The 220,373-nt window shown below is 36.1% G+C and overlaps 4 protein-coding genes and 2 long non-coding RNA genes across 8 annotated transcripts; 2 read left to right on the top strand and 4 right to left on the bottom strand.

The window, feature by feature from the left end:
* Window positions 1–23,912: 23,912 nt before the first annotated feature.
* On the top strand, window positions 23,913–26,071 carry LOC117329422 (protein ANTAGONIST OF LIKE HETEROCHROMATIN PROTEIN 1-like). Its single transcript, XM_033887366.1, has 3 exons — window positions 23,913–24,443; window positions 24,639–24,815; window positions 25,125–26,071. The coding sequence occupies exons 1-3, from the start codon at window positions 24,003–24,005 to the stop codon at window positions 25,638–25,640; spliced, it is 1,134 nt and encodes a 377-aa protein (XP_033743257.1). The 5' UTR covers window positions 23,913–24,002; the 3' UTR covers window positions 25,641–26,071.
* Window positions 26,072–26,333: 262 nt separating this feature from the next.
* LOC117329419 (trihelix transcription factor GTL1-like) lies at window positions 26,334–29,196 on the bottom strand. Its single transcript, XM_033887364.1, has 4 exons — window positions 29,025–29,196; window positions 28,095–28,186; window positions 27,525–27,694; window positions 26,334–27,181 (listed from the first exon to the last, which is right to left on the bottom strand). The coding sequence occupies exons 1-4, from the start codon at window positions 29,051–29,053 to the stop codon at window positions 26,603–26,605; spliced, it is 870 nt and encodes a 289-aa protein (XP_033743255.1). The 5' UTR covers window positions 29,054–29,196; the 3' UTR covers window positions 26,334–26,602.
* A 561-nt stretch (window positions 29,197–29,757) lies between these two features.
* Window positions 29,758–47,309, bottom strand: LOC117329416 (coiled-coil domain-containing protein 138-like). 2 transcript variants are annotated; one of them, XM_033887361.1, is made up of 14 exons: window positions 47,185–47,309; window positions 42,750–42,812; window positions 39,659–39,811; window positions 39,420–39,487; window positions 38,953–39,084; window positions 37,282–37,401; window positions 36,902–36,979; window positions 36,036–36,143; window positions 35,251–35,400; window positions 34,567–34,689; window positions 33,468–33,678; window positions 32,659–32,783; window positions 31,549–31,739; window positions 29,758–31,383 (listed from the first exon to the last, which is right to left on the bottom strand). In XM_033887361.1, the coding sequence occupies exons 2-14, from the start codon at window positions 42,802–42,804 to the stop codon at window positions 31,236–31,238; spliced, it is 1,662 nt and encodes a 553-aa protein (XP_033743252.1). In that variant the 5' UTR covers window positions 42,805–42,812; window positions 47,185–47,309; the 3' UTR covers window positions 29,758–31,235. The 2 variants fall into 2 exon arrangements, with proteins under 2 accessions (XP_033743252.1, XP_033743251.1); XM_033887360.1 differs by lacking the exon at window positions 47,185–47,309 and adding an exon at window positions 46,592–46,694.
* On the top strand, window positions 46,745–206,869 carry LOC117329417 (ATP-dependent (S)-NAD(P)H-hydrate dehydratase-like). 2 transcript variants are annotated; one of them, XM_033887362.1, is made up of 10 exons: window positions 46,745–46,888; window positions 48,854–48,995; window positions 49,455–49,500; window positions 49,957–50,045; window positions 50,933–51,041; window positions 51,972–52,022; window positions 53,335–53,439; window positions 65,306–65,429; window positions 77,280–77,403; window positions 205,462–206,869. In XM_033887362.1, exons 1-10 carry the CDS (start codon window positions 46,828–46,830, stop codon window positions 205,622–205,624), a joined length of 1,014 nt encoding a protein of 337 aa, XP_033743253.1. In that variant the 5' UTR covers window positions 46,745–46,827; the 3' UTR covers window positions 205,625–206,869. The 2 variants fall into 2 exon arrangements, with proteins under 2 accessions (XP_033743253.1, XP_033743254.1); XM_033887363.1 differs by lacking the exon at window positions 46,745–46,888 and adding an exon at window positions 47,424–47,576.
* On the bottom strand, window positions 119,202–120,372 carry LOC117329421. The gene is made up of 3 exons (XR_004533186.1): window positions 119,923–120,372; window positions 119,343–119,720; window positions 119,202–119,249 (listed from the first exon to the last, which is right to left on the bottom strand). It is a non-coding gene; the product is annotated as an uncharacterized LOC117329421 (long non-coding RNA).
* Window positions 167,435–169,163, bottom strand: LOC117329420. The gene is made up of 3 exons (XR_004533185.1): window positions 168,881–169,163; window positions 168,700–168,770; window positions 167,435–168,133 (listed from the first exon to the last, which is right to left on the bottom strand). It is a non-coding gene; the product is annotated as an uncharacterized LOC117329420 (long non-coding RNA).
* Window positions 206,870–220,373: the final 13,504 nt, after the last annotated feature.

Genomic DNA, 220,373 nt, shown 5'->3' with positions numbered 1-220,373 from the left:
ATCTGTATTATGTAGCATATAATCTATTCTGAACAATTATCGTCGAAATAACATTTGATAACTGTAGTAAGTCCGTTAACGACGGTACAGTCTGACGAAAGACTTTATCGCATTTCATTTTGCGAATAATATTTACCAATGTCTTATTTTTTTCAAGGATAAAATATTCGTGATCATGTCATTGGCTCGTAAAAGCGAGTATATCATCTCCGTATCCTAATAATGATAGTTTTAAAACCCATAGTTATAAACCCACCAGAGTAACCTGTCAGGTTGTTCTTTGATTGACGGACGAGTCGATCCTCAATGTGGAAAATTAGGCATATTGCATATATATATTAGTTATTTTGCTGATTGTGTATTGTTTGTATGTAATTTATTTTTCGTTTTCGGGTTTATGCTGTATCCATTTTCCTTCCTCGTTTTTGTTTTTGTTTTTCCTTCCCTCTTTTTACCAAATTTCACACTTCATTATAACCGTCATCCCTGCTGCAAAATTGAATTACTCGAGTATGACACAGGCGATATTTAACTAAGTTAAATGACGAAGGATATTCGAATTTTTAAATGATGACAATCAAAATTCGTAAACGCGTTTCATAACGAACCTTTATTAGTTATTGTTATTCAAACTATAAAATGAACGTAAATATTACCATTTATGCCACTGGGTCTATTAGTTTTGTTCATTTCACTTCTATGTATAGCCACTATGAGTGTGATACAGGGGCCATGCTCACTAAGCTTAATATATAGGGGATGTCCTACAGTGTATCCAATGGTGCCAAATATATTTCACGAGTTAGGTTAATATTTTGATATTTTTTCAAGACTGCGCAGCAAAATATTAGCCACACGAGTGAAATGTATTTGGTATTACTGAAGATACTGTTAAATATTGTATTTATTACATTTTTATATCAAAGTATACCGGGTCAGTGTTTAATTTTCCCCATTGTCGTTTGTAAGCGTGTAAGCTACATGTACACATTAACGTTATTTGGAAAGTCGTAAAACGACTTAAACGTTTATGAAGGTATGTTTATGATTATATTTCGATGGTCACAAAGCATTCAAATTTTATATTGGTCTAGAATATTACCACCTATTTCACTTGTCCAACCTCACCACAGGAACTATACGTTCATGCTGGCAATGTTGTTAAAAGTCAAGTAAAGGAAGCATTTGTTAAAAATCTTAACGTACAGAATAGCCAGGTAAAGTTAGTGTTTTTGTTTAACAGTCTATTTTTTCTATACAAGGATTAGGGATAAAAAATATATAGATGATTTATTTTTGGTATTAGAATTGATTGGAGCAACAATTCTACTTAAAGGGAGTGCGAATTCTCTTTGACCAGTAATATTTGTGTCTAGCAATTTAATCTTAAATCTTTGACATTTCATCCAAATTAACCGAAGAGTTTATTTCCAAAGAAAGGTAAATCTAATCGGGTAACCCCATCCCACCCCATCCTCTCCCACCCCCTATTTTATTTCATGTATGCTGATAAACATCTGCGCCCAAAATACTTTTCCCCCTCTATCTTCAAACCTGATATCTTTCCAAAACAGTCTAGCACAATGATACGATTTTACTGAATGACTTTCGAGGTCCATCTAGAATTTACATACCTTCTGTATTTACAGGATCTCAGCATTCACGAAGAAAGCTCTATATTGCCCTCGCTTTAGCAGGAAGTGTCTTAGTGATCGCTGCATTGATAGGAGTTGGGGTCTATTTTGGAAGTAAGTATATATTAAAAAAGAGGAATCATATGCTTATCTCTTATATGAATATATAAATTGATACTAATAAAACTAAGATATGTTTAAAATAAAGATAAACTTACAGGCTTCTCTTTTCTAATAAGGGAATGTCGGCAAGTATGCTATAATAAAGATCAAATGATTGCAAAGCATATATCTATTGACAATAGCAAATGATTTGAATACAAAATCAAATCTAAACAAACATCCACCTTACAATCTCCTTTTTTACAGCTGCTTCTGTTGATGAACTTAGCTCAGATACATCATCTTCTACCTCTGTGGGTGAGTTAATTAGAGATGGACATCGATCAGTTCCGTTGTGGGACCGTACAACGTTACGTGATGTTTGCGCAAAGAAAGCAACGGTATACAATTTGTGGGCAAGTTTGGCCATCAAAAAGAAGTGTGTAGTTATGGTTTAAATTACTTTGGTAATAAGCAACAAAATAATGCTAAAATGTTCGGTGCGATTTTGATAGTAAGATTTATAAATTATCTTATATGAAATTCGGTTGAAAGCTAAACCATCTCATTGAAGACTTTATTGAAGAATAAAACAAACAAAAATTCGCGAAACTTCTACGGAGAAACCCAACCGAATATCAACATGAGTCATATTCTTACATTTGATATACGTATCAAGTTAGAATATCTATGTAATCAGCATCGGAACACACAAAAAAATTAAATATACTTGCGTTGATAAAAAGGACATAGCCGATTCTGCTATTAATACCGATGCGCCAGAGCACATTTCCCCCCCGACATGCAGCCAGGTAGGGAAATGCTGTCAGAAGTATTATGATCTATTTCAAATTAGTTTCTTGTATTCATTTGTGGTTTACTATGCCTCATTTGAAGTATGATTTTTATATTAAGAATCATTGCTGACAGTACGTTTTATAGCGCAGTCTCTATGTTAAAAATAGTTATTTGTAAATTTCAATTACATTTGTTTTCATCAGGAAAAACATTGCATGTATATATTTTTCATATCAATTCATATTTGTGTATGCATCTTTAGCATATTGTACATGTATATGTACTATCCTTCCATTGTTAAATATTGATATAGTTCTCAAATACAACCTAAAAAAATTGTTACAAAATGCATGGTTCGAACATTGAGATACATCATGTACTGTTATTCGTATTAATTTAACTTTGTATGATTTCAGAGTTTAGTGCTCAAATAAGAATGCTTGGAGTGACTTGGAATGCAGATCTTGCAGACTCGAGTAGCACAGCATATTCCAACCTAGAGAGCCAAGTCATTTCTGATGTATGAGAAAAAAAGTTTTATTCATTTGTTTTAGAAGTTTGATAAGTGTCACATAGAAGCTATATTTTTTAACATTGAGTGTCAAAGAGATCATTTGATATCATTACCCGTGGTCATCCTCTGGGATACACTCAAATCGCCTAGAACACCTTTGTGTTCATAATAACATCTTTTGGCAATGTCTTTTCTTCACAAACTGCCTCAAATTTTAGCCCGCCATCATTATTCCTCAAAGTCAGATGTGCCGGTTTAATTAAGAGAAAGGTATGGAAAACGAAATGGCGGACATTGCGGACAGGCCGTCGCGTTGGATTTCGTCAAAGTTTATTATCGTTATATTTTTAGAAGTAGAAAAAGGATTTTCTCAAACTTGATATAAAGATTTTCACTTACCTTTATTCTGAGAATGATCAGAAAAAGTGGTTATATTCGAATTGATTGGTTTACCTACATATTCCCTGTAAATGTTTCACTTTTAAATGATTCAGAGAAAGAGGAAAAAGAAGAGAAAAATATAATCTCTCATAAGTATGTTCTATATATAGATATCTCATCGAGTGTAAGAGATTGGCTACTTCGTTGCTACCTACCATTCTGTTTTATTTGCAGACTAACGCCATATTTGGAGCAAGCAATCTGAGTAATTCATTTGAAAGTGCAGCTGTCAGTAGTTTCAGGTATGTTAACTAGTTTTTAAGAATGATTAAAATACCATTAAGTAACTTTACACTCTTAGGATTGGTGCAATGTTCAAACTATATCCAGGTTGATGAAAGGTTAATAATCTAGGGTTGATATTAAATACCACAGTGAGTCAGTAATCTCTCTCTTATGAGCTGCTTCCATAACATAATCAACTTTCTGACAAGATTTGAATCACTTGTACTAAATTAATTGTAAGTTGCTTATTCTAAAAAGCTTAGAACCCACGATGTATAACAAAACACTGATTTGTTTTCTCGATGTCATAACCATACTAAAAGATATATATGCCAGGTTTGTGGTTGTGCCTGCAGATAAGATAATTTGATCCTCGTCTGTAACACTATTGTACATTCCTTGCTCACAAAAATAACTAGACTTACTCGAAAACCAGAGTAATCCTACTTACACATTACCACCAGCGATCACTTTGTCAGTATTGAAATCTTTCAAAATTCCCTGATTGTGAGAAGCATGCGAATCCAACTCGTTTGTACTGGGTTCATAAATCCTTATAAACAACGTTTTATGGCTGGCTCGAGTAGTTGTTCACTAATATCTAAACTTCTTACTACTGAAAAAGTTATTGACCATGTTGAACGGATATACTCTGTAGAACGTGAAATCAAGTACAATACAGGCTCAGCCTCTCGATTTTTACTTACAATGTAAATTAACAGGGACAGTTTACAACTAAGTTGTATGCTAAGCATGATGATTTCATTTTCCCAATGGTAAAGTTTCCCTACAAAGATAACAACACCCATGCATCAATTGTTTACATATTCCAATTAATTCGATATTCAATGCATTGCTCCTATTATCAAGATTTCCATGACAGAGACACTTACAGCACAGGATTTCGAGGGATCAAGATCAAGAACATTTTATGGTCGACATCATGATCTAATTTAGAAAAAGAATTCCGTCTGAGATATAATGTTAGGCGTTGGTTGCTTGTTGATATGACTAGTTCAGCTAACACTAACTTAACTCTCATTTGATATTGTGACTGAGCCTGCACGTGACCTAGATTTGTATGGTAAGTGTTGTTGATGAAGCAGAAGACGTTTACTCTTCCGGAGTACCTGGTCTTATTATCCTTGTACTTTTACATGCAAGTCTATAATTTGTTGATATTACGTCCTCATTTAATTTATTTTGAGTTTGAATTGGGACTTCGCTATACCTAGTAGTGAAGTTACCCATAAATGTTATATCGCCTGGTGGTTAGACGCAAAATCTTCTTCAAAATTATATTAACACTAATTTTTCTGCATCAGGTAGATTCCAATACTTTGAGAAAAGTATAGACAACAAGTGGTCCTAAACAAAGTATGGACACTTGCAATATTCACATAAACATTAAAATACTTCCGTAGGAGTCTATGTTGTTACAACGATTAAATCGTGAAGTACATATACTTCCCTCATTGCTCCTAATATGAAGAAAGATTAAATTCCTGTCTATATAAGATTTTCTGTGTAAATTAGACATATAAAGAAACAGGTGATTGAAGGAGGGTCTATGGGCCTCTTGTTTTGTTTAACATTGCAATGAAGTGCAATTTTGATTTTTTTTTTTTCTTTTCTTTTTCCAGTTCTGGAAGTGTGATATGTCATTTGACAATAACATTTAGCATTTCTGAAAGGTCAGAAAACACAGGATATTCAGCAATTGATGTCAAGCTTGCTATAATTCAGCAGAATATAGCTGCTGGACCTTTGTCCAATATAGACGTTTCTGCTTTGGAAGTTACTTCTGGTGAGTTTTAATTTTGGGTATTGATGAACAACTGACTTAAGTGAAAAGGATGGAGTTAGCACCAATAACAAAACAGATAAGAAAATGTTTTAGTTTCCCGAAGATAAAGTAGGTAGGTAAATCCAGTGAAATCCAGTAAGAAGTCAGGAATGCCATGCTAGATTTTTAACCGTATTATTTACATAAGCCCAAGTTAGAAACTTTGTTGCAAGTGTTAGGATTAAATTTCGTATTCTATAAGGATGATAGTCATGTTGTTGCATCGAGAGTCCTCATATTTGGACATTGTTGTATGGAAATAAAATACATATCTAAGGAAAACATACTATGTGTTTATGTAATTTTGGTAAATTGAAACAAATAATTATATTCGCAAACAGCTGTTGTTAAAGTTTGATTCATTTAAAATTTGCAGTGACAGCTTCATTAACTTCTACAACCAAGGAAACAACCACTTCAGCCACGGCAACAACCACTGTAACCCAGGCAACAAACACTGCAACACAGGCGACAACCTCTACGACCCAGGAAACAACCACTGCTACACAGGCAACAGCAACTGTAACCCAGGAAACACCCACTGTAACCCAGGTTACAACCACTGCAGCCCAGGCAACAACCACTACAACTCAGACAATGGGTGAGTACAATCTCCACAAAACATCTGCACTCATATGTTGGAAGGATGTTACTCCAATTTATTAGGCGTACAATGATATCTGAGAAAGTCATGATTGCAAAATTAGTTTCGCTGTACGAAACAACATGTAAAGCTACGCTATCCATTACATCTAAATTGTGTACACTATCCGTGAATGGCAGGGAAGTCGTAATCAACAAATTCTATAACTACCATGCATATTGGACGTTTAATTATACTTAATTTGTTTTTCCTCGCAGAAGACAGTGATGTGTGTTTCCAGCATGCGGATGCTCAGGTGTTTTCTCAATGTTTCCAAGGATATGCTGTATCAAACGGCTTAAAAGTAGCACTGGGCAGTTCTATTTCTTTTCCCAATGTGGCAAACCTGTTAACAAAAGTCAATGCTGAAACCTGTAGGTAAGTGTATGAACTAATAAAAACATTTCATCGTGTTCCTCATATTTAGTATATACCGAAATACACTCATGTTTTCAATCCGTCAGCCAACTACATTTTGTATTTCACTCACCATGTCTCATATTTTGGCAGATACCCGTGGTAGGAAAAGTTAACTGTCAGATCACATTATATCATGATAACGTGGCTAGGCACTAAACATAAGGTTATCCCAACATTAAATTAGCCTCCACAGATACTACTGAACCTCAATTTTATTTAGGGCTGATGCATATAGACCAGGTTCACATTACAAATATTGATGCATACAAATAATTGGCTTTCAGGAGAAGAGTGAAGAAGTGTAAATTTGGTCACTATCAATTTCTTAAATCATGACCACGCCCACAAAATGTTTGTACACTTTGCCAGAGCAAGAAAATACATGAAAACCTGTTTGATGTTATTTGCAGGCATATGCATACGTATTGCATTTAATGATGTAATCATTCATAATAGTTTGATAAGTTTTGAGTAGATATATTCCAATGTATTTAATGTATGTACATGTATTGTGTGTAAATTTGTCAATTAATGCGTTGTACATATGTTATATCTTCGCTATCTGTGTGCAATTGATATGTTTGATTATGTGATACATAAACACGCATAGCTTATTATTCAGTGTAGCTCCAAATTGATTCCACGTTTTAATATGTGTTAGTATAATGTGACAATTCTACATTTCTTGTGTTTCAGACTTATCAGCATTGGCTGGTCTTGTTTTAACTCAACACTCAACGCAAACTGGAACGGGAATCACTGTTCCAAAGAATCGGCTCTAGCAATGATATTAAACTACACAGCCTCAACAAGTGTTGATGTGACACAATTGAACATCACCCTCCACCAATGTGCAGGTATACCTAGCATTTAATTTATAAACATGATTGTTAACATATCTTTAGAACTAGAAATTCCAATGATGTAAATTGTACTGACGAGGATTGTGAAATTTGGCTTTTGTCCTGTCTTCGAATGAGTAGTTGTAATATATGTTATGTATTAAAATGCTTATTGACGATGCAGTCAATAGTTAAAAAATCTAATTTTTCAAAGGTCACTCTTGACCACTTTCGAAATTCCATTCACCTAATTTGATGAAATAAGACATTTTCAGGCTGGTGCCTAATTTCCTTAAATAACTCCTTCAGTTTTGTTTATTCATGTAACTTAAGTCAAAGATTCAAATGAAACCAAATTGTGTTTTTACTGTAAAACAATAAGAGAATTATATTCTCTATAGAATGTGTGGAACTCTTTCAATTCACAAAAATATGCTCAATGGGCCTGTATTGCTCATCACCCACTGTAAAGGCATTTTTACGATTACCTATATATTTTTGAAGATGCTAAGCTGATTACCTCTTCAAGCAAATATATATATATACACTATTTGAAGTTTATTTCTTCCGAAAAATTTTGAAGCCCTTTATTCGCTGATAACTATGGTCAAATAGCACTGCAATAACTTTTGCTTATTCAGATAAGATAATTACATATTAAACACAATTGATCACGGTGATTTTTTTGTTGAGCATGATTAAACAATGTTTGCTGTTATAGCTCAACCAGAATTTTGGACGGAGGAGACAAAAATATGTGCCAGTGAAGACCATGTAGCTCCATGGCTGTTGACGAAGTGCCTTTTAGATTCGGATGTGCTTAACTCACTTATGTCCATACTTTTTGGCGATAACACAGGGATAGATTACATTGGATGCAGGTAATGTGAAAATTTGTCGATCGCTATCTGTGAGTTTTTCAATTGATTAAATTAACTTATGTCATGGCGCGACGTCCGTCGTCCGATTGCTAACAGTCGCGAACATGAACAACTCGGTGGATTATTACAAAATTCGGTCTTTAGCACCCTTGTTGAATTGAAACCACTTCTGAATAAGAATTGATGAATTGTACCTGCTACCCCCATTGGATGAAGATGTGACTGAATTAGGGATCCATTTTTTCTCTTCTTTCTAAACAACTTTATTCTTTCCGATGTTTCTCTTGACAACTTCTTCACAATTGTTCTTTAAGTTGGCGGCATTCGCACTTGTGAAGAAGGCTTTGGAGTATGTGTCCTTGCCGAGTATATCAAATTTTCTAAACTTGGTAGCAGCTACTCCTACTTAAGGCTCATCGTGTTGGAAGTGAGACAACTGGTTCGCCTGTAGTCAACTTATCAGTTTAATGTGATCGATGTGGTGTCCTTCTCTTCGGCAGTCTACCTCAGTGGTAGCACTATAAATTCGACCTGAGTTTTGCGCTACTACAAGGAGACAATCATGAACATACCGCAGCAATATCAATTTTGATATATATTCTCAGTATAACTTGATGATGAATCTGGGTGTTTTGAAGTTGCAAAAAAAAAATCGTTATACATCTTTGAGTGTGAAATGTGTATCATGTTTTAAGTATTTTAGGGATTGATGTTAAGAGCGTTAGAGGAAGGGAAGTAATACCGTTCACTGATGTTTCATTTTAGAACTGGACAACATATATCTGAATGTGTACACAATATCACGATGGAGTATGATAGCCTGTCATTCTTCCAGTGCACGGCCTCGGAGTTTTTTGACGCTCTATCCATGAAACGGGATTGGTTTGACAGCCTGGTCACAGGCTTGAATGTGACCCAGTGTTTCTATCTAGGTATGCTTGTCTATCAAAATATTCCAGCGAAATACATAACATTTGATACTTGTATATATATGAAAAAAGAATATAAATACCTTCCCGCAGTGCTAACAAAAGATAGTTGATATGAACATAAAAATGAAAATCTCTTTATAAAATGTGATGATCGAGGTGACGTTTGCTTTATTTTCGCTGAAAATTCTGATGATTAGTTTTAAAATGACATCCGTCATAGGTATCAATTTCCCAGAAGCAGTTTGCATGAAGCTATTATTTGGACATTATTGTATGGTAATAATCAAAATGTATTTCATTAAGACAAAAATCTGTCTTCCTGTATTTTTCTTTGATTAGACAAAACATTATATTCGCAAACAGGTCTTGTTAAAGTTTGATTGATGTTAAATTTACAGATACTTCAGCAACTACTGCTACCCAGGAAACAACCACTGCAACCCATGCAATAGGTGAGTGAAATGTCCACGAAATATTTTCATATGTTTCTTCATCGTCTATCACACCATTCTTTCTAATAAAATATCTTCATTTTTGTTTAAAGAGCATCTGTCATGGTCTCGACGCGCTTCTATCAAGGATCTCCAGTATCAATATCACGATATCTTTAATGGCCTATCAACACAGGAAAAGTCGTTAGAACAAGTAAATTGTAGCTGATATGAAAAATATTTAGAAGAAAACGATATTAAAGAAACAAAGAAATTTTAGCTTTTCCTAACTGAAATTTGGACTCGTATGTAGCAACCAAGATCACCACATATATGGTGGTCATTTTCAATGTATCATCGTTACTTCGAAGATTTTCGCTAATGAGATGTGAATAGTCCACTGATTGTGTAACTGAAATCGTATCCAGTGCAACATGAATCATTTTATCACTTCTTTCCTCAGAAGGATAGTGTACTGATACAGGACTATCACTGGTGTTTTTTGTTTGGTCAACAGATAGTCATAATTGCAAATGTCAATCAATAAAACACATTATTTTAGTTCCAGTTATATAAGAATTCTTTACTACACAAAGATGCATTACATCTAAATTGTGTACACTATTCGTGAATGGTTGTGGGGAAGTCGCTCCAATTTTAGGGCCTACCATATGGCAGGGAAGTCGTAATCAACAAATTCTATAACTACCATGCATATTGGACGTTTAATTATACTTAATTTGTTTTTCCTCGCAGAAGACAGTGATGTGTGTTTCCAGCATGCGGATGCTCAGGTGTTTTCTCAATGTTTCCAAGGATATGCTGTATCAAACGGCTTAAAAGTAGCACTGGGCAGTTCTATTTCTTTTCCCAATGTGGCAAACCTGTTAACAAAAGTCAATGCTGAAACCTGTAGGTAAGTGTATGAACTAATAAAAACATTTCATCGTGTTCCTCATATTTAGTATATACCGAAATACACTCATGTTTTCAATCCGTCAGCCAACTACATTTTGTATTTCACTCACCATGTCTCATATTTTGGCAGATACCCGTGGTAGGAAAAGTTAACTGTCAGATCACATTATATCATGATAACGTGGCTAGGCACTAAACATAAGGTTATCCCAACATTAAATTAGCCTCCACAGATACTACTGAACCTCAATTTTATTTAGGGCTGATGCATATAGACCAGGTTCACATTACAAATATTGATGCATACAAATAATTGGCTTTCAGGAGAAGAGTGAAGAAGTGTAAATTTGGTCACTATCAATTTCTTAAATCATGACCACGCCCACAAAATGTTTGTACACTTTGCCAGAGCAAGAAAATACATGAAAACCTGTTTGATGTTATTTGCAGGCATATGCATACGTATTGCATTTAATGATGTAATCATTCATAATAGTTTGATAAGTTTTGAGTAGATATATTCCAATGTATTTAATGTATGTACATGTATTGTGTGTAAATTTGTCAATTAATGCGTTGTACATATGTTATATCTTCGCTATCTGTGTGCAATTGATATGTTTGATTATGTGATACATAAACACGCATAGCTTATTATTCAGTGTAGCTCCAAATTGATTCCACGTTTTAATATGTGTTAGTATAATGTGACAATTCTACATTTCTTGTGTTTCAGACTTATCAGCATTGGCTGGTCTTGTTTTAACTCAACACTCAACGCAAACTGGAACGGGAATCACTGTTCCAAAGAATCGGCTCTAGCAATGATATTAAACTACACAGCCTCAACAAGTGTTGATGTGACAGAATTGAACATCACCCTCCACCAATGTGCAGGTATACCTAGCATTTAATTTATAAACATGATTGTTAACATATCTTTAGAACTAGAAATTCCAATGATGTAAATTGTACTGACGAGGATTGTGAAATTTGGCTTTTGTCCTGTCTTCGAATGAGTAGTTGTAATATATGTTATGTATTAAAATGCTTATTGACGATGCAGTCAATAGTTAAAAAATCTAATTTTTCAAAGGTCACTCTTGACCACTTTCGAAATTCCATTCACCTAATTTGATGAAATAAGACATTTTCAGGCTGGTGCCTAATTTCCTTAAATAACTCCTTCAGTTTTGTTTATTCATGTAACTAAAATCAAAGATTCAAATGAAACCAAATTGTGTTTTTACTGTAAAACAATAAGAGAATTATATTCTCTATAGAATGTGTGGAACTCTTTCAATTCACAAAAATATGCTCAATGGGCCTGTATTGCTCATCACCCACTGTAAAGGCATTTTTACGATTACCTAGATAATTTTGAAGATGCTAAGCTGATTACCTCTTCAAGCAAATATATATATACACTATTTGAAGTTTATTTCTTCCGATAAATTTTGAAGCCCTTTATTCGCTGATAACTATGGTCAAATAGCACTGCAATAACTTTTGCTTATTCAGATAAGATAATTACATATTAAACACAATTGATCACGGTGATTTTTTTGTTGAGCATGATTAAACAATGTTTGCTGTTATAGCTCAACCAGAATTTTGGACGGAGGAGACAAAAATATGTGCCAGTGAAGACCATGTAGCTCCATGGCTGTTGACGAAGTGCCTTTTAGATTCGGATGTGCTTAACTCACTTATGTCCATACTTTTTGGCGATAACACAGGGATAGATTACATTGGATGCAGGTAATGTGAAAATTTGTCGATCGCTATCTGTGAGTTTTTCAATTGATTAAATTAACTTATGTCATGGCGCGACGTCCGTCGTCCGATTGCTAACAGTCGCGAACATGAATAACTCGGTGGATTATTACAAAATTCGGTCTGTAGCACCTTTTGTTGCAGTGAAACAAATTATGGATAATCGATGCGTCTAACTTCCCAGAATTGAAGAATTTTATGCGCTACTCCCATTGCATGAAGATGTGACTGGATTAGGGACCCCATGTTTTCTCTTCTTTCTAAACAACTTTATTCTTTCTGATGTCTCTCATGACAACTTCTTCACAATTGTTCTTTAAGTTGGCGACATTCGCACTTGTGAAGAAGGCTTTGGAGTATGTGTCCTTGCCGAGTATATCAAATTTTCTAAACTTGGTAGCGGTTACTCCTACTTAAGGCTCAGCGTGTTGGAAGTGAGACAACTGGTTCGCCTGTAGTCAACTTATCAGTTTAATGTGATCGATGTGGTGTCCTTGTCTTCGGCAGTCTACCTCAGTGGTAGCACTATAAATTTAAAATGAGTTTTGCGCTATTGCTAGGAGAAAACCATGAACATACCGTAGCCTCCCAAAACACATACACGTTCACCACACTCATGCAGGGCGCATGAATGGGAGGCCGTACCTGTTGATAGGACGTAAAACAATGCTAATATATATATATATATATAAATTCTTGTATTTTGTTATCAACTTCCACTGCTGGTAACAGGTACCACTTACCTCTTTCGTATACTAAACAAAGGAAGCTATTTTCATAATCACAAACAATTTTCTTTTGAACCACACAATATGAATTTTGATATATATTCTTTGTTGAACTTGATGATGAATCTTGGTGTTTTGAAATTGCAAAAATGATCGTTATACATCTCTAAGTGTGAAATGTGTATCATGTTTTAGGTATTTTAGGGATTGATGTTAATGGTGTTAGAGGAAGGGAACTAATACCGTTCATTGATGTTTTATTTTAGAACTGGACAACATATATCAGAATGTGTACAGAACATCACGATGGAGTATGATAGCCTGTCATTCTTCCAGTGTACGGCCTCGGAGTTTTTTGGCGCTCTATCCATGAAACGGGATTGGTTTGACAGCCTGGTCACAGGCTTGAATGTGACCCAGTGTTTCTATCTAGGTATGTTCATTGATAACAAGCATTCCACTGAAAATATAACGAAAGCGAAATACATAACATTTGTTACCTGTATATATGGAAAAAGAATATATATAGATACCTTTACAAAATGCTTGAGCAGAAAAATGAAAATCATTTTATCATGTGTGATGATCGAGGTGACGTTTGCTTTATTTTCGCTGAAAATTCTGATGATTAGTTTTAAAATGACATCCGTCATAGGTATCAATTTCCAAGAAGCAGTTTGCATGAAGCTATTATTTGGACATTATTGTATGGTAATAATCAAAATGTATTTCATTAAGACAAAAATCTGTCTTTCTGTATTTTTCTTTGATTAGACAAAACATTATATTCGCAAACAGGTCTTGTTAAAGTTTGATTGATGTTAAATTTACAGATACTTCAGCAACTACTGCTACCCAGGAAACAACCACTGCAACCCATGCAATAGGTGAGTGAAATGTCCACGAAATATATACTGTTAGATATTCTTTGGTTTACACATAAACAGGATTCAGGAATTTTTTTTTTTTTTTTTTCAGGCATAGTAAATTAAATTGTTTCAGTGTTCACTGTTTAATATACAAATTCCATAGAATGCTGAACAATGGCATATTTCATATTTTGTTTGGTTTCCTTTCACTTTTTTCCTTTTTTTTCAGTTTTTAACTTTGTCCTTGATCTGTACTCTATTCCTTCGTCATTTCTCTCGAGATTTCTCTTCAGACAAAGTATCGGTATTAATACAATTAACAAGCTACCCTGGTAAAATCTTGAAATTATTTGACAATACTTAGGTAGATATCTTATATATAAAGAATAACAGAATAATCTTTAAATGTCTGAACACTTAACAATTGCTTCAGTTAATTGCCAGGGCCTTGGAGACTTTAAAAAATTACTTGATATTATAAATGAATGTGATTTAGTTGATTCGTATAGAGAATTTCACCCAGATACAAAACGATTTACATGGAGACGAAAAAATCCTACAAAACAAGCTAGACTAGATTTTTTTCTAACCTCAAGGAATGTCCTATCAAATATATTAAATTGTACTGTTGAATCGAGTTATAAGTCTGACCACTCCATGATTACATTAAAAATAAAATTTCAAGAATTCAAAAGGGGTAAAAGTCTATGGAATTTCAACAATACTTTATTAAACGATATTGAGTATGTACAAACAGTCCAGAAAGTAATAAAAGATGTAAAGAAACAGTATGCAGTGCCAATCTATGATATGAATAACCAAAATTCAGAAGAAAGGGAGGGAATTACAAATAATGATGATATTTATCAATGTAAAAAAGAGTTAGAAGAGATTAGAGAAAAAAAATTGAAGGGAAATATGTTTAGATCAAAGGTAAAATGACCATCAAAATATTTTTGTAATTTGGAAAAAAGAAATTTCACAGAAAAAATAATACCAAGGATAGAAACAGAGATGGGAATTATTACAAAGTAGGAGGAAATTTTAGAAGAAACCAGAAAGTAATATGACAGACTCTATAGAAATAATGACAAACCCTCTAATTACTCATGGATTAATGATCTCTCACTTACTGATATCCCTAAATTAACATTCGATGAAAAGAAGAATTTAGAAGTTAATATTAATTACAAGGAAGCAACAGATGTATTAAAGAGTATGAAAAATGATAAAAGTCCTGGGTCAGATGGTTTCACTGTTGATTTTTTTAAAAAAATTTTTGGAAAAATCTTAATTCATTTATTATTCGATCAGTAAATCAGGGATATGAATCAGGTGAATTATCTGTAACTCAAAAACAGGGAATCATTATTTGTATACCAAAGGGAGATAAACCCCGTCAGTTTTTAAATAATTGGAGACCCATTTCTCTTTTAAATGTTATATATAAAATAGCTTCAGGATGCATTGCAAAAAGACTTCAATCAGTTGTAGATAAACTTATACATAGTGATCAAACAGGTTTCATTCCGGGCAGATATATAGCTGATAATACTAGATTAATTTATGATGTAATGGATTATACAGAAGAACAACATATACCAGGCATGCTTCTTTTAATAGACTTCGAAAAAGCTTTTGATTCTTTTTCATGGACATTTATAAATCAAGTTTTAGAATTTTTCAACTTTGGGGACTTAATTAAACATTGGATAAAAACTTTTACAAATAATATTTCTTCTTTTGTAAACCAAGGTGGAAATTTATCTAAACCCATTAAACTAGAAAGAGGCTGTAGACAAGGAGATCCATTATCACCCTATATTTTTCCTCTCTGTGCAGAAATATTAGCAATTAAATTAAGAACAAATACACACATAAAAGGCATAAAAATTGACACAACAGAACATCTTATATCACAATTCGCTGATGACACTTCTCTTATTCTAGATGGTACTGAACATCACTTAGGTATGCTTTAAAAGAACTTAATTACTTCTGAAAAATATCGGGACTCAAATTAAACTACACAAAAACACAAGTTATATGGATAGGGAGTAAACAATACAGTTCAGAGAAATTAGTCAATAATCTTGCTCTATCATGGGGTTCAACACATTTTAATCTTTTAGGAATTAACTTCAATGTTGACCTGAGTTAAATAATTCAGTCTAACTTCAAAGAAAAAATTACAAAATTAAAGGCACTAATTAAACAGTGGAATAGACGATATATAACTCCGATAGGTAGAGTAACCGTAATAAAAACACTGCTACTACCAATACTTACACACTTATTTATAGGATTACCATCACCTAACCAATCTACTATGAAAGAGATTCAAAATATGTTCAATGAATACCTTTGGGGAAGTCCAATGGCAAAGGTCAAAGGAGATATTATTGTGAAATCTTATGAAGAAGGTGGCTTGAAAATGGTTAATATCCAACATTTTGAAATGGCCTTAAAATCAACATGGATTAGAAATATTTGTCTTAAAAATTCAAATTGGCAGTCACTTCTTTTTACAAAAATTAATAGAAATAAGCTTTTAACGTTAGGAAATAGATATATTGAATATAATATCAAAAATGTACTTCATAACAAATTTTGGATTGATGTTTTTAATGCGTGGAAAACATTAAGAGTGAAAATTGAAATATTTATGCCAGAACAAATATTATCTCTACCAATTTGGTATAATGATTTAATAAAAAAAGGTAATAATACTGTATATTATAAGCAATGGTTTGATAAAGGTGTGATTTTTATAAATGATTTACTTAAAGAAGATGGCAGCTTTCTTCAACAGAATGAATTTAATGAAGCTTTTAATTCAAATACTAACTTCCTTGATTATAGTGGTATTTTTTTAGCAGTTAAACGATTAGGATGGAATTTTGAAAAAAAAACTTACATTACCATTGATACCACTGTATATTGATATCGTTATTAAAAGTCAAAAAAGGTACAAGAGATATGTATAATGTATTGAATAAAAATAATACATTGCCTACAGGCCAAACAAAGTGGGACACCATATTTGGAAATATGCCTTTTGAGGAATGGAAAAAAATATACAGATTGCCTTTTGACCCAAATAAAAATTCAAAACTACAATGGTTGCAATTTAGAATTAATCATCATGTCTTAGCTACAAACACTTATTTGAAAAAGATTAATTTTGTTCAGTCTGATTTGTGTAATTTCTGCTTCATAGAAAAAGAAACAATACAGCATGTACTTTGGGAATGTAATAAAGTCCAAAATTTAATTATGGCTTTCCAAATTTGGGTGCAAGCTACTTGTAATGAGACATTTAATGTATGTAAAAAAGATTTCATTTTTGGTAAAATAGCACAAAACCCAAACCAAAATAACAGAGCAGAAAATATTATAATACTAAATATGAAGCACTATATTTATTGTCAAAAGTGTTTAGGTACAGCTCTTCACTTACCCACTCTAATTAGTAACCTAAAACTTCATATAACATCGAGAGATACTTAGCAAAAAAAATATGACAAGGAAGCTACTTTTATTGAGGATTTCAGTGCTTACCATTCAGCTTTTAGAAAATAAGTATAACAATTACAATAAGGTAGTGGCTTTCATTATGAAATAGATTTAAATTGACCAATGTAATTAATTTTTATACTTTTTCAATTTGATTGTGTTTTTGTTGGATTCGTATCAGCCTTTTTTTTCCATTAAATGTTTTATTAGCAATAGTCAGTTATTTTGTGTCACCCTTTCAGAAATTGCCTTTGCTTTCGTCGGAAATCTCGTTCCTTCTTCTCTTCTTCCTTTTATGTTCCTTTCTCTCTTATCTTTGTATTTCCGTTTCTAAATCAGCTTCTACTTTTTATCCAAACTATCCCCCAATCCCATTTTTCAATTAGCTCCAGTCAATATATTCATTGGTTGATTGTTTGTTTCAATTCTACATACACTATACTGCCCAATAATTAAGAATGTAATAGTAGATTTAAAATACACCAAAAATGTATGAGTATTCATAAAAATTGATTACATGTACGTAATTAAGAGAGTATTGATGTATATGTTTGTCAGGAACTAATAAAAAAAAAAAAAAAAAAGTGTGATTGTCATGGTGACGTTTGCATTAATTTCGCTTAAATTTCTGATTATCAGTTTTAAAATATCATCTGTCATAGGTATAAGAAGCATTTCCAAGAGTTTATTAAAGTTTCCTAGACGTTCATGTGCAACTTGGTACAAATGTTCAGTACACAAATGTTAGAATTATCCCAAATGTTCAGGTATGACACAACATTTTTCTGAATATCTTTGGTCTTCAATGTAGGTCAGAACTGGATTTTTGCTCATTTATCAAACAAGAAGATGAACTAGATTTTTTACTTAATTATCAAACAAAACAAGAGCATAGACATGACTGTATTTTGCTCACTTATCAAATACGAGCATAGGGAGTGTCCCCGTTTTAGCCTATTTTTATTGTGAAAATCAGGTGAAAGAGGCACAAAATTCACTGAGGCGAAATGGGATTTGTGCAAAATGTTGGTGTGAATAAAATCAACAGGTCTATTGTGTTCTTATAACAATTTATTAAAGAGCCAATAAATAAAATATTTTCAATGAAATTGATAGTTTTACAAGTGTTTTGTAAAAAGTAGATTAGTAATTATTTAGCTAGACGTTCTATGTAAGTGCATGTGCTGCCAAAATCATACTTAAACCTGTTAACGACCATCAGTGCAGACATTTTATAATCTGAATTCCATCCAGTTTAAGCTATTGTCGGAGGGGAAGAAGGGCTTGTTGAATTGAAGGCTGTGTGTTTGGAACTGAACTACTTAACAATTGCAAAGCTTCGCTTTAGTATTCGATCAGGATGGTTGTTATGCACCTATTAGTTTGAGTCCTAATATTTGGACATCATTTAATGAAAATAATAAATATATATTTTATTTGGAAAGAAAATATGTCTTTCTTTATTTTTCTTTAATTCAGACAAAACGTTACATTAACAATCATGTCTTGTTAAATTTCGATTTATGTAAAATTTGCAGATACGTCAACAACTACTGCAACCCAGGAATAACCACTGTACTCTAGACAACAACCAAAGCAACCCAGACAATAGGTAAGAGAAATGGTATTTACATATATTTCTTTATGATCTTTCAAACTATTTTTCACTAATAAAAGATCTGCGAATGTTGATTTCCACTTTTCATGTGTAAATATCATGATATCTTTAATGGCCCATCAACACAGGAAAAGACGCTAGACAAAAAAACGTTTGGAGAATATATAAAAAAAATATTTAAAAGAAAACAATATTAAACAAACTGAAATTTGGACTCGTGTAGCAGCCAGGATCACCACATGTATGGTGGTCATTTTCAATATATCATCGTTACTTCAAAGATTTTCGCTAATGAGTTGTGAATTGTCCACTGGTTGCCCTAACTAAAATTGCATCCAGTGCAATATGAAATCATTTTATTACTACTTTTCCCGAGAGGAAGGAAAGTGTACTGATACGGGACTATCACTGGTAAATATCCGAGTCCCTATGACCTTGGAAGTAGGTCAGAATTTAATGTTGGTTCAATTATCAAACTCGAACACTAATGGATTACATTGTATTTGATTCGTTTTACCTTACTGCAAGTTTATGTTTAGATGGCAGATGACCGTGTCCTGATTTTCACTAGCTTTCACCATTCAATTTAGTGTGCCAAACTGTAACTAAAGATTTTTGATATAAAAGATCCAAAAATGGGTGTGTCACTACAATATATTGTCATAGCCAAACGAATGCCTAAGATTTAACATGTTGTCGTGTTACACATTGTGTAACTTTAAATCTTTACTGTCGAATATTTAGATATTTGAACTCGCAGCTCATCAATTTGCAACTCTTAAGAATATCGGATCATTTGACAGGTTACAACACTGTTTGATAAAATAGTGAATATTGTCGTACACTCAGTCTGCCATTTGTTTTATACCTCACAGTAAATAACACATTTTGATCGAATGGGTTAGTAGGGAGTTTATGACTCTCATCACATTTAAATGATTTTGAAATTAGTTTAAGAACATTGATTTAAATGCGTGCACGTTGATATGGTTGCTGCTCATGAGCTTTGCAGTCAATATTTCACTTGTTAAAACATGGTTTAATTTTTTTCAGGTTACAACTGATAATGGATCTTCATCAAGGTGAAGCTAAATTTGTGCACAAAGCAAATACTGTGATAATTATATACATGTATATTTATTGATGGCCAATTATTGTTGATTCCTGAGTCTTAACATGGTTGTTATGAGGATAATGCAGGGATTACTACCATTGTACAATACAGGTATTCCTTGAAGGAAATGTACCTGTATATATTGTTGTATATAAATACGTATTGTTATATTTCCCGTATAACCTGTCAGCACCAGCTACAATGTATTCCGTTAATTTGAGTCATTATTTCCTCTATTTATAAACTACATTACTCAGGTAGTGTTCTTCTCCCTATCTACCCTATGTACAGTTACGTGTTCATCAGGTCATTCTTTGTTTTAGTCAACGCCAAGTAAATGTGTTATGACAGGTGAAAAAAAACTGTTTAATTCTGTTGTTGTTTTTTAAAACTTGGTTTTCTCTTTGAAATTGTATCTTGTTATTTTTTTTTTTTTTACAAAACATACAGCTGTATAAATCCACTCGGTAAAGACGGGTTATGAAGTAAGATATCAGCTTTTTTCCATGTAGTCCATCGTTTATTTATCATTATGTACATATATATATACGTAATGAAATTGATAAGCATGATCCCTACGGTATATTTACATTTGCGATGAGATGTTTTAAACTAACATTGTAAGACTTTGACCTTTACTACACTGTGGCTAATGATCATGTGAAAATGTATTGTAACGAAGCAAATATATGTGGATATATCAGGCAACTGATAGGAAAGTTAAATAATTTGATAATTTACCTGTAAATCATGTGATGTTTTCAACAAATCATTTTGATATTCCCTGTTTTGATATATTGTGGTTATTGTTAAAACGTCCCTGGTGTGTTAATATTACCGTGTGTGTCTAAATATTAATTTATCTTCGTATTCTGCTTCAAAAAATAATGTGAAGTTTCGTGCTGATCTATTTTAAATAAACATGCTATGATTTTTATTTCTCAAAATTAAAAATGAGCATGTCTTCTGCAATAAAACTGCGTGTGTAAAGTTGGTGTTATTTTTATTGCAATGTAAAATATTTACGCCTATACATTGATACACGCCCTTACAACTGTACGTCTTCATTAAAGTCGCCTTCTCTAATCAGGCTTGGCGTTTACCATTTATTTCATAAGCTATTCAAGCACTTCAGAAACTCTTCAAATTGGCCAGATTCCTCTGAACGGCATTTTGGTAGATTTTGATTATGAAATATTTGCCTTCTTTTTCGTAATGAAAACTATATTAAAGCTGTACACTATATCAAAACTGAAGTTTGCCATCCTGTTATATGTATGCTGCAAATTTAGCTTGTACATTTGCTGACCGTCGGCATACAAATTCATCAGGAGTTTTTCCTAAGTATTTTGTTTATTTTCGCACATTTATAATCCTACATATTATTTGAATCACATACAATGCTTCAAACAATCTTTATCTAGTTCAAATGCCAGTCCTCTGTTCTCGACTCTCTCCAGTCTTTATCTAATTCAAATGCCAGTCCTTTGTTCTCGAGTCTCCTGTCTTTATCTAATTCAAATGCCAGTCCTGTTCTCGACTCTCTCCGGTCTTTATCTAATTCAAATGCCAACCCTCTGTTCTCAACTCTCTCCTGTCTTTATCTAGTTCAAATGCCAGCCCTGTGTTCTCGACACTCTCCTGTCTTTATCTAGTTCAAATGCCAGTCCTCTGTTCCCGACTCTCCTGTCTTTATCTAGTTCAAATGCCAGCCCTGTGTTCTCGACTCTCCTGTCTTTATCTAGTTCAAATGCCAGCCCTGTGTTCTCGACTCTCTCTTGTCTTTATCTAGTTCAAATGCCAGCACTCTGTTCTCCGCCGTCAACAGTCTCTATCTGATCCAAATGCCAGCACTCTGTTCTATCTCGCTATCTGCTCATTCACCCACACATTTTAGTTAGATAGCCACATGTCCCTCACAACAATAAACTTAATTTCAAACAAAACCACAAATGATACTGAAACCTAATACTTCAAGATGACATTCTGTAGTTTATCACAATATTAATAAGCTTTTACTTACATTTATATATACTATCAGACAAATAATCGATAGTTATTATTTTACATGATTTTTTGATGATGTTTTCATAGTGTGGGTTTCTCGATTATTCTACCATTACTGAATACATTTTGATGATTTTTGTTGTCCTATCACAAACGGTGTTTGCGTGAATACTGTTAAACAAGGGTACCCTAGATGATTTCCTGAACCAAATCAGTAGCTTGTGTGCCCACCCTTGGTATCAATCGATGCTCTTATCCTCCTCAACATTAACCCCATCAAGATGCTTATTACCCTTTGAGGGTTATTAGTCCACTCCCGAATAAGGGCCTGTGCGAGTTGAGCGACGTTATGGAACGTTGACGAACATCCTAACCATCCTGTCTAGATCGTCCCACAAATGATCGATTGGGGACATATCTGGATGACAAATCAAGAACTGGAACGTTGTTTTGAGCCAGCAAGTCACGACAAACCTTAGCAATATGAGGCCTCCCGTTGTCATGCTGTGACGTAAGGTTACGTTGATGGATAAGAGGATGAAGGTGTGGTCTCAAGACCTGGTCCCGATATCTTACTGCTGTATGATCACCATCGATATACGTGTAACCACGAGCTGTGTTCAAGCCTTGAGATACGAGGGATGATTGATATGTTGTGAGCCTCGTATTGAAGGAGGTACTCAAGGATGTTTCTGTTCTGATTCTGATTCTGAAGCCAACCAATCATGCCATGATTTTCCTGGCAAGCAAATTTACACTACTACACACAACCAATATCCAACATCAAGTCTTGTTTCAGGGAGTTTTCTTGGTATTTTTTTCAAATGCCGAGCAACATACAGACCTCTACAAATAACTTTTAATTAACATATTTATATTAATGGCCACTTCGACCTTTGAATTTTTGAGCTGAAAAATATTTCAAAGCAATCACTTTCAATATAGAATAATCAGTGTTTGGAGTTTGAATTATCTTGGCCTGAATTTCTATTACAGTAAGTGACCTCCACATGACTTTCTGAGTGGTTATTCTTTATAAGTGTTCTCAATATAGATCGAGTGCTGTAGAAAATTGAACGGACGACAATTGACAGTCTTAGTATGATATTTCTATATTATGTAAATCCCATCGGAAGAACTCCCACTGGTAGTTATCAACCGAATTAAAATCAGATCTCTCATTCCACCAAGATTTTTGTATTTCTTTACAGGGAGATCTGACAAAGCTCTGTTGAAAATGTCCTTCTCATGACCTTTTATGATTAGCATAAGTTATGAATTATTTACCAATCACAGTCTTTATTTCTGCGTAGGAAACCTATATAAAAGAAAACCGTGTATAAAAGACTTGAATTTACCACCGAGATGAACGATTGCAGAGTGTTTTTCTAGAACTTTTCATCAAAAATTTCCTCACAAATTTAACACTGTCTTCTTAAATCTAAGTGTTTTATCAAGTTTCAAAGATACATATTTTTGTTAGCATTAGTTAACCATATTGGCTTCATTAGCAATATCCATTTGCCAACCTTTGGGAGCGTTGCATTATAGGTAAATATTTGACCCTAGGTCACCAGATGTGGATACCAGCTAGCATCATTCAGATCTCCGTACAACAATGGAGACACATTGAGCGAGTTCACGTCAAACTCGCGGGTTGAGTAGAGTGACGTAAAATTCTATTTATAGCTGCAAACTCGAGAGTTGTGAACTGAACGCGTTACTCTCGTTTTGAGAGTAAACAAAGATGGCTGCCCCCATAAACCAACGCTACCTGATGTTGCTGGGTACTTACCTATGCGAATTATTAGACGATGACATTGACGATGCATATTATCTTTTGCTACAGAAGATTATTGGTCATGGTAGGAGACAAAATGTTCCGCGTATAAGTGGATATATTGAAGAAACATTGCCACGTTTCCTTTCGGAAGACTACAGGACACACTTTCGTGTATCAAAAGAAATGTACGAGAAAATGTTAGCGGAGATCATGGATTCTTTAACTTTTGTTCATCGAGGAGGCCATGACCAGATAACACCAGCAAAACAATTATTCGTTTTTTTATGTTACATGGCCAACACAGAAAGTATGAGGGAGATAGGGCAATACTTCGGAATTGGGAAATCGACCGTACACATCACATTGGAGCGTGTTACTGAGGCTGTCATCGACCATTTTTTAAAGGTAAGAATGTGAAATTAAATATTATATTTTAATTTTTAGCAGGGACATATAATACATAATACGCCCCTGATTTTACTTTAAACCGCTGCGTGAAATACTTACCTCATTTTGTCCGGGATAATACATATAAAACATCATGATCATAATTTTACTTCGGAATCCCTTATGTACTTTCTTTTTCTGTATTTTTTCCAGGTGATCAAATGGCCTGATTTTCCCACTCAGCTCCAAATTGCCCAGGACATCCATCTACGGTATGGTCTACCAGATATTGTAGGGTATCTTGATGGTACACATATAAGATTATCTGGCTGCCCCAAAGGAGACAAAGATTACATAAACAGGAAATCCTACCCCTCAATACAACTGCAGGTAATGTTACGCACTATTGAATATAACAGTTTGTTGGGTTTAACTCGCTATAAACAATCAAGGCCATTTTTATGTAAGATTTGCAGTAGCTAGTGGCTACCTCACTAAGTATATTTGTCATATATGAAGGGCTCGTCGAATAGGTGAATTCCGATAAAGTGTACTCAACCAAGAACACAACTACATTATAGACCAGCCAGTTTCTTGTCTTCTTGAGAAACACAAGTATGAAAATATGTGTTTTGGGGCATATCATATGCGAGTCCAGTAGTTGTTTATGAATTCATGTTTTAATTTTGCTTATTTCAGGTTGTGGTGGATCAGGATCTGTTAATAACTAACTGTTACACAGGATGGGCTGGATGCGCCCATGATGCTCGAGTTCTGAGAAATTCCAGTCTATATGAGAAAGCAGAAGCGGGGGGATACATTATTCCAGGCAAAGTCATAGTAGCGGACAGTGCTTACCCACTTAAGGACTGGCTAGTGACACCATTTAAGGACAACGGTCATCTCAACCACAATCAGCGCAGATTTAATCGCATCCTTTCCTCTGGGCGCCAGATAGTTGAGAGGGCAATTGGTCATCTCAAGGGCAGATTTAGGAGACTGCAGGAAATAATTGTCCATGAGCCCAGATTGATTGTGTCACTGATCACATGTGGGTGTATTATGCACAATCTGTGTATTCTCAGCCATGAGAATTTAGATACCTATATGAACTATGATGATGATAATAATCATCCGAACAATTTTCCAAACATTTTTCAGAATGATGTTGGTGGCGTAGCTAGGAGACAAATACTTATGAATGCCATGAACTAGGATTTATAGCAGATGCGATACCCAGAATAATGAATTCTAGTTTTAAGGAAGAATGCAGGCAAACATATTTTATTCTGGGCATCTCAATTTAACATTGCTTTTTTCAGACATTGGTTATATATTGAGAAGCACTGGTAGGATCATAAGTTTTTTATTGTATCTCATTTTAAAATTACCCATGGTCTTTAGCTGTATTTTTACAATTTGGGACTGGTCAAAAGCACTAAATGGGTGCCAAATTGCAAGCACCCACATTCAATTAAAACATGAAAATTTGTTTTGATATATCAGATTCTTGTTATGACTACTTCTTGAGAAGTGCTCTCAGAATAAAATTGATCAAATTATAAAACATCTTCTTTCCTTTTTATAATGAAGATCTATATTTTCACATGTACGTAATTCTATGGATGGCACCCTAGAAAACATGGGAGTTTTGTTGGGGTAGACATTTTATTGGAAAGGCTTTTCCATTTTAAGTAAGCGTGTGGAGTCAAAAAAGTTTTTTTTTTGACATTCTTGTTATCTGCTATCTCTATTTAAATTGGCACATAGACAATAGCCTGAAACACCTCAAATGTGACAAAAACATAAAATATTTAACCATTTAATATAACTTTCATAACAAAATAGTTTTGCAAAATAAAAAGACATACATATCTTGCAATTTGAAAATTAAAGTATTTGGCACATGATTCAATATATCTCACAAGTACATTAATAATGTGAACACTTTGGAATGTAGTCCATATTTGTTAGTCACATTTGTAACTACTCATAAAATATTAAGCAAAAAAATTGCAAAATTAATCAACCATTATTAAATGCATATCTTGCATTTTAAAAATGAAAGTTATTGGCACATGTACATTAGATCACTTTTAACCTTAATCTACATATGAATGATATGGTATGTAGTCCATATCTAAACAACGAAGCATATCTATTGCAGTTATTACAGTCTAATCACTATCATCCTCTTCATTTGTACTTTGGCCTGCCAACATTTGAAAGATATTCAAAATTTTGTCCATCCTCCTCATTTTTTCTCTGTGATGTTTCGACATCATCTCCTCTATCCCCGCAATATCTTGACCGGATTTTCTCTTCTTGTTGACACTTGAATTAGAGCTTGTACTCTTAACTGAACTACATGATGAGCTTCCTGGGGAAATATCACACAAATTTGAATTGGCAGCTTTTTTCATAACAAATGGTGTTTCCTTACTTGAATCGATTAATATGACTGGTTGTGTTGAGGCTTTGTTGCCGTAAGCTTGATTGAATACATCAAAATACTTCCAACTTGCCGGAGAATTTCCAGTTTTACTATTTGAATCAAGAATTTCTTTGTATTTTTTTTTCAAGTTTTTCCATTTGTTCATTATTTGAATCTTTGTTACGTTTATTCCATTCTTCTTCATTAGGGTGGTTATCTCATTCCATAGGGTGTCATGGCTTTTAGAGCCATTGAATGCTGTTTCCTTGTCTAAGCGAACATCAATCAGACATTTCTCTTCCTTTTCTGTCCAAACATGAATCTGTAACAGTTAGAGAATTCAGTCGTTTTAACAAGGATGAATGAAATTCTTCTCTTGATAATACAGAATTGTTAGAAATTCGGATATTTTTATCCTGCCAATCATGTAGGGGAACAGACGAAGGGGATTTTTCTTCGCTATTCAAACCTGAACCAAATAGGTAACTGATATCAATGTTTCCTAAATCTGAGGTAAATGATACTCCTTCAGGGCTGCATAAGGCACTTGTGAAACAAATTGTTGTTTCTCCTGAGGTAATAAGGAGATTGTCAATATACTTTTCATATAGATAATCTTTATCAGGACAGTTTGAGTTCAAGTTATAACCATATCTTTCACTTACATTTGATGTATTTTCTTTCATGGAGGTTTGACTGGCAGTTTGACTGGAGGTTTGACTAGCGGTTTGACCGGTTTCCTTAGGCTGGATACTGTTAATATGGCGATCCAATGATCGCTCACACTTGGCCTGGTGTGCTATCTGATTTAGATAAAACTTGTGCTTTTCTGGATCTAAATTAGAAACATAAAAAACTCTCAGCATACTTATTTTTATATAAAAAAGTGTACATTGCATGACTTTGCCAGGAAAGATCAGTTACAGTGGACCCCCGATAATCTGGACGTCGATAGTCTGGAAAACTCGCAATCCAGACAGAAATTTCAGGGAATGGATTTCCGTAACGTTAAGAATTGACTTAGAACACGGAATTTGGCAGTCCGGAAAATTTGTAATCCGAACAGTTTAGGCTGGGAAAGAAGGTGTCCAGATTATCGAAGGTCCACTGTAATGTCATTTATGTTAAATATTGAGAGGTAAAACACATACTGTATCCGCTAATAAAAATATTTAAATGGAAATTCATGAAACCAAACTATTACATCATGAAGAATGTTATATACAATTGCTTACCGGTCTTGTAACATTGGTGGATCTCATTCGCAAAGCTTCGAGGGACAATGGTTTTTATTTGTTGACCTTCATGGTCAAATTCAATTTGGACCCTAAAATAAGAGAAACATTATATAGGTCACTTAAAAGAAGAAACTGGAATTTCACAAACATTGAAAAAAAAATCTTGTCTACCATTGAACAGGTTGGGAAATTCCTCGCATTTGAGAGGATGCGTTGGAACTCCGACACATCCTCTAGATCTCATTTCAGAGGAGAAAAATCCTCTCAACTCGGACACATTTGTTAATATTGGTGTACAGGTAAGTGATAAAGTGCTTTTATAAAAATAACCGGACAAATGGCATTTTCTCCTTTACACGCTGCAATATTCATATGATTAACTACATTTGCAAACAAAAACTTCAGAAATATGTCGTCTTCTTTTAGCCCAAACTGATCAACTGTACCACCATTCAGAAAATCCACGGCTAACAATGGAGTCTTTTGTCAGATAAACACAGGTGAAGACATTCTAAAAATAGAATCACTAACATGTGCATGGCTGTCCATTGGTTTTACACTGCATAGTGCAGTGCATGTTTTATTGAATTGTAAACAAACGGGATAACATATTTCTAAAGTTTTTCTTTACAAATGCAGATTATCATATGAATATCCCAGCATGTGAAAGAAAATATGCCATTTTGTTAGTTTATTTTTAAAGGCACTTTATCACTTGCCTGTACACCAATATTAATTCAATATGAATATGAATTAAACAAATGTGCATTCCCTCGAGTCTTTATCATCGATCAGCTGAAGATTTCACACAAGATACGAAAAATTGTATGTTCTATGACTAAGTGGTGGTCCATGCCATCGTTTTACAAAAAGGTTTTGGGAAAAATACCGTCATATCATTAAATGCAACCACAATTCTTTACTTACAGCGGGTCTTCGTCTATATTTTCCGCCATCTTGAAACTCGAGGAACCCTGGGTCGAGGCTGGGTTAGGCACGGGTAGAGTTCAAAGGTCAAATTACGTCACTCGAGTTAAAACTGACTGCGTTTTGTTGAAACCTGAGTCTCTCGAGTTAACTCGAGAGCTTCACGTGAACTCGCTCATTGTTGCGGTTATTTGAGTAAATACCGACTGAAAATTTGGCAAAAAATGAAGAATCCACAATGCCAATGTTTTCGATTTGAAAATAATCTGTCCGACGTAAACAACCAATTAAATTACATAACAAAAACATTAACCTACTCCAAACCACTTTAAGCACTGCACAGCATGAAAAAAGTCACCATAAAAATCTGTCAATATTCAGCAAAGTCATAGAGGCTCGTATGCTATGGGTCATTTAAGCACCAAATCAAGCTTATTTCTGTCAGGGCCCCGAGATGACTTAATGTTTCAAATTTGGTCAAGCTAACTTTTAGCACCATGTAACATAAAAAGGTCACCTTAAAAATCTACTCACACTCCGCCAGGTGTTAAGGAACTTTCCATTTCTTAAGAGTAATTGATTTTGACATATCTGGTCTTCAAGAGATGAAGGAGCTGAAATGTCATTTTTGTTCAACCCCCTCTCCCCAGCCCCTTGGGGTTCATTTCGAGTGTTTCCATTTACGAATGTCCTCTTATGTATTTGTTTTAAAACAAAATATAATACGTGAAAACAGGTTTTACATAGTTTAGTGTAAGCATGCATTTGCACATGTTAATTTTCTGTGCCAATAAAAACAAAAACAGACATAGGCTTCTAGTATTCTATTGTTAACTTTATGATTGTTATTTTCTTACTTAATTGTAATAAAATCTTGCCCATCTACAAAATATCTATAAGCAATCAATAAACCACAGGTGGATACATCTGGTTAGTATTTATAGAAAAAAATATAAGCCCTACTCCTACAACATCAACAAGGTGTAACACTAGATCAGACAATTCATCCACCGTGGAACAGAAGTAGGATATCTATCTTAGACCTGTTTTAAAACGGACAGTCTGATTGGTTGAAAATTATAGTTTGTATTGTTTACAGAGCTGTTGACCAATCAGATTGCCCATTGCAAAACCGCTCTAAAATATATAGTCCACTTCTTTCCACAGTCAACATATCGTCGACTATCACGACCCATTTTGATCCATTCATCTTTCAATCATTGTCACACGAGAAAGAAATAATGTGCCTTGACATTTAAGGATTCTAAACCATGGTATGTTAATGAAGTCTTTGTGTATTTAATATATTTTATTGGATAGAACTTAAATTAAAAGTGAATCGAAGCTCACTCCCCACTTTCGACATTTCAAGAGTTACACCTTGTTGATGTAAATATGTAGTAGGAGTAGGGGCTAATATTTTTTTTCTATAAATACTAACCAGATGCAGACGCCTGTGCATTAACAATGTTTGAAATAATTTAATACATGAACATTTATTTCATAATAAAAATAATTATTTACAAATATCTATAGTACTTAACATATTGTAACTAGCAGTCACTCTCCTCACAGTATCTATCACCAGAAACAATATCAGGATTAGTGTTTTAATTGTGATAGTATACAACCCCATATTTTTTCATCTGTATTACCTGAACAAATTCAATGTTTAAAAGCCATGCATATACAATAAATAGGTATATGCATTCCTTTAACAACCAAATTTCCTCATTCCCAAGATATTTGATGAACACATAAAACGTTATCTTTATGTTAGACATGTTGAGGATTCTTCTGCTGACAAATTAAGAATGAACATTCAAACTGATTTGTCCAATAAGAATTGATGCCAAAATACCATACATAATCTTCCAGATTCAGGAGTCTCTAGATGTAAAATATGATCAACAACCTTCTAAATCAATCTATCATATCTGCTTACAGCCATCAGGCATCAGAATGACAACATAGTGTTCAGTTGCAAGCTAAAATCCTTCTCTCAGTTCTGATTGGAGCAATTGACAGCAGCAAAGTTGTTGAGGGCGGATTGTGTTTCTGTATTTCAAAAATCTGTTTACATTCTCAGGGATGAGAATGACAAAGCGTAGGAGACCATTTTAAAGCCAATATCTGCCTTTTAGATCTAATTGGAGCACTCCGCTACGAGAATGATAACAATGAGTTCAGTTTAAAGCTAAAATCCTCCTCTCAGATCTGATTGGAGCACTCGGCAGTAAGATTAAACAGTATAGATTTGAGGTTCAGGGCTAAAAAAGCTTGTTCTGTGGCGCAACCTCGTAAAAGTTCCTGTATGATGGCAACTATGGTATAAACTTCAAAGTACTTCCTGTTGGACCTGTAATTAGAAAAGTCAGAATTACACTAGAGAGCTGAATACACCACTACAAGAAATTCCAAATTACAACAGAATAAAACAATGTGAAAATATTTATGATTCACAAAGACTTCAAAATATTAGAACAGCAAGCCAAAGGTTACACTTGCATGAGTAGAGACTCACTTCATTTTAGAGAGTTTCTGAAGGATGATGCTGAGCTTTTCTAGTACTTTGTAGTCTTGACTGGGAGCTCGAAGGACCATGGCAATGGTTCTGAACCAGGTCTCGTTGCTACATCCCTCAAGGAATGACTGCTGGAAAGGTGAATCTGAAGACATCTGTAGGAATATGTCCATGGCTGCACCCATGAATGCCTATCGATAAACAATACAAACAAGCATTACATGTAGAGATTGACCAAAATTGGTAGTTATTTCATAGAATTTGGTTTCATGTTTTTTTCAATGATAATCTGGTATTGCATTGGCTGAATTCAGCATACAAATGAGTTTTTGGCCTTGATAACAGTTCGGAGAATGTGGCTAAGACTTGAGTCTGTAATTATTTTTGTAACAGATTTGAGGTACATCAGAATGATCACCATTCTCAATGTGACAGAGGGGTCACTTTTGAATTATTTACTGGCTTGAGGGACATCAGAATGACTGGAGGGGTCAGTGTGAATGTGGTTACCTTACTGACTGGTTTGAGGGACATCAGAATGACTGGAGGGGTCAGTGTGAATGTGGTTACCTTACTGACTGGTTTGAGGTACATCAGAATGATTGGAGGGGTCAGTGTGACTGTGGTTACCTTATTTACGGGTTTGAGGTACATCAGAATGATTGGAGGGGTCAGTGTGACTGTGGTTACCTTATTTACGGGTTTGAGGTACATCAGAATGATTGGAGGGGTCAGTGTGACTGTGGTTACCTTATTTACGGGTTTGAGGTACATTAGAATGATTGGAGGGGTCAGTGTGATTGTGGTTACCTTATTTACTGGCTTGAGGTACATTAGAATGATTGGAGGGGTCAGTGTGAATGTGGTTACCTTACTGACTGGTTTGAGGGATATCAGAATGATTGGAGGGGTCAGTGTGACTATGGTTACTTTATTTATGGGTTTGAGGTACATCAGAATGATTGGAGGGGTCAGTGTGACTGTGGTTACCTTATTTACGGGTTTGAGGGACATCAGAATGATTGGAGGGGTCAGTGTGACTGTGGTTACCTTATTTACCGGTTTGAGGTACATCAGAATGATTGGAGGGGTCAGTGTGACTGTGGTTACCTTATTTACGGGTTTGAGGTACATCAGAATGACCGGCGTAGCGTGGTAGTACAGATACAGTTCCTTGGCTATTTCTGATTTAAGGTCGTTCCTCAGGACATCAAATACATGAGCTAGAAGGTCAACTGTGAAATAAATTATAAAACATATAAGCAATCATTTAACTCCCTCCTCTCTTTATAAATTACTTAATCCTTTAAAGCTATATAAATGAACTCAATCATTTATATATACAAAATCGTATACATTGGACCCAGGATTACTCCATGACAAATTCCGTCAAACTCCTTCAGATGTACTTAAACATGTTTAGAGCAGTAATTTTAAGTTAAACACTATTATTCCCTGTCTCAAGTGAAGTGCCTTCAAGTAAACGATATTGTATCCATATTTGGAAATGGGAATATTTATTTCACATATAGAAAAAAAGGGTGGGGGGACTATAGGATTCCTCCCTGTCTGTTTGTCGGTCATTCCATCTGTCAGTCTGTCCACTCAGTTTTCCTTACTATTCTCAGCCATGTTTCAAGGTCTGTTTGTGAAACTTCAGTATGTGCAGCTTCAGATCAAGCTTGGGTCAAGGTCAAGGTCAAGGTCACTTATTATTTTTAGCAGGAGATGGCTGGGGACATGTATTACTTTAGCAATACCCAGTATGCTTGTGTTTAATGGAATTTATACTCCTTCAGCTAGAGTGTTTAAAGGAATTTGTAAACTAGTTTGAAGTGTGCAGGTATGCTCATTAGAAAATATCATTAGATTTGATAGTTTTATACAAGATGAGAGACTAACGGAGAACTGTGTCTTACCCTGACTGAGGGTCTTCAGTATGATGAGGGAAGACAGAAGTCGGACATGGAGGTTTGTACTCCTGAAGTACACAGCATCCTTACTCTTGTCAGGCTTGTTCAGAGGAGGCGGTAGGCTGTCCAACATTTTATCTGTGTCTGAGAAACGTACGGTCTTGGCACGGTACATCTCCTCCCCAAGTCTTCGTAACGTCGAGGAAAGACTCGACTTCTAAAACCAGATAATCATGTATTATATAAAAACATCTCTCCTCTCAGACTCTTTGTTTGGATTAGACAAAAACATCTCTCCTGTCAGATTCTTTGTTTGGATTATATAAAAACATCTCTCCTCTCAGATTCTTTGTTTTGATTATATAAAAACATCTCTCCTCTCAGATTCTATGTTTGGATTATATAAAAACATCTCTCCTCTCAGATTCTTTGTTTTGATTATATAAAAACATCTCTCCTCTCAGATTCTATGTTTGGATTATATAAAAACATCTCTCCTCTCAGACTCTTTGTTTGGATTATATAAAAACATCTCTCCTCTCAGATTCTTTGTTTGGATTATATAAAAACATCTCTCCTCTCGGACTCTTTGTTTGGATTACATAAAAACATCTCTCCTCTCCGATTCTTTGTTTGGATTACATAAAAACATCTCTCCTCTCCGATTCTTTGTTTGGATTATATAAAAACATCTCTCCTCTCGGACTCTTTGTTTGGATTATATAAAAACATCTCTCCTCTCAGATTCTATGTTTGGATTATATAAAAACATCTCTCCTCTCAGATTCTATGTTTGGATTATATAAAAACATCTCTCCTCTCTGATTCTTCGTTTGGATTATATAAAAACATCTCTCCTCTCAGATTCTTTGTTTAAGGGTTGTACATACTCGTAAAAGATACATGTCACTTACAAAGGTGTACCTGGAAATAAGGTCATAATCTCGGTTTTTGATAAAATTACTATTTCTTCAGGAACAAGCACATGTAATGTCCAAATCCAAATTAACAATAAAATACAACTACAAAATTAGCGTTTGTTTTGAATCTTCTTCAGGCAAAAATGAGTAATAAGCCTTGATCCATTGAATACAGTATGCCTTACCTGTGTGCCTGGTCCCTGTTCTATGTGTACAAGCGACCAGTAGATAAACTGTATACATGGCAGACTGATACGGAGATTCTGTCCCGGAAACTCCCGCAATAAATCCACCGAGGATGGTAATATCTACAAAAACAATAAAGCACTCAATACCCTTCATCTCTATTGTATATTTTATATATCATGACACTTCTGTGTCAGTATGATGCAACTAATGTAGGTAGAAATCAATATGATTATTATTAATTAAGATATAGGAGGATATGACAGGAGATACTGACTGTAAATGACCATATTATCAAACAGGATATCAAAAACAATATCTTATTCTGAAAATTGTTTAAAGTTATCTCCTTTAATAATGATGACAATTGAATTAGAGTTATCTCCCTTAATAATCATGACACTTGTGTTAGAGTTATCTCCCTTAATAATTATGACAATTGTATTAGAGTTATCCCCCTTAATAATTATGACAATTATGTTAGAGTTATCTCCCTTAATAATCATGACACTTGTGTTAGAGTTATCTCCCTTAATAATTATGACAATTGTGTTAGAGTTATCTCCCTTAATAATCATGACACTTGTGTTAATGTTATTTTCCTTATAATCAAATTACCAACTTAATAACCAGAATTACTTATTTGCTCAAGGAGAGAAATATGAACCTTGCTATGTTTTTACCTTTAGAACTTTTTCCTGGACATACTCAGGGGCAAAGTGGCGGTCAGTGGGGCGAACTGACTGGTCAGTGACAGTGTAGCGCAGGTGAGCATCACAAATCCAGTCCAACAGCACTCCCATCACATCAAATGTGTACACTGGCAGAGTTACCTAGAACATGTGTTAACTGATGATTTCACATTTCACAGATTTATACATCTCAAACAACAATTATACACCTCTATTTATAAAGTCCCATAGGACAGATTATACATCTAAAACAACAATTATATAATTTATCTATAAAGTCACCTGAGACAGAATTATACATATCAAACAACAATTATATACTTTATCTATAAAGTCCCATAGGACAGATTTATACATCTCAAACAACAATTATATAATTTATCTATAAAGTCACCTGGGACAGAATTATACATCTCAAACAACAATTATACACCTTTATTTATAAAGTCCCATAGGACAGATTTATACATCTCAAACAACAATTATACACCTTTATTTAAAAAATCACCTAGGACAGAATTTTACATCTCAAACAACAATTAGATTATACACCCTTATTTATATTGATACCTTGAATGGGCTGCCAGGGCAAAAAGATTTTTTTTACTGATGGTGTTGCCACTTGGACACATAAAGTTATATGCTGTGAACAACAATTATACACCTTTAATTATCAGGTTACCTTGAATGGACTATTATGTATTTACTTATAAATTAAACACATGTGAGTATAGTTATATAAGGTGCACAACATCTCTCTTAGTCCAAAAACCTACCTTTGACTGTTTGGCTGATTTAGATTTTTCCTCAGCATCTTTTTGCGGTTTCTGTTTTGGTACAGCTAATGCCAGGTCTTTTTGCCGTTCTGCAAATTCTTGTTTCCTCTGAAACAGTATATGTCAATGTGATAAATCAGTATACATATCCATACTGACTTTCTATTACGACGTACAAACCATACTACCAAATGTTCAAGATACTAATCTGTTGTTGTTGGTGACCTATTGACCCCTGCTTATGTCCTATATGAGGAAACCAAAAAAAGACATCACACAAAAAAATCATTCCTGTTTCAAGGTTGATTAGATCAAAATATAAACAGTAAATAGGTAACAAAAATACATGGTGAAATATACATTGGTGATGTACCAGTAGGCGGAGAAGTCCATACAAATACATATATCACCAGGACTTCATTAACATGCAGTTTAGTTCATGCATGACTGATATCCTTCGTAAAAAAATATAAAGGGCAGTGTAAAATATAAACATATTTGTGATGTTTCTATATGTGACATCATGAAGTTCAATTGTAATGACTTCATAACTGAAAAGCTACAGAACCTAAAACAGTCAAAAGTAACATTGGGTGTTATTAAAGTACAGATGAATTGTGCCATGATTATCTATTAACTATATTTATCATACCAGCACACTAAACAAAATCGTTTTCAATAATAACCTGATATAATATCACTTACTGCACAGCGAGAAGAATCTTTTTTAGCGGTAGCATGCAACAAATATTTACCCAATATGTTTAAAGATTTAACACTTTCAAACAATTCTTTCAGTTAACAGACACTTGGATGTCAATCCTCCGGAACATTTTACATGACAGATATTTTTATAAGCTGTTTACCTGTAGATTGGTGAGTCGAGACTGGACACTCATAGACTGTTTTTCCAGTTTCTCATGTTCAGATTGTAACGTTTCCAGCTGTTTAAAAATAGAACAAAATGTCTCTTATCCTAAACACTCTACCTATATACGAATACATATATCTCTTATCTGTCTAGAAAATTTAAATATTCTTATAACAAAGGAAACAATAAATCCAACAAAATTATTTTCAAATTATCATCTTGCTTGTTTCCGATACTGTAGAAGATTGTAATGGCAATACACTATCTGATATATTTTAAGATATCTTAAAAAATAATGTATTTTTACAAAATGTAGAATATTTAAGAAAAATGATTTCAATAAACCAGCCATCAAAACCTGTCTAGTTTTCTTACCTCCTTCTTAAGGGCGTCGTTGGCTTGTTTAAGAGTCTCAAAATTGTCTTTTACACGTTTATGGTCTTTGCCCTTTTCTCTCAGGGCTTGTTCTAGTGTGGCCACTTCTGTTCTGTGCTTCTGTTAAAAGAAATAAGAAATCCAATCACAATTTAGATATCATGTATTTGAGTACATGCATCTTTATCCAATTAAAGTAGATAATGTCTGTAAGATGTTAATGCCCCTGCTGTCATTAACACCCGGAAACACCGTTTGGGGAGGATCACATCAGCAGTTCTTGGGACGCGACAAGATGGGATGTGAAGAGATGGGATGTACATGGTTAACACTAGTACTATATGACCTCCATTTCATGTTAGGGTCATAAGAAAGGAAGTTTATAAGCAGCCTAATAGTAGCATGGAGATGACTATATATATATATACCGGTATATACAGTAGTACATCTAACTAAATTTAAAAAACAAACACATGCATGCAGAAGTATTTAGCCTAAATAAACTATCTAGTAAAATTCAGGTGTATTTGAAAAAAGATGATTTCTGATTTTTTCCCTTTTGAATATATGGCATCATAATGTTCTGTGATCATTTAATTTTACTACAACAGCTCTACAATTAAGAAAACAACCCAGCATCAAACAGTAATTCAGAATGTCAAAATCTCTAGTAAAAGCTTGGATTGTCATATCACACTTCTACATAACTATAAACAAAATTTGATTGGTTGCTAAATTTAGTTGTTAAACTGAAGGACATTCAAATGATTGAAAATATTCATTGGCGAGCCAGTAAGCTTCTACCAGGATTCAAAAACATGTATGAGGAACGATTGGAAAAATTGAAACTTCCAACGCCTCACAGGACCAGAGAGGATCTGATAAAATATTTTTAAGATTCTCAAGATGATTTGATGAGAAAGTTACCTTTAATTTATTAAGCTATTATAATAACTATAGAACATGGGGCCGTAAATTTAAGTTGTATAAAATCCGATGCAATACTGAATTAAGAAAAATTTGTTCATCTTCAAAGTAGTAGATGCATGGAATAATCTTCCAGAATTTGTTGTACATATGGAGACTACCAGAGATTTTGAAATATGGCTGGAAGATCACACCTAAGACTCAATCTATAAAAACTGATAATATAATTATTATAATCAGCATTCTATGACTAGGCCAGTGACAAGCTATTGTGTATTGTATACATGCCTTGTGATATGGACATAAAGGCTTCTAGCCTGGGACTATTACTTTCCTTTAAACAGATTAAATTTTCACTGGCCTTAACTGTTATCAGTGAGTTATAACCAAGGTCTTATTTTCTTCTTAGTGAAAATTAAATGATATTCATTTATATATATTTTTCAATGAAAGTAGCATTTTCTTATACATAATGAATATACAAGAAATTGCATTAAAATCAATAAGATTACAGGATGTGATCATAACAGAATGATAGTAAACTGGAGATTTCGTGTCTGATGTCTCGGCTGTCTGGATGGTTAACATTACATCACTGGTCAGATAGATCCATCATATTCCTAAACACCAGTCTGTAGGAAGGATAAATCATCTGGTACTGGGATAAACAGTCTGGGACAGGGATGAACAGTCTGGGACAGGGATGAACAGTCTGGGACAGGGATGATTACTGTGTGTTCTTACCTCCTCCATAGCTTGTAGCCTTTGTCGAATGGCATGGTCTGTAATCGTCTGTACACTGGCTGAGGAGATGGACACCATCCTCTCTCTCTCCTTCACTTTCTGTTCTCTCTCATACAGAATCTTGTTCTCTTCCTAGAAAATGTAGAGAAGTTTTATTAAAGGGAGACTACTCTATTTCCCCATTAATACTGTTGTATTGCATTCAATATGAAGTGTGCATCATTAAAATTATACAAGATACCATATCATTATTTTTGGTGAATTTTAATTGCAATCTTCAAATTCTTGAGAGGAAGGTTAAGATCAAATATGTATCAAATAACTCCTGATGGGATTACATAAACAACCACATTACTTTATTATTGCTACAGCAATACTGACTATATTGAATGTTTTACACATTAAAGTAAGAAATCTAATGGTGCCCTGACTTTTGTACTATAAAATGTATAAATTGTGGCTCTTACCTTCAGCTTTTTACTGATAGTCTGTAATTCTCTGTAGATCTGTTTCATGTTGTTTCTGCTGTGGTGGTCTTTTTCAAAACAAATATACATGATCATTAATAAGAAACATACATGTATTATATATATAATATATTAAAAGTGTGTCCTTTATCAAAAATGTCATCTCTTAGGATGTATGGACAAATATCTGACATCTAATTGTAACAGTTAACTACCAGTAAATACTTTTTAAAGTTTACCTTCGTCGGATTCCTCAGCATCATAGTTCTGTCGTTTCTTCCTTTGCCTTTTCTGTTTGGCTTCGTGAAGATAGAAGTCGGAGAGACTATCTGACTCGATGATCTGTCCATGGCCGTCATCATCTGGAGGATTAATAGGTGTTACAGTTGACTCTGAAAATATGATTAAAACTTAGCTTTAATTAAGGGGAAAAACTAGTCACATATTACAGAACAGAAAATTCTAGACTCCATCAAGGGTCATTAAGTTATACTAGCAAGTTTCATCAAAATCTCACAACGGGACCAAGTCTTTTCATATATTTTTTATCTTATGTGAAGAAAGATTATCAATATCATTAAGAAATAATTCTGACATAAAAATGTTGTTGACAACAAAGAAAGTATTTCATCTCAGTTTGCTGATGATACATCTGTGATTCTTGATGGCTTAGAAATTTTTTTAAATGCAAATCTACAATAACTTATATTAAATTAATTATTATGCCAGAATTTCAGGACTTGAAAACCAAGGCATTTGGATAGGCAGAAAAAAGTAATGACAAATATGCAACTGAACACAATCTTTCATGGGGAAGTACAACATCTTTGATCTTTTAGGCATAGAATATAAAGTTGACTTACATTATGTACATTGAACAGTAAAATTAAACTTTAATAAAAAAAACTGGCTAAACTGAAATCTCTCATAAGCTCATATAGAGCCAATAAATTTTATTCCAATTGGGAAGATAACAATATTTATCAAAACATTACTATGAAATTTCACAATTAAATTATCTACAAACTCTTTATTGCTCTTCCAAACCCACATGACTGTTAAACAAGATCAAAAATTTATTGCACAAATTTCTTTGGTGTGGAAAGACAGATAAAGATAAAAATGATGTTATAATTAAATCATACAATGAAGGTGGTTTGAAAATGATTCATTTGAAATCTTTTATATACAGATTGTACCAGTAGCAGCTTTAAAGGCATCATATAGATCAGGCAGATATATAGAGAAGATGCAAGTTGGATATGCATTACAGATAAATATACTGATCAGTTTTCTTTAGCTAACTGTGGAAACTTAAATTGCATTAGAAAATGTACTATCATTTTTTGGAAAGATATTTTTGATATAGTCGTATGCCATAATGAGATAAAACCTGCCTCACAAACAAAAATGTCTTTAATTTTCAATATTCAGGAAAAAACAATGGAAAGAAATTAAATCTATGCATCTCCTTTTAGAACCACACTCACTACTAAATAAAGATGGTTACAATATAGAATTCATCATAGAATCTTAATGACACCCAATATATTTCTACATAAAATAGGCATAAAAATAAATCCATCCTGTACTTTTTGTAAAACCAATCCAGAAACCGTTGAACATCTTTTTGGGGATTTCAATTAAGTTTGTACTATATTGAGAGAGTTAAAACAACTGCTTACAACCGATAACAATCATATTGATTTTGTAAAACAGGAATTTATTTTTGGAACATTAATTTTAATGACGCAAATTAGATCATGGATAATCTTATTTTATTACTGATCAAACAACACTTGTTTAAAATGAATTGTTTGGAAAATGAAAATAGCATAAAAAGTTTAAAGAATCATTTAATCTTTGAATTCCAATCCCATAAGTTTTAATAAACTTAGCAAAAGGTATACAAAAATAACATATATGGTTGCTATATACTACATATATATCAGAAAATGTCAAAGCTTTCTTAAGCTTGAAGTCTGTGGCTTGCTGTTATGCCCTATCCCCCCTCCAATCCTCTATGTATAGGTGTGAATGTTTGTATGTGCAACCCTAGGTAAATTCTAGCCGCAATATACCGCTTGGCTAGAGAGATATTCTCTTTAGCTCGATTGGTTGAGCGTAAGACTAGTAAGCCAGAGGTCCCGGGTTCGATCCCTAGCACAGGCAGTGATTTAAATTTAATTAATCATGCACTCTGTTACATATGTATATTGATATATTTCAAAACTTTGTTTGGATTTCAAACTACCGGTACATACTTAAAATTGATATTGTTGTATTGTATAAGACAGTTCAATACTTTCTTTAAATATTCTCTACAACAAGCATTTGTAAACTATTGATTCTTTATTTCATTTTGTATTTGAATATCAGAACAAACAAGAACAATCATTTTAAATTCTAGTATTACATATGTAGAAGTTTAATTGAAATGATACACAATAGCACATAATGACAATAAGTGTATTCTTTATTTGTGTATTTGCAGATGTATTGTCTTGTATGTATTGTATTGTTTTGTTTATTAAAATGAAAATTGAATAAAAGTTATTGAAAAAAAAACAATATCAAAATCTCACACGCAGCTTTAGAAGTAGACAATGTGATTGTGTATAAGTTACATTGTATGACAGGCAACAAGTGTGGGAATGGCTATCAACAAAGTCCAACAGGTTTAATACTGCACTAATCAAATACAAGCGAAGAATCATAATATGCAAGTCTTTAGTTTACTTCTGGGTTTACTTCGTAATATATTAAACTTTTTTATCTTGACGATTAAAACGAAATTCAAGTGTTTATCTATTATCAATAAATATTGTATTATCAGTACAATGTATTTTCATCACACACGAAATTGTCTTGATACAGCTGAAATACGTGATGTATATGTAAATGCCACTCAAAGTTGTGCATTACAAAATACCAATATTTTTAATTATCATTGAATAATAATATGACTACTACAGTGGCGAGAAACTTCAGATAGTGTGTGATGGTGGATATACCCACATAGTATAAATTATTTGCACAAGGATTGAAACATTCATATAGGAAAGTAATCTAGGAGTTTGACCCTTATCCTAAAGTTAACCTTTCATTCTAGGTCATTATCAAGACCTGTGATTGTGTGGGGATGGAATGGGTATAAAATTACTTCTGATCAAATCTGATTCAAGAGCAAGCTGTTGCAGTCATACAAAATAGATTTGCAATGATTCTAACATTAAACCAAAGTATTAAAATCAGCTACATAAATTAATTGATATGTTTCCAAAACATCCATAATTTTTTTTTATCAGAATATCATTCAGTATCTGTTACCTAAATCACTGTCTCCAGAAAAATCATGATGTTTGGACCTTCTTGAATTGCTCATGATGAAGTCTGAAACAAATAGAAGAGATCCATTGTAAGACTATTTCATTGAATGATACAAAATAAAGGATTTTTTTTTTTAAATTTCCAGTCAGGCATTCAAATTAAACAGGACATAACTTAAATGTAACATTATAATGATTACATGCATGATAGATTTACAAAACAAATGTCTGATATGCGAACAAATCACGACTATAAAATGTCACTGCAATAATATAAATCCTTCAGGTAGGAAGCACCTGTCATATAATATATATATATATATATAATTAAAAATATATAATGTCCTTGTGATGGGTATACATAGTAATAATAATAAAAAAACACAAACCAGAAATTCACACTAGCGCTTTCAACATGCTTTGAGAGTAAGCTCTTCAGGTGTAATGAAAGGATTTAGTTGTGACGTCATCACTGTGTGTCATATATATATGGAACAGCCTTCCAGATACTCTGCAAAAGGTTGAAAACTATACACAGAATTTGGAAGGCTGATCCATATGTGGGACACCCAGAGTGTAGATGAATAATATGCTTAGCTTAACTTTTTATCCTGTGGTATATATACGCCTTTTCGTTTATTTCTCCCATATGTATGTGAGCTTTCAGATATTGTTAGGCTTTAGGTTTTTGTCTCAAGTCTCAATTTCGTACTTCTGCATTTTAGTTCAAGTTCGTGTATTTAAATTGCTATCAAGATTATTTTTCTTTTAATGTACACTATATATCACTAGTACTGTGCATTCTGGAGTTCTTTACACTGCAAGGATCATTTTTGAGGGGGCCAAAGGGCCATTGGCCTACAATTTTCCTGATGGCCCATAAATTATATTACAGATAGTTCTTTTTTTTGAAAATGACCCATCCATTTAGTAACCCAAAATACTCCCTGCAATGTGTATTCTGGGATTTTGTTTACTTTTTGCTACATTAAATAAATTAGCATATATATACAATCAGGGTTTTTGCCAGGCATATTTTGGGTCCGGTACACGGACCCATTCCCAATTGAAAATTGGCATGTATTTTCCCAATTTCGGTCTATATTTTCCCAATTCCGGTCTGTATTTTCCCAATCGCTGTTAACATAAGACAACCTAAAAATTTGGATTGATACGAGCTTCCAGTCATTATTTTGTCAACGTTAAAATGTTACCGTGAGTCATCGTGTTGTTGTTGGTTTTGCGATTCGCGCATGCGCTTGGATAGTCTTATTGAAGTCATATCATATCTGCGTTTGAATCGCCCATTTAAAGGGGAGTTTAATGCAAAGCGTTTATGTACATTGACTCGTTCTATTTACCGAGGTCAAATCAAGTACTGAACTCGGCACGATGTCACACAATTCCAAATATTACGCAAAGAAGATTTTGCTCAAAGATTCGAAAGATTTAATGAAAGTTACGAGCTTTTTCAAACGAAATACTGGTAATTCCCGATCTGAAAGTCAGGCAGCTGCTTCAAACGATCTCCAACCTGACTGATTTCCCTCTTGACAAGCTTGTTAATGAGTTTAAGCACACTAAAGACAGAAAATTAAACATTCTCTGATTGATAAAAACAAATATCCTGAAAAGAGATGCTGACTTGTATTCATTTGTACAAATATTATGAAAAGAAACAGCTAAGCTTGTATTATTCATATATTTTTCCAATTTTATAATATATTCCCAAATTTGATGAAACACCGATGGTATTTTCCCAATTTGTGGAAAATGCCGATGATATTTTCCCAATTTTTGTTCAGGGACCCTTTCCCAAAATAGCTGGCAAAAACCCTGACAATGTATGTATAACACTTTTCAAGAGTATTTTAATTCCAAATTTAATAACACTGTGTCTATGTAAAACTGGTGTTCATTCTTGGATTTTCTCATCTTAATCCATACATCTGTGATGTAAGCACATCTACATAATATACAGTGTCTGTGATAACTTTCCTAACTTTGTAACTATCTTAATTATTATAAAACTAACTAGTGCTTCAATTCAATTGAATTCTAATATAACTTTACTTATATTCGATACATATTATAACAAATCAACATTATAGCTCTAAAGAGCTATTAAAACCGACTCCAACAGTAAAAGACATGCACAAATACAAAATAAAATAAATAAAAATAAATAAAACATAAAAGCATACAAATGGATTTACCTGATTAAAAAAAAACAACAAATAAAACATTTAAAATCAATAATTGCAGAAAATGATTGTTTGGAAATATATTTCTTGGAGTTATCTCTTTGATATAACAGTATCACTTGACAATATGGATATTAAAACATTAAGCATTAAGTTTATTTAAGCAATTATTGTTAAATCGTAAAAACAGATAATTGCAGAAAAAGATTTTTGGAAATATATTCTTGGGAGTAGTTATCACTTTAGATATAGCAGAAGCACTTCACAATATGGATATTAAGATAAAACTGTAACAGGATAGGAGAAAATGAAGCGGCCAGACCGGGGTTCGAACCCGGGACCTCCAAACACTAGCCGGATGCTGTACCAATTGAGCTACCTGGTCACCAATGATCGACCCAGTCCAGTCCCGCTACAAAACATTAAGTTTATTCAGACTCTTACAAAAAAACTTCTGAGTGAAGTTGTTGTTCTGAAGTGGTCTGGTAGTAGGGCATTCCCATATATCTTAGGTGCTTCTGACCGAAAAATCTACATGCGCATCCTGCATCCTGTACTCATAATTTTTTGAAAGGACCCATTAAATTTTCTTAAATGGGTACTTTTATATCACTGTGGGACCCACTGGTTTTGGTAATACAATTGAAAAGGACCCATGAAAAATAATCGAAGATTGATCACTGTGCTTGCCATATTTTGTTGTCCTAACATGTGGTATATTTGCAGTGTGATATCTGAATGTGTATGCTTTTTCATAGCCCGAGTTTCCTCTGGTTCTGACACCTACACCAGATATATATGGTGTCAGGGCCAGAGGAAATTCAGGCTAGTATCTATAGCTTTTTCTGTGATATTGATTAACTCATGTATGTAGGTATGACGATGTTTGCTTCTTCTTGGTTTTGTAGACTTCTATTGCAAAATTCCTGAGTCTCCTTATTCATGAGTGATGGTAATTTTGAACGGGCTAGTAAATTTTCGCAAGTTTCTTCCTGTGTACATCAATCTGAGTGCCCTTTTTTAAATTCTTGATTTTTTTTGCCATTTTTTGTGCTTTGATATATGTTGTTGTTTGTATCTATTTCAATTTGTGTTTGTAGAAATAAAAGTTATTTCGAGCTTATATTACTCTGTTGTGAATATTCGACGTAAAATAAAATCTCTTGTATCTTGTTATCGGTTTGATTCATGCACAGGGGCATGTCTAGTTTTATATTACAAAAAATAGTCGGAAATACCTATATATTGTCAATATATATAGGTATTTCCGACTATTTTTTGTAATATAAAACTAGACATGCCCCTGTGATTCATGCATGACCCATCACTCATCTCATCAGACGTCGACTGTACTCCTATAACATAAGAGGCCGCTGGTCGGCTCTTTTTCTATCGGATATTATTTTGCCGACTGCGACGTTACTCCAACAATGTTTAGAGGCTTTACACGGCGCCTGTCAAAAGTATCTCGCCGTGTAAAACCTCTAACATTGTTGGAGTAACGTCGACTGGTTCAGACTTGTAACAGTGATGCCCAAATATACTTCTACGACGAACATCTTACAAAAAACATTCATTTTGAAACGACCACTAAATGCAAAAAAAAAAACTATTAGCATAATTAGTACAATCTATGTACCTGTGTAGTCGTTTTAGATTTCAATCATCATACTTTTCACCTGTCAATGAGTGTTTGTTGACATTTTATGCGCCATTTTGAATTTGGTGCCGATCGTTCTCGTGGAACACAAAATCTCACGTGATTTCATTCGGTCATAAAGGCTAGAGAGGTATCGAACTATACAAGAAAAAGCAGAATATCGAATATCAGAGAAGTTACAATATTGTTACAGGGAATTTATCTAAAATCTCAGAATGTTTGCTTTGTCAAGTGTAGTTGCGCATATAGTAGGGAAATATAGGATACCTTCATCAGGTCTGTACACCAACAAATCGTGTCATCTAATTATAATATAATCTTGTGTAGATCTACTTTCACATTGCACCGCCAACGGTACCCCCTGTGCAATGGCCGATACTATCAGATGAAAATAGGTTATTCAGAAAACATGCATAGAAACATTTTTACACAAAATTAGTTATTCATCGACGTTAAAAGTGGACAAATAAATGGGAAAATGTTGGCAAAAATGAAAATTGACGTTTTCATCAAAATATCACGGATGTGCAGTATTCTCGTTTCATGAAAGATAAATTACAGTATTATCTTACCTGCACGTGTGCTATCCTTTACATATGTACTATGTCAATCTATCAAGTTTTTGTGAAAAAACTGGCAATAAATATCACAACACCCCGTCCATTTCCATGTCCACAACATCAAAAATGTAGCTAAGGTACAATGTAATAAGGCTTTCTGTACATGACTGTATGAATGAAATACCTACAGCACGTGCGTGCATGCATGAGCGCACAACTTCATATAGCTCAGAAGCCACCTATTGACAAGTAGTAATGACTCTCAGTGCATTCAAAGCCTAGTCACCTTAGCTACTGTTTTGGATATTTTGGGCATGGAAATGAACATTTTTTTCTTGCCAGTTTTATCCCCAAAAACTTGATAGGTTGACCTATTACATAAGTATAGGATAACACACGTGCAGGTAAGATAATAAGGAAACGAGAATACTGCACATCTATGTGATATTTTTTAATGAAAATGTAAATTTTCACTTTTGCCAATATTTTCCCATTTATTTATCCACTATTAACTTCAATGAATAACTAATTTTGTGTGAAAATGTTTCTTTGCATGTTTTCTGTTTTTCTCAAAAAACTCAATATGTTGACATATTACATAAGTACAGGATAACACACATGCAGGTAAAATAATAATTCATCTTGCATGAAATGACACTCCCGTGAACACCGACAAAGTGATAATTTTTAATGTAACGACAAATTTCACTTTTCTCAACATTTTCCTATTTATTTATCCACTGTTAACGTTGATGAATAACTAATTTTGTGTGAAAATGTTTCTATGCATGTTTTCTGAATAACCTTTTTTCATCTGATAGTGTCGGCCATTGCACCTGGCAATACCCCTTAAGTTGCACATGAACAGTGATATGGTACTTTTGTTATTTGAATATGCAGTTTTGATTAAAATTAGTTCATGGAAAGATTCAGAGAAATATCTTTGTTCTAGTATTTTATTTTACCCTCTATACTGCCTCCCTCCTTTGAAATTCCCAATCATGAGTAGGTGAAATTTTAGTACATTTAGTCAGGTACGTGTATCCTTGGAACTGGTAACAGCCCAATCCTGCTAACAATTGAATTCAAACCAATCTTTCTGTAAGTCTTTGCTTCTGAGGTGTATGGATAACCGTTTCTAATCACATTATTTGAAACAATATAACCACACAGGCACATATTTTATATATATATCTGTCAAATGCACCACCTAACACAGTCAGTACAGGGCGAGAAAAAAACCAGGTCCAATGGCACATGGCCAGTAGATTTAGTATGTGGACCAGTAAATATTAATGACTATCTGCTTGAAGTTCGAAATATCTCTCTATTTTTTCCTTAAAGTAATTTAAAATACTGCTAATTCAGTAGTGGGCCTGTTATATACTTGTATGTTTCTCTTTTGGGCAAGTACATCAGTACCCGGTACCTTTGAAACGAAACCTGCCCAAGAACCATCAGTCATGCGCTGATGCTGATGCTGCACCTGGAAAAGACTACTGAAATAGGATCAAGTTTTGTATTAAATTTAGTATGTTATAATGTATGGGAAGATCGAAATTTAAACTTCCCTTGTCCATGCAGGCCCAGTTACAGTTGTACACGTTTATATAACTCTCTACATGCATTGAAAGGTGTTTATCTAATTTTTCTGTATTAATATTTCTCATTTCTCCAATAGTTGTATTTGGATGTCCAAAACATGTGTCCTACCAGAATGCTGGTCAGCTCCTAGAAATGGCAAAGTCCATCATACCACCACTCACATATGACCTGCACAAGGGCATGATGGGAAAGATAGGGGTCGTTGGAGGGTGTAAAGAGTAAGTCATATTATTTAGTTGAATCAGAACAAAACATTTGTCCTCCAATGATAAACACATCATATCCAAAGACTTGTTTTACAGAATGGAAATGTGTCTTTATATAAAGTACATACATTGTATAGAAAAGTATGATTGTTTACCCCGGAAGTCTTCTGAAGTTTTTATCCGACAGATATATGTAGCTAGGCTTCAACAAGCTAACTGTAAAATATTAAATCAAAATTTCAGAAATTTTTACCTAAGTCTGTGTGACCTGTATTTGACGAAAGTTTTAAATGGTTGTTTTACAAGCAGGAATATCAAGTAAATCGCTATAGATACTTCAACCCATGTACAACTCGCATCACCATGACAAGTTTAACTGCCATTTTGATATATCCCTAACATCATGTACATATGCAATAGTATCATTAAAAGTTGATATTTGAAGTTAATTGATTTTATTTGTCATTGTAGATACACAGGTGCACCTTACTTTGCAGCTATTTCTTCTTTTAAAATTGTAAGTTACAAATATTGTAGTGAAAAACTGTGTTCTGCTAGAATTATTTTTAGAGATTTTTACCTCAAATATGTGATAAATTGAAAAAAATGGAAAATCAGAAAATCATTTGTTCATGTTCCCTAATTAAAGCCCTGCCTATATGTTTCAAAGTATAGACTTGTACTTCTTTGAGAGGAGGCATGAATAATGGTATATATATGTAAAGTATATTCCTGTATTTACAAAGCAAGCCTTAGAAACTAATGCATTTAGATTAGGAGGAAGTAAAGCAGGTCCTATTTTTAATCACTTAATTAAATATTTTCAAGTTGAATGTTGTAACTACAGTTTATATCTTGTATATAAACTATTATATTTTCCGTAATGATTCCAATATATTGTTAAAAAAGTGTGAAGATGTATAACACATTGCTTTCGAAACATGCTTAAATGTGGTTTTTGATGTTGTTGCAGGGAGGTGATCTATTGCATGTGTTCTGTACAGGAGATTCAGCGAGTGTAATCAAGTCCTATAGTCCAGAACTCATTGTACACCCAATACTGTAAGTAAATTTCTACCACAATACGCTGTGTTATTCCACTCTCAAGTTATTGTATAAATGTGCAGACTGTTGGATAAATATATGTTATATACCACTAGTGGTATATGACCTTCCGAACTTTTGATTGGTCAAGAATTTGAACTTTGACCCAAGCTGCAATTGTTATTGATGTCATTAATTACAACGCTGTGTTATTCCACTCTCAAGTTATTGTATAAATGTGCAGACTGTTGGATAAATATATGTTATATACCACTAGTGGTATATGACCTTCCGAACTTTTGATTGGTCAAGAATTTGAACTTTGACCCAAGCTGCAATTGTTATTGATGTCATCAATAATCGAATGACGTCGCATCACCGGGTCCCGGACGTCACCGATACACTTTATTTGCATATGTGAAATTATACTTGGCCACTTTTCCCTTTGATTCAAGCCGATATTATTGTGGTAGAAACAGGTCACGCGACTCGTGATTGTTGTGTGACTGGTACATGTCATGATACCCTCGAAAGTTATTTTTCAAAAGTTGCAAAAGACACTCGCTAAAGTTTGTGTCTTTTGTAACTTTTAAAAAATAACTTACTCGTGTGAAATAAATTCCATATCCAACAACCACTCATTGTGTAACTGTTATATACTGTTCTTCAGTGAAATCTTCTTGTTTATAATTGTTTATAAAGAAAATCTGGAACCGTGTTGCTTTACTATACAAGTTTTTCCTTGTGAACAATCTGAACATGATGTAGGCATTATATTCATTCAGAAATAAGAATATTGTGTTGATGGTTTCTGATGGTTATATTTGCATCTTGCAAGGACATGGTAATTTTCTTATAAATACTGATGAAGAAATTTCACCTGCAAAAGATAAATTGTTTTTCAGTGATTCCGATACTTTTATGACACAAGTGGATCAATGGTTACCAACTTTACATGCCATTGTCATTGGTCCAGGTTTGGGTGGATCCAATGTAAATTTGAAAAATGCAGAGGTAAGTGAAATCACCATATCAAATTAGTCGTTCAACTTTGATTTGATTTTACCGAAGGGTTAACCTTCACTGGGAGTAATGTCAAAGGTCAACACTGAAGGTCATGTAACTTTCAATGGGAAACATGCCAAAGGGTAACACTCTCTAGGTTTAGATGCACAGGTCAAGGATGAATCTTCACTGGGAATGACTAGGTATAGGTACACAGGTCATGGGTCAATCTTCACTGGGAATGACTAGGTATAGGTACACAGGTCATGGGTCAATCTTAACTGGGAATGATTTCAAAGGTCAGCACTCACTAAGTATAGATGCACAGGTTAACGGTCAATCTTCACTGGGAACCATGTCAAAGGTCATCACTCCCTAGGTATATATAGATATAAAGATCAAGTGGTCACTTTCACTGGGAACCATATCAAAGGTTAGCACTCACTAGGTATAAGCATACAGGTCAAGGGGTCATTTTCACTGGGAACCATGTCAAAGGTCAACACTCACTTGGTATACATTGGTCATATATCTCACATGGTACCTAGATATATAATTTAAAATCGCCCTTCATCCATGATCCACTGTTCCTTGGTTAACAGTTTGTTTTACCAATATCAATTTTTTTTTTCCGAAATACTAGAAAAATCCTTTTCAAATTTCATACTTAAGTTTTCCTTAATGCTTAGTAGAGCATGTTCAACTTTTGAGACAAATCATAGATACAAAATGACACACAAATACAGGGCTTTATCAGGGGGTTTGATAATCTGGCCCTTAATTTGGAATGATCATCAATGATTCAATGATAGTTTGGTTGTTTTTGTAAAAAAATGCAGAAATATTAGTGAATTTTGGAGCTTACTTATTAATGATAATGTACTGACAAAGTTATAATTGTGACATATAATTATGCATAATTCTTTTGTTTCATTTCAGTCTATCATTAAGATGGCTAGGAAAAGAGATATCCCACTGGTCATAGATGCTGTAAGTTCTTTCTATATATCTAAGAATGGACCTTGGGTCTTTTTGTACATTGTAATGTGATATTTCTTATTAAAATTAGTTGGTAAATAAGTCTTCAATGTAACGTTAATTTGAAAATGACTAAAAAAGTATATAATTTTTAGACCACCAGCACAGTGCAAACAATTCTTTTTATAGCTATTTCTTGAGATGTGCTGGAACAATATGTCTCAAACTTCACATGTAGGCTCCTTGCAATGGTTCCCTAGATACAGTGCCCATTCAAATTTGATTCTGATCCTAAAAACAAAATGGCAGACAGGCAGCCATCTTTGATTTTGACAGTTGAAGTTTGTTAATTGTATTTCTCGGGAAGTACAGGAAGGATATTTCACATGTCAGTTCTCCATGGTCCCTAGTTGTGCCATTATGGATTTTGAAAATTGGAGTTTGTTATTGCTATTTGTTGAATTAGGAGGTACATTAGGATAATTTTCAGACTTGATGAGTAGGTTCCCCTTGGTCCCTAGGTGTTCACATTCAGTTTTGAGTCTGATCCAGTAAACAATATCGCTATATTTCTGGAGAAGTACTGGAGAGATATTTCTCAAACATCACATAAGTTTTCCCTTAATTGATTTCTAGTTGTACACATTTGTCAAAAGACATTTTTGTACATTTTTGTACCTCATTTTCTTTCCCCCTTTATATATAACCCTACATGAACCTGTAAGAGGCTATCATCTATCACAGGTGATCTGTAACTATATGTATGTATATTTGTCTGTCAGTTTGTCCATCTGTATACATATTGGTATATAACGATATATGTCACTATGTATATTTGTCTGTCTGCCAGTTTGTCCATCTGTATACATCTATAACATGTGATCTGTAACTATGTATATTTGTCTGTCTGTCAGTTTGTCCATCTGTATACATCTATAACATGTGATCTATAACTATGTATATTTGTCTGTTTGTCAGTCAGTTTGTCCATCTGTATACATCTATAACATGTGATCTATAACTATGTATATTTGTCTGTCTGCCAGTTTGTCCATCTGTATACATCTATAACATGTGATCTGTAACTATGTATATTTGTCTGTCTGCCAGTTTGTCCATCTGTATACATCTATAACATGTGATCTATAACTATGTATATTTGTCTGTCTGTCAGTTTGTCCATCTGTATACATCTATTACAGGTGATATGTCACTATGTATATTTGTCTGTCTGTCAGTTTGTCCATCTGATTATCAGTCCTTCTGTTTTCCATTCTGCCCACTGTTTTTCACATAATGAAGTAGAAATGTTGATGCTTGACAGGACGGTGTGAACATAATAAAGGAAAACCCTGAGGTCATTTTTGAGTACACCAAGGCCATCATCACACCCAACATGGCGGAATTCAATAGACTCTTTGATAAAGTTGTGAGTATGCAAACATTTGTCATTTATTCAGACTTGCTTATAGTGTAGTAGGCTAATAGCAGTATTAGCCTCATCACTTATGTTGTCAATGTGTTATATGCAGTATTTTGATATCCATTTTTGTTTTCTTCAATATTTCAGCAGTGTTTTGAAATCATTGATTAGGTATGAGGTCAGTCCTTCAAAACAAAGGGCTATCCTTAAATGACCATAGCTGTTGATAGGACATTAAACAATATAAAACTAAATTTAAAACCAAGGTTTATGAGGAATATGATAATGCCTATAAGAACAGTTATGTTTCCATCAATCCTGGCATATGTTAAGTGTATTTTAGAATGGTGACACATTTCTGTTACCACGGTATGTAGAACATAGTACTCAGATAGATAAAATATAACTATTGTATGTAGAACATAGTACCCAGATAGATAAAATATTACTATTGTATGTAGAACATAGTACCCAGATAGATAAAATATTACCATTGTAGGACTAGAACATAGTACCCAGATAGATAAAATATTACTATTGTAGGACAAGAACATAGTACCCAGATAGATAAAATATTACCATTGTAGAACTAGAACATAGTACCCAGATAGATAAAATATTACCATTGTAGGACTAGAACATAGTACCCAGATAGATAAAATATTACCATTGTAGGACTAGAACATAGTACCCAGATAGATAAAATATTACCATTGTATGTAGAACATAGTACTCAGATAGATAAAATATTACTATTGTATGTAGAACATAGTACTCAGATAGATAAAATATTACTATTGTAGGACTAGAACATAGTACCCAGATAGATAAAATATTACTATTGTAGGACAAGAACATAGTACCCAGATAGATAAAATATTACTATTGTATGTAGAACATAGTACTCAGATAGATAAAATATTACTATTGTATGTAGAACATAGTACTCAGATAGATAAAATATTACTATTGTATGTAGAACATAGTACCCAGATAGATAAAATATTACTATTGTATGTAGAACATAGTACCCAGATAGATAAAATATTACTATTGTATGTAGAACATAGTACCCAGATAGATAAAATATTACCATTGTAGGACTAGAACATAGTACTCAGATAGATAAAATATTACTATTGTATGTAGAACATAGTACCCAGATAGATAAAATATTACTATTGTAGGACTAGAACATAGTACCCAGATAGATAAAATATTACCATTGTATGTAGAACATAGTACCCAGATAGATAAAATATTACTATTGTATGTAGAACATAGTACCCAGATAGATAAAATATTACCATTGTAGGACTAGAACATAGTACCCATGCAGATAGATAAAATATTACCATTGTAGGACTAGAACATAGTACCCAGATAGATAAAATATTACCATTGTAGGACTAGAACATAGTACCCAGATAGATAAAATATTACTATTGTATGTAGAACATAGTACCCAGATAGATAAAATATTACCATTGTAGGACTAGAACATAGTACCCAGATAGATAAAATATTACCATTGTAGGACTAGAACATAGTACCCAGATAGATAAAATATTACTATTGTATGTAGAACATAGTACCCAGATAGATAAAATATTACCATTGTAGGACTAGAACATAGTACTCAGATAGATAAAATATTACCATTGTAGGACTAGAACATAGTACCCAGATAGATAAATTATTACCATTGTAGGACTAGAACATAGTACTCAGATAGATAAAATATTACCATTGTATGTAGAACATAGTACTCAGATAGATAAACTATTACCATTGTAGGACTAGAACATAGTACCCAGATAGATAAAATATTACCATTGTATGTAGAACATAGTACCCAGATAGATAAAATATTACCATTGTATGTAGAACATAGTACCCAGATAGATAAAATATTACCATTGTAGGACTAGAACATAGTACCCAGATAGATAAAATATTACCATTGTAGGACTAGAACATAGTACCCAGATAGATAAAATATTACCATTGTATGTAGAACATAGTACCCAGATAGATAAAATATTACTATTGTAGGACTAGAACATAGTACCCAGATAGATAAAATATTACCACTGTAGGACTAGAACATAGTACTCAGATAGATAAAATATTACCATTGTAGGACTAGAACATAGTACTCAGATAGATAAAATATTACCATTGTAGGACTAGAACATAGTACCCAGATAGATAAAATATTACCATTGTATGTAGAACATAGTACCCAGATAGATAAAATATTACCATTGTATGTAGAACATAGTACCCAGATAGATAAAATATTACCATTGTAGGACTAGAACATAGTACCCAGATAGATAAAATATTACCATTGTAGGACTAGAACATAGTACCCAGATAGATAAAATATTACCATTGTATGTAGAACATAGTACCCAGATAGATAAAATATTACTATTGTAGGATTAGAACATAGTACCCAGATAGATAAAATATTACCACTGTAGGACTAGAACATAGTACTCAGATAGATAAAATATTACCATTGTAGGACTAGAACATAGTACCCAGATAGATAAAATATTACCATTGTAGGACTAGAACATAGTACTCAGATAGATAAAATATTACCATTGTAGGACTAGAACATAGTACCCAGATAGATAAAATATTACCATTGTAGGACTAGAACATAGTACTCAGATAATTAAAATATTACTATTGTATGTAGAACATAGTACCCAGATAGATAAAATATTACCATTGTAGGACTAGAACATAGTACTCAGATAGATAAAATATTACCATTGTAGGACTAGAACATAGTACCCAGATAGATAAAATATTACCATTGTAGGACTAGAACATAGTACCCAGATAGATAACATATTACCATTGTAGGACTAGAACATAGTACCCAGATAGATAAAATATTACCATTGTAGGACTTTTTCTGAGGGCTTTTTGGGGCCTTTATAGTAAGTGAAAGGGTTAGAGTTAATGAGAGGTTTACAAGTTAACAGTGAGTGAAAGGTTTATGGTTAGTGAAAGGTTAAAAGTTAGTGAAAGGTTTAGAGTTAGTGAAAGGTTTGGAGTTAATGAAAGGTTTACAGTTAATGAAAGGTTTACAGGGTTACAGTGAGTGAAAGGTTTATAGTTAGTGAAAGGTTTAGAGATAGTGAAAGGTTTAGAGATAGTGAAAGGTTTAGAGATAGTGAAAGATTTAGAGTAAGTGAAAGGTTTAGAGATAGTAAAAGGTTTAGAGTAAGTGAAAGGTTTAGAGATAGTAAAAGGTTTAGAGTAAGTGAAAGGTTTAGAGATAGTGAAAGGTTTAGACAGGTTTAGAGATAGTGAAAAGCTAAGAGATAGTGAAAGGTTTAGAGTAAGTGAAAGGTTTAGAGATAGTAAAAGGTTTAGAAAGGTTAAGAGATAGTGAAATGTTTAGAGATAGTGAAAGGTTTAGTGAAAGGTTTTGTGTGAGTGAAAGGTTTAGGTTTATAAGTATGTGAAATTCTTATATCAAGAATATGAACAATATAAAATATATGTAAATGCAGATAAAATAATAATCAAATACTAATTGAATGAGTCTATGTCTAGGGAATAACATGCAAATAAACATGGTTAATTTTGAGTTTGATCAAATTGCTTACTATCTTTAATGTATTTTTTAACGGCGTTCAGAATGTTGATATTAATATCACCAGACAACAAGTAATTTCCATGTGTTAATATTATAGTGGTTAGATGATGCTGGTTATTGATATTTTGTTTCAACTCTTGCCTTTGCTGTTCATATAAACAGCATACAAAAAAGTTATGGTATGAAGTTTCGTCCCCTTGATTACATCTGCACAATGGTGAATCTATAAGATGATCATTAAAACGGTCAAAATTTAAATTACTTGCATTATTTCTAAGTTGACATATATAATATAATATTTTCTTTTTTATTACTTTTATTTTTAAAGATGTCTGTTGCACGAATTAGACCCTGGTCTAAATTAATGGGAGAGATAAGTTTCTTAAAAACACCTAGGGATGGTGCATTAAGAATTTCAGTGTCTATGGAATTAAATTCACGTAGCATAGTTGGGAAAAAGCTGTTATAATAATTTTCTGATCTACATATAGTGGCAGAATAAACGTTGCCTAGAGAGATAATGTACTGTGTCTTCATTGTCATTTAAGTATTGAGTGACTATATGAATTAGGTATTGGGTGCATTATTATGTAAGATTTGGTACATTAAGATAAGTTAATGTTTTTTTCGGCGACTTTCTAAAGTTTCCAATCCAAGTTCTCTGTATGATATATTATGTGGAGTTCCTTTCCTGAGTCCAGTGATAATACTTGTAGCTTCTCCCTGTATTGATTCAATCAATTGTTTACATGTATTATTGCAATTATCCCAAACTACAGCTGAATATTCTAGTATTGGTCTTATAAATGCTATGACATAGTTATTACTGTTTTTCATTTAAATCTATATTTCAAACTTTTTAGAATGTTCAATCATTTGTAGGATTTTTCAAAGATATTTTGTTATGTTCAGACCAAAAACCATCTGAATTAAAAGTTAGACCTTATTGTTTATGAGTGTATGAGTTATCTATTGGAGTGTCTTGGAAATATAACTGGGGAATAATTTGTGTATTTTTTTCTGGATTAAAGAACAGATTTTTTTTTATTAGGGTTGAATTTAACATCCCATTTATTAGCCCAAAAACTTATATTTTCTATATCTGTGTTCAAGGTACTAGCTACCACAGCTTGGTTATGATCAATCACTGTATATAGAGATGTATCATCAGCGAATTGTTTTACTTTATTTGTTAGGGCATCTGGTAAGTCATTAATGAATCTGCCTTATTTATGTAAGTTGGAATACATGTTTTAATGAAATCTTAAATGTAATTCTACACACTGGAATACAGTAAGAAAGATCTACATTCCAGACTTGGTTTGTTTGGTTTGGTTTGTTTAACATCTTATTGAAAGCCAGTACCCGGAGAAAAACCACCGGGCCTACGGTCAGTACCTGGCAACTGCCCCAAGTAGGTTACGAACTCGCAACCCAGAGGTGGAGGGCTAGTTCCAGACACATTAGCAACTGTTGGCAATCTTTTATCAATAAGACATTGTTGTGTTGTGGATCTGTTTATACTACTGTATATAGTATATAACAACTCTTTTGCCAACATTGTACAGAGATAAGAAATCAGGACCTGGCTATCTAATAATAATATTGTCTGACAATCAGGAGCTTTGTTAACTACACCTGTTCCATATAAAACCAAACACCAGACAGGCAGAGATTGCAGGTTACCTCCCTTAGAACACTGTCGGCAAATGTACACAGTAGCAATTCACAGAGAAAACATACTTTTAATTTTAGATTCAGTTATCAAAAGTCAAAAGTAAAAAAAAAATATTTTGAAGTAGTACATAGTTACATATTTAAGAGATAGATCTTGGTTATGAGAAAATTTCATGCTTTAGAAGAAAGTATACAAGATTAACATTTATACTATATTGTAAAAGTAAAATTATTGTATAAATCTCAAAGTGTTGCCCCAAGATAGTTTCTGATTTATATTATACAATGTTTTAATGGGGTATCGATCATTGCAGGCATTTGATAAACATGTATGTTTACAATATTGTTACAAAAGGCCCGTGGGATAATCTTTGGCATTCAATCTTACAGAAAATTTTGTGTCAGGAAACTTTCTACAAAATTTATTCAAAATAAAACATGGAATTTTGAATTTATTCCAAGAGATTTTCCACATATTCTTGACGATTAAGATTTCAGTTTTTCTTTTTTAAATGATTCATTCTTAGAATCACTTAAAGTTTTGATAGTTTTAGCTCAAGGTCCAGGTTGTCTAAAAAATTGATTTGAAATTAAACTAAAATTTAAAATCATTTCAACAGCCCTTTTTTCATACATCTGCTGAAGAGAATATGATTTTTTTTCCCACTTTGAAATTATTTATTTTCCAAATCCTGAAAATATACAATGGGGGTAAGTAGAATGTATTGATGGGTAATGAACACTTTAAAGGTGGTTGTTCCTTCACTACATATCATACATGTATGAATATGTTTTTTGTGTCTTACACAATCAAGTCTGATTGACTCCCAGCAACTTAGCAGCAATACTGTGCATATTGGCAACACAATAACTGCCTGAACAGCCAGCCAAGCTTGGGTCATAATTTCCAATTAAATGATGTCAAAGGAGTTTATAGTGATATCACATGACAGAGGGGTTGATTTAAAGCCAGTGTATGTGGATCATTACATTATTTATATACAGGTTGTAAAAAGACCCAGGACAGTGATACTAAACCCTTTTATAGGATCTGTAGGCCTGAAGGATTACAATGGAAGCTCCGCAGGCTGTATCAGCAGAGTTGATGTGGTTACATAGCTGAGTCATTTTGTGACGGGTTTTGTTCGTTTGATTTCAGATATTTGATAGCTTCATTGGTAGTGTGTGTAATTTATTGAATTTTGTTGATGCAAATATCACTTTTTTTCAGTTGCAATGTTCATGTATATTACACAATTGTACAAATAAAAATGTGCCCCTGGACATTAATGGCAAGTTAACAGCCCCACTGAGGACTTTTATGAGGTCATTCAGTTACTACCCTTCTCTAGGACTCAATTGAGCAATACTAGGTGAGGGGGAGGGGAAATTGAATTGGGAATGATTATTGAAAAAACTAGTTCCTTTTGAGAATTTAATCATGCTGTAGCCAGGCCACTTAAGTTACTATCAAATATTCATATAATTGTCTTTGGGATGAAGGAATGCAGATGCAGTTTGGATAATTCTTTGAGCCCAATTTTGTAATAAGGTTATATAAGCTGTAGAAATGTTAATGCATTTGTAGGTTTGGGATAAAGTTGATATCCTCTTTGTCTGTGTGGTTTGTATGGTATGTTTGGATAGTGAAGGAAATATAGACTGATACTAACTTTATTGTAAGTTTTTGGCCAGACTTTAAAATATATCTTTTCATTGAATACCATTCAGAAAGATGCAACACATATTAAAACATTTACAGTGTGATTTGGTATTTTTATTAAAACAAATCTGAGGATTTATTGATATTTTATGGAGCAACATTCTAATGATAAATAGCCTTATAATTGAGATCAATAGAATCTGATATGAGTCTGTTAATTCTGTGGACATGTAGGGATATCTTGACCCAGGTGTAAGAGTTAGCACAAGGCTTGTACTTAAAAAAGTAGCAAGTTGTAAGGTGTTGTGAAATCTTTTTATCATGAAATGTGCATCACAACCTGTGTGAGATCGATTGATCTCATCCCTAGCAACCCTAGTGGCACGATTGATCTCATCCCTAGCAACCCTAGTGGCACGATTGATCTCATCCCTAGCAACCCTAGTGGCACGATTGATCTCATCCCTAGCAACCCTAGTGGCACGATTGATCTCATCCCTAGCAACCCTAGTGGCACGATTTATCTCATCCCTAGCAACCCTAGTGACACGATTGATCTCATCCCTAGCAACCCTAGTGGCACAATTTATCTCATCCCTAGCAACCCTAGTGGCACGATTTATCTCATCCCTAGCAACCCTAGTGGCACGATTTATCTCATCCCTAGCAACCCTAGTGGCACGATTTATCTCATCCCTAGCAACCCTAGTGGCACAATTTATCTCATCCCTAGCAACCCTAGTGGCACAATATTTTATTAATTACTACATTGGCACGACACTTTATCCATTACTACCCATGGATTTTGGTCTTAGGGTGTTTTAGGTATCCTCAGGATGACAGGTTCCTAGTCCTAGTTCCTAGTAGCTGTTTTCAGTTATATTAGTCTTAAGTTATTTAATTCGGATAATTTAAAATATGGGAAAAACTAATTTAATAGTTAATAGACAAGATTTTTGCCAGAAATCAATACTTTATTATGGTTTGATTTCCCTGTGTTCAGGCAGATCATGCCTGTTGTTAGGGGCTTAGACATGTTTGTCTAGTCTAAAGCTGGAATTAGACTTGGACATGTTTTCCGAGAGCTGGGACTGATTTTACTCCTCTATTGGAATTATATAGCAGTCTGGTCAATTAGTACAAAATCCTCTGAATGTGAAACAGGCTGCATAAATCACAAGATTTATCTCCCCTGGAACACCATATACTCTCCGACTAATTAAGCCTTACATTCCCTTGCCGAAGTAATGGTCATTATTGGTCTGAGATGACCAGTGTCCATGACTGACCACAGTGCTGACCCATGATTTGGCCTGTTATGTATGGCCATGGAGTTTGACCCTGGTGTGATGCATGTGTTTTGGCGGGATAAATGGAGCGTGTCATGAGAGGCCATGATTGAGACAAATGAGATCATCATTATGGTTGTCTGATGGTTGGCTGTCTGTCAGATTGATGATCAGGTCCCTGTAATACATGCGTTTGTTATACATCTGCTGTACTGCAGTATACAGTATAGTTTACCTGCATCACCTCTGCACACAGTAAGGACAGACTGTCCACACAATATCACTATTCTGCCTACCCATCATCACTATACTCATGATCAGTATCAAAGTCAGACCATCTCCCATCAGTGTGTAAACGTCAGTGAAAGAATATATTACTAAAACATCAATAACTGTTTCTTTTATGATTTATGAAAATCAATTGCTTAACCATATTGTATAAATTTCATTATAGAAATATTATTTCAAATAAAATGACATTTGATCAAACTTGTAAAGATGGAATTATGTGTGACCCTGATGGCGTAAATCAGGTGTTTCCATAGTTACTGAGAGCAGGCCGCTGCATCAGATAGTTTGCTGTCAGTTTACTAATAAATCATCCATTTACAAACATTCCTCCGACTTTGATCTTTATGTTTATTACTTCCCTTTGATGTCATATACATCCCATAATGCTACAAACATTGACACCAATTAGCAGGAGGAGACGTCAATATTGTCCATGTTAACTGACTAGATGGACTGGTCAGTTTGGATATCTGAAGACTTTTTCACGAATGTAATGCAGGTTTAATGTAATCATGCAGGAAATAAAATATCACCTCCCCCTCCCCTGCTTGTATCGACAATATTCAATTAGTCCAGCAGAAAGAACAGTTTAAAAAAGGTAGTGTTAAAGTAATATTTGTCAAAAGGGGCTTTTCAAATATTCTATTATAGATCTATCAACGCTTTAACTTTGAACACATGTAACCTCCCATGGAAACTCCAAGAAAGTTACTTTGAATTGATTAAGAATTTGTGTAACTGGGAGTCCTTTGAAGCTATGATAATATGGGAGTACCTGCATGAGGACATCAGTGATGGTCTATTGAAGGAAACATGTTCTGTTAAAACTAAGCTCTATCGAAGGAATTGTTGCTAGCTGTATTGAAGAAACACATTCCTTTAAATCTAGGCTTAATTGAAGGATTCATGTTCTATTGAAGCGAAGCTTAATTGAAGGCATCATGTTCCATTGAATCTACATGAAGCTATAGGCTGTATTGAAGGAATCGTCTTCTGTTGAAGGTTGAAGTTAGGGCTCAGTTGCAGGAATTAATCTATGATGTTCCATTGAATCTAGCCAGGCTATATTAAAGGAATCGTCCTCTGTTGAAGGTTGAACTTAAGGCTCTAATATTGAAAGATTCATGTTCCATTGAAGCTTACACTCTATTGAAAGAATCATGTTCCATTGAAGGTTGAAGTTAGGGCTCTATTGGAAGATTCATGTTCCATTGAAAGTTAGGGCTCAGTTGCAGGAATCTATGATGCTCCATTGAAGCTAGGCTCTTTTGCAGGAACCATGTTCCGTGGAAGGAATCATGTTACATTGGAGTTAGGCACTTTTAAAGGAATCATTTTCCATTGATGTTAGGTGCTATTGAATGAAATATATTCTGCTGAATCTAGGATCCTTTGAATCAATTGGATTGTGTTCAAACTAAAATAAAAAGATTTATCAATCTTCATCCCAATGCAACAACCAAAAAACACAGTAGATGTTGCATCATAGTGCATTCTTCATGTTCTCTCCTCATCACTTCAAACAAACGATTCCATTATGAAGATGGTAATTTCTGGTACAGCCATGCTTCGTCTGATCATCAAAGGATCATTATATTCTGAAAATCAATCATTGAGAACAGCTTTGTATTCAGTTTTATTGAATGCTTGATTATAAAAAAATATTTTAAATTAGATACAATTGAAAATTGGATTGATTTCAAGTTTATGAAATTGAATTTTTTGTTGTAACAACCACCTAAGTTGATTTTCAGAAATGCATTAAAAATTAATTCATCATAGGAAAAACTGAATTATTCTAGATTACTTCATTTGGTCTCGTAGTCGAAATCTCAACAAAAGTTTATTGTTATGTAAAAACCCTCACTGTGTACATTGGAAGTATGGTTTAAACTCAACTCACAATGGATTTAATGCTCTCACATGTAATTGCATGTGCTGTCTTAATAAATCCACAGATTTTCTAGCTAAGAAATAGGGAGATTTTCCTCCCGGAAATGGTGAAGGAGGGAAAGCACTTTAGGTCATGTTCTGACCATATGTGAAGTGGATTAGCATTTGTAGGAGTACAAAACAGCTAGCTAGTACCCCTGACTTTTGCGAATGATTAGACTTTGTCATGGCCACAACTCATAATTGTAAACAATTTTTAAAACACTAATTGTAGCAATTAAAATTACAGTTTAAAAGAAGGGAAATGTATCTAAACAGGAATGATTTTCATTTATTATCTTAAAATACCATACTGACATGTTTTGAGGTTCACAAGGACAGTGTAATTTCTTGTAACTTGTAATAAGGGATAATTTTCACAAAGGAAATAACTTAACATGTATTGTTTGACAAAAATGTCTTTTGTAGAAGGTTTGAACATGTATTGTTTGACAAAAATGTCCGAGGTGAAACACCATTTTCTATTTTCTTTCTTTTGTAAGGTTTTTATATAACTATCAAAAGTGTTAGTGTGATGTATTACAGTGTTGTGTTGTTATGTTCTACCACGTTTTGTCTAGAGACCAGTCAAGCTCTTTTTTCCGTTTTTGATAGATCTTTTTGAAACTTGGTAGGCTTTATAGCCACGCAGATGTGGTTTCCGGAGAAACATTTCAATTTATTTTTTTTCATATATATAGATATACAAACAAATTTGCTCTCTTAGTATTGAACCTGTGTCTTCATGGAATGTATGATCATGACAAATTTTTTTGTTTTTCAATTTGATGATTTTTGAAAAAGTCATTGCCCATTGTTTTTTCAGCATCTCTAGAATCTCCTCAGTTTTCTAACCAATCTCTTTTACAATTGAAGACTTCACTACCATTGCATGTAGTTGTTTTTACTTTCGTAAGGTGAATTTTAATTTTAAATTTTAAACTTTGTTTATTTTCTGGAATTTTAATCTTGCTTTGAGATTTCCTCTTTCAGTTTTCAACTGATCTTGTTGAAATTTTGTTAGACTTAATTATCATAACAAATAGTTAAATTTTGGTTAGTTGTTGATTTGACAATTCAGGTTACATGGGATGAGGGCCAGCATGCTCGGCCCAGATTTTAAGTCATTTGAGTAAGTAACTGGACAGTGTAATGTTCTAGCTCTATTAATTGTCAAATTTTCAAAATTAACTTTTTCAAACACTTCTTCCCTTTTCTTTTCAGGCAACAAATTGCTTCATCAAAAATACTATTTTTACCCTCTTGATGAACATAGTAAGAATGGTGTTTAAGTTTAAAGATAATTGCAGGATTTCATGAAGCACAGGAAAGCAAGTATGGGAGTAGTGCTGTAGCTATAATGAAATCAAACATGTATCATTTGGTCTACTTCAGATGGACGGTGAAAAACAGAACGAAAACGACCCCATTCTCAACGTCAAGATGCTCAGTAAGAAGTTAGGTAATGTGACCATCGTACGGAAGGGCGAGAACGACATTATCACGAATGGCAAACATGGTAAGAATCTCCTGATTCAAAGTAAAATAAAATAAATGGTGTCTTCAAGGTCAAATGAATGAATATTGGGTTCATGGTCAAATAAAGGTTTAAGGTCAAATAACATATGATACTCAAGTGATACTCGAGGGACATATATATAACTATAACTGTGATTGTTAAATGTTTGGAACATTATTCTCTCCTTTGAACCAATTCTCACCGAATATGCCAGTCTGTTTAAGTTGATGTATGTGTTTTTGTATAGTTTTTGACATGATGTTAAAGACTACCAGCATTTTATGTATTAATTGATGCACCACTCCAAGCTATGGTGCAGTTTCTTGTCCTTGTAATGATGGATGTAACCTTGATCAAAGTGACAGTTTTCTGTCTAGTCAAACGGGTCATTGACAGAAGGGTCAAGGTCACTTATAACATATCTGCATCAATACAGTGATTGTCATCACAATTTATGACATAATCTAAAATGTCTTTTCGTGTAGCTCATATTTCGATTGCACATAAAATGCATAATCTCTTATTATGACATAATTGTTGATATTACATGAAGTCAATAAATATTTTATTTGCATCATCTCTCAGAACACAACTATTTTTGTTTGACATTAATGCTCCGCCTCCTGAACAGGATGTATTACGATAACAGATCACAACCATACAGGATAAACTACTAAAACCTGTGGTTTCATGATGGGAGCATTTCATGGGTTCTGTCACGGAACCATTGAACGCCTTTGACCTATGAAATGTGCATTAGCTTTGTGTTAGGTTTAACTCATTACAGGTGAGTCATAAAGCTTACCTGTTATAGCTACCTGTCATCAGGTGTATCTCACCTGTAATGTAAGGAGCGGATAATAATTGGGGTCATATCACACTTTTTAGGGTCATTTCCTTCCAAAGTGTCACCTTATGTTGAGTCAGTTTAAAGGATAACTTTTGTGAGTTTAACCAAATTGGAATGGGTAACGATGGTTATATCATTTACCATGATTGACACCTGTGAAGTAGCTGTGATACAAAAAAACGTTTTGATAAATAAACAAATGTTGATGTTAACAAAGAATATTAGACATCTTCTGTCGTTATATCATTATCTATAAGATATATGTAAACATTCTTTCAGCAGTCTATAGATCTGCTTTTGTTCTTTTGTCCGTCTTTCTATTTCTCTATAGAGTTTCTAACAATGGTATTTTCTACTGCTGAACATTCAGCATTTTGGGAGTTGGTTCGACCTTAGAAGTATAATGTGCCTGGATGGGGTGTTCTTGGACAGTGTATTTCAATGAGATAGCACTATAAAGTCGGCATCTGTTCCACACAATCATAAGGAGACGAACACAGACTTACCGTAGCCTCCCAAAACATATACATTCAGCACCCACATGCATCTCATAAAGGGGATGGCCATCCTTAAATGAACTTATAGCTGTTGATAGAACATTAAACAATGCTAAACCAAAGCAAACTATTTCTCTATACATCCTTCCCATTCGTCCATGCCTTATATCATACAACTATATTAGTCTATAAAGCCTTGCATAACATGACGCCTGATTATATACGCTCATTAATTGAAACTTGTCAAAATTCGTACTTTTATAACTTGAGGTCAACTACAGATAACAAACTTATTTTGCCCAAATTGCAATCAGAAACAATGCGAAAATCTTTTAGCTACTCTGGAGTATTGTCAGGGAATAACCTACCACTACATCTTAAAAATATAACATCTCTTACAACTTTCAAACAAAAAATACGCAATCATTTTCTCTCAAGCTTAAAATCATAAATTTCAGTTCTTCCAATTCAAGCGAAACTACATTATTAAGAAAGCATGTGTATTATGATCTATTGATTTTAAATAATTCCCTATCAATGTATATATAAAGAAATTCTTGTTCTACCGAATGATACATGTAACTGTATTATGATTATTCTATCATAAGGTAGAGTACAAAGTGATCTACTTAATTTCAACAGGAAACTGCAACTATTTTGAATTTTTCTTCATTTCTGTTGAAGAGGGTAGTGTGGTTACCCAAGAGTCCTGACATTGCTTTCTGACCTTGACATTAGTCAAATATAGGCTTAGTTGACCTCCGGACTATTATCTGACCTTTAATATGTTAAACAAATCTAAATAGATTAGTATACAACTATATATATGTCTGACCTGTTCCCAGTTTAGGAATGGATCTGTCCATCACCCCTACTAATCTGGTCTGTGAGAGACATGTGAATTGTTTGTAATAAAGGGGAGATAAGCAGTATTTATCAAAACATAAACATGTCATTAGCAGTAGGGTAATATGATTGGGTGGGGAGGGGACACAACACAGGTGTGGAGGGAGCCACATGGCGGCTGATACTTCACTGATACCCTACCACACAACACAGGTCAACCCAGGGCCTGGACACCGGGGTCAGGGGAAAGGTCATCCCCGACCAATGTACTGACCATAAACATGTCCTGTCCTCTGATACCACCTGATAATAACATTGGTACAATGCCTTGTTAATTGGTGTCGGCATTTATAATTGCCTTTCCTTCTACACTGGACCTTGTACACTGTCAGGGGAGTGTAAATACAACACATTGGGGGATACCAGCCTGATTACAGACGTGATTTATGTTGTAAACATTGACATATCCCCCAAAAATGAAAATCTGGCCAATTGTCTTTCACCTAAAATGATGTCCTGAAGAAGACATATAACACAATTGTTTACAAATCTTATGACCCTATACACTATATACTAGGGTAAAATGAATGAGTAGAACTTGTTATTGCATTAATTTTTTAATCTCTCCAAAGTTATGCCCCTTTATGCTAGTCATTTAAATTACGAATGCACTTCCTCCCTAATAATAAATTAACATCCTTTACGGTAATTTTCATACAGTGCTAGCTAGCATAAGCTAATTACTAACTTAACATACTTGCCAAATCTTAGGAATTTTCCAGAGTGGAGATGTACATTCCGAAATAAAGCTTAAGGAAAGTGCATCATTACACTTACTTTTAAAAAATAAGAACTTTTAAAACATAATTAAAATTGCGTTTTTGAATTGATAAAAAGTAGTGAACATTTTACCTATAATTATTCTTTAAAATGGGGCGAAAGTGTCTTCTTCCAAAACAGATAGGGAGAATAATGCCTTATAGACAGACAGGAGGTGTGGCATGCTGACAATACAATTTTTTTTATATATGGGTCAATAAAATAATAAATATGACATAATTTAACTATAACTGATATACAATTCCACTAACCTTAAGTAAAACAACCCTAAACAAGGTTTGAACCTAGGGTAGGTTTACATATAGATAATGATAAACTAGACCTTACTGTTATAATTGTATGATTGAAAGATGATTGTGGTGATTTATTGAGATGAGTTTCTACGCCTGTCTGTACTGCTGGTGAATCCAGGGATGATGGACATAATTAGGACACCTAATACTTGGTAATGGTAGAGACCACAGTGTTTACGAATGGTACAGGCTATTGTTTCTATATACTTCTGTTGACTTTCTCTGTGTAAGTTGTCTCCACAGTCAGTGTAATTTGCTCTTGTCATTTGAAATATTCCGGAGATGGAACACACCATTTGTTCCACTTTATAAGATAATCCTAAAAATGAAGCTGCGGTGCCTGTTGTTTCACATTTCCCGTCAGTGTGGAGTGGCATGTCTTTACCATCAGGGAAGGATTTATTAGCCCCAAACACTCAAAAGCCAGTTGGTATGCCTCATTGCCTCTTGCGTCAAGAATTCTACAAAGAAAAAATTCTTAAAAACTTTTTAACAGTGTGGGGTTTCTGTTTTTCCACTCTGAGCATGCGTCCATGTATTAGTCCTGCCAATCTAATGTATAGGACAAGAATCACCAGGAAGGGAATTGCTACCTTTCAGCAGCGCAGTGTCTAGATCACATGTCATGAGTGTGTCGGGCCGGGACAGAGAGGGATTACCATCACAGACAGACTAAGCCAGTAATCGCCTGCTGGTGCACATTGCTGCACTAATTGCATGTGGTGTTGTGTTCCCCCACAGCTGGTCCCCATGACCTGTATGCCCTGTTCAGTCACATCATTTTAACAAACAACACAGAAATCTTGGTACAACTGATACCTCAATAAGCATTAAACCTTTCAAAAGATTGTAGCTCTTTTTAAATTAAGTTGTGGTTTTAAATTCTTAAAACTTAGCAATATTCAAAATTTGAATTTGGTACTGGCACTGCACAAACCATGTTTTGTAAAGCATTTCTTTCATTATATTATACTATAATTGTTTTATTAGCCCACCATCTGATGGTGGGCTTTTCAAATCACCTTGCATCCGTGGTCCGTCCGTCCGTCCAGCTGTCCGGCTGTCCCTCCGTCCGTCCATAAACAATTCTTGTTATCACTATTTCCCAGAAAGTACTGAAGGGATCATTACAAAATTTCACATGCACCTTTCTCTTGGTCCCTAGTTGTGGATATTCTATTTTGAGAGCCATCGGAAAACAACATGGCCAACAGACGGCCATCTTGGATTTTGACAATTGAAGACTGTTATCTCTAAATCTCAGAAAGTACTGAAGGGATCTTTCTCAAATTTCACATGCAGGCTTTCCTTGGTCCCTAGTTGTGCATATTCCATTTTGGAAGCGATCGAAAAAGAACATGGCCGACAGGCGGCCATCTTGGATTTTGACATTTAATTTTGTCATCGCTATATCTCAGAAACTACTATAGGGATCTTTCTCACATTGCACATGCAGGTTCCACTTGATACCTTGTTGTGCATATCCCATTTTGGGACCAATTCGAAAACAACATGGCCGACAGGCAGCCATCTTGAATTTTGACCATTGAAGTTTGTTATCTCTATTTCTCAGATAGTACTGAAGGGATCTTTCTAAAAATTTAATAGGTATGTTCCACTTGGTCCCTGGTTATGCATATTGCATTTTGGAACTAATCTGAAAACAACTTGGCCAACAAGAAGCCATCTTGGATTTTGACAATAGAAGTTTGTTATCGCTATTTCTTAGAAAGACCTGAAGGGATCTTTCTCAAATTTCATATGTAGGTTCCCCTTGATCCCAAGTTGTGCATATTGCATTTTCGGATTGATCAGAAACAACATGGCCGACAGGCAGCCATCTTGAATTTTGACCATTGAAGTCTGTTATCCCTAAATCTCAGAAAGTACTGAAGGGATCTTTCTCAAATTTCACATGCAGGTTTTCCTTGGTCCCTAGTTGTGCATATTCCATTTTGGAAGCGATCGAAAAAGAACATGGCCGGCAGGCGGCCATCTTGAATTTTGACATTTTAATTTTGTCATCGCTATATCTCAGAAACTACTATAGGGATCTTTCTCACATTGCACATGCAGGTTCCACTTGATACCTTGTTGTGCATATCCCATTTTGGGACCAATTCGAAAACAACATGGCTGACAGGTGGCCATCTTGGATTTTGACAATTGAAGTTTGTTATCGCTATTTCTTAGAAAGACCTGAAGGGATTTTTCTCAAATTTCATATGTAGGTTCCCCTTTATCCCAAGTTGTGCATATTGCATTTTCGGATTGATCAGAAAACAACATGGCCGACAGGCAGCCATCTTGAATTTTGACCATTGAAGTTTGTTATCTCTATTTCTCAGATAGTACTGAAGGGATCTTTCTAAAAATTTAATAGGTATGTTCCACTTGGTCCCTGGTTATGCATATTGCATTTTGGAACTAATCTGAAAACAACTTGGCCAACAAGAAGCCATCTTGGATTTTGACAATAGAAGTTTGTTATCACTATTTTACATAAGGTACTGAAGGGATCTTTCTCAAATTTCATATGTAGGTTCCCCTTGGTCCCTTGTTTTGCATTTTGGGACCAATCTGAAAACAAAATTGCCAACAGACAGCCATTATCGATAAATCTCATATTTCATATATAGGTTCCCCTTATTTGAAAAGCACTGGAGGGATGTTTCTCAATTTACACAGATAAGTAAGAGGAAGGGAAAAATAGAGAGAATTTAAGATGAATCTGACATGGAACCTATAAAGATCATTCAATGGTGGGCGCCAAGATCCCTCTGGGATCTCTTGTATCATATTAAGACACTTTTGGAACACCTTGATATGCCTATATTGTTACAAATTAGGTTTAGCTTGACAATTGTGACACCTTAGCTCTTTCCATACTCACGGCAACTACACACATCACAAAAACGTGCTCTTGTAAAGACGACTACACACGTCACAATTAACATGCCTTCCATCCTTTGTAACGACTCAAATCATCGGAAAACATCGTGAAAGATGTTGATATTACTTGCTGGTTCAGCATAGTCATACGAAGGAATTGGCACGGAAATGATGTTTTTAAGAAATAATAAGCGATGTAAATATTGTATTGATGAATTATTTTGCGTACCAGAAGCATATTCATTCGTTAAGATTGTCTATTTCAAAGGGTTCATGCAGGGTTGTTTACATAACTACAAAATGGCAGCCTCAAATTGTGTTAAACACGATAAAGCTATTAAAAACGATAGAATATATATAATTGAGTAACGTTTATCATCAAAATAAGTAAGAAATACGTAAAATATTTTTACACAAGGAAAAAACGATGTTTTTACTGCGTGATACTTGCACACGTGTGACACATGTGCCGATCAGCATGTCATTTCCCGCGATTCTGCCTGGTAATTTCACCATATTTCAAAGGAAAGATTGGGTGAAAAAGTTTCCGTACTCAGTACTCGTTCCATACGATAAACTTCATTTAATATTAAGCAACACACAGTAAAAGATTGTTTTATCGACATCTGATGTGATAGCCATATACGCCAATACACAAAGGACTACCCAGCATTCACTTACCGTAGCGACCGCGAAATTTGAATGAGTACGTAAAGAGTTAATACGAATATTGTGACACCTGGGAATGACTATATTGTGACACCTTGATATGACTATTGTGACACCTTGATATGACTATTGTGACACCATGCTATGACAATTGTGACACCTTGATATGACTATTGTGACACCTTGATATGACTATTGTGACACCATGCTATGACAATTGTGACACCTTGGTATGACTATTGTGACACCTTGATATGACAATTGTGACACCTTGATATGACTATTGTGACACCTTGGTATGACTATTGTGACACCTTGGTATGACTATTGTGACACCTTGAAATGACTGTTGTGACACCTTGATATGACTATTGTGACACCTTGGTATGACTGTTGTGACACCTTGATATGACTGTTGTGACACCTTGGTATGACTATTGTGACACCTTGATATGACTGTTGTAACACCTTGATATGACTATTGTGACACCTTGATATGACAATTGTGACACCTTGGTATGACTATTGTGACACCTTGATATGACTATTGTGACACCTTGGTATGACTATTGTGACACCTTGATATGACTATTGTGACACATTGGTGTGACTATTGTAACACGTTGATTTAGCTATTGTGTAACCTTGGTAGGGCTATTCCGATACCTTGATATGACTTTTGTGACACCTTGATATGACTTCTGTGACACCTTGATACGACTATTGTGACACCTTTCTCAGGTTGTGGAAAACTGGGCATCAAGAGATACACACAATACTGATATAAAAAATTGGCCCAGGGGTCGTTCCACACCCCAAGGGACTTAGTTTCTTTAAACACAATCATGTTGTAAAAACAATCCCTGGGGTCTTTTCACACCCCTAGGGAGTCTGGACTTCATTTCTGGGTTATATCTTTAAAGTAGTTGAGATCCCCATGCCTAATAACCATATATAGCATTGTTTGACATCAACAAATAAAGCTATTAACAAATTGAACATGAACATTATTTTGATATTTGGTCAATTCCATCCAGGTTATTGATACAGGCCCTCTGGGCCTCTTGTTGGTACTTTCTAACATGAAAATAATTTTTATTTTTGCATTTGTATGATGATTTCACCTTATATTACCATGACATTACCAGATTTGCAGGACTTCCTTAGTTCTTTAAGCCTGTAACATGTTGTCTCCGTACAAATCCGTTTACTTTGTTAACTGTGTTATAACTAGAAATAAGAAGTCATTTCTCTAGTCTCGTTAGACATCCTGCAAACATGCATTAATGATTAGTCTTAATTGATAATAATCACCTAACTTTAAAGCAGATTTTAGAATAATGCCCATAATATTTCTTTCCTCATCTATCTTCATGTTAAGTATGACAATGTGAAATCTTCAACAGAAGTCTTAATAATTTATATCCTTTTCTGCATTGCTGTGCAAGTAAAGTAATTTGGATGCGAGAGATAAGATAAACGATGGTAGAATAAAATAGGGAATTAAAATGTGCAAGATGAATGTAGAGGGCGCTAGTGTTGGTAAGCGTGGACATTTGTCACTGGGATGCGGGCTGGTACAATGGTTTCTAGATTGATTGCTATGAAGACAAAGCTGTAGTACCATAATCATTGTCAGTCATCACAATTTTAAGAATGTGTTAGAAGAAAAACTTCAAATCAACATATTCAGCATAAGCAGCAACTTGTAGTTAATTCATGGTGCCTGAATGATTAAAGCAGTGACTATACCATTGAACAGGAGAAACACCACTGCCCAGGACAATTTAACAGTTAACAGTGGGAGAATCCTGGTACATTTCAAAAGTTAAAACTAAAAGGCAAATATATACTCATCTATAACTCATATGAAAAGAAGCCTTAAGGCACTGATGCACTGAGTCCTTGTAATTGGAGTCCCTATCAGCAAAAAAAGTCTTTTCATAACAGATATACAAGCCCCGGTGATGATGTAGCAATACCAAGGTGTTGGGATACCTCTATAACAATACCAAGGTGTAGGAATACCTCAATAACAATACCAAGGTGTAGGAATACCTCAATAACAATACCAAGGTGTTGGGATACCTCAGTAGCAATACCAAGGTGTTGGGATATCTCTGTAGCACTACCAAGGTGTTGGAATACCTCAGTAGCAATACCAAGGTGTTGGAATACCTCAGTAGCAATACCAAGGTGTAGGAATACCTCAATAACAATACCAAGGTGTTGGAATACCTAAATAGCAATACCAAGGTGTTGGAATACCTCAATAACAATACCAAGGTGTAGGAATACCTCAGTAGCAATACCAATTTGTTGTTATACCTCTATAACAATACCAAGGTGTTGGGATACCTCAATAACAATACCAAGGTGTAGGAATACCTAAATAGCAATACCAAGGTGTAGGAATACCTCAATAACAATACCAATGTGTTGGGATACCTCTATAACAATACCAAGGTGTTGGAATACCTCAATAACAATACAAAAGTGTAGGAATACCTAAATAGCAATACCAAGGTGTTGGAATTCCTCAGTAGCAATACCAAGGTGTAGGAATACCTCAATAACAATACCAAGGTGTTGGAATACCTCAGTAGCAATACCAAGGTGTTGGAATACCTCAGTAGCAATACCAAGGTGTTGGAATACCTCAGTAGCAATACCAATTAGTGGGAATACCTCAATAGCAAAACCAAGGTGTTGGAATACCACAATAGCAATAAAAAGGTGTTTGAATACCTCAGTAGCAATACCAATTAGTGGGAATACCTCAATAGCAATACCAAGGTGTAGGAATACCTCAATAACAATACCAAGGTGTTGGAATACCTCAGTAGCAATACCAAGGTGTTGGAATACCTCAGTAGCAATACCAAGGTGTTGGAATACCTCAATAACAATACCAATGTGTAGGAATACCTCAGTAGCAATACCAAGGTGTTGGAATACCTCAATAACAATACCAAGGTGTAGGAATACCTCAGTAACAATACCAAGGTGTTGGAATACCTCAATAACAATACCAAGGTGTTGGAATACCTAAATAGCAATACCAAGGTGTTGGAATACCTCAATAACAATACCAAGGTGTAGGAATACCTCAATAACAATACCAAGGTGTTGGAATACCTAAATAGCAATATCAAGGTGTTGGAATACCACAATAGCAATAAAAAGGTGTTTGAATACCTCAGTAGCAATACCAATTAGTGGGAATACCTCAATAGCAAAACCAAGGTGTTGGAATACCACAATAGCAATATAAAGGTGTTTGAATACCTCAGTAGCAATACCAATTAGTGGGAATACCTCAATAGCAAAACCAAGGTGTTGGAATACCACAATAGCAATACCAAGGTGTAGGAATACCTCAATAACAATACCAAGGTGTTGGGATAACTATAACAATACCAAGGTGTTGGGATACCTCTATAACAATACCAAGGTGTTGGAATACCTCAATAACAATACCAAGGTGTTGGGATAACTATAACAATACCAAGGCGTAGGAATACCTCTATAACAATACCAAGGTGTTGGAATACCTCAATAACAATACCAAGGTGTTGGGATACCTCTATAACAATACCAAGGTGTTGGAATACCTCAGTAGCAATACCAATTTGTTGGGATACCTCAGTAGCAATACCAAGGTGTTGGGATATCTCTGTAGCACTACCAAGGTGTTGGAATACCTCAGTAGCAATACCAATTTGTTGGAATACCTCAGTAGCAATACCAAAGTTAAGTGGGAAATCAATTTTGAAGCAGTCTAAAAGTGATGCTGGTTATGTACTTGTTAAACATACAGCAAGCAGATCTGGGTCCTCCCAATGGAAAAATTTGCATATATGCATTTCAGGTAGAAGGCATATCAAGTATAGCTAATGGAATATAACATTAAATGGCATAAAATCTTAGCTAAACATTTAATTTTTTCAAACACTAGAATATAATGTTGAAATAAATCTTTTAAAGTAAACTCAGATGAAATAAAATAAATCAACTACACAATTTCCTGGAAATTTCTTGCAAGAGTTATGGTTCTTGTAACCAAATATTTTTTATGTCATCTGTGGTGGTTCCTTCAGCACGCCACTCGTATTTGATGTAAATCAAGGCTCCTCTGATTTCCCGTCATGGATTCCTCTGATTTTATAACTCGGAAACACAATGTATGTATCTTCAAGTAAATAAATAGCAATTCTATCAGTACACAAATCTAATGATAAAAGAGCACCATTAAGATAGACGATTTAACCATTAGAGCAAGGTGTGTTATTGCAAGTGTAACTATCAGGGAAAGATTTAAGTGGTTTTGTTGTGAAGATCTGCACAATATGAATTACCATTCAGGATGCGGATTACACGATTACATAATATTATGTTTGTTCAAAGTTTGAGATTTTGAAAACAAAGCATCAACCAGAAAAAAAAAGAACAAAAGCTACAGTGATCAAACTTGGGATCCTAAACTATATGGCATCATGATTACCAGGGATTTTTCTGAAGGCTTTTTAGGGTTGTTAATGGGTCCCATTCCCAATTGGAATTATTCATTTTAAAGCCAAATTCACAAAACTTGCAGTTTACTCCTGAAAAAAATCTTTCCCAATTCACCAATTTTCTTCCCAAAATGAGACAAAAAGGCCCCATCCCAAACCAGTGAGAAAAAGCCCTGATTGCATACCAATGCTGTCTAAATGCCTGATGCCTAATTGGCAGGAAAGGTAAATGTTCAGGGGAAGTAAATCATGCCATATTAAATCTAGCACCTGTTCAGAAAAAAAGGAAAATTTCAACAACAACAAAATGAAGAAGGACCAGGTAATAATCAAGTCCTTGACAACAAAGTTCAGAATCTAAAGGAAAACTAAATATGCCCCTATATGTGGGAGCCCAGGTTTGGTCTTAACTACAAATCTAGTTTAATCATCAAGTTTGTTTGTTTCAGTGTTGGTGTGTGGTAATGAAGGTAGTCCAAGGAGATGTGGAGGTCAAGGGGATGTCCTTGCTGGTACCATGGGAACCATGACCCACTGGAGTCACACCATCAGTCAGAAGGGTTCCTCAAACAAGTATGTACTCAGTTTTTGTTTTAGGTTTTTGAAATGTTCTTACAACTGATCATTAGGATGGGTGTCTGGAAGACACAAACTAACAAAACAATAAATAAAAGATTCTAGTTTTTGAATTGGGGGTAGTGGATAAATTGTGAGATTCCTCAGGTGGAAGACACTATAGGAAGTACCTTAGACATCCCACATGCGTTGTCCCTTGTCGTAACAAGCAGTGGGATTTAGCAGGTCAAACTTAGTTTCCACAATGTCTCTTGAACAGAATTACATCAGAAAACCACAGGCATCATTATTCGCCTTTCAAGATATGCATTGAGATGCTGCAGGCCAATTGTTTGCCTCGAACCTGCAAAGGTAGTGTGCACTATTGTACTGTAATTGTTAATCCTGTTTACGGAGAACCTCCATTACATGTGTACTTTTGAACATCGGTCATGTAGTGTATACTTAGAAAAATATTTTAATGAATTAAACTAAGAAATCATCCCTTTAGTCTTGTGTCTGTTGACTGGTTGGTGTGAACTGTGTCTGGCTATTTTCTCGAGGGCCCTCATCTAAGATGCTGGAAAACTATTATCTAGTATACCACAAGGGACTTGGGATAAAAAGGACACCGTAACAATAGCATGTAAGTTGTAAACATGTATTGACCATTGAAGGCTTGAAAGAGTTAATTAGCTGACCTCTCTAGAGTTACCACATGCATACGGGCCATTTACATGTAGCAAATCAGCATGTCACTTTGGTAATGCTTTGAAATTTCAGCGTAAATGTATAAGTAGCGTACATTTGGTTGTGAAATGTACATGTGGCATGCAGGTGTCTTCAGTAACATTTTTTTGTGTCAAGTTGTACAGGATACCGTAACTACAGTGGTATATCCACATGCGTAGCCTTGAGACTTGACAATGAAATATTTTATTAATATTGGAATGGTGACAGAAAAATGTGTTTTTAATGTCTTCAGGAACTCCTGTAGGCATAATTGTTGTCTGATCACAAAATCCTTAGTGTTGTGGCTTTGAAGAAATTGTATTTTGACAGGGCTATGTCAATATGATAGATATTATCCAGAGGTTTGTATTGTATAGAGAAAAAGCTTTATTTTTATGATCATTTTTCAAAAATTATATTACATTGACATTGTAAAATTGAACCCTTCCAGCAGCTGAGAAGCAACTTGTATTGTCAGTTGTATCCCGAACAAATCCCTGAAAGAAACCACTTTATGGTATACATGTAATATATTTGTCTTATGACTAGCCAAGTTATTTTAGTATACTCGGATATTTATAAATCAGCATGATGCAAATGAAATTTATGTTTTGAGATTAAGAATGAGGCTAAATTTACAGAAGTACTGCATGAACATCAAAAATCTTATTTCAAGAATGATAAAGTGGTTGGCTATTTACTCCATACTTTTATGAATGTCCACTATTACAAATACTACCACTCATAAAAAATATACATACGGTAAACCTCCGGTTAGTTCGAACAAAATTAAATAAATATTGACGAACCTGTTCGAATTATTCGAAATTATGCTTCAGAAAATATGCGTGAGTTCGAACTATTCGAGACAAAATCGGCGAAAATCTCGGCAGAGTAAAATCATTAGACACAAACACATCCATCATAAATCTGATACGTAACAACGACGGCCTGAACAATGGCACATTTATAAGTAAGTAAAATGATAGTTTTTCATTTAATTCAATATTAATTGATCGTTAAATGTTCTTCATTTCGCGATAATTATGATGGTTTTTGCACGAAGCCGCTCGCCTACAGTAGGCCCCAAAACAGTACAGTACCCGTTTCATTTGTGACACAAAAGTTAAACATTTGTACAGTATAATCTTTGCATGATTATATTTTTTATCTGAATGAGAAACTATCACTTTATTATTGTAATAAATGGTCTCTTAAATACATCAAAAGCAGTTTTCATAACCTGTTGTCACTTCTGTAAAAATAGGCGATATGTGCTGGTAAAATTAGGTCAGAACATCAACATGTCTGCTTTTAAATATGCCCAGTCGTATTATCTACAAAACATAGTTGATACCTGCAAAATTATCCATCACTAATTGGGACACCTGTGGATTGTTTTGACTGGATATGAATGCTCTTCACGTCACTCGGCACGATCGGGCGGCCGATCCTTTCAACTTTACCGCAAGCGACACCTCGCGTGGCCTGCTTACCTAGCGTGAGGTCGCAGGTTTTCAGGTAATACCTTGATTGACAATACTTAAGAGATTGTCCAGTCACAATTAAATAATCATAATGCTAAAGCTAACACTAGTTATATGTGAAAATACACGGACGATTTCTTAGTTTGCCATACACAGCGCGAATACAAATATCGCATGTTATTTATACATTGTCGGGGCCTAAATTTTGCAATCAGCTGTCTCGTGCGTGGTGCATTTTGCAATGTAACAAAAACTGAATTAAAGCTAAAATATGTGGCATATATTAAATCACAGACGCATTCTAATGATCACGCATACAATCTTATAACCTAAACGTGCTTGTTGATCAAATTTAAATCTTGGCATTTTTTCTGGGCCGGTCATCGGGGCCGGGTCGTCGCGAGCTATTCAATGGAGTTTGCCGGAAAAAATGTTACTTTACGTTCTTCATTTGACAAGTTCGAACTATCCGAAATGGTGTCAGTTATAAACAGCCAGTGTTCGAACTATTACTAGCTAAAAAATTACTGTTTTTCTAGAAAAAAATGTGTGTTCGAACTATCCGCGTGTTCGAATTAATCGGAGGTTTACCGTAATCTTTTGACTTGATGAAATATTATAAGTGAATAAGTTCAACCAATTTTCCAAAATATTTGTTGAAAAGACGTGTATATATGTATAACATTATATTCCATGAATTCCCCCTTCAAAAATGTATGTTTTTGTGTGAAAATATGATCTCAACCTAGTAGAATTTCTAAAAAGCCATGATATTGGAAATATGTTGCATTTTAAATCATTTGAATGACCATATCCACTACTGATAGATTATAAAAGCATTACCATAAGAAGTAAACAGCAAAAAATACAATATTTTGATGCTTAGATCTATTAAATTTCTATACATTTTCTTCAAAGGGTATATGAACATACAAATGACAGTGAATTAAACACTTGAACTGGTTCAAGTTGTATTGGTGAACTTGTTATACTTCGTTAGTTATTTTGATGAAGTCTGGTCCTGGTGTGAAGTACGTGACATTACCAAGGTCATAACAAGGTCAGTCTGAAGGTCATGTGATGTATAGAACCATGACAGATTCCTACTTCTCCTGTGAGTTAGCTAAAAGACTTTTGTAGAAAAAAAAGTTTGGTAAGCAATTTTTACAAAATGTAGTTAGAGTAACAGGAAAATGATTCTCTTGTGGCCTATCCCCACATGCTAAAACACGTAAAAAGGACTTGGTCTTTCCTACAGAAAATTAAAGAGAACAAGAAAACGAAGCTTCAGAATCATAAATACTGAAGCAATAACATACATTATGCAGCTGGCTTAACATGCATGCAAACTTTTAAATATTTTCAAACTCAAACGATTTGACCTTTGAGAAAATAGCTATACAAATATCAGTTTCATGTTTTTTTCAAAATGCAAAGATACAAATTCAATTTTCAGTTTTCTTTCATGTTCTCCCATATGTACAATTGATTATATTTATGAGGTTTTCGCATGATAAAAGATATCCAGGAGCTATATACATGTATAATATACGGCCTCCAGTGATATCTCCTGAAACAATTTCACTTCCAACAAGACACAATGATGATTTTTGTAGCTTCAGAAGTAATTACACAAAACTTAAGGTTTAGACAGAAGTGTAAATTAAATGTCTTCTTGGTTCAAAGCTTGATACTCAGAAAAAGATGTTTTTAAAGTAGCTAAAAGTTTAGGTGCTGTCAGGGTATGCAGTATACTACTGGGTCATGCACAGTGTGATAGGTTTAACATTATGTCAAAGAGGCACCACTTTTCTCAAGTTTACCTGATTAAAAAACTGTATTTGTATATACGTGTCATAACTGTTTCTAGATAAAGATCTGATGAAGGCAATAATTGTTCAATTTGTTTAAAAACAAGCAGGTTTTTTGCTGTTGATATTACTAAGATAAATTCAAAATAATTTCAGTATGGGCTGAAATTGTTCGGAAATTAATTCAGCATCAGATATTTTATTTGTTTTTTTGAGTCTGTAAAAGATATTTTGACTTTGACCATTGCTTTTAAATGCCTATTGATTCTTAGTCTCATTAAAAATGACATTAAAATGACATGAAGCTGTAAATCTCACATCAGTATACAGTTTAAAATAAATGGATATATTGTAATCACAGAATCCTGTCTGTGTGGATATTCCCATGCGACTGGGAGCATGAGAACTATTTAGGACATCTGTTCAATGGGAGCACCAAACACTGGTGGTCTCCCTTGAGTAATTCTAGTAATGGTGTTGGTCCCGACTAAGTCGCTATCCAATGGTACTCTACTTTGAACCCCTGCCACTGCTGTCTTTGACCAGCATCACGTTTGCTGATTGTCATGATATCTCAGTTCCGTGTGAAAGGTTTAATTCTCTTACTGTGTTAGACTTTTCCTGTGTCTGTTATTAAAATCGGAACCATACCTAATTTGACTTTGTTTTGTTTAATTGTTACGGTTTGTTCTGTCGATAAATGGTCAGATACCAGAGTTTTGTCTTTACAATGCCTGGGAAAAGATGGGTATGTAGAAAACATGTATGGAGTGTGCAAGATCAGGGAAGTAAATGTTGGGAATTTGATGAAAATGTTTACAAAGTGCAAATCTGTTTCATTTCTGGATGAACCATCACAGATTAGTTGAATTTTAATTAGCCTTGAAGAAATTCTGTTTCCCATTCACAGTTTGATGATTGAGTTTAAAGATTGATAGAAGCTCCCTTCATTATACCTCGCTGTATCAAAACTCTCTATGAAAATAAAAATCTCTGTACAATTTGGACGTAAGGAATTTTTATTGAAAATGTATCTGTAAACACCACGCAATTAGTAATTTCTGCAGTGTAGACAGTATTAGTTTGATAGTAATTTAAATTTGGAGTAAGAGTATTTGATCATTTCAATCACATTTGCAAAACTCCATGATGCATCGATGTCTCAATGCTGGCAATCAACCTTAGTTGGAGATAACCTCAGTGTGAAGTGTTCTTAGATCAATACAACTATGAATTGTTTAACAATTTTTTCTTGCAGTTTTATCTTTACTGTTTTCCTTTAAGTGTGGTAGTTTGTGTATATGGTATGATATATTAATTATGAAGGTGTTGTGTACAGTAAGATGTATCGTCCCTTGGTATAGGATTAACAGCTAGGTAGTGGAAGGGCATCAATCGGATAAATGTTTCAACCCAAGGGACTCTGATAACAACAATCTTGTCCAAAACACTTGATTTTTTTTCCTGTTGGATCATATGTGCTGCGGATTCTGCAATGTAATGCAGACATTGTGTTAAAATTAGGCTGGGTATACAGAGATATATGGGGTAGGTCTAGAGATATGTCCATATATGGGGCCGACATCGCCTGCTGTGAGCGTGCCCTGGCTTAGGTAATTAACTGCACACTTTGATCAGACTGGAGCTGACTCCAAGGTGTAAATAATGTATTGGGTTAGATGAGGATCCTGCGTTACCTCACACACGAAATCTCCTAGGTTACAAAATGCCTTTCACTCCAATATATTCCAATACAGTTTTTTTCCCTTTAGAAAAAAATGTGGTGTAGAAATGTTTTCTTGCTGAATTTTCTAGGCAGTTTAGTTTCTTACTTTTTGGTGGCAGATACTTCAAATTCATGTCTTGTATGTTTCTAATTTCTGCAACAGCTAGAAATATTATTTCAATAAAATTGATCTAACATAATCATAACAGTAGTAAGACACATCTACTGTAGGATATCGTTTAGTAGCTAGTCTAATGAACAAGTCTTTCATATTTTTAAGAAAATTTTTAAAATTCTTTCGATATATAGAAGAATATGTATTTTAACAGCTAGATTTTGTATTAATTTTGTAGAATTGTTAATCAGTTCCAATATATCTGTCAGTTCATGCAGTATTACTTGGTTTGCCTTGTGCAGCAGTATTGTATCACCTTCCATCAACCTGGTTATTGGTCATTGAGGAATGTTTTTTTAACTCCACAAGAAGCGTCTTCATTGGGTATAGGGGACCTTGTTTTGAGCATTCTGTAACCCTTTAATCCGTCCAGCTTTTATCCTGAATTCTCCACTGAGGAGAAACGTGCACTGTGATGTATCGCCAGTCAAGGACTGGAACTTCATTGTCTGCTAGAAAAATATGACACAGTTTTCATCTTAAATTCCCAAACTCCTTTAATTATTCCTAATTCTAAATCTTTGTATTATCAATGTGATATTTTGAGATAAATTCACTAATATATCATAATTACAAAATCAATTTTATGGATTTGTTTAATGGAAGCTTCTCAAATCAAATTGCAACGTCATTTGCAAATGTACGTACACAAGCTGCAGGGGAGTTAATTGACCCTCCGGAGAGTATGTTTCACACTTCATCTCGTCACATCCCTAAACTATTATTTTATTACCTCCCTTCTGGGTCTTACCCGAGGGTTAACTTAGACATTGATGTGATTTTTAAATTGGAGATTTAAAGGTCATGGCCAATGTATAAGTTTAAGGAAAGATTAACGACATAATGTTACATAGGAACTCTGTTTTTTTTCCACAGGAATACATTATTATTGTTACCTATGTCCTTGCAGTTGGATTACACATGTTAGAGGGAATATTTGCTGACGAGGATGTAATAGGTTAAAGTCTACAATAAGTTAAATCACGAATCTAAAACATCCCGATGGAAAAGGATTCGCACATTATATAATGTGTGGACAATAAATTTCCATTACTTTAAGGATGTCCAGGTATATTAGTAGTTTAATACCATAAATTGATTTTTGTTTTCGACAGGAGACTACATGAACCTGTGATGTAATGACAGTGTATTCCTTATGGAGTAGTATATTTGTATTTTGTAGATGTAACTGTCAAGTTTTAAGTTGTTCCAGAAGTCACAAGGGTTTGTCCTGATTCAGTTATTCTTACATGATGTTGTACAATCCATAAGATTAAGAATATATAATGATTATATTTTAACTAATGTCTTTATGAAAAGTTTGTAGGTATTCACTGTCTTTTTGTGAAGATTTAATATAAATGGCTTTAAATTCATATGTAAAAGTAAATACATCCTGATTGGATACCCTTGGTCTAAGGATTTTAGTTAAATACATCCTGATTGGTTACCCTTGGTCTAAGGATTTTAGTTAAATACATCCTGATTGGTTACCCATGGTCTAAGGATTTTAGGTAAATACATCCTGATTGGTTACCCTTGGTCTAAGGATTTTAGGTAAATATGTCCTGATTGGTTACCCATGGTCTAAAGATTTTAGGTAAATATAACCTGATTGGATGCCCTTGTCTGAGAATTTTAGGTAAGTACATCATGATTGGATGCCCTTGTTTAAGGATTTTAGGTAAGAACATCATTATTGGATGCCCTTGTTTAAGGATTTTAGGTAAATACTTGCTGATTGGATGCCCTTGGTCTAAAGAGTTTAGGTAAATACATGCTGATTGGATGCCCTTGTCTAAGAACATCATTATTGGATGCCCTTGTTTAAGGATTTTAGGTAAATACTTGCTGATTGGATGCCCTTGGTCTAAGGATTTTAGGTAAATACATCCTGATTGGATACCCTTGGTCTAAAGATTTTAGGTAAATATTTCCTGATTGGCTACCCTTGGTCTAAAGATTTTAGGTAAATACATCCTGATTAGTTACCCTTGGTCTAAAGATTTTAGGTAAATACTTCCTTATTCGTTGTATGCCCTTGTTTAAGGATTTTAGGTAAATACTTCCTTATTGAATATCTAATTTGTGATTTCGAAGTAAATATTTCATTGTTCAATGTTTATCATAATTGAATGTCTTTGGTATGAAGTTTTTACATTACTGGTTCTCATTGGGTGTCTTTAGTGTTTTCCTTTTTTGGTAAAAATGTCTTTATTCAAAATTTCCAGATTTGTAAGTAAAGGTTACCCCGATAGTTCTTCACTGTATACTCGTGGGAAGAACAGGTTAGGACTGGTTTCAGTGTAAAAGGCCATGTCATGGAGATCAAGAGCACTTGTCTGTCCGTGTTTTCATGTCAATTAGAGTTGGTGGACATCTCAAGTAGGTGTAGTACCCTTACTTTCTCACCTACATTCTTGTCAAGTACTTCTAAACAAAGTAGTTCGTGGCAAGGTGTCAACAATCTCCCATAGACAAGTAACGCTGGTATCTGGTGGTCCACCATTACACAATCAGTCTAGCTTTCTTACTGGTTAAATGTCTATTTGTGACAAGTTAAAATCTCAATCAGGAAATATGAATGTTGAACATTTCTAAGTCACCAGAGTCATGTTCATACACAAATCTAGTATTGTCTCCCCTTTTGTAATCATTGCTCATATGTTGAATTTAATTGTTTTTGAAGGGAATCTGTTCACAATTTGTTGCTTTTAAATTTCAGACTTCATTCTAAACGAAAAAAGATTTCCTGAATGAGAGATAAGATCATTAAAGAAAATGTTGTCCATGTGTAAAGGCCTTATGGTGCCCTTGTTAATTCTGTTACCACAGAATCCGTTTATTATCGTGTAAAAATGTTCAGTTTGCTTAAGGTTGAATGTCATGTTTCAAAATTGGTCAAATGTGTTACAGTTATCTCCCCTATAGTAAAATATTTTGCCTGTCGTTTAGTACAGGGACATAACTAAGGTACAATAGATTGGCAGAGTCAGTGATTTAGAATTGATTCCTCTAATAATTGAGATTTACATGTATCCTTTTGATAATTGATAAAAAGAATAGCTGAGCTCGCATGCTTATCACTTAATTTCCTTTGACTTTGTGGTGATGATAAATTCTGTGTTTGGGTATAGAAAAAGATGCAGCTCTGCTATTTATTATATGATTTATTTACAATCTAATTTCCATCAAAGAGTTTTAAAGCTGCAATCTAAGATCCAAATGAATAGTGAAATTGATTTTTTGTATTTCATTGAGCAAGGGAATTTTACAAAACTGTGTGGTAAGCTATCTTAGGACTGTGTCAATGGATACATATTATTGCAGTATGTAAATAGTGAGAGAACTTTCATATCTACACCCAACTTAATCTCTAAGTGTCAGAATTAACACAATATATCGAGTAACATGTCCGCTGATCAATAGACAAGGGAAGTCTGCTGTGGTGGCTATAGACCAGGCATGCTTTTATCACCTGAAAGTTTGGTGGCTCTAAGGAAGAAAGCATTTTAACAATACCATAGATAGTGGTTAAACATTTTTTTCTAAAATAATCAATTTTGAAAGTAAATTTTTTTTGGAAGTGGCCTTTGGGATATTCTGTCATTTGGTCAGTTAAAAGATAGTAATATTATCAGATGTATGACAATCCCTCGCAGTGATAAACCATCCAGTCACTGTAGATTGTGATCAAACTCAATCAAAACAGTATTACTGTATTATTTCTGGATTATATACCTACATATCGTAAAACAATGAGTACTGGTAACATATCATTTGATATACGGTCATTCATTTAATGCAGTATGGAGCTGTCAGAAAACTATGGGTGACGTCTGCTGCTAGAGGATAATGGTTGATAGAATTTAGAAAGTGGACTAGACTGTATAGGGTATGCTCTCCTAGTGTTCTAGCGCCAGACAGGCGGAGTGTCTGGCCGGGTGGATATTACCCACAATGCACCTTTTTCTTGAGTAAACAATCCCTCACTATCAAGTCTCTGTGTTTCTACAATGGCTGTCTTTGAGCCTCACAAATAGATACAATGTTTAATATAAATACCTTAGAATTCACTTTGACGGTCCTTGAATTTTCACCCTAGCTAAAAATCAATGATCTTCAAATGTTCATTTTTAAAGTAAGTGTGCTAGGCGGTGTGTGTGCCCCTCCCTATGATAAGAGGATGGTTTGTACTGTATATACATGTATGTTTAGGAGACCACATTTGTTGTTGAGACTGCAGTTAAGTAGGAAGGAGTTGAGAAGTGATTATTAATTGGTCGTAGGCATAATGACTAGAGAAATGTTTTAAGTCGTTTATAATAGTTGACAAATTTCCACTGTACATGTGTGCTCTTTATGATACCAATACAGAAAGTTTGTATGATAAAGGTAGTAGAATACTTTTTTGTACACCTGCAGGCCATGTTAGAAGTGAGCTTACAGAGAATCTTTATAACATAATTACACTTACAAAAGTTATTAACATTAGTAAAAGGAACATTTTGATTGTTTTGAAAGAAAAACAAACAAACAAACAAAAAAGAAGGAAAAAAAAGAAAGAATTACCACTGTCTGGGAACTGTTGAAAAGTCAGGACCCAGGATCTCTTTAAAATCTTAAACTTCAATCATCTATCAAATCTTAAATTTCATTTATCTATCAAATCTTAAACTCCATTTATCTATCAATTTTATCTTGTCTGTAACATGCTGGGAAAGTTCCTGGTGGGATTTTACGAAACTTTATACATTTTTTCTTTGTTTCATGCTCTTGAAACATAGTGAATTTCAGTGTCTTAATTTAAAATGAGGCCATTGTTATACTGTTATCAAAATACTGTCTCAAATATTTTGTCTGCTACAGACTGGGTAAAGTGTAAGACAGATTTTGATGCAGCAATACCACACAAGTTGTTCCTTTCATAAAGCTACAGAAACCAATTGGATTTTAATATCATTTCCTGGAAATATGTAGCTCCCTTAGATAAATCTTAAACAGTTATTACTTATGTCTTGCATGTTCTTGAGTAGTATCATATTTCAAGGTCATGAAAGGACATGTTCTATTTATAGAAACTTTTCATAAATATCTTACCTGCGACTAAGGTCATGAAGGTCAACAACTGATATATATAGGTAGCGTAACTGCAGGTTCAGGATGGTAACAATATCAGTTCAAGGCAATACATTACAAATGTGCACAGGCCACTATCACCATTTTTAGAAACTTAACATGAAGATGTTGGCTGTCATGTTGTCTGCTACTTCCTGAATAAAGTACAAAACAGATTTTAGTGAAATATTACAACGTTGTTCTGTAGATTTATATGACATCATACCTTTGTAAAGATAATCCCTTTCACATGCCGTAATTTGTGCTTCCTTCAATATAGAAACGCCTTGTGGCGGCCGCATTATGTACCGTTCATGGTACCCTTGTAAAACTTTCGTGATGCCTCTATCAAAAGGTTCTGTCTTTTCATATTCTTTAGAACAGTCTATATTTATTACAAAACATGCCTTGACTGTTCATGTTAAGAATTTCAGCTGTTAAATTTTGAAGGTATTTCTGCATCAGCAAAATATTTAGGGAAATGCTCTAAGAATTGGATGAAGTGCAGATTTTTACAAATTTTTTTGCAAAATTTCACCTTTTCCTTCCATTTTGATATTGCTGATAGATTGGAGAGCTTAATTCAGACTCTGGATGGAGAAAATACTCAAACTGTTTTCACACCATCCATTAGGACATATGTTGATGACCTTTTATTGGCAAAATTATTATAACTCATGAAATTATTGGCCATGGTTAGTAGAGCTGGGGGTATTGGGGCTTGTGCAGTCAAAATAATTAACATTGGATTTAAAATACAAGAAACTATGTAGTTGTGCTTATTGCAATTTACGTTATTACAAAGTTATTACCTGATAAAGAAGATATACGGTATATACCTTTTACATAAGTGTTGGAACAAGAAGATGAAGACTAGATGCTGTGGCCTTCTTAGAAAGGTCTTCTTTGGTAGGCAACATCTTCAAACAAGACAAATTAATTATACTCACAATTAATCTCACAAAAAGATAGAATTCAAATAATTGGTATAGAAAATGATGTTCTATTTATTAGGTAGACTCTAAAATTTGCAAAGAAGTGTCATGGCTGAACCCTCCTTGACGTTACTCAAAATTGAGATAAAACTGTAGAAGGTGTTGTCCAGTCAAGATTCAGTCTATAATCAGAAAGAGGCATATAACTGCCATAATATTGACATAGAGATGAAAACATAGAGAGGCAACACAGTTGAAGTTATTTTGTAGCATAATCTCACCATCTGAATGCAAGGACTGTGATGAGATTCAGCATTCTTGAAAGAAAAAAAAAAGAAATTAAAACGAGCAATGAAAGAGAGGTTTGGAGAGAAATTAGAGTAAATCTTGAAAGTGATCAGATGATTTTAACGTACGTGGAATTCTGAATGATTAAGTTTTTGTGTCACCTGTGATCAAACCCAAACTTCATACAGACCTTCCTAACCTAAAGGGCTTTCATGGGATTGCTTTTCAGACCTAAAGGTAAAAGGTCAAGTTCACTGTTACTAAAAATAGAAAATTAGTTTCTGTGCCATAACTCAAGTTTCCTTGGGCTGATCAAGCTGAAACCTTATTCAGACCTTCCTTACCAAAGGGGCTTGCTTGGGATTGTATTTCAGGTCCGAAAGTTAAAGGTCAAGGTCACTTTTACTGAAAAAGAAAATGAGTTTCTGTGCAATAACTCAAGTTAGAGCAGAAAAGGTTAATCTTCAAATTGACTTAAATGGCAGTAATTAAGTCTTATTTAGATTACTTGGTACATGAAATTATGGTTACTGATAGTTCTCTAAAAAGAGGTAGAAACCATTGAATACACTGTTACGTGTATTAAACCTATTTGGTATATATAGTTGGTCACTGTCATATATGTGCATTATCTGTCTGGAATTCAAAATGTTTTATGAGCTTCAAGCACACCATAAAAATCTTTTAAATTGTATCACTTTCTTCGTAATCACCCAACATGCTGCGCAGACAACACATCCACTTCTGTGGAATTCTTGTTTATTCAGAGAAACTTATTTAGATAGAGCCTGATCCAAATGATCGACTGTAAAGGGAAGAAACACATTGTCATATCATTTCACTAAATGTGATCGCTTAAATTTGCATGAAATAATGAAAGTTCGACAAAGTTTTCCATTTTCCAATCAGTTCATTGCTCCTGTAGAACTGTAATGATCTTTAATAGAATGTGTTGTAATTTCCTTGTAAGTGGCTTTAATAAGATATGTTGAAGGTTTATTTTCATGGTAGATTACTAAGTCATTGCATAGCTGAAATATTTTTTAATATACATCAGGAGAAATAAATCTGTTTTACCATCTGTAAAAATGGAGGTATATATTGGTGATTTTCTCTTAAACATTTAAAATGAAATAACTTTCCATCTAAATTTAAAATGTTTTTCATGTATGTGTGAACAATGAAGATTCAATGTGTAATTGAAGTATGAAAACAGTCTGATTTTACAGTTGATAGAGACATAATGGATAGCTTGGCAGGAATTAGACTGTATAAAGTTGGGTATTTTCTGATCATCATTCTGCCGTGCAGTCCAATATTGCTGATTTGGACCAACTTTATTACACCATATCATTACACAAGCACTCTTAAACTGTAGACAATTTATTGATATGTATCTTTAATTTGAAATTAAAATTCAAACATCCTGTGGAGTAATGTGGTCTAGAACAGTTAATGGCCCTGGTGAGAAAAGGCAGTTAAATGCTTCATCGGTCTCCTTAAATACCATCAATCTATAGGTGTAAACTTTGTATTGGTTACCCGGGTGATGGTAGGCATGTTAACAGTGCATTTGCACTGCATAAGAATGTCTCAGAAGACAATCACTCCTAGAAATGGTAAAGTAACTTTAGGGTATCAATTATTTTGTATTTAAAACAAATAACTGTAATGTCTGTTAGATGTAAATATGTACAAGGAAACCTCGGGGAATTAAACAGATTCAGATTTGAAGATTTGATTTAAGTCTGTTCGATCTCAGACCAAACATTAACTGTAGTTGGTAGTAGAATGTCATTTCTCCTGTATTTATTAGCATTATTCACAAAGCAATATTTGGACAGAATTATGTGTTAATAGCCAGGAATTGAAACAATTTGTTTCATTAAAATATCAGAAAAATTGTTAGAGGAAGAAGGATAGCTGTTAGAAGGATGTAAACTTTATTTATACCAACTTATATTAGTCACTCTTGTTGGCCTGGATGGGAGCCCGTGTGGGGTCGTATTGTGGGAGGAAACTGGAGTACCCAAGGAAATCAATGTAGCCAGGCAAGTGACACCATACCTTTTCACATTCCATCGGGGATTTGAACCCCAGCTAGCTGCCGAAGTGAAAAGAAAGTCCATCACCTCTGTGCCACCTGACCAACCTTAGGAGAGCTACTGGCATTGAACAGCATAGTCACATTATCTAAAATATTCTTCCTGTTTTTAAAAGTTCTTATATAAAATCATTTTCATTGTTGGAGATGATCATTTTAGATATCACAAAGAAAACAAAATCAATTAAAACCCATACAAAGTAAAATGATATTATATCTGAGAAAGGACACTAGCTTGATGTAGTCATGCAGTAGGACATACAAGGATGCATGGTCTGAGAGAATGGTAGTCAGTAGGACATACAAGGATGTATGGTCTGAGAGAATGACTGATGTAGTCAGTAGGACATACAAGGATGTATGGTCTGAGAGAATGACAGTCAGTAGGACATACAAGGATGCATGGTCTGAGAGAATGACAGTCAGTAGGACATACAAGGATGCATGGTCTGAGAGAATGACTGATGTAGTCAGTAGGACATACAAGGATGTATGGTCTGAGAGAATGACTGATGTAGTCAGTAGGACATACAAGGATGCATGGTCTGAGAGAATGACAGTCAGTAGGACATACAAGGATGCATGGTCTGAGAGAATGACAGTCAGTAGGACATACAAGGATGCATGGTCTGAGAGAATGGTAGTCAGTAGGACATACAAGGATGCATGGTCTGAGAGAATGACTGATGTAGTCAGTAGGACATACAAGGATGTATGGTCTGAGAGAATGGTAGTCAGTAGGACATACAAGGATGCATGGTCTGAGAGAATGACAGTCAGTAGGACATACAAGGATGCATGGTCTGAGAGAATGGTAGTCAGTAGGACATACAAGGATGCATGGTCTGAGAGAATGACTGATGTAGTCAGTAGGACATACAAGGATGTATGGTCTGAGAGAATGGTAGTCAGTAGGACATACAAGGATGCATGGTCTGAGAGAATGACAGTCAGTAGGACATACAAGGATGCATGATCTTAGAGAATGACTGATGTAGTCAGTAGGACATACAAGGATGTATGGTCTGAGAGAATGGTAGTCAGTAGGACATACAAGGATGCATGGTCTGAGAGAATGACAGTCAGTAGGACATACAAGGATGCATGGTCTGAGAGAATGGTAGTCAGTAGGACATACAAGGATGTATGGTCTGAGAGAATGGTAGTGAGTAGGACATAGAAGGATGCATGGTCTGAGAGAATGACAGTCAGTAGGACATACAAGGATGCATGGTCTGAGAATGGTAGTCAGTAGGACATACAAGGATGCATGGTCTGAGAGAATGGTAGTCAGTAGGACATACAAGGATGCATGGTCTGAGAGAATGGTAGTCAGTAGGACATACAAGGATGCATGGTCTGAGAGAATGACTGATGTAGTCAGTAGGACATACAAGGATGTATGGTCTGAGAGAATGGTAGTCAGTAGGACATACAAGGATGCATGGTCTGAGAGAATGACAGTCAGTAGGACATACAAGGATGTATGGTCTGAGAGAATGGTAGTCAGTAGGACATACAAGGATGCATGGTCTGAGAGAATGGTAGTCAGTAGGACATACAAGGATGTATGATCTGAGAGAATGACAGTCAGTAGGACATACAAGGATGCATGGTCTGAGAGAATGGTAGTCAGTAGGACATACAAGGATGCATGGTCTGAGAGAATGACAGTCAGTAGGACATACAAGGATGCATGGTCTGAGAGAATGGTAGTCAGTAGGACATACAAGGATGCATGGTCTGAGAGAATGGTAGTCAGTAGGACATACAAGGATGCATGGTCTGAGAGAATGGTAGTCAGTAGGACATACAAGGATGCATGGTCTGAGAGAATGGTAGTCAGTAGGACATACAAGGATGCATGGTCTGAGAGAATGGTAGTCAGTAGGACATACAAGGATGCATGGTCTGAGAGAATGACAGTCAGTAGGACATACAAGGATGTATGGTCTGAGAGAATGACTGATGTAGTCAGTAGGACATACAAGGATGTATGGTCTGAGAGAATGACTGATGTAGGACATACAAGGATGCATGATCTGAGAAAATGGTAGTCAGTAGGACATACAAGGATGCATGGTCTGAGAGAATGGTAGTCAGTAGGACATACAAGGATGTATGGTCTGAGAGAATGGTAGTCAGTAGGACATACAAGGATGTATGGTCTGAGAGAATGGTAGTCAGTAGGACATACAAGGATGCATGGTCTGAGAGAATGACAGTCAGTAGGACATACAAGGATGCATGGTCTGAGAGAATGGTAGTCAGTAGGACATACAAGGATGCATGGTCTGAGAGAATGACAGTCAGTAGGACATACAAGGATGCATGGTCTGAGAGAATGACAGTCAGTAGGACATACAAGGATGTATGGTCTGAGAGAATGGTAGTCAGTAGGACATACAAGGATGCATGGTCTGAGAGAATGACAGTCAGTAGGACATACAAGGATGCATGGTCTGAGAGAATGACAGTCAGTAGGACATACAAGGATGCATGGTCTGAGAGAATGGTAGTCAGTAGGACATACAAGGATGTATGGTCTGAGAGAATGGTAGTCAGTAGAACATACAAGGATGTATGGTCTGAGAGAATGGTAGTCAGTAGGACATACAAGGATGTATGGTCTGAGAGAATGGTAGTCAGTAGGACATACAAGGATGTATGGTCTGAGAGAATGGTAGTCAGTAGGACATACAAGGATGTATGGTCTGAGAGAATGACAGTCAGTAGGACATACAAGGATGCATGGTCTGAGAGAATGACTGATGTAGTCAGTAGGACATACAAGGATGCATGGTCTGAGAGAATGGTAGTCAGTAGGACATACAAGGATGTATGGTCTGAGAGAATGACTGATGTAGTCAGTAGGACATACAAGGATGCATGGTCTGAGAGAATGACAGTCAGTAGGACATACAAGGATGTATGGTCTGAGAGAATGACTGATGTAGTCAGTAGGACATACAAGGATGCATGGTCTGAGAGAATGACAACCGATGACGAATAACGCCCATGACTTACTAAATCTGATACGAAGTATAAAAACAGTAAAACATAGAGCAACTCATTGGTAACATATCCTGTGTCAGATACTCCATGGCTCTAATGAAGTAATTAAAGAGATCTAATAAGAATAAAATAGGAATAAAAATTAACTACCTAGTTTGTGTTAGATATGCCTTGTCATGACCCCTTGAAAGCAAGGGTAAAAGGTCACTTAAAGTTTCCAAGGGTCATAGATTAAAAAAGTCCTTTAAATCAGTTCATGACTACAGTTTAAATATAAACGGACGTTCCCAGGGCCTTTGGCCCTTTGATTTTATTTTTGCCTGTCAATATTTAACCAGAGTATACATATTGGTATGGCATTATCAAAATGTCTGCATATACAGTGACCTTTAGGATATTACAACCATGATCATTGTAACTTGGAAGGTTTATAGTGATGATACGTACAGGGTTAGTTGTGTTTCCCTCACCAATATTTTAATCCAACATTTTTTACAGAATTTATTGCCCTTTATTTAGGATTTTGTCCCGAGATCTACATTTTGTAACCATGCAATCTCTTTGACATTTGGTAGACATTTATAATTATGTTCTGTTTTCCTTAACAGTATTTTGATTCTGCTGATTTTGCTAAGTAATTGCCCTTTGTTTATTTTAGTATTTGTCATGAACCTTGTTGGTAGTCTTCCTCATTTTCCAACGAATTTCTTTCACACTTTATACAATTTGCTATATGACATGAGCTTGTCCTTTTTCAGTGACATTTTGATTAGATAATTACTTTACTTTTGGATACCATAATGCATTTCTCTTTGGTGTTGGTCTGGTTATATTGTTCCATCCTGCAGCACTGTTGTTTTTGCTGTGACTTTCTAACTTGAGAAATTCATTATAACATTTGACTACACATTGTATATGGAAAATAAAAAAAATGTATCAACATTTCGGTCATCTTTGGAATTTCTATAACAATCTCGTTGATGAGGATAAATATTTGCATTATTACACATGGAGAATAAACTCTGTCAAAAGGATTGGTCAAAAGGTGACAGAAGATGGACATCTGTCCCTTACACATTCCAGGTTAAGGGAGCCGTTGTCTCCCGAAGGGGTGGTCAGATTGAGATACCGTCACATCACAGGCTTGGAGAACTCAAATCATTATGTCTATCATGAGTTTCTACGGTTACACACCACCTACAGAAACACTTTATCACTGAAGACTTCCATCAGGGGAGACAACTATAGAGGGTTTGCGAGGGCTAGGGGAATGTGTTCATTAATTTTCTACCACTTGTTGTACTTGTATGAAAGACTGCTGTTGACATGTGATGAATTCAGATTTGATCTTAAACTAACATTGGTGACTTTTTATCCCTTTTCCCCTTTAAGGTTTAAATTGATTAATATTTCAGATTTCAGACATGTATCTTAAGAGAGCAGAAATATTCTGAGAATGTTGCTATAGCCATTGATGTTAGTAAGCTTGAGTTCCCATTTACAGGAAGTGTTCACAAAACATCACAAAGACTTGTACATGCAGTAGTTGGTTTTGTTGGCTGATTTTAAGGATGTTATATATATATTAATGTGTCTTATTTAATGTAAAAACTACATCATCATCTTCAGAAATAAGATATCCTGTTTTGTGACTGTGCTGTAAATTTTATCTCTTTTCACACTCTTTGATTTGAACATTAAAGTTATAAAAACAAAATTCTGTTATTGAAAAAGGGGTCTTACACAAGTAATGGGCTGATAAGTCTGGGCTTAGCAATAAGGATTTGAGGGCTTCAGATGGCTTCCTTATCAAATCTACATCAGGAAGGACGCGTGGACATTACAGGGTAAACATAAGTGTTATTACTTGTGTCTTCATTACCGGTCATAATATCCTCAACTTCATACCTCCTGAAAAAGGCACTTTAATGTGAAAGGATATAGCAGCATATGTAAAAAGAATTATTGGTTCATGCCAAGATTCAAAATTGAACATATATTATTAATTTTCTTGATATTAAAGTTAGATATAGTTCTGTCCTTTCCCCAATACTCTGTCCAGCCTGAATCTTACGTTTATACCCACAAGTCAGTCCTATAAATGTCCCCTCCCCTCCCCCCTCCTCATCCTCTCAACCCCCTCCTCATCCCCTTCCGCACTCTACAGGGGGCCGCGGTGGCCAAGTGGTTAAGGTGTCCCGACACTTTATCACTAGCCCTCCACCTCTGGGTTGCGAGTTCGAAACCTACATGGGGCAGTTGCTAGGTACTGACCGTAGGTCGGTGGTTTTTCTCCGGGTACTCTGGCTTTCCTTCACCTCCAAAACCTGGCACGTCCTTAAATGACCGTGGCTGTAAATAGGACGTTAAACAAAAACAAACCCAACATACTCTACAGATATGATCATCACTCCATTAATGCTATTTCCCTAAACTATGTACAAATGAGTTTTAGACTGTTGCTAATGTAGTCATTCTTCAAATCTGCTAATTTGCACTGCCATTCTAGATGTTAACGGTATCATCTAAGAATTGTAGCATATTTAGATACAGAGATATGTTATAATAGATGTGTTTTAGACTGAAGGTTTCTCGGTGTTGATGACTGGAATAACACTTGGTGAAAGGTATCTCCCTTCAATCCTCACACTGCAGCCTCATCATCAGTATCCCCCATCTCTCTTGGCCTCACAGGAAGATTTTTTATTAGACATGCAATAAATGCTACTTGATGAAGGTAGAAATACTTAAAATCTACCAGTATGTATATGAAACTTTAAACAGAACATCACAGGTATGTACATCGAAGTTCAGATAAGTTCAGATATCACAGGTATACGTATAGCGCAGTTCGGATAAGTTCAAGTAAAACAGGTATGTATTGCGGAGTTCAGATATGTTCAGGTAAAACATTAACAGATTATAGGGGTAGCGGGTATTTTCCATGACTGTACATTACTACATGTATACCTGAGTTAACCGATTCAGCCTATGGAGAACAGCCAGTGGGAAACTCCTTAACGATTGCCTTCTGTATTGCAGATCCATTATGTATTTTTCCAGACTCTTCACCATTTTCCCAGATATATCAACATTTATAAAAAAGCTTTACTGAGAAGGTTGATCTTGTAGCATATATCACTACCTGGTAGACATGGAAGCCATATTTTTCATCTCTGAAGTGAAATAAGGAAGCATGTACCCCTATGACGACATAGACAAACTACTTGTGTATTATAATGGGTTTGTAGACATGTACCAGTTCAGTTGTAACAATGCAATTTGGAGTTGTACTTTTTAAGTTTAGAAAAAATATATGGAATATGATGTATAGTGATTATACTTAAATTTAATAAAACAAGTTTATGCAATATTCTTAAGTGAATTTATTTATTTTAAATGAGAAACGTCAGTTGGGATAATTGTTACATAAATATGATTAGTCTAAATAATTTTTGGTAAACTCTTGTAACAAGTGATGAACCGAAATGCAGGCTCCATGATAGTGAAAAAAAACATTTAACTGTGTATGCGAAATTTAACTTTTATTAAATTGTGCATATATGAATGTAATTCTTACATAAAAATACATGTATAAGTCAATAAATGTTCTAAGCAAAAAGAATTATTTCTTTTCACAACATTTGAAATTTGGACATCAGGGTATAGTGGTTTTATGGCCTTCAAGGCCAAGAAAGTGCAATATTATATGATAATAGAATGAGGTAGCTGCAGTGTAACCAGTCCAGGGTAAACAAAACTGATGGAGAATAGTTTGGACATAGATTAGTTTTCTACCTTTTACTACAATGATGGTGATGAGGATTTTGAACACACACCTACCCAAAGGTCTGGAATTAAATTTCTCGTGTTTTTGATGACTTTTTCCACATTTTTATGATTATGTCTGGTGCAACTTATGACACAGATGCTAATTGGAAATATTATCTCATCATTGTAGAAAACATCTCGACATATGTATTGTCTTCACTGCACTTTAGTGCAAACAGCCGTTCTCCATAGGTGTGTTACGTAATCAACGCCCTGCCCAGAACACTGTTATCATCCCTAAAACACATTATCATCAAACATGGCCCCTGCCACATACCACAAAACTAATTTGAAAATTAGGCTACAAAGGTCTCATTACATACAAGAAAATATCCTCATTCAAAAAGATAATTGTACTTTAGTAAGAAAGAAAGTTGTTGAATGTTGTCCTTGAGGTTGGAAAATATGTGGCTGCAAAATTTCATCTGAGGTTAAAGGGAAGTTGTTAGATGGTTGTCATTAGAGGTTAGGGAAGTTGTTGGATGGTTGTCATTAGAGGTTAGGGAAGTTATTGTGTGGTCGTCCTTAGAGGTTAGGGAAGTTGTTAGATGGTTGTCATTAGAGGTTAGGGAAGTTGTTGGATGGTTGTCATTTAGAGGTTAGGGAAGTTGTTAGATGGTTGTCATTAGAGGTTAGGGAAGTTGTTGGATGGTTGTCTTTAGAGGTTAGGGAAGTTGTTGGATGGTTGTCCTTAGAGGTTAGGGAAGTTGTTAGATGGTTGTCATTAGAGGTTAGGGAAGTTGTTGGATGGTTGTCTTTAGAGGTTAGGGAAGTTGTTAGATGGTTGTCATTAGAGGTTAGGGAAGTTGTTGGATGGTTGTCCTTAGAGAGAAGGGAAGTTGTTGTGTGGTTGTCCTTAGAGATAAGGGAAGTTGTTAGATGGTTGTCATTAGAGGTTAGGGAAGTTGTTGGATGGTTGTCATTAGAGGTTAGGGAAGTTGTTGGATGGTTGTCCTTAGAGGTTAGGGAAGTTGTTGTGTGGTTGTCATTAGAGGTTAGGGAAGTTGTTGAATGGTTGTCATTAGAGGTTAAAGGGAAGTTGTTAGATGGTTGTCATTAGAGGTTAGGGAAGTTGTTGTGTGGTTGTCATTAGAGGTTAGGGAAGTTGTTGGATGGTCGTCCTTAGAGGTTAGGGAAGTTGTTGGATGGTTGTCATTAGAGGTTAGGGAAGTTGTTGGATGGTTGTCATTAGAGGTTAGGGAAGTTGTTGGATCGTTGTCCTTAAATGTTAAGGAAGTTGTTGGCTTAATTGATATGTATGAGTGGTATTATATAGATGTTTACAAAGTGCTCCGTTTAACATATACATGTATCATTGTATTGAATAAAAAATATAAGTTACAAAAAAGAAAATTTCAAAAATCTTCTTCTCAAAACCCAAATAAGGTAGGATCAAATACTCTTAATAGATGGAAATATTATTGTTTCAATTAACCATTTTCTCCAATTCTCACTTTTCCTATCATCAGATTCAATATGGATTCACAATCTACAATGACAAATGGAAGATAAGTTAAAATACGAAGGATAACAAATATGTTACTATGTATCAATGTCATCATTTGTTTTGCATCATTTTCCCTTCAATGTAATTGATTTATGATGTACTGAAGTCACTGGTATAGTACTGTCACACTGGAATATTTAACCCAGCCCACCTTGCAGAACATTAAGTTGTTATGTTTTCTTTCAGTGATAACATTTTGACAGGATCTGGTTATGATTATTTGGACATGTACCATACACTGGTAATGGTCTTGCCTATACACACAATTTGAATGCCTACTGGAGTTTATCTGCAGGTCTTGATAATGATTAATTATTCGTGAAGATTCTCTTACAGAAAACTCATAAAACTCTCTCTTCAAAAGTTTATATCAAAGTAGAATTGGTGTTTATCATTGAGTTATTATTGTGAGATGGAGCTGGCCTGTTTGATTGGCCAAGTTGTGTGGTGGACTGAGATAAGATAGGGAGGCCATTATACCAGCTGGAGGAGCTATCTGTCAACATGGGGAGCTCCCATCAGTACCAGGATCAGTCACGCACATGCAGTTATCTCCCTTCTTATATTTATCTTAATATCAAGGAAAGAAGAAGACAATGCTATATACCATATCTAACTAAGTGTACCAGATTGTGTGAACTGCTATTATTGTCTGTGTAGAACACAAACAATAATAAAAGTAGTTTGGATTCTCTGAAAGTTGCTTCAAATTCCTAGTCATTCACATTGGAAAATAAAAATAGAAGGCCTCTTAAGCTTTACCATTCAGTTATATTTTAAAATTTGTAAAGCAATTAGTTTGGTAGAAAAAGCCAAGGACATTTTCAGGTTTTTGTTTAATATAAAAAAAATCTTAATAAATTAATTTCTTTTATGTAGATTTCAGAAACAAAAGTTTCACCATCATGTTGATTATTTGGAAGCTATCTGAGACTTAAGCAACGATGGTATGATTCCCAACTCGGTACATGAAAGGATTAAGCATTAACTAGTGTAAAGTGTCATGATCATGCAGGGACGCAAACATATATCCTTCCATCTTCTGAATAGATCTAACTTGTATAGAACTACAACTGCAGGGCTTTCAGACATAAAAAAAAAATCAGATATCACTTGCAATCCCTCTTGGTGTAAGATGCAAGGCCATATTTAAAGACAGAAATGAGATGGCTGTAGGAAGCTACGTACAAGATATCACCATTCTCAAAATATTTTCATATGATTTTATATTAGAAAAATATGATAAGAACAAGTATGTGTAGAAATAAGTATGTTAAATACCTCTAACACCTGCTAAAACTTGTTACCTGAAACTTATACGGCTTGTCCTTCATTGCTACCAGATCTAGATCTGTGACCTTCACCTTTGATCAAGATAACAAGGGATGTCCATTGCTACTGCAGCAGCTGATTTAAGATAGACAAGCGATTGACAGGATATTTACATCCTCGTCAGTTTCACATGCATCTTCTACAGAAACCGACAGCAGAATATAGATTGCTAGTAAAAAAAGATTGGTCTATTGATATTCATCCTTTCCATTAGCAGTGGAGATGTCCATTTTCTTATTAAGTTCAGTGTTGCAAGAGACATGATGTCTACTTGGAGCATGTTGTAATAATATGTTTAGGTGTGATAAGAGTACTTGTATGCAGGTTTTGTCTCTAGTGAGGCTCATTGTCAACAGCACTGCATTCAAATTGACTGTAATCTAAGGGTCAATTATCATCTTTGTGGTCGTCAGGTTTTTTTACTGAAAAAAACTTGTTGTCACTTTCCCTCTACTGCAGTACTGCTATTGTAAATATAAGCTAATGTGTCTGGTTTTAATAAGTGGATTTATGATTGTTTAATTGAATACTCATTATGGTAATGTGTTTATTTTACATGAAATAGAGTCAAAATGAAGTATAATGCATTAATGACCATCATATTCTTTTAAAAAAACCCTTCTAACTCCATATTTCATCTGTGTAATTCAGTTTCTCATTCCATGATAATTTTTCTTTTGCTTAACACAAAACCAACCAACCTTTACTATCCTTTCTCCCGGTAATTATTCAGCATTTCATGTCTCTGAAGATATTTAATTGACCATTGAGGAGACAGGATGGCCAAGAAATTGTCTGAATACAGAAATCTGGACATGTCATCTGAGATGTTGATCTCTCAATTTGAGTACTAAGAGAAAATTAATGCTGTTGTGACATATGTGTGGTATTTTCACTTGGTTTAGTGCTGTTTCTGTCCGCAGTATTCTCGGAGGATAAAGAAGTCTTTTGTACTCTGATTGATCAACTCCCTCTCATTCCATCAACTCATCAGTAATAAATTAAATATGACTTTGTCGTCACTTGTTAAGAGGTTCTTTTGACTCTGTTGATTATGAAATGTCTGCGGACACGGAAGTACAAGTGGATGTGTCCATCCAAACAAATTAAGCCATGTCTGTTCGATAATAAGCTTCGGTATCTGACGATTCTTTATCAGGGTAGCCCACTGCACTTCCATGATTAGGTCCCCTGGATTAAAATTGTCAAGTGTTGCCGTTTTAATTATTTTCCAATCTAGTGTCTTCTTGTCCTGATTTGACTTGTTACGGTTCATTTGTCATATTTCTGATATCAAAAGATGACTGACTATGAAATAAGTAGCCCCGCCGTGACTGCCCCGCCCTCTCCGTAACCTGGTGTGGAGGGGATACAGACATGTGAGGTTTAATTATGTGATTAGATGGTGAAGTAGGATATAACTCCAGAAAAAATTTGTCAAGTTTTGTATCTGACAAAGGCTCACAATTGGTCAACCCCTGGAGAAATCACTTATCACATTTTTCATCTATAACTAGAACAAATTCTCCGTAAATGAATAAGGTGACATTCATGTGTCAGCTGACCATCGATACGGCACACGCCTGATGGACATGGCTGATGGGCATGCTCTGTCGTCCTACAATGGAGCTCCTACGGTTTTATCAATATAAGAAATACCAGGAAAAAACCATCGCGGATCTGTACAGAAAGACTCTACATGCTACCAAATACCTCAAGCTTCCTTATTACACAAATCTTCAATAGAAATTATTTTATTTTTTTGTTAAGGTTTTATTACTTTCTGCCTAGGAGTCGTATATATAATAATCCTTTATAATGATTAACTCTCTGTGTTTTAGATGCCCGATGTGTTGTACGATTTGTCGTATCCGTTATTGATGTTCTAATTATAGCAGACATACATATTTGTACTCACTTTAAAAATATCTTTCGCTACAAATTATAGTTCCCCATTTAAAAATATATCAAAAATAATAAACACCTTTAAACTCCAGTTCTTGTTTATTAATTTCTAAAACATAATATTTAATCCACTATTTATGTAAACAAGATAATAAAACGTAGTCCGTCTTGTATTACTGTGCCCATGCCGAAGCGAAACCTTGTGTTTTCACTGCAAAATCTTACATATTTTCACTGCCGATCACTGCAATTGAAATGTAAGTTTTATCAGTTTGATAATTCTCTTTATTTTGCAGGCAAAAAATATAATAACAGAGACTATATCATTTTACCAGAGTGACAATATGGATGTTGTATCACATATCATTGTTTTAATCTTTGATTCTTTTGACATTGTGTTTGAACCTCCCAAAGTTTCGTAGCATCCAAATCATGACAAGGCAAAGTGTTTCATGTTTAATTCTAAAAAAAAAACCTGCATGTTTAAGTTTTATCTACATATTCGTATTCTCTATGAGGGATCTGATCCTGTGATCTTTTGTCATGGGGTTTTTTCAGACAGATTAGTAATACTTAAGTATATATTGTTCTTTAGAAAAGCAGTTCCTATGAATTGTTACAACATTTGGCTTGGTGATGTATGTAGTCTGTTGATTGGATATGGCATATGACGAAGGAAGTGCCCTGACACCCTGAGGAAGTCGCACTGTGAGGTTTTTTGCTGTGAGGTTTAGTTGTCTGGGGAAGAAGAACATATTACATTGTGACATATGTCAGTTTACCCTAACCTGGGGTCGTATGGTACGTCTCTCTGACAGCTGAAGGTGGGAACACATTGATGGGTGTATCATAGACAAAATACTCAAATATTGGAGAAAGCAGGGTGAAATATTGATGCTGAGGCTGGAAAGTTTTGCTTCCATTGTAAACATTAGTAGTGAGTGAATTATAGGATTTATCATTACTGGACAGTCTGAGTATGTTAGTGTACCCTTAATCACCCTTAAAGCCACTATATATACAAACATAGTTGTGGACACTTTTAATGATTGTAATTAAGGGAAAGTCATAAGCATGAATAACCCTAGACGATAGTCTAATATTTGAAGTGGTTATAAGCTTAGTGTCTGTGTAAATAATCTAGGTAATTTTCAAAGTTTAGAAGCTCTAGAAGCAGGTGAGTGAAACAGGCCCATTGAGCCTCTTGCTAAAAATATTATAACTAGTAATATTTTGTAACATTGATTGTAACAGTCAAAGTCACTTTAAAAAGTCGTAACCAATACATCAGGTAACCTCAGTCTGTTAGTGTAACGGTCGCCCCTAAAGAATCGTAACCAATATATCAGGTAACCTCAGTCTGTTAGTAGTAACGGTCGCCCCTAAAGAATCGTAACCAATACATCGGGTATTAAACCTCAGTCTGTTAATGTAAAGGTCGCCCCTAAAGAATCGTAACCAATACATCAGGTAACCTCAGTCTGTTAGTGTAAAGGTCACCCCTAAAGAATCGTAAACCAATACATCAGGTAACCTCAGTCTGTTAGTGTAAAGGTCGCCTCTAAAGAATCGTAAACCAATACATCAGGTAACCTCAGTCTGTTAGTGTAAAGGTCGCCTCTAAAGAATCGTAAACCAATACATCAGGTAACCTCAGTCTGTTAGTGTAACGGTCGCCTCTAAAGAATCGTAACCAATACATCAGGTAACCTCAGTCTGTTAGTGTAAAGGTCGTCCCTAAAGAATCGTAACTAATACATCAGGTAACCTCAGTCTGTTAGTGTAACGGTCGCCTCTAACGAATCGTAAACCAATACATCAGGTAACCTCAGTCTGTTAGTGTAAAGGTCACCAATACATCAGGTAACCTCAGTCTGTTAGTGTAACAGTCGCCCCTAAAGAATCATAACCAATACATCAGGTAACCTCAGTCTGTTAGTGTAACGGTCGCCCCTAAAGAATCGTAACCAATACATCAGGTAACCTCAGTCTGTTAGTGTAACGGTCGCCCCTAAAGAATCGTAACCAATACATCAGGTAACCTCAGTCTGTTAGTGTAAAGGTCGCCCCTAAAGAATCGTAACCAATATATCAGGTAACCTCAGTCTGTTAGTGTAACGGTCGCCCCTAAAGAATCGTAACCAATACATCAGGTAACCTCAGTCTGTTAGTGTAAAGGTCGCCCCTAAAGAATCGTAACCAATATATCAGGTAACCTCAGTCTGTTAGTGTAACTGTCACCCCTAAATAATCGTAACCAATACATCAGGTAACCTCAGTTTGTTAGTGTAACAGTCACCCCTAAAGAATCATAACCAATATATCAGGTAACCTCAGTCTGTTAGTGTAAAGGTCGCCCCTAAAGAATCGTAACCAATATATCAGGTAACCTCAGTCTGTTAGTTTAAAGGTCACCCCTTAAGAATCGTAACCAATACATCAGGTAACCTCAGTATGTTAGTGTAACAGTCGCCCCTAAAGAATCGTAAACCAATAGATCAGGTAACCTCAGTCTGTTAGTGTAAAGGTCACCAATATATCAGGTAACCTCAGTCTGTTAGTGTAAAGGTCGCCCCTAAAGAATCGTAACCAATATATCAGGTAACCTCAGTCTGTTAGTTTAAAGGTCACCCCTTAAGAATCGTAACCAATACATCAGGTAACCTCAGTATGTTAGTGTAACAGTCGCCCCTAAAGAATCGTAAACCAATATATCAGGTAACCTCAGTATGTTAGTGTAATGGTCGCCCCTAAAGAATCGTAAACCAATATATCAGGTAACCTCAGTCTGTTAATGTAACGGTCGCCCCTAAAGAATCGTAACCAATACATCAGGTAACCTCAGTCTGTTAATGTAACGGTCGCCCCTAAAGAATCGTAACCAATACATCAGGTAACCTCAGTATGTTAGTGTAACGGTCGCCCCTAAAGAATCGTAACCAATACATCAGGTAACCTCAGTATGTTAGTGTAACGGTCGCCCCTAAAGAATCGTAAACCAATATATCAGGTAACCTCAGTCTGTTAGTGTAAAGGTCACCCCTAAAGAATCGTAAACCAATATATCAGGTAACCTCAGTCTGTTAGTGTAACGGTCGCCCCTAAAGAATCGTAACCAATACATCAGGTAACCTCAGTATGTTAGTGTAACAGTCGCCCCTAAAGAATCGTAAACCAATATATCAGGTAACCTCAGTATGTTAGTGTAACAGTCGCCCCTAAAGAATCGTAAACCAATACATCAGGTAACCTCAGTATGTTAGTGTAATGGTCGCCCCTAAAGAATCGTAAACCAATACATCAGGTAACCTCAGTATGTTAGTGTAACGGTCGCCCCTAAAGAATCGTAAACCAATACATCAGGTAACCTCAGTATGTTAGTGTAACGGTCGCCCCTAAAGAATCGTAAACCAATATATCAGGTAACCTCAGTCTGTTAGTGTAAAGGTCACCCCTAAAGAATCGTAAACCAATATATCAGGTAACCTCAGTCTGTTAGTGTAACGGTCGCCCCTAAAGAATCGTAAACCAATACATCAGGTAACCTCAGTATGTTAGTGTAACAGTCGCCCCTAAAGAATCGTAAACCAATATATCAGGTAACCTCAGTATGTTAGTGTAACAGTCGCCCCTAAAGAATCGTAAACCAATACATCAGGTAACCTCAGTATGTTAGTGTAATGGTCGCCCCTAAAGAATCGTAAACCAATACATCAGGTAACCTCAGTCTGTTAGTGTAACGGTCGCCCCTAAAGAATCGTAACCAATATATCAGGTAACCTCAGTCTGTTAGTGTAACGGTCGCCCCTAAAGAATCGTAACCAATACATCAGGTAACCTCAGTCTGTTAGTGTAACAGTCGCCCCTAAAGAATCGTAAACCAATATATCAGGTAACCTCAGTCTGTTAGTGTAACGGTCGCCCCTAAAGAATCGTAACCAATACATCAGGTAACCTCAGTCTGTTAGTGTAACAGTCGCCCCTAAAGAATCGTAACCAATATATCAGGTAACCTCAGTCTGTTAGTGTAAAGGTCACCAATATATCAGGTAACCTCAGTCTGTTAGTGTAAAGGTCGCCCCTAAAGAATCGTAACCAATACATCAGGTAACCTCAGTCTGTTAGTGTAACAGTCGCCCCTAAAGAATCGTAAACCAATATATCAGGTAACCTCAGTCTGTTAGTGTAACGGTCGCCCCTAAAGAATCGTAACCAATACATCAGGTAACCTCAGTCTGTTAGTGTAACGGTCGCCCCTAAAGAATCGTAACCAATACATCAGGTAACCTCAGTCTGTTAGTGTAAAGGTCGCCCCTAAAGAATCGTAACCAATATATCAGGTAACCTCAGTCTGTTAGTGTAACGGTCGCCCCTAAAGAATCGTAACCAATACATCAGGTAACCTCAGTCTGTTAGTGTAAAGGTCGCCCCTAAAGAATCGTAACCAATATATCAGGTAACCTCAGTCTGTTAGTGTAACTGTCACCCCTAAATAATCGTAACCAATACATCAGGTAACCTCAGTTTGTTAGTGTAACAGTCACCCCTAAAGAATCATAACCAATATATCAGGTAACCTCAGTCTGTTAGTGTAAAGGTCGCCCCTAAAGAATCGTAACCAATATATCAGGTAACCTCAGTCTGTTAGTTTAAAGGTCACCCCTTAAGAATCGTAACCAATACATCAGGTAACCTCAGTATGTTAGTGTAACAGTCGCCCCTAAAGAATCGTAAACCAATAGATCAGGTAACCTCAGTCTGTTAGTGTAAAGGTCACCAATATATCAGGTAACCTCAGTCTGTTAGTGTAAAGGTCGCCCCTAAAGAATCGTAACCAATATATCAGGTAACCTCAGTCTGTTAGTTTAAAGGTCACCCCTTAAGAATCGTAACCAATACATCAGGTAACCTCAGTATGTTAGTGTAACAGTCGCCCCTAAAGAATCGTAAACCAATAGATCAGGTAACCTCAGTCTGTTAGTGTAATGGTCGCCCCTAAAGAATTGTAACCAATATATCAGGTAACCTCAGTCTGTTATAGTAACGGTCGCCCCTAAGAAATCGTAACCAATATATCAGATAACCTCAGTCTGTTAGTGTAAAGGTCACCAATACATCAGGTAACCTCAGTCTGTTAGTGTAACGGTCGCCCCTAAGAAATCGTAACCAATATATCAGATAACCTCAGTCTGTTAGTGTAAAGGTCGCCCCTAAAGAATCGTAACCAATACATCAGGTAACCTCAGTCTGTTAGTGTAAAGGTCACCCCTAAAGAATCGTAACCAATACATCAGGTAACCTCAGTCTGTTAATGTTGCTGTCTTCACAACTAATACATCAGAATAAAACAAAATGGACCCATTTGACTCTTTAGACTGCGGGCCTTGTACCTTAAATTGTCTGTAGAATATCAAAGATTAAAATGAAAATTGTGACTTTTATTAGGTCACCTTAGACGAAGTTTCAGTTGACCTATTGCGATCGCCTTTTGTCCGGCATTGTCCGTCACCGTTGTGCATCGTAAACGCTTTATATTTTTAACTTCTTCTCAATTACCAACAGGCCCAGAGACCTGATATTGAGTCTGTAGCATGCTGGAATGAAGGGCTACCATGTTTGTTCAAATAGATGACCTTGACCTTCATTCAAGGTCACAGGGGTCAAATATACTGAAATTTTTAAATGACTTCTGCTTGATAACCAAAAGGCCCAGAGACCCAATATTAGGTCTGTAGCATGCTGGGATGAAGGGCTACCAAGTTTGATCAAATGGATGACCTTTACCTTCATTCAAGGTCACAGGGGTCAAATATGCTTAAATCTTTAAAAGACTTCTTCTTGATAACCAAAAGGCCCACAGACCCAATATTAGGTCTGTAGCATGCTTGGATGAAGCGCTACCAAGTTTGTTCAAATGGATGGCCTTGACCTACATTCAAGGTCACAGGGGCCAAAAATGCTAAAATAGATCAAAGCTCAGGTGACCGTTAAGGCCTATTGGCCTTTGTATTTTAAACTAGGAGAAGATAATTTAGTATAAGTTCAGTAGTGCCATTTTTTATCAACTCAGGTCTTATAGGGACTGTAGTCTTGCCTTAGGCAACTAGCGAATCACAAAATATGTTCTATTAATAATATATGGCTGACTGGATTTACAATTTCATTCGATCCTAATAAACTAAACCGACTGGACCATATATTTTGACACTAGTTTTTGCTGTGGCAGACACAAATCCATGGTATAATTTCATAGCTCTATTTCTTTACATTAACTTTGATTTAAGCAAAGCAAAACCAAACTGGAAAAAAAAGTGTTTTAATCTGATGTTTGATGGTGAAGCACTATTACCAACAATACATCAGCTGCTTGTTTGTTACTTCATTAGCTGATTTAGATTGATTGGCTTGAAAATATTTAATTATGCATCTGCATCGTTCTGCTTTTTTTCACATCCTGTGCTATCAATTTTATGTCACTAGGAAAGAATTAACTGTCTGGGGCAAAAACTTAATACATGGTACATTATTCTCTTTGTAGCTAAATCATACTTCTCTGTTTAACTAAATCCTAATTCTCTTTGTAGCTAAATCATACTTCTCTGTTTAACTAAATCCTAATTTTCTGTATAATTAAATCCTAATTATCTGTGGAACTATATCCTTATTCTCTGTGTAACTAAATACCAATTCTCAGTATTAACTTAACCAAATTCTCTGTATAACTAAATCTAAAATTTCTATTTGATTAAATCCTAATTATCTGTGGAACTAATTAAATCTCAATTATCTGTGTAACGTAATCCTATCTCTCTGTATGACTAAATCCTAATTCTCTGAATTATTAAATCCTTATTCTCTTTGTAACTAAATCCCCAATTCTCTGGGTAACTAAGTGCCTTTTCTATAAACGAAATCCTCATTATCTTTATAACTAAATCCCAATTATCTGTGTAACTTAATCCTGTTCCTCTTTGTCACTAAATCCTAATTTTCTATAATCAAATTATAATTATTTTCCTTACAAATTCTAACTCTGTGTATAAATAAACAAGTTGACTCTCCTTCATGTAATTAAATCCTGAATATTAAAACAACACAAAGCCATTACTGTATGGTATACCTTTCATAATGTGTACTTTTATGAAAGACACTAACCCTAACCCTAACCTAAAGAATATGTGACCTCAAGTATACTGTAATGACCATGTAAACAACAAACGTTAATCTGTACGACCTCCTCCTATTTTCCACGATCTCATCAGAGTATAGTCATTTGATTGAGTTAGGACAGGATCAAAGCATTTCTATAAGAATCCCACAAAACAGGAACTCTCCACTTCCCCTTTCTCACCATAGCTTGCTTCGTTCAGCAGCAATTTGATTTTTGTGCCACCATTACAACGACTCTTGTTAACCATGCCCATCTGTGTTCAATTTCTGGCTAACATCAGATAGTAACGGATTAAGGAACAGATATATTTTGCCAGAAAATATTTATCAGAGGGTCTCCATAACATACAGGAAATATATACAAATTAACTTCTGACATATATGTGTAAAGTAGGCTGATTTACTGCTGGGCAAACACATGTTAGAGAGTACAGCTATATGACTCTATCATAGCCATATCACAGTGCATACACCAAGGATCTTAGTGTCAAAACAATATTTTTAGAAAATTATCAAATTTTAGAAGGAATACTTTTATTTTATAAACATCTTTATGAGACATATTCTTTAAAATAGAAACATCACAGATGTCTGAAGCTGTTTGTACCAGCAATGAACCTCAGTTTGGGCTTTTTTCACATAAGTTTTTGTTAGAACTGAAAAAATTGAGTAATAAATGGCGTGAGTCATTATTGTACATGTTAAGGGGCCATCTCTGTGTTGTGGGGCTCCAATACAGTGAACCAATTAGTGAGAACCAGGCTGACTGGGTATATGTAAAGGCTGAAAGATCAGAGGAAATCTCAGCAGCTGTACCAACTACAGCTAGACAGGAAACATACAACTTTAACAAGGTATTAAAATTCTCAAAAAACAATCTTTATCCAAAAGAATTGAATTAGCATTCCTTATGTGTGATGCAGGCGGAATCAGACAATGAACAGTACCTTATGGAATTTGTTAGAGGATATTGTTTAACATATAAGCCAAGGACTTTTATTTTTCAATAATCCGTTTAAAAAAACCTAGCAGGTTCTGTATCATTTGGTCTGTGAATCTCTATGGTAATCACTTTTCACAGAATCTCTGTAGTAATCACTTTAATCAGAATCCCTATGGTAAGTTATTGTACAGTAATTTCATTCCTTTCCAGGAAGCAGACAAAACTATAGATCCCTGAGGTGTTGGTGAACTATAATAGACAAAAAATATTGACATTCTTATGACTCTGAACATTTCAGATCTTTCATGTACGCAGTTCAAAACATATTCCGTAACTGCTTTAAACTTTTTACCTGCAACATTTTCATAAACGCCCATTTTTGCTAGACTTCAACCTAAACTTCCCATTTACATCTCACAGACATATTTTAGTTGCAATAGTTTTGAGATGAATCTTTGGATAGTTTTTGACAATTTTTCAAGGCTCTAAATTAAAATTATTTTGAGAAGTATTCAATAAGCAAAGGTATGAAGTGTACATACAAATTTCTTAGACCACAGAAAAGTTTTACCAATGGATAATTTGAGTTTTGATGTTACCATTGATCAATAAAAAAATTGCTAAAAATTGAGTCAAAATAGCACCAGTAATGCCCTGGCCTCAATCCGTATCTAAGTTATAGAATCTTTGCCCCTACAGTTTATCAGTAATTAAACCCTCGTGCGACGAGTCGCCGAGGCTATATAGGGATCTGCCCTTATGTAAGTACGGAACATAACTATCAAACCATGCATGATAATGCATGATAAAGGAGTTATTCCCCTTTTTAAAATAAATGATATTTACCTAGTCCGGACCATAACTTTCAAGCCATACATGATAATTTCATCAAACTTCATACACATCATGACCACATCAAGGTCAGTGTGCAAGAACCGTAAATACATTAAAAGGTGACACAACCAACACCTATTTCAGGAGTTCAAATACAAATGCAGTTGAGTATCAATTTGTTGTTAATAAAACAGATCACAATAAATTCCACTTGTGTCGGCCTGTTCAATTCATAATTCACGTTCATTGTCCAGGTTTGCCACGAGGGTGTTAGTATCTTTCCACAATGCCTTGTTACTTAAAGTAACATTGCAATTTGTGGTGTGATGATATGGCTGAGTGTTAGTATGATAGTTTGTAGGTGTGATGATATGGCTGGGTGTTGAGTATGATAGTTTGTGATGTGATGATATGGCTGGGTGTTGAGTATGATAGTTTGTGGTGTGATGATATGGCCGGGTGTTGGGTATGATAGTTTGTGGTGTGATGATATGGCTGGGTGTTGGGTATGATAGTTTGTGGTGTAATGATATGGCTGGGTGTTGGGTATGATAGCTTGTGGTGTGATGATATGGCTGGGTGTTGGGTATGATAGTTTGTGGTGTGATGATATGGCCGGGTGTTGAGTATAATAGTTTGTGGTGTGATGATATGGCTGGGTGTTGGGTATGATAGTTTGTGGTGTGATGATATGGCTGGGTGTTTGGTATGATAGTTTGTGATGTGATGATATGGCTGGGTGTTGAATATGATAGTTTGCGGTGTGATGATATGGCTGGGTGTTGGGTATGATAGTTTGTGGTGTGATGATATGGCTGGGTGTTGGGTATGATAGTTTGTGGTGTGATGATATGGCTGGCTGTTGGGTATGATAGTTTGTGGTGTGATGATATGGCTGGCTGTTGGGTATGATAGTTTGTGGTGTGATGATATGGCTGGGTGTTGAGTATGATAGTTTGTGGTGTGATGATATGGCTGGGTGTTGAGTATGATAGTTTGTGGTGTGATGATATGGCTGGGTGTTGGGTATGATAGTTTGTGGTGTGATGATATGGCTGGGTGTTGAGTATGATAGTTTGTGTTGTGATGATATGGCTGGGTGTTGGGTATGATAGTTTGTGGTGTGATGATATGGCTGGGTGTTGGGTATGATAGTTTGTGGTGTGATGATATGGCCGGGTGTTGAGTATGATAGTTTGTTGTGTGATGATATGGCTGGGTGTTGGGTATGATAGTTTGTGGTGTGATGATATGGCTGGGTGTTGGGTATGATAGTTTGTGGTGTGATGATATGGCTGGGTGTTGGGTATGATAGTTTGTGGTGTGATGATATGGCTGGCTGTTGAGTATGATAGTTTGTGGTGTGATGATATGGCTGGGTGTTGAGTATGATAGTTTGTGGTGTGATGATATGGCTGGGTGTTGGGTATGATAGTTTGTGGTGTGATGATATGGCTGGCTGTTGAGTATGATAGTTTGTGGTGTGATGATATGGCTGGCTGTTGAGTATGATAGTTTGTGGTGTGATGATATGGCTGGGTGTTGGGTATGATAGTTTGTGGTGTGATGATATGGCTGGGTGTTGGGTATGATAGTTTGTGGTGTGATGATATGGCTGGGTGTTGGGTATGATAGTTTGTGGTGTGATGATATGGCTGGCTGTTGAGTATGATAGTTTGTGGTGTGATGATATGGCTGGGTGTTAAGTATGATAGTTTGTGGTGTGATGATATGGCTGGGTGTTGAGAATGTTGGGACATTATTTTAGTTTATACCTAACAAGCTTTAAGGCACCTTTAAAAACTAAAGGAATTACATACAGAGATAAAATATCGGATTTTTTTGAGAATTGTGAGATGTATATCATGGTGATTAAGTTATATTGAGTATCATTCCCTACATGTTGATCCTTACTTTACAAGTCTTCATACAACTCCATTATACCTATTTACATTTAATTGCGACTTTAAGCGTAAACATCAGAAAGGCAATTTGTGAGAAACAGGACGTAAGAATTTTTTGTAGTGTCAGAAATGTGTTTTTGTGTGGTGATGAAATGGTTGTAAGTTAATTTGAGTCCATTAGCTGCTTATCATCTAGGAATACCACCTCTCTAAAACATTGTCCTAATGAATATTCCATTTGTCGGAGCAGTTGGTACCATCATCAAATGGTAATAAGTAACTCAATTTCCAATCAGTAAAACATTGGTATGTTATGTTGATTAGGAGGAAAAGTCACCGTCCCCTATGCAAATCCCCACTCCCCCCATGTCACAGCCCTAAGGCTCCTACAATCACCATTAAATCACCACTGAAGTCAAAAGTCAGGCTGATTTCACATGAAAGTATTACCCAACTTCTCATTAACGCTCTCAGCATTTCCACGCCTATTGATACCTGGTGGAGCATGGCTGTAGGATCACAAAACTTTGAGTGTAAAAACAATCCTTATCTCCAAGGCAAATCATGTTCCAACATGTTACTGATGTCTTCATCATATTCCTCTCCCAAATCTAAAAACAGGATTTGCAATAATTGCAACTTTAAAAAGAAGTGTGGAGGTAATGGCTGGTACACGCACCATTACCAGGCGTCAATGTGGGAGGGATGTATACTTCCCTGAGGCTGCTCTAATTGTAAACTTGTAATAAACCTGTCCAGACCTTGTCAAAATAACCAAGCAACCCCTTGTACATAGCACCTTTCTTGTCATATTTCAGTAACAACTGCATTTATGCTGTTCCTGTCAACACTTTAAGGAGTGATGCTACCGTACTCAAATCAGTCCATCATTTAAAGGCATTATGCTACCTTGCTTAAATCTGTCAACACTCTTTAAGGAGTCATGTTCCTTACTCAAATCAGTCCATCATTTTAAGGTGTTATGCTACCTTACCTAAATCTGTCAACACACTTTAAGGAGTTATGCTACCTTACTCAAATCTGTCAACACTCTTTAAGGAGTGATGTTACCTTACCTAAATCTGTCAACACTCTTTAAGGCGTTATGCTACCTTACTCAAATCTGTCAACACTCTTTAAGGAGTTATGCTACCTTGCTTAAATCAGTCAACACTCTTTAAGGAGTCATGTTCCTTACTCAAATCAGTCAATCATTTAAAGGCATTATGCTGACCTTGCTTAAATCTGTCAACACTCTTTAAGGTGTTATGCTACCTTGCTTAAATCTGTCAACACTCTTTAAGGAGTCATGTTACCTTACTTAAATCTGTCAACACTCTTTAAGGAGTCATGTTACCTTACTTAAATCTGTCACACTCTTTAAGGAGTCATGTTACCTTACTTAAATCTGTCAACACTCTTTAAGGAGTCATGTTACCTTACTTAAATCTGTCAACACTCTTTAGGGAGTTATGCTTCTTTGCTTAAATTTGTCAACCCTCTTTAAGGAGTCATGTTCCTTACTCAAATCAGTCCATCATTCTAAGGCATTATGCTACCTTGCTTAAATCTGTCAACACTTTATAAGATCGAGTCATGCTTCCTTGTTTTAACTCCTCAACCATCTTCTAAGAAGCTATACTAGAATATTCTTAACCTCCAACTCTTATCTTCTTTACAAACGAGTTCCATGCTAATTAATTGATAATTATTTTGACTTGGTTAATTAATGAATGACTTTACTATTAGTATTTGGAATGTTCACAATAATGCTACAGTTGATGTGATATTGATAGTCTCTCATGGGTACTACATAAAAGACTTTAGGTTTGTACCCCATCTGTCAGTCTATCAGACTGTTTATTACCTTCTACAATTGCTATTGGTTGAAAGGAAATAACTCTCGGGATTTCAGATTTGCATACTATAATTGGGTGTTTTGCCTCACTTAAAACAGAGTTATGGCCCTTTGTTTACTTATCATTTTGTCCTGAGCATGTTCCTAAATCATCTTCTCTCATCATTTCTAATATTGAGTAAAAGAGGAAGTATGTAAACCAAGTATGGATGCCATGGTGATAAGACATTTGTGTATTATTGGTGGTACTGCTGTTTGTCTTGTCAACAAGTGATGTAAAAAGAAATTTGAATTCCCTGAAAAATTATGAATTCTGTTACCTAAGTTTGGCTGTGAAGCATCCAGTGCCTTCAAGAAACCAATGGCCTTGAACTTGAACATCAATATTACATCAGTCATAAATGTTGCCCTCAGCACTAGGGCAGTCGGGGTGTCATCAATATTGTATCAGTAATCATTTCGGTCCTGTTCTCGGTGTGTCCGTGTGTCAGAATCCAGGGAGACGACATTTTGTGTGAGCCACACAGCAAGTACTTACTAATATGAGGTCCACTTGAGATTGGATAAATGACAAAATTGATGATGTTTTTCCTGACTTTTACTGCTATCCTCGAGGTTGATCATTAGCCTGTTCATAAATATTAATTCAATCCATTAATAGGTGCGGAAGACCTCCACTTAATTTGTTAAGATCAATTTAGACTTTGAGAGGAAGGGGGAGTCACTGGGCCTTGAGAGGAGGTGATTGGACACCAATGTATCCGTCTATTGTCTGGCTCGAGGTCAGTCATAATAACGTATATATTTACCGAGAGACTTTCACTTCATCAGACACTGGAAGGATACAGGAACTACAGCATTTGTATATCCCTTACTTCCTGATGACAGATTATTTGAAATATTAAGTGTATTGTCATTTCATCTTCGACATATGAAATGAATTTTCATATATATCATGACATAATCTGGTTGTTTATGATATTTTTAATGCTCTTTTTTTGTGAATCTGTCATGATAAATAATAATCCTGGCCATCTAGCTTCTGATTGAAATTCAGTGTGAAATTCATTTACAAGTAGTTAGTCTTAAAACATGCAAGTCTTGTTTTCAGCATAAACCTTGTTCTGAGATGATGCATGTCCATCTTTACTTACTTACATTATATGTTCCTGACTAGCTTAACAGCTAGACAGACTATCAATTATCATTCTATTACCTTCAGTGTGGGTATAATTGGTTTGCTTAGTTTGCGTGTATGTGGTTGTCCGTCTGTCTAGGATATGATATAGATGGTAACTGTACATATACCTCAGCACAACTTCACGGCACAACATCTAATAAAACTCTAAATATTGTATATGGAACATGGCACAACATCTAATAAAATTCTAAATATTGTCTATGGAACACGGCACAACATCTAATAAACTTCTAAATATTGTCTATGGAACACGGCACAACATCTAATAAACTTCTAAATATTGTCTATGGAACACGGCACAACATCTAATAAACTTCTAAATATTGTCTATGGAACACGGCACAACATCTAATAAAATTCCAAATATTGTCTATGGAACTCCGGGACTGCTAAAATCCTGAAGCCAGGTAGTTCACATTGTTAGATCGCTTGTCTCGAGTAAGGAGGTCCCAGGTTTGAGTTCTTGTCTCGAGTAAGGAGGTCCCAGGTTTGAGTTCTCGTCTCGAGTAAGGAGGTCCCAGGTTTGAGTTCTCGTCTCGAGTAAGGAGGTCCCAGGTTTGAGTTCTTGTCTCGAGTAAGGAGGTCCCAGGTTTGAGTTCCAGTCAGGTCGGTGCATTCAAGCTCTCGTGTTGCATTAATGGCCCCCAATTTAATATAACCATGGATGGTGGTATAGGGTCTCTTGTTTGTCTTCTGAGGGTCAAAGAAATAATTTCCTTCAAGAGAGAGAGTGCAATTTAACTGGACTTGGCAGAATGCTGGTGCAAATGCTTTAAAGAGCATCCGTCTAGATTTCGGAAATCTTGGCTCAAGTTCCAGTCTGCAGCCATTGCAGTTTTCCTGTCCAGTTACAATTAAATACAAGACACAAACTAGATTTCTCCGATAATTATTAGCTAATGTTTATTGACCAATGTTCGATCAATGACTGACAAAGAAAAGCAATAGACAAACAAATGGGTCTTGTTGGTTAATAAGACCGCTGTAATGTGCTTTACCTCTGGGTCAAGTCGCCCGTGACCCAGACAGTATGTGATATTATTGTTCCTACCCTAGGCATATTAAGACAGGTGCTTTACATGAAGACCTTCCTAACAATGGTTGGGAACACCAACATGTGCCAGACCTGCACCTTGTGTGTCTAATGTGTTACATAAAACCTGAACAGGAAGCAGGCTTATTTGTGGGCCTGTATGTAATGTTATTTGTACCTCCAGCTGATCCCTGTACACACAAACAGCTTGTAGGGGAGATCTTTATAATATTCATAACATTTTCTTCATGACTGTAGAAATCAGTGTATTTTCTCTGGTATTGGGGGTAGAGATAAAGTTTGTTTTGTCTTTACTACACACCAGTTCCTTAGTTAAATATACACATCCTACCATGACATCTGTTTATCACCTAACTCCATCCATCCACCCTAACCCCATCCTCCCGAACTCCTGTTGGGGGCCAAAAGTTTGTTGTTGTGTTATATGTGTCACCACACAATTATGTAATACCTGCACTGGGGTTAAATGGTTCACCCTATACACCTCTCTATCCCACACCTCTCTATCCCACACTTATCCTACACTCCCCACCCTATACACCTCTCTATCCCACACCTATTCTACACTCCCCACCCTATACACCCCTCTATCCCACACTTATCCTACACTCCCCACCCTATACACCTCTCTATCCCACACCTATCCTACACTCCCCACCCTATACACCTCTCTATCCCACACCTATCCTACACTCCCAACCCTATACACCTCTCTATCCCACACTTATCCTACACTCCCCATCCTATACACCTCTCTACCCCACACCTATCATACACTCCCCACCCTATACCCCTCTCTATCCCACACCTATCCTACACTCCCCACCCTATACACCTCTCTATCCCACACTTATCCTACACTCCCCACACTATACACCTCTCTATCCCACACCTATCCTACACTCCCCACCCTATACACCTCTCTATCCCACACCTATCCTACACTCCCACCCTATACACCTCTCTATCCCACACCTATCATACACTCCCCACCCTATACACCTCTCTATCCCTCTCTATCCCACACCTATCCTACACTCCCCACCCTATACACCTCTCTATCCCACACCTATCCTACACTCCCCACCCTATACACCTCTCTATCCCACACCTATCATACACTCCCCACCCTATACACCTCTCTATCCCACACCTATCATACACTCCCCACCCTACACACCTCTCTATCCCACACCTATCCTACACTCCCCACCCTATACACCTCTCTATCCCACACCTATCCTACACTCCCCACCCTATACACCTCTCTATCCCACACCTATCCTACACTCCCCACCCTATACACCTCTCTATCCCACACCTATCATACACTCCCCACCCTATACACCTCTCTATCCCACACCTATCATACACTCCCCACCCTATACACCTCTCTATCCCACACCTATCCTACACCCCCACCCTATACACCGCTCTATCCCACACCTAGCATACACTCCCCATCCTATACACCCTCTATCCCACACCTACCACACCCCCACCCACACACCTCTGCTTCCCACACCTATCATACACTCCCCACCCGAGACACCTCTCTATCCCACAACTATCAGACCCCCACCCTAGTACACCTCTCTATCCCACACCTATCCTACACTCCCCACCCTATACACCTCTCTATCCCACACCTATCATACACTCCCCACCCTATACACCTCTCTATCCCACACCTATCATACACTCCCCACCCTATACACCTCTCTATCCCACACCTATCCTACACTCCCCACCCTATACACCTCTCTATCCCACACCTATCCTACACTCCCCACCCTATACACCTCTCTATCCCACACCTATCATACACTCCCCATCCTATACACCTCTCTGTCCCACACCTATCCTACACTCCCCACCCTATACACCTCTCTATCCCACACCTGTCCTACACTCCCCACCCTATACACCTCTCTATCCCACACCTATCCTACACTCCCCACCCTATACACCTCTCTATCCCACACCTATCATACACTCCCAACCCTTATATACACCTCTCTATCCCACACCTGTCCTACACTCCCCACCCTATACACCTCTCTATCCCACACCTATCCTACACTCCCCATCCTATACACCTCTCTGTCCCACACCTATCCTACACTCCCCACCCTATACACCTCTCTATCCCACACCTATCATACACTCCCCATCCTATACACCTCTCTATCCCACACCTATCCTACACTCCCCACCCTATACACCTCTCTATCCCACACCTATCCTACACTCCCCACCCTATATACCTCTCTATCCCACACCTATCCTACACTCCCCACCCTATACACCTCTCCGAGTCTACCTTGCATCTCTCCTATCCTACTTCCCCTATCCTATATACCCGTCTATCCTACAGCCCTCCTATCCTATTTGTATACCCCATATATATTCTAAACCCCATCCTTATGATTTCTTATCCAATCCTACACTCTCATGTTTTCTTCAGTGGGTTTATATTGGTTTGGGATAAGTAAGGGGCTATTTATTTGTTCGAATTGTGTCTCTTCCATCTCCTGCCTTGATGGAGCTCTGTTGAAGGACAAACATTTGTCATTATTGAATTCTTCTTAACCGTCTCAAACTCAGCTGACTGTGTACGACAGTTGTTTTTGTGAGCTGATGAACTGATAAGTCCATGTTTTACTTGTGATAGTAATCTTGTTTTGAAAGCCAAGTAGTGTTAAAAACTTTCCATGTTTTACTAGGAGATTACAACTGTTTTTCTTTTCTCCCATTTCAAAAAAACAAAACTTCATATGATTTTTTGATTCACTGCAAACATGTTATCATGTTTCTAAAACATCTTTCTTCATCACCTAGGTTGTAAAACAGATGTCTTCATTCTAAATAGCAGGTTTTTATTTCTGTTTTAATGCCAGATTTTTATGGCCCTTAACCAATGTCATACACCTTTGTCAAACAGAGCATGATGATTCCTGTTATTGACAGAACAGTCACACAGAGAGACGTGCCATTTTATTGATGCTGTTCTTTAAATATTATTTTATCAGATTAAGATAATTTGACGAATTTGTCACAGCTGGACGCTGGTGTTTCCTTCTGTTTACATAGGTGACACTGTATGTCTGAGATTGTCCTTAGTAAATATTCTGTATCTATATCATCAATGTAAAAGATGCTGTAACAAAAGACATTTCTACACTTTTGAAAATTTAGTATGAGATCTGAAATTCAAGATGGTATGTATGATAGGGAAGGCTTTTAGAAAGGTGCTAATATATTGTGTGCCTTTGTACAATACTCACAGGCTAGACAATTTAGAGGTAAAAAGACTATACACAGGACAGAGAAACACTGCTAGCTAACGGCTCTACAGATAAGGCTGGGTGTCAGACCCCTATTGATGTTCTGGAGGTAGGATGGATGTTTGCTGTATAGATAAATTGTCCACACTTTGTGGTATTTAATGATGTCTGAACTGAAATGACCAATCAGTGGAGTTATCTCCCTTCTTCATCAGAACTCTCCCAGTCTCATCACTTTTCCACCTTTGCTCATCCATCAGAATAGCTATATTAGTTACTTTTGAGAAGTCTATAATGACACACATTTTCTAATCTGCAATGTTTTGGAATTTGTTAAGTTTTCCTCTGCAGTAAGTAAAGCCACTTAACAGTTAAGTGGCTGTGGACTATCATTTACCTTATCATTTGTGGTGTTACTCCTCACCCTCCTGATCACATATCCCTGGACTTTATATTTGTAACAGACATCAATTAAGATCTCCTGTGATAACATTCTGATTTAATGAAAATAGAATGTTGATTGACCTTTAAGTTCCTCAGACTTTTGGTGTCCAGTTTCCTCCACTTGGTTTCCTAGTTAGCCCTGACCAATATTGACTACTGTTGATACTTCAGAGCTTTGTCTTCATGCAGCTGCATTCAATTATGTAATTTCATGCCAAATAATTAATTTTAAGAAAAACAATTATATGTATCCTGCTTGAATATAAAAGGTTAACATATTTAAGATATTTTTTCTGGTAAAACTGACCAGGAATTTTGCTGGGGAGTATCAAGGAGTCTGTGTGTAGCCATCATTTCATGGTCTGCATATATTCATTGACCAAGCAATGTACTGTATGTGTGGGCAGTCCATGGAAACACAATAGTTAGATACTTTCAAAAGGATTGAATTGCTGGTACATGTATTTCATTTTCAAGTTGAAAGAAGAAAAGTGTAATTTATGGATGTTTTTTAATTGTAAGTACTATGAATGGCCACACACTGTCAATTTCTGACTGCCTACTGAATCAGTTATAGACTGGCTATACCAACAAAGTTTTTGTAAAGAATTGGCCAGCTAAATTTGTACACTAGATTATCTTCCCCTTGTTTGAAACCTTTCTGTATCCAAGAGACCAAAATCATAAAGTTCAAAATATTTATGATTTTAATATCCTAGAGATAGATGTCAGTCTGCTAAATACGTTGTATTGATGAAGGGCTTTATTTGATGATAAATTGATGTTTTGTGCCTAATTATATCTTGTGTATTTTTGATTGATGTCTTTCATTTCCAGTCTGTATTTGTTGAGTACATTATAATGAACATGTTGGTAACATTTCTGGATTAATGATGTATGGTTAAGGAAGGAATCCTTGATATCATTGGATTTTTTTTTTTTTTTTTTTTGCCGATTGATGTTGGTCCTGTTAGCTACCGTACTTCTCACAGCAAAAAAAGGGCATCCAATAAACTTTGTTGTTAAATGTTAACTTAGAAATTTATATCTCATTATCTGCTGACATATCAGATTTAGCCAAGTTCTAAGGTAAACCATTTCATCTTTTTGTCCGTGGTCTGACTCCATTTCATCAGTTCAGTTCATCCGGTAATTAATTCTTGTTACAACTTTTTTGTCATGCAGTACTGATGTCATGTTGAAACTGTATGGACATGTTAAGTATAGGTCCTATTTTTGAAACATCTTTAACATTATTGGATACTCAAGGTAAATTTCAGTAGCCATTTTGAGAATTTAGACATTTGGAAGTTGTTACTGCTATTTCTCAGGAAATTCTAGGTTCAATTGAGAGTCTTTGTTATGCATTACATATTTTGAAACATGATAAGATTTTCAAGATTGCCACCTGCAGCCATGTTGGATTTTGACTTTGAATATTTTTTCAACAGTTTCTCATGAACTACAAATGGGATCTTTTTGAAACTTTACATGCCAAGATTGGGTTTTATAGTAATCATACATTTGAGGTGACTGCCAGGTGTCATTTTGAATTTGGACATCTTATTGAAATGTATACTTCATTTTCTGTAGTCAATAGATTGAAAGACATTCTCACTAAAAGGACAATTTCAAACACACAGAAATGAATTTTCGAACGTGTTCGTACAGTTATCCACTATATTAAGGCATCAAATTAAGTAATTAAGAGAAAATTAAGAGAAGAGAAAAGATCAAATTTATATAGAACAAAAACAAAACAAGAAATATCTTTAAAAAAGATAAACAGCATAGATTTAATGCTAGTGGTTATAGGCCTAATGTAAAACTGCTGGTGAAATAAATGAACGAACTAACGTGTTTCAGCAAGGATTATATCGGTTTGAATCATTTTTGGTGATAATAAGACTGCATTTGAATCAGGAATATAATCTTATTAATGTGTCATATGAAAAGATACATCCACTTATTCTTTGTTTCGTTTTTAACTGCATGCTGCATTTTGCATTGACCGCTACATTGACCAATCACATACTTCATCTTGACCAGTAACGCCACCTGTCACGTCATATCTGGGGCCAAAAGAATATTATACGGCTATGCCGAAAAATGTTGATGCTTGGTGCCAAGATCTGTTGGGGAACTTGTTATGTTATGGCTCGATCATTTTGAAAAATTTTTAGCCATTAAATTTTTTTTTTTTTTAAACTTTGTCTACAAGTCATTTCTGATAACTGGTGTCAGCATAGTGTCTGTCTATTATAATATACTGGGAATTAGTAGGGGAGTTGTTTTATTGGTGTCAGGTGACAATCTAGCTGTCAACACAAGTTTTATAACAGTTAACAGTCATTCTAATGCAGCTGATTCTGTCTTCTTCAATAGAAATCTCAGACAAAGTCAGCAAAAATATGATTTTACCCAAAAAATAATCAAGAAATATTTTCTTACGTGATATACCCCTGAGACCCATGACTACGCTCTAGATATAACTGTGGTTATAAGAGTACGCTGTCATGTCACAACGCAGGTGATTCCAGTAAACTGGCTCGGTATGGAGATGTAATATATTAAGTGGTAATACATTGATACATATGGACATGTTGATGCCAATGAAATCCTAAAAAAAGGCATCCATGTCAATAAAAACAGCGACACTGGCCAACAGGACCAGAGATTAAAACGTAGGTGGCGAGTTTTACAGCTCTTACCCACATATACCAGTGTCAGGGCTCTAATGGACTGGTCATGAAGACCCACAATTTTGACAGAGAAACTGGTTGTCTAGAGAGCATGTCCCCAGTAACATTTCTCATCAGCTATATATCAAATCTTAGATAGCTCTCACATTGATAACTTTTAATATACTTATATTCAGAACTTGCCTTACTGCAGAAAATTTCTCTCAAGACTTTTTAAAAAATCATCTTTTTAAGAGAGTTGAATTAGATTCGTATTCAAAATTAAGGAAGGACTTTAGATTGAAGTTCTTTACGTGTGCAATTACAATTTTTTCCATTTGATTGCATTTCACTAACTTGATTTCTGGAACCATCTTCAAGGTCAATGCAGGGGTCAAATTTGTTAAACTAATTCTACAACTTCTTAAGCACTTTAATACAACTTAAAAGATTCGTGATATGGAACCAGGTTTTTTTTGGTTTTTTTTAGCAAGATTTACAATGCAACACTTGGGCATAACAATACACAGATAACATTTGAGGACCATGGGTTTCCAATGCTTGCGTGGAGTCAGCTGTGGAGTCAGCTACAATGTTGGTGAAAAGAGATTACCTTGACCTGTGTCAGTATAGTGAGGTCATTTTTGTAAAAGAGCTCAGAAAACTTCTGGTGTACAAACCAGCATTAAAATGTTATGATATTTTAGTGATTGGCATGCTGATGTCAGCTCTTTCTTATACAAGATTTTCAAGAAGAAATTTTTTTGAGCTATATATTCATAATCTCTTAATTGTCAGATTACTTATAAACTTTGTAAATGACATTGACAATGAACGGTCAGAAAAGCTGATAAAAATGGGTTTACAATACATTGGTAACCCTTAAACAAGGAGCTGTGAACTAGAGAAGACTATAGACTTCCATGTTTATCCACAGAAACTCTTTAATGAAGACCGGTTTAATATTTAACTGTAAAAGTAGAAACACAAGCCGTAATGTGCAGTATACATATAATGTTAATACGTCCATTTAACGGCAAGGACATTCGAAAGATAAAAGTAATAAATCCCTTCACTGCAAAATTGATCTTTATTTTTAAAGTAATAATCGTGTTAAGTTATGGGGCTGTGGAGATTTGTTTAAAGAAAACCATCTGTAAGACATTAGTCCCAGGGTTTAAATCTTGGAGTTTGTTTTTTGTCTATAAAAAGCTATTGTGAGTATACCATTTATATAAAGAGATGGCACCCCTCTGGCCTATTAGCTAAGGTACTTATAAAGTCTTGTGTCCTAGTGAATCGTGCTGGTTTAATTACTTAGCTCAATGTTGATGTTACTGCTTCCCAATATACCCCAGTGTCTTATCACCACCCATCAATCTTCTATTCACTTCAGTAAAATATTCATACCCAACGGGAGAATATTACCATCCTAAATTAAGAATTCTACCAGAATGTATACCCAGCTCTTGTTGTTATATATATTTAAGTGATTGTTCTCAGGTCAGGCTTTCATGTTGATGCTGTAGACAACGTCACCATAAGAATTAATTCTATCACCCTTTTGGTTCCAAAGGTAAAATTTCCTCTAATAGTACAGATATCTGGAATGTCTCTATAGTACAGATATCTGGAAGGTCCCTATAGTACAGATATCTGGAAGGTCTCTATAGTACAGATATCTGGAAGGTCCCTATAGTACAGATATTTGGAATGTCTCTATAGTACAGATATCTGGAAGGTCCCTATAGTACAGATATGTGGAATGTCTCTATAGTACAGATATGTGGAATGTCCCTATAGTACAGATATGTGGAATGTCTCTATAGTACAGATAAGTGGAATGTCCCTATAGTACAGATATCTGGAAGGTCCCTATAGTACAGATATGTGGAATGTCTCTATAGTACAGATAAGTGGAATGTCCCTATAGTACAGATATGTGGAATGTCCCTATAGTACAGATATCTGGAATGTCCCTATAGTACAGATATGTGGAATGTCTCTATAGTACAGATAAGTGGAATGTCCCTATAGTACAGATATGTGGAATGTCCCTATAGTACAGATATGTGGAATGTCCCTATAGTACAGATATGTGGAATGTCCCTATAGTACAGATATGTGGAATGTCCCTATAGTACAGATAAGTGGAATGTCCCTATGTGCAGTAGATTATTTCTGGTAATAGGAACAGGTATGACGAAGTGAGAATGGGGTTGGAGGGGTTTTTTTGCTTGGTTTATTGCCATTTGAACAGCTAGGGTTATTTTAAAGTGGAGTCTCCTTGTAGTAGTTGGTGACTACTTCACTGAACAACATACAGGAGGGGTGGGGCTGATGGAGAAGGTAGCTAACCTAATCCTAGGAATGGTTGTGGATAGTGTGATAATATATGATTTAATTGGGAGAAGGAGACAGAACTTCACCAGGAATAGTACAGGTACATATTTGTAGTAATGGAAGAAACACTTAAAGCTTACAACTTGCAAAAATGCAGTTATACTTGAAAATGACGGAGTTGAGTAAAGGAACAAGCCATTTACTAAATAGATTTTGTGGCCAATTCATGTGTACAAAGAGAAATAATTGAGCACATCAAAAGAATCCGCACAAACAATTCCATGTGCCAAAGTGGAAATTTTGGTCTAAATATAGCCACAGAAGTAGTTACAACTGTATTCATCTGTCTTTGTAATGTAAAATAAGTTGATTTTATTATTATCACTGAACAGAGTTAATACAGTCTGTTTCTGTTCCACCACCTATTTCCGCTGGCTTTTACAGGCTGATCTCACAGTTTTACATGAAATACCGAAATATAGATGGATATTGTCATATGTGTTATCAATTGATGTATTTTATATAAGTTGCATGTCTACTCTAATATATGTTATACCAAAACATTTTCTTCCCAGATGTTGGTATAGACATTTACTGACACATTGTTAGCTCACCTGGACCGAAGGTCCGGTGAGCTTATGCCATGGTGCAGCGTCCGTCGTCCGGCGTCCGGCGTCCGTCGTCCGTCGTCCGTCGTCCGTCCGTCAACATTTGCTTCAAATCGCTACTAGTCATAAAGTTCTTATTGGATTTTGACCAAATTTGGTCAGAAACATCCTTGGCAGAAGGGGATCAGATTTTGCATAAATGGTTACTCTGACCCCCAAGGGGCCTGAGGGGCAGGGCCCAATAGGGGAAATTAAGGCAATTCCTTTAAATCGCTACTAGTCATAAAGTTATGAATGGATTTGAACCCAATTTGGTCAGAAACATCCTTTGGGGAAGGGGAACAGATTTTGCATAAATGGTGACTGACCCCCAAGGAGCCAAAGGGGCGGGGCCTAATGGGGAAATAGAGGTAATTCCTTCTAATCGCTACTAGTCATAAAGTTATGAATAGATTTGAACCCAATTTGGTCAGAAACATCCTTCGGGGAAGGGGATCAGATTTTGCATAAATGGTGACTCTGACCCCCAAGGGGCCTGAGGGGCAGGGCCCAATAGGGGAAATTAAGGCAATTCCTTTAAATCGCTACTAGTCATAAAGTTATGAATGGATTTGAACCCAATTTAGTCAGAAACATCCTTTGGGGAAGGGGAACAGATTTTGCATAAATGGTGACTCTGACCCCCAAGGGGCCAAAGGGGCGGGGCCTAATGGGGAAATAGAGGTAATTCCTTCAAATCGCTACTAGTCATAAAGTTATGAATGGATTTGAACCCAATTTGGTCAGAAACATCCTTTGGGGAAGGGGAACAGATTTTGCATAAATGGTTACTCTGACCCCCAAGGGGCCAAAGGGGCGGGGCCCATTAAGGGAAATAGAGGTAATTCTTTCAAATCGCTACTAGTCATAAAGTTATGAATGGATTTGAACCCAATTTAGTCCGAAACATCCTTTGGGGAAGGGGAACAGATTTTGCATAAATGGTGACTCTGACCCCCAAGGGGCCAAAGGGGCGGGGCCTAATGGGGAAATAGAGGTAATTCCTTCAAATCGCTACTAGTCATAAAGTTATGAATGGATTTGAACCCAATTTAGTCAGAAACATCCTTTGGGGAAGGGGAACAGATTTTGCATAAATGGTTACTCTGACCCCCAAGGGGCTAAAGGGGCGGGGCCCATTAGGGGAAATAGAGGTAATTCCTTCAAATCGCTACTAGTCATAAAGTTATGAATGGATTTGAACCCAATGTGGTCAGAAACATCCTTCGGGGAAGGGGATCAGATTTTGCATAAATGGTGACTCTGACCCCCAAGGGGCCTGAGGGGCAGGGCCCAATAGGGGAAATTAAGGCAATTCCTTTAAATCGCTACTAGTCATAAAGTTATGAATGGATTTGAACCCAATTTGGTCAGAAACATTCTTGGGGGAAGGGGAACAGATTTTGCATAAATGGTGACTCTGACCCCCAAGGGGCCTGAGGGGCGGGGCCCAATAGGGGAAATTGAGGCAATTCCTTTAAATTGCTACTAGTCATAAAGTTATGAATGGATTTGAACCCAATTTGGTCAGAAACATCCTTTCGGGATGGGGAATAGATTTTGCATAAATGGTGACTCTGACCCCCAAGGGGCCAAAGGGGCGGGGCCTAATGGGGAAATAGAGGTAATTCCTTCAAATCGCTACTAGTCATAAAGTTATGAATGGATTTGAACCCAATTTGGTCAGAAACATTCTTGGGGGAAGGGGAACAGATTTTGCATAAATGGTGACTCTGACCCCCAAGGGGCCTGAGGGGCGGGGCCCAATAGGGGAAATTGAGGCAATTCCTTTAAATTGCTACTAGTCATAAAGTTATGAATGGATTTGAACCCAATTTGGTCAGAAACATCCTTTCGGGATGGGGAATAGATTTTGCATAAATGGTGACTCTGACCCCCAAGGGGCCAAAGGGGCGGGGCCTAATGGGGAAATAGAGGTAATTCCTTCAAATCGCTACTTGTCATTAAGTTATGAATGGATTTGAACCCAATTTAGTCAGAAGCATTCTTGGGGGAAGGGGAACAGATTCTGCATAAATGGTGACTTTGACCCCCAAGGGGCCAAAGGGGCGGGGCATCATATGGGAAATAGAGGTAATTCCTTTAAATCACTACTAGTCATAAAGTTATAAATGCATGTTGTAAACTCAGAGAGTCTGGACTTCATTATTTCTTTAAAGCAGTTGGGATCCCCACGCTATAACCATAAATAGCATTGTTTGAGGTTAACAAACAAAAGGAATTGAACATGAACATTATTTTGACATTTGGTCAAATCCAACCAGATGAGCGATACAGGCCCCATGGGCCTCTTGTTATAGTCCATCAGATGGTTATCTCCCCCGATTTTGGTATAGACAGGTATACTGACACATTGTTATAGTCCACCAGATGGTTGTCTCCCCTGATGTTGGTATAGACAGGTTTACCGACACATTGTTATAGTCCACCAGATGGTTGTCTCCCCTGATGTTGGTATAGACAGATATACTGACACATTGTTATAGTCCACCAGATGGTTGTCTCCCCTGATGTTGGTATAGACAGATATACTGACACATTGTTATAGTCCACCAGATGGTTGTCTCCCCTGATGTTGGTATAGACAGATATACTGACACATTGTTATAGTCCACCAGATGGTTGTCTCCCCTGATGTTGGTATAGACATTTACTGACACATTGTTATAGTCCACCAGATGGTTGTCTCCCCTGATGTTGGTATAGACAGGTATACTGACACATTGTTATAGTCCACCAGATAGTTGTCTCCCCTGATGTTGGTATAGACAGGTTTACCGACACATTGTTATAGTCCACCAGATGGTTGTCTCCCCTGATGTTGGTATAGACAGATATACTGACACATTGTTATAGTCCATCAGATGGTTATCTCCCCTGATGTTGGTATAGACAGATATACTGACACATTGTTATAGTCCACCAGATGGTTGTCTCCCCTGATGTTGGTATAGACAGATATACTGACACATTGTTATAGTCCACCAGATGGTTGTCTCCCCTGATGTTGGTATAGACAGATATACTGACACATTGTTATAGTCCATCAGATGGTTATCTCCCCTGATGTTGGTATAGACAGGTATACTGACACATTGTTATAGTCCACCAGATGGTTGTCTCCCCTGATGTTGGTATAGACATTTACTGACACATTGTTATAGTCCACCAGATGGTTGTCTCCCCTGATGTTGGTATAGACAGATATACTGACACATTGTTATAGTCCACCAGATGGTTGTCTCCCCTGATGTTGGTATAGACAGATATACTGACACATTGTTATAGTCCATCAGATGGTTATCTCCCCTGATGTTGGTATAGACATTTACTGACACATTGTTATAGTCCACCAGATGGTTGTCTCCCCTGATGTTGGTATAGACATTTACTGACACATTGTTATAGTCCACCAGATGGTTGTCTCCCCTGATGTTGGTATAGACAGATATACTGACACATTGTTATAGTCCACCAGATGGTTGTCTCCCCTGATGTTGGTATAGACAGGTATACCGACACATTGTTATAGTCCACCAGATGGTTGTCTCCCCTGATGTTGGTATAGACAGGTTTACCGACACATTGTTATAGTCCACCAGATGGTTGTCTCCCCTGATGTTGGTATAGACAGATATACTGACACATTGTTATAGTCCATCAGATGGTTATCTCCCCTGATGTTGGTATAGACAGTATACTGACACATTGTTATAGTCCACCAGATGGTTGTCTCCCTGATGTTGGTATAGACATTTACTGACACATTGTTATAGTCCACCAGATGGTTGTCTCCCCTGATGTTGGTATAGACAGATATACTGACACATTGTTATAGTCCACCAGATGGTTGTCTCCCCTGATGTTGGTATAGACAGGTATACTGACACATTGTTATAGTCCACCAGATGGTTGTCTCCCCTGATGTTGGTATAGACAGATATACTGACACATTGTTATAGTCCACCAGATGGTTGTCTCCCCTGATGTTGGTATAGACATTTACTGACACATTGTTATAGTCCACCAGATGGTTGTCTCCCCTGATGTTGGTATAGACAGGTTTACTGACACATTGTTATAGTCCACCAGATGGTTGTCTCCCCTGATGTTGGTATAGACATTTACTGACACATTGTTATAGTCCACCAGATGGTTGTCTCCCCTGATGTTGGTATAGACATTTACTGACACATTGTTATAGTCCACCAGATGGTTGTCTCCCCTGATGTTGGTATAGACATTTACTGACACATTGTTATAGTCCACCAGATTGTTGTCTCCCCTGATGTTGGTATAGACAGGTATACTGACACATTGTTATAGTCCACCAGATTGTTGTCTCCCCTGATGTTGGTATAGACAGGTATACTGACACATTGTTATAGTCCACCAGATGGTTGTCTCCCCTGATGTTGGTATAGACAGGTTTACTGACACATTGTTAGTCCACAAAGTGGTTGTTCTTGTGATGTCAGTAAAGACAGGTGTCCTATTCCACTAAATGGTTGTCTCCCCTGATGTTGTCAAAGACTGATTGATAAAAATTCAAGAGATGGAGTGAAATAAAGCTTTATTGACACTGTCACTAATTGATAACCAAAACCATGTGTCATATTGAAGAAGAAAACATTAGCTCTTCATTGTCTGCCTTCGTTATAAAACAAAACTACACTAATCACTACTGAATTAACTAATCACATGGTAACTTTTTTGGGGGAAAAATCTCCAGCTAACTTAATCATTGTGTGAAAACCCCCACAGTTTTTCTGTTACATGGTAATGTATAAAACATCATGTAAATTAAAAAGAATAGAGTCAGCTGCTCTCTGAACAATCAAATTTCTAAAATATTACAGGGGATGTATTTTTTTTATCAGATATTTCATTATCCTAGGCTATAGAAATTAGGATGTTCACAAATGTTGGGTTTGGGAGTTGTAATTAAAAAGGCAATGTACCATTTCTTTACCATCTTGAAATTAAAATAATTTTTTTGATGTGTTGGGAACTTAAGCGAATCATTTCTTGTTTAGCATTTCTGATTAGATTTCCATGTCAATAAGGATTGAAGTATCACTGTAGAGATTGGAAGCAGCTGCTGTATCTTCATCCTAGAGGAAGTAAGAGCTTCAGGTCTCCTGTCAGTGTCTGTAAGGGATGGTTGAGGAACGTATAAGTCTAGACAACTAAGTTTTGATAGCCTTAATGCACAATAATATTGTCACATAGACAAAATAATGAATTATCAAAGTATTTTCCAAACAAAACGTAAGAACAGTCTAAGCTATAGATAATAAGGTGATATGAATAAACGTTGTAAATATTAAGTTTATTGGGTTCATATCTCTGGTCGGAAGGATAAGTATATTGCTGATATTCAAGCAAGCAGGACTGGTCTGAAATATAACAAGTCATTATTACACTATTATCTTTTACTGTAAATGTTAGAAAGGAAATACTCGATTCTGCCAATATATTACAATGCTGGACATATTGCTGTTATGTGATGACTTACAGATAAACTTCCTTCATCAAAAATGACACTGTATAGAAATTATAATAAACCAGTTCTTACTTTCATGAAATCTTTTAGTTAAGAAAGTGATCTTGTGTCCATGATTGAAGGTCAAATTGTCTACAGTTGTTAAAGACAAAGATACATTTCAATCGCTGAGGAAAGGCTGCTGTGTCCTGGAGTTGACTCATCCCCTCTAGGTTGAATCCCTGGTCCCTATACCCTTGAAGGGCAGAGTAGAGCCCTTAATTGAAGTACTTCCTAATCAACAAACAGTCAGGGAGTCTTTCTCCTTAACCACAGTGGTCCACAGACATTAATTACCCTTCAGATCTAGTAATTCTTTACTCTTTATTGAGTGAAATCATTAACTTTGTGTGCATACTGGTCACTTAATTACTCACCTAGAGTGGTCATCTTTACACCAAGGTTTGACCAATCATAAAGTCTGACCAGTCAAAGCATCATACATGCCCCCATGGTGGGGCTATAATAACAGATATTAGGGGATGCTGAGTATAATCTATTAGGGGTCACTTGTCCCCTACAGGGGGCAGTATAGTCAGAACAGAGACAACTCAGTGGGCAGCTGTTGTAGTGTAGGGAAATAATTAAAAGGGACACCAATTGAAACAGATGTGGGTAAACTGTTATTAGTATGTTGTGCTTCTAAATCGGGTTTTACATTTCTGTCAGGACCTAAAAAATGATCACAATCCTGCAATCACAGATTTTAGATAGATTGTAAATTTGTGTTGATTAGGGAGAGTTTCTTAAGAATCCTGCATTTCACTAAAAAAATTATGATGTCCTATGCATTGAAGTTGAGAACAGGTAAGCATTCCTCATTGGGAAAATAACTCATCGCCATTAAATCCTCTTAGGGGAGATAACTCCTTAACAATCATACACTTAACTCCCTGACAGTCTTACCTTCTCCTTAGGGGAGATAACTCCTTAACAATCCTACACTTAACTCCCCGACAGTCTTACCTTCTCCTTAGGGGAGATAACTCCTTAACAATTCTACACTTAACTCCCTGACAGTCTTACCTTCTCCTTAGGGGAGATAGCTCCTTAACAATTCTACACTTAACTCCCTGACAGTCTTACCTTCTCCTTAGGGGAGATAACTCCTTAACAATCCTACACTTAACTCCCTGACAGTCTTACCTTCTCCTTAGGGGAGATAACTCCTTAACAATCCTACACTTAACTCCCTGACAGTCTTACCTTCTCCTTAGGGGAGATAACTCCTTAACAATCCTACACTTAACTCCCTGACAGTCTTACCTTCTCCTTAGGGGAGATAACTCCTTAACAATCCTACACTTAACTCCCTGGCAGTCTTACCTTCTCCTTAGGGGAGATAACTCCTTAACAATCCTACACTTAACTCCCTGACAGTCTTACCTTCTCCTTAGGGGAGATAACTCCTTAACAATCCTACACTTAACTCCCTGACAGTCTTACCTTCTCCTTAGGGGAGATAACTCCTTAACAATCCTACACTTAACTCCACGACAGTCTTACCTTCTCCTTAGGGGAGATAACTCCTTAACAATCCTACACTTAACTCCCTGACAGTCTTACCTTCTCCTTAGGGGAGATAACTCCTTAACAATCCTACACTTAACTCCACGACAGTCTTACCTTCTCCTTAGGGGAGATAACTCCTTAACAATCCTACACTTAACTCCCTGACAGTCTTACCTTCTCCTTAGGGGAGATAACTCCTTAACAATCCTATACTTAACTCCCTGACAGTCTTACCTTCTCCTTAGGGGAGATAACTCCTTAACAATCCTACACTTAACTCCCTGGCAGTCTTACCTTCTCCTTAGGGGAGATAACTCTTTAACAATCATACTCTTGGCAGCAATCATAAAGCCAGGAATCTCTAAATATAAGAACAGACTTCTGCAGAAGAGGTATTAAAATGCATATATCAAAAGAAAGAAAATGTTGAAAGAAAAAATCTGCGTATACATATAAAGGAATTCAAAATGACTGAGCCAGCACACGTTATTGTAGACTTTGGCAGAGAAACTGGAATTAAAAGTTGAATATTTGACCATCACACAATTGTTATGTGGGTGGGACATCATTATCTGTGGTAACAATGTTACCTGTCTATATAAACTTAATCAAATCTAACGCTACTGCCAACACTCGCATTACTGAAGTCTGAACAGAGAACAAACGCTCTGGCAGTATTGTTAAATGAAACTCTGATGGATTCTTTTGTGGCATGTTTCCGTTGTTTCTATTTGTGTTGTATTTCATTTGCCTACATATCATTTGAATCATCAGTAGAATTGTTAAATCAAAACTTCAACAAAATCTGCATTATATACACATGTTTCAGTTAAAACTTCACACAGCTTAATAACACCTACTGGTATGTATTTACATAACTCTTGTCAACCTTATCTTTATTCTCAAGCAGGTAGGCCTTCTTTTTAAGGGAGATAACTCTCTATCAGAGTCAACAATATCAGATGTCCAATTGAACTCCAGCAGCCAGTACCCATCCCCTCCCCCAGGGAAGGCCTCCTCATCTTCTCCACCCTCTCCCCTTCCCCTCACCCCTCTCCTATCAGCAAAGGAATGCTGTAGTACCTTGTGTATACTGGAGAGGAAGTCAACACGAACTTCTCAATTTATTAAGGCTCTTCACGTTTTTTCAATTAAAATGTATCTGTTCATTTATATTTTAATAAAAGTTTGTAAATTTCTACATTGAAAATAATCATGTTGAGCTGATACTTATTAAGAAGGAATAAAATCAGATTTGGTAAAAGGAAATTTAATTACTTCTATGCCTTGTCAATTTTAGATTCAGTAAACCCAATGTAAGGTTCTTTAAGTTTTAAAATGTACAAATTATGATGAGATATTAGCGGCCAGGTTAGTAGTGAGGGCTCTGTAGTTATTACTACAGATAGTTTGCTGCTTTGACGGAGAAATTAGTCCAGTGGTCACTTTCCTACATGTAATGTTCGTATTAAATGCTACTTGCCATGTAATCTTGATAATTTGATTAATAAAATATGTTTCTCAGTTTACAGTATAAATTTTGTCAGCAGTAGAAGCCTTGTAACCTGCTGTTACATTGTGTTAATGTTTATAGTATACAGTACTGTTAAGCTTACAATTGTTTATTTACTGTGTGACAGAATTTCCCTACTTTAGAAACTATTAAAAACAATTGAGAAACTATTCAACACAGTACAATTACAACAGGAAACTCAAATCTTTGGATCAACAACACATAGTGTATACGATACATTGTGTTAATAGTTAGATATATAACAGAGTAACACAAATGACCAAGGAAGACAATTTGATGACTAATTATGTCCTGATAGGAACCTCAAACCTAGAACACCTAATTGCCCAGCAAAAAATACCTGCAGCTTGTACCACTGTGCCAGTCATCCACATTCTTATAAAAATATTTCAATGGTGTAGTAATGGCTGGCCGATGCCCTGACATAAGTGACAAATCATCTATTACATGATATTAATATTCAACACAGTACATGTTTTGTTATTTGTATAACATGTTTATCAATAAACAAACATGATTTAGAAGTATTTGAATTATTGGTATTTTCTATTGTTTTCTATGGCAAATATATTAAGAATGCACCAAATTATCAGTACACTTATTCTAAAAAAAATTGAATACGCCAAAGGATGAAGCATATAGATTTCAAGGGAAATAATTAATACATCATGATTTGTTTTGGAAAGCTCTGTCTTTATAATTTAGATATTTTGATGGCATGATAACTGTATACTAAGATCCCTGATATGATTTAAGTATCACACAGCTTCACCCTTCTATCCCCCTTATACCCCTCTGTGTCCTGAACCGCTCCCCTTCCCCACCCCTATCTGTATATGTATATCCTGACATGATTTAGGTATCCCCCTCACCCCACCCCTATCTGTATATGTATATCCTGACATGATTTAGGTGTCCCCCCCCCCCTCCCCACCCCTATCTGTATATGTTTATCCTGACATGATTTAGGTGTCTCCCCCCTCCCCACCCCTATCTGTATATGTATATCCTGACATGATTTAGGTATCCCCCTCACCCCACCCCTACCTGTATATGTATATCCTGACATGATTTAGGTGTCCCCCCCCCCCTCCCCACCCCTATCTGTATATGTATATCCTGACATGATTTAGGTGTCCCCCCCCCCCCTCCCCACCCCTATCTGTATATGTATATCCTGACATGATTTAGGTGTCCCCCCCCCCCCCACCCCTCTCTGTATATGCATATCCTGACATGATTTAGGTGTCCCCCCCCTCCCCACCCCTATCTGTATATGTATATCCTGACATGATTTAGGTGCCCCCCCCCTCCCCACCCCTATCTGTATATGTATATCCTGACATGATTTAGGTGTCCCCCTCCCCACCCCTATCTGTATATGTATATCCTGACATGATTTAGGTGTCTCCCCCCCCCCCCCCCCCTATCTGTACATGTATATCCTGACATGATTTAGGTATCCCCCTCACCCCACCCCTATCTGTATATGTATATCCTGACATGATTTAGGTGTCTCCCCCCCTCCCCACCCCTATCTGTATATGTATATCCTGACATGATTTAGGTGTCCCCCCCCCCCCCCCCCCCCCCCCCCATCTGTATATGTATATCCTGACATGATTTAGGTGTCCCCCTCCCCACCCCTACCTGTATATGCATATCCTGACATGATTTAGGTGTCTCCCCCCTCCCCACCCCTATCTGTACATGTATATCCTGACATGATTTAGGTATCCCCCTCACCCCACCCCTATCTGTATATGTATATCCTGACATGATTTAGGTACTCTCCCCACCCCTATCTGTATATGTATATCCTGACAAGATTTAGGTGCCCCCCCCCCCTCCCCACCCCTATCTGTTTATGTATATCCTGATATGATTTAGGTGCCCCCCTCCCCACCCCTATCTGTATATGTATATCCTGACATGATTAAGGTACCCCCCCCCCACCCTCCCCACCCCTATCTGTATATGTATATCCTGACATGATTTAGGTATCCCCCCTCCCCACCCCTATCTATATATGTATATCCTGACATGATTTAGGTGCCCCCCCCCCTCCCCACCCCTATCTGTATATGTATATCCTGACATGATTTAGGTGCCCCCCCTCCCCACCCCTATCTGTATATGTATATCCTGACATGATTTAGGTATCCCCCCCCCCTCCCCACCCCTATCTGTATATGTATATCCTGACATGATTTAGGTATCCCCCCTCCCCACCCCTATCTGTATATGTATATCCTGACATGATTTAGGTGCCCCCCCCTCCCCGTATATCCTGACATGATTTAGGTGTCCCCCTCCCCTCCCCTATCTGTATATGTATATCCTGATATGATTTAGGTGTCCCCCTCCCCACCCCTATCTGTATATGTATATCCTGACATGATTTAGGTGCCCCCCCCCCTCCCCACCCCTATCTGTATATGTATATCCTGACATGATTTAGGTATCCCCCTCACCCCACCCCTATCTGTATATGTATATCCTGACATGATTTAGGTGTCCTCCCCCCTCCCCACCCCTATCTGTATATGTATATCCTGACATGATTTAGGTGTCCTCCCCCCTCACCCCACCCCTATCTGTATATGTATATCCTGACATGATTTAGGTATCCCCCCTCCCCACCCCTATCTATATATGTATATCCTGACATGATTTAGGTGCCCCCCCCCCCCCCCTCCCCACCCCTATCTGTATATGTATATCCTGACATGATTTAGGTATCCCCCTCACCCCACCCCTATCTGTATATGTATATCCTGACATGATTTAGGTATCCCCCTCCCCACCCCTATCTGTATATGTATATCCTGACATGATTTAGGTGCCTCCCCCCCTCCCCACCCCTATCTGTATATGTATATCCTGACATGATTTAGGTATCCCCCTCACCCCACCCCTCTCTATTTATGTTATCTTGACCACAATCAGGTTCACCATTAGGAAAGTGTAAAACTTATCCAAACATGTGCCAGCCCCAGCAGCAGATTAATAGCCCCTGGTCAGTTGGCAGCAATGGTCAGTGGTCTGGTAGATCTGATAGTGACCAGTGGCCAGTTGCCTGAGGAAAGGGGACCAAACCACTCTGATTTATAATGGAAGTCTGACAGTAATCTAATTATAAGCTGTATAATTTGACATGTCAATATTATGGTGAGATTTCACACTGTGTGACAAGTTACTGATCACAAACAGTGTAACACTATGTTAAAGATAAACCTCTGCACATGTTTTAATAGTTTTAGAGGGTGAAGTTTTCAAGGCTGTGAGAACATCCCAAAGGGGACTATTCCTTCCCTTTACAGTTTATAGCATGTGCATCCATCAATACAAAGTTTCCCTCAAACCTATACTTACAGAATAAAGCCAATAACAGTTGGAAAGACTTCTATTTGCACCCAAAATCATTTATTGTCAAAAAAATAAATTGACAAGATAAATTTACTTAGACATCTCTGGAAATAATTGTAAACAATTGTAAAAGTGGAGAAAATTATTATTAGTTCACATTCTAGCTCAGCTAGCTAGGAGGAATTTCTCTTGAGAGCAAGATGACCCTGGTTAGAGGCCCTGTGCGGGAAGGGTATTTTCCATTACTATTACACCATGTTATTTTTATTTTATGTAGGTATTATTGGGGGGAGGGCAGATGGATATCTTATAGAACATTTTGCATTAATGTTTCAGTGTAGATTTAATTTCCATGTATGAAATATCTAATATTGATGTCCAAATTTGGAAACTTGAAAGCATTTTGGTCCAATGTCTTCCTTGAAGATGTCATTGAATATATATGTATATTAAACATTGATCACTAAGGAAGAAAAAGGAAGGGGAATTTGACTATATCCAGCCTCTGTTGGAGTCTTAATGTAATGTGAATACATCTTGGAATTTGAACAAAAACAAACCTTCAAACTTCAATGAACATGTGTTTTAACACACAAAGACATACATGGTTGGAGGGTGTTTGGCGGCAGAAACCTACCCGTCTGTACAAACACGTGAAGGACATGTCAGAATGTGAGATTTCTCATTAAAAGAAATATCAAGAGTATTTGAGATGGCTTGAAAAGTGATCTTCAGACATGCTGGACTTCAAACGAGACATGTTGGAACAGCCACCTCAACTGGGAAATCAGTGAAAAACTTCACTAAAGACATTACCTCCTGGAATCCCTAGGGGGCTGTGGATTGTGATGGGTCAACTCCACACACCTAGTAACCTTTCCTATTCTTTCTATGATTTGATGTTCCTTTTAAAATCATTAATGGTATTGGATAACAACGGTTTCCTTTATTTTATTCAGTCACAGAAGTATTTTAAACATTAATAAAAAATATTGTAGTTACGAAGAGTTATATTTGTTGGTAAGCTCAGCAAGCTTTCTGGAAAATGGTTTGTGAGACCTGGGACTAATAAATAGAGCCTTGATTACCCTTTGACACCAGAGATTCAGGAACAGACTCTTTGAAATCTTAGCCTTGTCTCCCAGTCGACTGTGTGGTTTGAGGAATGCGTTTTATGGTGGTGTGTTTTGGTCACTGGCAATGTAGAATTGGCATTCCCTTGGCAGTAATCATTGTTAGTTGGCCGTGATATGGTTCAGTAAAGCAGTATTCCAAATGGCATTGTGCTGCCTTCTATGGAATGGTTCTTTTGAAAATCAAAATACAGAGCAATTTTTTGTGGATAATGAAATTCTAGAAGACTTTAACTTTCTTGATTTTATTGCCACAATAGGCCCTAATTGAAGAATGCTAATCGGTTAAAACAAGGGCTGAAATAAAACAAGCACAGCGGGTATTGAATGGATCCTGTATCTAAATATAGAACAGATAAAACAACAAATTGACACAGAGTAACGTACACAGTGTATAAGATTTTACATTGTTTTAGTCAAACTGCATCTAAAGTGATCAAGAATATGTATTTTGAGAAAGAAAAATAATATAAAAGACATTACCTCAGGTAGTATTGTTTCTATAGGAATTATTTTGACATTTCTCCGCAAGTTTTGATAAAAATTGGATTGTGAATCAAAATCTGTGTAAAAGTGTTTTACAGCAATTTAAGCACAACCATGTTTTTTTTTTTTTTTAAATTAGAACTATTGATTGAAGCTAATTTAGATATTTAACAAATATTTGATTTTCCTGGATGATGAAGTTTATCCGTCACTCGGTGTCTTGTAGGAGGTATAGGTTATATTGATATGGTCACTCGTGTCTTGTAGGAGGTATAGGTTATATTGATATGAGATAGGATTTCTAGCCTTGCTGTGTCTTATCACTCTCCCGCCCTGCTAACACAGATTGGTTCTGGGAGATCTTATAGAGGGGAGAGTGACAAAGTCCCTGGAGTTTTCCTTGATAAATGACTGATAGGTTTGCCTTTATCCTTTTTTTCACACACAATTAGTGAGATTGGCCATTATGATAGCTACAGATGATGAATGAGCAGGAGGGAAAAGGTCTTTACGGCCTGTATAATCAAAGAAAAAATAATTTGCTCTACCCAGTAAATCTTTGTAACCAACACAGCAATCTTCAATACTTTGTGCTTACATTACGTACTTCGATAACCTGGGACATTTTCTTTCCTCAAAACTCTTTCATTGTAGGCTCTATATGTATCAGAGTAATTTAGCTAAATCAAATTTTCTTCTATTAGAATAGGTAAAACATATAAAGTTTTTGATGCATTTGTAAAAACAATCATCTTATTGGTTGTAGTTTGTATGGCCGAGAGTAAATTCTGTCTTTGTATGGCCGAGAGTAAATTCTGTCTTTGTTTGGCCGAGAGTAAATTCTGTCTTTGTATGGCCCAGAGTAAATTCTGTCTTTGTTTGGCCCAGAGTAAATTCTGTCTTTGTTTGGCTATGAGGGTAAATTCTGTCTTTGTTTGGCAATAAGGTTAAATTCTGTCTTTGTTTGGCAATAAGGTTAAATTCTGTCTTTGTTTGGCTATGAGGGTAAATTCTGTCTTTGTTTGGCAATAAGGTTAAATTCTGTCTTTGTTTGGCAATAAGGTTAAATTCTGTCTGTTTGGCTATGAGGGTAAATTCTGTCTTTGTCTAGCTATGAGGGTAAATTCTGTCTTTGTTTGGCTATGAGGGTAAATTCTGTCTTTGTATGGCTATGAGGGTAAATTCTGTCTTTGTATGGCTATGAGAGTAAATTCTGTCTTTGTTTGGCTATGAGGGTAAATTCTGTCTTTGTTTGGCAATAAGGTTAAATTCTGTCTTTGTTTGGCTATGAGGGTAAATTCTGTCTTTGTTTGGCTATGAGAGTAAATTCTGTCTTTGTTTGGCTATGAGGGTAAATTCTGTCTTTGTTTGACTATGAGGGTAAATTCTGTCTTTGTATGGCTATGAGGGTAAATTCTGTCTTTGTATGGCTATGAGGGTAAATTCTGTCTTTGTATGGCTATGAGGGTAAATTCTGTCTTTGTTTGGCTATGAGGGTAAATTCTGTCTTTGTATGGCTATGAGGGTAAATTCTGTCTTTGTTTGACAATAAGGTTAAATTCTGTCTTTGTTTGGCTATGAGGGTAAATTCTGTCTTTGTTTGGCTATGAGGGTAAATTCTGTCTTTGTATGGCTATGAGGGTAAATTCTGTCTTTGTTTGGCAATAAGGTTAAATTCTGTCTTTGTTTGGCGATAAGGTTAAATTCTGTCTTTGTTTGGCTATGAGGGTAAATTCTGTCTTTGTTTGACAATAAGGTTAAATTCTGTCTTTGTTTGGCTATGAGGGTAAATTCTGTCTGTTTGGCTATGAGGGTAAATTCTGTCTTTGTTTGGCTATGAGGGTAAATTCTGTCTTTGTTTGGCTAAGTGTAATATCTGTCCTAGGTGATCATAAACTCAGTCTTCCAATCCTTGTGAGTAAGTTGTTGGGGTGAAAGTAAAACCTATGCTGGTGAGTTGTTGGGTTGAGAGCAAATTCTGTCCTGTGAGTTGTAGAGATGAGAGTAAATTCTGTCCTGTGAGTTGTTGGGTTGAGAGCAAATTCTGTCCTGTGAGTTGTTGGGATGAGAGTAAATTCTGTTGTGAGTTGTTGAGATGATCGAGAGTAAATTCTGTCCTGTGAGTTGTTGGTATGAGAGTAAATTCTGTCCTATCAGTTGTGGGGATGAGGGTAAATTCTGTCCTGTGAGTTGTTGGGATGAGAGAGTAAATTCTGTCCTGTGAGTTGTTGGGATGAGAGTAAATTCTGTTGTGAGTTGGTGGGATGAGAGTAAATTCTGTCCTGTGAGTTGTTGGGTTGAGAGTAAATTCTGTCCTGTGAGTTGTTGGGATGAGAGTAAATTCTGTCCTGTGAGTTGTTGGGTTGAGAGTAAATTCTGTCCTGTGAGTTGTTGGGATGAGAGTAAATTCTGTCCTGTGAGTTGTTGGGATGAGAGTAAATTCTGTGCTGGTGAGTTGTTGGGATGAGAGTAAATTCTGTCCTGTGAGTTGTTGGGATGAGAGTAAATTCTGTGCTGGTGAGTTGTTGGGTTGAGAGTAAATTCTGTCGCTGTGAGATATTGGGATGAGGGTAAATTCTGTTGTGGGTTTCTGTGTAGAATAATGGTATATAGCCTTTATCTTTAATTGATTCGGTGCAACAATAGCCTGATATCATGACAGTGTTAGTTAATACAAGCTAATGGAAATGCATCGAGAGACATAATGACAGAGATGGGAGAGAGTAGCCGACTGTTCTGGGATTTCTGTATTGAACGCCCAAGTCTTCATCTCACCAGTGACACGACTAGTTAAAACTTGGGCTTCTTTGATGTTTTTTTCTTGGGAATAAAGACACATTGCATGAGCATAAATATTGAGCGTTGAGATTGACCATCGACTATTATTTAATGTTCCAAATCCTCAGGGCTGGCTGGCTCAGCTAGATGTTGTAGAGCTTCACGGAAAACTTCAGACTTCTGTATCCTAGCTACGTTACAGCCTTGCAGCTTTTGATGAATCCATTTTGTACAAATAACTTCAGCTTCACTTTTTCCTCCCCTGAAACAACAAATTCAAACTTTGATCCAATCGATCCTCTCATATATTTGGAGCTCTATGCATATTTTTTTTTTAAAATTCAAGATGGCCACTGTGACCTGTGATTTGCCAATTAGATATCACTTCATTTTGACATTGGTCATACAGTATGAAGACAAAATTTTAATGATACAGTGTTTAAGTCAGATAAGATTATTCCCTGTATGTTACTCAAACATTAGTAGTTTTGTCTAACATTTCAGTTTCATCTTAAGATATGATAGCTTTATTTAGTATGTTTTAGTATTTTAGTGCCAAGCTGGAGAATCGGATGTAATTTAAAACTTTGAACAGTTTTCTAAAAGGTTCCTCTTCTGAGGAGACAGGGTGATACCTGAAAGCTTCTACCTGTCTGTATGTGTAACAGCTGACTCTGGCCGGCCCTATAAACACTGCGGTAAAATTTAACGAACGTTTCGTAATTACTGATCACATGCAACACTACTGTAGTGTCTCGTAGATTCGATCGTAACGGCAACATATTGTGTCTTTTCTGCAGTTTCTGTTACATACAAACTGTGACTGAAAGAATGTGGTTATTTAATTATATGTGGTTTGTTGGTGAACTGCATGTCGCGTTGTTGGTGAACTGCATGTCGCGTTAGTTAATTATCATGAGACACTCACTTGACAGCAGCGAATGGAATCCTGCATTTTCCGGTTAAAAAGAAGGCTCCTGCAGGCAACGTAGATTAATCTAGCTGTGCTCATATGGTGATATTTAGAAACATTTTCATCTATCTCAGAAATCTCATACACAGTAACATAACTTTGAATATAAATAGGACCCTTCTGCCTTATTAATTGTTTTTTATGTTAAACATTAATCTTTAAAATCTATAACAAGTTTATCCAGCAACAAATATTCTAACAACTGAAACCTGTGTCTTTTTTCATATGATTCAGTGTGATTTTATTCTTTAAAACTTCTTTTAAATGCCACAAATTCCATAAGGTAAATTTAACTGATAATCTAAATGCTCTTTAACTGACTAAGCCTTGTTTCATCAAATCTAACCTGTAGGAGCCTGCATGGGTAAAACATAACTGAAATGAATTAATTCTGTGGCCATTAATTTAATCAATTTAAAACTTAGTAATCTTGATAAGTATTCATACTTTAACAATGCATTTATACTATAACAATTTATCAAAGTTTTGAAACAGTCTTTTGAATAGTCAAATGTTTACCAAATATTTCTCATATCACAACCCTGCAATATTTCAACATCATGTTCTGTTCTCTTACTGTTGGAATTGTTTTAGATAATTCAGTGAATTTTAAATTGTTTGGGCAGCCAGGTCTCAGATATGTTGTACATATACTATATTAATTTTGAAACGTCCAGGAAATACACCAAACAATATGAGAACATTCTAAAGGAAATTGGATGTTGAGGTGGGTTAACTCTCGCACACACATATATATGGATTGATTGCATGTACCACACAGCGATGGACAGAAAAAAGATTATTCCCTTAGGGTATCTATAAACATGGTCCTCTCTGTGCTACAAGCTAATGATCACTTTTGATAACTTCTAAAGTAAAAAATATTTCTGTGATATATCTTAATAATTTTTTAACCTTTGATCAGTTTAATTATTCACTTCTCAGAATAGCCATGTTGATACAAAACTTGTTAGCCAGAATGTGCTGTATCAGTAGTACTGTATGTAGATCGTAATATCTTGTTACCATGGCATTGCCTATTCCTTAATTAAAGAAAACTACTGTTGGTGTTGTAATGTTGGTTCCAGGGTGAACACTTCCGTTAATTCTGCTCTATAGACAGACAGAACCCTGCTTGGTATGGACACATTTTCCTCATATTACCTTTATCAGTACCTCAACATGAGGTTTTGTTGTCCATATTTTAAAGAACCAATTTTGAAATTACAAAAAGTAACTTTTAATTGGCATCTTCCTGTAGAAATCTGCCTTCTCTTCCCTGCAGTTGGTCGGTCGCTATTAACATTGCTGGAATGAATTAAGTTATGGCCATTTTTTCTCTACATACTCCGTTATGCAGCTGCTAACTTCATTATGAAAGCTTTATTACAAAAATGCTGAAAACGCTTACGACGTATTACATCCCATTTAGAGGTTGAGCATTAGGTCTGGCCGCCGGGCTACAAGAATTCAACATGCGTGCCAGCAATAGAAATCAACAGTTTAACTACACAACACACACATTCTTTTCATGTTAGAAATTGACGTCTACATTTCTACATTATTTTTCCTTACGACATATGGTTTCCGTTTTTAGAGTTTCATTCTTGGATATTTTGAATATAAGTAACAGATACTGTCTTGGAAAATTGTATCACTTTCAACTAATTGTGGCAGAAATTGACGGCTGGAAGAAGTTTGGTACCACCTGTAATAGCTTGTGTTTTAGTTTATAATCCTGAGATGACACGTTTCAGACCATTAATGGGTCAGGTTTATTGCCAAGTTCCTGTTTCTGGCCCCAATCAAATCTGCTTTACATGGGAAACTAATATTGCCTGAAGTTAACACTGCTGAAATACCTTTTTTACTTAGAAAATGAACTACTGGTAAACATTTTATTGTGTTTAGTTGGTATGAAAAAGTTAATGTCCTGAATGCTTGCATCGCATAAAATTTTATTGTTCAATCAAAGCTGACTAAAGCAGTTTACTGTTTTTGAAAGCGGAAATAAAGTTATCTTTGCCTGATTTAGTAAAGATTCCGACCATTAATTGTACAACTGGAGTGGGCCCATGGGATCCCCCCTATCTAGTAGGTTATAGGGGGTCTCATGAAACATTCATTCTACCCAGTTCTATCTAGGTATATATGTCTGTTTTGCATGTTCATATACAATCAGCATACACTGGCTGGCAATATTAAAGTATGTGTCGAAAATTAGCAGAGTAAGAATTAGAATGTAGACATTACGCTGCATGGAGCTCTTTTGTCCTATGAGGATGATAAAAGTGTACTACTGTTAATGAAAAGCTTTGCTAAAAGAACTTTCTAACATCAAAAAATAAATGTGATTTTGTTTCTGGTTTTGATTCCTTTTAATTGTATAATGTATCACAGAGCAAACAAAGGCCTATAGCTGTTTTGGTGATGTATATTTAATTCTTTTCTAGATCTTTCTTCAGCATTAGCCAGGCAAGTTTAAGTAGACATCTTATATATACATATGTATAATAAATACAAGTGTAAATATAACAATGGGCTGTACAACAAAACAATAGGCTGTACAACATAGCAATAGGCTATATAAGAAAACAATAGGCTGTTCAATTAAACAATAGGTTGTACAACAAAATAATAGGCAGTACAAGACAACAATGGGTTGTTCAACAAAACAATAGGCTGATCAATAAAACAATATGCTGTACAACAAAATAATAGGCTGTTAAAATAAAACAATAGTAAGTACAAGACAACAATGGGCTGTACAACATAACAATACGTTGTACAACAAAACAATAGGCTGTACAACAAAACAATAGGATTTAAAACACAGCTTTGACAATAGGCTGTACAACAAAACCATCGGCTGTATAACACAGCAATAGGCTGTACAACAAATAATAGGCTGTACAAAACAGCAAAAGGTTGTACAAAAAACAATAGGAAAGACGAATAAATGATAGCCTGAACAACAAAACAATAGGCTGTGTAAAAAAATATTAGGATGCACAAACAAAACAAAAAGCTGCACAACACAACAATAGGCTGTACAACAAAAACAATTATTTATTAATGCTCATAATATATTTAGAACTCAGATCTACAATGGAATGTACAAGTCTACAATGGAATGTACAAGTCTACAATGGAATGTACAAGTCTACAATGAATGTACAAGTCTACAATGGAATGTACAAGTCTACAATGGAATGAACAAGTCTACAATGGAATGTAGAACTCTACAAAGGAATATACAAGTCTACAAAGGAATATACAAGTCTACAATGGAATATACAAGTCTACAAAGGAATATACAAGTCTACAAAGGAATATACAAGTCTACAATGGAATATACAACTCTACAAAGGAATATACAAGTCTACAAAGGAATATACAAGTCTACAATGGAATATACAAGTCTACAAAGGAATATACAACTCTACAAAGGAATATACAAGTCTACAATGGAATATACAACTCTACAAAGGAATATACAAGTCTACAAAGGAATATACAAGTCTACAATGGAATATACAACTCTACAAAGGAATATACAACTCTACAAAGGAATATACAAGTCTACAAAGGAATGTACAAGTCTACAATGGAATATACAAGTCTACAAAGGAATACACAAGTCTACAGTGGAATATACAAGTCTACAATGGAATATACAAGTTTACAATGGAATATACAAGTCTACAAAGGAATATACAAGTCTACAATGGAATGTACAAGTCTACAATGGAATGTACAAGTCTACAATGGAATATACAAGTCTACAATGGAATATACAAGTCTACAATGGAATATACAAGTCTACAATGGAATGTACAAGTCTACAATGGAATGTACAAGTCTACAATGGAATATACAAGTCTACAATGGAATATACAAGTCTACAATGGAATGTACAAGTCTACAATGGAATATACAAGTCTACAATGGAATGTACAAGTCTACAATGGAATGTACAAGTCTACAATGGAATATACAAGTCTACAATGGAATATACAAGTCTACAATGGAATGTACAAGTCTACAATGGAATATACAAGTCTACAATGGAATGTACAAGTCTACAAAACCAGATAACAAGAAGCTAAGAAGTTAAGACAATACAAGTATCTAACACTCAAGCAGAACACTGTTTAGAAACACGATTACGGATTAATCAAATCCACGCAATAGTTCCTGCCACTATGCATCTTAAACCATTTTATTGCCTTCTTTTAAATTGGTTTCCAATATTTTCACTTTAAATTCAATCAGTGAAAGTCGTTATTCCAGTTTTGTTTTTTTTAATTCAATGTTGTTTAATTCCTTTTTTTTCCAATCAAACTCTTGTGAGTCTTTCTCACGCTAAATTAACAGAGCTTCTTATAACCACCCCGATGACATTTTCATAAATAAATAAAATCCAATTTCACTGTATCCTGCTGCTCCTTCTCTGTGTTACTTGCCCTGGAAACTTTTAAGTTTGTTTGTGGTGTCAAAGCCAGCTACCCGCAGCCTAAACAAGGTAGTCAGTGAATGTAATTAACCAATTAAAAAGAACTTGTTACACCAGGCAGCTATAGCAAACCTACTGACATGTTACCAAAACCACATGGCGTCGATCAGTACACTCCTATTGTATGTGTAAATAAAGCTTACATCAACCCCATGTTGTATGTCGTAACTTTGTTACTGTTTTATAGGAACACTCTGAGTTGAAATAGAACAGCCCTCATATCTTTCTACACCACTCAGGATTGGACTGCCTAAAACATTCCCTCTCTCTCTCTAAAATGTTCAAGGTTTGGTTATTGTTGGAACAGCCCAATTCCCCCAACAGTGTTCAAGGTTTGGTTATTGGTTGGAACAGCCCAATTCCCTCAACAGTGTTCAAGGTTTGGTTATTGTTGGAACAGCCCAATTCCCTCAACAATATTCAAGGTTTGGTTATTGTTGGAACAGCCCAATTCCCCCAACAGTTTTCAAGGTTTGGTTATTGTTGGAACAGCCCAATTCCCCCAACAGTGTTCAAGGTTTGGTTATTGTTGGAACAGCCCAATTCCCCCAACAGTGTTCAAGGTTTGGTTATTGTTGGAACAGCCCAATTCCCCCAACAGTATTCAAGGTTTGGTTATTGTTGGAACAGCCCAATTCCCCCAACAGTGTTCAAGGTTTGGTTATTGTTGGAACAGCCCAATTCCCCCAACAGTGTTCAAGGTTTGGTTATTGTTGGAACAGCCCAATTCCCCCAACAGTGTTCAAGGTTTGGTTATTGTTGGAACAGCCCAATTCCCCCAACAGTGTTCAAGGTTTGGTTATTGTTTGAACAGCCCAATTCCCCCAACAGTGTTCAAGTTTTGGTTATTGTTGGAACAGCCCAATTCCCCCAACAGTGTTCAAGGTTTGGTTATTGGTTGGAACAGCCCAATTCCCCCCAACAGTGTTCAAGGTTTGGTTATTGGTTAGAACAGCCCGATTCCCCCCAACAGTGTTCCAAGTTTGGTTAGAATGACCCATTTCTTGCCACAGTGTTCCAGGTTTGGTATTAATGGCTCCTTCCCTTCCAAAGTGTTCAAGATCTGGTATGAATGACTGACTCCTTCCCCTCAAAAGTGTTCAATGTCTGATATTTAGGACCATCTTCCCGTCAACACTGTTCAAGGTGTGGTATGAATAGACCCTTCCCCTCGACACTGTTCAAGGTGTGGTATGAATAGACCCTTCCCCTCGACACTGTTCAAGGTGTGGTATGAATAGACCCTTCTCCTCCACACTGTTCAAGGTGTGGTATGAATAGACCTTTCCCATCCACACTGTTCAAGGTGTGGTATGAATAGACCCTTCTCCTCCACACTGTTCAAGGTGTGGTATGAATAGACCCTTCTCCTCCACACTGTTCAAGGTGTGGTATAATATACCCTTCCCCTCCACACTGTTCAAGGTGTGGTATGAATAGACCTTTACCCTTCACACTGTTCAAGGTGTGGTATGAATAGACCCTTCTCCTCCACACTGTTCAAGGTGTGGTATAATATACCCTTCCCCTCCACACTGTTCAAGGTGTAGTATGAATAGACCCTTCTCCTCCACATTGTTCAAGGTGTGGTATAATATACCCTTCCCCTCCACACTGTTCAAGGTGTGGTATGAATAGACCTTTACCCTTCACACTGTTCAAGGTGTAGTATAAAAGACCCTTCCCCTCGACACTGTTCCAGGTGTAGTATAAAAGACCCTTCCCCTCCACACTGTTCCAGGTGTGGTATAAAAGACCCTTCCCCTCCACACTGTTCCAGGTGTGGTATAAAAGACCCTTCCCCTCCACACTGTTCCAGGTGTGGTATAAAAGACCCTTCTCCTCCACACTGTTCCAGGTGTGGTATAAAAGACCCTTCCCCTCCACACTGTTCCAGGTGTGGTATAATAGACCCTTCCCCTCCACATTGTTCAAGGTTTAAATAGCAGGTTAGATCAGCCCTATCTCTCCATATTATGCATGTTAAAACTGCATGGCTTATTATATAAGGCTAGCCCGTTCCCCACCAATGTGTTCAATATAGTTACCTAGAGCGTTCTGTTATATCTTCTCTATTGTTCAAGGTTTGATAGGATAGATAGAACAATCTTTTTCACTTTTTGGATATTTTGGATAAAACAGTCATTTACCTTCATTTTGTTAAATTCTCATTGGCTAGATCAGCCTTTTCCTACACATTGTTCAAGGATATTAACTGGTAAAATCAGCCCTTAATTCTCTCCACATTGTTCAAGAATATAAACTGGTAAAATCAGCCCTTTCTCTCCTTATTGTTCAAGTTGAGAACACCTGACTCCTCCATCCGTAGTGAAATATTGTTCATGTTATATATTTATTATTTAATAATTATAATAAGTGATGCAATGTTGTGTCAGTATTATATAAGACGTGAGATTATATGATGTTACAGAGAGAGGAGGTATGTTTTAATGTGCTGAGGTACAAATCCGACCAAGCAGTGATGATATATACATGTTTCTGAGATAGACATTAATTTTGTTGCTATGAAATGAATCCAGATGCCAGCCACGTCACTAATAGGTTTAAGACTGTTTGGAGTGTTTGCCATTCTCCTTTAATGAGTTCAGATTAAAACCATTGCCAGATGCAATGGCGTTGTTTTTTGTTTGTGTCTATCCCGGAGCTGCTGTAACCATACCCAATGTTATAAGTCAGGGTAAATAGTCTCACTTATTAGAAGGACACATTCTACCACATATGGCTTCTAAGTTCTTTCTTTTTTCACCAGAATCTTAGGATTTAAAAAACAGATGGTGGAGTTTATATCCAGTCGAGGCGTGTCAAAATGTTGAAACTTTTAATCATGAAAGTTATGGGAATGTTTTATTTTTCATACTAGATCAAGACCACAAACGTTTAATCATAAGTTTGTTTCTCAAAGCCTGACAGGAAAATAAAACATGATAGAGTCCTCCAGTCCATTACTATAGTCCACATTTTGTTCATTAGAAAGTGACACTGCTACAGCTTATGTTCTTAAAACTCTGCAATACTAGGTTGTAAATAAAATAACTAATTAAACTTAGGGTTTGATCTTAACATAAGAAAATTATACTTTAGTTCACTAGATAAAAAAATCAATCAGGGTGTGGCAATCTTTTGATTGAAATAGAATATAAGATATACATGTACATATAAAAATATTTTTTAAGTCACTAGATGCAAGAAACAATCTGCCTATTTCAATCGAAAGATTACAACAGCCAATAAATTTCAATCAAGTCTCTGCTGTCTTTCACACATGTTCACATGGCAAACAATGAATATTAAATAATTTTCTTAACAGAAATATGAAGTTTGGGTGATTAGTCTATTTTATTGTATACACAAATGTTAAACAACAATTTGTAATTGAGCTTGCACATTTAGTAATGTTAGAAATTCTTTCCTGATCTTTAAGACCAGCTTTTAGCTCTATACGGTTTAGAGTATTGGCCGTTCTATAGCTGAATATTTAATTGTTTTAGCCTTAATTGATTTCCTAACATCCCACTGGATTTTTCACATTTTTGACATCTACATGTAGTATCATTGATGAACCTACTTTGTAATGTGGTTTATTATTATTTGACATCTACTCAATCTATCCTGAATTCTTTTCCTGAGATTCTATACTTGTTTCAATTAAGACTGAGGGCTCTGTCCTTAAAAATAATACATTTTAAATTGAGCTTCATAATTTTAGGCTGTTAATGATATGTCTAATTCTAGAGATTGTTAGATCCAAACTGTGAGAGCTAAGGTAGGATTAGAATTCAACTGAGCAATTCTTTATAAAAAAAACCAAGGGGCTGAATTCTGTAAAGCATCTTTAGTGAAATTCAATAAAGCCTGGGTAAATTTCTGTAGAACTGAGAAGACTGACACCTCCTATCTCTACAACACACTGGAGTCCACTGATAGTTATCATTTACTCCTATAAAACATTACAACATCACATCAATGTTGTCTTAACAAGCAGCCCAACACAAGCAAATAGACATCTTATGTAAAGATTTCTTATTAAAAGCTGATAGTTATCAGATTTTCTCCCCTGATAAGCCTTCTCTGTGTTTAGAGGTAAGAATCTGTGATTTGAACACAGCAGGCATATTGAGATAAAGCCAAATCGCCACTAATGGATGCTAAGATGTTATGGGTTTAGATTTGCTCTGGGGAAAGTAAATATACATGGAGGATGTGGGTGGGATGACAGAACTAGATGTGATGCTGTTACCAGGAGGTTAAGTAAGGTTTAAAGGCAAGTAGGGTTCGAGGTTAAGGATGGGTCAAAGTGCGGAGGGTTAAAGGCAAGTAGGGTTCAAGGTTAAGGATGGGTCAAAGTGAGGAGGGTTAAAGGCAAGTAGGGTTCGAGGTTAAGGATGGGTCAAAGTGAGGAGGGTTAAAGGCAAGTAGGGTTCAAGGTTAAGGATGGGTCAAAGTGCGGAGGGTTAAAGGTAAGTAGGGTTCGAGGTTAAGGGTGGGTCAAAGTATGGAGGATTAAAGGCAAGTAGGGTTTGAGGTTAAGGGTAGGTCAAAGTGAGGAGGGTTGAAGGCAAGTAGGGTTTGAGGTTAAGGGTAGGTCAAAGTGTGGAGGGTTAAAGGCAAGTAGGGTTTGAGGTTAAGGGTTGGTCAAAGTGAGGAAGGATAGATGAAAATTTGATCAAATAATTTAATGAATTGTACTGTAGTTCATTGGACTAAAAAGGTATCAGATCTGGCTATAGCCTCACTTAGTGTGGATTTCCCTTGGTATATCCTAGTTCCGTCCTACCTTCATACTCCCTGTACACTATACATCTATCTATAATGACTGATTAATACAAGTTGACCAAACTGTACTTTTAAATTGGGTGTCATTAAAACTTACATTAAACATGCAATCTATACAAAATATTCTTGTAATCACCAAATATGGTAAACATTGTGTGACCGAAATCTGAAATGGAATGATGATTAACTTGGTTTACATTATAAGTGACACTGCAGCACAAATTCCTTTATAAGAGATTTGCCACAAGTACTTCATTCACAATGTTATTGTGGCCACATGAACCATTTCCAATTTTTTTGCGACCATACAAACCATTTCCAATTTTTTTTTGGCCATGCACACAAACCATTCCAAATTTTTTTTTTTTTTTGGCCACACAAACCATTCCCAATTTTATTGTGGCCACACAAACCACCCAATTTTATTGGTCGGGTACAGTGAAATAGAATACCTTTATGTATATATTTGAAGAATTCAAAAGTTTTATAAATCTACTGAGCAAGGAAGTCACTGACGGGATGGATGGGAGAAGATTCCACCAACTACTCTATTGTAGATGTTCTGTCTGTCAACTTTGGCACCCAGCCTTGGGGCATGGAAGATTGGCACATCACAGGTTGTTTGTGACTGGGGTAATTAGCCAGAGGAGGAACTGAAAGGAGGAAAACGCAATTGTTCAATTTCTTTTGTTAATAGGTGGGACGGTTTCCACCAAAGTAGAGTTGTTCTGATCTCTGGAAGTACGGATATTATTGTTATATTTCTTGTCATCAAGACTTCCTGTTGGAAGAAACATAAATTACTCCACAAATATATTAGTAATTGTCCACATTTGAGCATTCAAACCATTTTGCGTCAATTGGGCTCGTACAGATGGCATTAGTCGAGTAATGTACATGAGAAAGCTTTGTATATACACTGCAGCACTTATTACATCACAAGTCGTAGCTGTACTGTTCTTATGGCCAATTGTAACTCCATAAAAACTGTCCCAATGGTGGTCTTCTTTACGATCATTCATTTACACAAGTTTTTCAAAGTTTGTGGAGATAATTAAATCTTATTACTTAAACATCTAACCAAGAATGGTAACGGCATGCAAAGAAATACACTTAGAAATAACATGATCAGAAGCATTCCCCTGTTCTCAGTTAGTTTAGACATTCCCAGGGAAACCCAGTGGCTCCTATAGCTATCAAAAGGTGGGCGATATCAGGTATTACTGTCAAAATGGCAGACATATTCAACAGTCACTGTCAAAATGGCAGACATATTCAACAGTCACTGTCAAAATGGCAGACATATTCAACAGTCACTGTCAAAATGGCAGACATGTTCAACAGTCACTGTCAAAATGGCAGACATGTTCAACAGTCACTGTCAAAATGGCAGACATATTCAACAGTCACTGTCAAAATGGCAGACATGTGCAACAGTCACTGTCAAAATGGCAGACATGTTTAACAGTCACTGTCAAAATGGCAGACATATTCAACAGTCACTGTTAAAATGGCAGACATATTCAACAGTCACTGTCAAAATAACACATATTCAACAGTCACTGTCAAAATAACATATATTATACTGTCACTGTCAAAATGGCAGATATATTCAACAGTCACTGTCAAAATGGCAGACATATTCAACTGCCAGTCAGAACAGCAATATTCAATAGTCATTGTAAAAATGACCAGACATATTCAACAGCCACTGTTAAAATGACAAGCATATTCAAATGTCATCAGAATTTGCAGCAGAATCATTATCAGTGAATGTAAAAATTTCTGGGTTTTGATAATTACACAGTATTTGTATGACAGTTCTTCAAGTAATTAATAATCACAAGTATTATTTTATTACATGCACTCTCCACAGTCAGCATCCAAAATACTGATTAACCCCCAACAGCCAATAGAATTCAATCAAATTTGTAAAACACAGCACAGCAGAAAGCCATCTTATTTGCATAAATCTATAGGCAATGTTCACATGCATGCTATGTGGAGATAGTGCTTAATTAATCAACATTTAAATGAGATAAAATTTCCTTTCACATTTACTGAACACATGTACCCTGACACTCTTGAGTCCTGTTGTTTTGATAAATCCCCAATATCGCCCCATCAGATTTCTTTTTCCCCCTCTCATTAAACCAGCCCACGTTGCCTGGGATTATCCCTGTAATGCCAATTAAATTCTTCACTAGTCTAGTCCTGTAAAACCTACCAAGTTCACTGTTGTCTAGTTTAATGTTGTTGTTGTATTTCAATAGATAACTGTCTGCTTAAATGTATTACAGTGTTTGTAAAATCTCCTTGAGAACAAATCCTTCTGTACCTACAGATACTGCTATCTAATTGGTCAATTAATTTCTATGTGAAAATTACTTTTATAGATATTAAGTATCTATTGTAATATGTTGTAATGCTTTTTCTATGCATTTAGAATTAAGTTATCCATATTTATTTAACTACGCATAGTAAAAACAGTTATTACTCTGGGGCAGTAAAAACAGTGATTACTCTGGGGTAGTAAAAACAGGGATTACTCTGGGGCAGTAAAAACAGGGATTACTCTGGGGCAGTAAAAACAGGGATTACTCTGGGGCAGTAAAAACAGGGATTACTCTGGGGCAGTAAAAACAGGGATTACTCTGGGGCAGTAAAAACAGAGATTACTCTGGGGCAGTAAAAACAGTGATTACTCTGGGGCAGTAAAAACAGGGATTACTCTGGGGCAGTAAAAACAGTGATTACTCTGGGGCAGTAAAAACAGTGATTACTCTGGGGCAGTAAAAACAGGGATTACTCTGGGGCAGTAAAAACAGGGATTACTCTGGGGCAGTAAAAACAGGGATTACTCTGGGGCAGTAAAAACAGGGATTACTCTGGGGCAGTAAAAACAGGGATTACTCTGGGGCAGTAAAAACAGGGATTACTCTGGGGCAGTAAAAACAGCACATTACTCTGGGGCAGTAAAAACAGGGATTACTCTGGGGCAGTAAAAACAGGGATTACCCCGGGGCAGTAAAAACAGGGATTACTCTGGGGCAGTAAAAACAGGGATTACTCTGGGGCAGTAAAAACAGGGATTACTCTGGGGCAGTAAAAACAGGGATTACTCTGGGGCAGTAAAAACAGGGATTACTCTGGGGTAGTAAAAACAGGGATTACTCTGGGGCAGTAAAAACAGGGATTACTCTGGGGCAGTAAAAACAGGGATTACTCTGGGGCAGTAAAAACAGGGATTACTCTGGGGCAGTAAAAACAGGGATTACTCTGGGGCAGTAAAAACAGTGATTACTGTGGGGCAGTAAAAACTGGGATTACTCTGGGGCAGTAAAAACAGTGATTACTCTGGGGCAGTAAAAACAGGGATTACTCTTGGGCAGTAAAAACAGTGATTACTGTGGGGCAGTAAAAACAGGGATTACTCTGGGGCAGTAAAAACAGTGATTACTGTGGGGCAGTAAAAACTGGGATTACTCTGGGGCAGTAAAAACAGGGATTACTCTGGGGCAGTAAAAACAGGGATTACTGTGGGGCAGTAAAAACAGGGATTACTCTGGGGCAGTAAAAACAGTGATTACTCTGGGGCAGTAAAAACAGGGATTACTCTGGGGCAGTAAAAACAGGGATTACTGTGGGGCAGTAAAAACAGGGATTACTCTGGGGCAGTAAAAACAGGGATTACTCTGGGGCAGTAAAAACAGGGATTACTCTGGGGCAGTAAAAACAGGGATTACTCTGGGGCAGTAAAAACTGGGATTACTCTGGGGCAGTAAAAACAGTGATTACTCTGGGGCAGTAAAAACAGGGATTACTCTGGGGCAGTAAAAACAGGGATTACTCTGGGGCAGTAAAAACAGGGATTACTCTGGGGCAGGAGTTCATGATTTTTACCTGTGTTTCGATCTGCTGAAAATTTTCTCTGAAACCCTGAAGTTTTCCTACATATTTTGTGACCAAGAATTATCCTTGAAAAAGTTGCATTTTGTTGAAACTGCCATGCAGGCACTGGCAAATGGAAAAATATGACATTCACATTATTGCGTAGCTTTTGATATTAGACTTCCTGATAGGCCTAATTTTATTGAAACTTCATGAACCAAATTTATTGTCATGTATATCTCTTATAGAAGTCCTTGTAGGTATAGAAGTCCTTGTATGTATAGAAGTCCTTGTAGGTATAGAAGTCCTTGTATGTATAGAAGTCCTTGTAGGTGTAAAATCTTTTTTTATTTGTAAGTTGATGTAGTCCTGCTAATTGTTTGTTAGTAAGACAGGTTAGTTACACCAACACTACAGGTTAGTTACACCAACACTACAGGTTAGTTACACCAACACTACAGGTTAGTTACACCAACACTACAGGCTAGTTACACCAATACTACAGGTTAGTTACAACAACACTACAGGTTAGTTACACCAGCACTACAGGTTAGTTACACCAACACTACAGGCTAGTTACACCAACACTACAGGTTAGTTACACCAACACTACAGGCTAGTTACACCAACACTACAGGTTAGTTACACCAACACTACAGGTTAGTTACACCAACACTACAGGTTAGTTACACCAACACTACAGGTTAGTTACACCAACACTACAGGGTTGTTACACCATCACTACAGGTTAGTTACACCAACACTACAGGTTAGTTACACCAACACTACAGGTTAGTTACACCAGCACTACAGGTTAGTTACACCAACACTACAGGTTAGTTACACCAACACTACAGGTTAGTTACACCAGCACTACAGGTTAGTTACACCAACACTACAGGTTAGTTACAGGTTAGTTACACCAGCACTACAGGTTAGTTACAACAACACTACAGGTTAGTTACAACAACACTACAGGTTAGTTACAGGTTAGTTACACCAGCACTACAGGTTAGTTACAACAACACTACAGGTTAATTACACCAACACTACAGGTTAGTTACACCAACACTACAGGTTAGTTACACCAGCACTACAGGTTAGTTACACCAACACTACAGGTTAGTTACAGGTTAGTTACACCAGCACTACAGGTTAGTTACAACAACACTACAGGTTAGTTACAACAACACTACAGGTTAGTTACAGGTTAGTTACACCAGCACTACAGGTTAGTTACACCAACACTACAGGTTAGTTACACCAACACTACAGGTTAGTTACACCAACACTACAGGCTAGTTACACCAATACTACAGGTTAGTTACAACAACACTACAGGTTAGTTACACCAGCACTACAGGTTAGTTACACCAACACTACAGGTTAGTTACACCAACGCTACAGGTTAGTTACACCAACACTACAGGTTAGTTACACCAACACTACAGGCTAGTTACACCAACGCTACAGGCTAGTTACACCAACACTACAGGTTAGTTACACCAACGCTACAGGTTAGTTACACCAACGCTACAGGCTAGTTACACCAACACTACAGGCTAGTTACACCAACACTACAGGTTAGTTACACCAACACTACAGGTTAGTTACACCAACACTACAGGTTAGTTACACCAACACTACAGGTTAGTTACACCAACACTACAGGGTTGTTACACCATCACTACAGGTTAGTTACACCAACACTACAGGTTAGTTACACCAACACTACAGGTTAGTTACACCAGCACTACAGGTTAGTTACACCAACACTACAGGTTAGTTACACCAGCACTACAGGTTAGTTACACCGACACTACAGGTTAGTTACAGGTTAGTTACACCAGCACTACAGGTTAGTTACAACAACACTACAGGTTAGTTACAACAACACTACAGGTTAGTTACAGGTTAGTTACACCAGCACTACAGGTTAGTTACAACAACACTACAGGTTAATTACACCAACACTACAGGTTATAATTATATAGTTACAGGTTAGTTAGACCAACACTACATGTTAGTTACAACAACACTACAGGTTAGTTACAACAACACTACAGGTTAGTTAGATTTAGGTTAAATACACAATGAAATATTAGTGCCGTTAATGATCAAGGGTGACATTAAAAAAAGAAAAATTATAGATGGTGGAACAAAAAAGATGTTGGCCATTTTAAGGACTTCGGTCTTCAATAAGGCCTATTTTTTTCACGAAGTCTAGAACTACAGGACAAATAGAGATCATCAGGAAACAAGTCAGTATCCCTGACTAATTAACAGCTTGATAACTGTACTGCACTAACTGACACCAGCCCATATAGATCTCCGAAGGATACTGGCCTGAGCCGTGAATACTTGCCAAAAAAGTGGCTGTTCCTCTATAATTGCCACGTGTCTATTGGTCCGTTGGGGGCTATCATATGAAGGCCAGTACATTATCGTCTAGATTTATACCGACCATATATCTCCTTATCAATTAATAATTGATTCATACGTTTTGTTTAAATGTATTTGCCTTTTTTTTCCCCCTTGATATACGTAGAGATAATTTTGGACCAGGACGAGCTATAAGGTGGTTTGACATTTATTTTGACAGGTTTTCTATATCCAGTATATTAATACAGACACTTTCTGTAGCTAAAGACCAGAGGAATTAGAAGTATATAAAATCATAATCAGAAAAGGACTCTCTGAAATGCCAGACACATATATAATGTCTACTGACATATTAGCTACAATCTGACTATAAAATTCTCCTCAACCTCAGCTAAGTGGATTGGTTACTTTCTAAGTGGCTTCCATTTGTTTCTGTCTTTCTTTCAGAAAATATTTAACTGATAAAGAAGTGTTTCATTACAGGTAATGTTTTCTGTGGTACACTCTATGCAGCTATAGTCAGATTCCAAAATATTTTATTTAATGTTTACACGCACATATAGAGCAACAGGTTAGCTTCAATAGAATCTCCAAATCTCGGGATTCCAGTGGACAAGAAGACCTTGATATTTACTGAAGGAATAAAGAACAACTTCAATGAATCCCGGGAAGTTCAAGGGATATTTTTTTGATAAACCTTGGCAAAGTCCTGAATCACTCCAACTGATTCTTGAATGTATACTCTATGTTTTTATATTCCATTTTGACATTACAAATATATTTGCTTATATATATGAACAATTGAAAGTTTCTGTAAATCAGAAGTTGTGGTGGTCCCCGGCACCTCAGTCTGTGATCTATTTATGGCAGTCGAATCATTCCGACATAATGACCATGATTAGAGAAGGCAATTTAATAACCAGTTATAGTTAGAGGGAGGTGTGTTACCGTGCCTGAAACATACATCACCTCAATAACAGTAGCCATAACGTCCATACTACAGCCTTCGTATTGACCTCTATTGTTGAAAAGGCAATAATGACTTGACATTTGACCTCATTAAATATGTACATTGACCTGAGTTTCTTTAGTCTATTGTTAACAATGGCTCCTCTAACATATGTCGATAAAATCATATTAAAAATTCATGAAATAAATTTTAATGTTGGCCTGTTTACTGGTGCTAACTTCACCTCTCAACTGAGGTGCCTAATTACAGGTATTTTCAAGCGGAGAATCATTGGCCACAATCCAGCTAGTCAACAAAAACACTCGGCAATTTGAAAGACTGGTTTTCTCATCTCAACTCTCTTTGTTTGATGAAGTTTTGCTGGAAGGAGGGGTGAACTTACACACTGATTTTATACTGTATCTTAGATGTTTTTCCTGGGATTGATTAACAATTTTGTCAAGAAAAATATTGATTTCTTTTCAAAAACAAGAAATATGATTAAATTTTAAATTATTACTATTCAGTTTTTCCATTTCCGTGAAGTGTTGTCACATTGATGCGGTGATATTTGACCTTTTGGGTCAAGTAGGTCTGATTTCTGGACACTTTGGACACTTGAGAGTTGAAACCTGACATTAAATTTGAGAATGCACACCTGTAAACGGAATACCTGGAACAATATGGCCAGGATGCTGGACACACCCAAGGGTTCTCAGGGAGTCTTGTTACACACGGCTGGACATCAGGTGGACATCAGCTGGACCTAAGTGGATGGAGTGGGGTATGGATTGGTAGGGATAAAGGATCCGGTCACCTGTCAACAGCCGGTCATTATACATTCTGGACACTAGTTATTTGGTATCGAACTGACTATTGATATTTGATGAACTGTTTGAGTGACTTGTTTGAGATCATGCTGACCCTTGGTGACGACTTGGTGGTCAATCATGCTGACCCCTGGTGACGACTTAGTGGTCAATATGCTGGCTGGGGCACATTTTGTTTCAGTATTAGGTTTCAATAAAAGCTTGATTCATAGAGTGACATTTGCAAAACTAAAAAATCACCAATACCACTGACTTCTATTATTGTTGAGAAATTATTGTTGAATTTAAAGATAGATAACATGATCTGCTGTCTGGAAGGTTTCTTGAGACATCAGGATTCCATGAGCATTTCTCTCTTTACAGTAATTTAGATATTGGGTGAATAAACCTAACAAGGTCAGCAAGTTACCTCAAACAAATGTTTTACTTTATTGGTCTACCACTTAAATAGGGTCATGCCTTACTGGTCAGCCACCATCCATCCTAACAAAGTCATGCTTTACTGGTCAGCCACCGTCCATCCTAACAAAGTCATGCTTGACTGGTCAGCCAACCACAATCCTAACAAAGTCATGCCTTACTGGTCAGCCAACCACAATCCTAACAAAGTCATGCTTTACTGGTCAGCCACGCCCATCCTAACAAAGTCATGCTTGACTGGTCAGCCAACCACAATCCTAACAAAGTCATGCTTGACTGGTCAGCCAACCACAATCCTAACAAAGTCATGCTTTACTGGTCAGCCAACCACAATCCTAACAAAATCATGCTTTACTGGTCAGCCACCGTCCATCCTAACAAAGTCATGCTTTACTGGTCAGCCACCGTCCATCCTAACAATGTCATACTTTACTGGTCAGCCACCGTCCATCCTAACAATGTCATGCTTTACTGGTCAGCCACGTCCATCCTAATTAAGTCATGCTTTACTGGTCAGCCAACCACAATCCTAACAAAGTCATGCTTGACTGGTCAGCCAACCACAATCCTAACAAAGTCATGCTTTACTGGTCGGCCAACCACAATCCTAACAAAGTCATGCTTGACTGGTCAGCCAACCACAATCCTAACAAAGTCATGCTTTACTGGTCAGCCAACCACAATCCTAACAAAGTCATGCTTGACTGGTCAGCCACCGTCCATCCTAACAAAGTCACGCTTTACTGGTCAGCCACCGTCCATCCTAACAAAGTCATGCTTGACTGGTCAGCCACCGTCCATCCTAACAAAGTCATGCTTGACTGGTCAGCCACCGTCCATCCTAACAAAGTCATGCTTTACTGGTCAGCCAACCACAATCCTAACAAAGTCATGCTTGACTGGTCAGCCACCGTCCATCCTAACAAAGTCATGCTTTACTGGTCAGCCAACCACAATCCTAACAAAGTCATGCCTGATTGTTTATTAATTTTAATAATTGTTTTGCTGATGGTTTGAAGACATCTCAGTCATGTTTTAATTAGATATGGATTAAATATTTATTGCACAATTAAAAGTTATGGGAAATTCATTTATTGAGGACAATGTTAATGGTAAGAGTAGGGACAGTGCCCTTTGGTCCAGGACTGCTGCGGTAGGTATAGTTAAACAACTGACCATCCCATACGACAATAAAGGCTAAATTATTTCTATAAAACCAGCAATATACCTACATAAACGTCATTTCTACCTGTATCGGCTCAGTGGCTTTCATGTTTATGAGCTCAATCACATTTAAAGACATACAGTTGTTTCCCTTGGCCAGTCCTGTGTGCTGCGGTACTAACACACACATATTAAGGACCTAAGCCAGACTCTCCTGTGACTGGTAGAGTCATATTTTGTCAAAAGCAATATTTTGAGGTTTGTTTGCAGAAAATTACTTATTCTTCTTTAAGGTGATATATTTGGTTATCTCTGATTCAAACTGAGCTGAACAACTGCACAACTAATATCGTCTATGTCCCTCCAGGCTACTGTAAACATTATCCTGTAAGTTTTGTTACAGACGATCTATCACTTCACCCCTAGTGTTTGTCTGCTGGTCTGATGTCGATGGATATCCTTCCAAACTTTCCTGTACTGACCTATTAGGTCAATTTGCTGGTCAATTGAAAACACTATATAACATTAGACGCTCCCCCTTATTGTTAAGTTCTGGTGAGTTATATATATAGACACTCAACATGCAGGCAGCTTCTGTATATAGTGATTTCCAATTGTCTGTTCATCTTTTGTCTTGTCACCTTTTATTGCTAGTGACTTTCCTTTATCTTTTCTTAATTGTTCTTATTTGTCTGCATGGTCACGTTCGTTTGTCTGTTTACCTTCGTTTGTCTGTTTACCTTCGTTTGTCTGTTTACCTTCATTTGTCTGTTTACTTTCGTTTGTCTGTTTACCTTTGTTTGTTTGTTTACCTTCATTTGTTTGTTTACCTTCGTTTGTTTGTTTACCTTCGTTTGTCTGTTTACCTTCATTTGTCTGTTTACCTTCGTTTGTCTGTTTACCTTCATTTGTCTGTTTACTTTCGTTTGTCTGTTTACCTTCGTTTGTTTGTTTACCTTCATTTGTTTGTTTACCTTCGTTTGTTTGTTTACCTTCGTTTGTCTGTTTACCTTCATTTGTCTGTTTACCTTCGTTTGTCTGTTTACCTTCGTTTGTCTGTTTACCTCCGTTTGTCTGTTTACCTTCATTTGTCTGTTTACCTTCGTTTGTCTGTTTACCTTCGTTTGTCTGTTTACCTTCATTTGTCTGTTTACCTTCGTTTGTCTGTCTACCTTCGTTTGTCTGTTTACCTTCGTTTGTCTGTTTACCTTTGTTTGTTTGTTTACCTTGGTTTGTCTGTTTACCTTGGTTTGTCTGTTTACCTTGGTTTGTCTGTTTACCTTCATTTGTCTGTTTACCTTCGTTTGTCTGTTTACCTTCATTTGTCTGGTTGATCATGCATCGGCGACCAGGTAGCTCAATTGGTAGAGCATCCGGCTAGCGTTCAGAGGTCTTGGGTTCGAAAGCTGGTCTAACGTGCATTTTTCCATCCCTACTACAGAATAAAGAATATGTGTACAGATATCACCTGAAGCCCTGGATAGATTTATTCCATCTTCACACCATAACATTACATCAAATTCTACACCTAATAAGGTCTAAGTAGAGACAATGATTAACCTGTGACTTTCAAAATAAAAGGTTGGTATACAAGGTATCTGATGAACCCCAGGCCATGGTCAGAGTGGGGGGGGGGGTTAACATGAACCCCAGGCTAGAGGTGGGGGGGGGGGGGGGGGGGGGGGGGGAGGGGGGGGGTTAACATGAACCCCAGGCTAGAGGTGGGGGGGGGGGGGGGAGGTATACATGTATTAACATGTGACACTTAAATAAGATATGATTGATTGATTGATTGTATTTATGTGAGCACCTATTCACTTTACTTTTATGTTTTCTGTAGTCAATAATACCTGGAGACAGAAATGACCCGTCTCAGACTGACCAGGTATCGACTATCTAATGGCTGTCAGCCCTTGTCTCTATCCAATGACCATCAATGTGATCATTACAGATTTGATGATCCCTGTTTTGGACACCCAGTGTTATCAGTCTGGTCCAGAATTGGAATCACCATCAATACGCTGCTACTTTTATTATTTTGTTTATCAATCTTGCTAAGTTTTCCTAACAAAATACTAATGATGTTGAAATAGTTTTTTCTTGTTTTATTGAGGGAAGGTATTGTACAATCAGCCGGAAATGTAATTGTGCAGGTTTATTTTTGGCTGCACCTAGTTGTTTATAGGTAAGGAGGAGATGAAAAGGTTCAGACTTATTGAGTTCCTCGAGAAAACCAGTACGGTGTAATGCCAATTGATTGCTTGCAGTAGTAAAGGTGAAAAAAAGATGTCTGCAAGGGGACACAACTCATTTGAATCATTGAATCAAGCATTTGAATCTCTTTAAACTTTACTTTTTTTATTTATTTTTTTTTTCAATAAATTGACAAACTTTAAGCTATAATACCAAGTATTTATAAACAATCTGTGAGATATAACACGGAATCTCTCATTCCAAACCCTGACATAACGAGAATTTAATCTACACACGTTGCGATGTGCGACAATGACATGATGAAAATAATTGGTCGCCTCGTCAATGGCAGATCAGGGAAAAAAGTTCATTGGATTTGCTGAAAATTCATGCAATCAACTGGTACTACAGGTGAGAGAAAAAAGATTATTCCCTGCTTTGGGAGTACCCTTATGAATTTGCAGCATGATCACAGCATAGATGCAGTATGAATGCAGCATGGAATTGCAGCATGAATGAAGCATGACTGCAGCATGGTGCCTAATTTACCTCACTATATATTCTTACTAGTTAAAGCATGATTGCAGCATGTTTCAATTATGCAAATTATGCTGGGATCATGCTGCATTTATGCTTTAAGGAAGCATGGCTGCAGCATGATCCCAGCATGGTCTGTGAAGCATGATCCCAGCATGGTCTGCAGCATGATGCCAGCATGGTTTGCAGCATGATGCCAGCATGGTCTGCAGCATGATCCCAGCATGGTCTGCAGCATGATCCCAGCATGTTTCAATTATGCAAATTATGCTGGGATCATGCTTCAATCATGCTTCATGGCAGCATGGTTTACAAAATCAATGCAAATCATGCAATAAAAACTTGAAGAATACTTTTGTATTACATTTTATTTGGTAATTAACATGGTATAAAACTTTTCATACAGGCTGTTTTTTCTAGTTCAAACATTTAAAACTTATCAATGAAATGAGAATGTGACAAAACAAATTTTAATTCTAATTTACCCATGGTACTTATTTTATTTGCCTCTTATATTCTTTTTCTCAAAACTTCCATCACATACACAACACAGCTATCTTTTTCTAGTACAATTTTCAAATACAACTAATATCAATTCATCCTAGCTAGAAGTGGTTTGTTTCAACAAAAATAGTCAGCAAGATATACAAGTTCAATGTCAGTACATACTACAGTATGTATTTATAATTGTTTTTTTTTTTTCTAAAATAGTAGGAAAATAGTACAAAATAATATTTTCCAGCAGAGTTATAGTAGGATATGTATACATTTTGTCACCGACGCACAAGACTGATTTCAGACAGTATACGTAGTTTCCTGGAAGTAGCCCAGATGTACTGGAAACTGTTTTCATGTGTGTCCGTGAACTTAAAATAAACAAAAACAAGCAACAGTCGAAGACTTCTTCTATCGAATTTAACATTATTTCTAATAAACTGTGAAAAGATTATCATAATTTTGGAATCAATTCTAAATACGTATACTGACTAAATGAAATGTTGATTGACAATTTGAACAATGGTGTGTTGTTTGATGTAGCACGTACTGTAGTGATAAACTCTGTCACTGTCCCCGGGGATTTCAATACAACCAAGCTTGAGACGACTATATTATATTTTTTGCTAGTACAACAAATAACTAACAAGGATTTTTAGATTATATACATGATTTTTTTTTGTATATATATTAATGTTTACACTTTTATTATGAAAGGAAATGTTGTATACCTCGACAGAGAACATATCTCGAATAATCTTAATTAATGTGAAACATAAACTTCTTAATTTCTCTTCATTCCTTTCTGCTTTGTGTTAAGTCAATGCCATCAATTTGGACCACAATGCATGCGGTGTTCCTCATTCCAGAATGTACTGCATGAAGACTCAGTCTCTGTTGGAAGAAAGAAAGACTTTTAGAATATTCTTTTATTTCAAAATTAGAATAATTGTCAAGTTTTTGAAGATAATGTATGTATTTAACTTATGTACTTTTCATGATCACTTTGCTATCATTTTCATTATGTTTGCTTTGGAAGCCTTTTTATCAAGAAAATTTAAGCCAGCCACACAAAGCTACAAAATAAAACTTGCCAGGATGACTTAATTATTAATTAAATCAAGCTACTCCCGAATTCTCCATCAGTTCATATCAATGTGAAACTGCAATATACTATACATAAAACAATGTTACTTACTTATAATTCATCTTAATTCACCTATTTCATTTAATCGTTTCAATTTGATGCAATAATCTGCAAACATCGATCCTCAAAAGAATGTGGAGGTAAAGATCTTTCACGAAAGGTTTCATTATCCAAAACACAAATTTTCCTCACCATTGTTTGTGAATACGTATGTACGTCATAATCATAACAAGGGTTGTGTGAGTGGGGAAAAAATGCAATTTAAGTCGGGCCGAAGATCGTTAATAATAAATAAATAAAATTGAAAACTTACGATTGTAACACATGAATCGGTACTTCGTTTCCTTCGGCCGTGTAATCTGTGATTAATTAATCATCAAAACCCTGGAAAATAAATAATTAGGTATTATTGATATGAATAGATCTATATCAAATTCATCGTCGTATAATGTGAAACGATGTCAGAACGTGAAGATTATATAATAAAAACTTACCCTGTCTCGTAACGATGTTTGTCGGTAAAAATATACATCGGTCGTCAAAAACAACGAGAAAGCTGATATTCATTCGTCGGTAACTTGAAGTAAGTCGATCTTCTTCAGTAAGACGGGAAACAAACTTCGTTTTTAGGCTATCGTCGTGTTTGTTTATACTTTTCTTCTGGAAATAAACATCCGGTGAATTCAAACATGGCTATCAGACTTCCCGCTAAACTCGTGTGTGTTGCATCATGGGATAAATATTTTACTGCCAGAGATTAACACGATTCATTTTTACTTGTGCATGTTTTTTATTCTAAATCATAAACTTCTATTGTGTCATACTTTTAAGATAAATATTACAGTATTTAATACTTGCATCGTGCACATTTAGATCGCACGAGCTCAAGGAGCACTCTCGTCACATCTCGGGAGCAAGGTAAACAAACGAGGTCATAGGTGAACCGAACGATAAACATGTAATCTGACCAGAGGTTTTGGCCTCGTCTGTCATACGCCTATTGTTTAATATGGATGTATTTTCAGACGAGGAACCGACCAATGCACGTTTTCTTTTTACGTTCACGATTTCAAATAATTCAGATTAAAGTACGGGAATATCGTCTGTTGTTAGTAAACTCATGTCGAGGTCGAGATCATCACAGCGCTTAACTTCAATATACGTTTTACAAGGAAGCGTCCGAGTGACAATATAAGTTCGACACATGTTTATTGGAGTTTAAGCGATGAATGTTGTGTCAAACACGACGTGATTTCGTATGCTATTATCAGATGTAATCTTAACACCGCATATATCCAGAAAGTATGCGATACAAAGACAAAGAGCAGGTGATTTTAATCTTATTTGATTGAATTAAAAGCGATATTCCAAGCACATGTGTAACTGTTGGTAGAGTGACCCCGATTTTGTTTTGGCGAACATGTTACATGTATGGCTACCTGGTAGTAAGCTGGTGCATGGTAAATGGCAACGTCTTGGTTTATGTCAGTGTTTGGATAAAGTGACTGATTCTGTCTCCGATAAAAAGTGTATAATCGAAGCAAAAGTCAATATACTGGTTCTTCAAAAAACGATCTAAACTCTGAAAATTTGAATGAAATTTTTATAGGGATGAGTTTTAAGTCGTCACACGAATGTACTAACTTGCAACATTCATCAATGTTTAAGTTAATTCCTTCTGAGATAGAACTACAAGTGAAAGCTGACAAAATATCACATTTAAAAGCTGTGAACCGTTATACTAACAAAGAACATACTTATAAACGAAATACTTAATTAAAATAATTGTTATTGAATTTTAAATAAATATGTGTGGTATTGATCAAGTATAAAAAGGAAATTCTGCAACACAAACATGTTTTTAAAAATTATTTTGTTATCACCATTGATACCTGGAAATTTTCTATATTTTATTTAAAATTTAAAAAAAAGATACTAAAATATCTAATACCAACTTTTGTTAATTTTCTGTATCTTATTTTATTAATTAATAATTGTTTAGGTTAATCTTGGTACCTGGGAAATTTGGTCCTAGATTTTGGATCCTCGCTTGAACCTACATTTCGCCCACAGAAATTTTGTGATGTCCGAACAAAGGAATGCCCTTTTAAGCTAATACAGAATGGCCGAGCATATACACATTTCAACTTAAACAATTCATGTTAATACATGAAAGAATGGTGCAGTTCATTAAATTAACTAAGTTAATACAGCATAATTGCAGCATGGTACAGTTTGTATCTAAAATGGCAAAGTTAATACAGCATGGTTGCAGCATGGTACAGATCCTATCTAAAATGCCAAAGTTATTGCAGCATGGTTGCAGCATGATGCATTTCATATGATAAATTTACTAAGTCCACACAGCATGATTGCAGCATGATATAATTCGATATCCAAACTGGCAAAGTTATTGCAGCATGGTTGCAGCATGGTACATATCCTGTCTAAAATGACAAAGTTATTGCAGCATGGTTGCAGCATGATACAGTGCATATGATAAATTAACTAAGTCGACAAAGCATGATTGCAGCATGATAGAGTTCAGATATTCAATTACCTCAATTTTTAAAGCATGGTTGCAGTACATGCTGTACAGAAGCATGGTACCATGCTGCTATGCAGCACATGCTGCAATCATGCTGTGAAACTAGCAGCATGATGCCAGCATAAAAGCAGCATGATTGCAGCATATGCTGCATTGCAGTCCATGCTGCAAATTGATAAGGGTAATATGACAGCAGAATGAAGGAGTATCAGACAGCAGAATGAAGGAGTATGACAGCAGAATGTAGTTGATTCCTTAGGGTTAAAGACAGTTGAGAATTTGCCTTTTGGGAAAGAATTAATTTACCCCTAAGGACGCCTGAATGTTATATTGTAAGATAGTTTTTATGCAGTTTAACAAACTTGCAGTAATGGAAATATATTTTAAGCAGAAATATGAAAATTGATGTATAACAACTGATGTAATCTAATATAGCAGACCAATTAAACTCACCCTACAAATCATTACAGACTGGCCAATAATTAGACCATGTACTACAGGTACACAATGGTGTCTGTGTCATTTTCAGACCACAGCTGCTGTTGTTCTTTAATTTGAAGTAGTGCATCAATGTGGTGCATTTAAGTGTAGGAGACATAAAGGCAGCAAGTTCACCGTTCTTACCAGTCATACAATATTTTATTGGCTTAAACATATTACAATCCATCAACACAAATGTTAACACACGTCTTGAGGATGTTGGCTTACTACATTGTATATCTATCACAATGTTTCAGAATATTATGACGTACTTCATAAAACTTGACATTTTGCACTTGCTTTTGGTTCTCTTTACACAGCCATCTGATGCATGCAAGTGAAGTCTTCCTGTATCGGGGACTTTTCTCTCGACTTTTCTCTAGATTTTCAGAATCTTGCTGAAATTCTGTAAACTTAAATAAATGTTGAAATGTGTCTTCTATTATATATATACACCTGTAAGTAAACAAGTTTCTTCCATTTATATATATACAGTATTGATTCTAGAGCGCAGTCTTGCAATATTACTGCATATACTGAAATGATGCTGCAAAATATCAAACCATTTGTGGCACTCATATACCCACATTTCGTTTGTTGTCCGTATTTCATCATTTGGTCTGTGGAACTTTTGACGATAATGTCCCTTTTTATCAAACGGCAAATCTAGATAAAGTCCTACATTATCATGATATCTGCCGTTGGACAGCCATACAGATGGCATCTTGTTTACATTTGCAATAAGACTTTATATACTACGACTTTGTCTTCCATTGGTTGAAACTTTTTATGCCATCTTATGAGAAATATCTAGACAAAAATGACTTCCATTGCATGTGCAAACTTTACTGTCAAAGATGCTGACCCACATATGACATAATTAGGTAAAAATGAAACCGACATTGCTTTATTATCAATTCAAATCTTCAAAAACGAACACCATTGCATGAGCCTACACATCCCGTGAAGTAATCTTGGAGCAAAACTGCTGACGATCGTGAACGACCAAAACCAGGAATACGAAAGCAAAGCAGTATCAAAATGCATTGAATACAAAAAAATTCTGTGGATGAAGATAGATGAAAAGGGCATGAAATGTGCAAGAAACACAAAAAGTGTAACCCCTGTCATTTTGCTTTGAGGAGGGATGTTTAAACTCAAGGACAAGCACGCTAAGGAGATATTTAGGTTCTACAGACCATGTGAATGCCAGTCATAGAGAAACTCTTAGTCACAACTTTGCCCAGGTATGTTTACTGCATGAACATTGATTTTTGAACATTTGTTAAATATTGACTGTAGTTTGGTTCCTAACCAGACCTAAGGGGTTGGTATGAGGGAAGGGGAGGTCATTGAAAAAGGGCTTTGTGCCAAATTATTTACTGTATTAAATTCCAGGACTTGTTTTTAACTTCATCGGTTTGAATATCGCCATTTTAAACACAACTTTGAAGTCTTTAATTATAAAGATTGACTAACTAGTTCAGTGACTTTAGGACTCAGAATACGGTATTAACATTTAAAATATTTTGATGGTCAATTTTAAGGTTGCTGGAGAAGCTACAAGATGTTCAGAAACAGAAGATGGTAACATTTAAAATGTTTTGATGGTCAATTTTAAGGTTGCTGGAGAAGCTACAAGATGTTCAGAAACAGAGGATGGTGTAGAGGCAGCCATGAAAACTTGTTTACTGGATGGCAAAGGAAGATAATCCCCATCAAGGAATACACTAGTTTGAGCATAATACTGTAGATGATTGGAGGAACTTTGACAATTTGATATTTATTTGAATAATACAATTGAAACATTCAAATGAAGACAGTTTATTGTATTCAAGTATAGATATGCTTAATTTTTTTCAAACTTCTATTCAGAGACGTTCTTAGGTATTCATCATACTCAATAAGTATGATGAAATAAAACTCAAGTCTCTTGTTCAATTTTCCAAGGGCCCAATTTTTCATATAAGATGAGTCTGTGCCCCATTTTCCAAAATCCTAGAATCAACTCTGTAATACATTAACCGATACATTCTGAAAGACCTGGTCCTATTCTCCTTGTAATTTTTAAATGGTCTCTAAGCAAATTTGTTGTTGTTGTTGTTGTTGTTGTTGTCGTCGTCGTTGCTTTATCAATTTTTAGTTACAATTATAGTTTTGTTTTGTTAGTATTCTTTGTTCTTTTTATTGTCTTTTATCAGTCCTATCAATAGTCAGTAAATGTAAACATTTTGTTGCTAACCATTTTGAGATATATTTGTTACCATTCACTCATAATAGAGAAATATTTCACAAACCTATTTCTGTTTGCCAATGGAACAGATGAAGAACACATTCCACAGTTATAAGTGATTTAAATGATTACATATGCACCTTTAAACAAAATTTACTAAGTTAAAGAAAATCACTGCCCTTAAAGATTTGACAATGTATCCAGATTTAGACTTGCCAAGTGGTTATGTGAGAGTAAGAATCCTGCTTGTCGTGATTGTAAAACACAGGTAAAACACAGGTAAAACACAGGTAAGACAAAGGTAAGACGCAGTAAACAACCTTTATCGATCACTTGTCTGACATCATGTACAGGACGTCTATAACGGTCTTCACTTAGCTCTTTGTCCCATTTTCATTTCAATAATTAAGGTATTGTTTTTGTACTGCAGTTATATTTACCTGGAATAATAGAGTTATAAATCATGTCTTTCCAAAGAGTGTTTTTTTTTTTTTCAATCACAACATTCTCAAGCATTACCAGAGAGTGGAACCTGAGTTTGAATTCTGCCTCCAGTTTTGATACAAGTCTACATCAGGACAATTTGGTTGTTGATTCTATCCCTGAGGTGCTAAAGCTGCAGCTCACTTTATACTACAACATCATGGATGGGGAATAAACATAACTAAGAATGAACTAAAATCTTTGGTAAATTAAGTGGATGTCTGAAGTTTGTCAGTAATGTGGAGCAATTTATGTGAATAGGGTAACAAAACAGAACAATTGATTTGAATAATAGCAAGGACAAGAATAAAGGTAGCTATGTAGCTTACGACATTGCCAAAAATTTGGGTAACGCCTTCATTGCCTGTTGATTAAAGCCTTTTAATTGTTCGTCCGACAAATTTATGCTGGTACTCGGGTGTAGTTTGAACAGGTGGAGGGTGCAATGTCCCAATAATAAAGGCTTACATCATAGTTATTCACTATGTAAATCAGTGCCTTTGTGAATATGTGCGGTTCAATTAATATTAGATGTATCCTGTTTCCTGCGAAGGTTTCAGTGTTTTTGGAAGCATTTTTGTCTATTGACGCATGGCTGATTAGCTCACACGTTTGGTTGAGACAGATGTGTGATCCTGTGATCAGCTAATACAGGTAGGTAGCTGACAGCCTTCCAAGGATAATTACCGTTCTCGGCCCAACACATCAGTCACATGCATAAATAGCTATCTCCTCTCTAGACTTGACCATAATGCGGAACTACATCACAATGGCAAAGGAAATGATGCCTACATATGATACCCAGTAATTTTTATCTCCTTTGTCGGAGTTCTGGGAGAACCGATAATTGTCTCATAGATATACATACCTGGGGCCAACCCCTAAACCGACCCTGTAAAACATCACCTGGTATGGAGACACGGTGTGGAATTTATAAGGAAAGGGTACTAGAAACACTATGTATCAATCAAATCATCTCTTGGTCGTGAATTACAGAGATTCTGGTCTTGTTGGAGCTTGATTTATGATCTCCGTAACTTGCCAAAAACATCAGTGGGATTTCAGAGGTGTTAGATGGAGATTTAATAGTCGGGTCTAACTTACTCGCAGTAAAATGGAGGCTTTTTTAAGTTCATTCCCAAGATGAATAACTTTGAAAGTAAGATATTGTTGATGACTAATTCAAGTCACCGTGATGACAGTACAAAATCGGTATACATTTTGAGATGTATCAAAGGCTACAAATTTAAATATGGTTACTATAGATTTCATTTTCAGACCAGATGGAATTTTTCTGTGATTCTATGGCTACAGCTGGCTATTTGTGATTATAAAAGAATTCAAATGAAACAAAATACCAGCCAGTGGACAGGTGTCCCTATACTATCCAGTGAGACACCTACAATGAAGGACCGCAGTGGTCATGCAGATGTCGATATATAGGCAAAAGTAGGATTCAAACAAAAGAAGACTTTTTCACTGGAGCTAATTGTCATATGTCTATAGTAGACTGAGGTTTTGTCAGATGTACCGCTAGCTGTGCCAACTCTCCAGACACTCCAATCTACCACTGGTCAGCAAAGATCTTATCTGGTCAGCTGGAGCCAAGTGAGCTGACCACTGAGTGGTGTGAATCTCCCCTCCCGGAGAGTTGTGTAGTTAGTGACCATTGTCCACCCCTGTTCACTAATTGTCCACTATTTGGCCTCAATTGGTCACTCCGGGTATCAATGTAGGTACATGCTGTACTATAATCATATTGTCACTTGACACATGGCCAATGAGCATGGCGGCCTGGTCAGCTAGGTTACACCTGATTTATTCGGGAGATTGACAGGTAATGAAACTCGTCATTAAACCTTTACAAGGTCGCCAGACTGCTTTACTGCTCCTTTCTTGAAATTAATCCTTTAAAAGGTTGATTCATGATGTCCTGCAGACTGACCATTACTGTTCAATCCTCCTAGTTAGGATGGTCATTTTCCAGAGAATGTCCACTGTTATGATCTACAGTTTCTACACAATCAGCACAGTGGTTTACTTAAATAGACTTAGTTTTTCAATCAATCATTTGTACAGGTGATCTAGTTCATCCAGCTTGTAGAATTCGAATTCTTCTACTGCAAAAACAATTAATTAATGCTCACAAACCCCTTTGGCAGCTACGTTGGTGTTGTGAGTTTGAGGTAAAGTGTACCCTAGTGTTCGGGGCATATTATCGTATTTTGCTAAAGTTCACATGCACCAAACAATAGGATTTTTGTATTATTCAGTATTACTGGAGACAGAACAACTCCTGAATTCATACCATATTTGTACAAGGACAAGTGTATGACCTCAACAAGAAGCTTTCGAAATCACTAGAATGTTTGAATCTCCGAAAAGATCCCAGAGAGGCCATTAATGTTCTGTAGACTACTTCTGTGATGATGGAGTTTTGTCGCCTATATATATAAATCATTCGAAAAGAATTGGAAAATAAAAAAAAAACATCTTTTAATTGATGTTCTTTCAACATGAGTATAATGTGTTTTATTATTTATTTTATAAGTCAAGTGTAGACATGTAGGACTATTTATGAAATGTTTGTATCTGGTAAAATGGTAACAACTCATTAAGCTGTCAACAATGCAGATTGAACAAGAAACTTGAAATTAATCAATTTGCTGAAGCAAGTTTTCAGAGATAGCCATAATGTAAGATTTATTATAAACATTAATTTGATTTTTCTTGTAGAATTGATTGAAAAGGATGCATTATGACAAATCTTAACCAGAAAATAGTTATCACAATTTTGTAAATTCTAATTAATCTGGTTGGAAACCTTGACCACATCCATCAGATAGATGGTCCTCATGCAATACTTTGTACTTTATACAAAACACAACAAACAGTATGAAAGTTCAAAAATTTATTGAATGGAACCAATGACTTGTTCAGGCTTATAATAATCACTTAAATTTTTTGGCAGTCTTAGGGGCTGCTCATTCTTACATTACTAAATTACATCAACACAACTTACAATATTACATAATTACGTTTGACTCACTACTAAAAAGATACACCTAAACAATTAAAATACTAATGATACTAGTGGGGTATGGAACCCCCGAGTTTGAGCGATCACAAGCTTAGATAGATATGACTGAATAAAGAAAGGAGAGATCCCTAGCTTGAGCGATCTCGAGCCACAGAGTAAGCAGTAAATTCAGAATCCTTTTATACAATAATGATATACAAAGTATAGATCATCATATATCAGTAGATTTGACAGAATCTATATTTTCCTATAAAGGTACTTTTAAAATTATGTAAATAGTATTGTTTTATTTTTATACTGTATCTTAAAATCACATTTTTTTAATGTGCACTATTCTCCATTGAACTTGTATGCGGGGAAAAAAGGACTAATATAAATAAACAGCACCCTAAAGTGAAGTCCAACTAGCTATTTTTGGATATGTATATTTAGTGTTTTTTCTTTGCATGTGTAAATTATGTAAATTATTATTTAATCCATGACACTCCTTCACCTTCATTAGGGGGTTTGTTGAACCTTAACTCAGGTAATTAGTAAAAGAATGCAGATCTAAATTTCTTGATCAGAGTTATTTAACACCTATGTTTTAATCAATCTCTAACTATTTCAAATAACTATAGCTGTAATATATCGCTCTGTCAGAAGAACAGTTCTCTTTAGCTCTATCGGTTGTACAGAGTCCCAGGTTCGATCCATTGAGGATCAGACATTGAAATAGATATAGACCTTTGTCACAAATGTTCATACATGGAAAACTAGACTGAGCTGATGAGTACCACTAAAAGGATATGATAATCAGCCTTTTAAAATCTATATAGGATATCATAGAGAGGATACTTAAATTTATAGGCATCAAGTTTACGTTCACATCAATTCGAAAATCAAAGTGATCTACTTCGGTATAAGTGACGTCGTGTTCAGGAAAGTGAAGGAAAACCCATGACAATCCTTAATTTTCTTCTAGCCTAAAATTCTGTAGTTCCTTGGTAGGAATGTCTGGCTATAAAAGAATCTGCCATAAAACAGTTAAGGTGTATTGAGGCCCAAGGTTTTTATAGCTGGATTAGGTCTGGTAGGACTCTCCACTGGTAGTCGGGGAACATGTCTATGTTGTACAATCGACATATTGAGAGCTCTTCATATCTTACAGCACGGTGTTGACAGATACATGACTCAGTGCATACAGAGGCGACCAAACTGTGCGACATATGCCTCAATGAACGATCAATGGAAGTCTAAAACACATATTTTAAATTTCACAAAGATTTTATTGGACCGAAGGTTAAAACCAAACTTTTCAAACTATTACAAAAGAGTTGTTTGTATAGGTAGAACTGAAAGTTTAATCACGAGGTACTAGGATAACACTTTATCAAGTGTATCAAAGGACGCGAATTTGTCTGTGACAACATAGAGATCAGCTAAAGCTCTTTCGTTTAGTTTTTGGAAATAATTTATCTTCATTTGTGCATGATCTGGGGATTCACATGATCTTAGGTATAGGGATATTTATGTCCTCAATATTCCAGCGATGATTCTGACAAGCTGTGGTGACAGGGGCGGGGTAATAAGATATATCGGGGACGTGGTATTGTATCTTACACTAAATGAACATAAAACTCACAATCATATGCTGATATGAAGGGTTGTATACTTTTAAAAAGATTCCATGCCCATTCTGTAAATGTCAAAAATTGTGATTTATCTGTTTCAAGAAGGATTGAACTTTTTAAAAACCATATCAATGTTTCTTTTTATATTTTGTTTTCCAAAACAAATGGAGTGTTAGATTAACTTTACAGGTGAGAAAGAAGTATGATTTTCTAGTTGTCAAGAGACATGACACATTAACAAACTAATACTGATGTTGGATAATAGACTGGCTCCCATCTCTATATATAAAATCACAAATAAAATGGGACTTCTAATTTTGATCTCTTAGAGATCTGATTCAAACTGTTAGAATTAAAATTCATCATTTTTTATAGCCAGTCTATAATTAGAAACGACTGATTTACGTAAAATAATCCAGCTTCAATTTATTTTCAATTTGTTTCACTACCCAGTACCTCTTAAATTGTATTTGGATACTTAAGGAATACTGGTCCAGGAGGTTGATTTCATATCCATCAAGGCTCTATTTGTTTGGATTTTCTCTTAATCTAAATCATTATTTAAGTGTATGGAATATTATATTCTGCTTAGCCCTGACATGAATCTAACTCAGGTCTCCAGCATAATAATCCAAGACTCTACTAACAGAATCAAGGTACATGCTGTATCAGCTGAGACAGTGTTTAATACTAACACCACACCCACTTTGGCATTCCACTGAAATCAATAGGCTGGAAATCAATAAGAAGTTGATCCTTCAAAAAGAAAATATGTTGACAAAAACTTTCTATACCCAAGGCCTACACCTATACCCACTACCCAGCCATATAATACCCCACTATAGCCAGCCCTATAATACCTCACTTTACCCAGCCCTATAATACCCCACTATACCCAGCCCTATAATACCCCACTATACCCAGCCCTATAATACCCCACTAACCCAGCCCTATAATTACCCACTATACCCAGCCCTATAATACCCCACTATACCCAGCCCTATAATACCCCACTATACCCAGCCCTATAATACCCCACTATACCCAGCCCTATAATACCCCACTATACCCAGCCCTATAATACCCCACTATACCCAGCCCTATAATACCCTACTATACCCAGCCCTATAATACCCCACTATACCCAGCCCTATAATACTCCACTATACCCAGCCCTATAATACCCCACTATACCCAGCCCTATAATACCCCACTATACCCAGCCCTATAATACCCTACTATACCCAGCCCTATAATACCCCACTATACCCAGCCCTATAATACCCCACTATACCCAGCCCTATAATACCCCACTATACCCCGCCCTATAATACCCCACTATACCCAGCCCCACACTACCTATAATACCCCACTATACCCAGCCCTATAATACCCTACTATACCCAGCCCTATAATACCCCACTAAAGTCGTCCCACTACCTACAGAGAAGCCAGTGTGGCCTCAGCCTGCCAGCCTCAGTACTACCCTACTGGCAGCCTGACTGCTGTTCATTCACACTTGCTTTCCACATGTTATGAGTGGTGAGATAAAGCAATGCCCTGCTGTATGATTGACAGGTGATCATGAGGGGGAGGAGCTACCATAGGTGAGCCCAGCAGTGCGGAACTGACATCTCTTTCACTCAAGTCAGTTTGTAGAAAATGGACTCTGCATTTGCAACTGAAATTTGGATTATATTCATATGCAAGCTGAAATTGTGATTTTTGTGAAATTATTAATATCGGACATTTTGATATTTAATGACTGTCAAGTTGGATATATTTACAGGTAAGACTTTAAATTTTATATGTTTTATATAGTAAGTAAATATTTGCCTGAGATAGATATATATATACAGTGAATACACACATGCATGTGTACTCGACTGTATGAAATGATATTTACATCAAAGGTAACAGGTTTAGTACCCCTGCTGGTGTTAGGAAATATCTATATAAAGTCTGATACAGAAAATATAGTTAATACAGCTTCTTATGTACACAACATTACTCCAACACAATACCACCAGATTACAGGAGGGAGATGCTATTGTTAAGATAAGTCCGATATCTACACTCAAGTGACTTTAAATGATGAAAGTGTCGGAAAATATTTTAAACAGCACAAAATGTAATGATATTTTTTTCTGCCAACTTTCTCATACTACAGATCCTTATACAGGTATCTGTCACCGTTACTGCTGCTAAAGTTCTGTAAATACAGTATAAAGTTTGGTACAGAGTGCTTTTTATTACAGAGATATAGAAGTTTATCATATAGTGGTACAGATCATACGAACATATACTCGTATCTGATTTTATCACGTCCTGTTTACGAATTTACACCTACCGTTGTGTAATTAAGTGATGTTGATGCATTTTTTTTTTTTTAGAATTAATATTCGTTGAAAACTGTTCCATGAATTATTTTATTATCATATTTTAATTAGTGTTCAAAGCTAATTGATTAAAAATTAATTATCTCAAGTTATAAGACTTGTATGAATCAGCACATACTTACCAAGTTATAATTTTGATTACCGTAAGATTAATTTGATTTGAAATTTTATTTGATATTTTAACTTCTTCATGAGAAATACCTGTAGATAAGTGGCTGACACCTGTCTATAAAGACCAGACTGAATCATATCTAAAGCTGTTTTTGCAGCCAATTACTTTCCTGAGTTCTCTATCAAAAAATATGATAAAGATATTTATTCTATATTGAAATTATAATCATAGTTTCAACAAATAATTTCAATGCTTATCCACACGATCCCTAAAAAACATATAAAGTATTTCCTTGTCAATGACAAGTCTGAGTTTTACTGAAAATAAATACTCTGTTACAAAATATTTTTATATTAAATGTTCTTTTGGACAAGTGATTGTCCAGTGGGTCAGCAGTAAATCACTAGAATACAGTAACACATAGTAAGAGATTAACTTATTTACCGACTCCTAGTTATCAACAATAACAGGGCTCAGGTCGGACTAAATTCCCCAGTGGACAGGAGATAATATATATAAACACGGATAAGTTAATTGTTTAATTGTAGATAACAATTCTCACTATCTCCTTCATTTATCAGCCGAGAGTATATAGAAATAATCCAGGCATTAGTCCACTGAATGTGGTAAATGTGATGTCAGCTTTTCTTGTGTCAAATTTTCCTCCTGGGAGACTGACATGAAACATTTTAACTTGAGGATAATTAATTTCCATTAATAGTTTTTTTACATACCTGTATTATATAACTAGAAATAGTCTCCAAAATTGAAAAACTGAACAACTTTTGTGGATTAAATTTTATGCCATACTAATTAATGAAACACTGCCTAATGACCTCATTTTTATCTATGAATGTCAGAACCTCGACAACAACAACTCTGTAATCAAGAAACCTCATCAATCAGCAATTAATTTAGAAAAATCTTCTTTTTTTCCCCTTTTTTTTCCCCAAAGTATCCTGATTTAAAGAAGGCAAAACTTCAATGTTATCAAGGTCTAGTTTAAAACAGTATAAGTTTATGGTACTCTTGAAACCAGTCTCCTGACGTTATTGACCGACAATACTACTATATCTCCTATACCTATACATAACAATGTTTTGTGATGAAACACAAGACTGTGGACGGAGATCAGAGAGAGAGAAAAAAAAATAAAAATAATTGTTCTTGTTAATGGCTTGACTAGACAGGTGTGATGATTCTAATATTTTACGTTATTCTGACCTTTACGATGAGGGGGTATTAGTTGACAGTCACATCTCGTTTATCTTGCCAGCCTCCAATTATAGTTGACAGATGCAGTATCGAAAAAGAAAGGATTAGTCTCTAAAGCATTATTGTGATAATGTTCCTATATATATACTCGGATCACTTTAGCATTGGAAATTCTATATAGTATACATTCTATGTATTTAGATAATTGTTTCTAAAAAATGAAATAATTTTGTATACCAGAAGTAATGTTTTTGAAGTAAGAAGTTGAAAAATTATTCTTTGTATTCAGAAAGATTGAATTATATCGGGCGTGATTACATTCATTGTTCTGATACTGTGTATGCTCTCTCTGATGTATAATCAGGATAAGAGGAATGTTTTATCAATAATACATCGTGTTATCTGCAGCTTTTATGTCTGACGAAAGCTGAGGGAGCCGTGATTAAATCAGCCATCCCCAGCGACTTTGTTTCAATTGATAGGTTGTACGTCTTTCACGGATATAAAACAAAGCGTTTTGACATGTGCGTCAATTTCTGTTATATTAATTCAAACTTGCTGGAATGAGGAAATAGCATTAGCAGAATAACTTACACATGAAAACAACCGCGACATTATTGAAATTGATTTCGTTAGTTAGTCTGCAGCCATTTAAACCATCAAGAAATTGTCTGTTGTGAACTCTCTGTGCTATCAAATACAGTCTTTTCCGGGCTTGTCTTTGGCTGTTTAGAAGCTAATCTGACAGCCCTGTGTAGTTTAAGTAAAATAATGTCCCTGCAAGCTTTTAACAGCTCCTAACACCATTGGTTATAGTCATACAGGTTGATTCAATCTTGTCAACTTAGCTTGTGAAATATTAATGGAGCTAGAACACATCAAAGTTAACCTTGGAACTCCCAGGTATTCTTAATGAGTGTCACCACCTCACATATCACACAACGGACACAGTTAAATAGGTATTAATGAAGACAATTAAAGTTTTTCATTTTTAGGTAAATATTTTATCGTCTGTAATTGAGGATGCTGAAGGCTTCTGTACAGACCTTCCATGGAGAGCGTGACATGGTACAGTGTCCCATGGGAGATTTTAAAGACAGCTAAGTACATCTAATATAATCAATAGTTTTGTAAACCTACTTCAGTCTGATATCTACCATCTGCTGTACCTGTAATTAACGAGTTTTACCTGTATTTGTCTGTCAAAGCTTCATCACTTTTATTGCAATGTACCAGATGCTCAATGGAAAATTCTTATTTTACTCAGCTTATAGTTGTCTCATCTGGATCAGTTGTAACTTTACCTGATCTTACCTGTAACCGTTATACCAGAAACAGTTGTCATACCTGGATCAGTTGTAACTTTACCTTATCTTACCTGTAACCGTTATACCAGAAACAGTTGTCATACCTGGATCAGTTGTAACTTTACCTTATCTTACCTGTAACCATTATACCAGAAACAGTTGTCATACCTGGATCAGTTGTAACTTTACCTTATCTTACCTGTAACCATTATACCAGAAACAGTTGTCATACCTGGATCAGTTTTAACTTTACCTTAACTTACCTGTAACCGTTATACCAGAAACAGTTGTCATACCTGGATCAGTTTTAACTTTACCTTATCTTACCTGTAACCATTATACCAGAAACAGTTGTCATACCTGGATCAGTTGTAACTTTACCTTATCTTACCTGTAACCGTTATACCAGAAACAGTTGTCATACCTGGATCAGTTGTAACTTTACCTTATCTTACCTGTAACCGTTATACCAGAAACAGTTGTCATACCTGGATCAGTTGTAACTTTACCTTATCTTACCTGTAACCATTATACCAGAAACAGTTGTCATACCTGGATCAGTTGTAACTTTACCTTATCTTACCTGTAACCATTATACCAGAAACAGTTGTCATACCTGGATCAGTTTTAACTTTACCTTAACTTACCTGTAACCATTATACCAGAAACAGTTGTCATACCTGGATCAGTTTTAACTTTACCTTATCTTACCTGTAACCGTTATACCAGAAACAGTTGTCATACCTGGATCAGTTTTAACTTTACCTTATCTTACCTGTAACTGTTATACCAGAAACAGTTGTCATATCTGGATCAGTTTTAACTTTACCTTATCTTACCTGTAACCGTTATACCAGAAACAGTTGTCATACCTGGATCAGTTTTAACTTTACCTTATCTTACCTGTAACCGTTATACCAGAAACAGTTGTCATACCTGGATCAGTTGTCATACTTACTTGAAACAGTGTTCATATATAGATCAGTTGGCATAACTGGAACAGTTGTCGTACATGGATCAGTTGTCATACCTATAAAGGTTGTACTATATACGTGACTTCTGATTCGAGTGTTTAGGTCACGTTTTTCTGACAGCTGAACCTCTATGTGTTACACAGAGATGTAGTTTTGTTTGCATGGGTGCAATTTCACCTGTTTCACTTTTCAACACAGATAGAAAGGAACAGTTGAAAAAATAAGAATGAAGGCAACAGAGAGTCTGAGAATTAATGATGTTCAGCTGTGACTGGAATTCTAGGGGCTATATGCTACTGTAGGTCTGATAGGATCATCAAGGTCATCAGCCATTATCAAGGTCACTCTGACCTACATTACTTAAACAGATCTGATAGGATCGACAAGGTCATCAGCAATTCCCAATACATACGAAACCCTTCCTGTAAAATACATTACAAGGAATTATTGTCAAATATATACAATGTACCCACTACTTCCTGTCAAATGTATACAATGTACCCAGCACTTCCTGTCAAATATATACAATGTACCCACTACTTCCTGTCAAATATACACAATGTACCCAGCACTTCCTGTCAAATATATACAATATACCCAGCACTTCCTGTCAAATATATACAATGTACCCACTACTTCCTGTCAAATGTATACAATGTACCCAGCACTTCCTGTCAAATATATACAATGCACCCACCACTTCCTGTCAAATATACACAATGCACCCACTACTTCCTGTCAAATATACACAATGTACCCACTACTTCCTGTCAAATATATACAATGTACCCAGCACTTCCTGTCAAATATACACAATGTACCCACTACTTCCTGTCAAATATATACAATGTACCCACCACTTCCTGTCAAATATACACAATGTACCCACCACTTCCTGTCAAATATACACAATGTACCCACCACTTCCTGTCAAATATATACAATGTACCCATCACTACTTGTCAAATATACACAATGCATCCACCACTTTCTCTCAAATATATTTTTTTGGCAATTAAGAATTAGTTACCCACTCAGCACTTTTTGTCAAATATTTACAATAAATACAATATATTAATATAGCTTAGTACTTCCTGTCAAATATGAAATTGAAGCGTGAATGTATACATACCAGGCACTTCCTAAGCTACATATGTTATACGGGTGTAATGAATTATCAATTTACATATTTACATGTAAGGTATGTAAGTAGTAAGATAATGGTGTATTTGCCGTCCCTCATCCCGTCCCTCATCCTGGCCCTGCAATTGATGTCATAAAGCAGTTGTTAGCAAAGGAATTTATGCTGATTCCTTAGTAATAACCAATATTACTCTACTTATGGGGCACATACTCTGGAGATTTCACAATCATTGGACATTCCAATTTTACAAGAGCATTCAGAAAATGCCAAAAAGTGGTTGTTTGTGTGAGATAATGTAGTTGTACACGCTTGTGTTGGGCTGGAGTTCTGGGTTTAATTAAACTACGGCCTTACAAGCTGTGTTTTGGTTGTAAGTATCAGCCTCTCTGGTCCACTAAGTGGCTTGTGTTTCGGAAATGAATTACGAAAGTCTCCCAGTCTGAGCTAATGTAGTAAAACATGTGTGGTAGGTTATAACTTGATTAGTGACATGATTTCACAGACAGGCTGACTACAGGTCACACGCCCCACCCCACACCATAACCCCCTCCCCCACTGCGATTCAACTCCCTCCACCAGCCCAGCAGGACGACTTCAATCCAGTACATCCCAGGGTGCCTGTAGCCTGGCTTAGTAACATCTTGTTTAAACTACTTCCTGTTCTTTTTTTTTCAAATATTGCATCATTATGTCCATCTGTAAACCATTTGTGTTTTAATTTAATGTTTTAAAAGTGTTTTACATTTGTGTATATGTTTTTGATATTGTAAGACAAGTTTGTGTGAGGTAAGTAACAGTCGATATCTGTGATAGAATGAGAGGTGATTGAGTAGATATCTGATATAGAGATGATGGTCGCAGTTTAATGTTATCACAATCAGATATGTAATGTTAAGTAATTGTATATCCAGATAACATATATCAGAGATCTACCAAGTTTCTGTGAAGTTTTAAGAGATATATTAAGTAGTTGCTAAGTGATGCTGTGTGTAAGATGATTACTGACAAAGCCTTGCAGTGTTTTGTCATTTATCTGAAATTATGATTTTTAATAGGATTACTACCCTACCCCCACCCCTAACCCCACCCCTACCCCCACCCCTAACCCCACCACAATATCTCTCCTCAAATGACTTCTATGCATATTTGACCCTCCTACTTATCAAAGTTAACCACTGCCCCATGCATATTTGACACCCCCATGACACACACCACCCTATACTGTACACCCCACCCTATAGTGTACACCCCACTCTATACTGTACACCCCACCCTATACTGTACACCCCACCCTATACTGTACACCCCACTCTATACTGTACACCCCACCCTATACTGTACACCCCACCCTATACTGTACACCCCACTCTATACTGTACACCCCACCCTATACTGTACACCCCACCCTATTTTGACATCCTCTCCTCCACTCATTATGATATATTTACATATTTGAGCATTTCCACTTATCATGGTTAACCACTACCCCATGCCTATTTGGCACGTCCCTTGACACATACAACACTACCCCTTCCCCCTCCCCTCCAGCCCCTCATGACACACACCACCCTGTAATGTACACCCCTCACTTTTCAAATTTGGCACCCCATCCTCCACTGAGTAGCCTACCCCATCATACCCCATACAAATATGATGACATCTTCGCTCCATCATATCCCATACAAATCTATGACATCCTCGCCCCATCATACCCAATACAAATCTGATGACATCCACACCCCATCATACCCCATACAAATCTATGACATCCACGCCCCATCATACCCCATACAAATCTATAACATCCTCGCCCCATCATACCCCATACAAATCTATGACATCCACACCCCATCATACCCCATACAAATCTATGACATCCTCGCCCCATCATACCCAATACAAATCTGATGACATCCACACCCCATCATACCCCATACAAATCTATGACATCCACGCCCCATCATACCCCATACAAATCTATAACATCCTCGCCCCATCATACCCCATACAAATCTATGACATCCACACCCCATCATACCCCATACAAATCTATGACATCCTCGCCCCATCATATCCCATACAAATCTGATGACATCCACGCCCGATTTCCTCATTCCACTATGATCCACCCCACCTTGAACCGTCCAATTTCTGACTGTGAGAGTTTAATAATCGAGATAAGATATCTAATGTATAAACCATTTTAGGAAGAGAGAGGATATTTTCCTGTCAGATTCCTCCTGACTTATTCATCAACTTAATCTTCGCCAGAAGCTTTTTCCGTAGAACTATCTTAGTTTTCTGTTAATATTATTATGTTGTGTAAAGGACGATAACGTGAGTCTTTACGGAACGTTAATGTGAGAAAGATCAAATTGTTGACAGTAATTTTCTATAATTGAGTGTGAAGATAACTGGGTTTATTTAGAATGCTGTATGTTACAGATAGATGTCCCATTGTCCTGCCACCTTTTTAATGTAACTACTTTTCTCCCAGAATTTAATGGTCCTATATTACTTTTTTCCAATTTAGGTATGGCAATTTTAAAATCCACTTTTAAAATGTTTCTTACACAAATATAATCCTCGTACAGGTGCCTCACTGACTCAGCGGCTAGATTGATCATTTGAGAAATATTTTCTGATTTATCTCCAGATAATTACGAAGTTACACTTATTGAGGTTTGATAGAAATATTTAATCATAAGTCACAAAAGTCATTTCTGTGTCGGACAGATTAGATCCATGACTGACAGCAACATGATTTATTAGAAAGAGTAATTTGAAGATGTACTTGTGAGTTTAAAAGCAGTAATATGAAAAACTTCTAGTATGATAATCATGCTAGAAATCATCCAATTTGATGGCCATTATTTTATGATGTTTGTGATATTTTCATAAAGTGATTAATTTTTCATGATTTAATCTTTGAGGTTTTCGGTAAAAAAAATAAACACATGTAAACTTATTAGTTTTTCAACACAACATATCCTTGCTGATTGGCCGAGCAATGTTCTGTAAACAAGCTGAGCATGTTACCTTAATACAATGCTATTGTTGCCTGCGGTATATTGATATTTACCGCGAAAGTTTGGATTAACAGGAAGCCATTTTGGTAATTACTTCCTGCCTTTGTGAGAAAAGTGCAGGTCACACCGTTGTAAGATGTTGGCAGGTGCAGTTGTCTTGTCATTGTTGTAGGCCGGAGGCATTGTAAAAAGTACACTGAACTGTACAGAAATGCCAAGTTTTTATGTAAGATCATTCAAATTGGCAAAGTGGATCACATCTCAATGTGAAGTATCAATTTTACCAAATGAAAAAAAATTAATCGTTGTATTCCCCCAATTTTTTCATATATCAAAATTTTATCACTGATCAAATATGTTAAGATGGAGTTGAATTCCCAGAGACCCAGGTTTATATTATCAAGTATCTGACAGTACAACCCTAAATCCATTTCCTTGTGACAGTTAGTCCCCTACTAATACTCGGCTATCTGTTCTTGTGTAATAAATACAACAGTGGTATTGTGATGGTATCACCAACATTCACATGTAAATTGTTTTTAGAGGTGAAAAGTGAATTGAGTTATGTAGGAGTTATGGGGCCCTTAGGGACCCATTTTCATCTCCAATCATAGCTGATGTCCCCGCCATCTGGCTCCCTAGGTGTCCGGTATAAAGCCTATGGCCAGATGTTAGAACAGTCTGAGACTATTGCCTACCAAATCATACTAATATATCATCAATTGTTTCCAAGAAAAAATAAAATTCTTTGAATGAGATGTTTTGATGGATTTAAGTTCTACTTTTAGAAACCAGATTTTCAAGAAACTTGATCATAAAGTAGAAAAGAAGTTGATAGCTTAAACATTTTATTGTACCCTTCAATTCACTTCAGTATGTAATCTGCACAAAAATTTCCATAAGTAATTTTGATGATGTGATGCATTGGGAAATTGTTACGAAACTTGTTTATTATAACAAGGAAGTATAGCAGATAGAGACCTATTTTTAACGCCACCTGCAGATCTGTAAATTGTCTTACAAAAATTGAAATATGGTGTTCATCTCTCAAAGCTTGATGCCAGGAAGGGCAAGATTGTCTACACTTACCTGATCATACTGATGGCTACGGTTGTCAAGGGAACAAGGAATATACATTTAGAGGGGTGAAGAGTAGAACATTGAGGTTACAATTCTTCCTGGTCTTTTAGAAATAAAATATTTGCTGATTAAGGATACTTGTACTGTAATTGGTTGGCATGGCTTTGTTCCAACACTGCCCAACTGATAAGTGTAATGAACCTGATGTTTCAAGTGCTGGATTAGACTTTTCACTTTGAAGGTTTTCAAGTGGGTAATTTAAATAAATAGTAAAGTGTAAAACATATTTTCTGGATGTTGGAGGAAATGATAAAGTATGGCTGTATATATTCTCTTTGTTTCTCTACAACTGTACTGCTGTTGATGGTGCCAGCTCTAACTCCGCTAAGTTCCATTCCATAACAAAAGATATTAAACTGTTTACTTTACAATAATAAAAGTGAGACTTTTTTGGTTTGGGTTTGTCTTTGGGGCCATGCTTGGTTTTGTCTTTGAGGCCTTGCTTGATTTTTTCTTTGAGGTCTTGCTTGGGTTGGTCTTTGAGGCCATGTTTTGGGTTTGTCTTTGAGGCCTTGCTTGGTTTTGTCTTTGAGGCCATGTTCAGGTTTGTCTTTGAGGCCTTGCTTGGTTTTGTCTTTGAGGTCTTGCTTTGGTTTTTCTTCGAGGCCATGTTTGGGTTGGTCTTTGAGGCCATGTTTGGGTTTGTCTTTGAGACCATGCTAAGGTTTGTATTTGAGACCATGCTAAGGTTTGTCTTTGAGACCATGCTAAGGTTTGTCTTTGAGACCATGCTAAGGTTTGTCTTTGAGACCATGCTAAGGTTTGTCTTTGAGGCCATGTTTGGGTTTGTCTTTGAGACCATGCTAAGGTTTGTCTTTGAGACCATGCTAAGGTTTGTATTTGAGACCATGCTAAGGTTTGTCTTTGAGGCCATGTTTGGGTTTGTCTTTGAGGCCATGTTTGGGTTTGTCTTTGAGATCATGCTAAGGTTTGTCTTTGAGGCCATGTTTGGGTTTGTCTTTGAGATCATGCTAAGGTTTGTCTTTGAGGCCATGTTTGGGTTTGTCTTTGAGGCCATGTTTGGGTTTGTCTTTGAGACCATGCTAAGGTTTGTCTTTGAGACCATGCTAAGGTTTGTCTTTGAGGCCATGCTAAGGTTTGTCTTTGAGACCATGCTAAGGTTTGTCTTTGAGGCCTTGGTATTGTCATTGTTGTCTGCCATTTTCACAATGTAAATTTAAAACTTCTAGACTAATCAACAAGTTACTATGTTAGTAAATTTATCAAAAACAACGATAAACACCAAATGATTTAAGCAGTAACCAAATTTCATATAAGAAGTTGTGGTTTTCAGGACATAATTATGAAGTGTCAATGCATGGACTTAAACACATATTGTTGTGGTGGTCAGAGGTGTATCTGATATACACTGTCAGGAAATTCCATGAGGCTATATATCTATAGACATTCAGTACTAAATATAATTGTGTCTCGTAGAATAGGACAGTGTGAAATGTATCTAGTCGGATAATTATAGTGCTGATCCTCATCCATCTCACCTTTAACGAGGATCGAAGCACCTGTCTGTTACCTGCCGGAGAGCCACACCTCCTAGGTGTATACCACAGTACTGATCTCTATCGGCCACATTCCTACACTATATCCCAGATGAATCCACCCCCATTCATCCAGAAACTCCATCACATTCCTGTATATATATAGGTAAGCCTGTATCTACAGTCATCCCTAATCCTTGTCAGGTTTTAATTAGCTATACATTCACTATATTCGTAACCTTCACTCAACAAGGAAATGCAAAACATCTTTTTATCAGTGGTCCTTAAACATTTATCTTGCTTCTGGTCAATTTCTTGTAAATTTTTAAAATTTAATTTGGGACGACTAGTCAACTATAGTCAATACCAGGAAAGACTTAACCCACTATAAAATCTACTGTAAGATGTGCTACTTGTACCTAGGAATGGTGCTAACACAGGTTATGGTTCCTGAGAGGTGGGTAGGTTTGAATGTATAATGCATGATGTTCCAGCTGATTTCAGTGTGTATGCTCTGACTAGGAACAGTGATAAAGATGGCAGGAATTTTGATTATGTCATGGCCTGTCAACTAGGTGTGAGTAAGGTTAGGCAAGGTTGTGTGTGCGTAAAACACCTTATCTTCCTATCAGTAAGGTATTGATCTCCGACGACTGTTGTACCTAGTATTTTCTAGGCTTATTGATATTTATCTCTCTACCCAACCTCCCCCGTCTCATTTCTAATTGTGTACCACATGAAATATAGAAATATCTTGTTGCTGGAAGTCTCTGACAGCTATCATCAAATTAAAACCCATCCTTCAAAGTGACAATAGGACTGACAGATTAGATGTCTAGGGAATACAAAGATGGCTACTTATAGCAGTGCATATGTAAGAACTTGAAAGTTATTATTAACTATTGACAATGAAATCAGATGTAAATACTTATCATTAAACACCATAGCCACGAATAGTACAGAATAAAAAAGAAGGAAACATGGGGAGAGATATAGGTGTATATTTTCAGGTAACAATGAATGAGTAAAATCTCCAGAAGTTTAATTACAACTGATGGACTATAGATGTACCTGCCACAGTTCAAAGATACTTGAGGATTAACTTGAATATATTTTTTATGTTATGGAGTTATAACATAACAAAACAAAAATATATACCGTATATATAAGTTAATCCTTATAATTTAATCTATACCCTGGAAAAATTCACTTTACTGAAGCACTCTTTTCTCTTACAAATCCTTATGCTACTCCATCCACCAATCAAAAGCGATGTTATAAACAGCGACGCCATTTTTTACGTTATGGACAGATAACAGAAATTTCTTAGCCAATGAAAATGCTTGTTACAAACAAGATGAAATTATACAGCATTATCTGTATTTGTGTTCAAAATTAAATCATTGATGAATTTATCACTTACTCAGCCTTGTGTATGTTGAAGTGTGAGACAGTGATAGAACATGGTCTGTATAATCAAGGTTACAACAGGCCAGAGGTATAGGCAAGGCAGGTACAAATAACAAATGTGCAAAGTTGTAACCTTTTTGAGTTAAAGCACTTAGAAGCACTAATAAGCAGCAAGAAGCAAGCGAAACGTCATGGCAGATTATTTTCTGTAAACAAAGCAGGAAAAATAACCAATAAAAACAAGTGTAACCTCATGACAGATTATTTTATGTAAACAAGGCAGGCACAAATAACCAATAAAAACAAGTATAACCTCTTGACAGATTATTTTATGTAAACAAGGCAGGCACAAATAACCAATAAAAACAAGTATAACCTCTTGACAGATTATTTTATGTAAACAAAGCAGGCACAAATAACCAATAAAAACAAGTATAACCTCTTGACAGATTATTTTATGTAAATAAGGCAGGCACAAATAACCAATAAAAACAAGTTTAACCTCTTGACAGATTATTTTATGTAAACAAGGCAGGCACAAATAACCAATAAAAACAAGTATAACCTCTTGATAGGTTGTTTTATGTAAACAAGGCAGGCACAAATAACCAATAAAACATGTGTATTGATAAAGTTCGTATAAAGGGCCGGTACTGTCCAATTAATCTATGTAATTAAAGACTTTGTAGCCATTAAATCCATGACAGTGCTGGATAAAGGTGTGGATTGTGTTATACTAGTTTCTATAAACATGCAAACAAGATATAAATCTGTTTGCTTATAGGACCAAAAATATCTGCAGAACCTTGAAATCGATAGATTAGCATTGATGGTGTAATGATTTTGAGGGCATCTATAGGTTGTTCAGACGATGCTATTCCCCAGGTGTCTGCGAAACTATCATTCTAATTATCACAAAAAAAAAAAAAACTACAAAGACATACAGACTGTGGCCAGGGTACCCCTGGCAACATTTACAGCTTATTCGGAGACATTTGAATAAATGCCAACAACACTAGAATTGATTAATTAATGTATTTTCTCTTCTGGGTATCTATCTGGTGGGTAACATGTGGTGATTGTCTGGGTATAACTATTGTCTCATCACCATAACAACCTTACCATGAAGGTTAGGTCATGTGGTGGTGAAATTGGTTTGAGGATTAACAGGAGGGTGTGCCTCAAGTACTGGTAATGAAATTTGTTATCAAAAACATATATCTGACACTACTGTCAACATTATATGAGGTGATGAATTTCTGAATTTAAAAAAAAATGCAATCAACTTGAAATCATTCATTTATAGATTAAGATATTCCAACTATCAAACTGTGCCTGAAAAAAGTATGATGATTGAAAAGAAGGGTGCAGTATTCTGAAACTCACGGTTAAAAATTTGGTGTTTCTGTTTGATTTCCCAGACCTACGTTGATGGAGGAGTGTGTCCATGCAGTCAATGTCCTTTTTAGGTATTTTCAGGATCTGTTTTAAAAGGTGGTATCATTTATTCCTATACACAGTCTGTAGAAATAATGGACAAGTATCCATTACAAAGTGGTCGGATAATCTTTATTGGAGAGGCTGTCTGGTACTCCAACGGGACAAAGTCCCACACAGCTGTGCATTTGTTTACATATAACAAACTCTGGTGATAGCAAAACGGTCAGTTGTGAAAATAATAGTTTTATAATCGATGAGGAAGATGTCTCGGCACGTTTTGACTTTTTAATAAAACAATATTGTTAGAGGTATTGCTAAATGCATCACTGGCCTGCCCAGGTGACAAAGCCATTCAAACAAATTCCAGCTTCACAACCGTTCCATCAAAGTCTCACAAAAGCTTGAAATGGCAGACATTGAGGAAATAAACAGCTTGACAGAAACACTAATGATGTCATTACCAGATATTTTACTGGTTAGACTTTGAAGTCCAGTTGTTAGGTCCAGTGTAACTGACCATAGGTCACAAGATTTATTTGGCCAGAATGACTGACACTCTTCGATACCCACTAAGATAATAATGGGAGAAAGTGAAAGTATTTTTTTCATTAATTTCTGATCCAGTCTCTACAGCTATTGAGTGACACCACATCTACTGCTAAATGGATTCCAGATTGTATATATATATATATATATATGTACTTTACATTCAAATAGAATTCTAAATTATTGTGTAGATAAATTTGTATCAGTTTGATGTCACGTAACATATCGGTTTGTACATTTCCGGAGAGCATGTTGCTTGTTTTATCGAGTAATTACGTAGAGGAAACAGGTGTCTTGAGTTACCTGTTGTCAATATTAACGTAGACCAATTGACATCCTTTGTGTTCTTTGTACCAGGAAATCACCAATTCATGTATACAAATGTTCCCTTTGCTCCTAGTCGTTTTTTTTTTACATGTTTTGAAATAGACGCCGCCTACTTAATTGTTTGCGGAATACTAACGTGGAGACCTCGCTATGATATCAATATCACTGTGTATGACTTTACAATAGGGCTGACATAAAACCAGCGAGTTGCCATGATCCCTCATCAGGTTTTTGTCATCATAAAATCAATTTCTACCTTGTCGTTGACATATGGAGTGTATTGTTTTTATCCTACCACACCTATGATGTAGATGGCGCCTCTGTAAGTCTACGTAATCTGGTGTGGCTGGACATCAGTAAAACATGATCTGACCACTGTACATGGCCGGAGGCGCTCCGTCACTCGTTATGATCCATCATTACGGCCGTCAGGTCAATCTACTTACCTGTATACCTCACCTGTGATTTACCTGGACACATTTTTTATTACATTTTTGTTTCATGATAAAGCAGTTTTTAGACATACAGAAGTTATAATAGATTGATCCCTACACCAGATACAACGTTTATACTCTATATATATATATATATGTACCTATATATGATCTGAAAGAAAGATTTTGTTTTTCTTTCTGTTTCAAAATAAATTAAATTTAAAATGTCAACAATGAATATATACCAGTACATTAAAACCTCTGAAATCAGAACCCTGAGTATTCCGACATCCTTTCTTATCTGACATCAAGGCATACAATACCAGTTTTATCAACATTGTTATATAAACATTGTGTATATGTTGGATCACACAGTAGGTCAGATTAAGCAGGTTAAATTACCATTAACAAAAGCAAAATCGTAAATTGCTAGTGAATATAGATTTCTATTTTCTGACATTTAAATCAGAAATCTTTATTAGAAGTATGGCCATACAAATGCTATATAATTGGGTGACGACTGTGATGGTATGAACGCCATACTTACGATGCTATTTCACACGATCATAGCCTGATTTTAATACAGACAAATGAGAGATATTACAGAAATGATTAGGTTTAATCCTCACAAACTGACCAACCTAATTGAGCAGTGGACACGAGACATAATGGCTATTGTTGTCCGCCTCGGTTTATGACTTACGACCAGGCTTTCTTGGTCCCCAGAAAGGTTTGTGCACCCATAAGCAGGTTTATGGTGATTTTATGATCCGAATTATTGCAGTATTCCTGCTAGTATTCCTGCTACCTTGATTATGAATGCATGCTAATGATACTAAGGTACATCAGACAGGAGTTTATTGTCCAGTCCGGGTCAACACGAGGTTAAGATGGTCCCAGAAATCTTATAGTCATTACAGGCATATTTTCCCTGATGCCTATAGGGAATGGCTGTAAGGTTCAGAGATTATGATACGAAATCAATGAGATGTGATATTTTACCAACACTTAAGGCAGTATGTAGCTACAAGGAGATTTATACTAGTGGGTTTATCCAAGGGGGGGCCAATTTAACACATAATTTCTGATTCAAAGTCAGCTTGAGCTTATTACATGACAATAAAATTTCATTAACAGTAATTTCACTGAACAGTAATACATATTGGTGGACTTATTGCTAAGGATGCGCTTATTGAAAGATAAGCCCCTGTCTACAAATAATTCAGCCGCTTCATAAGATAGTAAGCTAAAAGGGGTTTACAAACGAGCCCTCCCCAAACTGTAATACAAACAATTTAATGACTAAGGACGGGGGCTTATTTGAGGAAAAATACAGTACTAAACTTACACTAGGGGAGGGGGCTCATTTGAGGAAAAATACGGTACTAAACTTACACTAGGGGAGGGGTCTTATTTGAGGATAAATATAGTACTTAACTTACACTAGGGGAGGGGGCTCATTTGAGGAAAAATACAGTACTTAACTTTTACACTAGGGGAAGGTCTTATTTGAGGATAAATATAGTACTTAACTTTTACACTAGGGCAGGGACTTATTTGAGGATAAACACGGTGCAAAGGTACCAACTTGTGCTAGAGACAGATTGGTCATTAAGACAGTGGAGGTCTGTCAAGCTAATTTCCCATGTTCATTGTCTACAGAAATGGGGCACACCTTCATCTATACAAGGTGGTGTGGCAACGTCTGGAAATATGCTCATGCAGCATGTTTAGACATGGATGGAAATAGTTGTTTGATGGTTGCCAGATCCTGTTGAGAAATTGAAAAAAATTCTGGTAGTTTCTGGTTAAACTGTTGATGAGGCTGATGAAAAATGACCGAGAGATGATGTATTTTGTTTCCATTAGTGATCCTGACAGTCTAGTTCCTGTTTCTATCAGAATTGACCTCAACATGTCTCTATTTTCTCAGTTAGAATTGAAAAATATCTTCCCAAAGTTCTCATATTTCATGGAAATTCTGTCACTTGCTACAATAAAAGCATCTTGCACTGTGGCAGTATGTGTCTGTCAGTCACACTGAAAACCTGTGGGGTGTTCCAGTTGTCAGTCCCTGGCCCAAGACAAGCTAGAGGCCGACCAGGAGGTCTGCACAGGTCTCCATACTGGACAAAGTATTGCCCTGACGATGTCTATAGAAACACAAACACCAGAGAAAACAAAACAGTATTAGTGAAAATACAATACTCTATAAACAGGAATCGGTGGCCACAGCGTTGTCACAGGTAATCGTACCTGGGTAGAAATTGACGTCCACAGGTAACCAGACCCATCGCCATCATTTATCATCCTTAGCTTTAATACAAAGCACCACCAATAATCTGTCCACATCTTGTTTCATGTAGCTGCCTCCTCAGCCACGGTCATAAATCAACATTCCTATTGTTACAAATCGTGTTGTCTTCTCCAAAACGATAAGAGTATATTCTGGTGAAAATAGAATCGTTCTTTATTATCTAGCCACTGTATCGGCTGCCTGTTCATACAGGTGATTTGTCCCGATTTGTTCTCTATTCATCTCCATGGTTGGGTTTTTATGTGTGGAGAGAGAGATATTGTCGTAATCATTGATCATGATCTTGCCTACTTTTTGTTTTTAGGCCGATGTGCGGCGCCCCTAGGTAGTGTATGCTGTTTTATTGGCAGGAGTTGTGACAAGGTGATTAACTATAGGGGTTTCTCGGAGGACCTCCACACACTCTCAGTGATGAAAGCCCGTCACATACCAACCAGATACTATCTTACCTGATCTCTTAGATATACCTATATACTCGGCTAATTCCTCAATGAGCTCCAGGTGACGAAACAATCTCATCTTTTCACCTTTCTGTATTTTCATCCCGCGACACTTTCAGATGTTATCTACCTCTATAGCTCTGTACAAGTCATTGTAAACTCTCAGTGTCTCTCTGATTTGGTGAAAGATCTGTAAAGAACCATGCTATTGATCAGGTACACTTAATCTGGGACTGGAAAGAAGGAAAACAATTTTTTTCCGTAAATATTCATACTTAATTACTGAAAATATCACACCGAAAAAGGACTTGACATCTGTAGAAACAATATTTGGGAGACCTTGAGAGGAATCTGTAAAACACACAGTCCTGTCTCTCAAACTTATCTGGCTTCGTCTGAGGTCTTGTACCACCGTCTTATCTTTTCAGCTATACCATATAAATTCACCTAAAAATCATAAAAAAAAATCCTCCAATTCCAATTGTTTATCTTGTATCGTGACATTTCTTTTTTTCTTTTAATCTTCTAATGTCAAGGTCTGTGTAATTAGCTGGTTTCACTTCAAGATTTATCTTGGTCCTTCATGAACTTGGTTTTTACCAATTCAAGTTATGTAACAGGAATGTGGTTCATCAAGTTGTCATCGGAACCTGATTTGTCAAATTGAAACTGAAACAAAGTTCGTCAAGTAATGTCATGGGAACATGGTTCTCCAAATTGTAACTGGAAGGAGGTTCGTCAGATTGTAATGGGAAGGAGGTTTGTCAAATTGTAATGGGAAGGAGGTTCGTCAAATTGCAACAGGAACAAGGTTTTCAAGTTGTCATGGAAAAAAGGTTCTTCAAGTTGCAATTGGAATGTTCATTCATAAACAACAATATTTGATTTGGGATAAATTTGTAACAATGTTTTATTTTGGAAATCCTTTTCTTTGGTGTTAAATCATGAATTCATTAAAATCAACATACTAAAATTATATCAGCATTTGATATTTCTCTACATAAACTGTCAATCCAATCCACAGCCATAGAAATGAATTAAGGTACATTGGATTATAGTGGAGTATTTTCTCTTTACTATATTAGTATAAAACTGACCTCAAATTGACCTGGGGGACCTGGGGAACTGAAGTGACATTTATAATATAATTAATGTCGAGGGAAACCTGTCAGCTGTTATCAAGTTTGTATCACACAAATAAAATTAAAAATGAGCTGGTCTTTTTGGTTTGGTTAATGATTGCGAGGTAATTCTGACCGGATAGTGATATGATTATTGTGTCGAAGCTTTTATGACATTATTGTGTATTACTATTCACACCTCCCAATTAGGACCCCCAATTAGAATCTAATTAACACAGACCAGCACTGTCCACCTACCGGAGGGTTCTTGGAGGTCGGTCCGGGTGCCACAATCTCCTCTGAGCTGGTCGGTAACTGAGTCCAGTAATTACATTGTTCCTGCTGAATGCTTTATTAGAAAACCCCCAAATCCACACAAGATGGCTGAGAATTTGAGGGGAAAATAATTGGTTCCTCTAGTTAAGCATCCATTGGAAAAAATAAATTGACAATGTTAGGAATTATGGGGGTAAAGAGACCTAATTCGATGGGGAAGCTCCAGGCCAATACACAATGCCAGGGCTTGTTAGTCAGTATGGACTGGACATACACTGACCACAGGGACTGGTCACAGAATAAGGAAGAGCCATAATTTAAGAATGTCATTGGTCAGTCTTGATGGAAGCTGATTCGTCAGATGATCACTATCGACAATGGCTATCAAATAGTCAGATGGTAGGAATATTTGATAGTCATCCAAATAGGCATTTTACTGTACAATGATGTACATGTGGAATACCTTTCTATCTGATGATGCATTGATATTGATATTCCAGAGGTTTGGATGCGATGCAGTTTTAATGAAGTAACGAAATATCATTAAGTGTCTTGCTTGAACAGACAGCAATAAAAGACTTTTTTTCCTAATTTACTCAAGGTTATTTACACAGCCTTTTATCACTAAATCATAAAATCGGAAAACCTGAAAGACTTCTTTTTTTTTTCGCGTGCATTCTACGAATTACTTGTGGTTTTGCCCTATTAAGTTAAGGACCATTTACTATTACACAAAGATAAAACAATGAAAAGAAATTCCATTTTTCGCTCCATGTTGGTTCATTGCATATTAACAGTTTTAAAACAAACAATTACAGAACATTAATGGTGTGTTCTCTGGGGCTAAAACAGCTACTGTATCGATGACTACCCCACAGTCTCGTAGGGCCCATGGCCGTGGTGATTGTCAAGAGGTTCAAGAAGGGAGGTTTAATTGCAAGGTACTATATAATGATATATTTAATTGTATTCCATACTTTAAAAATAATTACCAAACAATAGTCTGAATGAAGATCATAGTAGTTTACACAAACTCTGTATCAGGTGTAGATGTTGTATATATGGATAGCAGATTTAATATAGAAATTGTCATTCTGTTCGATAGTGGACCCACAAGGGATTCAGCGATCCAATGATTTAAAAGGTTATCGGCAATAAGGGATTCTCAATACATCGATGAACGTCTTGCTCATTTTTTTGTCGAAATGCTTTATTTGATATACTAAGGGGAAAACGGAGGCTACAGGTCAGACCGCCAACAATTATGTCATGTGAAAGTTATAATTAGAATCATTTTGTGAGTTGGAAAAATCCATAAATAATATATATATCCCAAGTTTGTTGAATTCTTGAAATTTATCCACGAAGAATGCAGCCAGCTATCATCTCTCATTTTCTGATAGGGGAGAAAATGAAACACACATAATTGTCATTCAAGACATCTAGTTTATAGCTGTTCCCGGAGTATGTTTTCTGTTTTAATTATTGACATAACACTTTCAGATACATTAAACAATCACAATGCCATTTCTTGGTGATTGGGCTCAGTTTTGTTTATGTTGCTACCAAGTTTTGTCGTAAAGATGCACAAATGTGTGTGTGTGTGACACCCCCCCCCCCACCATTTATAGGAAATCTTACCCTATTTGACCTAGTAAGTACACTGTGCGCTCACAAAAACACAAAGTGGTGTACTTAATTAAAGCATATACAGAGAACTATTTCCATGTGAAACCTGGGATGAAAAAGTCCCTTTTTTTGTAACGTCGGGGAACGTTTGGTTCTATAGTGACATTGTAAGGGTTGTTTTTCGATAAAGACACCTTTAGGAAGGCTAAAACAATTCACAATCTTTGGTTCTACTGACATTGTAAGGGTTCGTTTTTCATAAAGACACCTTTAGGAAGGCTAAAACAACTCAAAATCTTTGGTTAAAAGACTGAAGATCAGTGAGGAACGTTTTTTATGTTCCAATTATAGCAATTCTATAAAAAAGATGGGTTGTGCTTATTAGGTCAAATACAGTATGTCCACTGTCCAGAGGCAGTACCATCGCCACTGCTCTTTAAACTGCAGCTTAGTGTAAAATTCCAGATATCACAGCATGCCATTTATCATCAAACATGCTAATGACATTTCGACCAATAGAAAAGTGGACATTGTCATACTGACCAGTGGTCAGAAACAGTCACCTTATTAAAGCCTGTCATTTTCCAAGGGAGTAATTTCATTAATCACTGACCATTTGTTACCCCATAAATGATAATGAAAATGGCCGATACCTTTTCCGGTAAGTGCTAGCTCTGATTTCCTCGTCATTCCACCCCTGGAGGGAACCTTATAGAAATCATATAAATCACATTTGTGCTATATTTTCCCCTTAATTCTGACCTTTTGTGACCTGAGTTTCACTTGCCTTCTTACAGACCAATCAGATATCGTATTGTTAAATGCATGTCACGTTTGACTCTCATTTCATCCCCATTTTTATAATGACTTAAAAGTTTTGCTAAATAGCCTGAATACTTTTGTGGAAGTCTGTTAATGTGTAGCTGTTACGGCTGTTGTGACAAGCAGTGACTATCCAATACCATAGTGTCTCTAATGTTACACTCAGGTCGGACTCACTATCCAATACCATAGTGTCTCTAATGTTACACTCAGGTTGGACTCACTATCCAATACCGTAGTGTCTCTAATGTTACACTCAGGTCGGACTCACTATCCAATACCATAGTGTCTCTAACGTTACACCCAGGTCTGACTCACTATCCAATACCGTAGTGTCTCTAACGTTACACCCAGGTCGGACTCACTATCCAATACCGTAGTGTCTCTAACGTTACACTCAGGTCGGACTCACTATCCAATACCATAGTGTTTCTAATGTTACACCCAGGTGGGACTCACTATCCAATACCATAGTGTTTCTAATGTTACACTCAGGTCGGACTCACTATCCAATACCGTAGTGTCTCTAATGTTACACTCAGGTGGGACTCACTATCCAATACCGTAGTGTTTCTAATGTTACACTCAGGTGGGACTCACTATCCAATACCATAGTGTTTCTAATGTTACACTCAGGTCGGACTCACTATCCAATACCGTAGTGTCTCTAATGTTACACTCAGGTGGGACTCACTATCCAATACCGTAGTGTTTCTAATGTTACACTCAGGTGGGACTCACTATCCAATACCATAGTGTTTCTAATGTTACACTCAGGTCGGACTCACTATCCAATACCATAGTGTTTCTAATGTTACACTCAGGTGGGACTCACTATCCAATACCATAGTGTTTCTAACGTTACACTCAGGTCGGACTCACTATCCAATACCATAGTGTTTCTAACGTTACACTCAGGTGGGACTCACTATCCAATACCATAGTGTTTCTAATGTTACACTCAGGTGGGACTCACTATCCAATACCATAGTGTTTCTAACGTTACACTCAGGTCGGACTCACTATCCAATACCATAGTGTCTCTAATGTTACACCCAGGTGGGACTCACTATCCAATACCATAGTGTTTCTAATGTTACACCCAGGTGGGACTCACTATCCAATACCATAGTGTTTCTAATGTTACACTCAGGTCGGACTCACTATCCAATACCATAGTGTTTCTAATGTTACACTCAGGTGGGACTCACTATCCAATACCATAGTGTTTCTAATGTTACACTCAGGTGGGACTCACTATCCAATACCATAGTGTTTCTAACGTTACACTCAGGTGGGACTCACTATCCAATACCGTAGTGTTTCTAATGTTACACTCAGGTCGGACTCACTATCCAATACCGTAGTGTTTCTAATGTTACACTCAGGTCGGACTCACTATCCAATACCATAGTGTTTCTAATGTTACACTGAGGTGGGACTCACTATCCAATACCATAGTGTTTCTAATGTTACACTCAGGTCGGACTCACTATCCAATACCGTAGTGTTTCTAATGTTACACCCAGGTGGACTCACTATCCAATACCATAGTGTTTCTAATGTTACACTGAGGTCGGACTCACTATCCAATACCATAGTGTTTCTAATGTTACACTCAGGTCGGACTCACTATCCAATACCATAGTGTTTCTAATGTTACACTCAGGTGGGACTCACTATCCAATACCATAGTGTTTCTAATGTTACACTCAGGTGGGACTCACTATCCAATACCGTAGTGTTTCTAATGTTACACTCAAGTGGGACTCACGATCCAATACCATAGTGTTTCTAATGTTACACTCAGGTGGGACTCACGATCCAATACCATAGTGTTTCTAACGTTACACTCAGGTGGGACTCGCTATCCAATACCATAGTGTTTCTAACGTTACACTCAGGTCGGACTCACTATCCAATACCGTAGTGTTTCTAATGTTACACTCAGGTCGGACTCACTATCCAATACCATAGTGTTTCTAATGTTACACTCAGGTCGGACTCACTTAGTGATAATACCCTAATCAAACTTACTGTAGTTCTCCTAAGCTAGCCACCAGCCTCTAAGTTTTTTGTTAAAGGTTTCTCTGCTAAATTCTTATACTAGATTATCTCATCTTGGTTTGAAACTTAGGGTCTCTAGAATCAGACATGTCCTAGAGACCAAAATCATACAGCTCAGTTTTATTGATGTTTTTGATAATCTGGAGACAGGGGGCCAGTCTATAATTATCCTAATAATAACCAAGTTTCACTTACCGTAGTTTTCCTATAAACAATCAGGCCTCCTTAACTATTGTTCTCCTTATAACAGCCAGGCCTTACTCATGATGATACATGTCCCTTAGGCCTATTGTTTGGGAGTGTAATGTTTAAGATACATGTCCCATGGGCCTGTTGTTTGGGAGTGTAATTTTAGTGATACATGCCCTTTGGGCCTGTTGCTTGGGAGAGTTATGTTGATCATACTTTTACTTTGGGCCTGTTGTTTGGGATTGTATGTGGAGTAATCAATATTATAGTTGTGATATAGACAATGCCAATTTGGTATCTTCGTTACGACTGGAAACTCATCACCATTTGTTGTAAGCAGGCTAATCTATTTATGGTGTTCCCTCCACCATTACATGTATTTTGAACGTAAAAGTACACTTAATTTCTTACCTCCTAACCAAAAAAATTAAAACATATCCATTGTACTTTTTTTGGTAACAACAAAAAACCCACTACATTACTGCCTTCCTTGTAACACAATTAGAAGGTTACTTCTGTTGGTGATGCATTTAGAAAGACTAATTCTGCATCAATTGTAAGTCTGTTAAAGCAAATTGGCAGTATATCGGATGTGATTAGGTTAGAGGGAGTTGGGATTCAGTGATGGATTTGTCCATGTAGGTCCTGTTAAATAATCTTCTTTTTTAAAGGTCGGCAAAACCAAAGAGAAACTTAGAGAAGGAGAAAGAGGTACAGAGACGTGATAACCAAATATTTAACAATGTCTCTCAACAAAGGCACCCAGACTCTCCAGTATTTGACTCTGGAATATACATGAATGTATCCCATGTACTAATTATGTGTCCTTTTTTTGTATTTTCAGTGAGCTGTTTTTGGCGTTTGGCCCCACTATAACAGCTGCCTACGCCGCCTGTCTCCTGACCAGACAAAGCAACAAGCAAGCCTTCGCCCAATTTGGCCGGTTCATGACCGCATCAGACATGATTGGTCAACTGCCTACAGCCTTTGAGCAGTTGTACCTCTAGTTCGGCTTCCGGTACATATGACTCTTATTTCTCACTAATTATATACACACACAAAAAAACCTAGATCATTCGGTAATATTCATCAATATATTGCATTATATGGGATACCATTTCTGTGAGCTGCTGATATTCCGAGTAGCTGTTTACAGTAGCATAGAATTTCTACATTTTAACAATGTTCTTATTGAATATTCTAAAATCAGTCATTTCCTGTCAAATGTTCTAGAGGTTGCTTCTGTGAAATTCCTTAATTATTTATAGATGATAAGTATTTTAACTATTTTAGTCAATAGGGTATTAAAGGAAATTCAATCCTTAGATAGAATACAATGTTTTCTATGTTAAGAGATTTTGTTATTCTATGACCAGAAAAATGATGTTAGATTACTCGACATTTGAAGCAGATGTCTTAAGAAGTGCAAATATCATAAGAAGTTAAAAAATAAGAATTAAATATTGGTCCTTTTGTTTATTGTAAACTACATACAGCCTTTGATTCTAAATTCCACCCTGCCACTTTGTAGCGTCGATCAGTAAAAACCAAATCCTATCTGAGATCTTGTATATCAGAGGTTGAACAGTGTAGGTCGTACTGTGGGTAGGTACACCGCTGACACTTACCCAACACGTACCTATCAGATGTATCATACACTTACCATTGATGGCCACCAATTAACAAACCTGTTAAATATTTAATAACTGACTCGCTGAATTTTTTTGAAAATTTGATCCTGTGTCAAATAATTTTGATCACCTTACTGTATAATGTTATCAATGCTTAAATTGGTTGACAAATGGTTTAAACACCTCCGTACAACAATCCCGTGCCAAGGTGGAACACCGTTCACAGGCGAGACTCATTGTAGCTTCGTGAGTATGGGATCTGATAGGGACCTCACGCTACCACAATAATGAAATTATTTGTAAAAGTTAGAATGACACCAGCCTTTGTTTGGTAGAACTGGTATTGTCTACATCACTGACGCTTCATTTACCGTATTTCCTTCCATAATTGCCCACTAAGTGGAAAATTACATTGTACAAAATCAGTTTTTAGCAGAAAAAGAAAAATTCAGCAAAGCATTAGCATGTTCATCTAATGTAATGAATGATCAATAAGGGTATAGAAAATTTCAAAATGTATGTTTCAACAAATAAATTGTTTTGTAACTGAGATGCTGAAATATAGAAAATCCTAGTGTGTATTAAATATATGATCAATAAAAACACATCTATGATAACAACTATGTTTGTTTTTGCTATTTTTGGATTGAGTCTGGTATTCCACCATTTAAATCCAGTTCCTGCCCTTTCTTCTGTAAACACAGCCTGTTGTCCAATGAGATGAAATCTAATTGAGGAGAGCCTTGTACTTAAGTCGTTAAATGCTACTGAAAGTTAAAAAACATTGAAAAGTTAGACAGTTCGAAAGGTTTCCCTCAGACAATTTCATTTCCAGTTAATTGCACCTTAAAAGGACGCCTAGAAAAATCACAATTGGTCATGAAAATGTAAATTTACTGTGAAACATTATGTAAGACACATGTCAATATCACTGGCCAATTTATCCTTTTCACACGAGTCCATATCATCATAAGATATCTTGTGATAGCTGTGTAGTCTATATTTAGTAAATGGCTTGTCTTTTGTACTGTGTATATTGATATATTAGGTAGTTCGGGTAATTTCACTTTTTTTTTAAAAAGCGTTTGTTTCTGTAAACACTAGAAAGTTGATATTTGCTCCACTAGATTCTATCTGAAGGTCTACAGATGTACAGTAACGTAATACTGAGGGCCGTAATATACGAGGACTGCGCATTTGGAAACAAAATCATCATGTAGCTAAAAGCATGCCTTCTATATATGGAGTCCGTAAAACTTGTTTTTTCACATAAATCACCCTGTGATGATATTTATAACCAATAAAGTGTGTCTGCTACGGAATGTGTGAATATGTCAAAGGTCAAAGTCACATATTGTCTTTGTCTCAAATTCGGTCCATCTCAACTCTTTATTGATCTTGCTTAATCAGTTGGTCAATAAATACACGGAAATTAAAAGTTTTATTTAAAACATCCTTGTTCAAAGTTTCTTTTAGATTCCAAAAGGTCATAATAAGTATCAGGAGAAATATCTAATACCAAGTAATATTGATAGTTCCTCACCATTTTATCTTAGATGGGTTATCTCCCCCTTTAAATCCTGATAGTCAAGCGGCAGTATCCTGTCCAGCCTACAAGATTTGTGATCTCCTCATTAATCAATTGTTTGGTAGAACAAGTCTTTGAGGCTGATTACATTAATCTTCTGGTGTAACATTTTATAAATGGCCAATATTTGTCTGTACATACCCATCACTTACCAAGCTAACTGCTCTCTCTTAAGGAATGTCACGCTTTGAAACATCTGGCTTTTAATTTACAAATTTCCAGGTCCTTACTGGACAGAATGCTACTCGAAGATTAATTAAATAGTAAAATTTCTAAAGAGAAAGGTGACAAAATGGCGACTGGCGAGATTTGAGAATGGAATGGGTGGGGGGACGGTGGACACTGAAAGATGACTGTGTCACCAGTTACTGATGACTTTGGGGTCTGAAGCATTTACCAGACAACTTCTACTGTAAAGATAGGACAATGACAAATCGAACCAACAACTTCACTAACACAGGTATAAAAGGCTAACTGGTCATCAGTGCTAATGACCATTAGCTGACCATTGGCCAAAGTGTGAATTGACCTTGGGTAGTCATCAGGAACCTTTGTGGGGATCAGAAAGAGCCTTATGTTTAGGTGTGACGGCTCGCTAGGGGTTTAGGTTCAAGGGTTTGGAGGGTTGACAGAGGTTATGGGGTGTTACAGGATCAAAGCCAAACTCAATAACAAATGATCGTTCCATTTAAATAAGCTTAGAAAGTAGAGAAATCTGCAAAGAAGAATCGATCTAAATAATAGTTTTAATGTGTTCACTTGACATATATCTTTGTTATAAGTTTATGTAGGTTCTTTCTCTATAGGTAGAGGTGTCATGAATGTTTTCTTATCGTCTCCTCTCTAGACTCTACAGATTTACATGTGCACATTTGTGAGGTTATGATAAAAACTGACAGCCCTTTGTTCAGAGCCAAGGTTTTTGTCCCTAGCATTTCTTGTTACCAAAACAGAGTTTTGTTATATTGGTACAGTAGGCCCTGTGGAGACGGAGTAGTAAAAGTCGAAAAGTTTGTTTCTCATTTCACAAAAATAAATATGTTTTAAACTAAGTATAGAAGCTGTGTTTGTTGGTGTATTTTTGTAACAATTCGAAGAATTACTATATCTAGATTCCTACTGAGCAATATACAAACGGCTGATCTGAAGGGACTGTCTAAGGATACTCCCAGCAGGCTACCAAACTTTGGAATTGTAAGGAAAGAATGGCCCTCCCCACAAGGCCTGTTTATTGAAGTAAGTAAATACTAATATCTCCAGACGTTTGATGAAGTACATTGATCAAGTCTTTTAACAGTGACAAACACCAAGTCATCACGACATGTTGAAAAGATAAGTCAACTTACGACAGGTGACTCTTGATTTAGTCTTCCTCTAATGTTTTAACCAAATGCAACAGAACTTGGTGAAACAGACAGTCTACACAGAATTGGAGTATTTAAAACAAAATTACTTTTGTAATATATTTTATATATCTGTATTAGAAGTTAATTAGATTTTTGTTGTACAATGAGGAGCAAAGATTCGGCAATGGCTCCTGCTGTACCAGTAGTCGTGTGAATTAAGTAGTAGGTAGTTAGTTGGACAATACATGTCAGGCACTGCTAGGCTGGGAGGGAGGAGTCCAAATACCTCCGCTCATCAATACCGCTGTGGTCACAAATGTGTGCTAAGCCCGCCTCCGGAACGCCAGCTTTTCTGACAAAGTGAACAGAATTCTAAGTAAATGGTTGAAGAAATGTGAAATTTCTAAACAGGAATAGCTTTCTTAAGATAATGTTGACCTTTTAATGTGTTGTTGGAACTTTGGTAATGAAGAACCGTGTATTTGATAGAGCACCGAGTTATAATGTGGAGTTCCTTCTGAAGTGCTGTGAGGACTATTGATAATATGTACAGCAGTGGAGTCTGGAGAAAACACTAATGGAGTTGTATTTATACACGTGCTCCGGACAGGTACATAAAACTTACCTGGTACATAAAAATCATCCTCAGGTACGCTGTTGATGCGTTACTATGGTAACAAAATGGCTGCAGTGGAGTGTGTTATATTTTACGATGGAACGTTTAGGACATTTCTATGGCTGGTGGGAATAGAAACGGTATGTCTATAGAACTGTTTATCACACATCGTAATGTATTCTTATAGTATGTACCGTTAACAATGCGTGTCAGATTAATAATTCACGATGCTGTAAGCCAGGTATGACCCAACAGGTATTGACCGAAACATGTATCAGACCAAGATCAATCTTAACCATTATCAATACTATTGTGTCTTCTGATAATGTTCCGTACCCTTTCCATGCATAACCGTTTTTAAATCACAGTACGATAATGATGGTTATTACTCTGTCAGTCCGTTGTCTTTGGCTGTGAGTTTAAAGTCAGGGTTGGCGTTTAATTTGAGTGACTGTTCCGTCTGTAAATCAGACTAAATCGTTAGTTAAGGATGTGTTGTAGTGCTGGACGATCACCTGCTACAGATCCACAATAAATCGAAGTCATCCATGTACAATGATTACAAGTTGGGCGTCCTAGTTTGCTGAGAAAGTTTTGCCCTTACAGATGTATAATCTGGGGTGGTAAGGTGCATATCTATACACACAAACCATTTGAATACAAATGACATTCCATATCTGTGCAGGTTATGAAGATCTGTCATTGAACTGTGAAGTGATGACATTTTATTGAGAAGAATTTGAATTATTAATCTGTCAATGTGGCTAAAGAAATCCTTAGCGTTTATTGATATCTGAGTGATAGGTGGAAATTGATTTAGACAGTAATATGTGGAGAGGAAGACTCCCTCAGGCCTTTTCATTGACGTTTCTCCTCAACTGGGCTAATTCGCCTGATCAGAATTTCTTTCCTATAAGATTTCCTTCTTGAGATCAGGATTTCTTCTTTTGAAATTTCTGTCCTATAATCAGCATTTGTTTCTTGAGATCCGGATTTCTCTTCTATGATTTTATCTCTTAATCAAGATTTGGCACTTGCCATCATTTCTCTTCTTTGATCATGATTTCTCACTTATGATCAAAATTTCTCTCATGAAATCATGATTTCTCACATGCAATCATGATTGCCCTCTTATGATAAGGATTTCTCCCATGCAATCATGATTGCTCTCTTATGATAAGGATTTCTCCCATGCAATCATGATTGCTCTCTTACGATAAGGATTTCTCCCATGCAATCATGATTGCTCTCTTATGATCAGGATTTCTCCCATGCAATCATGATTGCTCTCTTATGATCAGAGTTCTCTCTGATGGCCAATGCTTTATTCCTATGATCAAGAAATGCATACACTTGAAAATGTCTTTACAATTCAAGTTACATTTTATAAATGTAAGGCTTGTGTAAATTTGATTTTGTTGCATTTAAAGTTGCAGATTCAATGAACCATAGTGAAGCTCTTAATTTGATCCTGCTGAAAATTGGTTGTATATGATATAGTCTTAATTCTCTATAACAATCCACTTTAGTGTCTCTGTTTGTTAATATGACGGTGTGTGTGTGTGATTATTGTAAACAATTAATCGCCCACTCTCAGATATGTTTACTATGGGAAGTATTTCACAATCAGGTCACACGATCGTTAGTTTGCTTTTTAGATTTAAAATGATCCACTTGTTCCTTTGGTCAAAGAGGTAGAAATTGTCTTCAGTGAATTCCGCAAAAATGGTAACATCATAAAGTGGAGTTCCTGGGCCTCACCTTGGTAAATGTTGACTTTTGGTCTCGCGAGCCTCGTCGAATTCCTCCACATAGTTGGTCGTATGAGTAAGTAATTTTTGATTGGATTAGGTTTGTTCTTGTACAGAAAACTACACTGTCAATTAGATTAGTTCCCAATATATAAAGTCTATGGAGTAATACACCCCCTACAAATACCCTGCACAAACACTAGCCAGCGCCTCGCACCAGGACAATGACGTTTATATTAGGGATAATATCATTGAATGTAGTGGCTCACTGGGGACAAAGCTGGGCCCATCTTGCTAGTCATTACCGCCGGCCATAATACCTGGCTTTTGGACTATCTACCTTCGTATTGTCTACTAATTGTGGCCATTGAAACAATCTTAAGGTATTTTAGCATGTGGAAAAAAGCTGCTACAGATGGTCACTTCACAAGAAAATCCTGGTAATTCAGAGCAGGATGGATGACAGTGAAAGCAGGTAATATATACTAATTAAGATTAAGTACAGGTGAAAAACAACACGTAACAGTTTCTTCTTGTTGAATGACCTACATGTGCTCCTGCGTCATTAGAGAGCCAATTGGTGCCAATTGGTCAACAACAGGCAACATATTGTAACAAGTAAAAAACAATGTTTTTATCAGAAATATTTTTAGATCTGAAGATTTAGAGGACATTTAATGTTGACTAGAATGAAGTAGGGATAGGCTTGAGGAAAAAGAAATTGTATATTTTTTTTTCATGAAATAGATAAAGTTATTTGTTGATTCAGCTTGTTTAAAGAAATGTCAGACAAAAATAACCTTTATTATCCTTTTTATTCACAAACATTATAGACAAAAAAATTCCAAATAATGGACGACTCAATGGGAGATTATTTGAAAATTCAATAAATGTTTATTTAATAAGTTTAATGCTGGGTGTTTAGGTCGATAGTGTGTGAACTGGAAAATCAATATAAAGGTAATGAAAGCAACAGGGGATGTCCGTAACATATAATGTATAACTTAATGTGACTTTTTGATGTTACCTCTGCCCAGTTCTCACAGGAACATGTGGGTCAGAACATAGATAGCGTATCACCATGGCCATCGATCCACTGAATTACACTTATATATATGAGGCCATGTCCCAACAGAGATGCGGGGCTCAAAAAGTTTTTAAAATTTCAAAGATGTAGAAAAAAATGTATGATATGTAGCTATGCTCACTGAGGTACATTATTGAATGGTCGAATACAGGATGATAGATTACCCTGGTACGGATGCTACAGAGGGGGGAGAAAACTTACCAGTTAATAAAAATGGAAAAGTTACTGATCAATGTTAACAAATCAATATGATCCGGTTAAGTAATTTGTCATAAGTTACAAACAGGTTCAGAAAATCACTAATCAAGTAGATGGAACGGGAAAAGTTTACCAGTATATAGTGGACCCCCTTCTGAAAAACTTTAAAAAGGGAGTCCCTGGTTGTGGTAAAGACCCCCTTCTGAAAAACTTGAAAAAGGGAGACCCTGGTTGCGGTAAAGACCCCCTTCTGAATGGTTTTATAAAGGGAGACACTGGTTGCGGTAAAGACCCCCTTCTGAATGGTTTTATAAAGGGAGACACTGGTTGCGGTAAAGACCCCCTTCTGAATGGTTTTATAAAGGGAGTCCCTGGTTGCGGTAAAGACCCCCTTCTGAATGGTTTTATAAAGGGAGTCCCTGGTTGCGGTAAAGACCCCCTTCTGAATGGTTTTATAAAGGGAGTCCCTGGTTGCGGTAAAGACCCCCTTCTGAATGGTTTTATAAATGGAGTACTTCGCTGTGGTAAAGACCCCCTTCTGAATGGTTTTATAAATGGAGTCCTTTGTTGCGGTAAAGACCCCCTTATGAATGGCTTTTATAAAGGGAGTCCCTGGTTGCGGTAAAGACCTCCTTCTGAATGGTTTTATAAATGGAGTCCTTTGTTGCGGTAAAGACCCCCTTATGAATGGCTTTTATAAAGGGAGTCCCTGGTTGCGGTAAAGACCCCCTTCTGAATGGTTTTATAAACGGAGTCCCTGGTTGCGGTAAAGACCCCCTTCTGAATGGTTTTATAAAGGGAGACCCTGGTTGCGGTAAAGACCCCCTTCTGAATGGTTTTATAAAGGGAGTACTTCGCTGTGGTAAAGACCCCCTTCTGAATGGTTTTATAAAGGGAGTACTTCGCTGTGGTAAAGACCCCCTTCTGAATGGTTTTATAAAGGGAGTACTTCGCTGTGGTAAAGACCCCCTTCTGAATGGTTTTATAAATGGAGTCCTTGGTTGCGGTAAAGACCCCCTTCTGAATGGTTTTATAAATGGAGTCCCTGGTTGCGGTAAAGACCCCCTTCTGAATGGTTTTATAAATGGAGTCCTTGGTTGCGGTAAAGACCCCCTTCTGAATGGTTTTATAAATGGAGTCCTTGGTTGCGGTAAAGACCCCCTTCTGAATGGTTTTATAAATGGAGTCCTTGGTTGCGGTAAAGACCCCCTTCTGAATGGTTTTATAAAGGGAGTCCTTGGTTGCGGTAAAGACCCCCTTCTGAATGGTTTTATAAATGGAGTCCTTGGTTGCGGTAAAGACCCCCTTCTGAATGGTTTTATAAATGGAGTCCTTGGTTGCGGTAAAGACCCCCTTCTGAATGGTTTTATAAATGGAGTCCTTGGTTGCGGTAAAGACCCCCTTCTGAATGGTTTTATAAAGGGAGTCCTTGGTTGCGGTAAAGACCCCCTTCTGAATGGTTTTATAAAGGGAGACCCTGGTTGCGGTAAAGACCCCCTTCTGAATGGTTTTATAAAGGGAGTCCTTGGTTGCGGTAAAGACCCCCTTCTGAATGGTTTTATAAAGGGAGACACTGGTTGCGGTAAAGACCCCCTTCTGAATGGTTTTATAAAGGGAGACCCTGGTTGCGGTAAAGACCCCCTTCTGAATGGTTTTATAAATGGAGTACTTCGCTGTGGTAAAGACCCCCTTCTGAATGGTTTTATAAATGGAGTCCTTGGTTGCGGTAAAGACCCCCTTCTGAATGGTTTTATAAAGGGAGTCCCTGGTTGCGGTAAAGACCCCCTTCTGAATGGTTTTATAAATGGAGTCCTTGGTTGCGGTAAAGACCCCCTTCTGAATGGTTTTATAAATGGAGTCCTTGGTTGCGGTAAAGACCCCCTTCTGAATGGTTTTATAAATGGAGTCCTTGGTTGCGGTAAAGACCCCCTTCTGAATGGTTTTATAAAGGGAGTACTTCGCTGTGGTAAAGACCCCCTTCTGAATGGTTTTATAAAGGGAGTCCTTGGTTGCGGTAAAGACCCCCTTCTGAATGGTTTTATAAATGGAGTCCCTGGTTGCGGTAAAGACCCCCTTCTGAATGGTTTTATAAATGGAGTCCTTGGTTGCGGTAAAGACCCCCTTCTGAATGGTTTTATAAATGGAGTACTTCGCTGTGGTAAAGACCCCCTTCTGAATGGTTTTATAAAGGGAGACCCTGGTTGCGGTAAAGACCCCCTTCTGAATGGTTTTATAAATGGAGTACTTCGCTGTGGTAAAGACCCCCTTCTGAATGGTTTTATAAATGGAGTCCTTGGTTGCGGTAAAGACCCCCTTCTGAATGGTTTTATAAAGGGAGTCCCTGGTTGCGGTAAAGACCCCCTTCTGAATGGTTTTATAAATGGAGTCCTTGGTTGCGGTAAAGACCCCCTTCTGAATGGTTTTATAAATGGAGTCCTTGGTTGCGGTAAAGACCCCCTTCTGAATGGTTTTATAAATGGAGTCCTTGGTTGCGGTAAAGACCCCCTTCTGAATGGTTTTATAAAGGGAGTACTTCGCTGTGGTAAAGACCCCCTTCTGAATGGTTTTATAAAGGGAGTCCCTGGTTGCGGTAAAGACCCCCTTATGAATGGTTTTATAAAGGGAGTCCTTGGTTGTGGTAAAGACCCCCTTCTGAATGGTTTTATAAATGGAGTCCTTGACTGTCACCCATCTTTTCCATATTTATCATTCTAAGTGTTTAGCGCTGGAGCCAACAGATTTTTGGTCAAGTGTCTGCCACATAAAAGTCTGATGGTAGTTCAGGTCTTTGGATAATAATAGTCATAGCTTCTTATTTAATAACTTGTTGAGGAAAGACTGAAGAACTAGGATTTCCATTAACTACTAATTCAAATGTTGGTTTACCTCCCTTGGTTTGAAATGGTGGAACCCTTGGTTTACACATGATTCAAGAAACTGTGAGAAATTTATATTCGAATCACACGCTTTTTTGATGGTTTCTTAGTACCGTAATTCATTACCTAAAAAGGATTTTCTTTTTTTTAATGTCATCAATATTTTGTGAAGGGCCACTCAATAGAGTTCTTATAATTAGTAATTTAAAAGATCTTATTGTAACTGATAATTTACTTATATAGATGATAATGTGTTTGTGTCCATAAGTGACAAAATTCTAACATTAATGTCAATTAAGCTGTTTTCTTTAAGAAAAAAAACTCTTAAAAATATAACCAGAAACTGTTTAAATTTAAAATGTAATAATGAGAGTATGAAATGATCAGAATTTGACAATTTAGTCCCTACAGGTAGCTAGGTAATATGGATTGTTAAAATGCTTTGTTCAAACAATAAGGTTGTTTTAGTGAAATTTTTTACATATCATTAACATACCAAGGTGACTATTTAGAAAAAAGAAAAAAAACAACAATAAGTAAAAAATTCAATACATTTCCAAGTGAAAAGTTTCAAATGAAAGTTGTAGGTATTTATTACATAAGCTTAAAAATATCTTTGTTGTTGTGAAACAAACAGAAAATAGAAAATGACACACCTTCACGAATGATTAATTTTGTAGAAGACAGAAAAGTATTAGGACGTCTATTGTTATGATTGTGTAGAACTTCTGTTCTCACCTGTATAGGACGGGTATTATCTTCTACAGTTCTCCGTCATACCTCAACTTTTATCTGGCGATGTGTTGTTTCTCTCCGAACATAATACACAACTTTTGTCTGAAGCCTCATTTTAAAAGTGTTTTCGGAGGGCAAAGAGTGACTTTCGTTACTTGAGTATGGAATTATCTCAACTTTTCCTGATTGGAATGGCCGATGTTTGAGTTGGAGAGGTTTTCTGTGAGTAGATTTGTATAGGATTAACTGATGAATTAAGTAGTGAAGGTTACCTATTAATACTTGTTTTAATTCCTTTTCAGAAAAACTCCTTGATATAAACTTGCAATTTTATGTAATTTTAAATGGTGATTTAATTGTTACAATAATTGTCAAGCAGTACTGTGATTCAATAACTTCTGTTATTGTCAAGCAGTTATTCAATAACTTTTTGAATTCTAAAAAAGAGGTCGTTGAAGAAGATTTGGAATTTCATGTCTCTAAGAAAAATAAAGAAATTCCAAATTTCGATAAAGAAATGTATCCAAATAATATCATGCCTGAGTGATGTAACAACTTGTCAAGGGTAGAGGATCGAGACTTTGTGATTTTTTTTCAGGCAATATGAGGTAAGAACTTTTGTTTCTCAGTTCTTGTAAATATGTCTCAATGACATGAGAGCTCAGTTAGTCAACTCAGGGGTGATTATTTGTGAAAATCCCCGCCACTTGACGTTGAGAGCGAGATTACCATCACCATTCTATACTATATACTCACTGCTATATTTGTCCTCAATAACTAAATCCAATCTAAAAACACATTATAGGTACAAGACATTTTGGCAGATGGAACTCCAGGGATATAGAGTTACATGAATGTATTTCTACCGAACAGCCCTGTGTTTGGACGATGGATCAGAGATACAAAGACACAGGTCCCACAGACATATCTCTGAGCCACCCAGTACCAGCTAAAAGCCTAAGTGTTACTCAATCCTAATTCCATACCAAAACTTTCTTCTTCTCTAACAATTGTGCTTATCTGGCTTTTCCCATTGGAATGTGTTCTACCTTGTTTGTGAGACAGTCTGCAAGCTGTGGTAGTATCTGGGTGGGAAACGAAAGAAATTGTTTTTTCATGGTAAGAAAAAAACTACAGAAACTTGGTATATTTACAATGTCTAACGCACTTATGTTGAAACATAAGTACAATTTTAAAGGTAGAAATTGCACTTTTCATTCATTGTTAAATCACTGAGAAAAATCACTTGATAGGGTTCACAGAAAGTTATGTGGGAGCTGAAAGTCTGGTTAAGTGTCTTTACCCTGTATCAACTACAAGTATTCTGTGAGAAAATAGCGATGAAATTATCATATAACTTTAATATGTAAATGTATAATTCAGTTTAAATAAGCGTTGCAAAAAGTCCATCCCATTCGTCCTGTACAAGGCTTGGCATATCTTCAAATTGATACAGCTGGTATACCCAAAGGTAATTTCACCAATAAAACGACATTTTGTAAATTCTTTAGAAATCAAGATATGTTTAGAGTTGTGGTGGTGAAGCCTGGGTTGATAAAGTGTTACATTAAATAAAGAGTTGAAATTTAAATCTATATAAATACCGATATAAAATATATGTAACCTGTCACAGGTGATGTGTGCTGACTAAGTGGTGTATATTAGACTGACAAACGCTGCCTGTTGATGTCTCCATTACCCTAGCAAACGCTGCCTGTTGATGTCTCCATTACCCTAGCAGTGTATCCCACCACAGTCCCCCCGAATTGTAAAGTCACCCAACAAAATATGATGGCTCAATTTGTGAGCCATTAAAGCGATTTGAGTAGATAGGCATCTTTTCAACACTTGCGCCAGGTGCAAAAATGAAAATGTATTTAGTGTGTGTTGTTAGCATTAATACGAGGGGAACAAAAGTATTACTCATCCTATTGCAAGGTCAAAGGTCAATTAATATAAAAATATTGTACATAAATTACATTGTGAAGGAAATATATCTAGTTCTTAAAATCTTTTTTATTTATTCATTTTTTTTTTTAATATTAAAGGATGTTTTAGTTTATATATTGAAGAGGATAATTTATCAAACTAGAACATCTATTTGACATGTTAAAATTATCTTTAATGGTTTATAATATCACTGAATAGAATTTCTGAAGCAACGAAATGGCATCCAAAAATGCTAGCAAAAATTTATATTGATATATTTCCAGTTAAAATCATTAACGGAAAAATATTGTACAGAGCTTTTCAGACAAAAAAAAATAGTTTTAGAATTGATAGTACATTTTTGTAATTCAAGAAAGACTTGAGATGGAGACATCTAAGATACATATCTCATCAAAAACCTCAACAATCAATCTTCAATTTACACCATAACCTCAAAAATTGTTGTAAAACATTAGTGTGTGTGATTCACTCGACAAGGCCCCCACTTAGGGTAGGCCTGTAGGGTACTCTACCCGCGCGTGGGGACGAACCTCAACTATACAACATTAGCTCAGTCATACATGTTCCCACACTGAATTGACATGGCAGATTCGGGGGCGGGCGCCAATGTGTGGTTAAGGTGAAGAGTTGTAAATTGGTGGGGATGTTTTCTTGCTCTACTGGACCGAATCAGAAGGTCTCGACTGGGGGGATCAACAAAACACCACAATAGAGTCATCAAATTGATCAACCACACTTACAAACAAGGCACACATACCTGTTCCCTAACACCTTGTGTAAGGACCGAAATCAAGTTCCTCGTGAGAAGAAATATGTTGTTTTTCCATAAAATGGGGCAAATCCAGAGATGTCATTGTTTTTTAAATTTCGATTTTAACTTGACTTCGATTGCCCGTATTCGGTAGAGAATAGAATACTGGCCTATTGACGGAACAATCGAGGATACCTTTAAAGTGTTCTGAATAAGCCAGGTGAAAACAACCCTACCTCTAAAATTACGTTCTTCAAGGTAACGTTTGGCATAATGCTGTTGAACTGTTCGAACGCTTTCTTACAGAATTTTGCTATTTAGTGTGTGTTTCACTAACAATGTCCGCTGGATAATTATGGAAATTATAAGTATAATGGGAATATTGGAAACAGTTGTTCAGGCATATTGAACGTCAATGCTTTCGATGAGAAAGGGATTTTACATGTTTGGTGGAAGAACAGGAACTTTCGGAGGATTAACATGGGTTGAATGGTGATAAACTTGGTATGTATGTTGTGTACACATTTCTGTCAATGGCTAAAAAATAACTCCTCATTTGTTTGGTTTTTATACATTTTTTTCAACATAAGAAGATTTATAATGATATTGTACAAGTTATAAAAAATGAGGTCGTTGGAGCTTGCTAGAGACATTTTGATGTGCTGATTATATCGGACACAAATACCTGAAACATTGGGTCTGTTTTAATGTTCAGCATTCTCTAACGGTCAGATCTCCGGGGAAACATATAAAAAATGTATAGACAAAGGGTAAAACTCCTGGGGATTTATGGCTCAGCAAAATTTGTGTCCCGAGGTCTGTTAGATATATTTTATGTACCTTCTTGTGTACATACAAAAATCATTGTTGTTTTCAGGCAAAATAAATCAATTAAATTATTTATTGCCTTTAGCTGAAGTATTAGCTAATGTGATACCGGTCATCGAGTCTATACCTTCAGGCCGACTGACCAATCTGACCAATTTTACTATACAAGATTACGCTAACTAGTATTAAGCAGGACGGTAGCTTCCCACAAAAATAGGATAGTGATCTAGAATGAAAACAATGCTGGCTATTTTAGAAGCCTAGTGTTAAATGAATTATTGGAATTGTTTGGATTTCATTTAAATAGAAGTTTGAACTTAAGTTCTTTTGGGAAAAATTTGACATAGATTTCTAGTTAAAGTTATAACAGCCAGTTTGGGTGTTGACAGCAAAAAACAA

This window comes from Pecten maximus, chromosome 6 (genome assembly GCF_902652985.1).
Source record: "Pecten maximus chromosome 6, xPecMax1.1, whole genome shotgun sequence".
Taxonomy (NCBI): domain Eukaryota; kingdom Metazoa; phylum Mollusca; class Bivalvia; order Pectinida; family Pectinidae; genus Pecten; species Pecten maximus.
Note: the sequence above shows the minus strand (reverse complement) of the source record. Positions and strands in the feature narration are given on the sequence as shown.

Coding starts and splice junctions, on each gene's coding strand:
- LOC117329422 (XM_033887366.1), top strand. CDS start 24,003: ATGGCTGCCCCCATAAACCAACGCTACCTGATGTTGCTGGGTACTTAC. Junction 24,444..24,638: donor TCATCGACCATTTTTTAAAG/GTAAGAATGTGA, acceptor TATTTTTTCCAG/GTGATCAAATGGCCTGATTT. Junction 24,816..25,124: donor ACCCCTCAATACAACTGCAG/GTAATGTTACGC, acceptor TGCTTATTTCAG/GTTGTGGTGGATCAGGATCT.
- LOC117329419 (XM_033887364.1), bottom strand. CDS start 29,053: ATGGCGGAAAATATAGACGAAGACCCGCT. Junction 28,187..29,024: donor AATATAGACGAAGACCCGCT/GTAAGTAAAGAA, acceptor CTCTTATTTTAG/GGTCCAAATTGAATTTGACC. Junction 27,695..28,094: donor CCACCAATGTTACAAGACCG/GTAAGCAATTGT, acceptor TTTCTAATTTAG/ATCCAGAAAAGCACAAGTTT.
- LOC117329416 (XM_033887361.1), bottom strand. CDS start 42,804: ATGAGCAATTCAAGAAGGTCCAAACATCATGATTTTTCTGGAGACAGT. Junction 36,980..37,281: donor ACGACGCCCTTAAGAAGGAG/GTAAGAAAACTA, acceptor ATTTTTAAACAG/CTGGAAACGTTACAATCTGA. Junction 35,401..36,035: donor AATCAGCCAAACAGTCAAAG/GTAGGTTTTTGG, acceptor CACATGTTCTAG/GTAACTCTGCCAGTGTACAC.
- LOC117329417 (XM_033887362.1), top strand. CDS start 46,828: ATGTTTGCTTTGTCAAGTGTAGTTGCGCATATAGTAGGGAAATATAGG. Junction 51,042..51,971: donor TAAATTTGAAAAATGCAGAG/GTAAGTGAAATC, acceptor GTTTCATTTCAG/TCTATCATTAAGATGGCTAG. Junction 53,440..65,305: donor ATAGACTCTTTGATAAAGTT/GTGAGTATGCAA, acceptor GGTCTACTTCAG/ATGGACGGTGAAAAACAGAA.